Source organism: Vicugna pacos, chromosome 3, assembly GCF_048564905.1.
Source record: "Vicugna pacos chromosome 3, VicPac4, whole genome shotgun sequence".
NCBI lineage: Eukaryota > Metazoa > Chordata > Mammalia > Artiodactyla > Camelidae > Vicugna > Vicugna pacos.
In genome coordinates this window covers 109,005,106-109,244,014 of record NC_132989.1, presented here as the reverse complement: position 1 = coordinate 109,244,014, position 238,909 = coordinate 109,005,106, and the positions used below count along the sequence as shown (strand labels likewise).

Here is a 238,909-nt window from a genome sequence, read left to right as displayed (position 1 = left end):
TCGTTCTGTGGGTAATAACATTTTATGGAATTAGTTGCCTCTCGCTTCAGGGCAATGTATTCCAACCTTTCACCTCCACTCCCTACTATAATGTTGGCTCCTTGGATAAAAATACAAGGAACTTCTGTTAAATGAGCTAACTGCTGGAAATATTATGGCTGCAGGCTGAAAGAAATGAGGTGTGTTCCACAGACCACATAAAACAATGAAAGCAATTTAAAGACAAAATGTAGAGAAACAAGGAGCAATTTTGCAATAGCTAAAGCATATGAGTGGCCTGCTGCTTTGGGCAATGAACGCTCTGCAGACCTTGGCGCCCGCCCAGTCTGGCCTCCCTCTCTGGATGAGGTCTGGACAACTAGAACATTCCATTTTCAAAATCAGCCTTTCCGATCAACCTGTAGAAGGTCAAGGCAGCCATTAGGAACCAGAACTCTCCAAGGCTGCCCATTTCCTGCTGATTCAGAAGAGGGGCAAAAGCAAGGACAATCTGCAGTTGATTAAGTGGTCTGCGAACTAAGGGTATTTGTTCCTTCTGGTTCCATTCCCCGTTGCCCGGTTAATGAAGCACTTTGTTGAGCAAGAGCGCCATCTATGGGAGAAATAGGTTATACTGCGTCTACCCTTAACATCTCCAAGATTGTAATTTATACCAGACTGGTGATTTTTAAAAGGGGACAATTTTGACCCCCAGGGGACATTTCTGGCAACGTCTGGAGACATTTTCTGTTGTCATAACTGGGTTGGGTTTGTAACTGGCATCTAGTGGTTAGAGGGCAGGGAGACTGTTAAGTATTTCACAGTGCACAGGCTATCCAGCCCCTTCCCACCCTAATGGCAAGGAGGGGAGATGCTATTTGAGAACAAAAGAATCTGTGACATTTGTGCTTACAGTTGGGTCCCCCAGGCAAAAGATTAATTTTTGATTTAAATCTTTTCATATTCCCACCACTTCTCATCTCCCCACCTATTTCTAAACTCTTTCACCCTATGGTGTTAATAATTTAATATATTAATCTGCATCTGGGCTAGCTGAGAAAGAGAACTGGAGGCTGAGGACAGCACTTAAGACAAAGAAATAAATTTGTAACTGTAGCATTTTAGGAAATGATCCCTAAATGGGACTAATACTTTGGGTTCAACCACCTTCGTGGCTGGTTAAGTAAATAAAACTGTAATCCATGGTGCTAAAACCATCATAGTTGACATTATAGTTGTAAAAGTTCTCATGGCTTGTACACAATATTGAGAAAAATTTCGAATGCACGCTGGTTCAGCAGGTCACTGTTCAGTTTACTAAGTGGGATTTGGGAGAACTGAAGACTGAAAGTCAGCTTCTGAGAGATTTTCCTTCTGTCCCAAAGAAGCACATGTACCCCTAGAGTTCATGATAGAGCAGATTTTTATAAAAAATATAGCCTTGGGCCAGAATTTTCTGCCCTTTGAAGACTCACCATTGTGGACTATGAATAAAACTTTGAAGCCTCATGCTCCAGGATTGTCACAACCTCAGGTACTTTGAGAGGCCAACGCCCGCCCCATGGAGAGGAAACTTTGCCCCAGCTGCAGAGCCTCCTGCCATCCTCCCCCAGGGAACCCTACTCTAGTCTCACCACCTCGAAGAAAAGCAAGGGATCAACCCATTTGCCTGAAAAGATGAGTACCTCTTTTTACCTGTATGGACTTGTCTCTCTCCTCCCCTCTTTAATGACTAAACGTTAAATTCATCTCATCAACCAATGAACATCTACAATGTACAGCCCAAAGCCATGGAAATGCAGGGACAAGTAAGAGGGTCCCACTCAATGAGATGTCCAAGCAAGGGAGCTATTCATACATTCCCTGACTCCAGTATCTTCTTCCATTGTGGCATGGTATCCAGTCTTGGATGTTGCCTTTTAAAGAAAACAGGCATTCTTGAAAGTTACCCGCCCATCCCTTCTGTCATTAGCAACAGCAGACTAAATAGTAAACCCTGAAAGTCACTAAGATCTTGCCAGGTTTTCTATACCATATCTAGATTTCTACACTGTGCATGAGTCAAAGTATTCAGCGAGAAGTATTAAAGCATCCTAAAAATTTATATTAAATGAGTAATGATTTAATAACTTTCTTCTTCAAGTGCCATCAGCAAGAAATTGTACAGTTTAATGGGAAGCCTTGATTTATTGGTACTGAATATTGCCTCAGCACAGCCAGTTTGCCTCATAATTTGTAGGAAAGAAACAAGATTAAAAAGAAATTTGAAGGGAAAAAATGAGTTGGGAAAAATTGGCAACAGGGATTGTGCAATATTAATTATAATTGAAAAAAGGACTTCCTTGTTGAATCTAGGGCATTTTTAGGCACGGATAAAACTAGTGTCCCCCAGACTATCTGATGTTGGATCATTGCTTTTAGTCAAATGGATCTGACGGGTAGTGAATTTTAAAATGATATTCTCAGTAATTGTAAGAATATAGAGTAAGGAAAATACTAATGCAACACGTAAAATCACCATAAACTCTGCAAGGTATTGAGCTGTTCTCTTCCCAATTAGGACTTGATGAGATGCTTGGAGGTCTGTGGGACGATGGGAGGAAATGAATGTAAATGGTGTGTAAATAAAGTAAAATATTGGAACTTTTTATCATTTTAGTTCCAAGGACAAAAATGTTCCAGAATAGTGGAACACTCATTCTATGACCTAAATATAGTGAACAAAGGTGAAGGAGATGGCTGGCGGGGACTCTGTCTACTCAAAAGATCAGTTTGCAGTAGTTCAGTCTAGGATTATAGGGTTTGAAAAAGAGGACAAATCTGAGTTATAGACTCATAGTTGTGTGTAGCAATATTATTTGCTAGTCCAAATGCTGCCGAATTTTGATTTGCTGGAAAAATAGTTCACTTCTTTTTGCTGTACAGAAAAAAAATGTTTTTAACAAATATGAATACTATAGCTACAGAGGGCTTACATTACTAAGAATATGTGGTTGTTTTTATTACCAATAAATTGAGGTTAATAGTTAGGCAGTTTGGGGCAACCGCTTAGATTTCTCACGTTCCATTTGAAAAGTGAAGTTATTAAATCGTCACTCATTTGCTATGAATTTATAAAGCACTGCAGTTTTGGCGACGTACCTCATAAACTTCAAACATCAAAGGCCAGATTGTCTACTCAGGCTCTTTCAAGAGCAGCCTGGGTGATCAATGTCCTAAGGAACCATGGGCTTTACAACTATTTCTGCAGAACCTTGAGATCAGAAGAAGCCAAAGATCATCTGACCAGCCCTCAATGGTCAAGACAGCCAAGATGAGCCAGAACTTTCCAGTGCTGTCCATTTCCTGCTGGTCCCACCCCCATGCCGTTGCTTAATTATGTTTACTTTAATGTACGGACTAAGAGTTTGTCTAATTGAAGATATGAAGACTTCCTAAAATTGTCCATTCTACTTGGGGGCAGATTTAACTATTAAAAACACTGGTTTGTTTTTTTTTAACACTGATCTCAAATGTTTACATTCAGTAATTATCATTGTCAACACTGATCCTAGACCATCCCCAAGGCCAAATTAAAACATGTGTGTATGCGTGTGTGTGACGATACTCTCTTCCTCAGAGACAACCCTTGTAATGTCTTGAGACAGTAGGTGACTGTCATTGTCCATGTCCCTATTCCTTCCCAGTGAAACTTTTCTCAATGGGCTAAACGACTCCATTTCTTTGTAGAGCTTGGGGCTAATTTGGATAATGGGTTGGTTCCTCTGTTCTCAACATAGTCCTCTTGGTCTATATGCATTTACGGTGTCATCTAGAATCGCATCAGTCACTCAGTGATCTTCTGCTTAGTAAGCAGAGATGTTACCTCCTCCTTTGCTCGTATTTTTAATTCAACAAAATTCTATTGGGCAGCCGTTTTGTGCTGGACATTGTTGTGTACTGGAGGTTCAACAATGAACCACAAGACAGAGCCACTGAATACACACTGATAGACATAAATTACTACTCATGATAAGTGAAATGAAGACAAAGAATTTAGGTGCTTTGGATAAGAATAACAAGGAAGGCTCTGATTTAGATTTTGAGATCAAGAAAGTGTTCTCAAAGAAAGGGCCATTAAATTCTGAGATCAGAAAAATGAATGACGTCGTTGCTGTTACTCTACCAGTTAACAGATTCTATGGCCAAATTAATTTTGAAAGGGCCTATATCAACATGTGGACTCATTTTGACCGTATATTTGCATAGTACACATTTACTTATTGTCCAAAAAATATTCATTGAGCACCTATTACGTTAAAATGGATAAATATAAACACATGCAGATACATATTTTAAACATACATGCTAAGCTGATAAGAGACTACCTCTGCCTGGGTGGGTATATACGCTAGTGTGATCCCTGCTCTCCATTGTAAAAAAATTCTTCAGATGAGCAGGGAAGTGGAAGATGAACTATTCCCTTAATAAGCCTTTCCAGGAATCCTGCCCAGGATGGAAGTCAATCTTACCAGCTACTAGTTCTCAAAATCTGCTTTATTCCTCTTCTTGCAAATTGCATTAACATGTTCTCTCTTTTCAATCTTCTCACACTCATTCCTTTATTGGCTTATTTTACTTTTCATCCTGGACCTCCAGAGCACAAGAGAACTTTTCTAAAAATTAGGATATTTCCACTTTCACACAAAGGAATTGCAAAATGGGCCCCTTCCGGTAGACCAGATGGAAAGAGGAACCCCTTCCTCTGGGCTGTCGTAGTCCCACTGCAGGACTGACGGCCTACCCACTAGCAGAGGGCTGGTTATATTTCAACCCTTGCTTGACACCCTCCTTCTGCTAACCTGGTGCTCTTCTCCCATCCCAAAGAGCACCATTCCTTCTCTTCACAATGCCTCAAAGATTGCAAAGATCACAGAGAACGATTCGCCATTTTCATTTGTAAAGTCTGTATAGCAGCCTGGAATACTGGCTTTGTCTTAAGCTTAATTTTTGCCCCTCAGAATAGGTCAAAACTGACTTTTACTGTATATAGAATGAGAATATTAATGAATATCTACTCCCAAAAAATTTCTGTAAAGATTACATGAGATAATTCACGTAAAGCACTTAGCACAATGCCTGGAACTTTGTACGAATCCAATAAATCAGAGCTATTACTACTTCTGGTCCCTGGAAGGCAACGGCCTGAGCCAAGAAAGCAGAGCAGCCAAGTTTCATTTTCATTTATTCATACATCTTATATTTCAATCTCCACCTACCAATGAGGGTTCTCCATGTTTAAAATACAAATACACCAGAAAGAAAATGGCCATTGAAAGTTGTGACTTGTATCATGTTACCCAGAAACATAACACAATTATACCAGGACTGCTCAAAATATAAACCCATTCCTTCCACGATTCTTCTCTTCTAAAGAGAACTTAGAAAGCTACTGTTTCTTTGTCCATTTGGGCTGTGATAACAAAAATATCATAGACTGGGTGGCTTGTAAACAACAGAAATTTATTTCTCACAGCTCTGGAGGCTGGGGAGTTCAAGGTCGAGACAACAGCAGATCTGGTGTTTCGTGAGGACCTACTTCCTGTCGTAGAAGCCGTATTCTCTCTATGTCCTCACATGGCAGAAGGAACAATGGAGCTTTCTGGAGCCCCTTTTATAAGGGCATAACCCCATTCATGAAGGCTCTACCTTCATGACCTAATCACCTCCCAAAGGCCCCACCTACAAGTACCGTCATATTAGGGAGTAGATTTCAACACAGGAATTTGGGTGGGGGACACAAACATTCAGTCTATGGCAAGGGTTTTAGTCTCAATGGCACATTTCCCAATTCTTGAAAATATAACCTTGCTTCCTCTTCATTTCCTTGTTTGGGGGCTACATACTGAGAATTTGAGTTTTAGGAGATGCCCAATCCTCTTGAGCCCTTTCCCATCCAATTCTCATAATATGCATTTATCCATTTCCTTAAATCCCACACTGGGCAACCCTTTTCTTTCCAAACTTTCAAAATATTTCCAAAGCAATACAGGCATGTGCTTTAATGATTCATCTTACTTCCTCCTCTGCAATTACAGCCTCCTTGTTCATCAGAGTTGAGGCTATAGGAGTAATTCTCCTATTTGCATCTTCTCTCTTTGGAAAAATAAACTGGTAAGAAAAGTTGGTCAAGAATGTGTCAGAAATTGTACTTTCAGCCCAATGATACTCCAGCAGGTGGTCATAGGACTGAGTTCCCACAGACTCCTCCTCTGGCCCCAGTTTAGTGATCTGTGTCTGTGAAGCATCTTCTGTTCCATCTAGTTGAGCTACCTGTGGTTTGTGCAAATAGCAATTATATTTACTGTCTCCCTTTACCTGCCCTACACCGTGCATTTTCTGACATGCTTCCATTTTTGGTTTTATAATTTTCCAAGCAGATATATATAGATATATATATATATATACACACACACATATATACACACATATACATATAGACACATATATATATCCTTAATTGTCTTAGATGTGATTGTTTTAGTAGAATTTGAACTAGGTTCGATGTAAAGAAGAGCCTAACTGGCTTTTGTAAAGAAACCACAGAAGTGCAAGTGTGCATAAAATCATGAGTTCAGATGCCGTTAGAACCCTCTGGGTTTCACCCCGTCCTCTTTGAGCAGTGCTGGAATTATGTAGTGAATTCTGTGACATGCTGCTTCCAGGACTAAAACACGTATCCCCACTATTGCCCTTAATTGTCAGCCATCTTCAAGAATTGCCTTGACTAAAGAGTTACGCAGCCCAAGTTCATGCCCACTTTCCAGGGCAGCCCACATCCAGTGACCGGTCTCTGCAGGAGTATAAAGGCTTGGTCTCTTACCCTGCCTGAGGATAACTCTGGCGATCCATCCTCCTTTCAGAGCTCCCTACGTGGCCAGCCAAGTCCTTCACTGAGAGTGCATCTCAGCCCCACATTTCCCACTGCTTCCTTTCTCTTCTTTCCCCACAACTATTGATCCCAAGAGCACTCCCTGAAAAAAAGACCTACAGCAAGCTAATCTCTATCTCAGGATCTAAACTTCAACAGCTTCCCATCTTTCCAGCTTTGACACCTTTGAGGAAAGGGATTTCTATTTGCCAACTTCAACAAATCCCAAAAAAGACTCTCATTGACCTTTAATACTGTCTAGTTGAGTGGCCTGGACTGCCCTCTGTGCCCAGTGTCAGCATATTGGACAGCACAGCTCTGGACCAGTCATTGCGGCCTGGCACCTGAGATGTGATGGACTCACCCTGAGGGATTTTGAGGGATGTGTCCACCCTTCCACCAATGTCTTTGGGCAGTGAGACAAGATTACATACCTCCCTAAAGGGTAGAAATGATCCCCTAAAATAAGTGAGGAGAATAGCAGAGAAATTGCACTGAGAAGACTCATGGGAGCCTGACACGCTTCTGCCTCCTTTTGTGTATCTGTCTGGTGAAGAGATAGTCCCTTCCATGACCATATTCCAATCTCGAGTCCTATCCTGTGCAGAGCGTAGGTGATCTTGTCCCTGTCTTCTCAAGTTCATGTCATTTGTTACTAACAACCATATATTGACACTGAAGCATGTGAGCACATGTTTATTTCGTTATTTTTCAGAAGGTATGGAAATTTCACCTTTATGATATTTGCCATAGTAAAGCAACATAGTGGTTTTTTTTTTTTGGAGATGTTCTCCAAAAGTTTCCCTCACCCCAGACTTACTACACAGACTAGGCCCATGAGCATTTATTTGTAAATATGTGCCTATTGGTTTTGAAGTGTAGCCTGAATTAGGAAAGACTCTCTGACTACTGCTGGTCCCACGTGGGTAATTATTATTGTAAATTCTGACCTGCCTCTCAGTGTTTAACTGAATTATATCTCAAAATCTTTCCAAATAAATGCACCCAGGACCTAGCCACAGTCTCTTGACTATCACCTGGGAGATGACTAGGAAAATGGGCTTTAGAGTGTCCCGGACATTGAGAGGGCACTGTCCACACAGGGAAGTGGCTGGAGGCTAAAGGAAGTTTCAGGACTGAGCCAAGCATCATGTTCTCTCTCTGAACGTTCAGACCTTGATGTGCTGGCTGCTCCTTCTTAAATTTAAAAGGATCCCCAAAGCCCAAAGAGTTCAAGAGGGGCCCTAAACCTAAATCCAAGGGAAATAAAATTTTAATCTTTATGCATCATTTCACCCAACAGATGTATTCTTTCTGCCAAATCATCCTTACTCTTTCTATCCTTTTGTCAAAGTCTGCTTTCTAAAACCCACTCACTGTATGTTGTTAATAGCTGTTAAATTATTTAAAAGTTAAATTTATTCTAACAAATTCTCAAAGGGATCATGAGGGGAATGTATATTTTATCTTGGAAATTTGGGGATTTGCTTCTGAAATTACATTGAATGAAACTAGCCCTGAGGAAAGTAACAGAAAGAAAAAGATGCCCAAACTTTAAAGCCCCCAATCTGCTTCTGATAAGTCAATTTTATAATAATAATGATAATGAAAATTAATAATAATAATAAATAATAATAATAATTAAACAGCTCACATTTATAGAGTTCTTACTATGTGTTGAGGACATATAAGGTATTTCCCATGTATTATTGCACTTTTCCCTTGAAACAGTCCTGTGAGGTTGGTAGATCCTTGACGTAGCTCCGTTTTGCATCTGAGAAACTGAATAAGCTGTCCACGCATTCCTGAACTCCCAGTTAGTTAATGGCAGGGACAGGACTTGTATTGACTCCAAATAAGAGTCCTTAATCACTGAGTAGGGCTTCCCTTTGTCTACCCAGGGCGCATGACCATTTACCAACTTTTCTAAACGATTGCATACTTGAAGGGTTTTGATCTGTGTTTGGAAGACTTTCAGATCTATTGATTTAATAGCTTGTTCATTAGAGTGGACAAGAGTTATTCTCTAGGCGATGCAAAGCAGGTAAGAAGAACACGTTTCCTTGAATGGGTAGCTGTTCACAAAGTTTATGTTATGTGCTTATGTCATGTTCATTGGACCATGACAATTAAAGTGAAATAAAAAGCAATTTCTTGTCAGATTCTTTTTTCTTCTCTTTTTTGTTTATTGGTTTAATCTTTGAGTTACAACAGATACTTAGACCAGGAATTTTAACCTTTTAAGATTACGGATCCTTTTGAGATGAGCGAAAGATATGAAATATTTTTCTAGAAAAATCCTTATATCCACATGCTTGCAAAAGTTATCTAAATTTTGGAAGATTTAGAGAAACCCTGAAAAAACCTGTCTGTGGAGACTTAAGAATCTAAGAAACCCATTTTAAGTACTTCTAATTTAATAAAATAAGCACAAAGTCCTCTTTTGTGTCAAAGGAAACATCAGAAAAGAGAGACCCAGAAAGCATTCTCTTCTTTCTCCATCTCCTCAACTTCTCAGGATGGACCTCAGGGATCCCCAGCCCCAATGCCAGGGCCACCACACTCAGGTGTGCAGGCTGTGCCCTGTGCAAGTGTGGCTGGCTAAGGAAATGAGTGGGGACTGAATTACAGTTGTGCCTTGCTTGCTGACCATGTACCCTAGCACTGGACCACATCCACCAAGAGTGAGAATCTTTTTCTAATTTGCACGAGGATGTCTGTATATGGGCCAGCCAGTGTCCTACACGACCACTTACACCCTGGACCATGCAGCAACCAGAAATGCCCTGACTATGGAGCAGTTTCCTCAGTCACAAAATCAAAAAGATCCTCACAGAAATTAGCTCAAAATGGATTAAAGACTTAAATGCAAAACCTGAAACCATGAAATTCCTGGAAAAAAATGCAAGAAAAGAAAATCTCCTTGACACTCGTCTTGGCGATGACTTTATGGATATTACACCTAAAACACCAGCAACAAAAGCAAAAATAAACAGGTGGGACTGCATCAAAGTGAAAAGCTTCTACACAGCAAAGGAAGCAGCCAACGAAATGAAAAGGCAACCTACGGAACGGGAGAAAACATTTGCCAACCATGTATCTAATTAAGGGTTAAGGTCCAAAATATATACAGAACACATACAACTCAGTAGCAAAAAACAAAAATCAAAACCCAAACAAACAAAAAACCCGTAGACAATCCAATTCAAAAAAATGAGGAAAGGACCTGAATAGACATTTTTTTCCAAAGAAGACGTACAAACGGCCAACAGTACCATGGAAAGGTGCTCAGCATCACTAATCATCAGGGAGATGCTAATCAAAACCACAGTGAGACACCAGCTCACACCTGTCAGAATGGCTACCATCAAAAAGGCAAGAGAGATCACAAGTCCTGGTGAGGATGTGGAGGTAAAAAAATCCACGTACACTTTGAGTGGGAACGAAAATTGGTGCACTCACTACGGAAAACAGTATAAAGTTTCCTCAAAAAATTAAAAATAGAACTACCATATATGATTCAGCAATTCCACCTCTGGGTATTTATCTGAAGGAAATGAAATTATTATCTCAAAGAGACAGCTGTACCCACAATGTTCATTATAGCTATCCACAATAGCAAAGACGTGGAAACAGCCCTCAACAGATAAATAAAGAAAAGTGGTATATGGATATGTGTGTGTGTGTGTGTGTGTGCGTGTGTAATAAAAAAGAAGGATATACTGCCATTTGTGACAACAGGGCTGAATCTTGAGGGCATTGTGCTAAGTAAAATGCCCGACAGAGAAAGATAAATACTGTATGATACCACTTATATGTAGAAACTAAAAAAAAAAAAATGCACTCATAGAAACCAGGGACAAGTTTGTGGTTGCCAGAGGAAGGGGGTTGTGGGGTAAGGCAAATGGGTGAAGGCTGTCAGACGGTACGACCTTTCAGTTATAAGACAGAGAAGTTCCGGGGATGTAATGTCCAACATGGTGACTATGGCTGTCAATACTATACTGCATATTTGAAAATTTCCAACAGAGTAGATCTTAAGGGTTCTCATCACAAGAAAGCTATTGTAATTACTTGAGGTGGTGGATGTTTAAGTAAACTTACTGTGGTGATCAGATCCCAATATAGACATATGTCAAATCATTACATTGTACACCTTAAACTTACGTTCACATTTCATTCCATCTCTGCTTTCCCTGTGTCTGGCCCCTAACCTGATGTCTTGCAGACTTCCATTGTCTTCTGGGTTTTCATCTTTTTACCTGTCCCTCCGGATTGTGACCTTATGTGTTTTCACTGCCTTCCACAAAGGGTTGTGATGAGAAAACAGCTTTTTGGGGGTTGCTGTCTGGGCATCTTGCAGTATGAAACCCCGTTCACATCCAGAGTCTGGATATTTAGATAAGGACTCAAGTTTAGAATTCCCACTCCAAGTTCCCACTTTGCTTTTCCTAGGACACTTTTCAAAATAGCCACTTAGATGTGAGCCCATGAAGTGTTAGTACCCTCCACCTCAACCACCTTGTCAGTGATAGGTGCCTGCTGCCCTGCTCTAGCCTGCTCTTGCTCCCTCATAATCAGGGACAGAGGACTGCATCTTCCTCCAGCTCATTGCCCCATTCCTGGGATCTGTAAGTAATAAATCTTGTGGCTTGACTTCCTCTGAGCAAGTGTATTTGCACTGTCAAACGCCCCAGGGGTTTTCACTTCCCCAAAGTGGGAGCTTGGATGCTGAGAGTTACCTGCTCACCCTGTGTGGAGGGCTTATAACTAACTCCTCATTGAGCAGGTCATACTCAGCATGTGCTTAATTTAATGCACCAGCTGCAATTACCTCCATCCTCCCCCACACAAGGGGTGTCTTTTCTTCTTGACTCAGGGTCCTTATTACTCATCCCATCAGTATGTCTCTCTGACACGCCTCACCACACTTCCCCAAGGCCAGCACCAGCAGACAGTATCCCTCACTCCCAGGGTATGTCACATCTTCTCTGGCTTTTATGCTCAAATGTTGGATATCGTATTCTGGTACAAGTGATGACCGGAATGACAAAAACACACTGCAATTTACCAGTGAGTGACTGTTGGCTGACTCCTTTGAAAGTATGATGGTGCTGACTGCCTATTACCATTTAATCTATTGTGAAAATATCTTTAAGGTGAGAAAGTCTTTGAGAGCAGTGAGATCTAATGTGTAACCATCCCAGTGGCTTTTGGGTGAACGTTTGGCCTGAATTAGAGGCCTTTTTTTTTTTTTTTAGTTTTTTAATTTAATTTAATAATTTTAGATGTTTTTTCTTTTCTTAAACATTTTATTTTTTGTGTATTTTTACCTATTTATTATTGCATTATTATTTTATTTTGACAAATGGGGAGATAATTAGGTTTATTTATTTTTAGAGGAGGTACTGGGGATTGAACCCAGGACCTCATGCATGCTAAGCATGTGCTCTACCACATGAACTATATCCTCCCTTCCTTTTTTTAGTATTTTTTTTTAATTGAAGTACCATCAGTTTCAATGTGTCAGTTTCTGGTGTACAGCACAATGTCCCAGTCATGCACATACGTACATATATTCATTTTCACAGTCTTTTTCATTAAAGGTTACAACAAGATATTGAACATAATTCCCCATGCTATACTGAAGAAACTTTTTTAAAATCTATTTTGATATATAGTGGCTAACATTTGTAAATCTCAAACTCCCAAACTTCTCCCTTCCCACTCCCTTTCTCTGGTAACCATAAGATTGTGTACTATGTCTGTGAGTCTATTTCTGTTTTGTAGATGAATTCATAGTGTCCTTTTTTTTCTTCTTCTGCTTCTTTTTAGATTCTACATATGAGTGATATCATGTGGTATTTCTCTTTCTGTTTCTGGCTTACTTCACTTAGAATGACGATCTCCAGTTCCATCCGTGTTGCTGCAAATGGCATTATTTTATTCTTTTTTTATGGCTGAGTAGTATTCCATTGCATAAATATACCACAAATTCTTTATCCAGTCAGCTGTCAATGGACGTCTAGGTTGCTTCGATGTCTCGTCTATTGTATGTAGTGCTGCTATGAACATTGGGGTGCATGTATCTTTTTGAATTAGAATTCCTTCCAGATATATGCTCAGGAGTGGGATTTCTGGATCATATGGTAAGTCTATTTTTCATTTTTTGAGGCTGTTTTCCATGATGGCTGGAGGCCTTTCTTAAGACAGAGTTAAGATGCCTCCATAGAGACACTGTCAGTGTTGGCACTGGAGGGATGGGGAAGTTACCACAGTGCAGCAGCCTTCCTGGCAGCTCTTGGTGGGGTGTTGATTTGTCCCTGAGGCCAGTTCCTATGCCAACATTCTGTCACTTAGACTGTTGGTAAATTGTTCCAGAACAGGTCAAGCTATGTGCACTTAGAATCATTTTTGACTGTCAGGGGCAGCACAATGAAAGGAACATTTGCTCTGGTCCAGGGACGTAGGACAAAGGGAAGAGGAGATGAAGAGAAGCAGGGAAGCAGACCAACAACTAAAATAGCTTAGCGAATGTCAGTAATGCAACATTCCAAAAATAGTCTATTGAGTTTTACTTTGAATAATGAGTTTGTCTGGAAAAGAGAACTATTAAGGGCCATAAGCATTTACAGAAATGCTCCCATCCTAAAGAAATGAGGAATAGTTAGATGGGGCTATGGAGGATTATGCAGCAACAAATGTAGTCAGTTTCCATTATAATCTTCTATTTGGAATCGCATGTAACTCATTTGTGGTGCTGTTGGGTTTTGATACTGAGACAGATATACCCTGAGGTATATTTTATAAGCAAAGAAAATGAATAAGAGGGTTTTCCATAGATCTAAGAAAGGTTAATCCTTTTCAATTGAAAAGCTCCTATGCTTGCCTGTGGGACTTAGTAAATTTGGGTTTCCCTGAATAGTTTTTGTTTTTTTCCAATGAGTAAGTATAGCTAACTTTTATGTGAAGGTAGGATTTGAGAGATGTTAATTTTTATAGTAAGCCCATGACTGATTGGCAGTTTAGAGGAAAATAGGACAGAAAATGTGCAAAAGTAGTTCATGACTAACGGGAAGGGAGGAGAAAAATAAGAAGAAATAGAACAATAATGCCTTGGATTTTTACACTGCTTTAACATTTATAAAATACTTTTCTCACTGGGATGTAGACTTCTTAAAAATAAGAAATTTGTCTTAATTAATGTTTGATTTCTCAATCCTTAACATAATGTCTGGCTGACAGTAGAATTCAATAAGTATTAGCTTCTTGAATATACCAAAGAGAAGCTGAATGAAAGAATTCACTATTTTAGTTAATTTTTGCTACAATCCTATGCGTTTGGATTTATTTTCTTGATTTACATTGAAGCATTTGAGACACAGAGAGAAGAAATCTCTAAGATCACATGAGTCAATAGTAGAGACAGAATTCTAGACCCAGTTTTCTGCCCTTGGCCAGAACATTTTTTACAGAAACCTGTAAATATGATATATTACATAGCAAAAGAGGCTTTACAGATGTAATTAAAATTAAGAATCTTAAAATTGGGATATTGTCCAAGATAATCTGATGGCCTTAATCTAATCACATGGGTCCTTCAAAGCAGAGAGCTTCCTCCAGCTGAAGTGAGAGAATGGTAACAGAAGGGAAAGTTGGAGAGATTCAGAGCATGGAAGACACTCAGCCCACCTCTGCTGGAGGGGCCACATGGAAATTCTGAGAAGCAATGCGGACATCCATAGGAGAAGAGACTGACCCTCAGCTGACAGCCACAGAGGAAGTGAAGATTTTAGTCTTATAGTCACAAGGAACTGGATTTGACCAACAATTTGGTCAAAGTAGACTCATCTCTAAAACTTCCATATAAGAGTCCAGTCTTTCCATTACCTTGATTTAGGCCTCGTGAGACCCTGCACAGAGGTCTCTGTTGAGTCCACTGGACTTCTGACCTACAGAAACTGTGAGACAGTAAATGGAAGTGTTTTTAAGCCAATATCTTTGTGGCAATTTGTTATGACAGCAACAGAAAATACTGCAGCCAATGAAAGTCATGTGACCAAGCCCAATGCCAGAGTCAAGGGAGACAACTCTGTCTACCATTTGGCTGTGGCCAATCTTAAATGTAATGCTAGAGGACAGGGAAAAACGAGCTGATTTTAAACTTCTCCAATAGAACTGAAGCAAAAGTAGAACACTGGCCGCGTAGAAGAAGTTTAGTTAAAATTATTAAGAGGTGGGGAGGCCATTGTTAAAACCTTTCCCAAGAAGCAACAGCCCAAAAAGAAGAGATATTTAAATAAGGTGTTAAACCAGAGAGGTCGTTGAGTGATTTTTGGCAAAGATAGTTTTGACCAGCAACTGGGGTTGGGGTGGCGTTTATAGTTTCCCCAAAATCAAGGGACTGTTTAGTGTGTGGTGTGGAGTGGAAGTTAGCACTGTAGGATTAATATGCTAGGTGGCATCCACAACTAAGGTTCCGTTAGTCATTCACTTTTGTGTAGTTTGCCCCTTGAGATTTTCTCATCAATTTATTAATGTATGTTTGTATTTCACAAAGTGTGTTCTAAATATCCATGGCAAAACCCCCAAGAACTGTATGTCGTGCATGGTTAGGGTCCTGCAATGAGGAAAAGAGTCTTCTCTTTTCTCTTGGATGGTAGTGGCATAAATTATTGTGATAGTGTCTCCCAAGGGCCCAGGGATAAGCTGAAAATGGGTCCTTTGGTATTTTAAGGAGAGGATTATTTTTGGCCTTCTCTTATGGCCTTGCATCTATAATCCTGGCTGGCCAGGGCAATGAGTCATCCAGCAACCAGTGGTAAGGGTCCGGGTCCTGCATCTGCCAAGGACATGGAGTTAATAACTCTTTTCTAGGGAAATCTCGTTTGAAGACAACAGTTCACTATGGGTATGTGGCGGATAGTTTATATATAGCTCTCTGCTGGGCTGCTCAATTTTATCAGTTTACAAGACCCAGGGGAATTCAAGATAAAGCAATCTATCTATCCCAAGATGGGCTCTCTTTATGTATGTGGGAAATCCGTGTCCATTTCCACATCCAGGAGAAATGAGCTCCTGTGTCTGAGAAGCCATCTTCTCTAGTTGGGGGGATCTGGAGAGTAGTGGTTCAAGGTGTCAGATCCTGAGTGCACAGGAATCCCAGCTCTCCTCCATCTTAACTGTGTGACTTTGGGTAAAGTCCTTCATCTCACTAGACCCGATGTTATCAATCTGTAAACAGGGGCTATAATCCTACCCGCCTCACAGGCAGGGAGCCGTTTTGAGGATCGACTTGTAGCTGCTGCTGTCACGATTCAGGGTCAAACAGAATGTAATCTCCTAAATTGCAGGAGAAGAGGTTTAAGGTTGATATAAAAAGGTGCTTCCCAGAAGAAAGAGTTTCAAATCTTACAGTGAAAATTTATGGGAGCTTCTTCCGCGAAGGTCTTTGAAAATAATCCCAACTATAAAATTATGTGACAGATGTTTCTGGCCATTCAAGAATTTATATAGTCAAGTGACTATCATCACCTCAAAGTTACCACCATGGGAATTTACACACTGAACCTAAAGATATTGCTTTTGGGCAAACTCTCTTTGCCCAAATACCTCATCACCGAGGCAGCCTTCAGAGAATGTAATGTACTCCTTTGACATTCCTTTATCGAGGACAGTTATCATCTTTGGAGGGCTGATGTGACTTAGAAACACCCAAAGAGTCGTTTTCATCCAGTGAAGAGAGGTGGCTGTACAATGAGAGAGAATCTAATAAGGCTCAAACAAACACTTGCACTGACATTTGCAGACATCGGTTCTAAAGTATATGAATAGATTAGAAATGAAAGTAATTTCTTGTGGCTTATCATGTAAAGCTTTAGTTCCAGATGCATTGGAACTTGCCTTTCTTTCTTAGATGGCTGAAACACAATTGTCTACCATGATCTTTGTCCTTTGTGTTGAGTCTGAAATATTTCATAATAAAAAGTCTCTTCAAAAGACTAATTTTGGAACTAAATAAAATAGAGCCATCTAGCTTTCCCCAAAGCCACCTCTTCTTAGCTTGTCTCAGGACCTCACACTATTTTTCCCATTTCATGATTTGGTCACAAGCAGTCTCTTTAAGTCTCCCAGTTCCCATTCCCCACATAAGGAGCTTGGAAGTTGCCGCTCTGTCCTAACATCGAGTAACAAGCTGAACAGACTGAAAAGTCAGCAACTCTTCTTGGATCCATTAGAGAAGGGAGGACACACGGCAAACTGCTGCTCTGGGTCTGGAGGGACAGACAGGCGCATCCAGGGAGTGGAGGCTTCCCTGAGCAGAGACTCTGGGGTAGAAACAGCATGGGAACAAGCGGTTTAAGGCAATCTTAAATCATAGTTGAAGAATTGCTGAAGGCTCAGTGCAGGAACTCTTGAGAGTTTAAAACCCCAGAGGGACCAAGTCATAAGGGGATGCTCACAATATTGTGAGATTTAACTCCAAGAGCTCAGCTGGATTCTTATCCTAAATAAATCCTCTTGGGCTTCCAGCAGGGGGAGGGGATGGGGAAAAATTTCAAAATCTGCCAGAGCATTCTGGTCTCCTTAACAAGGACTGCCCTCAGGGGAAGCTGGTTAACCAGAGCCTAACCTGCTGGGGCATTATCAGAGCTTGACTGATGAGAAGGAGGGAAATACCCAACTCCTGCTGGCTCTAGTCACCCTGTCCGACCTAAAAGAGGAGAAAAAACTGAGAAACACTTGTGAAGTTCACAGCCGAGAGGCACAGACTCACTCCAAGACTGAGACCCAATCACAGACTACAGAACGCTTCCCCTCGCCCCACACCTCAGCAGCTCATTGGTAAAGGCTTATTTACAGCAGTTCCTTTTTCCCAGTACAAGATACCCAGCTATTAGAAAAGAAAAATATTCTGTAAGAAAAAAATTACAAGGCATACCAAAAAGCATGCATAAATAAATAAATAAATAAATAAATAAATAAATACCTCTAAACCAAAAACAAACAAGAAACTCCACCACAATTTGAAGACACAGAGCAAGCATCAGAACAAGACACGGCAGGGATGTTGAAGTCATCAGACCAAGAATTTAAAACAACTATGATTAAGATGCTGAAGGGCTCGAATGGGTAAAGTAGGCAACATGCAAGACCAGGCGGGCAAAGTAAGCAGAGTGATAGAAATCCTAAGAAAAACAAAAAAAAAAAATGCTAGAGTTAAAAAAAAATATGATAATAGAAATGAAGACTGTCTTTGATGGGCTGATTAGTAGATTGGACACAGTTAAAGAAAGACTCTGAGAGCTGGAAGATATATCAATAGAATCCTCGGAACCAAAGAACAAATAGAGCAAAGTTTGAAAACAGCCCAGAATACCCCAGGACTGTGGAACCACTGTAGAAGGTGCTATATCTGCATCATGGGAGTACCAGAAGAAGAAAGAGGGAAAGGACCAGAGTCTATTTAACTCTGCTAAATAGTAGCATTTCTAATCTACCTGAAGATATGGATTCTGTCTACTTGAGGGTCACATTTCATCAGCGGGGACCCACATAACATACACTGACGGATGCATATGATTGAAGCTTCCACTCCCTTTGTGGTCAAAGTCTTGCTTTCCAACTGCAAGCAAATGGCACAGGACACACTCAGGCTCCTAGTGGATACCCTCACAAATGTGAGTAAGCTATCTGCGTGCCAAATCCTAGAAAGGTAACTGTCCTCTTGAACGCTGGTGTGCCTACCATTCTGGTGAAACAAGTTGGTAAAAGTCAAGAGGGACCCAGTGCAGGAGTAATGAGGCAGATGGACTGGAAGAAAAATATAGAGTCCACAACAGGAAAGAATTTGCATGGAAAGTCTCCAAGTTTTACGAGGCCGAAAATTTCAGCCCTTTTCTTAGATCTACTTTTCTAGCACTCCTCCACCCCAGCAGTCATTTTGTTCTGAAATCCACCAGGGAGCTGTATCACCTCAGGGCCTGTGCTCCAGGGAAGGACCACCCCCTCACCACTATATACAGGAAAAGTAGACTCGTACACCTGGTCTTCTAAACCTTCTCTTGTGAGGCCACTGAAACAGGGTCTGGACAACTGTCTCCTAGTGATTAATGATCTCAAGACCCTTGTCATCAGGCCAGCTGCAGAACTGTAGGGTAACCTTTCTGTCCCAGCGCTGGCCCTCTGTCCTGGCTGAGCCTAGTCCTGTGTCTTAGGGTTCTTTAGAGAAAGAAAATCCATAGGAGATACATGTATATAAGTAATATTTATTATAGGAAGTTAGCTTACATGATTATGGAGGCCGAGACATCCCAAGATCTGCAGTTGGCAAGCTGGTGGTATAGTTCTAGTCTGAGTCCAAAGGCCTGAGAACCAGGAGAGCCAAGTCTCCTCTAAGTTCTAGTCCAAGGGCAGGAGAAGACCAATGTCCCAGCTCGACAGTCAGGCTCCTTCCCTCTCATTTCTCGTTCACCCTGCTCTGGGGGTCCACCTTCTGAGGTGTTTGTAGTCAATATCTTGTTGTAGATAGAGCCTAAATTGTTTACTAACCAGTACCCTCCTATGCAGACACTTGCTAAAATTCTTCACCTTCATCAGTTCAGACTGGTATAACCAATACCATCCTGAGTAACGTAAACAGTAAACTTATTTCTCACAGCTCTGGAGGCTGGGAGGGCCATAATCAAGGCAGCGGGCAATTCAATGTCTGGTGAGAGCCTGCTTCCTGGTTTGCAGATGGGACCTTCTTGCTGGGTCCTCACATGGCAGAAGGAGAGAGAGAGAAGGAGGGGAGAGAGAGCGAGCGAGAACTCTAATCTCATACAGTCTCTTCTTTTAAGAACATTCATCTCCTCATGGGGCCCCACCCACATGACTTCCCACAGGCCCCACCTTGTAATTCCATCACTTTGGGAGTTAACAGCTTCAACGTATGGATTTTGAGGGGAAAGAATCATTCAGCTCATGGCACCAGCCAATCTGAGTGGATATCATTCTTGATGAGAATCTTACGGGAGATGGATCTTACGGAAGGCGGGGTTCAGGGAAGCACAGCGGAGATCTCTGGGCTTAAGCATCACCAACAGCAGATGAATGACTTTGGAGAGGCAGGGCCAGCTCTCAGTTCAAGGTATAAAGCCAAGGCAGAAACCAACTTCTCTCTCTGAGTGGTGTCTGGATGTGTAACACACACAAGCCCCTGGGCACAGATGGCAAACACTGGACACAGACACTGCAGTGCCAGGAAATGGAGGCTTTTATCTTGTACTTCTTCAGCCGGCTTTCATGTCTGATTATACAAAATAATTGCACCGCAAATTTCAAGTGCACAATGAATTTTGACTCTTGGCCTTGGTTCCTCTTGAAAATCATCAGAAATTATTCTGTAATCAATATCACATAAACTCCCAGGAGAAATAAAGTCTCTCCCGTATGGAAGAGGAGATTATTTAGCATCTCTCAAAGCCAAGACGTCATCCGCTGGTAGCTTCATCGATTCTCTTCATCTCTTCTCCGTTGCCTGCTTATCTCCAATTCAAACCAGGAGAGGTGACCAGAGAAATCAGTGCTAGTGATAACTAGCAGCCCGCAATGGGATGTGTTTTCTCTGTCTCACTCCGATGCAGATGCGTGGTGATTATTAAAAGCCCTCTGTGAGGAGATTTATTCCCGATATTATCCTTAGACCAGAACAGGCAGCTTCACTTTGAATTATCTTCTCCTCCTTCAGATGCTGAAAACAATTCCTTTAAGCTAAGGAATCTCTGCTGACATCTGTCAGTTGAAAGGCCAGGCCTCCCACCTCTTCAAACACATAAAGAGTGCTTCTTTTCCTTCAAAGTTGGTCAGTCAAGTTTGGCTCGTGAGAGTTAAAGTCGTTTCCCATCTTGGTAACCACATCTTTCTCAGTCTGTGGCCGGAGTGCTGAACAGCCAGAATGAGAGCAACAGAAATAACAACTGTTTGCAAAACACCTTGACGATTACAAAATGTTCTTACATCAACTATTAACAATAACCTAAGTCTTCCAACCCACCTTTGTGTTGTGTGATCTAGCCAAAATGCCAACTCTGGGCAAACAATGTTTATTACATTATTTTTAACAGAAAAATAAATCCTAGAGTGATCTCAGTAAAATTCAGCAACTGTTCCCATAGAAAAAGGGGAAAAAATAGCTCCAGGTACGTTTGATAGAAATCAAACTACCCATAGTGAGGGACTGAATGCACATTACACAATGGGGATGCTGTGAAAGTCAAAACATTGATTTTTTTCAAGGCAGAACACGGGCTCCCCTATGCTGGGAGAACACCCGATGCTCTGGTCTCTAGCTGGGAAGCATGAAGCGGCCAAGATTCGAGATCCGGTGTCGGTTGCTACTGTGGTCTGAGCAGGCACTTGTAACAAGACTGTGGGAGATGATTCAGCTCCCCTCACAGAAAGCAAAGCCAGCCTCTCAAATTCTGTTGTACATGACATTACAGAGCATCTCGGTTGGATTTTAGAACCAATGAAGTGCCGTGAAATGACTTCTGCGCATTATGGCACTGGGTTGGCTCATGTCCCTGAGAGATGCGTCTCACTACACCGACATTTCAGGACACCTTGAAGAGAGAAGAGGTCGAGGACCAGTAAATCAGCGTGAGCTGAAGTTTCCCTCTTTGCATGGTTGACATCATGGGCAGTTGTCTCCTGGCCCAGGATGGTCCCCCAGCCACTGAGCTCACATACTGGACGAGGAAGCCTGGGGCCTCATGTTCACCTCAGGTGGTGATGGGAAGTGAAATTCTGAGGAGGCTGGCTCTGCTCTGTTTTTTTTTTTTTCCAGTAACTTATAGCTTATTACGTTTGATGTATAAAGATTGGAAACAAACCAGAAAAGCAAACTGAGTTCATTGGAACCCATCAAAGTTTCTCTAAAATAGTATATACATTGTTCCACATGTCAATTCTGAAAATAATGGTTTATCAATGGATGTTATTTTATAAACAAAAATCACATTTGGCCATCATGTCAATCTTAGTGATCAGAAATGGTGGGGGTAAACACCACACCGTTTTGACTCTACCCTTGGCCTCTGCTTTCCTCTCCAGCTGCAACTCTTGCCTCCCCTTTTTCACTTCACACATTGCTCTGGCCACAACGAACTTCTTTTTGTTCCTCTAAAACACGGGTGCTGCCTTCCTGTCTCAGAGATTTTGTGTGTTCTGTTTTCCCTCCCTTTTGATTGCTGACCATCCACCCTGTCTTCAGAGATCAATAATTTGCTACATGAGACATTTTTCATCTCCCAGATAAAGTTATATTCTCCAGCTATGGAATTTCATAGCACCTTGTACTTCCTTTGCCTTTATCGTAATAATGGCAAAAACTCATACAACACAACACAGGGTTCTAGGTTCTGTTCTAAAATCACCCACACACCACACACATATATACCTATATATCTATGTAGGTGTATATATTTATAACTATCATCTACCTGTTCATCCATCTATCACATGTTCAGTGAGAAGACTGGATGAGTATTTATATAGTAGCTATAGATAGATAGATAGGTAGATAGATAGATAGATAGGGAGATAGGGAGATAGGGAGATAGATCGATAGGGTCTTACTCTTTTTGCTATTTCCCTCTAAGAAGAATATGAAATACCAGATAGTAAACACCCAACTGACATTTTCAGGCTGCCCTACTGCTGCTTCAGACCATCAGTCCCCTCTGTGTACATTTTCTCAGGAGCGGTGCCATCAGAGGCGAAAAGAACACAAAGTGTAATTTTGTACGCACACTTGGTATGATCAGCCATTTCAATTTCATCTAGTGAGGGCCAAGATTGGCTTTGCCCAGGAGGGAAGAGAATAAATCTATTAATAAAAGAATGATACTGAGGGTAAAAGAAACCATATACAAGCTGCCCTATTTAGGATGACACCAACCCACCAACCACTGTAACAAATCATCTCAGAAAGGAGTCACAGTTTCCACACAGTGGAGATTTATTTCTTGATGAGCAGTTCCAGATCAGGGTTTATTTTTCTCTCCACAGTTTTTCGAGGGCGCGGGAAGCTCTGATGTCTTGAACATGGAGCTTCTAAGGTTGTCATGCTTTTCTCCACCCAGTCATAAAGAGCTTTGGGGAAACTACGTGGGCAACTATTACAGACCACGCCTGAAAACATGCGCTATCTGCTTACATTCCATTGGCTTAAACTCAGTCACATGGAAGATTAGGTTCCTATTGCTGCTGTAACAAATTACAACCAACTTGAAGAGTTAAAACAATATACATTTATTCTCTTAAAACTCTGGGGGTCAGAAGTCTGAAATCAGTTTCACTGGGCTGAAAGCAAGGTGCTAGCAGGGCCACACTTCCTTAGAGGCTCCAGGGGAAAATCGATGCCCTCCCCTTTACCAGCTTCTAGAGCTGCATCCCTTGCATTGCTCGGCTCCTGGCCCTTTCCTCCATCTTCAAAGCCAGCAGCAGCATCTTGCTTCAGTGGTCACGTTGCTTTCTTCTTCTCTGTCAGACCTCCCTCTTATAAGGACATTTGTGACTGCACTCAGAGTCCACACCTCTCGCCCCCATGCATATTCGATAATCCTTTTCTTACAAAGATGAAACCACAGATTTGGGTTTGGGCTTTGGAGATAAAGAGGCCCCTTAGAAGTTCTCCATATGGTTCAGATGGCTTATAAGCATTTCTCATTGGGATTTGGAGATGCCAACTGAAATAAAATGCACAGTCTCAAAGTTGAGAGTTATGTTTTATTCGGCAGACTTTCTGAGGACTCAGCCCAGGACACAGCATCTCAGATGCTAAAAGACTGTTCCAAAGTGGCAAGGTAGAAGCCAGGATATGTGAGTTTTTGCATCAAAGACCGGGTAGTCGGAACATCAAAAGATTACTGTTAGTTAAAGAAAACCAGATCTCTCAAGTTAAGGAATTTAGTGCTTTTCTACTTATGGGAAGGTACACAGGTCTGGGCTCATTGAAATCATTACTTTGATATGCACCTGGCTATCTGGGGCCGGTACTCTGTTCTTCAACATCCTGAGTTCCCTCAGGGGCATGGTTGGTGGGGGCTGCAGAGGCCAGGCTGCCTGCTTGTTGGCATCCTGAGTTCCCTCTGCTCACTGTTGGGGGTGGCGGTAGCAGCTGATGACTTGATGGCCACAGCATCCTTTGTTTACTGATATGGCTGGTGACATTTTTCATTCACAGAGACAAAGTTCTTGACAACTACAGTGTTATTTTACTTTCCATTTTAAAATCACTGTCCTGTGATGGGGAAGCCTTTTGGGGAATCTGATGAATCTGAAGCTGATGTGCTCATTATTGGAGCCACTGGTGAAATGATACCTTAATTATCTCGTGGTAGCCTCCAACGGTCATGGAGGTATTCAACTTTCTATTAAGGAGCTGTTCATATGGGGGTGGGGTGCCAGAATCCACAGTTCCTTTTCTCTCCTGATTCAGATCCATTAGGGTGTGTAATATTTTCTTAAATGGGAAAAAGAACGTAGACAATGTAGAAGAAAATAAAAGTCTACAAGAAAAATGATGCCTTTAAAACAGGAACAGTAATAAGATACAGTAAGAGTCAAAGCAGAGGAAATAAGGGCACACAAAATACAATACATGCAGATGAGGATTTAAAAGCTTAATAAAAAGTGAGACAGAGCAAAAGACCGAGCACTAGCAAAAAGTGCAGGTTCTTTTCGAAAGAAGATGTCATGAACTTACGATTTGGTGGTTTTAAAAATTGCTTTTTATTTTGTATCATGAAATGTATTATAAGATTTGAACTAGAGAATTTTCTATATTTCTTCCAAGTTTAAGACTGTGAAATCCGAAATGGCTCTGTAGTAATATAATACATTGTTTTGAACAATAATAAAGTGGTCCACCGACATTCCACTCTTCATTCTGTAACTATGTTGAAATATTTATGCTAATAGACTCATCAACGCACGTGCACACACGCATATGTAACACATACACGTACTCAGGCTCGTCCTTGTGCACACGTTTTCCTGAAAAATCCAGTGAATAGAGATTAAGGACATTTGGGCAGCATAAAATGGGGACACATTGGTTAATCAGTTAGTTACTGAACACTGTCCTTGCATATGAACAGAACAGAATAAAATCATATATTGAGAAAAACATTGATACACTGACAAGTGTACTTGAAGAAAAATTTTACAGCTGTAAGAGACAATCATTGTTACAGTGGTGTTTGGAGAAGGGAGGCATGTTTTCAATTAGGCTAATCCCAGAGTCAAATATTTACAGTATGATGTCACCATTGACCAATGAAATGTTAACACTCCTCTGCTGGCTCTGGTCTTGTCTCTAGAGCCCTCTGTCCTGGGTGGGACCTGAGAAAATCTTCACTCAGGAAGCAGAGCCAGAAATCAGTGGCGGTGAACAGAGCTCAAGGCCAGAGTTGAAATGAGAAAAAATTGCATGATTTTCAAGTATGTTTATGGAAATGGTCAGCTCTACGGTGAATCTCTACATTAAGCCAAATACTCACTTGATGAACGTATTGCCCTTGTTAATGTGTTAGGATTTTTAATGTGCTGAACACAAGCCCTGAACTTCCCAGAGTTCTGTATACGAGTCTGAGCCTGGGGGTGTATACAGCAAATGGGAAACCCAAGCCTTTTGAATGCATTTAGATATCTTTGGCAGAAAGGTAAATGAGAAAGCCTTTTAAACATACACAGAAACATGGAAGCAGAACCCCCCAGCTCCGTGGCACCTGCCTGCAGGCCAGGCTGGACAAGTTCACCTAATTTTTGCTTTAAAGCTTCTCTACATTTGAGGCAAAATTCTCTGTTTGACCCTGACTACCGTTCTCTTTTCTTCATCCAGTAAATCTTTTCATAGAGGTCAAGTGTGGAGAGTCACACTTCAGTTGGATGTGAAGGTTGGCCATTGTTCTCCATTGTTCTAATTTGCTTGATCTGGCTGCCCGAGGGGTCTTACTCTGCAGGAACTTCCAAAGGTGGATGGTTTCTATAAGGAAGGTGGGGAGCTATACCTCCCATAGAATCTCTCAAATTATAGCTTTTGAAGTTGAAATAATGCTTTTTCTCCCTTAAGCATGGCACTTTGTGATGTTTTATTATATTCTATTGTCTGCAAATTGCTTTGTGTTTTCTTCTATGACCACCTCCTACATTAAGACATGGATTTTAGAAAAGTCATTAGTACTATTTAAATTTAAAATAGTTTCCAAATTTTTCTTGGTGATGACACATGTATAGGAAGTTATGATGCATGTCTATGCAGTTATGACAAGTAGCTCAGAAATTAAAAGCATAGACTTTGATCCCACACATCCTGGGTTCAAATCCTGGCCCTGCCACTTGTAACCTTGGACTTAAACTCTCTCAGCACTTCAGTTTTCTCATCTATGAAAACCATTTCATGGGGCTGTTGTGAGAGTTACATAAGCTAATATTTGTAAAGTGCTTAAACAGAGGCTGGACAGTAATAAAGACCTAATATGAGTTAGTTTTTATTATTACGATTTTGTCTTTGTGTAAGATGAAGTGTGGCTTCATAAAAACTACTTCCTACTTTGCACCCTTTTCCTTTTCCTTAAAACAACAGCAAATAAAGAACTCAACTCCCCCAACGACAGATTGGAAATGGGAGCTCAGCCAACCCTTAGGCTGAAATATGCTAGATCTCACTGGATACAAGCCCCTTTCACAAGAGCCTGGGTCACTGTTTTGTTTGTATGTTCACTAGGCTGTCGGAGTGTGGGTGGGAGTGGAGCACAGAAAAGAACATCGCACTTCCCTCTACGTGGATTCCCCTCCCTGGAGAATATTGGAACATTAGACATCAGTTACTCATCACAATCGTCATAGGAAAGTTAAGGAACAGTCCTGCACGTTTCTAAGTTCTGAAAAAGGTAAAAGGAAGGTAAGTAAAGAATTGAAGGGAGTAGGAAAGACGTACCAGACACCATAATACACACTTTACACACATTATCCTTTTACAGAGCAAATCTTATTTATTTATTTATTTATTTATTTATTTATTTATTTATTTATTTATTTAAATTGAAGTATAGTCAGTTTCTGGTGTACAGCACAATGCCTCAGTCATGCATATATATGTATATAAATATATATTCTTTTTCATTAAAGGTTATTACAAGATATTTAACATAGTTCCCAGTGCTATACAGATAAAATTGATTTTTTTACCTATTTTTATATATAATGATTAACCTTTGCAAATCTCAAACTCCCCAATTTCTCCCTTCCTACTCCCTTTCCCCTGGTAATCATAAAATTGTTTGCTATGTCTGTGAGTCTGTTTCTGTTTTATAGATGAGTTCATTAGTATCCTCTTTTTTCTTTTTTCCCTTAGTTTTTTTTTTTTAGTTAAGTAAAGTCATGGTATGTTTTTGAAATTTTTTAATTTGAAATAGTTAAGACAAAACAAATCCTTATTCTTCAAGAACTGATACGTGTTTTGAGGAAAGTGTCTGAGTTAAACCTCCTTATTCTTTAGCAGTGCAGAATAAACTGTAGTGAGATTAAAACAGCAGCTGATGGGTGGGTTGGGACCCACAGACAGTGAGGGAACTGTGAAACTGTGCCCAGCCATGAAGTCCTTTTCTCCCCAGCTTTATTGAGATATAATTGACATTTAACATTGTGTAAGCTGAAAGCATACAATGGGATGATTTCATAGAAGTATATATTGTGAAGTGATTACCACCGTAAGGTTAGTTAACACATCCTTCAGCTCACATAATCACCGTTTTTGTTGTTGTGGTGGTGGTTATGGTGGTGAGAACATTTAGGATCTACTCTTTTAGCAATGTCCAAGTGTACAATACGGTCTTGTTAACTGTGGCTGCCATGCTGTACATAAGATCCCCAGAGTGTCTTCATCTTTGCTGGACGTTTGTACCCTTGTCCAACATTTCATCCATTTTTCACTCCCCAGTCCAGCCCCTGGAAACCCCTATTTCTACTCTCTGTTTCTATGAGTTTGACTATGCATACAGATCACATCTTGTTTTTCCATTCACCCATTGGTAGACATAGGTTGTTTCCATGTCTGGACTAATGTGAATAATGCTGCAATGAATATGAAAGTAAAGTTATCTCTTCAAGATAGTAATTTCCTTTGAAAGTATGTCTCCCTTGGATATATACACACAAATGTAGTAGTTCTTTTTTAAATTTTTTGAGGAAACTCTATATCATTTTCCATAGTGGCTGCACCCATTTACATTCCCACAAACAGTGTACAAGGCTTCTCTTTTCTCCACATCCTCACTAGCACTTGTTATCTCTTGTCTTTTTGATAATTGCCATTCTAGCAGGTGTGAGGTGGTATCTCATTGTGGTTTTGATTTGCATTAGATGATTAATGATGTTGATCATCTTTTCATGTAGCTGTTGTCCACTTGTGTATCTTCTTTGGGGAAATATCTATTTAGGTTCTTTGCCCAATGTTTTAATTGGATTAATTATGGGTTTTTTCCTATTGAGTTGTAATAAGTTCCTTACCTATTTTGGATATTAACCCCTTATTAGATATGGGATTGCAAATATTTTCTTCTATTCTGTAGGTTGTTTTTCATTTTGCTGATTATTTCTTTTTATGTGGGGAGCTTTTAAATTTGATTTTGTCTCACTTGTTTATTTTTGCTTTCATTGCTTGTGGTGTTGGTGTCATTGCCAAGACCAATGTCAAGGAGTTTTCTTCCTATACTTTCTCCTAGGGTTTTTAATGGTTTCAGGTCTTACATTTAATTCTTTAACCCATTTTGAGTTAATTTTCATGAGTGGTGTAATATAGGAGTCCAATTTCATTCTTTCGCATGTGAATGTTCAGTTTTCCCAGTACCATTTATTGAAGAGACCATCATTTTCTCATTGAGTATTCTTAGCTCCCTTGTCAAATATTAGTTGACTCTGTATGCAAAGGTTTATTTCTGGGCTCTTGATTCAGTCTTGTTGTCCTGTGTGTCTGTTTTTATGCAAGTGTCATATTGTTTTGATTACTATATCTTTGTAATATAGTTTGAAATCTGTAAGCTTGATGCCCCAGCATTGTTCCTTCTCAAGATTGCTTTTGAGTTGCAAAGTCTCTAACACCTGGACATTTGGATTCCAATGCTTCTGGTGGCAGCTGGCCCTCAATAGGGAAATGCAGATCCACTCACCCTTTCTATTCCTAGAAACAAGGATATCAAGTGGACTCAGCCTCTAATTTCCAACTGCTGGTCCCAGCATGGCCATTTTCTCCCCAGCTTCCTCAGGGATGGGACAGACAGTTAAGTGCTCATTTCCAGTCCACAGGCAGATAAGGGAAGACAGAGCTCCTTGGAGGCATCCCCAGTACTCACCCCACCCCACACCTGCCCACTCCATCCTCACCCTCACCACCAGGGCACATGGGCGCCCTCAATCTGGGGTGTCTTCCACCTCTCTCTAGAGTATTATCGGAGGGGAGGTGAGTAGGTTGAGAAATTTATTGAGTTAATGAGATGTTTTGACATTTTGCAATTCCCTGAGACACTATTAACTTTTTGAATGAAGAAATATACTTCCATAGTATATCCTAGCCTCATATTAGAAGCTCTCATGAGCCTTTTTTACAAAGTTTACTAAATATATCTTTACTTTTCTTTTTTTATTGAGGGGCATATAGAATACAATTTTAATAATGTTAATTATGCATGTTCATCTATAAACATATATCCCATAAAATTATCTTTTTGTACTTTTTATGTCTCCTACTATATTAAGAGAATATCTTAGTACATAAACCACACCAAAATGGAGAGGAAAACAAGACTTTGAGTAGTGCCAGTCACATAATTTGCCCATTGGGAAGCAGCCAAGGCACGGACTAAGGTCATAGTCATGGGGTGAGCCAGAGGACTTGACAACGAAGGACACTTTGCTTTCCCTATGGCCAAATGTGTACATGAAGCTCATCCTCCCTCCATATATTTATATCCAACTCTTCACTCTGTGAAGAAAATAGGCATTTTATAGAATAAAAATTTGTGCCTGCTTAGGGTAAGGGAGAAGACTAGATTCAAAGATCTACTGCAAACTGCATAGAAAAATAGCTAGCAAATAATACACTTCATAAACATTAATTGCTATTATTATCATGGTTGTCGTTGTAAGGGATAATCACCCTCCTCTCCTGAGCAATAAGCCTCAGTTTCCTGGCCTAGACCTAATGGGGAAAAGGCAGCATCATCTAGAGGGGAAATGCACACAAGTGATGTCATATGATACTTGTCTTTCTCTGTCTGACTTACTTCACTCAATATGTGGAATCTATAATAATTATTTTAATGATACAAATTCTATTTACAAACCAAAAGCAGACTCATGGACATAGAAAACAAACTATGGTTACCAAAGGGGAAAGGGTTGGGGAGGGATAAATTAGGGGGTGGGAATTAACAGACACACATGACTATATATAAAATAGATAAACAACAAGGACCTACTGTATAGCACAGGGAACTCTATTTAATCCCTTATAATAACATATAATGGAAAAGAATCTGAAGAGAAAATATATACATGTATGTATATGTATAACTGAGTCACTTTGCTGTACACCTGAAACTAACATTGCAAATCAACTACACTTAAATAAACATTTATTTAAAAATAAAGGAGAAATATAATGATATTACAAAGCATTACTCTGCTAATGTATGGTTTCCAATATAGTATTTCTATTCATTTGTTGGCTTTTCTTGGAGTTTTGAAACAAAGCAGAGATATAGCTACACCCCAAGACTGATAAGTTCTATATTTGGATGAAAACTGTAACTCAGCCTTGCCTCTCAGGTTTCTTAAAGTGACATGGATGTACAGATAAGCCACATTTTTCTGCTCATTACCCTCACAAATATTTTTTATTTAACTCAGGGCATCCGTTGACATAAAGGGATCTTTTGGTGATAGTTACCCCATAATTCCCTGTGTTCTTACGATACACAGATTCAGGCTTTTGACCCACAAAGGAATTTGGAGCATAATATAGGCACAAATAGAGCTATTTCTTCACAGTGGAATCAGACAAATGATGACTTCAGGGGAAATTACATTGGAGGAAGTCATCCGCCTCACATCAAAGGCAAATTAGAGACATAAATTAGAAACCAAAGACCAGATAAAGCTGTGGGTTCATAGAAAGGAAACGTTTAGAGGTTTATGGAGGGATACATGTATAGTATTTCTTTCCAAAACAAAACAAAATTATTATCACAGAGGTTTGCGTTTGCAAGCAGCCACAGCTGTATACAATATGTAAGTATGAGTCTCAGGCTCAAAAACCACTTTAAAATAGAGTTGGGGCCTGGCTTACATCCACCAACGTTTGGGTAATGTCGGGGTTATGCCAGATCTCCCAGCCACAGAACACTCCATGTGATGTCCAGGCTCCTTCACTCATCTCCTTCTTTGTGCTGGGTTGTTTGATCATCAGTCACTTTGAATCTCTCCAAGCAGAAGGTCTGGAAAGCAGAGAATAGGGTTCAAGACTCCGCTTGGTATTGCGTTCTTATCCCTTGAAGTAAGCTGTAAGCCGAGGGGTGGACCACCATACTTTCTATGTCTTTATCTTTGAAGGAATTGCACTTCAAATGAAGAAGAATCTGGAGAATGAGAATTCTGAGTGAAAACGAATGGTGGTCTTCATCACTGCACTTTGGTGTGAATTAAGAGGGAGAAAAGATCAGAACAAAGAAAATCCAGGGAGTTCCCTGTCCAGGGGTGGTGGATTTAGAACAAAGGGAAGCCTTTGGTTATATCTAAGAAAATTCTATCTTTGAAATAGACCTAGAGGTTTTAATCCAGCTATGGTGATGAAGACAGAAATACATTTTGCTGTGGAATTGTGTGCGAATAGATAACGCAGCTGAAGGAGGCTTCAAATTTGAACTAACAAATAATTACATACTGATTATACAAATATTCTCTCTCTAGATTTATCATGTGCCTTTCCACATAAATGATGTATGGGCAAGTGGCAGGAAGTATTGTCTGCTTTGACCAATCTTTTAATTGGAGGAAAGTGACTGTGCAAGAAATTGAGATACTGGAGCCTGAATACCCAACGGTGAAAGGTATTTAATACGTAGCTATATATTATGCTTTGCTTGGTGTCAGCCCTACCTCCTCTTCACACCTGCTTTGTAATCCTGGGGAAGTAGTAACTTCCCTCCTTTCTTCTCTTCTGCCAGTTATATAAGAATATTACCAGAAAAAGTTATAGAATTATGACTGTATCTTCAAGCTCTTTGAGAGTCACTGATACGCCCAATCAATACTTTCTATAATAATAAGGAAAATATAACATCTGCTTATATTTCACAATGCTTTCAAAAAGATAGATTCATCACAGTTTCAACATCTTGATGTCTACGTAGCACTTCTCACCACAGACTAAACTGCCACCTAGTTAGTCCCATGACTTTTCTTAGAGTTTCTATATTCTTTTTCTGATTTCCAAAATTTTCAGATCAAATTATGAAATATTGAGCATCTAATGAATGCAAGGCACTGTATACAATATGGAATTCTGATGTAGACATATGTTGAGAAAGGATAATGGTTAAAGTTTACACACAAGTACAAGATACTGTTACTATGTTAGCAAATATAAAAAAGCTTATTTATAGCACTCTTCAAAGAATGAAGAAATAAAGTTTTGTCAAATAAAATAACTGCATATATATATATATATATATACATACACATATATATAATATATATATATATTTGTATCTCGGACCTTAGCTTCCTTACCTATAAAATGGGGCAATAATCCCACCTAATTCCTAGAGTTGCTGTGAGGATTGGATGAGATAATACACATAAAGAATTTAGAAGGAGAGCCTAAACCATAATGAATGTGATTATGAGTTGAACTACGTCGGAGCCCCAATACCTCAGAATGTGACTATATTTGGAAATAGGGCCTTTAGAGAGGTAATTAAGTTAAAATGGGTCTATAAGGGTGGACCATAGTCCAGTCTGACTGGTGTCCTTGTGAGAAGAGATTAGGACACATGAGCGAGACCTCATGGGCGCATGTGCACCGAGGATGGACATCCATAAGGCAAGAAGGGAGACCTGGAACAGAGCCTTTCCTTACCTATGACCGCTGACTGAAAAAAAGGTACAACCTAAAGTTGAAAATTGTATTTTATTCGGAGGATTTTTCTAAGGACTTAAGCCTGAGATGTGACGTCTCAGATTGCTCTGAGGGGCTGCTCTAAAGAGGCAGTGGAGGAGCCAGGATACATAGCAGTTTTTGCAGCCAAGACCAGGTAGTCGGAACATCAAAAGATTACTGTTAGTGAAAGAAAACCAGACATCTCAAGGCAATGAATTTAGCACTTTTCTATGTATGGGGAAATGCAGGCGCCTGGGCTCATTGAAGTGATCCCTCTGACATGCATTTTTACCCTCTAGGACTAGTCTCTAGCTTCCCTCCTTCCTGAATCCCTCAGGGTGCACGGCTGGGGGCGGCTGCTGTGGCTCAGGCTTTATGGCTGCAACTTCCTTTGTTTACTGATGTGGCTGGCAATATTTTTCAACCACAGGAGCATCAGAAGAAACCAACTCTACTGGCTCCTTGACTTTGAACTTGCAGTCTCCAGAACTGTGAGAAAATTAATTTCTGGTGTTTAAGCCCCACCTGGTCTGTGATATTTTGTTATGGCAGCTTGAGCAAACTAATTCAAGTGCTCAATGTACTTTTGCTATACAGAGATGAGAAGGGCAGGGAGGGAAAAATGAATGTGTACCCAGAACACTACAGAATGAAGGACATGGCTGCAGCTTCCCCCTTGAGCTGACCTCCCTGGATGACCTCAAGCAGCTGCATCTTTCTGGCACCAGAACAGTGCCATTAGATCGTCTTCTTAAGTCAGTGAGGAGATTCTGGGAAGATCGCAGCTACTTGCAGGGAGAGGAAAGCAAAGCATCCTTATCGGTATCAATTTATTGACTCATTTTGGAAGGAGACTGAGCTTCAAATCATACCAGAAGGATTACACAAAACAAAAGGAGCCCTCATTCCCCCCAGGGCTGTTGTCCATTTGCAAGTGTATAAATCAATAGTGCATTTCCACATGCCTTGTTTCTTTTATGAATGTCTTGATTTCTCCAGGCCAAAAAAAAACTTATTAGAATCCAGAGGAAAATGCAACAAGCCTGGACAGTATGCCTTGGCAGCGGTTCCCAGGGACATAGTCAGTGCAATCATTAGGCAATACGTTCTCGGTAAGTCACCAACATTGGGAAATGTTTGCAAATGTGTGATTCCTTACTACAGACCCAGTCTGCTGATAGGTGTCATTCTCCAGTGACGTCCAGAAGGCAAGGGAAACGTGGCTCAGACTTCTATGCCTCTGCTGTGTCATCTCAAAAACAACAATGGCAAAAATCCCACAGAGATCGAATAGTATATTGCTGCCAGTATCTGGATCTTTTTACTGCTAAATGTACTCTTTCTCCTTTGCTTGTGGCATAGTTTTAAAATCACGTAGTGCAGCTTATGTTTAGGAGAAATCAGATTATATCTCTATATCCTGAGTCAGAACCCAAAAGCCCGTTGGTTAGCACTGGACTGCCACAGGCTAGGTATGTGACATTTTAAGTACTTCATTAGTCTGGGACCGTGTTCCCTGGGGCTTTCGTCTAACGAAGGGTATTATGGGTACTTTCCAAATATTCAGTTGTTTTAAATCATTGTTATTAAACATAAGCAGGTTGTATAAGGAAGAGAAGCCTATGGTTTTAGATCATACCTTTGAAATCTTCCAGTCCAGGAGTGGAAAATAGGTTTTGTTTCAGTTAACCTGTACCAATTAATCATAGCTAACTGGAGCATGATGTGGAAAATGTCCCAAGGTCAAGCATGGGCTCAACAGGAAATCATGCGATGATTGATACTGATGTCTGTTGTGGGCACAAGATTGGAGAGAGGTAGAAAAGACATGCTAGGTATTTTCTGCCTCTAAATCTAATAACTTTCTTCTTATAGATGAGGAAACTGAGCTTCAAAAACGTTAAATGCTTCTCTCAAGATGACGTAATTAGCTAGCAAAAATGCCAAGGTCAGAATCAATACATCTTGACTCCCTTCCTACTACACCATTGAAAAAAGTCCTGGAAGCATGAATATACTTAGTAACCAGATGGTAACGCTGGTCTTCATTCTCTTCATTCGCCAATGAAGCTGTAATGCAGAAAGCAGTGCTAAAAGCCTCCACTCCCTAACACAGATACATCCATCCTCCCCTCAAGGGCGTGCTTACTTTGCATTTACTTAGAGATTTTACTCCTGAGACTATTTTCATGTCAGGAATTCTGAGAAAAAGTTTGCCTCTAGGTACTATTTAGTCATCTGTCAACTGAGTAAAGTGATACCTGAAGTCTAAATTTTGCATCTTGAATTTAAGTCTTTAAGGCCCTTTGCATTCTTTTTTTTTTTTTAACATTTTTTATTGGCTTTGAGTTCTTGACAAAAAACAATCCAAAAATGAAAATTTCTTTTGTTATCAATATACTAGAAATAGATTAGAAAATATTAATGCACTCATGTAAACATAAAATGTTCTGCACTTGAATTTGGAAATCTATGGGGGAAATTTTTTGAGAAAAGATAAAAACAATAGTGAACCTTTTTGAAGGAACAAGAGCAAGGAGTTAAATTCTAATTCCTTGTAGCAATTATCTTTCCCCTTGGGGAAGGACGTTAAGAACTTTTGTGCCACAATGCCATCTATTTTTTATTGCGCCAATGAACAAGTACATCTTTCCAAACTGCCACTATTCATCGCTTTTAAATAAGAATAGATGAGTTTGAAAAGATATGAAGAGTCATTAGTTCCAGTTCTAAATATTGCAGGTGAAATTATTTCCATCCACTGCAGCCTAGAGCAGACTCAGTGAGGAGTCACAAAATACCCTTGAAAATTGTATTTTCAAAGAAACATGGCCACTGTTTGGACAAATGTAAAGTCAACATGGCACGGGCCCTCTGTTCATTAACCCAGCCTCCTGTGCCTCCTGCAGATAAAGAATGACATTTGACCACGCATGAAGGGGTCCTTGCTATAAATGGAGAATAGCCAAAAAGTTGAGCGAGGTGGAGTTTGATATTGATAAGAGCGTTGAAACGATGTTCTGTAGTTAGTAGAAAAGTACTATTAAGATCCACTTTCTTTCAATCACTTTATCCATGGAAAAAATAATCAGTAGTCAATCTAAAAAGGAAATGGAAAATTTTATTTGCACAAAACTGAGGCTTATAACCCAGGAGATGGTCTCTCAGAGAGCTCTGAGAACTGCTCCAAAGGGGTAGTGTGGGAGGGCGGTATGCATGTGATTTAGTGAAGGGGGTCCACGCAGTCAAGCACGCATCTAGGCAGAAGGTTGCTGCAGCTAATGGTCTTAGTGTTTTTCTAAGTATGGGAAGACGCAAGAAGCCAGGCTCAGAAAATATTTCTGTTGAAAGTTTCTAACTGTCTGAAGGTCTGCTCTGTCCGTTTGCTCAGAGCACAGAAACTCATCCTGATCTGGATCTCAATCCAGAATTCCTTTCATGGTGCACTGCAGGCCAGTGACTGCAGTGGCTAATGACTTAATTCTTACTGAACTGGATGGTGGGCAACATTCTTTATAATCCCTTCGCTTTTGGTCTTAATTTTGACCAAGATTTGGAAGGCATTTCATGACTAATTTGTTCCATGACACCAGGAATGCTCAATCCCAGGTCAAGGAAGGAATTCATTGATGAGCCACCTGATGTGCAATTACTAGACTAGGCCTTGTTAACAGTAGCCCCAAATCTCTGGATGCTCTGTCTTACTAGCCTGTTATGGTCCAGGAAATGGTTCTCTCTTGCTGCTTCTTCCCATATCTAGATTTACACTATTACAATCATTGATCTTATAGAACTATGCATTTGACCAGTCGCTTCAAGTTCCATAGTCATTAATCTAATCTGAGGCTCAGTCACATATTTGGTAGAGCAAGAAACAATAATCTTATAAAATAGGCAAAATATAAATAATATAGCTAGTAATATTAATAAGGTCATAAGTAAGATTTAATCTACGAACTTCCATTAAGTGCAGCCCAGTATCTCCCCAGTCGTCTGACCAGCCTGTTCTGCACTGTCTTTAAGGGAAATGAGATATTGACATTGTAGATAAAGTTCAGCAAAAACGTCTGTATGTACAGAGTGAATGGTGGGTCACTGTGACCCCTTCCAGGACTGAGAAAGGAATGTTATCTTCTGAGGAGTCAGATGGCTGGGGCCAGAAGGGGGAAAAAAAAAGATCTTTATGGTAGATCAGGTATTTTTGCCATTGGGGAGGTCCGGTCAATGCATAATACAGATGCACAATGCACACCAGAGGGGAGGGAGGATCCCCAAGTGTGCAGGAAAAAATTATGCTAAAATTTTTCTTGCCTTGCCTTAAAATGTGGATTTTTATTTCATCAACATTAACCTCCAGAAGATAATAACGGAGGCAGTGTTTACTCTTGGGGAAAAGCTGGCATGAGGAGCCATGAGTTCTAATGAGCACCTATCTGTCCAGCATTGTGACTGGTGATTTACATTTGTTAACATATTAATTGTCACAACAGCCCAGAGGGATAGATGGCCGAAGTGGATTGAAGTAGTTCAGTGCCCTAGAAATGTGAGTGGAAATGCCCCCTTGACTCCCTTCTACTAGGCCAAGCCAGAGGCTGTTCTGAGCCATGTTTGGTGACCAAGCCATATCTCTCAGCATCCCAAGTCTTTTGAAATTTTTCTTTCAAAATAGCCAAACCTCTACCATGGCAGCCATCTGGTCTACCTCCTCCACCACATGCCCAGCCCCTGAATAGGAATACTTAATTCTCGCGTACACAGGAAGTGCTAGTCCTACATACTTTCTTGGGGTGGTGTTTTGAGCTTGTCTGATAATGAAAAAAAATATGAAAACAAATAAGACACAGTAAGAATAAGGCACAACTGGAGAGGGACTACTGGGCCTCACTTACTACATTGACTTCATCTTGCCCTTCACTAGGCTTTGTTGCTCATATGGCTGAGGGCAAGAACTGTGTCATGCAGCCTGAATCCCCATGGCATCCAGCCTGATGCCTTGCACACAGTAGGCGCTCTGCAGTTGTGACTAGAGTGACCAACTGATTAAATGAATTAATGGGCGAACAATAGCTCACTGATGGGGTGACCTCAGCTGCCAATCCTTCCCTCCCTTTTACTTACCCTTTAGCATGTGATCCACTTCCCTTCCCTCTCCTACTGCCCACCTGACCTGCCCTCCACTGCGTCGCCCTCCACAGATCGACATGCTACAGTGTAACGAGGGGCCAAACAGAATGACTCAATGCGGTATTACGTCTACATTGCCTGTGACCTTGCTCCTTCGTTATTTGCTCATTGCCAGTCTGAGTGACTCAGCACCTGGCTTAATGGAAGTAGTGTTTATAGTGTATATAATGCTTCACATGGATATATATCTTTATATAAAATAAATTTTTAAAACCTCTTCCACAGCCTCTCATTTCCTTGACACAGGACCTTCTGGGGCCAGCAAGATGCACCTCATGGGTCTTATAGGAAGTAAAGGTGACTTAACCACACAGCTAGTTAAGCTGGTTAGTCATGTCCCAATATTCCTTTCACTGGACCACCAATCTCTTCTTCTGTTGCTGGCTGACCTTGTTGCTGTCCTCGAGGAAAAGGCTTACCACTAATGATGCAGTTGTAATATAGTAAAATGGATGCTGATAAACCTGACCATGGCTTCTAAAAGTGCACTCTGGTGGATTTTTTAGCTCACTGGCTTTGAAGTACTTGTGGAAGCATATTTTTGTTATGAACAATTACCTGAACTAATTAATACTTTTAAAATCCCACCTCACTGAAATCTCATCAAAAATGAACACTCCCCATTCATTCATTTGTGAGGATTTGGGGGGATGGAGGTAGCATAAGAACCAAGTATTGTAGAGGCTTCTAGAGGTCTTCTGCTCCAATGAAGTGTCCATTCCTGAAAATGTCCTTAGAGCAATTATTCAGTTGGCATGGCTGGAGCCCCCAGACCAGGTAAGCAGCTGACGACCAAGGCGATCCCTTTTGCGAGATGAGGAAGTTTGTCCCAGAAGAAGTGATGGGTAAAAGGATGTTCAGTGGGAGAAAGAGGAGAGATACAGTAAAGACATGGGCAGAGGGATGTTGAATTGTTGGGTCCAGTAGGGTACCAATTTGCTATACACATCTGTAAGAACCACGTGGACCATTAGGCATTGTTTTTTATTTAATTTTTTTGCCCTTTTAAAAAAAATTGAAGTATGGTCAATTTACAACATTGTATCAATTTCTGGTGTGCAGCATAATGTTTCAGCCATACATATACACAATATATTCCTTTTCATATTCTTCTTCATACTAGGTTACTTCAATATATTGAATATAGTTTCTTGTGCTATATAGTATAAAATTATTGTTTATTTATTTTATATATAGTAATGTGTATCTGCAAATCTCAAATTCCCAATTTAGTAACTCTTTTAATTATTTAAAAGTCATTTTCTTCTGAATCCATTTTCCTGTGTGTCAGGAGGGTAAACTGACAAATTTACTACTTGTTAGCTATGTGACCCAGGAAAAAGTTTTTAATTTCTCTGAGCCTCATATTTCCACTTTTGTGAAATAGAGAGATATTGACCTGCCACACAGCATTGCTGTGAGGACAAAATGAGATGATCTATATAAAGTATCTAGGACAGTGCTTGGCACAGAACAGTTGCTCAGTAATTTATTGTCTGGTGAATTTTCAGGGGCTTCCATCCCTTATGCCAAACATACATATTTCCAATAAATGTCTTGATCCCCAAGGTCCTAATCTCTTGGAAATACTCTTGTAATCTTCTCTTCAGTCTGTAGACACAATTAGATAGACGATAGATAGATAGGTAGATAGATATAAATAGATAAATAGATAATAAATAGGTAGATATAGAAACGAAAGATAAATGGATAGATGAGTAGAGAGACATGGAGAGAGAAATATACATACATGCATACACTGATGGAGAGATGGGGAGAGAGAGAGAGACATGGGAAGATAAAGAATTGAAATATTGTTCTTGACTCACCTACATTTCCATGAGATGTCATAATTTAATGGCTCTGTATCCAAAGCCTGAGTAATTGCAAATGATGTTTGGACTTAGGAGGTTGCAGTGCAGGCCCTGGATATTTATACTTCCTTCTTGTTACTGAGTAATGAGACATCACAAGAAAATGGAGGTCATGGATAAAGAAAAAATTTAAACCTACTCAGATACTAAAAATGGGCTCAAATAAAAAATGGAGATCAAAGAACGTATATTTCCCCCACTCTGTACATCCCCAACTCCACTGTAACTTCAATGAATGCTTCCTCCCCTCACCCCCACACCTCCTCTCCCTGCCAAAGGCACTCATGACCTCAGCTTTTACTGTGTATCTGGGAGCTAACTAAACTTACTGTTTATATGGAACCTAGGGGAACTAAGGTTTACACTGAGTGCATAGGGGTAGGGGCTGTAAGGGGTAGGTTCCTGGAAGAAAGAGCATGGGAGGGCAGACTCCATCGACATGGGCAGCCTAGATGTCCTGGAATAACCACCCTCGTCTCATACACCTCAGACTGGGAAGAGTCTCAGGCAATGACATACTCATCAGCCATTATCAATGGACAAAGAAATGGCCGTGAAAACTTTGAAAAGAGTGGACCCAATATATGTTGCTGACTTGGAACAAACTTCAGACAGGATTTAATGCCCATTGATGGAATTGGCTCAGTTCTTCCCAGCCAGATCCCTGGGGAAAAAAAAAAATTCATTCCCAAACTTTTCCAGTATCAAGAACTCATTGTAGCCACGAAATATTTCATCCCCCCAACTCCGTATTTATAATTGTAGCTAAATTTTAGAAGACCTATCATGAACTTTCTGTGTATTAATTCAGTTCATGAGACGAAAAACCCAAGGCACAGGGACATGAAAGGAGCTTGCCCAAAGTCATGTCAGGGGGAGCTGAGCTGTGATTCAGGCAGCCTGGCTCCATAGTTACTGCTTTAAACAGCTAAGCCATCCTATCTCCTGACTGTAGGTGTACTTTTACTGCAAAACAAGTCCCAGGAGGACAGGAGTGTTCCATGCAGCAAGTATGATTTAAAAATTTTTAAATTCATATAGTTGAAAATATGGTGTATCTGCAGCATTATTTTTTCAGTCCACAAACATCACCTGAAGTAGCACATGGGTGTGCAGTCTCCTTATCATGACCTCCCTTGCCCTGGCAATGTGTGGGCAGACCCCTGCCCTCTGACCCCACGGCCCCGGAAGTTTATCATCTCAAGGCCTATCATACTCTTGGACATATACTTATGTCTGTATATTGGTCCTGTCCTTGGGATCAGGGGCTGTGTCTTCTTCATTATTGAAATTCAAGTACCCACCAAGTCTTACCCGTAATAGGTGCTCAGTGAATAGTTTTGGAGTGAACGAATGCACAGTTCTGTATCCAGCTCCTCCCTGAGGGTATCAGCAAGTACAGTTGATTTGGAAACAACGGGCTTAGACTGTGTAATGGATGGTAACACCGGGTCTTTTGAGAGAGGACTCTCAAAAGAGAAGTAGGGCTGTGCAAGTGCTCCCCCTAGAGGGATCAGGATAAAAAGCATGACACAAAGTTGGTTCCAGGAGCCCTTTTCCAGGACCTCTGATAAAGCGGCTGTTTGGGGATGGTAACGGACATCATGGTCAGTGGGAGACGAGTGGTCAGTGTTAGCCAACGTTGCCATGGAGATGGCAGCGTCTTTGGCCAGTCCTGATCTGAGGCTGATGCAGGTCATGACTTTCATATGGAACCTAGGACGGAGTAAGAAACACCATCCCCAAGATCATGAGGACCACGCTGGCCGCCCAAAGGATGAACCAGATGGACCTGCGGTGTGGTCAGGCTGCCCAGGCTGCTGTCCCCCGACTGGCTGTGTAACAGAGGTTTGCACTTTCAGGTCAGATTCTGGCCAACTCCCTGGGAAATTTGCCCTTACAGGCTCCTTCCAAGGGCAAGTTAGAAAGATTTCTAGAGGTGTTCTAGCCAGGAGTTATATAGGTGGAGATAAACATGACCTCCGTGGAAATTCCTAAATGAGTATTACAGCCATAACCAAACATACAGTTAATGAGTCTGTCTTATTCAGGAAAGCACCACGGTAATTCACGGAGGCGGTATGGCTTGGTGGTTAAAGGCATCAGCTTTGTAGTCAGATGGGCAAGGGTTTGCTCCCATCAAAGCCCTTTAATAGCATTTTGACCTCACTTGGGCAAATACATTCTCTTACTGAACAATTATTTGACAGGGTTGTTTTGAAGATTAAATGACAAAGTATCTAAAACAGTTAGTATAGAAACTGGCACATACTAAAACCATATTAGAATAGGAGCTAATAAGCCCATAAGGGTATAACTGTGACATTTAAAGGAAAAGCTATGATGGTTTTTCCTAAGACCCTAGGTGGGACACACTCATTGCTAATTAGAATGAATAAAAATAGACACTGGAAAATTTCAAGTTTGGCTTTACGAGTACAATATGGGACCTTGTTGGGCAACGGGAGACTGGGGTTTGTACTCTGAAAGGCAGGGGGAAGCTTTTCATTCTCAGCTCTTGGGTCTACCCCATGGGGGATGTGGGGGCTTTTAAACAGTCCCTTCTCACTCTAAGCAGCAGCTAAGAAATCCCAGAGGGCCCAGCCTGAGCCCAGGATGGGACAAAAGAGAGTTCCCCAGAGGGAGCAGGGTCTGTTTGTATCATTAAAAAGGAGCCATGAGAATTGGCTAGCAATTACTGGTGCTGAGAGGGTGGTTTTGGCCCTGCATGGGATTATATATGCAAAGATCATCATTTCTTCTTTATGAAAGATTTGTGTCCTGCCTGCAAAGTGCCCACCACTACGATGGGGTGAGAGAGGTGGATAGGCAGAGACTGGGATACAGAGAACGCTCCTAAGTAGTGTACCACAATGGTGGGGTATATCAAGGAGGACTTGGCTCGAATCCTTGCTCTGAATGTGCATTCTGAGTTGATAGCATCCGTGTCCTTCTCTGTCATCTGACAGTCCGCTCGCCTTGGCACCACCACTTGTGACCTTGGATAGCTTCTCTACAAAACGAACCCTGAAGCCCAGCCGGTACACTCAGCAAAACAGCACACGTCCGCCATTGCACGGTAAAACATTAAACTTCTCAAAAATGAGGAATATATAAAAAAAAAGGAAGAGCAGTGTGTTGGATATGCACACAGAGTCAACCTTTTGATTTCTGGGTAGAAATAAATCAAAAGCAGACATTTCCCTTGACTGTAGATGAGGCAGTGCCTGGAGCTGCCTAACGGCAGGTTGCTGAGAGTAAAGCGCACAGAAGATCCAATTGTAAGCTGACTGACCACAGAACACGACTGGATTCACTTACTGCTAATTAGGATGAATAAAGAGAGACAGTGGGAGATGGGAAGCTTGGAATTATGGGTAGTAAAAACCACTTGATGGGCGGAAACCAATTTTTCCTGGTGTTTTGGAAAACCGCTTCATATAGTGTCAGCTTCGTTACTTATGCCCTGAAATTTGCAAGCAGTAAGAACCACCGGTATTTCTGATAAAACTACACTCCGGGAAGCTCAGTTTGAAGGGGTTTTGGGGGTCCAAGCTGGGAAGAGTGAATGAGTTGGCTCCCCATCAAAGAAGGGGCCTTCTGTTCCTGGCCTGTAGGCAAAGATATTTTTTCTTTTCCTCCGGGTGATAGAACGCACACCACTGAACAGGCCTCTGGATACTGTCAGCCGAGGCTGGTGTGATGGCCAAATAGCCCTCTTGATTATTGATCTTTTTATTTGTACCTCCTGGTGCTAACTTCTCCATCTCAGGGTGAGCGCCCTCGTCCTTCACTCTATTTAGAAAAGAAATGAACTGCTAGGCTCATGCGAGCTAGGGGCAACTGTAGGGAGGGGCAGGGCTGGGAAAACCCAGCTAGGCATAGCTCTGGTTAGAAACGTAAAGGGCTCTTTGTGGGAATTCTCCCTCTGTGATGTTGGAACAGCCCTTTCCCCAGCTCTCTGGCCAGCGGTGAGATGGGAGAGTTATTTTCGTCTTAATTCTATTTAGGGATTGGAGTGTTTCGAAGAGAGGGAGAGTTTTGCCGTGCATTTTAAAATGATAACAGATGGATTTTCTTTGTATCATTTTTGAACGGTTTTCTCTAAATAAGTTCTAAAGGTAGGATGTACATATTCACCAAAGATCAAAGGATGTTGAATTAATATTTATTATTAATTACTGTCATAAAGCAACTAGGATGGCAAATCTTGCTGTATTCAGGTGTCATTTTGGGTAAATGGCTTCAATTCTTCATTTTTCTTCTTTTTTTCCCTTGGTGCTTCTATGATGTATCTGAGACAGAAATCCTGACAGGGTAGGGATCACAGAATGAATCTACAAATAGACTTTCCACATCTCTGCTCAGGTGTATTTTTTTTGGAGACTATTTTGCAATAATGATAAATGGCTTTTATTTCAAATTAGTTTCAGGAGTAGTTGCAATGATGAATATATTTGTGTGTGGGTGTTTGAGAGAGAGATGGAGAGAAAGAGAGGAAACAGAGAGACAGAGAGACAGAGTCACACATAGAAGGAAAGAGAGAGAGTGAGAAAGAGAAAGAGAAATTCTAGTGAATAAGTGAAGGTTGAAAACCAGGTTGGGATTCCCAACCATGATCTACTGCACAATGCTTCTATCATTAAATAATCACCATGCAAAGGGGAGAATCAAGACATTTGGCACAGCCCCAGCACTGCTCAGAGAGAACGAACATCAGCTGTAAACTTCCAGCATGATGTAAATACTCATTGCGCAAATGTCAGCCATGAACTGATATTCCAAGAACTCCCCATCCTTGCCACGCCTACAGAGTGAAAGGACATGGATTTTCTTTCACTTTGTCACTGGACACAGATATCTTGGCCACGATAGTTTGAACTACAGAATGATTCCTCAGCTTAAAGTCACATGACATATGTGGCAACCCAGTGGCTTATAAAGGTGGCCAAGTGCCAGAAAAGTGTGCTCCTTTTTGGATATAGAGCAGCCATCCGAGCGAGAGCCTTTCCCTGGAGGAGCTGAGTGATACCGGAAGTAGAAGGAAGGGAAACAAGCAGGGCAGCCCTGGAGAGAGTCCAAGATTAGAGAGAGAAGCAGATAGAAAACGACTGGGTGTTGAGAATGACAAACTCACCAGGACAGATGCTGCTGACGGAGGAGACAAGAGGGTACCAGAGCCCGGGAGGATCTTGAGTGATGCTTCCATTTCTGTGACACCCACTGTGGGAGAGTGGGGGTTGTCTCCTGACCCTCCCCTCTTCCCCAAGTGTCCCTCGCCTGACCCCCATCCTCAGAGGTTATCTCAAGCCTCTCTCTTCTCCTTGTGACCCAAAGTTACTATAATAATAAGTCTGACAATCAAATGCTTACTTTAGGCTAAATATTTAAGTAGATTGTTTTAGTTAATTATTTCAAAAGCACTATGAAATAAGGGTCATAATTATAATACCCATACGACAGATGTGTGAGCTGAGGCAAAACGGGGTCAAGTCTGGTGGAAGTCTTCAGACTGAATGCAGTAAGTAGCAGTAGTTAGTCAGTTAAATGAAAATGCCAGCTGCAACAAGAAAATGTTAAAAACTGATTCATGCATATCTTCAACATCCTATTTTCCTTAAAACATATGAATGTACATCATTTGGACAAAGTCTTCTCTTTTGGTAGAAATCACTAATTGGAATTCAGCCCTGCTTTTCTGGCAGAAATCACACCCATGACATATGTTCAACATTTTTTAGTTTCAGTTTCTTTGATGCAAAATAAACCTGGAGACACATGTGAGGAAATCTGATGTGGAATCCTCCTATGTATCTTTTTAATTTTTTCTAATCTTTTATAGTTATTTTTCCAAGACCCAACTTGCCTGATTTTCCTCATCCAGTCCTTCTAATGCATTCAGCTTAGTTTTCACTGGAGGGAAAAAAAAAAGGACCTTTTTTCACACTCAGATTTTATCATTAGTTACCATATTTAGTTAAACCATGTGATGACAACTGGTATTAAAAGACTGAAGACCTAACTTTCAGACAACTCACCTAGCAAGAGCAGAAATGTATAGGACTTTTATAGAGGACTCTATACACTAAGATGGTTATAACTACATGTACCATCTCACAAGTTCGTCTAGAATCTATGTCCCCTCCCCTTGAAGCTGGAGGGCACTTGGTGACCACCTTGACAGGGTATGGTGAAAATGATGCGATGTGGCTTCCAAGCTTAGATCATAAAAGTACTGCATATTTCCACCTTGTTCTTTTGCAACCCTGCCTCTTGAAACCCAGCCGCATGCTTTGAGGGAGCCCAAGCAAGGTATAGAGATGCCACACTGAGAGGAAACACGGCCCTTCTCCCATGGCCCTGACCAAGCCCCCTGCCGACACCAGCACCTCTTGACAGCCATGTGAATAAACTGTCTGGAAAGGACATCCTCCAGGCCCAGTCAAGCCACTCTGCCTTCCACGACGCAGAGCAGAGATGAGCCGTCCCTGTTGAGCACTTGCCAATGACAGATTAGTGAGCAAAGTAAAAGACGGTCATTTTAAGCCACTGAGTGTCGGTAGTGTGTTACGCAGCAGTGGGTAACGGCAGTGAGTGCTTTGGGTTTCACTGGTACGTTTCACAGAGGGAAGGGAGACCGTAGATCAACCAGCAGGCTTGTTAAGTAAGCATCCCCTGTAACTTCTCCAAGAGTACACAGCTTTAAAAGATAAAGCCTGGTTTCGAATCCAGAAGTTTGACTTCAGAATTACATTACTGTATCTATGAAAACATTTTTAGAAACCCCATACAAAGCAGTTGATGACTCACAATAATTTGGTTTGGTTTCTTAACTCCGTGCTGACAGATGAGGTCTTAATAGTAAGAGGGTCCAAGGCAGGAGTACAAATTAATATCAGATGTCTAATATTTAAAAGTTTAAAATGAAACTAAAAACTGTTAAATAAAAAAGGCCTATCCTCTTAACTTTACAAATACCTTCATGAAATCTAAGTGGCCAGGTTTGAGTTCCTGGACTTCATGGCCATATACATTTTCTTCCCACCCTTGGATCCTGTCCTCACTGCAGTGGTTTTGGTGACATGTGTAATTTCCAGCCCATACATCTTCATTCACATATCCTTTTGCCCCATCCATTGCCTCTCGGTCAACTCCAGGTCCTGGGGATGGTCATGCTGGAAGATGGTCAGCTCCAGGAGAATAACTCAGAGAGCCCAAAGAAGCTCATGAAGGCTCAGGAAGCAGACTTGAGCCATTTGGGTAGAAAATGCTGGGATCCTAGTGCCTGGAGCATGGTGTTAAAAGAGAAGTGGGCTCTGGATGGACCCTGGTGGGCATGTACTCTCGGCCTCCAGTCCCCGTGTGCCATGGGGAAAAGTGCAGCCAGCAGAGACTAGAGAAGCATGTGAACAGTGAGGGACACAGGACAGGGGCCCCTATCCTCAGGTCCTAGGGCAGTACTGACCCCCGTCCCACTTGTGTTTCTCTCCAAGCCCTCTCCCCGACCCTGGTTCACAGTGTCTGATACATGATTGAGGACTGATAAATATTTACCAAACAGAGTAGCCTTACTCCCGAAGGCAAGTCTTGAATTTTCGATCTTAGGTGGTGCTGAGGTTTAAAGATTGTCAGCCCTGAGTGAGGTCATAAGACTGGGACTGGAGCCAGACTTCCGCACACCTCTGAGCACAACTAGAACTGATTCTAAGTGAGACTAAATAGCGAATGCAATGGATGAGAATTAGATTTGTCTCAATGAATGGTGGCACAAAGCCTGCACCAGACGTTTGAGAATGAAACCTGGAGCACTGACTGTCCCCATGTTTTGTCCCGACAATGACATTTTTCCCCTGACTCTGACAAACTGCTGTCGTCTCTTCCCCACACCTGTGCCCAGCCGAGCCCTCTACTTCCCTACCCAAGGACACACATGCTCCTGGTAATGACCATGAAGAAAAGTGCAAGTGTTTGGGGCTAATTGTTGCTTTGTTGCTCTGCAGAATGTTGCCACATTTAGAAGATTTATTTACGAAGAACTAGTCAACCTGATTGTAGCTTCAAAGCAACCTCTGCAAAACCACAGAATCTTCCAAGCCCAACACCAGTAATGATAGTACCCTGCTATCATTCACCAGACCTAAAGGTCACAGACCTTCTAAGCTTGTGTATGTTGTGGACAAAAACCCACTTACTTAGTTTTAGTGCTATGTTTCGAGCACATTCTCCTCTACATCCAGGAAAATCATTACCCATGAAGGTCGTTGTTTTAGTTAATCAGAGCTAGATCTCGTAATACAGTTTTAGTCCAAACATAAAGGACTTGAGTCATAAAGTCCTGTAGAAAAAAGTTTGCCTGCCATTTTAATTAAACTTAGGTCTACTAGCTTCAGAAAAAAACCAGTGTAAGTTATACCCCGAGGTATTTTAAGTAAAAATGCAAAGAAAAGGAAAGGAAAATTTTCATCCCGCAATTCTGTCACTAAATTTAATTGACTTTTATTTGGAACGGGGTTAATGCGAATTCTTCATAAACATGGCCATGTGAAAATTTCTAATGGAACAGGTTGTTGAGGTGTAATTCTCCTAGGATGTAATTCAAAAGTGCCCTCAGAATTGTTTCCTATAAGGCTATCAGACCCAAGGCAAGAAATAAAGATTAAAACTGTGAGAAATGAACGTTGCACTCTCTCCCTGAATGTTCCACTCTCTCTCTAAATGTTCTTCTGACATTTAAAACAAACCATCAGCTACAGGAAATCTCTACCTAAACTCATGATTGGTGCTGTGGACATTGATGTTGACAAAGAATTATAAAAATTGTACTTTATTTTTCACATAAATGTCTGTATTTTTCTTTTTAACACCTTGCCTGTGATACGGTTTCTGTACAGCAACTACACATATTTCAGATGTACAATTTGATGAATTTTGATAAATGTACACACCCATGAAACCACCATCTCAATCAAGACAGCTAACATTTCCATCCCTCCCCAAGAGATCCAATTTTTGAATTCCCAAATTAACTGTATTTTAAATGGTACTTTTACCTTTAGAGATTGAGAGCATTTCATGAACTGGGAGGGGAAAAGAAAGTAAGCTGTGGAGAGTTAATTTATTAATTATTAACTATTAATTGTATGTTCACGGGAAACTAAAACAGAAGAGAATAACACTGCTCCCCCATCCCCAAAGCTGTGTTGGCACCTTTTTTTCTGTTATGGACAGTTTTTTGTTTTGTTTTTGTTATATTATTATTACTACTTTCCCCAAGGAGACGTGCACTAGGTCCTGGAAGGGATGGGAGGTGAGAGGTGCAAGGATGAGATGTGTGGTAGACCAAAGAATGGCCCCTAAATGTGCCACAATTCTAGTTCCAGAAACTGCTGACTGTATGGTCTCACGTGGCAAAGGGGAGCTAAAAGGCTAAAGGTTTAAAATTCATGAACTAAGATTCCACCTTAAGAAGTTATACAAAGAAGAGAAAAATTAAACCCAAATTTAGCAGAATGAAAGAAATAATAGTCATTATTTACAGATACAGAGCTGACTGTATATGTAGAGAACACCAGGTCAATCACAACAACAAAAACCTTGAGAGTAATGACAGAATTCAGCTGTACCTCAGGCTACAAGGGCTACGTAGAAAAATAAAGATATTGCTACATGCTAGCAATAAACAATTAAAAAGATGTGACAAAACACCATCTACAAAGATATAAATACTTAGGAATAACTTTAACAAAATATATAAAGGACCTCCACTCTTACAGCAAAATATGGTTGAGATAAATGAATGAAATCCTAAATAAATGCTTATGTGTTGAGAGACCCAATATTCTTACAATTTCTATTTGCCTCCAAGTTCACCTATAACTTCAATGCAATGCCAAACAAAAGCCTAGCAACGGGTTTTTTTTGTTTGTTTCTCTGGTTTTTTTTTTTTTTTGTAAAATTGAAGAGCTGATTCTAAGTTGTACTTGGAAATGCAATGATTCCAGAATAACCAAATCAAGTCTGAAAAAAATGAGACGAGTTGGAGGGTTTGCTTACACTAAAAGTTCTCATGGCTAGACAAGTTCTGCTTTTAGGCTTGTTTACCCAAAAGAAATAATTTAAAATATACATTCGTAGAAGACTTGTGTTAAGAAAGGTCACGGCTTTCTTCTTCATGATAACCCCAAACTGGAAACAGCCTGAATGTCCATTAAAGGAGAGTGGATAGTTTATCTAGTCATGTAATAGAATACTGTTCAAAAATACAAAAAAAGACCAAAAACTGATACACACACACTGTGGGTAAATCTCAAAAATATTTTGAAGAGCAAAAGTTGTCAGACACAAAATACGCATCCTGTAGTATGTAGTATGTACATATTTCATTTATATGAAGTTCAAGAACAGCCAATGCTAATGTATCTCAGTAGAAATTGCAAGAGCAGTCGCTTCTAGGGAGCACAGAAATGAACTGAAAAGGGACAGAAAGGAACTTTCTGGGCTGCTGAATCTGTTCTGCATTTTGATTGGGAGGTTTGCTGCACAGGTGTATACATTTGTCAATCCTCACCAACTGTATACTCAACGTGTGTGCATTTTGGTATATGTACATTAAAACAATAGAATTAACTTATAAGAAAAATTAATTAGCATGTCGGCTGGGAGTTTTCAACCCCCGGGACAAGTAAATCTCACAGGAGAGACAGCCAAAGCCAGGAGCTGATTGAAGGACCTGGGTGAGACTCAGATGGTCAGCATCCTAGTAAGAGCTCAGGTGGGGAGGACACTCAGCCAGAAGTGACAACCGAACTTCCTTGGAGCAACCACCAAGGAAGCCCAAGTGAGAAAGAAGGCACGCAGGCTACTGGAGCAGCGGAGGAGGTGAGCTCCAAGGTGGATGCCTATAGGCCTGAGGCATCTAGCTACACCCCAGACTGAGTTCAGCGGAGTCTGCAAAAGAGGATCACATGCAGACCAGACAGCCTCCTTCCACCACTGGTAGTAATGTAAACCTTTTTCCTTTTCCCTTCTGCCTCCCGAATTAAAGAGAGAACAAAAGGGGAGCATTAAAATTTATTTTTTAAAAGATATTTGTTCACAAGATATAGTTTTTATTTAAAAACTTATGTTTTAAACCAAAAAAGTCTGAGTTGTCTTAACTGGCAAATTCAGATATCCCATCCCCACCCCAGCTACCAGCCTCTGGCAGAGTAGAGATTCCAGAACTCCAGAGCCACAGCTATAAAAACTAAAAGTTCTTCTTTTGTGGTTGTTTTTGAACATTTGGGTTAAAGTATATACATTTTAAATCCTGATCCATTCTGGTTTTCAGTCTTCATTCTGGCTGGAGAAGTATAGGGTTGGTGTGAGCAAAATTAGAAACTGGGAGAATAAATAAGAGGCTACTGAAGAATGCTAGGCAAGAAACTGTGAGATAAAATGGGACTGAATGAGATCAAGGAAGTAAATCTATAAGAAGGCAGGATATAAGAATAATGCCTATGTCCTTGGTTGGGCAGCTGGGTGAATTGCAATGCCATTTAATGTTGAAGGAATACAGGGGGTTTGGGTTTGAGGGACAGGAGGAGGATGATAAGTTTAGCTTTTAACCTGTTACCCTGAGATGCCCATGGAGCATTTAGGAGAACACCTCCAAGGTCCTCTTGTATTTTAGGTCTTAAAACTCAGCGAAGAATTCTGGCCTGGAGTAAAAGAAGATAAAAGAGATTAAGAAGGACTAAATTAAATTCTTGGCTGAAAATTCTACAACAGAGAGGTAAGGAAAATGGGAAGATTGGGTATTTAGTTTGCAATAAGATTGCTTTTTTTTTCCTGTAAAAACCAAACCAAACCAGAACATCAACTACTTGACAGAATTTTATTCTTTTCACATAGCAAAAAGCTAAGAGGTAAGTGGTTGCTAGCATTGGTTCAAATATGCAATGATGTTAGAACCAACACTTCTGGAGTTCTGTCATCCTCACAATTTCAAGACGGCTGCTTTAGCTCTAGCCACCATATCCATTCAAAGTGGGGAAGAGGAGAGAGTATCACCAGCCTGACCCTTTTTATCTGGAAGTTTCCCCAGAACTACCCTACCAGGCTTGTACCTGTGGCTGTATTTCCAGCATATAGCCATCCCAGGCCAAAAAGCTGGAAAAGTGAGTATGCTTATGAAGTTAATACTCAGTTGCACAAGATACAAGGCGGCAGGGAATGGGTGTCGGGTTGGCCAAGCAGCAGTGTTTGTGAAGTTCAAAGCAACACACAAGTTTAGTGATGAGGAAAGCTGGGGAAGTCTATACTGGGAATCTTGACATAATGGACTTTTAAACTCCCCCTTGTTTAGATATTTAGGAAAGTGAAAAGAAAAAAAAACCCCAACAATTTGGAGAGTTTTGTCTTTATATAACACAGACACAACTAAGTGGAAGTTGGGATATCTTTGAATTAAAGGTAAAGAAACTTCCATCAGGCTGCCTGAGTTTGCGCTCAGCCCTGCCGCTCACCAACTAGTATCTTTCCACGTAACGTTTAGGCCAGATTTTTTCATCCATAAAATAGAAATAATAAACATCTCAAGCGCTGCCAAGCAGGGAGCAAAGGCTCATGAATGTTAGTTGTTTTTATTAGGTCATGCAGTCTGAAGGTCTTCAAACAATTCATTATATTTAATCATAATAATGGAAAATTACATTTAAAGAAATGATTTATAGTCGAAAGCTGCGCCTTTTGAAAACCACCCTCATTCATAATTCCAAATAAAATTGTATGTTTAAAAATTCTAAAATTAAATAACAGTAACAAATAAATAAAAATAAAAGCAAGGGAAATTTGGACAGTGGCATGATTCTGCTTGCAGGTCTAAGTGACACCATTTCATTACCAGTGAATTCCACTCAGCATCTTAATCCAAGATCCAGTCCCTGGGTAAAGGGGCTCTCTGCCAGTAAGGGATTTCTAAGAGACTGAAGCAGATTGCTCTGTGATGGGGTCTTCATGGAGCCTGGGCAAGTTAGCAGTCTGCAACTTCCGTAGGACTGCAGAAATCTGCACTCTCAAGACTTTGCCTTCTTAGTAGAGCAGCAGCCGTGGGTCCCGTAGGTAAGAGCAGAACAGTGCTCCCCATCTCCTCACCCCTCCCTTGTGGGGCTAGGTGATGCCCTAGACTCTACAGTGCTTCCAAGATTTAACTGCAAATAATTTGATGACTATGATGAAGGCATCTCTGGAAACACATCTAGTTCCTGCAGAGAACTGTGTTCAGCAGTACCTACACCCAACTGGGACCCCAATTTGGAAGAGACAGGCTTAGCAAAAGTTTAGACACTGAGCATAATGAGCTTGTACATGAGCACAAACTAAGATCACACTTACGGTAGGCAGAATAATGGCTCGGCAAAGATTTCCTAATTTCCCAAACCTATGAATACCTTACATGGCAGAAAGGGCTTGGCAGATGTGATTAAATTAAGGATTTTGAGATGGGGAGATTGTCCTGGATTAGCTGAGGGGACCAAGTGTAATCACAAGGGTCCTCAGAAGATGGAGACAGGAGAGTTAAAGTAAGAGAGGAGATGTGTCAGGGGAGCAGAGATTGGAGTGATGCATTTTGAAGAGGGAGGAAGGGACAACAAATCAAAGAATATGGGTGGCCTCTGGAAGCTAGAAAACACAAGGAAAGTGATTGTTCCCGAGAGCCTCCAGAAGGAAACAGCTCTGTTTATTTTAGCCCCTTAAGATCCATTTTGGACTTGTAATCTCCAGAAATGTACAATGATAGAGGTGTGTTGCTTTAAGCCATTTGTGGTATGTAGCAATTTGTTACAGCAGCAACAGGAAACTAATACAAACTTTATCATTCATTTGTTTCATGGTCATATGTCTCAACATCCTCCTCATGAATGATTCAATCTCCTAGAGAGGAACTCAGGTTGAAAGGTTCCTAATAGCTAACACTGAGACATGAACTGACACAGCTTCTGGTCCTTTCTCCAGGCCACCTCCCTCTGCTGTCCCTTTCTACACGCACATAAACACACACACACACACACACACGACTCTCTTCACTAGGGTCTAGGTGGTAGAGCATCTCCAGATGCATCTGGGACACTGGAAGGAGTTTGTCCCTCATGGTTCCATTAAACCCCAGGATATGAGGGCTGTTCAAACTTGACCACAAGCCAACTGAAAGTGAGATTGTGGAAATGCAGCTTGGGTTAATGAGATTTGTTTGAAGCATGGTCTCAGTAAGCTGCAGCTGCCAAATCCGAACTTCTGACTCATATGCATTATGAATTTGAAAGAGTATTTAGGAGAAAAGTATTTAAACAATGTCTCCCACATGTTTACAGTGTCCATTCAGCTGACAGTATGAGAAGTTACTCCTTGCTGAAGAACGCTCTGATGAACTCCTTCTGCATCAAGTGCTGCTCTCTAAGCTGACATTGGACCACACAGCCTGGCTTTTTCTACCCCCTCATGCACTCTTTCTCCAGATAAGAAGAACTCCATGTAATTAAAGAACTAATTGTATTAGACTCTATCACCAACATGCTACAAACGGCGTCTAAACATTAATTGCATAGGTATTTTTTGCAGCCCAGAGAGGCATCTCTAGGAAGCTGATATAATGAAAAATTGATCATTCAATAGCTGTTAGACCAAATCTAGATATGCAGTGATAACATTAATCATAGCTCAGTACATCAAATCAGGAGTTTGTAAACAACATGGCATGGTGTTCCCAGAACACTAATGCTTTCTTCTTTTCAGGAGATTTAACTCCAGGCATGAATGCCCTTAGGATATCTGTGGGACTTTCCCAAAGATCTCCACTGGCAGAACAATTGTTGGAAAGATGATCTGTTGAGGAAAGATAAAATGTTTTTTTCTAAGCTTAATAGGAATTACACTCCTTTATTATTTTTTTCTGAAATTGTGACAGTCAGAAAGAGGTCTCTTGTTTCAAAAAAAGAAATAACTCATGGATTCTGATACTGGTGATACTGGTGAAAAATGAGAGAAAGAAGAGGGAGGAAAAGGAAGAGGAGGAGGAAGAGGAGAAGAAGGAGGAGGAGGAGGGGAGGGAGAGGGGAGGAAGAGGAGACGGAGAAGGGAAACTGGCATGTATTAGAGTTAAGGAGAACTCAGAGATTATTTAATCTGACCAGGAGATGCACTGCTGTCTCCTAGCAGGTCGAGGGTCCTGCTTTATTATATTTTTAATTGTCACATGATCCTTGAATGCAAAGGCTGTCCAGTTAATGACGTATACAGTGGTGAGCAGGACCTCCTCTGCACAATTTAACCCACTTTGCACTTAAACCCAGGTGTGGTGCTCACCTGGACGACCTGTAAATTCAGTGTCTGATGACAACTGCCCTCTCAGTATTCCAGGCAGTCCTTCTCTTCCTCAGTCCCCTCTTTTACCCATTCTTTAGCAGTTTGTTTTTATAATACTAATAATATCTTCTGATTCCAGCATCTCCCTTCTGATTCTCAGCGAATTCATTTATTTATTTTTTTAAAAAAGTATTTGTTGAATGCCCACTCGGTGCCAGCCATTCTTCTAGGCTGGGAAGCAGTAGTGAACCAGCGTGGTCGCCGCTCTCATGGAGCTCATGTTGTACGGAGAGAAAGTCTACTGAGCAAATCGGCAGGTACTGGGTGGCTGCTAAAGGTTTTACAAGGAAAATAAAGCAAAGTGAGGGAGCAGGGAATGGGAGGAGGGGGCCATTTTGGAGTGGTCTGGAAGGACCTCATGGCAGGAAGAAAGTGAGGTGGTGCTGTGAGCACACGAGGGCAAGAGTGTTCTAGGCAAAGGAGAAGCCAGTGCAAAAGTTCTGCAGCAGGAATGTGCTTTCTAGGTTTGAAAACAAGCAAGAGTCAGACTGAGCGAGTGGGAAGAGGTGTAGGAGCTGTGGTCCAATGTCAGCTTAGAGAGCAGCACTTGATGCAGAAGGAGTTCATCAGAGCGTTCTTCAGAGGGGAAGCCAGAGGGAGATCACGTGGGACCTTGAGAATGAGAACACTGACTTCATGCTCAGCAGGAAGGGGCCTCCTTAGGCGTTTGAGTCGAGGAGTGACGTGATCTGATGTACATTCTGCAATGATGACCGCTGCTCTGTTGTGCTAGGACGGGTGGGGAACAAGAAGACTGCACTAGATTCCTGGGGCCACCATAGCAAATTTGGTACCCCGAACTGTGTGGCTTCAAGCAACAGAAATTTACTCTCTCACAGTTCTGGAGTCCAGAAGTCCAAAATCAAGCTGTTTGCAGAGCCATGTTCTCTCTCTGAAGGTTCCAGGGGCGCATCCTTCTTCGCCTCTTCCTGGCTTCTGGTGGCTGCTGACTATCCCTGGTTTGCAGCTGCACCACTCCAGTCTCTGCCTCCATCAACCTGTGACATTCTTCCTTGTGTGTCTGTATGTCTGTGCGTCTTCACGTGGCCTTCTTACAAGGACACTGCTGTTGGATTTAGAAATCCAGTATGATCTCATCCTAACTAGTTACATATGTAAAACTCTACTTCCAAATAAGGTCACGTTCTTAGGTTTCATGTGGATATGAACATGGAAGGGGAGGACAAAACTCAACCCAGCACAACTGGGTAAGGGAGCTGCTGCAGCAGGGCCCTGTGAGCGATACAGTGGTAACCAGGGTGGGAGGTAATGACCAGTGATTAGACTCGGGGAAACTGTTAAAGGGTGAACCCGCAGACTTCACTAATGGAGTTAATGTGGGATACAAGCGAATGAAAGAATTTAGGGATGACACCAAGATTTTTGACCTAAGCAGCTAACTACCAGCATGCAATTTCCATTTGTGGAGATGGCAGGGGAGCAGGTTTTGGAGGAGAGATAATCAGTTCTGGTTTGGATAGATTTTGAGATGCCTTGTTTCCTATTTCAAAGAGAAAACAGGATCCACTAGGCAGAGGCCCCTGTATTTCCTTCCCCCAAAGCTACAGACTTCCCTGCACCTCTCCCCTCTCTTTCCTCCTTCCCCTCTGGTTGAAGTTGAAGTTCAGCCACTGCTCCCAGGCTCCAGATCCCATCCTCTCTGCCCTCCTCATGCTTCAGCACCCAAGTCCTGACAGCTTCTCAGTAGATGCCTTCTCCAGCTGCCCCAGGGACACCCGACTGCGCCTGTGGACCACCACCTCCCTTCACTCACCTATAACCTGACGTGTACAACACGATGGCACACCCCTACTCTGCATCTTCCTGCGAACCTGGGTCTTTCCATGGTCTCTGTGGATGGTGTCTGGCACATGGAGGGTGCTTCGTCAATGTTTGCGCTGCATGCAGATTAGTGGTTGAAAAGAGACAGAATGGATATAGGTGCAAGTTTTTATATATTGGAAAAGATTTTTAAACAAAGTATTTCCAGCGTATTCTTTTACCATGAATGGCTTTGAAATTTAAGACAGCCTGAGTTTGAATTTCAGTATTCACAATTGAAAGTTCATTTTTTGTATCATAATTCATTGCATACTAGGATTTTAATGATTTTTAAGCAGTGAATTCAATTCTCTAAATGCACTCCCTCCACCTTCTACCCAGAGTGTTTGAGTTTCTATGTAATCATTTTGTGGACTGTATATTTTGTTGAGTGGAAATCCTGCCAAATCCTTATCTCAGCATCGATTTGGGTCATGTATGTGTATGTGTGTGTGTATGTGTGTGTGTGTGTGAGTGTGAGAGTGTGTATGAGTGTGAGAGTGTGTATGTGTCTGTGTTGGGAGTTGGGGACTGTGAAGACAGTGAGGGGAGATAATGGATTTAGACAAAAGGGAATCCAAAGGACAAGGCACTGGGAAGGAGGGGTGGCTAGGGCTGCATCTTCCTTTCAGGTGGACAGACCTACTGTGCACTCCTGTCTCCACCTCGTGCTCCCCACACATGTGTCCCAGAGAGAGGGTTTCTCATCTGCTGCTCCTCCTGATTTTTGAATGAGTTGGTATGAACACAAAGGTGTACACTGGTTAGAAGTGCAGGCTGGCTAAATACCAGAGCAGTGCTAGTCTAATCTGTGTCTAAAGTCCCTTTATCCAGTATTTTTTAACACAATGCTCCAAACAACAGTACCCACAATTATTCTCCGTTAAACGTGATGTTGTTGATGCCTCTTCTTTAGTGGTTAAAGCATCCAGGACAAAGACCAACACCTGCAGAGCACAAATAATGGATTGTTGCTTTGACAGTGGATTTGCATCCCTGGTGTCTCTACTGAATAACCTGCCTTCCGGTCCCAGGTGGCAAGACTGAGAGCAGGGACCAGACTGATAGGACGATCTCCACCTCCCGGTGCCTCACCCAGGACGGTGCTCACGTAAAGTCAGATTCAAACAAACAACACTCTCACTTCTAAGATCTGCCCCGAAATAGTGGTTGAATTTTCCTTCTTTCATGACTTCCTGATTTTTCCTTCACATTTCTACAAATTGTCACATCCTTAACTCACCTGTGACACAGTTTTTTCAATTGAGAAAATATAATTTCAAGTATTGGTAGAATTTGCTATGTAAGAATCACAATGCTACCTATAAACATTATTCTATTATTTATCATTCAAAGGTTATTTTTAGAAAATAGAATGTAAACCATTTTATTTCATATGCTTTAACATTGAATCATCAATTACTTCAAATGACCTACATGTTGAGCCCACATTTCTAAGGAAAGCATAACCACCGCCTCCTCGTCTGTTCTGCCCTTGCCGACTAACATGTTCCATTTCCCTCCATCAAGAGGATTAAAAGGTGGAAAATCCCCAGGTATCACTACTTAGCAGCCCGTTCCTGGGGAGTCAATAGCCTCATTTTTCCTTTCCTCTTTTCATTTGAAAAATACTTATCTAGTAAAAGAGAAACACTTCTTGCTGCTGGAGAATGTATTTCCCGGGACTTCATTAAACCAAGTAATAGAATCGGTGTTTAAATGATTAAGTAGGAATATAAGCTTTTACAAAAAGAAAAGCTAATAAGATGGTACCCATAGAGATCAATGCACTAATAATTAACCAAAATAATTGTGATGTGTCTATGAGAGGGCTGTGCACGGGTGAGGCAGTATATTACACATGAAATGATGCAACATTTTGGTGAGCTTTTAGGGTTATAAGTATGCAGGACACCCTCCCTATGTAACTATGTCCTGGTGTACAGGCACACCTCATTTTATTGTACTTTATTGTGCTTTACAGACATTGTGTTTTTTCACAAATTGGAGGTCTAGGTCAACCCAGTGTAGAGCAAGTCTATCGGCACCATTTCTCCAACAGCATTTGCCCACGTTGTGTCTGTGTCACGTTTCGGTAATTCTTGGAACATTTCAGATGTTTTCATTATTATCCTTGTTATGATGATCTGTGATCAGTGATCTTTTCTGTTATTATTATAACTTGAAGGTGTAGATGATGTTTAGCTTTTTTTAGATTTTTTAAATAAACTTAAGTACATTGTGTTTTTAGAAGTAATGCTATTGCACACTTAATGGACTGCAGTAGAGTGTAAACATAACTTTCATAGGCTCTGGAAAACCAAAAAATTCTAGTGACTCACTTTATTGTGGGTCTGGAGCTGAACCCACAATATCTTCAAAGTATGCCTGTAAAACTATTTTATACCAATCATCTTTCTATAAGCTCTCTGTTTTGTTTTAGAAGTTAGAAAACAAGCTATAATTCCTAGAACTAGCATTCCTGGTGACAGGTTATTTCACTCACAAAAAAAGTCATGCTCAAGTTTGCTGACCAGCATGAGGTATGAAGAGGACCAGTGCAGAGCCTCACAGAAAAGTCTTTGTGCTTCGCACTTGAGAGGCACTTTGGAACTTGCCCACAGCATCCTAACTCTTCCGCATTTGTAGCATGCTTGAAAAATTACACATGGAGCAAAAAGTTTGATAAAAATATATTTAAAACAAGCAAGAAAAAATAGTTTTGACCTTAAGGATAACTTTCATCATTCTTTTAACCAAGTAGAGTTAAATAATATGTATAATGATTTCAAGTACCAACTTATAAAAGATGTGATAAATCAGAAAGCAAAGAACAGGAGGACTCTATTTTTTCAGAAAAATGTATTTGCAATTCAAATGTTCATATAAAAAGCATAAATTTTAAAAAGTTCATAGATGTGTGTTTTTAGAAGTGCTATGGTTTTGCCATTCATTGCAATTACATTCCAAAATGTGCAGGGGGGTCCACACCACACCTTCTTAACTTTGTCACACTGAAGTCACTCTCATGACAACCTCCCCCGAGCTGTTATCTTCTGACAGATCTTCATGGGGCCTCATCCGATTGAATAGATGTAATAACACATAGCCACACTGAAACCTTGGGGAGGTTAATTGTGTGGGGTGGACCAAGTTCCTGTTCCGTAGAGCCGTCAATGGCAACCATAAAGTCCTGCTTGTGGAAGACTCTCCGCGGCTGCTTTCTTCGATGTCTGTGGCTTTGTCGTAATTTAATACATCCCAGTGTAAGTTAACAGCTCGCCAACGCTTAAACACTCTGTAAACTGCAGCTCCTTCATGGACAATGAGACCTAAAATTCAAGGAGAAAAGAAAAATGTCTGGTCATACTCATAAGTTGGGTATGTTATTTTGCATACAAGAGATTAAAGAAATGGTCAGTTCTCAGTTACTCATCATGGTCTAAAGCATGGAATTCGGACTTCTCAAATAGTATGTCTAATGGAAAGCTATTACTCATATTGCACAGGAGTGGTCAATATTCAGAAATAAGAATGCCCTACCAGGCAGACAGTCAAGCCATCATGAGTATAATTTACTTGCTCACTATGGCTCGGAACATACTTTGGGCATTTATGATGCCCTGCATTTTTCACACATATTTCAGCGTGAAGTCCAAAAGCTTTTGAATTTGTGATCCATCACAAAAAGGAGTCCCTGGCGGGGAGGTCCCTTCAGATAGAGAAGTGAGTAGGTGCTTCTCTTTCAAAGGAATTGAAGTTCCTTTTGAAAGCTAATGGAAAGGCCAACAAAGTTTTTCTTAAGATGGAACGTGGCACGTATGCAGGGCGTGTCAGTTGATAACAACCGTTTTTTAACCAAAAATTGACAACGAGAAGGTCCTATGTTCATTTACTTTGGGTATATATCCTAGAGAAACACTCATAAATAAATAGAAAAAAAGGATGTATGTTAAAACATGTTTATTACATATTTGTTTGTATTTGAGAAAAAAGATTGCAAACAGTCTCAATGTCCATCCTGAGAAGAATGGAAAAATTGTAGTGTTTGGACGCAAAGGAAGACAGCAATAAAAGAGAAGGGAACAAACTCAATGCACTAATGTGGATAAATCTTAAAATAACACTGGAAATATTAAAGCAGTATAAAAAAATGAAAATTTCAGAAATATAAATAATTGGAGTGAAGAAATACTATACATTTTTAGGGATACAGTCTATATATGGTAAAAATGTAAAAATGCACATGAGAAGAATAATCATTAAATTCGTGATAGTGGGGAAGGAAAAAGATGAAATCAGGGCGAGGCTTCAAAGACGACTTTTGAATGTATCTCTAATGTCACTTTTTTTTTTTCATCTGGGTAGTGAATGAATGTTTAACATGCTATTCTGTATACTTTTGGTGCACCGGAATAATTCATAATTTCAAAAGTCACAGAGAATTTATCAGGAAAATTGACCTAAGATGTGTTGAGGAATAGACAACAGAAGTAGGGGAGACAGACACGGAGGTTAAGACATTGTAGGTGAGGAGCAGAGGGGCAGCAGGAAACAGAATACAGAGAAACAAACTAACCAACTTGTCGGGGGAAAAACTAACAGAAATTGTATTGCAAGAAGGGGAAGAAAATCAGTCTCACATTTTTAAGGCTGGAGGAATGGGTGACTGAAAGAATGGTTGTAACCTTCCCTTAGGTACAAGTAAGGGTTTTGAACACTTTTTTGTTGGGGAGAGTATTTCTTTTTTTGTCAGCTAAACTAATGCCAGGTAAGCAATGGAGATGTCCAGCCTTTGAAAAATCACACCTACCTAATAGAATTCAAGTTTTACATCGTTCCCTTACCAGGAGATAGACTTCTGACACACGTGACTTAAGAGCATTCCAAAGATATTAACATAGGCCACTAAAAATGCATGTAGTCTAATAAATAAAAATGTCTTAAACCTAGTTAAGTACATCCCCAAAATTTTTAAAAGAAATGTAAAGTTCTATTAATCATCGCAATTCAAATAATTGTTTGATTCCTTTTTCCTAAGAGTTGATCCATCTGACCAGATGTTTTTGGAAAACAGCCAGAATTATAAGTCAAGACTACCAGATTTCAACTGATAATTCTAATTTTAGCTTTCTGAAGTCTCCATGGACAATGATTTAGCTTTTCTGGGTTTTTTTTTTTTTCCTCCTTAAAATGCAACTGGAATTCCTAATCTATACATTCAGCACAATGGTATGAAGATAAATTGGAATTCATCAACTATAAAGCACTCCGATTTCCTTGGAGATGATAACTAATGTAAATATAAGACATTATTATTAATTAAAAAAATCAATAGTGGATCTGTGTGTTGAGGAACATTCATTCACACTAATCACAAAGCCATTATAGTCTGTGTCAGGTTCATTCTGGATAAGTGCAGTGATGGGGGCCTGGCTTCACCAGGGGAAACCACTCATTTCACAGAATCCTATTTTTTTTTATTATTATTGATTTCCTTTGAAAGGCCAGCAATCAGATCATTCACTTGAGCTCAAAGTCATTTTCTGGGAACATATTCCTGGTAGCCTTTTTCTAAATACATAAATCTACCCAACCTGCAGAAATAAATCCCATAGGTCTTTATAGTACATTTTGAACCTATTTTAAAGAAAGAGAACTACTTGAAGTTTTCATGAAGACGTAGTCGTCCTGAATTTCCAGCTCCAGGTGCTGGTTCTGAATTGTATTCAAGTTATGAAGGATGTTTAGATTTTGCCTTATTCCTTGTGAATGTTTAGAATTACTTCTCACCATTTAGAGGCTTAAATTTTACTGAAATTTACTGAGGAACCCCATCCCACCCCCAAACTTATCTTCTGTAATGTATACTTTTCCCCTTTCTCCTTTAGATTTTCTAGTAAAAGTCATCTGTACTAGTGGTTATGAGAAGACTTGACTACTATGATCATTGAAATCCAGAGGTAACAATTCGTTTAACTCTAGTTCCTGTGTTGAGAATCCAGCTATTGAACATCCTGCTGCCCTCCTTTCTTACTGATGATCGGTCCCCTCCGGTTTTATAACTGACCAGTTTGCTTCGTTCAGTAGCCTTCACTCTAATACCTCAAGTCAAGCCTTAAAATGAATTTGTCACCTTGACATTTCAGGTCACATGAAAACAGGCTTAGATTTACTTCTTCATCTGAGCCACTAACCCTGAAGGGGAAAGCAATGATAATTACTATAAAATGTAAATATTAAATATTTTATGACACTTGCTACATTATTAATGGCAAAGATGCCAACAAGGTGTGATTCATGGGAATCTGGCATTTTGCAGCTTGAGAATGTGTATGTATCTGTGTATGTCTGGTTGGTTGCTTCTAATCATTTTCTTGTCAGAAACATGTAATTGGAGCATCCCCTATTGATGTGCAAAGGAACATTTTTGTTAGGGAATAATCTTTAACAAAAGAGCAGGTTTAAATAGTTTCTGGTTTCACTGAAATAAAAGCACACTGTTTATATAAGTAAAGTATATCCTAAATTTGGAAGTAGTGAGTTAGTTGAAATTCTTGGTAGTAGGAACTGAGCTGGTTACCCAAGAAGTAATGGAAAACTATCAAGGTACATGCGTTCACGTGTGTGCATGTATCTCTATGTGTGTGTGCACACACATACATGCACACACTGTTTGTCTATATTTATTTCAATATAGACAAATGATATATTATAATTAAACAAGGCTTGAAAAATATATGGTCAAATATAAACAAATTTTGATAGTAACTACCAAACCACCAGTCTAATCATTTCATTTCTTGTGTTGCCAGTCTTGGTTCTTGTTTGAATAGATCTGGTTATTTTTCATAATTTAAAAAGTAAAATTTTTATCAGGGATTTGTTCTGTGTCAAGCGCTGTGCTGGGTACTTCACATGCACGACTCTCATTTAATCTTGACTGCAACCCTATACACAGATACTACTATTGAATAGTCTCACAGTTAAGGAAATTGAGACCTAGAGAGATTTAGCAAATTGTCCAACATTGTGAAGATATTAGCTCTGAGATTGAAGCCTAAAGCTTGTCTATTGTGAGAGCTGCAATCCTACTCATGCTAAATTTCCAACGTACAGCACTCTCTCCTAGACATAGAATGACCAACTGAGAGACATCTTGCTATGGATTGAATGTATGTATCTCTGCAGAATTCGTATGTTGAAGCCCTAATCCCCAACATGATGGTATTTGGAAGTGGGATCGTTGGGAGGTCATTGGAATTATATAAAGTCATGAGGGTGTTTAACGTCCTTATAAAAAGAGGAAGTGACAAAATTTTTCCGTGTGTGTGTGTGTGTGTACACCAAAGAAAGATCACGTGAGGACATAGCAAGAAGACGGCTGTCTGCAAACCAGGAAGAGAGCCCTCATCAGACTTAATACGCCAGCACCTTGACTTTGGATTTCCCACTGCCTTCACTGTAAGAAATAAATGTTTATTGTTTAAGAGACCCAGGCTGCGGTGCTTCATTACAGCAGCTCAGACAGAACAGGATGGACCTAGTATATAAACTACATAGCCCTTATTTACAATATGAGTAAACTAAGTCCCAGAGACTATGATTTGGAAAAAGTTACACAATTAGTTGCCACTTTTAATATCCTTGAGTGTCACTGACACTGTTCTATTTCTAGGAGTGCCAATAAAACTGCCCCTCCCAACCCTCCCCATCCTAGGAGAGAAAAGGGTTGTGGAGTCTTATATGAAGGCAACACTATCAGTGGTGAGCACTTCATCTGGTAATCTGTACCAACCTGAGCTTTCCCAGGAAATGCAAGATCCTGGTAACACAGGTTAATGGCTAAAGGCAAAATGCCTGTGAGCAGTTCAGTCACCACCACTCTTGGGAATGCCAACAGACTCCCAGCTCATAGCAGATATTTGGCCAGAAAAGGCTCTTGACTGCGAAAATGTCCAGTATTTCTCAGTTAAATTTAACCATTTTCCCTGGCCAACATTCTTCTCTCTTTCCCTCTCCCTCTCCCTCTCTGTCTCTTTCCACCTCTCTCAGTGACATTTCCACATAACCAAACTCTATAAATATAGCCTGTGCCGTTCTGAAAAGTCAGTGTGCACCAGAAGCAGGATGGTGACTTTGAGTCCCATTTAATCTCACTTAAGACAAAAAAATTAGAGAAGATTAGAGTCAATCTCACAACCTGGCTCCATTGTTCACTCCTAATTCCCACTACTACTTGGTGAAGACCAGAGTGTGGTTGCACAAAAGAGGGTTAACTAAACAAGACTGTGGCCCAAGATCCCCTTTGCTGGAATAATCTTTGCTAGGATGTAATATATTACATTAATTCTCCTGGCACATTTTCCTAAGGCACCGGTCATTCAAATGCCCAACAGCTATGGGGACTTAGATGTAAGTGTAGCGGTAATCACTTTAAAAGTCACTTCTCTATTGTTGAATTTTGTTAATATGAATCCTGAAGAAATAACCACAAGTCATTTCTATGTATAATGGATGTTTATTTTTGTTAGACTCAACTATATATGAAGCTTAAAGAAAAATATCAGAAAAGCAACAAAAAACCAAAAATATAAAACTTAAGAGATATAAAGATCAAAAGACAATACATACTCCATCAGAAAAACCACTAAGTCCACCAAAGAAAGCTATCATCAGTTGATAGTCTAAAACCCAGGCCTCTGGGAACTACAACGTTCTGATCACACATGGGGATTTTGTGAACACATATTTCCAATGCTGCCAATCAGAACAAATAATGAAAAGAAATATCCTACATAAAATGCACTTGCATCTATAAAAGATGAGTTGATTTTTGTTTTGTTGAATATTATATGTATCTATATCTTCCCCCACTCCCAGAACCAGGTTGAGAATGGCAGGCTGGTCATGAGGGTTTAAAGCTCAAGGGTTCAGATACAGATCATCATTAGCATTGGTTAAAAAAATTTTTTCTGTGCAAAATAATATGATAAGGACAACAAATTATTCAGAAACTTCCCACAACATGAAACTTGACACTAGAGGCCGGCTAATGTCCAAATATAGATGAGCTAATCCACCCCACCTCCAAAGTGGAGAACAGCATACATGAAGAAATGATTATTATAATAGTTAAGGCTCTAAATGACTGTTTTTTCCTAAGAAACATACAAGAAAAGCCCTGGTGCTGATTTTACGACACTGCAACCCTCTATGTCTTCCTCTCCCTCAGTGAAATCTGCAGTCAGTCATCAGCCTGGATTCAAAGAGCACTGGGTCGTCAGTGCTGATGGCATCCTGGCCTGGGAACAGAACAGGATGGCAAAGGCAAACTTTAATGTGGAGTATAACCTCTCACCAGCTGCCAGGGAGGGAAGCGCAGTCTTTTCTAGAAGGTCTGAACACAGGTTGAGTTTGCTTCTCAACCTGCCATCCCTATTTCAGTTCGTGACCATCCCCCAGTTAGGTTGAAACCTGAATCATCTATAGACTAGTCTATCCTCTGGGCACTGAATTCTGCTAATTCTGTCTTCTTAGCAAATCTGGGATAAAACAGAGTATTATCTCTCTGTGGCCCCAATCAGCCATGTATTCCCTGAAGACTGGAAGGAACCCTCTTCCTACTTCAATGACCGATACAAAGTAGGAGCTCAATAAATCTTTGCTAAATGAGAAGGAATAAGAAAGAGAAGAGTGACCGTCACTGGAATCTCAAGGATGACAAGACTGACTCTATCTAGGGATGACAGTGCTGTTAAAACACAAAAGGTCTCAAATATTGTTCTTTCATATGTTAGAGTAACACCTTGAGATACCAAAGAGAGACTAAAATATACACTCCAAGACTGGAAATGAAAAGGGTTTAGGGATCTGAACCCACATTGCTCAACAGTGGGTTTTGCCCCAGTCCCTCCAAAATACACACACACACACACACACACACACACACACACGGCCTAGAAGAAGTAGAAGAGCTAAAGTCTTTACAAGGATTTGTTTTCAGCCTCTGTAAATTGTAGGAGCCTCTCCCACTGTCTTGTTGACCTAATCACCAAATGTTTGCTTGAGTCAAACAATCATTAACCCAGATAATTACAAGATGCCTAGGCCCATGCCTAACACCTAAGAGATGGACAGGAGATGGGAAGATTGCAGTGACCTTCACAACATATAAAGTAAGTAACTCTGCAAATCTCAATGTAACAATATTTGGTTGAAAACCCTATCAATGTCTATCTTCTGTGTTAATGCTTTAAGGATTGGAAATCTGCTTTAGTAGATTTCCATTTGCTTTCCACATTCTGAACCAAAGCGAGTCCTTAGAAGGAGGCTATTGGTGGACTTTTTCTGTGGCAAGTAGAAATCTGTACATCTAATTTTCCTTTTCATCTCCAATGGATAAACTATCTACTGCAAACTTGCAGGTCGTGATTTCATTAATCTTCAAGTTGGCAATGCATGTATTGATTGTCCCATTTCATGGGGTGAGAACAACATTTTAAAAGATTTAACTGAAATATCTAATTAAAATCTGTTTACTTTTGTAACCTGACATAGGCTATTTCACTTTTGTTGGCTTTGCTTTTCATTTCTCTTAAATCATATGAGCTATGGGTAAAAATATAAACAAAAGCTGACATCTAAGCATAAGTAAAATTTCTAATTCTCTCAGGGTTGTTAAGTGAAAATATCAATGAAATTTTAGCCTGAATATAAAAATGTTAAGACCTTAGGTTTCCATAACATTCTATTCTGTGATCTAGCAAGAAAATTCAAGGTTGAGATGTGATTCTTAATACTAGCAATTCTTATCAAGAAACTGTTTCACTTAGACAATGAAAAGAGAGAGAAATGGCTTTTGGTATGGTATATTAAATATTTCATTCTCTTTAATAATATTTCTGTATGTTTTTGGTTCTATTAATTGGAATAAATAAATAAAGACTACACAAAATAGATCATTACTTTGGGTTTTTAGGGAAATTTTTTTCTCTATTTCTGATCTAAAATCAGTAGTTAAAAAAAGTATATATTGCTGATACCATGCCTTAGGTGTTTGAGACAGCAACCTAAAGACATTGTTTCACTTTACTGAATAGACAACATTTTGTAAATTAGCTATTCAAGCTCAGCATATAAGGAGAGTTTTTTTTAAACCAAATAATAAGTAGAATTAACTGAATCACATATTTTTACACAGGCTCTGGAGTGACAGTGCCTGGAGTCCAATCTTGGGCCCCTCTTCTGTGTGACCTCCAGAAACTAGTCAATGGTACCTTAGTTTTCTCATCTGGGAGATGAACACCCACACCTCACAGGGCTGTTGAAAGGACTAAGTGTGGAAACTGATGTAAAGTGCTTAGAATGTTACCTGGATCACAGTAAACATGATCTTAGCCATCATTGGAGATTCGGTTTTTAAAACCTCCTTTTCACATACTTGGAAGCAGTAGAAGGCATATATGGGCTCCGTTTCTATGCTCATGACCCCAGAGGACCCCTGCCAGCACATCCATAGTCCTGTATCCTCTGTGTTCTACGTAGGAGCATCATTTAGAAAAGTGATCATGTTCACACTCTCCTCAATCAGAAAGTTCTTTGCTGCAAAATAATCTGAAGCCAGGAGGTCCCCAAAGAGGTGGGTCCCAGTTCTGAAAAACAATCTCTAGGTTCTTAGGTTAAGGGAACTGCCTTTTCATGTCATGGTTTCCAATAGCACACAGTCTACTCTGCTCTCTCTTTCAAGGAAAACTTCCCATTTCCATGTTGACTTGGCCTCTTTGATAACCTAATTTCAGAGTCACCTAGGAATGTACTCGGATCTCTAAAGTTGTTGCAATTGTTTTGAGCCTCATGTGTTTAGAAATCACACAATCAGTCTTCTGGAAAATAGTCAAGTCAAAGTAGGAGTAAAGTCAAACAAAACACAAACACACATGCACAGGCACACACATGTGCACACGCACGCATGCACGCATGCTTGCATACAGAGGGCAGCCACAAAAGATGTCCCCTCCTGGCCTCTCGGCACCTCCCGCAATCTCAGATGATTTGTGCCCTGGCTCCTGGAGCTCCTCAGCCCCATAGACCCAAACCCTCCAGGTCCATGTGGATGACTTGACCATGCTCTGACTTGCATAACCCTTGTCCCACCTTCACCCCAGCCCAGGACTTTCCCTTCCAGAAGCCATTCCAGTTGCAAGCTCTGAAACTCCACCACCATTGCTGACAACAAACTCCTTCAGTGCTTCTCACTTACCGACTTTCTTAATCTCAACAAATGCACCCTGTTCCACCTCCTGAAAACTTTGAGCCCCTATGTTGGACAATCTTTCCCCAGTCTGCCAGCTTCTTTCTGGCTCTGGTTCCTTCCCGAGCCACTGAGAAAGCACACCCCATCCTGTGATCCCTCTCCCACCACTCGAGGTGAACGGCAATGTTGATCTCACTGCTGATCTTCCAGCAACTCTGTGTATAAAACCTCCTGCTAGCCCAGCCTTACCATTTCACCACATTGTACTTACTCCTCAACTCTAATGGGTGAAAATACACAACCAACCCTCCCCAGCCTCAGGAGGGCACTCAGTCATGCCCAGTGATTCTTCCTGTCTCCTAGCTCAGTCTCCTCTCCCCAAAGCCCCCGACAGCTGATTATCATTTTTAATGCTCCCCTCAGACTCCATTCCCCAAACTGTTCCTTCTCTGTCTCAACAGATACCTGAACTACCTGCTTGCCTGAGAAACAGGAGATCTGCAAGGAAGCCCTTCAGTTTATTCTCCCGGAGCAGCACAAGCAGCCATGTCCAACTGTACCCACCCTCTCTTCCTGCCTGCCCATCTCACGGGCATGCGGACGCGTCCTGTGCAAGACAGACCACTTCCTTGCATGCTGGGTTCCATCTCTGCATCTCAGGGGCATCAGGTTGTTCCTTCCCAACTGGATCTTTAATCTTTCTTCCAATTTCATCTGGGTCTGTCCTCTCAGCATTTGCTCAAACCTAACTCTGCCATTAAAACAGATAAATAGAACCTCTCTTAATTCCACACACATCTCTCTAGATTCTACCCTCATACCTGTGTTCTTTTTCAGCCAAGTTTATAAATCAGCTTATACTGGGAGCCCCTTTCTGCCTATCTCAGCCATTCTCAGCCTACTGTAACCTTGTGTCTATCCATTCAACCCCATATTGCCGAATCCAGTTGAGACGATGGTCAGAGCAGAGCCATTCAAGGAATGACACAGCAATTCACACCAAAATGGCAGAAGATTCAACTCCCAGTAGGCTTAAGATGGGAGGAGGTTTGACTTCTAATAGACCTTGAGCTTCATTATACACCCATTGTAATATATTAACATGATGAATAACATGCCCACAGGTGCCATGACCATCCCAAGGTTAACCACAAAAGGTCAAAGAGTGGGCGATGGCCCAATTTCTGGGACTCCCAGCCCCTTCCCCAGGGCAGCTGGAACAGTCCTCCCACTTGTAGGCGTGTGAAGCTACCGAGCCCATAAAAACTGGCAACAGCACCCCTCATGGCCACCTCTCTTGCTCCCTCCTCTTCAGAGAGACAGCCACACCCTGTCTATGGAGTGTATACTTTTCCTTTAACCTGAGCACCCAACCCCCACACCTCGTGGCCCTTCTCTCACCTTCTGAAGCAGCCTACACTCTAGGCAGTATGTATGTCTAAATAAATCTACCTTTACTCAGCTGTGGCTCGCTCTTGAATTCTTTCCTGCGTGAAGCCAAGGAAGCACACTTGGCGGGGCACGTCCCAGGGACTCGACGGACACCTAGGACAAGGCCCTCCTCATGCCCACATCTGTCTTCCTGCAGCACAGTGATACCTTTTGGCTTTATTTCACCCACTCTTGACAAGGCACCCGGCACTGTCCGACACTTGCTCTTCCGCCCCCAAGTCCTTCCTCGTCTCACCTGACTCAGCTCTGTCTTTCTCTGGCCATACGCCTCCCTCTGCCTGCTCTCTGTGTCTCACCACCTTCCTCAAATTGCCACTCCTCTCATCCAGTCACTCATCCAGGTTTCAACTGCTACATAAATCTCCAGCTTGAATTTCCGACCTTAAGTATAATTAACCTTCCCCCATCTGCTCTCACATCTATTTCTCTCCTGGCACTTCCCATGCTGTGTTTTAATTGCTTATTTCCCTGCCTGTCTCTCTCCAGCAGCTGGAGAGCAGGGAGGATGCTCTATTCCAAGGCTCGATGAAGCTTTTCCGTAAAGAGCCAGACAGTAAATATCGGAGGCTATGTAAACATCATGATCCCTCTTTGACGAGTTTGCAGTCTCTCACTAACAACACGTAAATGAATGGACATGACTGCGTTTCAACCAAACTTCTTTTATAGGCACTGAAATTTATATCTGATATAATTTTCATGTGCCATGAAATAATCTCCGTGTTTAGTCAACCATTTCAAAATGTAAAAATCATTCTTAGATTAAAAACAGGCAGCACACCCTGTACTATTTATATCTCCCTCCTGCATCCCAGATGTGGGACGCAATAAATACTCAGCGAATGTTGGCCCAAGAGGCGACTAACATTTCTTTGGCTAAGCTGGACCCCGTTGAGAGAGGTGGCCGGAAACAAAACTCACTAATGACAATAGATCTGGTCTGCTGCTAGGCTAATCATGTCAACATTTCTCCGAAAGAACTTGAACTGTACAAGGTCACAGGAGAGTAAGGCGTTGGGTTTTATCCCCCAGGAGGGGGCCTAAGGAGTTAATTCACTTTGAGAGACCATTTCAGGCACAGCCCTGAGGGCAAGTAGCAAAAGCAAGGTCCCTTCTATTTTCTTTCCCGAGACTTTAAAGACAGCAATCCCGCTAATAACCAACTATGATAATAATCTTCAGAGAAATCGGTAAACATCAGTATGATTAAGGCATGGAAAAGCCTATAATTTGTGCCTCCAGAGTAAAGCGATAATAACGGCTTACTTCTCAAAACATATAGAGGGTAAAGATTTGTTTTTCCTCCAGCAATTTTGAATTATAAGGGGCCATTCTGCCTCTCCCTCCAAGGGAGGGAGTGCTCAGAAATCAGAAAGCGGAAAAAGTCCTAGGCTGGGACACGTTGGAGGATGGACAGCCGCTCATGATTTAGGCCGGCCGTGTTGCATCAGACTCCAAGTGCAGTTGGGGCATTTTCTGGGGCATGAAGCGGGTTAAGATATTCTGAAACCAGGAAATAATGATCTGTGCTCATAAAGGAATTCTGCTCTGAGAAATGATTCCAAACAAGCTAGGAGAGCATGCGAATCTGCTGCAGGGGTGACAGACCAGCCAGCGACGCCAGCCTCACCGCCCGTCCTCGCCTGGGAGGAAGTTTGAAGGGAAACCCAGCGGGACTCTGGACAAGAGTAGAAGGTTTCCATCCACCCTACATTAGCAGCTGGATAAAGTTCTCCTAAGTAGCCAAATTGAGACGCTGGAGGGATGTTGGTCCCCAATCAAATTATAGATCAGGAAGCGGAAGCCAGAAATGGAGCAGAGATGGCCGACAGTCTTCTTATGTCTGCAGGGAAAGTTGTGATAGGAGATTCAAAAAGGAAGCACTGGGCTAATTGACTTCCCTAGTTATTTTTCCAAACAGTGTTCAAGTGGAGCTTTTTTCGTGTGCCTTATGATTCATGCAGACTTATCCACATGAATGCTTCCTATGAAACTCAGAATGAGACAACAGGGACAACACCTCCCACCCTCCACCTCCCGCTGTCACCCACAGTGCCAGCCAAGGCACTCAGGCTGCCATCTGCATCCCCTCTCTGGCTGGATGCTGACCTACTGATGGTCAAAGCTCTGTTTTCCTGAGCGATCCAAGTGGCTCAGATCCCAGACTTGGTAGTGGTGGTGGTGACTGGGGTGGGAGGGGGCGGACTATGATGGAAAGTCAGCTTCCTTCACCAAAAAAAAAAAAATCTACTTTACATATATTTGAAGTCTTATGATCAAACTTGCTGATAATTCTGAATGAGGTAAGGTGCAGCCCTGAGAAGAGGTAGAGGGGGTGTTGGTGGCCGACAGCTATTGTCCTCACTTCCCATAGAGAAAGTGTCTTCGATGTGGAGACAGCCCATGTCAGACCACACTGGGTTCTGTGGTCCTGGCTCTCGGTAGGCAGGGCTGGGAAAGAGCTTACTGTGTCAGACATCCACAAAGTCCTCTGTGCAGGACAATACCTCAGGGACCCTAGAGAGTGGTGAATTTGACTGTTCTCTTGATTTTTTTACATTTTCACCTGGAATTATTTGATACATTTTATATTTATTCATAAATATTTTGCAGCTTAAAAAAAATGCTATTTCTCTACAATGACCCAGGAGTTGCCAGCAACTGTCCTTTCAAGCACACTCATCTGTATGTTTGATGACCCTGTGTGACAGTGTGAGAATTGGTGGCTCTCTGGTGGGGGCTCTCCAGAAAACCCACTTTTTTTCCTGCTCTAAATCATGGCATATTTCAATTCTAATGCTAATTTCTTTCTAAGTCTCAGTAAATATGTTTTTCACCTAAAACACTTTAAGAAATATTGTCAACTTCTGAATCATGCTGGGAAGCGCCAGAGAGCATGGAAAGTTTTAAACAGAGGAGAGTTTTAACATCCTTTATATTTTGCTTGGAATGTATGACAATTTTCTTCCTTGGTTGATTCATTTCTTAATTATTCTTTGCTTATGCTGATTGGGTTATATCTGTTGATAGCAAGCCACAGGAAGGAAGATGACCTAAAAGCACCATTTTAGGTGGAAACAACTATTACATGGGCAACTGGTCGTCCTCGATGGTGTGGACTCATTTGCCATAACCAAGACTCTGATTACGCTGAAATTCTTTTGTCAAACTTCTTCACTTTTCCTCATATAATATAAAAAAAAAAGAAAATGTGCATTTCAGATTTCACATCAATAAAATGTTAAATCATGTGTTAGTTTCAGCTGCTGTGCCTGGAGCAAAAAATAGCCAAGTGAAGCAATATCAAACTTCTATTTTCTCAATGTGCAAAATATGGAACTGAGAACCAGGTCCTGTGCCCAGAGCCTTCCCCCGTGCATTTGTGCTTCCTTTCTGAATTTGCTCGTCTTCCTTTGTCCACTGTGCAGATCTCCTTAGAGGGGAGCCAAGAGCAGCAGCCTGCTGTGATTATTTCTGCTCCCTAAATTGCCGCCCCTGGGCTACAACATCTCAGTGATTTAAATCCTTTATATCAGATTAGTTTTCCTAGTGCACAATCATAGTCTGGATGTCATCTATTCAAATATTTAAAAGAGCTCACCAAATATGTAAAGTCATATTTCTTTGTACTCCCACTTCCTTAAGACGTCTCCCACTTACGGTTCTCTGTCTACCTTTTGACCACCACCCGCTCACCTTTAATAGCCTTCTCTTAATTGTCTTGAACTCATTTTCACTTTATTCGTCTTTCAGGGAACAGAGTTACTTTATCATTTAGGAAATACAACTGGTCTATTCAGACAAGGTGAAACCTGTTCATCAAACTCTCACACATTTACCATTCCATCATGTAGAAATCTATCCAATATGGTAGCCATTAGCCAGAGTGGCTATTTAAGTTAATTTAAATAAAGCTAAATTTAAAATTGAGTTTCTCATTCTCACTAACTGTATTTCAAGTGCACAACAGCCAAATGTAGCTAGTGTCTTTTGTATTGGACAGCACAGTTCCACAACATTTTCATCATTGCAGAAAGTTCTGTTCGGCAGACTTGATCGAGATATTTGAACTATAAGAGAATCCAGACCCTTAGGAGAATTCAAAACTTTAATAGCAAGAAGAAACTGGATCGTGGGAAAGCAGACAATGTATTGGTTAATAATAAATGAAAACAACAAACAGATTTACTTTGTCTGGAACTAAGTACATTTTCCCAAGTAAATACATTTTCTAGAGATATTTACATTTCTATTTAACAGTCCAATAATAATCTCTTCCTAAACATTGTATACACTGGCTGGATTATAATATTTTTTGATTCTAGAATAATCTTCTATGGATTTTCAGAATTATTTTTTAAGAAAATTTATGAAGTTGTCAATCTGCTTCTTCTCATTTAGGTATAAACAAGTTTGAAAGCTTGGACGAACAGGAATAGGGGAATGATTCCAATCGCTTTAAAGCAAGCGCTCTGAATAAAGAGCCAATCCTACATCGTCCAGTGGTGACTAGGGAGCCATCTTCCCACTTGCCAAGCATCTCTTCATCCATCAGCCTGCTTGGCTATCACTTCCCCATGAAATCTCCCTGAAACCATTCCCTCTCTGCACAAAACGGCCAGCGTCAATCTCTCCCGGCTGTCCAACTACCATCTCCTGTGCACAATCCCATCGCCGTGCACAGCCCGCTGAATTCTAGGTACCTCACTTACATGTCTGTCTGTCCCTGTAGCTGGGAGCTCCTTGGGGGCAGGAAAATGACCAGCTGTTATTTGCATTCCCAGCACTCAGCACTGTGTCTGACACATAGAAAGTTTATTGGACTGAGCTGAGCAAATTGGACTCAAAGCTGCAAACCTGCTTTTCACTGTAGCTCTGATTCTAGTCTTGTATTTGAGGTATAATCAATGTAACCTATTTTGTTACTGTGTGCGTTTAATTAGGAGACATTTTAATTAATTTGAAACGTTAGCAGGAGCTATACCGGCTATTAGCATCTGGTTGCCTGTTGGCAGCCTGTGTGTATTTGCTTTCTTGACTGTAGTAGGTTCCCATTTCTTGGGAAAAGGTACGATTTTTCTGTGGGTCCGAAGAGACTAATTAATGAGATCGCCAAGTGAAATAAACAATGTTGTTCAGTCTGAATTCTTTAATATTTTCTTTAATATTTTTACTATTTTAATATTTAAAAATAATTCACTGAATGGTGGGGCTTTGATTTGATGAGCCAAAAGACAGTGAAAAGTATGTTAATATTTAAAACTTAGATAAAAATTCACTCTCCAAAGTGTCTCCAGGAAAATGTTAATTTTTGTTCCTTAGAAATTTGACTTCATAGAAAGGTCAAATGCTCAGATTTCAAAAGGGAAGCCCAAATATGTCACATAGTGTCAAAAAGATCATTAGTTCATATGTGTGTACTCCTAAAACTGGAATTCTAATAATCCTGATTAAAGGACTGGCCTTAGCCATCAAAATTTAAGATAGAATGACTCAGCGCTAAAAGCAAGCTGTGAAATTCAAGAAAATGATTCCCTAACCAAGAAATATATGGTCTTTTTCTGTGTTGTAATATCAAGAAAGTCAACTGGAATTTCTTCTCTGCAGATTGGATTGGGAGCTTAGTGGTTCTTTTGTTTTCCATCTCTCCCTTCAATATCAATGAAATACTACATTTTACAACATCTATGTTGCAAGACGAAACAAACACTGTTTCTGAATGCATTGAGGAATTTGTGGGATAATTTCATTAATTCTCCTTTTTTTTTTTAAGAGCCATACCCTAGAGATTAGATTTGTATAGAGATTTCCAAATTTCCAAATGCTTACATATACATTATCATATTTAAGGCAAATTGTTCATATACATGATTAGTCCAGTTAGTCAGGCACCATCTGCTCAGTTTATACATTATTCCTGACATTTCCCTCCTTTCTTTTTTTCTTTCTGGCCTGAAATTTCATCATTTTTCTTTCTCATTAGTCTTGTATTGGTAACAAGAGAGCAAAGAAGAAAAGGAAGTAAAATTCAACCTGATCTTATGTTTTAAATGCATAGAGTTCTTTTTTTAAAAAAAAAAAAGACTGAAAATATTAAAGTTGCTAGTTAAATTAAGGCTGTAGTGAATAGAGGCACTGATTTAAGTGATTTCAAGTATTTTAATGTTGGTGACTTACTCAGATACTCTTAATCTACAACTTCCAGTTAATAGCATAATTACTCGACAACAGTTATTTCCTTTAGTTAAGCCTGTGTGCTAAAGATGCTTATTCCCGTTTTTATAGGCGAGAAAACAGGAATATGGAGGGATGAAGTTGATCTGTCCAAGCAGAGGCCAGGGCTAGAAACCAAGTCATTGGATTCCAGGTTGAGAATCCTTCCCTAATCAGTGCTTCTCAAACTTCAGCGCACATCAGCACCTTGGCGTCTTTGTAAACACCAATGGCTGGTGGGGAGGGAACCTTGAAGTCTCTGATTCAGCAGGTCTGGGGTGGGTCTTGAGAATGTGCATGTCTAAAGCACTTGCTGCAGACGCTGGTGCTGCCATGGTCGTCCTGGGACCATACTTTGCAAACCATGGCTGCCTCCCTCAGCTCTTTTTACATCCCTTAAACTGTAAACCACATCAGGGTAGGGAGTCTCCTGAATCTGGTGTTGCCTCTCTCTGTCCTCCCCCCCATTGTCAACTGGTCATCATCGCAATGCCTATGGCACTTCACACACACACCTGCGTAAATACCCCATGAATTGGCTTCCATTTTCACATAGTATAAGGAAAACAAGAGATTGGTCAAGTGAAAGGCATAAGTAACCATTTCTGTAGGGTCTATTTAAGCTAAAATGTTTCACCCTTTTTCTCTTCTAAGCCAATGAATTTAATAAGGGACATAAAGAGGCACAGGAAAGCAAGGAAAACTGTCCCCAAGTTCTTACCCTTCCAAGGAGCTCTTTATGCCCTTGGGGAATCTGAGTTGCCAGGCGAGGATGTAAGATCTCCAGGTGTCCGTGCTCTCCCTAGATGCACAATATCGCCATTGGCATTTGTCAGTGTTTTCCCAGCTTAGCGAGACGGATTTATTTGCTCTTATCCCTTAGAAATAAATGACCATCCTTACAAGTCCCGCCCCAAATAATTTCTCCAACTCCTTCTTTGTGTTGCAAAATATGTCACTTTGAATGGGCATTATCCTGTTAATTTTTTTCAGACCACTTAGAAATATAGATGCTCTGCTTTTTGAGAATAGTGGCCAGGTTGCCGTACCCCAGATAGGTAATGAATTGGAGAACCAAGGTCACGTGAACCACAACATTCTGTATTAGATCCGACTGATGAAAACAGAACAGCTGCAAGAAATGGATTACTGACAGTTTGTTAACGTCGAACGTCACGATCTTACCTATGCACACTAGATCCATAAAACCATACATTCCATAGCAGATTTGAAAAAGGATGTCCTTCCTCTGCCACACTGCATAGGGGCTGAAGGCGGACCAGAGGAGCCAGGTCACACTCGCTATTAAGAACAGGGATCCTAGGATTACAGCAATCATCTGAACTTTCTCAACCAGTGTTATAGAAATGCTTTGCCACTAAAAGAAAAACAGAGGCATGTAAGAAAAAGGTGCTGTGTATAATTTAAAAAGGAAAAAAAAACATTTTCAGCCCCATGTTTGCTCTTCATGTTAGACCCTTTTCAATCTGATCGGCCCCCAAATGAATTTTTTCATTTCATCCAGGCTATAAAAAATAGACAAGCAGATAAAGATTAATGAATTGCCTCAGCTTCATTATTTTCAGTAATTCACCATTCTGCAAGTTTAATCTAGTTCTATTCCAGATAACAGGACTGAGTGTGTACGGCCGAGGAATATTTAGTACCCAGGAATCATATTAACATCTTTCACACATGCATGAAATTAAATACACTCTGACGAAACACGATGAGGAAGGAGTCCACTATTTGGAAATTTATTTTGTTCTCAACACATTCAGCTACTGCAAAAAAAGGGATTTATCTCTTCCTTGGTGGAAAAAAAAATGTAAAAAGCAAATAAATGTTATACAAGAACATCCATGAAAAATCATTTAACAAACTAAAATAATTACAAGGGAACTATAAAATTGTATGTTATGTGTTATTGGTACATTTCATATAGTTAGATATTACAGATATTACTGGCTATTAATTATCTAATGAGTAATCCATAAAGCCATTATTTGTCAAGATTTAGAATTTGTACATGAAAGAGTATCTTTGAAACTCACAAACTGTATGAGCACACACCATTCAGTGGGGAGAATAATTTGGTGTCCAAAGCATCAATGTTTGAACGGATTTATAGCACAAATGATGAAAAATCTTTTGAGGGTGTTAACTTGAGAATTAATCAGTCATGCTCCCACTTTGGCGTAATGGAGACAGAAACAAAACTAGGATTGCTGTGATGGTCTGTCTGCCAGCACACAGTGAAACTCAAAATAACCGGCACCATCTCATTGTGCGGGAGAGCGTTGTGGCTCTTGCAACATGTGGCTTGTCAGAAGAATTCCTAAACAGTTTAAATAACCTTTAAAAACAAATGAGCTTAAACAACCACTGCCCATCGGGTGAATGTGGTATTTCCTTAATGTCTTTACTTACCTGAAGTCTGACTATGTGCATCCCCCAGTGGCAGTCTGCCACTGCTCAGAACTTCCCTCTGTCCCTCAGTGCCTCTGCCTCTGCCTCTCATCGTATCATTCATAGATAATAGTTTCAAATATGCATTTAATCTTGCATATTCTTGGATACTATTAAATTCTACGTTTGTTGAAGATGAAATATCAGAATGCATCTGAAATATTTCATTCTCTAAAGTCATTTACGTTATGCTTCTCTTAAAAAAACAGACCCAAATGACAAAGCTTGTGGAGTCTATAAAAAAGGTATTTGTAACCACTTTAACATGAAGCTTCATTTATTGAAAAGTGATTCTTGCTTCTACAATTCTGTATGAATAGTAAGTAAGCTAGTCAATATTATTTTACCATTAGAAATGGATCAATGTATTTCAAGCACATGTCTGAAGTTTTTTTTTTTTTAGCTAGCTTCCTGGAATAATTTTAAACATATTAATTTCAAACAGCTAGGCATTGAATTTTAAACCGTTTAAATTTGCTGCCACCAGACAAGTGTGAAGTGTCAATGTCTGTGTCTCGTTTAGTTTTGATGTTCATTAAAATTTGCATTAAATGCAACAACATGGTAAGCAATATAGAACACTACTTCCAGCTAATTCTGTCCTAGATGGGTGCTGTGGTGTCTGTATGCACCACGTGGTCCTTTGTCAGTTTACTAGTCACATCAAATTAATGAAAACAAAGCAGCCTTTTAAATCCATGAGGCAAAGTTGTCCTGTGTGTGTGTGTGTGTGTGTGTGTGTGATTTTCATATAATGGGCCACATGTTTCAAAAGACATAGGCCTGAAACACAGGAGCTGGGGGATCAAAAGGAAGTGAAGAGGGTTCACCTCAAATGAGCTTTGCATCCTGACATTTAGTTTCCTTTTGCCAGGAATCCTTTACGTTCCAGATGCATTACATAACTTTGGCGGAGTTCCCTTTGGACAGCTCAGTATTGTGTAATTAATTAGATTTGGCCTCCGTTAGGCTGATTAATTAGTTGGCCCAGACTGTCTGCGCGCCAGTTCAGTAACAACGTGATGGTCACAGGCCGCAGGCACAGTGGAGTGGACCCTGCTGGGCCTTTGCATCCGGGCGAACTGGTGGGGGTGATTTTATGCTGCTGTAGTGTGTCCCGGGACACGGGAAACTGTGTGGCTTTGGGCTCAGAGCCAGCATGACGGCAAGGTCTGGGAAGCCATGCTCAGGTGGCAGGTTTCCCACGTGTGAGGCTCGGCAGATCCTCGACAAGGACGGTGAGCGAACAAAGGGACAGACTTACTAAGAGAAAGAAACATGGATGCTTCACACCTGTTTGGTGTTGCCAAGTTTAAAATGGGTTAAAATTCAAATGCCTGGCTCTTTGAAATGACTGGGTTTAAAATTACATCAGGAAGCTGAGAAAAAAAGAATGACTCTTGATTACAATACACTGGGAAGCTCAATTATTTACTCTTATTATAGAAAGCATTTTTCATTGTGGATAGAAGAAGTAATTCGAGATTTTTGAAGCTTGTTTTTAAAGAAGGTTAAACTGTTCAAAATCTATAATGAGCTCTCTAAAATTTTTGGTTTTGTATCACTTCACTAATGATGCAAATGTGCAAATGTGTCTGAACATGCAGAGACGTTCTTCACATACTGATAAACATTCAAATTAGTAACACTGCACTGAACAGCTAAAAAGGACAGACCGTTAAGGAAATGGAAGTTATTAAACCAACTAGAAATACAGAGATTTCTCTTTGAACACTGATGTCATCTTGATAATTTCTTTATCCACTATATACTGCTCTCTTATTTTTACCATTATGTGCAGAAAATGGGATTGTTTATATTCTTCCTCTAGGAAAATAGTGTTTTTCCCACAACTAGGAAACACCCACTCAGCACCCCTGGCCTGGAAGTCTCATATTATCCACCAGCCTCAACCGAAAGGAGCTGTGTGAACGGATCATGAGCTTGGACAATAAAAACAGAAGATGAGTGTCTTGTGGCTTCTCTCTCTCCACCCCAATGGTATCCAAGACCTGGATTTCAATTTGTAAGACACTTCTGAATCTTGAACAAAATTTGTCAACTGCTGAACACTTTCGTCCTCTAAAATTTGATATGTAAATATGTGCATATTTTTTCATTTAAATTTCTTCCCAGGTTTGGAAAGGAAAGTAATATAACAATAACCAGATTAGTTAAATAATTGCTATTATTTCCTTTGTTTCCATAAGATGTAAATAAATAAGATGACTCCCTTATATTCCTGAAAAGCTGTTCTCTTCTACGCAGCTATTGGACCTATGGTTTCCAACAAAAATAGGGCCGATTGGCTCCTCTTCTGGAAGTCCATTCTCTTTAGCATATTAGAAGATGTAATTTAATAATCATGGCCTATATTTATCCAGGGCTAAAATGTGCCAGGCACTTTTCTGATAAGTTACATGCATTAACTCATTAACAGAGGCAGAGAGAAGTTAAACAATTTGCCTGAAGTTAAACACCAAGCAAGGACTGGAGCTAAACCCAGGTGGTCTGGCTTCTAGGTTCATGCTCTCAGCCCTTATGATGTCTGATAATTTCGCTGAGCTCTGATGACAATTAATTGCATGCCCCACTGTCTTTTCAGTGCCATGGCAATTTTCCTGATCAAAATTTCGAGTCTGCCTTCCCTGGTCTAATGAAATAGCTTTCTAGCTGGATGTCCAGCGGTGAGTTACCCGCTGATCCTCTGTGTAACTCCTAAGTCTACATTCCTGAGGAAAGGAGAGCCGCCCCTGCTGGGCTGGACTCCAGGCTCCAACAGGGAGATTAAATGTCTGGTTCAGCACACATTCCCCGTGCCTGGCACGTAACTGTTGCCGGAAGGATGAAAGAAGTGGATGAAGGAATATTATGAGGAAGAGAGTAAAGAAGGGAAGAAGGAAGTCGGAAGGAAGGAAGGGAGGGAAGAGAGAGGTTCACTCCTCACTTCGGTTTCACCTGACTTCTTTATGTTCTCCCCAATGCCACGTACATTTCACTTTGGCCCCTCTTTGCCTCTGGGCACCTTCCTCCCTGGCACACAGTGTCCTTCTTCCCTTTCTCACCTGGTGACATCTCATCCATCCATAACTGGTTGTGACGGCAACTCTTCTAAAAAGCTGTCCCCCTTCTGCCCTTCCTCTTCTAAGCAGAACCTCTCTTTGTGGGCCCCACAATCCACTATTTATACTTCTGCTGCACGTAGATTTTTTTCTCGCTGGAATCCCAGATAGATGTTAATCTCCCTGTTGTCCACGGACTGCATGTCATCAAGGAAGACACCCTCCCTTGTGTTCACCAAACAGCCTAACACACCTGGTCAACGCTTTAAATACACTATATTCTGATTTTAGTTTCCGTCACCTATCTGATTGCAGGATTAACATTCCCTCCACACCCATTCTATCATTGCCTGCAGGATAAAGGTCCAGACACCAGTGAGAAGAGAAATGAGACTTTAAACTCAGATCTGTTTCCAAAGCCTAAGTTCTTTCTAAAGTGTCCTTCTTTCTCTCTGACTGCTCTTACAGTGGGCCTTCTCTCTGCCCACTTAAACTGACACATCTTACATCTGAAAGCAAAACCGAAAAGGACATAATTAAACCTATCTAAAGGGTAGTTGTAGAGATGACAAAAAGTCAACAAAAGCAAAAAGCAGCTCAGCAGAGCGTCAACTAAATCTGCCCTGTGTTTTCCAAATGGCATCTTCATGTACTTCTTGAGTCTGAAAGTTGCAGTTTGTTAAATGGATATTAACATAAACATGACACTCTCAAAGAGTTATACTTTTAAAAATTTTAATGATGTTTGGAAAGAGTTAAATAAACATACAGTGGAAATTATTTAATGTTCTCTTTATATACAACTATTCGAAGATGCAACAAGTAAGGTCCATCAGTCCTAGAAAGATGCAGAAAACGTGTGTGGCCCCAACTTGGGAATCATTGTGTGTGAGGGTCCATGTGGGAGTGGTACCCTTCATGGGAGATTGGATAAATACCTCAATAATGACCACATACTGCTGTGAAACCATAGCAACAATTGTTGCCCTCAACAATGAAATCTTACAAATTATCACAGGTTTATTGCTGCCTTCAGACAAGAAAGGATGAGAGAAAAAGCTAGGAATTTTGGTTAAAGAAATGATGGGAGGCCAAGCCAAGGCAAGACCGAGTCTCCCCCGTGTATAAATCACTTCCAGGCAGCAAGCTGAGAACCGGAGAAAGGCGACTACTCCATCAGGCCTCCAGGAAGCTATTTAGAAAGATGTTCCTGTCATTCTGTTGTCTGAAAGAGTTAATGCAGCTTCTCAATTTAGAATCCAATTTCCTCCCCGAAAATACCACGTGCTCAGAGGGAGTGAGGCTGAACTCCGAGGAAGTAGACTCGCTCAGTGTGTGTTAAATCATTCAGTCCGAAGCACTGTTTCGTCTTTGCTTTTACAAGGCAGGCCAGATATGAATCACAGCTAATAGATTTGTAGTGCAATGATTTATAGCACGCAGTGTGACAGAACACCTGCTCTTAAGAAGTGTCCTCTTCACAAAAACGAATTTAGCCAACACTTATTTTCAGTCATCTTTAGACGGTGTTTAAATTGAACCACTAAAGTTGGGCTTTGAAATGCTGGCAGAAAACATCTCAATATGTGATCAATTTGACGTGCAGATAAAACATTCAGTTAATTATATGCCCATTCTTTGTAGAGTTGTATTTATAGGCTGCATATTAAAAGTGATTTCATGGTTTAATATGAGTCTTCACTGCAAGAAAAGCATTTTCATAAACTTATCAGACCTGAGATAAAAGTCAGACAAAAGAAGTTTGCTTTGCCTGAGAAAGGTGAAATCTAAACAGCCAAGAGAAAATAATTAAGGAAACCTGAAACTGCTTCTTTGAAATATTAATAAAATTGATAAATCTTAAAGAGGAAAAGATCATAAGTTTTCTATGGCAGGACAATCAAACTAAGACAGAAAGAAAAAACAAATGACATGGCCCTTTGGGTATTGGCTTTTCCCAATGGGCAGTGTGCACCTACATCATACGTTAACCAGACATCCTCAAAGCAGGAGGCTGAAATCAACCTTTGAGGAAAGTTGGTCCCTTTCTTCAGATGCCAGGATTGTAACTCTATGACTGATTTTTGTTTTTCACCTCATACAAGGGGTCGCACTGACCAAAGCGTCCACCCTATATCCGACAACATCCACTCAGATCAGGCGCACTAAATGGAATAAGACTTATTATTCAGGAATTCCTTAAGAAAGGACTTATACTTCCTTGCCCAGTTCCTGCAATACTTCTTCTTCTCAGTAAGAAAGCCAAATGGAAAAGGCTGGAGGTGTGTTCAATACCTGAGGGCTATAAATAACAGTGTGATTCTTCGCCACCCTGGGGTCCGTAATCCTCAGCCATTGCAGGGGACACCTATTACTTCTCAGTTATAGACCTGTGCGGTGCGTTATTTAGTATTCCAGGAGAAAAACCAAGCCACTTCCTCTTTGCCTTTACTGGGAAGATCGTCAATCCACTTAGACCATTCCACCACAAGGCTACCCTGAAAACCCTACTTATTTTTCTCAAATACTTGAAGCTGATTTGGCTAACGTACACCCCTAGTGGTTCTGCTTTAATTCAGCAAGTAGATTACTTTTGTGTTCTAGAACTCAACAGGACTGCCAAAGAGACGCTATTCACCTATTGCAACAATAAGCCTCGAAGGGGCATAAGGTGTCCAAAGACAAACTACAAGTCTGCTTACCAACTGTGAAATATTTAGGTCATTTAATATCTAAGGAAGGATTGTTGATTGATTCTGAAAGAATCAAGGGAATCTCAGCTTTCTCACTCCTCTAAACAAAGAAATAACTAAGAGGGTTTCTAGGTCTAACGAAATTGTACAGGAATTGGGCACCTAGTTTTTCCCTCATTGCCAACCTCTCTATGCATTACTTAAGTCTGACCAGTCAGACCCAATTGAATGGTTGACCAAAGAAGGCTATAAATGCCTTAAAACGTGCGTTAGCCCAGGCTCTGGCATTAGGCCGTCCTAACTGTACATTACCACTTTTCCTCTGTGCGCGTGGAGCTAGAGTAAGCGCCCCGGGCGTATTAACTCAGAGGCATCGCCCCAGAGCGTATTACAGTCAGCAGTCAGATCCGGTGGCAAAGGGGCTCCCACCCTGCACGAGGGCCCTTCCAGCGACAGCTCTCTTATGCAAAGCTACTGAAGAACTTGTAATGGGATCTCCTCTGACTTGTTATGTTCCTCACTCAGTTGTATCTCTCTTAAATTCTCATCAGACTCAACATTATTCTGTGAGTCGCTTGGCCTCTTATGAAGTATTGTTTACCCTTTTCACCCATTATTACCTTGGCTCCATGTAATAGTCTTAACCCCACAACTTTGCTTTCAGCACGTCAAGGTGACAACAGTGATGACTGCATTACACTACCCAACCATCTTCCTACTCCTAGGGCTGACGACTTACAAGGATCTCCATTGATAATGCTGATTCAATTTGGTTTACAGATGGATCCTACAGAAAGGATGAGCAGGGACATTATCGAGCTGGCTATGCGATAATTTTGATAGTGGAAATAATTGAAAGTTTATGCTTACCAGACACCAAATCAACCCAACAAGCTAAGTTGATTGCATTGATTAGGGCTTATCAATTAGCCAAAGATCAAATAGCCAATATTTATACTGATAGATGCTTTAGAGTGGCTCATGATTTTGGAATGCTATGGAAACAGAGAGGATTTCTCACCTCTTATAGCCAGCCTATAAAGAACGGACAGCTAGTCTCAAAACTTTTAGACCTCATGCAATTGCCTACACAGCTGTCTATCATTAGAATACCTGGACATTCCAGTTCTGGCTCAGTAGAAACCAAAGGGAGTCAACTGGCTGATGCTGCAGCTAAACAAGTTGCCTTAAGCCTTGTCCCAGTCCAATTTCAAGAATGTCTTTTGCTCAAACATAACTCTGATGAAACTGCTAAGAGATTTCTTTTGCAGGCTCAGGAACTAGCTTCAGAGAATGAAAAGCAAGCCTGGAGGTAAAAAAAGGAGTACTTTCTGATCCCATCTCACAAATATGGTTCAGATCAAATAAGAAGCCTGTGGGACCTTAAAGTGCTCAGTTACCCTTACTCCAACATGTACCTTCCCTGACCCATCAGGCACCTGAGAAAATGATGTTATGGGGAAAACAATATGTCTGGAAACCATCACCCACTATAGTGGGAGCTATAGCTCATAAATTTTATGACTGATATTCTATCTGTCCTAAATATAATCCTGGTAAACTCCTTCCTGGCTCTTAGAGCCACTTCCCCTTCCCTAAGGGACCTTTTGAAGTTTGGCAACTGGACTTTATCCAAGTGCTTTCCTCTCAGGGCTATAAACGCATCCTGGTAATGGTATGCATGTTTTCACACTGGGTGGAAGCATTTCCTTGGAGAAGGGCAATGGCCTTAATGGCACATTACTATTGGAAAGAATAATTCCAATTTGGGGAATTCCTTCTGAGTCGCATAGCAGCCGTGGAACCCAGTTTGTTGGACAGATTATTAAATCCACTTGTAAGACTTGGCCAATAATACAGCATTTTCACTGCGCCTATCACCCTCAATCCTCAGGACTAGCAGAAAGGACAAATAGCACCATTTAAAAACACAACTGGCTAAATTTTCAGTTATTACTCTTCCATGGCCAAAAGCTCTTCCCTTGGTACTCCTCAATCTCAAGTCTATCCTCTTTGGCAAACATCAATTGTCTCCTTTTGAAAGAATTACTGGGCGACCTATGCATCTAGATGAAGTTGTATATGAACCAGTGTATTCTACATTATTGTCAAGGACTCATCAAAGCGCTTAAAGAAAATGAAAAATTAGTAACTGGTTACTTCCACAGTGCGCATCTGGGAGATGAAGACCTTAAGGACCATGGGTTACAGCCTGGGGATTTTGCCTATTGGAAAAGACACCAAATGAAGCACTCCTTACAACTACTTTGGAAAAGACCATGTCTAGCATTGTTAACAAATCCCTGTGCTGTGAGACTTGAAGGAGTAAGGTCTTAGATTCACATTTCTCACCTCAAAAAGATCCTCCCTCCTGAATGGACTGCAACTCCTATTTCTGAAACCAGGCTTCGACTAACTAAGAAAGGCCCCGCCAAACCAGGACTAGAAGCAGATGACAGCAGTGGCAGACAGCTAACCCAAGAGTCTGGACCAGGCCTATAAGACTTGTTTTACCAGTTCAAACTGCCTCTGTCCATCAAAATGCTTGTCTCTCTATTAAAATTGAAAGTTATTATTCTATTTCCAGCTATGTTTTGTGCCAATGTTTAGGATGGAAAGAAAACTCTTTAGTAAAACTATCACAAAGCTTACCCACTGTGGGTAATTTAACTGGTTGTTGGCTTTGTCGTCAAATTCCTCAGTCACTACCAGGCCGATTTAAACCCCTTGTGATTCCTGTCACTGAATTTTCAGATGTTCCTAATGTTACCACTTGGATAAACCTTCCTCTGGCCTAAACTTCCAGGTTCAAATTCTCCAAAACATTAATATATCATCCCTTGCCTGACACTATCCTCAGTTATTAGAGACTGGACACAACCTACCCTAGGCCCCCCTCGCTCTGTCCCTTACTTAATTAGCAGATATCTTAAAGAAAAAAACACAAGTCACTTGTGCCAACAACTCCCCCACATCAATGATCATATGGATAGTTTTTGGAAAGCCTGCTAAAGAAATGACCTATGGTTTAATACTGTGTCAATAAAACTTCCAATCAACAATGGTATCATTGAAACCACTCTGGAAGGAATCACTTGTGCTCCCCCAGGTTTTGTCTTTAAATGTGATATTCGAACTGACCCAGCTTCCTACGAGTGGTCACAAAAATGTCTAAATAGCTGCCACGTAGGTTTATGCTTATTGGAATGTTATGTTACCCCTCTATCTATATACAAAGAAACTGATGGACCTCCTTTTTCTTCCCATTACAAAGTCAAAAGAACCATGCTAGCAGAATACCAAGATACCTGGTGGCAAAGTCTTTTTGGAATCTTGGTTCCTAGTGCAAGAGTATATGTGAACAGAGATATCCTTAGAAATCTATCAGCCATCATTGGTCAAAAGGCTGAAGAAACTGCAAAAAAGCATTGAAGCGCAGCAGAAACCTCTCAGTTCTTTAGCTCAAGTAGAATGAGATGGTAAGATTGCCTTAGATTTCCTACTGGCCAAACAAGGTGGCATTTGTGCTATAGCTCACGTTACTTGTTGCAATTACATCAACACGTCCAGAAGGGTTGAGACATCTCTGGAAAAGATTTTCCCCAAAGCAAAATGGTTTCAAGGTATAAGAAAGACTGACCCTTTAAATGACCTCTTTTAGTTGCCTCCCCTCAGGAGTAGGAACCTTTTCCGGCTCTGCTTTATAGACAATTGTTATTTTCATTGTATGTGTTATTCTTTTCTTTGTTACCAAATTATTTATGACACGTATCACTGCTTGTTTTAAGTCTACTGCCAAAAGCATACATATAGTGATTGTACAACAAACTGATACTATTGATCAAATATACACTCTATAATACTTCCTGCATCAAATATTTCTATGCTTGCTTACTGCCTTTAATTAGATTACTAAGATAAAATAAATAATAATGCTTTAATGAACTGAAACTGATGATCACATCCATATAAGATAATGGACATGCACACTACACATATAAGGTTCAATTGGCATAAGTTCTATTGGACACCCTGACATTGGCTCTGTTTCATTGCCAAGCAACCTACTGGAACAGTTTCCTAAAAAGAAAAAAAGAATTGGGCTATCAAGGCCCAGCATCGAGGGACATCATAGATCCAGGGCAGGTAAGCAACCACCCTGGCATCAAGGGACCAAATAGTTGATCATCCGATGCTTTCTATCAAAAGATTTTTGGTCAAAAGGGGGAAGATAATGAGGAAAATATCATCAATTTTCTATGGCAGAACAATCCAACTAAGACAGAAAGAAAAAACAAATGACATGCCCCCCTTGTGATAAGTCTTTCCCAACGTGCAATGTGTATCCATATTATACGTTAACCAGACCTCCTCAAAGCAGAATGACAACCTTGAGAAAAGTCAGCCCCTTTCTTCAGATGCCAACATTGTAACTCTATTATTAATATTTCTTTTTAATCTCATACAAGGGGTCACATTGACCAAAGGTTTGTTCTGTACATGCATAACTGACTGAAAAAAATTGATGAACTGTGTGCACAATGCTAACTTGTCAATATGTTACATAAACTCTTTGCCTCAAAAGTATGTAAAACTGCATTTCTAACTCCTGATCAGTGGAGAAGTTCTCAGATCTTCTGAGAATCTGTTTCCCTGGTTATAATCCTCAGTTTGGCTCGAATAAAATTATCTTTTCTTTCTTCCTAGCTTGATTGTTATTTGATAAGAGTAGTAAGAGACTATTATAAACAACTTTAAGCCAATTAATTCAATTACACAGATGAAATTAACAAGTTCTCTGAAAAACATAACTTTAAAAAACTGACTCAAGAAGAAACTGAAGGTATGAATAACCCTATATACAATAAATTGACATTTTAATCAAAAACCTTCTGCAAACAAATGAACAAGCAACTCCAGGGCCAGATGGTTTCACTGGAGAATTTTACCAAACATTTAGAAAATATAATGTCAAATTTACATATACTCTTCCAGAAAATAAAGGAGGACGGAATGTTTTCCAACTCATTTTATGAGCTCTGCTTAAACTTGATACCAAAACCTGACAAAAACATTACAAGAAAAAAAAATTCCATACCATATTCCTTATGAGCATAGATTGAAAAAAAAACCCTCTACAAATATTAACAAACCAAATCCATCAATATATAAAAAGGAAAATGCAGCATGAGTGAGGGGAATTCATCCCAGGACTGCAAGTTTGATATAATATTCAAATATCAATCAATGTAATTGACCATATCAACAAACTGAAAAATAAAAAGATTCTCTCAATAAATGTGGTGAAATTATGTGAAAAATATTCATTCATAATGAAAACTAGGAGTAGAAAAAAAAAAAACTTCTTAACCTGAAAAGGGTATCTACAAAACACTTAGAGCTAGAATCATATTTAATGGTGGGAAAAAAGGATCAAGTACTAGACAAAGACACCACCCTTGTTACTTCTATTTGGTATTGAACTGGATGTCCTAGTCAATGCAATAAGGCAAGAAAAAAAGGTATACAAATTGTAAAGGAAGAAGTATAAAATTGTCTCTATTTGTAGATGACATGATTACTTACGTAGAAAATCCTACAGAATCTACAAGAAAACCTAATTAAATTACAAAGTCAATGTGGCAAAGCCTCAAAATACAAGGTCAATAAACAAAGATACATTGTATTTAAACATGAGCAGCAAAAAGTTGGAAAATAAAATTATAAAAATAATACTACATAGAACACTATAAATCAGAAATTACTTAGGATGAAACATGTTTAAGGGTAATCTATAAAACATTTCTAACAGAAATTAAAGAAGACCTAAATAAATGACATTTATGAACCAGAAAACTCAGTATTTTTCAGATAACCATTCTCCTCAAAGTTAATTTTTAAAGTTAAAACAGAAGAAAAATTGTATCAGAAAAACAAATGTTTCTCATTGTTTACATTTTCAAAAAAGTAACTACTTATTTATAATGATCATCAATCAGTGGATATTATCACTCTAATTTTAACTCACAGTGACTAAAAATGAGAAACATATCTTCAATTCTTAGTTGTAATTTCTGTAAGAATTAGGCAGGAGAAAACCCCCTGAACACTTTCTTGTGGGGGACAATCTTTACTACCACTCCTTGGCCATTGGTAATGCATATTCTTCAAGGAACAATGTCTTGGCCACAGATCATTGCTTGGTTTAATTAAAATGACTGGAACTAGATCACATGACCAAGAGAAATGCAGAAAGTTGGCTGGGCAGCGTCCCATGTGTACTGGGGAATGTTGTGGTGAGCTCACGTTATTGTACAGAACACAAAACATCAATAAATTATTTCTTCCAGAGTCATGGAAATCCCAAGAGTTTGACAAGCCATGTCCCAGGACTACGGAGCTGTTCTCAGTATGGTTTATAGTTCAAGAGGAAGAAATCAAGCAGGTGAGGCGAAGGTCACCTCGGGGGTTCTTGATATGATTGTCCAGAGCTGTATGCCTGGGCCCTAGGATTATAAAGTAGGAGAGAAACCTCTCAGAGAAGACAGCTTCTAAGAAGACTTCAGTACTGAGAATCTTCCTAGATTTCCTCATGACAACTGGGCTCAAATAGCGTGGATGCAACAAAGGGCAAGGCTGCCTTTTAACTTTAGGGCCAAGAGAATAAAGTCGTGAATGAATCAGGACAAAGGTTAAACTAGCCTGAGCCCACGTGGGACAGAAAAGGGACCAAGAATTCAGGGCTGGGCCAGAGTGGTCAGATAAGCCTGGAAAGTTTGAAAATTCAATTCTAAGGTGGGAGGAAATTCCAAAGTGAATGTTTCATTACTAAATGAGAAGCAAGACCAGCAGAGCCACCGACGTGGAGAAGTGAGGGATACTAAACAGGAGAAGCATCTCAGAACAGCCAGGGACCAGGACACTAATTACGCAGATGAGATGAGCTTTCCAAAAAACCCTTTTAGCAAAAGTTCTCCTTTATCCAGATGCCAAGTCTTTGGAAATAGGAGGCTGAGCCTGAAGACTATCCCATCTGGCTTTCTCCAGATCCACAGGAAGATGGTAGATCAAAGGAGATGTGAAGCTTTCTTACAGGGGATGAGTATCCTTAGTTGGAAGGTTTCACCTAACTGAGAAAAATCTCTCAGATGACTGAATATTAACAGGAGCAACAGCTTTCTGAACTAACAAGGAAGCATTAATTTAGCCACAATAAGGTATGGTGTCTACATAAGGAATATCAAAGAGTCTGGATCTCATGTAAGAAGACGTATAGTTATTCCTCCATTTTTTCCCCTAATTCTTTTAGAACCATCCATACCTCATCTCTCAATGTAATCGCTTATTCAATTGTTCTGACTGTTACAGATTTACACACTTGTCAAGGGCTTGTTGGTCCAGATTTAACAGTCCAAAAGTTGAAATAAAAATACACTTTAGCTCTTCAGTGTTTCAGAGTTTATACTATCCTTTCCCTCTCTGTCTTATAACAAAAGCAAGTGTTATTCATTACATCAAATCATGGAACTGTCCCCCATGTGTCAACTGTCTAATACAGTTAATCTCAGTAACTAGATTTTGCCCCATATGAATTAAAAGTGTATGTCTGCATATAATGCATTTTTGTTTCAATACCCTTCTCAATATTCAATATTAATGATGTTTGAATACAAGCTCCCCAGGGGATCTCTGATTAATTATTAGGTGGTCATAATGGTATTTACTCATTCTCTCCATAAGGAGTTGAAAGCTACCTTTGCTAAAGGAGCTTGTTAAAACTCTCAGTGGGCTGTTACTGTTTTCAACCTTGTTTTTGGAACCGAATTTTCACAGAAAACAACTATCTTTACAAAACTTTGACATATTCACATGTTGAGGTATGGGGAAGTCATTGTGGCTTATACGTGAGTTAAGATGAATTTCGTGCTAACTGAAAAAGCCTATTTGTGTACAATCAAACATACATTGAGTAACTACTTTAATTATTAAAGAAAACTGTGCATTGGCCAGAAGTAAAGAACGTCTATGTTAGAAATAAAGGTTAAATGCCTCTCTGTCCGAGATGCCAATGTTGGTACTCCTTCAACGATCAGAGTCCCCTCCCAGGTGCCAGCACCTTACTGACTCACTGTGTTCATGCTGATTTGTTTTTCTTGAAACTGAAAGAATATATCCCTGGCTTGTTTCATATCCTTTGTTCTGACCAGATGTAAACCTGTGCTGAAAGCCACGCTTCTCTGTAGCAGTTTCTCAGAGTTTTATGACAGGCTGTCTTCCAGGCGATAGTCCTTTAGTTTGGCTCAAATAAAACTCTTTTCTATTCCTATATTAGATTATTTATTGACTATTTTTGACCAAACACTGTATATTCTCCTGCTGGTCAGAAGAGCACCCTTGGTATGGACCACAGCACGAGTCAGATTGTATCTTCCGTGGATTTATGCAGTTTTGCATAGTGATTTTCCCTTGGCAGTGAAGAGGTGGGCTAATGTGCTGGTTCCAACAGAGAGCTGTGAACAAGCCCTTCTGCCAAGTCAGTTATTTTTCTCATAAGGACTTAAGTATTTTTCACTGTAAAAGGATACCTGAAAGAGTTGTCTGAGAACAGCTGTGTCCTGACACCCCCATACCTAGCTCTCTTTCCTTACATGGGTTCTGGAGACTGAACCGGTGGCTATAAGACAATGAAGCTGCTGAATCAGTAACAGGGAGGACGCAGCCCATCAAACTGAGCACTGAACACACAGCGTCTACTACGTGAAGCTGGACTTTGCCTCTGTTTTGGGCTACAGAAGTCTCACTGCAGGATGACACCGCCAATGTGAAGGTGCACGGAATTCTGCCAACTTTGAACTTCTGATGTGTATAAATGTATTCGTTCAGCATATACTTTTTGGATCCCTGGGATGTGCCAGGCCCTATGGAAGGCACTAGACTGAGGAAAAATTCCTATTCTCATGGGATCACTCACAAAGAAAAAAAGAAACACAAAAAGCTTCCAGGACAGGTGAGCAGAGTTTAAAAGGACAGGTAAAGAGTTGAGTCGGTGGAAAGAGTCTGCTGCAGACTTGGCAGGGAGATGGAAGGGCAGGCTGAGAGAAGCACGTGCAGAGGAGCTGGTATGTTTGGGAACTAGTGAGATTTTTATTGTCACTGGAGAGTACAGTCCTTGCTGGCAAGTAGTGGAAGCGGCTCATGAGGGGCTTCTAGGATCGGCTATGAAGTTAAATTGTATCCTATCAGGCAATGGCTATAATCACAAGAAAGAACCAGGTCTAAATGTGGAAGGATGCTGCCAGGTCCTGCCACACATACCACAGTGCCTGGGCACGTAGCCGGTGCTCAGTTCGCCATAATTATTATTCCAAAGGCACAACTGAGAACTTCTCTGAGACAGGGAAATCCTGACCCTCTGCTTCTAGATGTTTCTAGAGCAAATCTGTTGGAAGAACAATCACCAGTGTGTCTGAGGACGGCTACCCCTCCCAGCTCCCAGTTACACCCCAAATCATGACCCATTTGCTGACATCCGGCTGCGGTTAGCACAACAGTTTGCTTGAGTGCAAAGAAATCCTTTCCACTGACATAAGAAATTGTAAATCTTTTAAGGGAGATTTGGCAACTCATCAATCCCCAGTTAAAGGGGGCGGTGGTGGGGGGAAATAGCTATGATATCTTCTCATATTTTATTCTTTACTTTGAGCAATATATTAATAACCCAAACAAATGGATAACTTCCCACTAGTTCCTGGACTTCCTCACTGTCTCATAGTTTTCCCATCATAAGGGTTTTGGAGGAAAAATAAAGAAAAAGCTTTTCCTCACTAAAGAGAGCATCCTTTTGCTTAAACTTAAAAACTTAAGGTCATTTGTTCACATTTTAATTGATAACCTACCATTTGCCAGGCCAGGCAGAAGTGCAGGACGGAGCACTACCGTGAGACATAGCGTCACACCCAAGGGTCCAGTGAGGAAACGACACATGACAAGTGACTGCAAAGGATGCCCCATCAATCATATCTGTGTGCACAGCACTCTCACAGCGCAGAACAGAGATACAACACGTAATTGGGAGGCACAGCAAGCAGAAGGAGGAGGGCATGTGCTCTGGGGTTTTGAAGAAGCTGTAGAAGTTCATTAGGCAGAAAAGAATATGCCAGACAGAAGGCCAAGCAGCTCTCAATTGTTGGCTTTGGGTTCTGCTTTAATTTCATTTTATCCTTCACTCACTTCTTCTAATAGATATGAGTTCAATTCCCACATCCTGGCTTTGCAAACCAGCAGCAGTCAAATAATGACTTCTTATCCCATTAATTCCAATATATTTTAATTCTAGTTACGAATTTATAATTTACCTCCAGTTATTAATTCCAGTGTAAAATCTGGTTTCCACCTCAAATAGCCCATAATCTACTTGAGCGATGAGACCAATGCATGGGAAACAGAGGGGAGTCAAATAATACAGCATGTGATTAAGTCACAAGCCGTGCAGAAGAGACCGTGAGTTTCATAACTGGTGTTTGGTGGACAGATGTCAGTGCAGACTAAAGCAATCCAGAATGGCTTCCTGGAGGAGACTGGCCTGCCTGTGAGCAGTAGGGAAAATTTAGAGAGTAAAAGTCCGGGATAAGACCTTCCAGGCAGGAGCAACATGAACAAGGCTCCACGGCAGGAGAATGAACAAGGGATGCTTCTGTGGGGCCCGATTTAAAATAAGGCTGTGTCTGCAGAACCCCTGAGGATCTATTTGAGAAGCGAGAAGTGTGGTGAACAGGCTGCTAGATACAGAACATCCAGCAATATGACTAATTCTTTCCCCGAAAGTCCCTCTGATATATGATCATCTGTTTACACGGCCGCTTCCCCGACCTCACTGGGAGCTCTCAGCAGGCAGGGGCGGTACCTTATTGATGTCTGCATGAGTCTTTGTTACCTGGCATCAAGCTTGGCACCGCATCAGAACTCACACTGGGTCGGTGAAGGAGACTTAGTTTTGCTTCATCTCTTTATGGGAGTGATTTGCTTTGACAGCATAAAAGGATCCCAAAGTCACTTTAGCTTTCTAGTTCTAGTCTGGTGGTTCTCAACCAAGGATAATTTTGCCACACCCACGCCCCAGGGGTCCTTTGACAGAATTTGGAGATATTTTTGGTTGTCATTACTGGAGATGGTGCTCCTAGTATCCAGAGGGCAGAAGCCAGTGATGCGGGTAAACATCCTGCAATGTGCAAGTCAGCCCTGCAACAAAAATTACCCCAAATGTCGACAGTGCCAAGGCTGAGAAACCCTAGTCTAGTCTAGTTTAGTCTATCATTCTTAAGACTAAAATAGATGCTGTGTTCGGATTGTGGGTGTCTTCGCTGTCCTCTCTTCTGAACTTGAAGCATACTTCTCTTTAAAAAGAAATGAGGGGGAAAAAGCCCGATTCTTTCCAAGATCACTGCACTTAGTTTCCTGGGAAACCTAACAGCAGTCATGTCCAGAGTGTGTCATGGGTCATCTCATCAGCCAGCAAACTGCATTACATGGTGACTCAGCCAGAAAATGCACGAGAAACAGTGCAGGGAGGACAATGTCAGGCGGTGACTAATGTGCTGATGTGTTCAAGGTGCCTGATTCTTTGTGATTCTGCACATAGTAAGCTGTGTGTATACATTAAGCATGCTCATATTTTAAATTAATGATAGATGATTCAATGAAGCGTTGATGAAGGAAGGGAAAGCATGTTGCTTAATGAAAGATTTTTTTATAACTTGGAATAGATAGAAACAGACGGATGCAAGGAAGGAAGGACTGAGGGAGGAAAGATTGAGAGATGAGTGGATGGATGGATGGATGGATGGATGGATGATAGGTAGATAAATGGATGGATGGATAAATGGATGAATAGATAGATGGACAGACAGACTGAGCTACCCTCACCCAAGGCCACAGCCAAGGTCACTATAACATCATAATGCTATGTGGCCATCTCGCACCACATCTCAATTCACTGGAATCACCCAGATTACAAAAAAAAAGTTGGCCTTTTCCGTTTTTGATTAGGAACTGGAAGAAAGCTATTCAAAAAGGTTAGGCTGATTCTAATATTCTGATACTAAACAGTTTCTGGATTAGGTGAACTTGAGGCCTCAGAGAGGGGAATCTACACTACAAACTAAATGATTGTGTTGTTCTGGAGAAGGGAGAGCTCTTTAGATAAGAAAGAAAACCAAAAACAATCTGATGGGCATGGATGAAAAGTGTGTCTACTGAGGAGAGGATTCAGCCCATTCCAGATCTGAACGTACACAACTGAGAATCTGTCCTCATAACACATTTGGAAGGAGGCAGAAAGCTCTTCAGGGGCCTTTTATTTTAAGGAAAAGAGAAGAATGGCTCAAGTAGGGAAGTAAACTTCTGGGCAAGGCCACCACGCTGGCTGGCAGGAAATCAATCTGACCACTGGCACTGGTCCAGTGATCCTGTTACTCTGTATGATGCCTCTGAACTCGCCCTGAAACCTCTCCCTTTCTCAGCTTGGGTCATCTTCTCACTGCTATGGGTTCATGTACTGTTCACTCTTAATTCCTTCTCACCAGTCCAACACAGCCAGCCCACTACTTATGATAGTGGCATAAGCCACCTGCCCCAGGACCCATAATGTCAAAGGTGGCTGGGGTGGGACTCCAGCTGGGGTGCTGGCTGCAGGTCAGGTGTTTTATGAAGCTGTTCCTGTACTACTTCTGATAAAATCTCTGTCTATCCTGAAAAAATTCCAAAATAATGACCATTACAGAAGGAATGAATATGAAATTATCCACGTGACAGCTGAACTAGCTTTTAAGCCACTTTATTTATGAACAGGATTTATCTGATAGAAGATGTGAAGGCAACTTTTCTAGAATTTTCCCTCCCCCAAGAGATGCTTAGAGTGGAAAAAAAAATAAATTAAGTAGTTTGGAGAACAGAGAAGGGCTTGAGGGCAGCACTATTGATTTTTTTGGAAATTAGATTACCGCATTACCGTAGTATTTTAGGAGGTTATAGCCCTCTTAAAGGATAATTTATTTTTCAACAAACTTCTTTGACAAAAGTTTCGTAATTGAAAGTAGGAGAATGCATGACTGCAACGAAGCATGCTTCACAAACAGTGAACTAAGGCAACTGTAACCCCAAATAATTAATAAATTATGAAACAGCTACAACAATATTAAATGTGCTCCCAGCTAAAAGAAATAAAGCCTAAATCTGGGCATGTTAGGGCTAAGAGATGGAGAAGGAGGGCAGGCATAGGGTCACAGTGGTGGATACAGAACTTAGAAGGTCTCGTCTTAACATCTGTTGGGGAAGAGAAAGGGGACTTAATGGTGGCAGGACTGTCCCCAGGCAGGACAAACAGATGAAGAAAAGGAGGGACACAGAAGGTCAGATCTATTCAATTCTAAAAGCTCCAGTGGCCTGGAGCAAGCAAGGCAGGGTGAAGAGGAAGCTGCAGAGCACTAGATTCAGGGAGGGCCACAGCATCCAGCATGGAGGCCAGCTGAGGTGGCCCAGAGAGCAGCCAATGGAAAACCAGGCCTGTGTATTTCTGGGTAGTGGGGGCACATGAGAAAAGTGTGCTTTGGGCTGGGTTTCTCCTGTAGCTACAGGAGCAGAGCTCTGCACAAAGAGCTTTATGGAGAGACCATTTGCGTCGTGTGTGTGTGCATGCACGTGTGGGCCTATAAATGGGGAATATTGCCGGCCCTTCCAGTAAACAAAGTATGTTGCCCACCATCAGGCCATCAGCCACCACAGTGGCCCCTGACAGTGTGCCCTGAGGGGATTTCAGAATGGAGAAAAACAGGAAACATTCTGTATTCTGGATACTGGCCCTAGGTAGTTAAGATCATATCTAAGAAATAATTTCAATGAGCCCAGGCTCTTGCATCTTCCCATATATAGAAAAGCACTAAAATCGTTAACTGGAGATGTCTATTTTTTTGTGATTAACAATAATCTTTTGATGTTCAACTACAGGTTTTTTGGGTTTTTTTTTTTTTCAGTAAGAACTCCTATATATCCTGGCTCCTCCCTTATCTCTTTGGAACTATTGATCAGAGCTGTCTGAGAGACTGTCTTCCAGGCTATAGTTCTCAGTTAGGTCCCCAAATAGAACTTAACTGGCAACTCTTAGGTCGTGCATTTTTCTTCAGTCAACACGCACATGTAAACATGTGTGTGTGCACATGTGTGTTTATGACTCATACTTGTGTCCTCCGTCTGGTGTTGATGATGTGTTGTTAACATCACAAGCCTCAGTGTGGTCCAGTCTTAGTGACAGTCGTAATTCTGCTATTTCCTACATAACCTTGGAAATCTGCTTGAGTCTTCAGAGCCTCAGTTTCCTCCTTTACAACAGCAGAATAGTAATACTCACTTCATAGGATTGCTGTGAGCATCACAAGAGATGAATCTCCCTAAAACACTTAACAGTTTCCCTGGAACAGAAGCGCTCGATGAACCGCATCCAGCTATAAACTGAAACGAAGACAGAGTTTCCAGAAATTCACAGGCTGAGCCCTGGGAGGAGGCAGGCCCAGGCTTGTTTTGCACAACAGGCAAATATATCCACTGCCACTTTTCTTTCCAGAACCATTGGCTAATATATCAGTGAAGTTCCATTTGAGAAACATGTTTTCTTCCCAGATCTCTAAAAATCTATGCAAAGCATATTTGTATATTTTTATTAATTTATAAAATTTTATAGTATAAGCTAGTATAAAGGCCCCCTTTCAGAAGACAAAAATCATAAGACAAAAAATATTGCTTAGGACACTGAGACCAAGATCACGTAAGTCAGTTTCTGTACTTGTTAAGACTGTTTTGCACAAAGGGATCATTAAACTGTGTCACTGGACTCAAAGGAGATCAGGTGTAATGAAGAAATCTCTCCATCCCAGCCCAGAGATTGCATTTTTCCACTACTTATATGTGGGCTGCTAGTTGTGGGTGAAGAGCAGCATGTTCATATAAGAATGCACAATATAATACAATATAATACAATATGACAGTATGCTATGAAATAGATTTTTTTTGAAATAGAGAATATTAGAGGTTAACAGAAGCATTTAGAAGGCCTTCCTTAAGAAACAAGAAAAATCTCAAATAAACGATCTAACCTGCCATCCAAAGGAAATCGAAAAAGAAGAACAAACAAAGTCCAAAGTCAGCTGAAGGGAGGAAACAATAAAGATCAATGAAACCAAGAGCTTGTTTTTTAAAAACATAAACAAAGTTGATAAACTTTTAGCTAGGTTTATCAAGAAGAAAGGAGAGAAGACTTAAATAAACAAAATAAGAAGAGAAAGAGGAGAAATAATAACTGATACCACAGATATTTTAAAAATCATGAGAATACTATGAACAGTTATATGCTAAAAAATTGGACAACCTAGAAGAAATGTTCAAATTTCTAGAAACAAAAACCTACCAAGACTGAATCAGAAAGAAATAGACAATCTGAACAGACTAATCATTAGTAGTGAAATTAAATTTGTAATGAAAAAACTCCCAGCAACCAAAAACCCAGGACTGGATGGCTTCACAGGGGAGTTCTACAAAATATTTAAAGAAGAGCTAATCTTATCTTCCTCAAATATTCTGAAAAATTGAAGAAGATGGAGCACTCCAAAATTTATTCTACAGGACCACCAGTACCTTGATATGAAAACCAGAGACATTACAAAAAAAAAAAAAAAAAGAAAGAAAATAACAGGCCAATATCTCTGATGAATATAGACACAAAAATCCTCAGCAAAGCATGAGCAAAATGAATCCAGCAATGTATAAAAAGGATCATACATTCATGATGAAGTGGGATTTATTCCAAGGATGCAAGGACAGTTCAATATTCACAAATAAATCATTGGAATATATCACATTAGTGAAAAGAAAAGTAAATATCATATGATTATCTCAACTGATACAGAAGAAGCATTTGACAAACTTCAACATCCATTGATAAACACTCTCACTGAAGTTTAGTATAGAGGGAACATGCCTCAACATAATAAAGGCCATTTATGACAAGCCCACAGCTAGCATCATTCTTGATGGCAAAATACTGAAATGTCTCCTCTAAAATCAGGAATAAGACGTGATCTTCACTCTCTCCCATCACGTCTATTTAAGTTGGTATTTGAAATCCCACCTACAGCCATCAGACAAGAAAAAGAATAAAAGTTATCCAAATTGGAAGGGAAAAATAACACTGCCACTATTTATATCTGACATAATATTTTATATAGAAAACCCTAGTCTCTCTCCACCCAAAAAATTTTAGAACTAATAAATGAATTCAGTAAAGTTTCAGGATAAATGATTAATATACAGAAGTCTATTGCTTTTCTATACACTAATAATGAACTATCAAAAAGAGAAAGCAAGAAAATTATCACATTTAAAAATCTCACCAAAAAGAAAAAAAATACCTAGAATAAACTTAACCATGGAAATGAAAGATATATACTCTGAAAACTATAAAACATTGATGAAGGAATTTGAATCTGATACAAATAAATGAAAAGGTACACTGTGTTCTTGGATTGGAAGAATTAATATTGTTAAAATGTCCATACTACCCAAAGCAACCTACAGATATAATGCAACTCCTATCAAAATACCCATGACATTTTTCAAAGAATTAGAATAAATAATGCTAAAAGTTATCTAGAACCACAGAAGACCCTGAATTGCTAAAGCAATCTTGAGAAAGAAGAACAAAGCCACAGGTATTATGCTCCCTGACTTCAGACTACACTGCAAAGCTACAGTAATCAAAACAGCATGGTACTGGCACAAAAACAGACACATAGATCAGTGGACCCGAAAAGAGAGTCCAGAAATAAACCTATGTACCTATGTCAATTAATCTATGACAAAGGAGGCAAGAATACACAATGAGGAAAAGACAGTCTCTTCAATAAGTGGTGGTAGGAAAACTGGACAGCTACATATAAAAGAATGAGATTAGAGCAATTCTTCACACTATATACAAAAATAAACCCAAAGTGGATGAAAGACCTAAACGTAAGACTGGAAACCATAAAATTTCCAGAAGAGAACATAGAAAGAACATGCTTTGACATAAATCATAGCAATATTTTTTGGATCTGTCTCCTAAGGCAAAAGAAATAAAAGCAAAAATAAACAAATGGAAACTAATTAACTTAAAAGCTTTTGCACAGCAAAGGAAACTATCGACAATATGAAAAGACAACCTACTGGATGGGAAAAAATATTTGCAAATGATATAACTGATAAGGGGTTAATACTCAAAATACATAAAGAGCTCATAAAACTCAATATCAAAAAAACAAATAACCTTATCAAAAAATGGGTAGAAGATCTGAATAGATATATTTCCAAAGAAGACATACAGATGGATGGCAAGCACATGAAAAAATGCTCAACATCATTAATCATCAGTGAAATGTGAATCAAAGCTAGAATGAGGTATCACCTAACACCATTGGAATGGCTATCATCAAAACATCTGCAAATAACATGCACTAGTGAGGATGGGGAGTAGTGCACTGCTGGGGGGAATGCAAATTGGGGTAGCCACTAAGGAGAACAGCCCAGAGGGTCCTCAAAAAACTAAAAACAGAACTACCATATGATCCAGCAATTCCACAACTGGGTATATATCTGAAGAAAACAAAAATACTAGTTCAAAAAGATATATACATCCAATGTTCACAATAGCATCATTTACATTAGTCAAGACATGAAGCAACCTGTGTCCATCAACAGATGAATGCATAATCTTTAGAAGATGTGGTATACACATACACAGTGGAGTACTACTCAGCCATAAATAAGAACGAAATTTTGCCATATGCACTAACATGGGTGGACCTGGAGTATATTATGCTAAGTGAAATAAGTCAGACAGAGAAAGACAAATACTGTATGTTATCACTTATGTGTAAAATCTAAAAAATAAAACTAGTGAATACAACAAAAAAGAAACAGACTCACAGATATAAAGAACAAACTAATGGTTACCAGTGGGGAGAGGGGAAGGGGGAGGAGCAAGATAAGGTTAAGAGATACAAACTATTATGTATAAAATAGATAAGCAACAAGGATATATTGTATTGCACAGGGAAATATGACCATTGTTTTGTAATAACTTTAAGTGGAGTATAAGCTTTAAAAATTTTGAATCACTATGTTATACACCTGAAACTAATATAATATTATAAATTTACTACATTTCGATTTTTTTTAAAAAGCACTTGGAACAATCTAGTCCTAACTCCCATTTTATAGAAGCTGAGGACAAAGGTAAGGTGACTTACCCAAGGTCACACAGCTAGTTAATGCCAACATAATAAAGTTGCAGATCTTTTCATTATAATTAACAACAGTCTCAGAAAATAGTGTGGATTTACATATCCAATCTCCAGCCTTTGAAGTAATAGTTACTATATTCCTTGAGTTCTGTGGAGATAATTCATTTAATATCAAGAGGTAACAAATAAAAAGAATGACACAGCCGGAAAGCATGGTTTGTGTGATATCCATGATAGGAAATTGCTAATATATGGCCAACACCACCAGTAAACTAAAGTCTAGGCATTACGTGATACATTTAAAATAAAATTACTCTGGCAGGCATATTGTTTCTCCTTAAAATTGTTAGTAGCTTAACATGATTTATAGAAAGCCCTTTATATGTTGGGTTGGCAATATTCAAAGTATCATTAGTTTTTTCTTTTGGTGGTGGGAGTGGAGGAGATTTCAATTGCAAATGTGGTAATGTACATGTAAAGTACAGCTTATCATTTCAATACAACACCGTAATTAATGTTGAGTACTGACCAAATGAAAAGTATGGCTAAACTTTAAAAGAACATTCCTAGCATTCCTGAGCATACTGAAGAGACTCAATATGTTATTGCTGCTCAGCTTTTAAAAACATGGAATTTTGAAAGGATAATCTTTTTAAATTAGATCAGTGGCTGTCTCCTCTAGTTAAGTAAAAAAATACATGAATTTGAGGAAAAAGAAGGGTATAAAAGAAGGGTATAAAACCTCAACACTATGATGTCTTTGAGAAACATTTAACAATAAAATCCTCCCTCCTGATTTCAATACTTTATATCAAGAGCATACTTTTGTTTTCAGAGGAAGACCATTATGTTTGTTTTTCACAGAGCTGGTTTATAATGCAAAAATTAAAAGTTAACAGAAACCTTGGTTTTAAGATAAACTAAGATTTATGCAACTGAAGAAAAAAATACAGAAAGAGGTTAGAATCTGAAATTTTTCTCTTTGGTTTGTGCAGTGATTATGTTTGCAGGTCAATTAACAACATGCTCCCCTTATGTTTTTTTTTTTTTTTTTTTGAACTATCAGCTTGTTTGTCTCCCAGAAAGCATCCTTGCTCCTGAGTGGTAATCTCCCCTTTTGGTCCAGAAGTGTCACGTTGCTCAACCAGTAGATTTGGAGGGTCTGCTGACATACGCACATGGCTGACATTTTTGAAAGTCTTTTATAATCAAAAAGACATGGCTGTCTTAATTATTAATATGGAAATAAAATACAGTGTGCTTTCTCAGATTTTCCCTTGATTAAACTTACTTTGATTATTTGGATTGTTCTTTGAAGAATAAAAAATCTGTGCGTTGGAATCAAAAGCCATGAACCTAAGCTTTTCCAGTTGACGGTATTTTCGGTAACTTTAACCTGCACACCACAGCTCACCCTTTGTGATGATTTCATCCTTTTCTAGTGAATAAATTGCTGTCATCCCTGAGGTTCATGAGCAAGGTTATGAGTCTTGACTCTGCAGTTAACATTTTTAATGGAGGCTGAGGTGGAACTTTGTAAAGGGCGTTTTGCAACGAGCATAACTTAGAATGAAACATTTAGTTGGTCTACTTATTAAGATAAAATGTGTGAGTCTAATTTAAACCATTATTTTGTAACGAGCGCCCTCTCGTTCCTTAACGCATCGATTTCCGTCTCAACAACTTGCATTCGATGCGCACTTAGAGCCTCTTCGCGTGCTTCCCAGAACTGCCGGCTTTCTCCGCAGCTGAGGGGCACTGTCAAGTGCAGCTCGATGCCACAGCCTCGTGAGTTTAGGAGAGAAGAATTAACTCATCAGTTAACCGGAATTAAGAGCCCTGGAAAGCAGACGAGAGGACAGAAGCAACAGCCAAGCAAGGAGAATATTATTTCTTAAAGAAGCATTTCCAGGAAGCACGCGGGTTAGGAGTCACCTAGAATTTTTCACAAATTGGGTAAGAGGGAAGGAATAAAAAGATTTATTTAAAAATTCTGTACCGGTTAAATTGAAACTTGGAGATTGTTCACTTTTTGAAAGCTCTTTATCTTTTTTTTTCCTGGGAAGATTTCAGTCCAAGCAACCGTGTTGAGGTTGGGTTTTCAGGTTCCTGTGCGGGAACTACAGAGTCTAGTAAGTACGGGGTGACACGTGTTTCGTGAGGCTGAGCATCACGGAGAGGGAGACGGTCAAAGTCAGCGGCATGATTCGCGCCTTTGGAACGTGCCTGTAATTATTAATGACCGTCAACAGAGACATTGCAGACCACAAAGAAAATCATCCTCTCGATGTTTAAGTATATCCAGTCAGTGAACAGTATTCCTGGCGTTAGGTCCTCAATCCCATTTGCCGGTAACCGCAAAGTTGAATCTCCCTCTAAGAAATCAAACTGACCGCACTTCAGTGCCTGGAGCCTGAGCTTCCCTCTCACTAGGAAATATACTATGATGCTGCCTTAACAGCATGTAACCCATTTAACGGGGAGCTAGGATCGCCCACCTTTCCTGCTTACGATCTCATCAAACAACTCTGAGTACCTCACATGGTTCACTGTCGCCCCCACTCCTAAATTGTAGGGAACGGTTATTACAGGTGACTTAGAAAATCGTTTCTGCTGCCATACGAACTTCCAAAAGAACGCGATGTGGAGATAGTGATTGTACTTTGTCTGCCTTGACAGAGTAAAAAGATCTTATGAGGACTTTAGGAAAATTTATCTAGGCTACTGGAATGACAAGTAAAGGTGTTATCCTACCGTGCACGGTGACATTACATTTTGGAATATTTGGAAAGATTTCAAAGATATAAATAACCCTATGCAATGGTGGACAGGACTTCGGCATCCCAAAACACATAAAATTCCTGAATAGGCATCCTTTAACATTTTAAAATCTCAAGGCTTCCAGTTTTCATGGCTCTGGACAAAATTATCTAAAATTATGGACAAATGTTTAAGAAACTGGATTTGGGGGTAAAATTCCCCAAAAGCACCCTTATAAGAGAAGTTGCTTTCTCAGACGCAGTGCCATCAATTCATGAAGAGTCCGACAGTACGAAGGGCTCAGAATTTTTTCAGGCACAGGGATAAGAGCTCAAGGGGAAGAGCTGGTGCTGTCCAGCTAGGACATTCAAGGAAGACACAGATAACGCAGGGGACCTCAGCTCCAACGTAAATGTGATTCTGGCAATTAGAACTTCAGAGCAACTATTTAAACTGCATGTCAGAAATACACTAAGAAGGACAAATGTGCACACTGCAGTAGCGCCTGCAGTGAGGATTTTACCAGCGAGATAATAAGAGCAAGAGAAAGGATGAGTTGCACAGCTGTTTTACCTGAAAAGAACCACCTAACTTAACACACAGAGGAGGGGGAGCAGCTAAGCACCAGGATACCAGGACTGCTCTGGAAATCTCCTCAAATTGATTTTCTTCCATCCAGAGATAAATAAAATATGACTGAATCGGCTGTGCTGTAATATGGCTCATTTGGGATGCTGTGAATTATTTATCCCTGACTATGTACCCATTCGGCATGTTTACTCACTAACCTTTTAAACCATCTGATAAAATGGCACAAACTTTCCTTAAATTGGCTCATTTGGGTAGACGTGTTCAGGACCAGCTCCTTTCTTTGTAGTCCTGAACTAACTTCCATTTATACATCCGGAAAAAACAACATACGAGTAGAGGTAGTGCTCTGCACAGCGCAACAGAGCACAATTATATCCGTATTTGGACTTGGTCCCTCAGGAAGGTCACAGGCTAACAGAAATGGATGGCTGCTTTCTTCCAAAATAAACTAGGAAATAAAATTTACTCATTTAGCATACAACTTAGTGCTTAATGTGGGCCTGATGCTGGACGTATGTTGGTGAAAAGACAGGCAAGTTCCTGCTCACGTGATGCTTACAGGCTAGCCGAAGAGGATGATATTAGACCAAAAATGGCACCAAGAAAGTTGGCATGTAACTATGAATGGTGACAAGTGTGGTGAGAAAGCACAGGCTGCTCTGAAGGAGGAAAACAGAAAGTACTCGTTTTGGTTTAGGAGTTCAGGGAAGCCTTTTCAATCAAAAGGCACGTTTTGAGCTCTGGAGCAAGAGGAGAAATATTACTCCTGAATAGGCTGCTGGCTCCTGTCTGTTAACGAGGTGGGGAGAGTTCATGCAGGAGGAATCACTGACATTCTTTCCACATAGGACTTGGAAAAAAAATGATTTTAATCCAAATTCCCAGAGCCATGAAGACTGGAAGACTTGGGATTTTAAAATGTTAAAGGATGCCTGCCCATGAAGACCATGTGTTTTGGGATGCTGAAGTCCTATCAGCCAACAGAGCAACCATGTTTACTGACTTGCTGGCAATACCATCTAAGAACCCTCTGCTTGGAAGTGTATTCCACCAATTATCCCTAGAGGCGAGAAAAAGAAAAACCCAAGGCTCTGTGTTTTATTACTTATATTTATAGTAATACAAACTCAACCCACTGATTCAAATAAACATGCAGAATGAAATGAAGTAAAAGGAACTTGCTTAAAATGCACTGTCTACTAAATAACTCTTCATAAATGGATTCCCCTCGGCTTTATGGCCATTCACGCACTGCTCAGTGCTTGACTCCTGGTCTCTCCCCTCCCAGCAGACAGTCCAAGGGCAACAAGCAGGGGCCTGCAGCATCCAGCGCAGCCCAGAGCCAGGGGGCTCCCCTGAGGAGTTTCTGAGGACAAGCCCACCTTGGAAATCTAAAGTTTAACAGATTCATGGACTCATTCACCTATTCAACAAATATGTACTGAACCTCTACCACGTGCCAGCCATGGTCCTAGGTACTGAGAACACCATGGAAAATAAAACATTCCTAGCCCACAAGGAGCTTTCAGTTAAGATGACAGAGAATAAGCAGGGGATGGCACTCAACATATATCTAGAATGTGGCCAGTGCGCACCACCTTCACCGCTACCACCCCAGTCCAAGCATCACTTAGGATGACTGCAGTAGCCTCCTAACTGGACATTCAACTTCCACCTTGCCCCTCTACGGTCTCTCCCCACAGAGCAGCCAGAGAAATACTGTCCAATTATTAACTCAGATCATGTCAAAGCTCTGCTTCAAACCCTCAGATGGCTTTCCGACTTACATTTACCACTTATATTATGAATAAAATATAAACTTACATTTACAGTTCACAAGGCTGCACTCCTCTCTGACCTCGTGTCCTGCCACTCTCCTTAGGGCAAATTGCAAAAGACGGTCACAGTGCTTTGCAGTTTGCTGCTTCAAGAGGCAGAGTCAGCTCCCTACCCCTTGAATCTGGGATTGGCCAAGAGACTTGCTTTGACCAACAGAATGTGGCAGGAGTGACCTGCCAAATGAACAAGCATCCAATAACCTACAGAAGAATGAACAATGTGGACCAGAGACAAGTCATCCTGCCTGAGGTCCCCAAGTCCACTCAGCTCTCAGCTTCCTGACAGCTGCCAGAGACGCATGAGCGAGCCCCATCAAGACCAGCAGAACTGCCCAGCTGACCCAGCTACACTGCCGACAAACAGCTGACTAAGCTAAATGAGCAGTCATTGTTTTAAACCACTAAGCTTTGAGATGGCTTATTATGCAGCAAAAGCTAACTGGTACATCTCCCCTTATCCATTTCACCCCTGCCACACCCACTTCCTTAGTGTTACATGAAGACAACAAGTAAACTTTGCACCTCAGACCCTTTGCACTTGCTGCTCCCAATATATAAAAGAACTTCTCACCCAGATATCCGCTTACATCATTCTCTTCAGATCTCTGCCCAGCTGTGAGCCATCGGTGAGGCCTTCCCTGCACACACTCTGTAGAACTGCAAACCTACCTCCCCACTCCAGCCCAGCACTTCTTTGTTTTTCTGCATAGGGTTTCTCATCATCTGACATACGAAATTTACTATATATTTACCTATTTATTTTTAATCTACCATGCCCATTAGAATGCAAGTCCCACGAGGACCAGGACTTTCTCTTGTTTTGTCATCCCTATGTCTCTAATACAATGCCTGGTACATGTGAAAATGCAATATATGTTGGTTAAATGAATAATTCAATGAATGAATGAAACAGATCAGGAAATATAAGATAGTAATAACTACCATAAAGAGATTTAAAATAGGGTTATAAGGTAATAAGTGAACAGGTGCCCACTTTAGATTCAGTGGTGACAGAAGGCATCCCTGAGGTGGTGACAATTGAGTGGACACCCGAATAAATTCAAGTTCTCCTAACTATACAAGGCTAAGTTTGCATGTAAGTATCACAACAATAATGTCACTGTCCCCAGTCACAGCTGACACTGCCACAACAGCCGAGGGTCAGTGTCCATGGACAGATCCAGAAAGCAAGGCGAAGGCTTCATACCTGTCCTGAAGTAGACAGTCTTCCTGCCTCTCCATCAGTTACACCATCAGTATCATTTCCAGTACACTGTCACAGCTGCCAGTAATCACAGCACCAACTTTCTCAAGTGCTTGTACTGCACCAGGTATGGTTCTTGGCACAGTATGGTTTTCAACTAATTGATATTATTATTATCCACACTTTACAGACAGAAACGAGGAGACAGAGAATGTAGGTCCTATGCCAAAAGGCACGAGCGAAAAAGCAGTAGGACTGGATTTAAACATAAGCAATTTGTCTCTGATGTCCCCACCCTTTCCCATCCATCATCTATGACACATTGCCTCACATAGACCCCAGTGCCTTGTTCAGAACTTTGGCAGAAAGAAACTTCTGGGCCCTGGGAGCTAAGCATCGTGCTTTCCCTGGGAAGCCTTGAAGCAGGCACAGGGCATGGGTCTGGAGAGAGGGAGGTGAGCCTCCCAGGAGAGAACTGCCAAACTTCTCTGCTTTCACAGTAAAAGGCAGCCTTGCAGCCACCTGCTCACTGTCCCAAGTTCTAGAACCCACCCTTGGTCAGCAATCTGAGATACCGGGGTTCATCACGTATGTGATATTTATGTTTGTTATCTCTTAAAAGCCCAGCAGAAATAAGTAATATTTAAGGAAAAAATTATGTAATTTTTCTTCTGATTTTTCTTGGGATATAAGTGACATATAGCACTGCATAAGTTTAAGGTGTGCATCATAGTGACTTGTACATATATCATGAAATGATTACTGCAGTAAGTTTAGCGAACATCCATCATCTCATATAGATACAAAATTAAAGAAATAGTAAAAATAGTTTCATCTTTCCTTGTGATGAGAGCTCTAGGGATTTACGCTCTTAACAATGTTCATATGTAACATACAGCAGTGTTAATTACATTTATCATGTACATTGTATCCCCAGTACTTATCTTATAACCGGAAGTGTATACCTTATGATCACCTTCATTCAATTCCCCTCCCCTCACCCTCTGCCTCTCGTAACCACAAATCTGATCTCTTTTCCTATGAGTTGGTTGGTTGGTTGGTTGATTGGTTGATTGGTTTTTGAAGTATAATTGACTTACCACACTATGTTAGTCCCTGGTACACAACATAGTGATTCAATGTTTCTATACATTTCAAGATGATCACATGACAAGTCTAGCTATGATATATCACCAAAGAAAGATATTACACAGTCCCTGACTATATTCTATACACTGTACATTTCATACACATTACTTATTTAGGAAAATATTTTTTAACAAGGAGAATTACACAAATGCTAAAAACTCACAAAATGGCTTTCTTCTCAGTGTGCCTCCAAATACCCTTGCTTTTCTATGTCAAAATGGTGGCCATGATGATTTTGCTCCATTGAGTCTGGATGCTCTGGCAGCCCTGTGGCATTCTCCTCCTCTCTAGCATTCCCTTATGACACCACACACACCACAGTGGCTCTGGCTTCCCTCTGCCTTGGTTACCTGACGTGTTCCTTCTTAATTGCAGATTAAACCACCTGGGCCACAAGGCAAGGAGCCGAGTGGAATGGAGGTTTGTTTGCCCGATTTCAGATGGAAGGCACACCATCAAAGGAGAGGGCCGCAGAGATTTTGAGAAAAATCAGGCCACCCAAGTCCAAGTTCCCTGTAGAAAACACTAGGGAGACATGCTTTATTAAGCAGAGAGGCTAGTTTTGCATCTCAGTTTTGCACGTGTTACTTACAATGAGTCATTCCTTCAGTGTAGATGCTCAGAGTCCGTAAATTCAGAGGCACGTCCTCACGAACTTGCCTTGTCCCTCACTATTGAAAAGCCACCACTCTTCAGACTCAACTCAGAATCCACCTCCTCCATCGCAAGACTTTCTCTCTTCCAAACTCATCATTTCTTGTTTGTTCCATTTATTCCCCACGTTATGGGCTGAAGTGTGTCCCTCTGAAAAATTCCTGTGCTGACGTCCTAACCCTCAGTAGCGTATTTGGAGACAGGTCCTTCCAGGTATTACCAGGTATCTTGGGTTTGTTCAGGCGATTACTTCAATGTACCACAGATTGGGTGGCTTTTAACAATAGAATTTTTTCCCACAGTTCTGAAAGCTGGCAGTCTGGGGTCAGCGTGCCCGCATGGTTGGGTTCCAGTGAGTATGCTCCTCAGGATGGCAGGCCGCTTTCTTATCACAGCATCACATGGTGAAAGAGAGCTGGGTATCTCCCTGGCCTCCCTGTTCTTATAAGGGCAATAATCCCATCACAGGCTCCACCCTCATGACCTAATCACCTCCCAAGGCCCCACCTTAGACACTGGGATTCAACACATGAATTTCAGAGGTGTACACACACTCAGTCCATAACACCAGGTGACTGAGGTCACTAGGGTAGGCCCTAATCCAACATGGCAGGTGTTCTTATAAGAAGAGGGAATTTGGACACAGAGACACATATAGAGGGAAGACCAGGTGAACACCCAGGAGAAGACAACCATCTACAAACCAAGGACAGAGATCGGGAACAGACCTTTCCCTCATGGCTCTCAGAAAGAACCAACCCTGCTGACACCTTATCTTGGACTTCCAGCCTCCAGAACTATAAGACTATAAATTTCTGTTGTTCAAGCCAGCCAGTGTGTGGCACTCTGTTACAGCAGCCCCAGTGAACTCATACACCATGAATGGCCTTGGGATGTGTCCTGTGCTGCCTTGTCACTGAACACCTAGGATTTTATTTTATGGCTTGATTTGATTGCATGGTATTTGAATGTGGTGAGGGAGTTTAATTCAACCTGAATTCAAAGGTGAGATTCAGTGATTAGAACAAAAATGACTTCTCTGCTTCCTTAATCCAGGAGACGACAAAGCCATGAGTTGGGGGCAGACAGTTCTACACGAGATGGAGAGTTGGATCTGGAGGCCAGCGAAAGGGCTGAAAATAGATATGCAGGAAATATAAAAGCATATTTTCTAGAAGTGGAGTCAAAACTGGAGGCATGGCCCCTTTCCTTATATACTCTGTTAGTAAAGATGGCTACTTCCCATGGGCGAGAATGAAACACATTATCCTACAAAAGAAATTCACATCCATTCACTTCAACTACAGGGAATTTGGAGTTTGGGGCATGTATCCAGCTTGTTTCAGCTCACTTGCATAAACAAATCCACGGTAAGCTGTGATTCTTGGAAATTCAGTCACCAACTCAGGCTAAATAACATCTCAAGATAAGAACTGAAGTGAGCCTAATGTAAACTTATAGACGTGGTAAGAATGATCAGATTTCATAAGACCTTCAAAAAGATTCAAGGCACCTCAATAAAAAGGATCTGCTTTGTTCAAATGTGACTTGAAACTATCTTTACAGAAACAATGCAAGATATTCGTCTTTCTGTTTTGCATATTAATTTTTGAAAAGGTCCTGGTAATTATGAATTTACAGCCAAGGTTCCCAGACTATTTTGGTTCACAGAGCCCTTAGCGTCACCATAAATTTTCTCACTTTGCTCTCAGGCCAAAAGAAATAGCTTACAATTCTGTCTATGAAGTAGTTAGATCCAGGCAACTTAATAGTATATATTTCTTAACAATTTAATAGCCATTTAAAAAACAATAATTGTTATTATTAAATTACCACAATTACTTAGAACTTGTGACCTGTTGGATACCGTACAATTTCTGAAGTTTTGGACTGAAAGCAGACATTGTCTCCTCCAGTCCCTGTTCCAATTCTGTCTTCATGGGCACTTTCATTGTACCACAGCCATCCTGAAAAATCTGACTTTATCATCAAAAGGAATCTTAAAAACCTGAAATCATGAATTATCTGGAGCTAGTAATTCACCCACTTCCCGACAGATGGCGCTGTATTTTCCTTGAAAATTTCCAATATCCAGGGGTGCCCCAGAGGTCTCAGGGCATAAATTTCCACACCAGAGGTTTACACAATCATTAGTTTGTATCTCAAACACAGCAATACATTTAGGGGCAGGATTCATAGTTAACAATAGTAGATGAAAATTCACATTTCTAATAATCTGTTAATCATTTCCAAGTTTTTGGCTGACGTTTTTGTCAGCTCTGACTAGATTTGTCACTTTTTTTCTAGAAACATGGCAGCACTAGCACCAGGAATGCCAACTGAGCCACATTCTTATTGTTTGATTAAGTTTGCATTATTACAATTGCCTTCAATCTAAGGTTTCTTTGCAGGAATATTTCTCAGCTTCTTGTCAGTTACGTGACAGTAAAGTGGAGTTTAAACCAAGCATTGTAATCTGCAACATCAAATCCACAGGGCCTCGGTAACTGCGATATGTCATATTAAGCAGAAATGCAACTCCAGTGAGGATGCTGCTGCCAACCGCTCCTTCTTTGGAACACTGCTGATAGCATATTCATGACCATCTGACGTTTGAACTGAGCCCTGGGCCCAAAAGCCAACTTGGATATTAAACATCAGTAAAGCGGCTGTCGTGTGGATTGAGGATAATATATGTAACTGTCCTAGAACTGGGATGACACGGGGTTCAAGTTCAATAAATCTTATCATTATCATATCCTAAATCCCTCAGTGCTGTAAAGAGCCCCTCAAACCACCCCCTGCCAGGTGGCTTTTAAAGTATGGAATCACTCCCCAGTAAAGCCTGCAGTGAAGAATCCAGCCCCCAGCCAGCCATCCAGGGGTGGATTAGGAGCTTGCAAAAGTAGCCGAGACATTCAGAGTGCTTCATCCACGGACACCTCTCAGCTGGGGCTCCCTGGCTGTCTGTAAGTCCTCATGGATTGCTGCTTCATTACACTGTCAAAGGGCTCCATGCCCAGAAATCCAGAGTACATGGTCTGATTATAAGGAAATCTAGCTACATTTGCCCTGTGAAGGATAGAAAAGTTACCTAAATAAGTCATAAGAAATTTAGTACAAATTACTTTCAGGTTCAGTCGTCACACACCAGGAGGCCTGTGAGGTAACCTGCACATTTCACTTTTCTCCATGAAAAGAAAGACGCAACACCAGAAACTGACACAAAATTGTAAACTGACTATACTTCAATAAAAAAAAATGCAAAAAAATAAAAAGACACAACAAAGACACACTGTCCCTGGAATCTGTACGTACTATGTCAACGTGATAAGAGTCTCCTCCTCGAGATTGCAAGAAAATCATTCTTTGCAAATCTCTAGAAAGTGATCAGAATATGTGTTCACTGTAAGAAAATTCAAATGAATCTCTTTTAACTATTTTAGTTGAGTTTGGCTTTCTTAAATAACATCACTCCAGCTAACAGTTATTGTGCAAATTAAATACTGCAACCTGGTGCAGTCAAGGAGAAATTGTTAATGAAAGAATAAAAGAGCCATCATTTTAACATAAAGCATGGATGGTTTTAAGTTGAGCAGTGGGTGGAAGGGGCACATAGGGCTCAGTTGACATCTAAAGAAAGGAGAATAGAGAATTAAGATAAATCTTTTTCTCATCTGCACAGTGCTCACCAAATCCATGAAGTCCTGTGCCAATAATGTGCCTTATAAATATTGCTAATTAACAACTAAATCTTTTACAGGAAAACGTTGGCAGGTAGACTAATTTTTAACACATGAATTACTTTGTACTTTATTTCAAATTATAATATTTTGCAGCTAGAATTAAACTTAAGTTCTTAATTGCAAAGCCTCCATTTGATATTCTTCAGATTGTTATAACAGCTACTTTTTAATGCCCTGCAGAGACATTTTATAAGTAATAACTAAGCGCTTATTTAAAGAATGAAAAGTCTTAGCGTTTATATGGTGGTCTTATGTTTCCTCTGGACCTCTCTTTGGTCCTAAATATTTGGTTTCAAATATTTCCAAATGTCTTATGTAGTGGGACATGTAGAATTAAGATTCTAATTGCAGAGGTAAGATTTTAATAAGTACTGACATTAAATCAATTCACCCCATCAACTGCTCACTGTGATACAATTCAGTGTTTGTTCTAACTTTAAGATACAGTATCTTCAAAAGTCCTGCCTTGGTTAGCATCTGCTTTTAGTAGGCTTAGACATTTTATAAGGAGTCAAATTAACAACTTGATTACAGCACTAAAAATTGAGGGAATATTTTTGAAGGGTTGTAAATCTTTAATAACAATGTAAATCTACCTACTTACATCATCTCAGCTCAGTATGAAAAAATAAAAAGCATCTCCCACGGTTCTTCCAAAGTCAATGGTGGAGATAATTAAAGTCATAAATAATTAAATAATTAGATAATTAAAGTAGCCTGTCTAGAGTAACTAGTTAAACGTTCAGGCTTCACCAGGTATGGCGGAAATCCCAAGGATGGCAGGAATTAATGGCTGTGTGCAGTCGGGGGGCTGAGTAGTCAATTAACACGTGTCAAGGAGTCCCAACTCATTCTAGATTATATTCATTGTTGGGATTCAGGAACAGAACAGAGATGGTTGAAACTCTTCAATATCCTGCCTTTCTTTCGAAGCAGTGTGGAGCCATGTAACTAAGTGGTCAACAAGAAGTGAGTGACCAGATGTCTGCCCCACCAGGGCTGGCTGTAAAATCATCTGATGTGATCCTGTCTCTGTCTCTGTCTCTGTCTCTGTCTCTGTCTCTGTCTCTCTCTCTCTTCCTTTTTCTCTGGCTCCTGGAGGCCCCATGTTGCAAATGGTTTACCTCCAAGACAGAAGGCATTTGATCCATACTGGACTGGAACATGAGGGAGCTTCTCTTTGGGTTCAGTGAGTGACGTCACTGAGATGTTGGAGGTTGACCCCCACAGCTTAACCTCCTTCGACTGATACAAGGCCGGTCTGAGCAGGTCTGGTGAAGTGTCTGGGTCAACACAGCGGAAGTTTATTTGCACGTCTAGCCAGACTTCTGTCATTGCTCCGCAGAGGAGAGAGACTGTTCTGATTGTGGCGAGCCATCTACTTTGCAGACTCCTACTCTGACCCAGCGTCTAGACCCATGTCTCATGCAGCGTGGGAGAGGGGAGGGCGAAGGAAACGCTATGCGCCAAATACTCTCAGTTTGGCCCTCCACATCTCAATTCTGTCTTTTTCTGGCCGCTTCTTTATGAAACCATCACATTAGCTCCCCTGCCCTCTGGCTTCCAGTTGGATGGGGCAATGGGAGGAGCCTGTAGGAGATCGGAGGGAGGGAGCCGAGTGAAGCTGAGGTATCTGCTCTTCCTGCTCCCTCCCTACCTGACCATGAACACGGCATTCTTCTAACCTCAGTTCATCCTCTTCCACAGCTACAAGCTCTGAGCAGACAGTGTCCAGGAACCTTCCACCTGCCCCTTCACACCCTGCCTGCCTACCAGCTCCTGTGGGCTCCCTCGATCCTGCTCACACCACCCACAAATCTATCAAGTGATCTGTCTATTTCTTACCAGGGCTGATGCAGGCAATGTGTAATTTAAAAGGTTAAAACTATCTTTATTGAAATGACTGAAAGACACCAAGACACAAGGCGGCATTATCGGGGGAGTGCGACTGAACAGAGAAAGTGAGGTGTTCCCCCTGTTCTGACCCAAGGTACAGGGCAGCTGGGCCATTTGCAGGCTCCCAGAAACCCACTGACACATCAGAGCTCTCGTGAGTGAGCTCGCAGCCTCCCCCTGCCGGGCTGGAGGGACCCACAGGGACCGCGCCAGCCTCCAGGCAGCTCAAATGTGGGCTCAAGGGACTGCGGCTGGGTACTCCAGGGCAGCTTTGCAAATTGCTGAACAACTATTAACTTCCAAGGGATATTCAAGCCCATTGAAATGACCCCTGGAGTACCCAAGGATATTCGGGGAAAAGTTTGAAGTTGTTCAGGGTCCCTCTATAGGGAGGAGAGGCAAGAACCAGAAAAACAGAATTTAATGCTCTTGATGTGACTACCTTCGTAATTCTAGATGGACGTGACCTGGGGAAATAACCTTTCTTAGAGAAGGTGGTGTGGGGAAAAGTCTCAGAGTGTAGAAATGACCTAACAAATGAAAGAACCTCCTTGGAAATAGCCTCCTTGGGAGGAATTTTACGGGCTACTAGTCAAGTACTAAAGAGTGTGTGTGTGTGCGCATGTGTGTGTGCGTGTGTAAAAACACTACTTTAAATGCATCTTTCAAAGTCCATAAGAAAACCGATTCAACAGTCCAGAATTTAGGGGAAAAAAATGCGAGCAAGCGTGGCCATCTGTTCATGTGACTTAACTCAAAAAACACCAATTCCAGTTGAATATTTAAACCTTAGACATTCACGTACTTTGTCCTCCTGTGTCTAGTTTTCATTTTCCAAAGTGTCTCTTTTATTTTCTATGTAAGACCACTCCCCTTTCAACATTTATATTTATGCAAAGAAGTCCCATTAACCCCTGATTAGTAAGGGGTGATGGAAAGACAAGCTTACAGCTGAATCTCTCTAAGCGTAACATCACATTCAGCCCCTTTTGTGGTAACCTAGGGCTTATCAACTGTTCACCACAGTTCATGCAATTGGTGTAACTGACAGGCAATTGATGGGAGCTGGCTGCTGCTCACCCTGGCACCTCACTTGCATTCATTTCTGAAAAGCAAGACATTTTACAAATAAAAGAACCTACCACAGACCATCCAAAGCCATTTATAGGTATTTAGAGTTGTGGCATGGCTAGGAATGTTTTCTATCATCTTCACACAATTCCAGTGTTTTTTGGTTATATTTTCTTGGCATGGCTCAGGAAACATTTTTCTAGCATAGAGTCATGCCCCTTATTTTTTCTAGAAAGCAAAGTACCAGAACAATTTTTAAAGTCACAGTTTATGAATGGAAAACAAATTTCTTTATTTTTTAAGGCAAGTGTTTTATATGAAATAGCTATGCTAAATTTTACTTTCTTTAATATAAAGACATCCAAAGAAAGATATTTAACATATTTACTTTAGGGTCATTCTACATTCTCATTATACCTTAAGTAAATCATTTTTCAAACAACTTGCTGGCTCAGCAATACTTTATTTCTATAGTGAGTTTCAGCAATTCCAGAAAAGACTTTATAAACGGTAGCTGTGGAACTAAGACATTTCTAATACCCTTCTTGAGTTTGTCTTCAGCTGTTTCGATAGAGAAATAGTAATTTCCAACTGACATTTTTTTCCAATAAGCTACACAATTCTTTTGTTTGAGGCCATTTTATGCCACCTGTCCCAATTCACTTTTATCTTTACACGGCAGTGAGAATATGTTACCAGAGTGAGGAATGCCTTTCAAGGACCAAAAGAAAAATAAGTCAAAATGAAAAGAGAGTGTGCAGCCAAATTTGTGTTATGGAATACAAAGAGGGTAAAATTTCCATGTCCCCCCTTTTTTAGTATTTCAAGATATGTTTCCTAGGAAATTAGTAAAGACAAAATATTTTATCAGTTATGGAGGAAATGATAAAACATTTATTGCCCCTAAGATTTTCTCTAACTGCATTATGTAAATATAAGTAAAATCTCACTTTAATAAATTTAATAACTATATCCAGGTTCAGTTTTGGAAATTTGGTCTATCTCTCTGATAATAATTCATATTAACTGCTGTGCTGATGGAAACACCATAAATTTTAGGTGATAAGCACACTCATATAAGCGTGTTCATATTTTTCTTAACCACTTATTAAGCATTGGTCCATGTTTCTAATCAATAAACATCATGAGCTCTTCAAAAAGACTGTGTACAGACCTTGAACTTGAATACTCCTGTGATGCTAAATACACTCACAAATTAGGATATTGTGATACAAAATACTGTGCTGACGCTATTTGGGCAATATAAATAAAGTTTTGTTGTTTTGCAAACTTCTGTAGAGCTGTGGAATAATTACAGAACAAAGTCAGTGTGAGGTGCTACTCAAGGGAGAACAAATCACTCTTTGGAAAATAAAATATCCTTGGTTCTGGTTAAAGAAAAAAATCTGATGATGATGACATACACGAAAAGGGTAGATATAAAAAGGCCAAAGGCAACAGCAATCGCATAGATGGAAACAGCTAAGAAAGCATTTTAAACAAAGTCAGATGCTCAAAATGTACTTCTAACTTGTGTTACACACACTGAGGTAGAAGGAGTCATCACCACGTGCAAATCAACCCAGCATCACTGCTGGAGATCCAGCCATAAGCTGACAGTCTAACTCCAGATGTGTTTATATAGTAGGCACCACTTTTTCCACTCTCACTGAAATTGGTTCACTTCCTAAATCTTTCTCCACCTGCCAAATTCATTGTAATCCATATGCCTGGTGTTAATTTACTAGGCAAATATGATTGGATGGGATCCTTCATTTGAAAAGATGAACTAATGATAAATATCTACTATGCATGACTTTAAATACACAAGTTAAAGCCAGCAGTACCTAACTACCCCATTTAAGGACAGCCTAAAGAAGTACACAGAAGGCAGGGCTAACCTAATACAAATGTACATGAAATATTAAGGCAAGTGCTACAACAGTTAAACATAATTCTCAAAAAAAAATTTTCCTAATCCTAATGGCAATAACTCCTTATTAGTTTGTACAGAAGAAAGCAAACAATTATCATGAAAGAAATGGCAGGCAATAATGTAGTTGGTTCATAAGCGGTAACATAATCCCATTAGAATTTCCTTATATGGAGAAATGGAAGCAGAAAATAGTAAATTACAATGTATTACTTATGATTTTCTAGATGGCAAGAGATAGATTTTGGAAATATTTTCAATTTTGAAATATAATAAATATACAAAATTGTAACTATGCAAAGACAAAGGTGAAAAAGATTTGGACCTTAATAATAGAAAGAAAAGAAAAAATACAATTTAAAATAAACTATATTATCAGCAAAGCAGTGTGAAGAACTAGGGGGAAAATAAGGAATAAAAAGGCAGTGGATTGATAGAACCTAGATATGAATTCCCATCCTGGAATCATGAATGAATCACCCCAACCCCAGTGGGGCTCAGTTTCTTCCCACTGAACTTGGTGATCTCTTGGATCCTTCCCAGCTCAACTATTCTAGGAACACTGCCATTTCACAAAGGATAGCTTAAATAGGAAGATCATTTTACTTTGTGTTTAGGAACCGGAATACATGTCTTATCTGTTTTTTCTCTAAATATCTACTCGGTTCTATCTTCTGCCAACTTCTGATGTGAAATATTGAACAGTGGTGATGTGGCAGCATTTGAAAGGGAGACAGAATGATCAAGTCACAGATGCTCTGAAATAAAGTTCACCCCAGTGGAAAGAACAGAAAAGAAAAGCAGAGACAAAGCCACTGACTGCCGCCTGAAAGTGTAGTTCAGAGCTGGCTACAGAGGATTCCTTTCATCCCTGATCCAAGACCCCAGTGCAGGAGCTCAAAGCATCTCCAACTGTGGCTGAGGAGGCTGCCCAGGTGATGCAGGAGAATGTGGCACGGCAGTGCTTCCTCTTACCTATAAGGCAGATCATCTGCTATGTTCAGAACCAAGTATAACATGACTTATTCTCATGGTGTTTAAATGGCCTAAGGGCAAAGATAAGGAGAGAAATAATTCTATAGCTGAGAAGGAAGGAGATGGTACAAAGAATAATGAGCACTGGTCTGAATATGTTCCTTTTGGTCCAATCTTATCCGCCTCAGACCAGTCATGTTTGTCCTGCCAGTCCAACTTAGTACCTACATCTGGGCTCCATTCCTTGCTGGTCTAGAAGCTTCCACCGTGCATCTATCTTTGGCTTCTTCTTCCTTAACATGGCCCTCATAACTCCCCTATAGTGTCTGGATTGCCAGAACCAATGACATATTAACGATAGAAAGTTTGTACAGGTGTCTCTGATATCTGCAGGAGATTGGTTCCAGGACCAAAACCTGCGGATGGTCAAGTCCCACAGTCTGCCCTCTGAATCTGAGGTTCTGCATCTGTTCATTCAACCAAACTCAGATGTGTAGTACTGTAATATTTATTGAAAAAATTCATGTATAAGTGGATGCATGCTGTTCAAATCTGTGTTGTTCAAGGGTCAGCAGTGCATGGAAATTTAGTTGTGTAAGGAGAGCTCTTTACAAGCAAGGTACTAAGGTATGGAAGAAGTTTCAGTAACAGGCAAATAAGGGGTTGTATTTGGATATGGATGATTTATATTTAAAGTGTCAGAGAACAAGATAGTGTAGAGTGTTAGCCTGGAGACCAAAAATAAAAGAGTTGATATTTTATTAAAGGAATCCAAAGAAAATTTTAGAAGACTTCTTGGAAGCCACAGAAGTATAAAAGAAGCAATGCCTGATAAAAACTAGAAGCAGAAAATAACAAGGAAAAAAAATCCTTAGATGAAAAATCAATAGGAACAGACAGAAACACAACTGCCTGGCATAGACATAAAGACAAATAATTGCAAGAAAATAATAAAACGTAACAAGCAAATCAAAATTCACATTGGAGTAGGCAACTGACATTAACACAGACATAGGAAGACATACAAATAATCAAAGACATATGGAAGAAGACCTTCCTGCACTTAATAAAGCAGAGTAAAATTATAAGATGTCTCTTAGATACACACTAGAAAAATCTTTGAAACAAAGGGATGAGGAAATACCCTCAAGTGATCCAGTGAAAAAACTAACACACAAACAAAAACCAAACTACAGACCTATTCTGTGGAAAATAGAAAGGATGCCCACCATTATCTACTCCTCCCGTTATCCATGCCTTTTGCAATGCATTTGCATTTTGCAGTTCCTCCAATTAAGAGGTGGAGCCTGTTTCTTCATTCCTTGAATTTGATCTGGTTCTGTCACTTGCTTTTGCCAACAAATGTGTCAGAAATAGCTGTGCACCAGTTCCAAGGTTTTTTGGAACCCTACCATTTGAACAGGCAATCTAGCCTACTGAAGGCGAACCCAGTTGCCCTAGCCCAGCCCATCAGAGCTCAGCCAGCCTGCCAATGCCCAAAATGTAAGAAGCCTTGACTAAGATCAGCAGAACCATTTCTGACTGTATAAGCATGAGAGAATCCAGCCAAGACCAGAAGACCACACAGACTGCCAAAGACTAATAAACAATAACAAAGGATTATTGTTGTAAGCCACTGAGCTCTAGAGTTTTTTGTTACACAGCACTAGCTAACTAGTTTACCTAAATAGGAGCAAAAAACTGTCACATGCACACAGACACACACAGAGATGTGTATGCACAAATACATATTTGTAAAAATATGAATAATGTTGAAATATTTGAAATGCCTCTAAAAGAAATAAAACTATACTCCAACAGACAACCAGGTAAAGAACTTATTTTAGACAATTGACAGAAAAAATACAAATGACTAATAAGTATCACTCTATGCAACTCCATAGATGAAAGAAACAAAAAGAAAAACAAAGAAATGCCATTTTTCCTATATTAAATTGACAACAAAATTTAAAACTCATAAGGCTATCTGCTGAAGTTGGCATGGGAGGGAACCCCTCAAACATACTCCTGATGAGAATGTAAAATGGCACAGCCATTCCTATAACCAATCTCATATTATATTTTGAGCCTGAAAAATGCTCATGCTTATATTTCTGTACATGTAGTTTTTCATTTTAAAACATTTAATAAACAGAAAAATCGGCACCAAAAAATCCTCATGCTCTTTCACTTATTAATTCTACATCTCAGACATTATTTTAACAAAATATTTATAAATATGAACAAAATTCGGTAACACAAGAATTTCAACAGTAAAGAAATGACTAACTAAATTCTGATACAGCCTTATAATTAAAAATTATGTAGCCATTACAAAAACCACATGTAAAGAATAGTTACCAAAATGAGATAATATAACAATATAAAGAGGAAAATGCAATACTAAGTTTTAGGTATTTAAAGCATGACTAAAATTTAATAAAATTACATATGTGTGTATATTTAAGACTAGAAAGAAACACAAAATCATGCTAAGTAATCTTTGTACCCACAGGATTATTATTATGGGTGACATTACACACACAGACAAAGTTTTCAAATTCCCTACACCAGCATACATTAATTTTATAAATACAACCAATAAGTTCATTTTTTTCAACAATTAGTTATATAGCAACCTATTAGTTATATAGTACCCATCAATAAATGAATGGATAAAGAGGAGGGGAGTAGGGGGAGGGAGAGCTGGATGAAGACAGTCAAAAGGTACAAACTTTCCATCATGAAATAAATAAGTACTAGAGGTGTAATGTACAACATGATAAATATAATAACGCTGCTGCACGTTATATATGCAAGTTGTTAAGAGAGTAAATCCTTAGTTGTCATCACAAGAGAATTTTTTTCTCCATTTTTAAAATTTTGTATCTCTATGAGATGATGGATGCCCACCAAACCTACTGCGGTGATCAGTTCATAATGCATGTAAGTCAAATCATTGCACTGAACACCTTAAACTCATGCTGTGCTGTATGTCAGTTATATGTCAGTAGTACCAGAAGGAAAAAAAAAATTAGTTATAGCTTCGGATGAATTTTTGAAGTCAATTCCTGGCACAGTACATTTTATAATCTTTCCATGGGTCACTACACATTGGCACAGTATATAAACTTAGTGGCTTTGGCTCTTTTACCAAATCAGGAGACTATAAATTCAGAATGACGTTGTTAAATGCTGATGTGATCAGAAATAAACAGAAAGAGATCCAAAAGGGATGTCTGCTGGGACACTTCAGAGGATACACTAATGACACAATGCAACACAGAGAGCAAGTGCAGGTGTGTATGAAACAGATCTAGCAGTTAGTGGACCAGAAACTGAATGAACGTGAATTAGAAAGCTGTGCGTAAAATCAAGTACATTACTGAGACCTACATTGACCAATGAGAATGAGGAATGAGGTTATTCCCTCCCTACCTTACTGGCCATGTATAGTCTTTTATGAACATCATCTACAGTTTTTGGATCCACAATTTTAAAAGAAAGGTTCAAAGGAAAACATTATAAATAATATTAACTCTTTAGAAATGAGATCTTGTAGCCCAAAGGGAATGCTATTGAAAAGTTTAAAAGTCTTAGGATAGATGAAAAGTAATTATCACACAGCTGTGTGGAGACATGGAGACCAGTGATCAAATGGTCTCCATGTCTCCTGAGAAAGTGCCCCAAAAAAGTATGAGTGAGTCATGTGATAGTCATCTCCCCTCCCTCCCACCCCTTGCCTCCAACTACACATATAGTTACAGCTACAGTTTCCTCAGTGCAAAGATGTGGGAAAAGATATCAAAGAAAACTAAAAAAAAAAAAAAAAAAAAAAAAAAAAAGAATAAAGGAGGGGAGGAAAGGAGAGAGAGAGGTGTGGTGGGGAGGGGGAGGGGAGAGAAAAGAAAGGAAAGAGGTGGAACAAACTTTGAAAGATCTTCAGCAGGAAAATAAGTGCCTCTCTAAAAGGACAGAGAGAAGGTAGACCTGGAATTGAATTCTAGCCGGCCCCATCTCTTACTATGCCTCAGTTTCTCACCTGTACATTAAGGAGGATGATAAATGAAATATGATCTTTAAAAATTCAGGGAGAATATGACAGCAGTTAGACAAATGCTATGTTTGCATAAATGGTGTCCCAGAATAAGGAAAAGCAAATAGCTCACATATATAGATAAATACAGACATACATACATACATACAGATAAATAATACAAGAAAATGTTTAGAAATAAAAGAAACAGATTAAAAGTACACACTGGCTATCAGAAAAAAAAATCATATGTAACAATAGACATGAAGTTAGTGGATTTCAATGATAAAGAAAAATCCTTTGGGCATCCAGATAGGATAAAGGGATAAATTTATGTTGAAGGAAAAGACATGAGCTAACCTTGGCTTCTCCCCGGAAACATTTCATATTAAGACATGGCAGAAGGCCTCCAAAGTCCCTAGGCAAAGAAAGCCAAGAGACAATTAAAACACTTCAGCAAAATGCCTAGTAGTGACCACTGACTGCATTTAAACAAGGAATAAGAATTAAAGCCCCCATGAGAACTGGGGCTACAGAATAGAAGGGAAACAGTGTAGAGAATGTAGAAACGAGGTAACTAACAAAACGAACAGAGCGGACAGAAGAGGAGCTAAGAGGTGGAGGGATGTGCTGGCTGACTCATGGGTACTGCTTAAAAGACAATAATTACTAAGTATAACAATGAAGCCAGAGTTACAAAGGTTATCACTAAAGCAGTTATGACATAACAGGCAAGAATTTTCCAAATAACAGAAAAAAAAAGTACAATTAAACTGAGACCATGTAACAATAAATTAGCAGGAAAAGAAAGTAAAGAAACAATCCTTTTTAAAATCACATCCAAAGCAAAAAAATACTTGGGAATAAATCTGACCAAGGAGGTGAAAGACTTATACATGGAGAACTACAAAACACTGATTAAGGAAATTAAGGATGACTTAAAGAAATGGAAAGATATCCCATGCTACTGGATTGGAAGAATCAATATTGTTAAAATGGTCACACTGCCCAAGGCAATCTACAGGTTTAATGCGATCCCTATCGAATTACCCAGGACATTTTTCACAGAACTAGAACAAATAATCCTAAACTGAGACCATATAATAAAAAATTAAGTGATAAAACAAAGAATAACATAAAACTATTACCAAATTAAGACTAAACACACTTATTACAGTAAGAAATATATTTGCATTATATTCATTCAAAAATCAAAACAAAACAAAAAAAACCCCAAAACAAACAAAAAACCCCCACTTTGTTTCCCGAAGGAAAAAAACAAATTGTATGTACACTCTATGTGTCAGAAACAGCAAAAATAAAGTGACTTAATAAAATTGAAAATAAAAGTTTGGGCAAAGGCATGGACAGGCAAGTACCAACAAAAAGTCAGGAATCTTGAGCTTAATATCAGGCACATTGAATTCCAAGCAAATAGCAACCAATAAGAGAAAGCTACTTTGGAACTGTAGACAGTACAATCCACATGAGCAGTTGTAAACATGGCAGCATCCTTTATATAGCAAAACCTGTAAGAAATACAAAAGCATAAAATTTACAGTAGTACTGGAATTTACTTCTTCTGAAGAATGACCACACCAACCAGAAATAAAAATAAAATCACCAAGCTGTTCTAATTGATATGTGAAAGGAATTCCGTATCTTAAAACAGAGAATGTGCCTTCTTTACAAATCTCCACGGAATATTTTGACCACCGTTTAAGTCAAAAATAAAGCCTCTATCAATTACAAAAATTGAAACAAAATAAAAGATAATTTCTGTTCAAATTACTATAAAATTAAAAACCTATAATAAAACTAGAGATTCAAGGGGATCTTACCATCTAAAAAATTTTTTAATTCTCCAAAATAAGCTTTGTGTCAAAAATGAAATCAAAATCAAGAATACAGAATATGCAGAAAATAGTGAAAATGGAAGTCTCTATTGGAATCTCTGGGAATCTAACTGTGATGTGCTCAGAGGAAAATTTATAGTCTAAATTACCTATTTCAATAAAAAACAAATATTCTTCTTTTCAAGTTTAGAAATCTAAGGCCAATAAATGAGATAAATCTTTGACTAACCAAAATAGAAAAGAAAAAGATAGAAGTAATATGGAAATAACCACAAATTGTTCATGTAACATGTGACTCATAAAAACCACTTGGATCAAAAATATTTACAATAAATGTAAAAACGAAAGGAATGGATGATTTTGTATATTATCAGTTACCATAAATTAAACTTCAGTACATTTTTAAAGAATAACTCCCCCAGAATGCACCAGGCTTAATCACTTTCACACTTGTGAATTCTACAAATGCTTAAAGGCACAGGTAACTTCAGTGCTATTCACCATGCGCATAGCAGTGGAAGGGAAGCTTCCGATTCGTTCTGCAAAACCAGCCCAACGCCACATCTGACAAAGATACCCACACAAAAAGAAGCTATAGACAAATTTCACTTATGTCCTCAGGGCAAAAATCTCAAAGTAAATATGTGGAAGCCAAATTGTGCAGCTCAGTGGGGTTCACAACAGGTGTACAAGGACTGTTCAACATTAGAAAATAAGACAACACAATTCTTCATATTAGTAAATAAAAAGAGAAATTTTATGTTCTCCATTAATGCTGAGAAGGAATTGGACAAAATTTAATAAAATTTAAAACATCCATTTTCGATTTTTTAGAACTCTTTATAAAGTAGAAAAACATGGCAACATCATTAACATCATAATAATGACTAAATTTACACAGTGTTTCAATGTGCCCGGCACTGTTGTAAGCGGATGTGTACCTATTCAGAATCACTCTTTTTTCTGTTCCTAACGTAGTGGTCAAGTAAGATGACGGCTGTGGGAATGAAGGGGGCCGAGAGGCAGAGCCCATACTGCAGGACTCTTGATTTATTCTGAAAAGTGGCACGAATTATCTAGTCGCCAAACCAACAGAAGGAAATATCTAAAGTCCACCTCCAGAGTTCTTTTAACCCTCTAGACAGGACACTTGGGAACTCTGTATAAAGCGCTCTGCTTTATCTCGCGGCTGATGGGTGACCTGTCAGGTGGCAAACACATTCATGTAGCATGTGACTATCTACTGAGTGCCTGCGGGGTCCAGGTGCTGTTCCAGATAAACTGTCCTCATCTAGCTCATGTTCTGGTCCTAAATCTAAAAGCAGGAAGAACTTAGTAGAGCAAATCCTCTAATGGTAATGAACCCTCTCCAAAACCTCAGGCACTGAATAAAATGGAAACAAAAATGTGGTCCTTCCTAAAGAGCCCTCAGCGTCCACAGGACGTGCAGGCCATCTGGAAACAGAACCGTGACTACCTCAGTCATTTCCTGCTGGCAGAATAAAAGAAGGGTGTCCTTGGAAAGTCATTAACAAAATGGGAGAGAAATACACCCACTAGAAGCTAAACAGTGGCTTGGGACACCCTCGTCTACACGGCAGAATCACTTTAATATCCTGAAGAAAACTGACTTTTTTTAAAACCAATAAAATCTACTTTCCATTCACCTTGAAAATGTGAATTGATGCTCAAGAGTCAAGAAGCACATGAGAGCAACATATTCTGACCTTGAGCAGGAAGAGTGGCGTCACCTCCAAAAGTCCCTTGCAGTGTCCGAGCACCTCACACGCTCACTGCCTCACAGCAGGAGCCCCACCCAAGTGGCCCTCAGCAACCAGGATGACACTTGATTTTAAAGAGATTTCTTTCCCCTTTTTCCTGGCAAATCACTGTGATACAAAGATTTCAAAAGGTAAGTCAGAGCCTCCCCATAGTTTCCACATGACTCACTGCCAAAAATTTAGAAGCCAGCCTTGTGATCATTTTTACAAGGAAAAACAGCAGATTCTATCTTAGTCACAGAGCATCAACTCAGGCCAAAATGACTAAAAAACCTCACTCGAAGGGCTGGCATCACTGTTTCCAAAACCAAAATAGTTATCAATAAGTTGTTAACATGGAGGGGAAACTATTAAATTGCACCATGTTTTACAAGGGCAAGCCATTTCGGAGGTGAGATTTTTAAGAGGCAAAAGCATCCAAGAACTTAACAATCACAACCCGGTTTTCTGAGCGACCTGGTACCGACATTATCTCCTCCACTCATGCTCACTTTCCTTGTTAAAATAACAGCATGAAGAGTAATTCTACTCCAGGACCACGGGGACAGATTTCAAAAATTCCTCTTCTGAGTCCAACACTGTCTTAAGCCAAGTAAATGGCTCACAAGGCAACCAGATAAAAAATACATCATAAAAAATTTACCCTGAGGATTCCACTGCCTACAAGTTCTGGAGGTCAGCGTTTCAGTGGAAGCAGTGTGTTGTGCCATCCGGTGGACCGGGGAAGTTCACCATCACTGCTTCCAACACCCCTGCCTCCCTCTGCTCTGTTAGTCCACTCAAAGGGGGAGCCCCGTTTACACTCTGTGCGTTTTACCTTCTAACGTATAAAAGCAAATAGCATTAGACTGTAAAAGGGGCAAAATGTTCTATGCCCATGTCTCCTCCCTTCTCCTTTCTCTGTTCCTTCATCTTACCTGCCCTTAGCTCCCCACTCTCTCGGAGGATTTTCTAGGTGACTGCTTCATTCCATCTCTATTTCTGACTCCGAAGACAGCACAGGAAGGTGGAGAGTGAGACCACCATGAATGTATTGGAGTCAGGGAGATAAAGAGGGTGGGAGAGGACTGCTGATGGGGGACACGTCTTGACCTGCCCTCTGCTCCTCTGTCCATGTCATTCTCTGTCCCTCTAACAACTCAGCGTCTGGCCTTTGGGGCCAAGGCAGTCCGGCCGCCCTGCCCTGGCTGGCCTGTTCCTCCCTGTCCCCCAGGAGCTGGCTCACCGCACCACTGAATGTCAATGTTCTCCCCTTCTGAAGTGAGCTTGTCTTGCCCGGTCTTTATTGTCCTCAAGCAGCTCAACTGACTGCCGTGCAGCAAGAAGGCGTCCGTGGAAGACACTTGTCCTAAGCAAGAGCCAAACCCTATGTAGTGTTCCAAGGAGCAAGGAAGTTTTTCCTCAGTCTTAATTTACTCTTTTTACCTGGACCAGAGAGACTGGAGCAAGGTTAAGAGAGGAAGGTGGGTATTTCAGAGAATTTCATCCAAGTCTAGTAGCGGAAGCACAGTCCGAATCCTCAGGCCTGAGTTTGGGTGCATCCTCCCAAAAGAGAAACCTAGCTTAGACATCCTGATAGTAAAATCTCAAAATACTCGCAGGACTTCAGAAACAATTTGATCTACATGGATTGCCGTGGATTCCAGTGTGAGCGCTGCAGTCTGGAGACCCACGTGCAGGCCTCCCTCCAGTTCAGCCGCTCCCCCCCCCCCAATGATAACTGAAACCAGTTGACTTGATTTGGCTAAGGGAAATTCCTGCTTCTTTACCTCTGACCAACTGATCCCAAATAAACTGCTTCACCTCCCCGTGCCTCAGTGGGCCCAGCTGTGAAATGGGACTAATGATAAAATTAACATCCTGTATTTTCATATGGGATTACTGGGAGCTAATGCATGTGAAAGCACTTTATACATGGAAAAACAAGAAGCAAATTTTCATTATTGTTTCTCAGAGAAACTCAGAATTAACACCGTAAGATGAGTTTAGTAAAGGAAAAAGTCAAGAATATGTTCCTGAATACTCTTTACATGCTCATTAAGATGACTTAATGCCCTTTAAAATCAGATTTATCAGATTGCTCTGTGGTGCCCAGCCCAGACATCCTCTCCCAGTGCGTTGTTCATCTCTATCACCAGCAATCAGCAGCAGGCTCACGGCCCTCTCCTTAACTGAACACTTTCTAACAGCATCACTACACTTTATTCCCTCTTTCCCTCGTTCTCTAGCACCAACTATAAAATGTGTGCTCATTGACTTTCTCACCTCTTTATCCCATAATCCTACCTCTTGTTTTTCCATCAGCCTGCTTCATTGATTTGGGGGTTTTCGCTTTTAGTTAAAGCATGCAGCATTCTGATTCTTAATCAAAGCAACATATTGCAATCTGTTTATCAAGCCCCCATAGGAAGGCTCAGAAAAGAGTCACATGGCTCCACATCCAGTGAAATTATATATAATTTAATAGCGGAGTGAGAAATTCATGGTGCCAGAGGAAGGGTATCACTCTGCAGTGCCAAACTTTGTGATCAAAACATAATTTTCAGTTCGTTTTCTGAGTTTTTAGGCTATTAGGCAAACATTTAAATTAAGCAGAAACATGAGGATAGCTGACTAAATTTTTCAGTCTTAATCTGGATTGTAAATGCCATGTGCACACAACAGAAAAAGGCAAAATTAAGAGTGACAGCTGACAGAAATGAGAAAAAGAGGTAGTATGTGGAGCTTGTAGGAAAATCACTAGACAAAATCTTCCCGTTAGAGTTAGGATAAGGATAAGGACTGGGATTCACTTAGATGTTGCTGGTAATAGAAGACAGTTCAACACGTTCAGTTAATAAAGTCAAAGATCATCCATCCTCTGAATGTGGAATGCATTCACTTGTTTCCAAAGAGTAAATTATGGAAGGAGGTGAGAGGAGGGAGGAAGTTTATAGTAGAGAAATCTGACAAGCACGACCTCAGACTGGGTGATCAAGGTCAACATCAACGGTGCTCAGTCCTATCGACGGCAAGTACTCTGAACACACGACACCTCCATGGTCTCCCTCCTGCCAAAAACACAGTCATAATTCCTGTCTACCTAGGAGGGAAAAGCATCAGCAAACCCAAACTGAGGAACATTCTAGAAGACACCTGGCCAAGGCTCCTCAACTCTGTCAAGTCATCAAAGACAAGGACATTCTTGAAAATGTCACAGCCTTGAGGAGCCTATGGAGATATGATAACTAAACTCAACGTGGTGCCCTGGAGAAGATCCTGGAACAGAAGAATTTTATTAGGGGAGAAATGGTGAAATTTTAGTAAAGTTTAGTCAATAATAATGCACCAATGTTTCTTTCTTTGTTGTGACGAGTGCACCATAGTAATATAAGATGCTTAATAATGAGGAAAACTGGGTGTGGGGCATAAAAGATTGTTCTATACTTGATGGCAGAAATTGAGATGGTGGGGTAGGAGGACGCTGAGCTCACCGCCCCCCATGAAAACACCAAAAATGCTCTACAAATACCCTTAGAGCAACTCTCACTGAAAACAACCAGGAGACCGGCAGAAAGGCTCTTCTACAGGCAAAGCTGTAAAGAAGGTCCGTGCAGAGTCTGGTGGGAAAGAAGAAGTGAATTTGCAGGGACCTGCATCCTTAGCAGGGGACATAAAAGAGGAGGAGGATATCATCACAGGCTCAGCGATCTTCCCTGGGGAGCAAGGGGTTCAAGGCACCCCCTCCCTGGGGTCAGACATCAGGAAGACAAGCCCCCTTAGCTAGTCGGAACATCAGTAGTACTAACCAGAGGGCTGTAAGAAACCGAGACTCCGCTCGTGAAGAGCACGCACACACATGCTTACTTCTGGTCACAGAGTGGAGGCAGCAGATGGACAACTGCCTGAGGCTCTGGCTGGCTTGTCAGGGCAGCCCCAGAGAACAGCCCAGCCCAAATCAGGCACCTTCTCTGGCCCCTCTTGCTCGGGTCCTGTTCTCCACTAGGGCAAAGGCTGCCATCGCCAAGGAGAGGGTGCAAACTTAGTGGGAACAGAATGAGCTCAGATCCAACTCAGCCTCTGACAAGGGCAGAGGCAGCATGGACCTGCGCACATCTGGGAGGAGCTAAACCCGCTCCAGAGCAGAGATCAATGTTGCCAGCAGGAGCAGAACCAGCTCGGTAGCCAGGCACCAACCCTTCCAGCCCTGACCTAACCTCTAAACAAGGGACCCACAGCGAGGAGGAAGTGAAACCAGCACAGAAGTGCTGCCCCAAGCCCTCAGGGACTCACCATGACCCCAACCAAGATGCAGACTACCATCACACTCCGAAGAAGCCCAGCTCCTTCAGGGCTTCTGCTCCAGCCCCTTGGGCCCCGACCAGACCCCCAATAGGGCGGTGTTGGCCACTGAACATAGGAGAAGCCCAGCCTCACACTTGGCTCTGGCTCCAGCCTCTCCATCTCCAGCCCCACCACCCACCAATGAGGTGGCTGCCAGCACAGCCTGCGGGAAGACGTGACCCGTGCTCACCCGGATCCAGCTCTCCCACCAAAGCCTCCGGGCACACACAGACTGCACAGGGATGCTCCCACACAGACACCCCTTCAAGGGTAGGATAGGTAGCTGTTTCGCCTGATTTCATAGAGACAGAGAAAGTCAAACAAAATGAGAAGACAGAAGAATATGTTCCAAATGAAAGAGCAAAGGGAATAAAAAAAAAAAAACAGAAAAACTCTAAAGAAATGAAGATAATTAACCAGATAAAAAGTTCAAAGTAATAGTAATAAGAATGCTAACTGAACTTGGGCAAAGAACAGATGAACACAAGTTAAATAAGGAACTGGAAAATACAGAAAAGAACTGGTCAAAGCTAAAGAATACAGAGCTGAAGTGAGAAATACAGTAGGAGGAAATAGCCGTAGATTCGGTGATACAGTGTGAGGCTCACAGCAGCGTTACTCACAATAAGCAAGATATGGAAGCACCCTCACTGTCCATCAGCAAACGAATGGATGAAGAAGGCGTGGTATATACAATGGAATATTAACTAGCCCTAAAAACAATGAAACTTTGTCATTTGCAGCAACATGGATGGACCTGAAGAGGATTATGCTAGTGAAATAAGTCTGACGGAGAAAGTCAAATACTGTGTATTTTCACTTACATGTGGAATCTAAAAGATAAATAGATGAATATAACAAAACAGAAAGCAGACTCACAGATGTAGAGAACAAGCTAGTGGTTACCAACGGGAAGAGGAAGGGGAGGAGCGGAAAGACAGGGAGAGGGGATTAAGAGGTACAAGCCACTAGGTACAAAATAAGTGACATACAAGGATGTAATGCATGGCACAGGGGATGTGGCCAGTATTTTACAATAACTTTCAACAGGTTATCATCTATAAAAATATTTAATCTATGTCATATGCCTGAAGTTAATATATTATAAAACAGCTATACTTCAATAAAAATAATAAAAAAGATAAACTATCTTTAAACCTCTTCTGTAAATGTAAAACCATTCTAAAATAAAAATGTTATCATATCAGAGATAACTGGAAAAACTAAGCAATTACTAATGAAATACTTTCACTGCGAGCATTTGTAGGCTAGAATAAATAAAAGATAAATTATGTTTTGTTGCTGTTTCTACACCCTCAAATTCCAAATCAGGCCTCCATTTCATCTTTTTCTTGCCCTCTTTTGTGCCCTGGTGCTAGGTGTCTTCTGCTGTCACTTGACTGCCAAGGACAGGCCTCCATCTCCAGCCAGCTCTCCCTCTAAAAGCTCTAACCTTAGTCCCTTTCCTGCCCTGCACCCCAAACGCCACCCTCTGTTCTCTGGGAGGAGCGGATCCATTCACTGATATTAACAACAGCTCCTAAGTAACCTACAGGCCACCTAATGTTTAAAGACAGCAGAATGAATTTAATGTGAAAGGTCCATAAACTGGGGGGTAAGGCAAGTTTTTTGGACTTTCCCATCATGGCCAGGGAATGTTAAGAGTCCCCACTCTTCATGGAGACGGCAGGATAGAGTTTGGAAACTAAATCTCAATGTCCTATTCAGATTTTAAATGAAATCAACAACTGAACTGCTTTCATCTTGTAGTTTTCTACTTAAGTCCCCAAGAAAGTTCCTGCTGCAAACTGAATTATGTATCCACAAAATTTGATTGTTGAAGCCCTCATCCCCAAAGGCACTGTACCTGGAAACAGGATCTTTAAGAAAATTAGGGTTTAATGAGGTCGCCAGAGCAGGGCCCTAATCTAATAGAACTGTGGCCTCCTAAGAAGTGAGTCCTCTCTGTGAGGACGCAGGAGGAAGGCACGGGTCTGCAAGCAGGGAGGAAAACCACACCTGGAACTGCACCAGCCAGAGCCTTGACCTTGGGCTTCCCAGCCTCCAGAACTGTGAGAAATAAAGTTCTGTTGGCTAAGCCACACCGTCCGTGCTATTTTGTTGTAGCAACCCAAGCTGACTAATACAGTTCTTCATGAAAGAGAAAGTAGTTTTAGGATATTGGACCAAACATATTTACTCTATATAGAATGATACATGCTGAAAAGATCTGTTTATTGATACTGACAGAGTATATCTTGGAAAAATGTAAACCCTGGCCCCTTTTCTTATTCCAGCACGTGTTTGTATCCAATCAAATTCATCATGAATGTCACTGTGCTATTCCTCACTGAATCACTGTCTCCGTAATTCAACACTCATGTGACAACTGATCCTCAGATGGGTGCCCTAGAGTAAATTTCCTTCCATTTCTAGATTAATTGTATCCATATTTGTCCAAAGAAAAAAATTGGATAAAATGTTACCATTTTTATGCACTCGATCTGTAAGAGGATTCTATGGGGAAGTACTTTAAATCCCTTATGTCTAATTCAGTTAATACTCCCCCAGCTTTCATAAATGGGGTATATTGCCCAGTTGCATTCAGTTAGTGGACAGGTGAATGTAAAGCTTATAATTATTTTCAACAACAGAAAAAAAATTGCTTCATTTTGTAAGTAATTAAAAGAATTGGGACATAAGGTCAACCTCCTCAATCATGAGTGGCTGATGATCCTGTTAATCTCCCTGTCTAATTATCAAGACCCAGTGTGCTTCTATTTCATTAAAATAAAGGGGCAGGCAGTGTCCCTATAACCGCTTGCAGTGGCCTTCTCTGTATTGTACCAAATCATTCTAACTGGTGGAGTTGATGCCTGCTACTCAACAGTTAAAATCACCAAGAAGCAAAACAAAGTACAGACAAGCAAAGTCTTCAATTTGCTAAAAGCATCCTGTTTTTAAAAATCTTTAGTTCTGATGGTTGAAATTGTTTCAAAAAGAATATTCATGCTGAGAGAGGAAGACCTCAACTCAAAACTGCAGAGTTCTCTCTGGTTCAGCACCACTCAGAGATGAGCAAAAGGCTCCCTGGACTCAGGGACCAGGACTTCAGGGCTCACTCCGCCAGCTCTATGATCTTGAAAGTTTGGAGTATATGATGTCTAAAGTACCTGCAGCTGTAACAACTAAAAACCCCAAACTATTTCAAAAGTTCTGATTTGAAAGGCTGAGAGAAGCAGGAGAAACTGTCTGGGGTGTGTTGTTTCCAAATGTTTAGGTTTGTGGCACGATAGCACAACTGGAGGACAATCAGTCATCTCAGTTTAGCTTTCTGCTGTAACACAATCTGAAAGCAGCCCAGCTAGCACAGAAGCAGAAATCCAGGATGGAGTGGCCACATGGCTCAAGCAGTACCCCTCCTGCCTTCTACTGCAGTCCTCTGTAGGGGGCTGGATATTAAGGGGAAAACGAGAAATTCTAGTTTAGCTGTTCTGTGCTGAAAATCTTTAAAAGATGAAAACAGAGACTGACAGAAACAGAGACACAGAGAAGATGCTGAGCTAACAGCTTGCAGACCAACCAGAGTGGAAACACTGAAAGTATCTCAATGCTTCTCAGATCACTTTTCTCAAAAGAAGAAACATTTCAAAGAACTCCCTTCATTTGCTGTCATGGTAGATGTTGTGTTTGACGTGACTGTGTTTAGAGTAGGGCACAGTCATGATAGAATCGGTTTTGACTGTTTAACATCTAGGTATTTCTATGAACACCTTGAATCAGTGCTTAGTCGCTCTTTGCCTTCCAACTATAAAGCCTTTCACTTAAAAAAAAAAAACTTGCTAATGCCAGCTGACATTTACCGAGTGCTTACTCCACGCATCACTCTGCTAAATGCACTACATGCATCATCTCAATTAATCCTCCCTAAAACCCTATGACACCGTTACTATTATTATCCCTTCTTGACCAGAGAAAACTGGGACACCCGGAGGTTAAAAAACTGGCTGAAGGTTACAAAGCAAGTAAATGCGGAGAGACTGGAAACCTGACCTGTGGACTTACTAAACCATGCCCTCACCTGCAAAGCCACTTGGAAGAAACAGCGGACCCTAGTTCTCAACACAGCTCAGCCGCTAACCACCTTGGGGAGCTTGGCTACCTCAGCCCTTCCTTGAGTAAAGGTTGGTCTAGATGATCTCTCACGTGTCCCTGGAAATCTAAAATTGGGATCTCCCAATTTGTTATATGTTAAATGACCACAGGGCTGTCTCCAGTTACCTCAGAGAAGCGCGTCCTGGACAGTGGAGGCCACTGGATCTATTTATGCTAACTTAATATTACATGGCACACTTAGCAATTCCTGACACTCTGCACATTGGTTTGCAGTTATCTGGGTCCATGTCTGTGTCTCTAGAAATCCTTGAAGGCCAAGAAGTGTAATTCATCATTGCACTCCTTCACCTTGTCTACCCAGAGTCTTAAGTATGATTCGCATTCAGTGAGCACTTCCCAACGGACTGAATGAGCTACAGAACTCAGGGAGGAACAGCTGGTTCGTGGTTTATACAACTGTGTAGTCCAGGAAACATCTATGCCACCTCCAAGGCTACTGCAGTGCACCCTTGGTGGCACTAACATGTCATGAGGAGTTCTCTACAAATGGGTTTTTCTTAATCTTCTGCCCCTGAAATATTGTATTCTTTACTGTACAAATTTTAAGAAAAAAATTTGAGGAAAGTTGAATTCAACAGCATATCTATTTAATAAATAATCAGAGTATGAAGTAAGTGTGCTGGTAGGAAGCAGAGGACATGAATTTAGTTTTTGTCCAGAGAGAAACAACTTGGAAGATTAAATTTATGGAAAAACTATATATATATTTATACACACACACAATGAGTCAAAGTACATACACATCATAAATGTAGCACTGTTTCATTGTCCAAGTTCAGGTGATTTCTATACTAACAGCACAACAGCTATCTAGAAATTGACCAAATTCAAGTAGCCCTACCTGGGACTTCCCTCTCTGTTTCCCTTTTTCCCTCACTGGCCTCCACAGACCCCACTAACATTTGACAGTCTTCCCCTATCCCTGGCACCCACATCCAACTATAATCAGCATTGACCCTCATCTAAAAGCATGTGCACAGTGGTGGCTCTGGTAATGGGGAAGGGGAAGGAGAGAATAAGCGTTCCATCCTTTCATGGCCAGTCTCCATCGCACCTGTTGACTCTCCCCGAGGTCTCAGCTAGGTTCCCCCATCTCTTCATGCAGTGTCCTACTTACCATGTCCAGCACTGCCCCTACTCTGAGCCCTGCTCTTCCCCCAAGCCCTCACCCCAACTTCCAAGGCCTTCTTTTGAAACATAAGTGCAGTCTTCTCAGAAAGTCATGAATACATCTTGTTTTAAAGACCTAGTATCTAAACAAAATGAGGAGTAAGGTCAGTGGAAAGTTGAGATGAGGAAAGGAAAGAACCCTTTTACGTATGGATGCTTCCTGGCTGTGGTTAGAATTAAAAATCATAAGTACCAGTACTGAGCACCAAAGTACTGGCGAGGATGTGGAACAACTGTGTCTTACTCTGTTCTCTTCTGCTGCTGCTGGGAGTATAAATTGGCACAAGCACTTGGAAACCTCTCTGGTAGTACCTACTGAAGTTATATATACATATTCCCTATAACCCAGTGCCATTGACTGCATATGGCCCAAATTCTTCACCTTGCCCTGCATCCATGCCCTGAGCAGTGTGACTTTGCAGCTTTTCTCACCTCTAGTGATACACTTCCGTGCTTCTTGACTTTGGGCCCAGCCATGTGACTTGCTTAGGCCAATGCAATATTAGCAGATGTTGCTTGCATGCTTTGTCATGCTCTCTTGTCCCTAAACCATCTTCCTAATAACATGCCCAGTGGTCCAAGGAGAAAGAACAGCATAGCTGACCAATGGACCTGCATCTGTGGGATGGCCTCATGATAGAATACTATACAGCAATGAAAAAGACTTAACTACCACTGCCTGCAACCTCATAGACAAATCTCACAGATGCAATGGTAAGCAGAAAAAGCTCAAGACCAATAGTAAATACCATAAGATTTCATTTCTATGAAGCCCACAAACAGATAAAACCAATCCAGTTCAACAGAAGTCAGAATCATGCTTACCTTTGAGGGACTGTCTACTGGGAGGGAGCATAGGGGAGCATGCTGGGGGCTGTTCTGGACGGTGGTTACACACATGTGCATACACACGTAGAAGTTCATCAGGCTAGATTTGTGTACTTCATTCTCTGTTAGTCATTCCTCCATAAAAGAGTACATTATTACAAATAAATACATAATTCTTAGACTTTAGAGGACTTGTGTGTCTGCTTCAGGGACAGCAGTGAGCTATGAGAACCAGTTCCGGCTTCATCAAGAGAAGTCTGCCTGGATCAGAAGCAGGACAGAGTAGGGAGAGGGGGCTTCATTTCCTAGGGCTTGGAAGCCAGTCACGCAGTTGGAGAGAGCAGCGATGAGGAGAACTGTGTTTCCTGCCTCCTCGAATCCAGATATCAATTCACCTAAGAAGCATGGCTGACTGGGCTCCGTGGGCAAGTCTGTGAAGCTACATTGTCTCTGTCAGGGGGAAAGTACTGCTGTTTCCAGGCCAGTTAAATGCATTACCTGTTGGTGAGTTGGAGGCGGCCTTTTCTATCCTCTTAACGGTCATGTCTAAGGTAAACATCCATGTTTCTTTCTAGTATTATTTACTCCCCACAGAGCTAACTCATCTTTGGAGTTTCAGCTTACACTCACCATGTCTGGAAACTTCCCTCTCACAGCCCCTCTCACTCTGTCCCCACTGACCGCACTGGAGGCTCAGGTAGGTTCCCATTTTCTGTGCTTTCACGGTGCCCTGGGCACATCTTTATAGATGCACTTTCCACACTGGATTATAATTTATGTGCTTTTATTCTCCACTCAGCTATAAGCTCCTTGAGTCTGGAGGCCATACCTTATATGTGATTCTTGGTGCCTGTTCACTGCTTCACACAAACGTTGTGAATGAAGGAAGACTTCATCCCTAGTGGAAATGTGCCTCCTACCTCTCCACCCATTCAAACCCTAACTCAGATAAATGAATCAATTCAAGTGCTTCCTATGATGTGAGACCCCTTTAACTTCTCTTGCTACACCGAGCTTCCTCTTCTCTGAAACTGAGACTTTAAGAGTTCATTGTAAGTATCTCCCCTACAGCTTCAAGTCTGCATCTATCTTCCCAGTTCGATTTTAATTAAGTCAGTATTTCAGCAAATGTTTTTTTCTAGCCATCTCTCTACATTCATAGATATGTTTAGATATATAAATGTGACTCTACCTATTTATTCAATTGCCAAGCAGAATTAGGTTGTAGAAATCTTCCCGTGTCAATACATTTCATTGGCTTCATAATATTCCACTGTATTGAGGTGCCATCATTTACATAACCATTCATCAGCTCTCATGGATGAACATTTGTGACTTTTCCAATAATTCTCTATCACAAACAAGGTGGAAATCAATGTCCTAGTACACAGATCATTTCAGACTTGTACAATTATATCCTTAGAGTAAACCTCTCAAGGTGTGATTGCCAAGTCAAGAGTTGAAAATTTTATGTTCAGATAAACATTCCTAGATCACTTTCCAAAAACATAGTATCAATTTGTAGGCCCCAAATTCTTTTCCCACCACATCCCACTCTTCAAGACTGATTAATTATTTTGTCTCCTAGAAGGACAAAGGCCTGGCAGCTTGGTCTTGCATCTTTGCCTTAAGATCACAGTGGTGTGAGAGGGGGACTATTGAAGGGCAATGTCTATCAGAATTCTTCCTTCCATGTCTCTAGTTATTGCTGCAAGTAAATATTTCAACTCTCACTCTTACCATTGCCAGTAAACATATGAAAAGATACCCAATCTCCCCATTAGCCAAAGGAATACAACTAAAATAATAAAGGATGTTTTGGTTTTGTTTTCTTGTTGTTGTTGTCTTTTTGGAGTTAAGGCAAAGAGCAATATTCTTTGTTGGTATAAGTGTGGGGGAATGACACTTGTGTCCGTTTTTTGGTTCTTTTCCCTAATTGCATTAGCTAGTACTTCCAGAGCAATTTCAGACAGCAGTGGTGACAGCAAGCACTCACGTTCTGATCCAGACCTTAGTAGTTGGGCTTCCAGCATCTCAGTCATTAAGCATTAAAAAATTTTTAGTTGAGTTTTATATTTTTATTTACATTTCACTCACAGTTCTATTATGATTAAGTGACTTTTACCAAATGCATGTTTGTGTCTCCATCAAGATGAATACGCAGTGACTGGGATACTTAACGATGGGTGTGATATAAACCAGACAGTTTCTACCTGCCTCCCCATCTGTCTAACAAAGAACTTTTTCAGTTTCTGTCCAAACATGAGATTAATTCCAAGTTTCTGGACCAACATGAAAAATATCGTTAAAACACATGTCCTGCGTATATACTGCATCAGAGTTATAACAGTGTTATCAAGATCCATGTCACAGACCATTTCAAGCCCTGTTCATTAATTCATCTTAGAGGAGCTAAACCAAATTTTGGCAAGGTCCAGTCTGTTGCAAAGAAATCCTGTTTGAGACAAGACAGATATAAACCCACAGGATAAGATTACCTATGTGCAGCTTTCACAGCCAAATCAGACATCCATTTCTTACCTCAGTCAGAGACACAAATGGAGCCCAAGATGTTTCATCACTCCTTCTCAAAGTCTGTGAAATACAGTGCCCCCTGATGACTCCAGTTTCAGGAACTGGCACTGTTTCTAAATTCTGCTTCCTCTATTTGGCTAAGAATAAATCTGTTAAAATAGTAAGATGTGCCAGTGAATAGTATCCTGTTTTCTCTCACCACCTGCAGCTAGTTACACGATCTTTAAAGGCATCTCTCTGCTTATTACTATGATCAAGCACCAGCAATGTCATCTGGACCACACAGAAAATAAAATACGCTAATACAATACTATAGATTTGTATACAATACATATTAAGGCACTAAATGTACACATTTTACAAGGAATCAGTCAGTCACTGTATTTAACTTCATTTACTGATGTATTATTGTCCAGTGTTATACACATGGCCAGGAAGAGATGATGGAAAAGTAACCCCAGCCCCGATCTTGCCCTCAGGTGCCTCCTGGTACAGTGAGAGACAAAAAAATATGTACACAACTGCAGAAACACAGAAACAGCCATGGCCGTTCCAAGAGTTGTACACATTTTGGAGTGATCAGAGATGTCTTAATGGACAAGTGGCTTTTGGATTAGACTTGGAAAGCAAGAGAGTTCTCCATGGAGAAAATAGAAAAAATATATTCTTAGATGAGAAAGGAGTGTCATGAACACAGGAACTGAGACAGGATTCCTGGTTTGTGCTGGGAAAACAAGAATAACTATTTGGCAGGATTACACAGGAAGCGGGCAGACATTTGGTAACTTCAGACGTGACTAGCTCAGTTAAGACCTTGACTACAGTGCTAGGGAGCATGAATGTGACTCTGTAGGCAACTGGAAGCACCTGATGAGGCTCTTAAGAAGGGGTACAGCATGCTCAGAGTCACGTAGAAAAGGTGGAACTTTAAGTATTTAAGCAAAGATTGCACACAAGGTTAATTGTGGTATTCTTTACACTTGAAGACACTTGTATACAATGAATTGAGTATTAATTGAAGGATGTACATATTGACAGAACTGGTGGTGGCAGAGACTGCTAATTGTTGCTCAATACCTATTTCTCCCTTTTGTTAAAGAACTCCCAAAATTCAGCTGGTCACAGACTAACCAGAATAAAGACTACACACTTCCTAGCTTGCCCTGCAGCAAGTTGTGATCATATGACTAAGTTGTAGCCCATGGGATATAATCTAAAGTGCTGCGCACCATTTCTGGGACATGGTCCCTAGACATTTCCACACATCTCTAGATGAGTGAGCTTTTCCTTCTCTTCCTTCCTCCTCGAATGCAGCTGTAATGTGTGGAGCTGAAGCAGCCATTTTCAACAATAAAGATGAGCTAGGGATGAGGGTCACCTATATAGGGGCAAAAAGAATGGAAGAACCTTGACTCTGACACATAGAGCACCTGCTTAGCCCTGGAGTACCTCATTTGACGTTTTCATGAAAGAAAGAAAGAAATTCTTATTTTTTCTGAGCTTCAGATATTTTGAATATTCACCACTGGCATCTAAACCAAATCTTATCTGACAGGGTTGGGAAAGTGATTCAAGGGGCTTTCTATAGCTACACGCCCAGTAAATCTGTTAGCATCACCTTAGGAACTCAAGAATTTTGTTAGGGGTGGAAAAAGCTATATTGGACAATCCAGTTAAACTTGAGAAACTACATCCAATAACTGAAGAAAGCACATTCTTTTCAAGCACACATTACACATTGACAGAAAGTAACCATATATTTGGCCAAAATTCAAGTCTCAGCAAATATTGAAAGAATGAATTTATATCAACTATGTTTTCTAATCACAAGGCTATTAAGCTAGAAGTCAGTAACACAAAGATAATCCTCATATGGTTAAAAGTTAACCACATGATGACTTGTTAACGTCTATATCCCAACTAGATTCCAAGTTGTATAAGAGAAACTGACAGATCAAACTAGCCAAGAAAAGAGGGAAAATTTTGTAATGATGTGAACATAAATTTTTAAAATTAATGAACTTAATCTCGATTAAAAGCAGGCAAAGGATATGAACAGACAGTTCGCACTCACATACAGAAATGCCAAAAGTCGGTAAACATGGGAAGCCATATTCCACCTCACTAGTAATAAAGGAAGTGCAATTGAAAATAACAAAGTATTACTTTTATAAAATATGGATAATTTAGTTTACTAATAATTTATAACTGATGATTTCCAGTGTTGGGGAAGATAAGAGAAGTGGCCACTGTCCTACACTGCTGATGGAGAGTCACATTAGTCCCGTGCTGACGGTGGGCGATTTGGAAGCACCTAACAAGAGTTTACTAGCACGAACTCCATAACCCAACATTTGCACATCTGGCTCAACCTGGCAGTAATGCACCCAATGTCTGTATAGAGTTAGCTGCAGTATTTTTATAACAGTGAAAAATTATAAACTACCTAAGTGTCCCTCAACAGGAAAACCGTTAAATACACTGTTAGATTCATTCTGAAGAATATAATTAATACATTTAAAAAATAATACTCATACATACTGATATACTGTCAAATGAAGGAAGCTAAAGCATAAGGCACAAAGTCAGGGGAAAACACGGTAAGTGCGCAGACATATATGTATATACATGTAAACACATTCTTCAAAAAGTACTAGAAGGCTGCAGACCAATGTTTTAACAGTGATTATCTGGACTGGGGTAATGAATTGGGATGAGGTCTTGGAGGTAAATAAAAAGAGGGATTATCCATTTTCACTGGTCCCTGTATTATCTGAATTATTTAAATTTTAACATACTTTTTAACAACATTATGTTTTCCTGAACTACTTGTGTAGTTAAAAACAGTTGAGTAAATTATTAAATTTACCCAAAATCCCATTAGTAATGTGTGGTGAGCCATAAACTGGTGTTCAGGCTCCTTAGCTGATTGGAAAATGTTTTTTCGTCTCCCCAAAGTGATTTAAACTTTTCTCAATTCCAGAGAGTTTGAGCGATCCTGTAAATGTGGACACAACTTAAACTGAAGCATCTCCAAGTAAGACACACTTTTCTAGATGCTCGTTCTTATTGCAGATTTTGAGAATTAAAGCAATGCCTCTTAAGCGCTTTGCACGGTGCTTGGCTCATTAGAGCTCAGCGCATGGCAGCAGTTAGTATTATCAGCTTGAATCGCTGCAAGTAGTCCTTGTCATCCGACACAAACTTTAAACTAAGCGTGCTTGTTTTCTGAGCTCATCAGAGGCTCAGCCAACAGTCAGCCGGACAAAGCGTGTACGAGGGGAGATGCCGCCACACGCTCTTCGCCTCCTCCGCCAGATCGCTCTCAACCACACTCAAGAAATATTTTCAGTTCTGGAAATGACCTATTGGGATTTACGAAAAGTAAACTCCTGTCTAATCCACATCGCTTTCCACCGCTGCTTGCTATGCCGTCAAGTTAGTTTTAATCCATAAATATCTGTAAGTATATAAGGCAATATATTTTTTTGTACTGAATTCAAAATGGATTTACCAGATACTTAAAAGCTAATCATTGTATAATTTAATCATTGTAAAGTCACTTTGCTGGCACTGTTTGGCTTTGATCAGACATCTAGAAGAAATTCCATCATCAGACTCTGATACCGTATGAGAAATGAGCTCTCTCTACTTCTAGTGTGCTGGCCAAATTCTGACTCACAATTGATAAGGAGTTCTGTGTTACTTTTCATATCATGGAACTGTCACTCACATATAATTAGCACCTTATTTGAAGAAAGAGCCTTGTCTTCAAACTATAAACTAAAACTGCCTTCAATGATGGCCAATATTTCTTAGTTCTTTATGGAAATACCAATCTTATGTCAGTGTCGATCTGCTAGGAAATAGTTAAATGAATATATTTTAATACAGAACATGTAATGCAGATACATTATTTTTTATTGAAGTAGAGTTGATTTATAATATTGTGTTAGTTTCTGGTGTACAGCAAAATGATTCAGTTATACACATATGTACATATTCTTTTTCATATTTTTTCCATTATATGGTTTATTACAGGATATTGAGTGTAGCTCCCTATACATTACTGATGTAAGAATTTCTCTCCTTACTCTCTATGAAACTTTACAGCATTTCATTGAAAACTGTCCCAACTTTCTATCAATCCCTTGCTTCAACAGAGCCATAAAAATTAATCTGCTCTGCATTTTGCTAAGGGCTTAACTGCTGAAAACATTGCTATTGTCCTTGCAAAATAATTTTAACTTACTGTTTATTTCACTTAGCACGTATGGTTTGTTGCTCAGAGAAAAAGACGATTACTAAGTAACATGTCATTTTTCTCACCATATGAAAATCTCAAGAGTATTTTTATAGCTGTCCAAACTGAAACATACACTTCCAAGCTATTTAATTATAAATTAACCATGCTAATTTATGCAATTATGATCATGTTTAGCTTCATTTAAAAAGCTGTTCACTGAAATCTATGTTGGCCTATAAATACTTTACAGTTTTGATAAGGCAAAAGAACTACATGTAGGTCTTTATGTAAAAGGCAGCATATATTTTTTACATATATATATATACATGTCTGTGTGTGTATATATATATGTGTGTGTATATTTATATATGTATCCACTTAAAATCCCTCACATTTTATCCCTATTTAAGATACATTTGATGAATGTTATGGCCACGTCTATCAGAAGCGTCATACTCCAGCAAGGCCCTGGCCCCACCTATGAGGCTGGAAACTGCAGCGTTGACATGGTCTTCCCTGACACAGCATAACACTCCTCTCACTAGTTACCATGCCTTCGTGTACTTCTGATAAATGGGTTACTCAGCCAAGAAGGCAGGAATAGTGTCACAAACCAAGTTCTTTGAGCTAGTTACGCATTGTTCACTTTTAGTAACTAATAGGTCATATTTTCTAAGCATCGAACCAAGAGCAACCGTGGCCTCATTGATCTGTAAAGAGTACACGTGTGCTTCCCAACAAATGATCTGTTTGTCTAATACCCACTATTAATGTTCTTGAAATGCCTCGGACCTCTAAGATAAAATTATATTTCCCATTTAGAAAAAGAAAATTCTATTTCTCTCTCCTTCATCTTTCCTCTGTTCCTTTTTATTTCCAGTTATTTCTAGTGGACAGAGCCTTCCCTGGGGACTTAGAACCAGACAGAGAGACTCATCGTCCACAGTCCCTCCCCTCAGTCAGGAGGCTCGGGGACGGCCGGGGCCTCAATAGTGACTGCTTAATTAAGGCGCCCCTGGTTGTTAACTAAGAACTGAAGCCTCTTGGAAAAATTTTCTCCCTCAAGCAAGATAGCTTGCCATTAGTAAAACAATCAGCGGTAATTAAAAACCTCATTTTCAAATATAGTTCTTAAGTTTTACATCATAAAAACTGCTTCTCATCTAATTCTCTTTAAAAATGTTGCCCCAAGCAAAATAAAAGGCCGTCTTTGAAAAAACTAGAGCCAAACGAAAGAAGCCAAAAGGCAGTCAGTTTCTCTTTCAAATAATAAAACTGTCCTACTATTTGGTCAATAGTTGTTCTTAGATACATGAATCCAAGTAAGGGATATTCTTTTTGTCTTGTTGGAAAAAATACCTAAAATACTTGATCATCAGTACATTACAGCTCTGCAGGCAGACGTGCTAGACCTCGCAATTATCTTCTGTTTAAACTTGTTGCACCCAGATAGTCAATGAGCAATCAGATTTTGAATGCACTCCCTAAAACAACTTTAAATGGATTTAACGTTCTGCTTGAGTTCACATGCTTTATACCCTTAAACTGTTTAAGAAGTAGTTATTCCAAAACCTCTGAACAGATTAAAATTTAACCCCCCCATTGCAAAATGGAATAAAAACAGAAAATGTTTTATTTAATCAAAATCTAATCAAATCGAGGTGGGGGGAAGCACCCTTTCTGAAACAAATTAGGTGAATCATAACAGATGTCAAAGCCTTTTCAGTAACTGGAATCTGGGCCAAATTTATTTTCAAACAAGATGGGAAAAATAGAGAAATGGTTCTAACCTAATGGAATTCTGGTCACCCTGGGTCAAATTTCAAGAACATGACTGCAGTTATCAGCAAACACTAGAGGGCGGAGTTGCATAGTGAAGTTCTAAGTTTGACATCTAACTGGGGAAAAGGATACCAATAATTAGATGCTTGCTCGTTATATTAACCCTCAAGACCTGCCACTACTGACTTATCTTGAAAGGTTTTAAGCTTCTAACAGATAACCCAAACTATCCCACTACAATCAGACAAACACTGGAAACCCAGGCTAGAGCTCCATGGAGAACACTTGTCCTGAGAATGATTCCTTCCTGCACTAGTTCATAAATATAACATCTCACTTTCCATGAAATGACCATCACTTTTCTCCTAAATAAAAGATGCTTAGTGACCATGCTCATGCCTTTGAAAGCTAGGGATTTTAAGTTACAGATGACATTTCCCACCAAATTTGGGGAACTGATTATTCCATTTTGGTCAATTAAGTACTATAAACTCAAACAAAATGTTTCCATATTATTAAAAGTTTTCTGAACAGGAGGGAGTGTTCAACCTTCAAAACTCCTTTGCATTCATTCTTTGTCAATGGCAGTGATTTTAAAAAGACGGGCTGCCCAGCATCCTGTTGTACTGATTAATGGAAGCCATTTATTTTAAACAGATTTTGGAAGCCCAATGTCAATTTCTGTAGTTCTAGGAGCAATGTAAAAAGTCATTCCTCCTCTTTAAGTCATTGCATGACTTTCACAGTGGCCAAGTCATGAACAAGCCACATCAATAGCTCCCAATTATATTACCTTGAAAATCACAGTCTTACACATTCATTCTCCAAATAGCCAGGTGTCCTAGATGGCATTCAGTGAGATAACGGAGATTCTCCGCAAAACAGTCCATCTCAGAAAATGTGTGTTTTTCAACAGAAAAAATGTATTTGTCCAAGATGAGTGTTTTTATCACTATATTTATAAAATATATTTATAAAAATCAATATTAAAAATAATTAAAATCCAAATGCACTGAATTTCTCATATATGATGGCTTTTATTTAAGATCCTAACCCCTTGATTATTCTGTAGATTGCACAGTGAATGTGGCAACATAAATATTTTAAATAACTCAGGAAGAGTAAATTTAGCATCCATGATTCTTAGAATCTAGAATGTATTTTTCACTATTCTTTTTCTCTTAATGTCTATCTGATGGTGCTCTTTTGTCCTTTATTTTAAAACCAATGTCTTAAATATTCACCATACTATCCAAGATATATAATGGATCAAGGAAATTGGGCCACTATGGGAGCTTTTAATATATTGATGCATATTATAGAAATATAGGCTGCAAAATATTGACCTCTCTAGTCCATTCATGGAAAACTAAAACCCAGAATGAAATGTACTTCAGTAGGAAAACTAAGCATGGCAAACATTCACTAGTATACCTTATTTCTAGAAAGTCATATATGACAATTTCTGTCAATCAGTTTTAAAGGTCTTGCATTGGTAGCCTTCCTAACCACTTTATCTAAAATTTTAACCACTCCTCTCAACATTTCATCTCCCGCTTCTTTGCCCAATGTTTTCCCCTTAGCACTTACCGCTAATTGATTTAATAATTATTTTACTTGGAATTTTTACTTGTATGTTATCAATTTCCCTCTCTGGAATATACACCCTCTGAGGGCAGAGATTTTATTTCTTTTGTTTACTGTTTTATTCATCTCCAGTCCCTAGAACAGTGCCTGGCACCCAGTAAGTAATTAATAAATATTTGTTGGATTATTAAATGGATGAATAAATAAATGAAAAAAACAACAAATCCAAAACCTGGCAGAATTGTATGTGTTCCAACTCTTGTTGGGAGTCAGAACTTAATAAACACCATCACATACCAGGAGTTTTGAAACTGTTACTTGATTTAACCTTCCCAGCAACATTAAGGAATTAATACACATGGTATCACTGTTGGCCACACAACTTAGTATGTGGCTGAGCTAAAATTTAGACTCTGGTCTGCATATTCCAAAGTCCATGCTTTTTCCATTATGTTGCACTGACCTACATATAATCTTAACCCCTCTAGAAGGTGTGTAATAAATGTATAAAAGGATAGTTTTAAATTAAAAAGGCTAATTATGTCAAAATACTCATGGAGCTTTGTAGACTTGGAAGAATCAGTTGAGTATTTATGAATGGCTTTTCCATTTATTGGAAAAGCTTAGGGTTCCACAATGCCTTAGTTACTCACACCAAGTCTCAGGTGGTGGGGGGAGGACAGGATAGGAAAAAATCACATATTTCTTTCACAAATTATGGGAGAGGACTATTGCATAAATACACAGGTTAACAGAATATTCAGTAAGGGATTTAAAACACATAATTTCATACAGCACACAATCACCGTGATTGCAGAATAATAGGTCTTCCTAAACTGGTAACTTCATGAACAAAGCAACATCAGCAACATTTGCTGATTTCCATAAGGCTCTATTTCAGGAGTAACTGCATAAAGGTCCGAACTCCCTTACCCAATAATCCAACTACATGCTGTCTGCAAGAGACACACTTTAGATTAAAAACCTACTATGTTGAAAGTAAAAAATTTAAAAAGAGATATACCATACAAGCTGAAGCAGCTATCCCAATATCTTAGAAACAGAAATTGTTACTAGAGACAAAAGACATTGCATTGCGATAAAAAAAGCTGATCCATCAAGAAGATGTGATATTGATACGTGTATTTACACTTAAATAACAGAGTCCCAAAATATGTGAAGCAAAAACTGACAGAATCGGAGAGAGAAATGGACAATTCAACAACAATATTTGGAGACTTCAATTTCCCACTTTCAACTAGACAGAAGAGCAAAAAAGGAACTAAAAGACATGAACAACACCATAAACTACACCAGATGGACCTTTATCGAACACAACACCAACAACAGCAGAACACTCCCTCTTCTCAAGAGCATGTGGAACTTTCTCCAGGATAGACCATATGTTAGACCAAAATCCCTCACCTAAAACTCTTTGGGCCATATGTGTTTCAGAATTCCAAACTGTCCAGATTTTTAAAATATGGTATGGTGTATTTTCATTGTATTATGTAATACCCCACACCCTCAGCACGATCTGGGTCAACGGGCTATAACCAATCACAATATTTCTATGGCAAAATATATGAACACTGTCACTACTCAAGATAAAGACTATAAATAGCATCAACTCAGGTCAGGAGATGTTTTGTCACCAAATAAATCACACACAAAAAAGTTTTTTAAACTCTTGCTCCTATTTTCAACACATTTTCAAATGGCTCTGCTTTTTTTCATCTCTACTGCATCATCCTAGTATGAGCCACTGTTATGTCCTTCCCACCCATCGGGGAGCATTCTAACAGCACTCCTGCTCTCAGCCCAGGCTCCCTCCAGTCCAGGCTTTACAAAGCAGCTAAAAGTGTCTGTTATTATATTACTCCTCTGCTTGAGATTCTCCAATGACTTACCATTGCTCTTAGGATGAAGCACACATTCCTCACGATGGCCTGCATGGGAGGGTGCACCTCTACCTCCCCATCTACTCCTCCTCACTCATGGTCCTTTTTATTCCCTTCAGCGCTACAAGCTGTTTCCTCCTGAGGGTCTTTAGTCTAGCTGCTCTCCCTTCCTGCATGCTCTTCAAAGAGTTTTTCAAAGGAAGGATCATCATCAATCCGTCTTCAGGTCCAAACTCAGATGTCACCTCTTCACAGAAGACTTTCCCTAACCCTTCTGTCTAGATGCACTTAGCCTTCTCCATGCTACTTTTAAAAAAATAAACTGAATTTTAGAGCAGTTTCAGATTTACATAAAAGTTGCAAAGATAATTCAAAGAACCCCCACATAGGCTGCACACAGTTTCCCTTACTGTCACCCTCTTCCATTACTATGGTACATTTGGCACAAATAACAAACCAACACTGGTACATACTATTGACGAAGAGCCACACTTTACTAGGATTTCACTAGTTCTTCCCTACGTCCTTTTTCTGTTCCAGGATTCCATTCCAGGTTATCACATTACATTCACTCATCACCTTTCCTCAGCTTCTTCTAGTCTCTGAGAGTTTCTAAGACTTCCCTTGTTTTTCCTTCACAGTGTTGAAGCGTACTGGTCAGGCATTTTATAGACGGTCCCTCAGTTTGGTTTGGTCTACTGCTTTTCTCATGGTTACAACCAGGGTGACGGGTTTTTAAGGGGAAGACCACAGAGGTGAAGCAGTCTCATCACATAATATCAAAGGCACATGTTATCAACATGAACTGTCACTGTTAAACTCGGCCCCCTGGCTTAGGCAGTATTTGCCAGGCTTGTCTACTGTAAAGCTACTCCCCTTCTCCGCTTCTTACCCTGTAACCAGTTGACTCTTTGGAAACAAGTCACTAAGTACAGCCCACACTCAAGGGTCAGGGGGAGCTGAACCCCGTCTCCTGGAGGGGGCACTATATAAATAAACTATTTGGAATTCTTCTGTAAGGAAGATTTGTCTCTTTCCCTCCATTTACTTATTCATTCAATCATTTATTTATAACAATGTGCACTCATGGATATTTATATTACAGCTTAGGTTGTAATTCAATACCACATTATTTATTTCATTGATCAAATTGTTTCAGATTTAGCCACTGGGGGCCCTTCCAGGCTGGCTCTTGTGTTCCCCTTTGCTATGCCTCATCCTTCTGTTTTATTGAGCACCTCTTTACTTTCTGGAACAAGATACTCCAGTCTCATCTTGTAGAAGATGAGCATCTTGTATAAGACTGGTTCCTTTTACTGGAGAATGGTACTGGAAACCAAAATCTGATGCTAGGTAAGTTTATTATTACTGAAGTGTTACCATTGGGCCCTCTCAACAAATAGAGCTAAGAAATGGATGTGTGTATACTAACCTATGCATAAGCACGTATCTATAAATATTTCTATATGTAATCTTTTATATCTACATTAAGCAAAACATGAATTTATACTGATGTTTCCAACTAAAATCCAGTACCACATGGTCCCTTTTTTAATCACACAGTTTGTTTTCCATTGAATTATTACCATAATCTAGAATTACTTAGTTTATTTGCTTATTGTTTACTAGTTGTCCCTCATCATCAAGAATTTAAATTTTAGAAGCAGAGGTCTTACCTGTTTCAACAAACTGTGTAGCTCTAGAACATAGAGCAGTGCCTGCAACATGTCAGTGATTAATTTATTGAATGAGTGGAAAAAATCAATAAAAAGTATTAATTATTTAATTCATAGTAGGAAAAAACATGAAATATTTTAAGGCTGCCCCTTGACATGAGTAAGATCATCTTCTAAACAAAAAAAGACACATATTAATCCATTGTTATGCCCTGTTATATTAATAATCTCTATGCATTCATTGTCACTTGGCATTGAAATTTTCCCACAAGCAATTCAAAGAATGCTTGATGATTTTCTCCTAAAGTTTACTGTAGTAGAGCTTAATCATGTCCAAAATGAACTAAGATATTTCTGCCACAGATTTTCTTTTATGTAATGTATACTACCTTCAGTCTTAGGAGGGTGTAGTTCAGAGAGAAGAGGCACACAAGAGGTAGGAGGTTCCTTCACCAAACTCTTCAATGAGGTTTCAATATCCTTTCCCCATAGTCTAAGAACCATGTGTCACTCAAAGCTACCCAAAAAGTTTTGGTACAATTATTTGTAATTTTGTTAGCTTAGCATTTTTCTACTGCTTCTCAAATGGCTGAAAAGTCTTGTCTAGATCTGAAAATGCCTTTAATAGAAGCTATGATTTCTATTATTAAGTACACTTACATACTGCCATTAAGCATGACTGAGAGTCCACCGTGAAAGGTGAAGGACAGATTGGGAGGGGACTGAAAGATAGTTTTGCATTCAGGATTTCCTTTCATCCTCCAGGTTAGTGCTTGAGCATGCTTGGTCCTAGAGAACACAGTGTGGGCAAGGACTGTCACCCCCATTCACTGAGTCTTTCTCTCTGGAGAACTGGAGGTTCCCCAGGAAACTGCCCACCCACTTACCCCCAGTAAAAAGATAAGGGTAAGATGTTGTCAACAAGAGGAAGAAAGAGATTGAAGAAGGAAAAAAGAAATATTTACTGAATGCTCAATGCGTGCCTGGCAAATCCTGTGCTCTTTACTATTGTACTCTGAAGGTTACAACTAATTTTACCAAAATTGGGTAAAGCTTTTTATTTTCTTTATTTTTTTCTTTCAAATTAATAGAGAGGACACTAACATACACATTTATATTAAAGTCCAAATGTAGCATAGAAAAGAAGTTGATACTGGGGAGTGGGTGGGGAGGAGAAATGAGCTAATGCACCTCTGGTGGCTTCTGGAATATTCTTTCACAAGGATACAAGTAAAATCCTTTAATATTTGTGAGAGATGTTATCCTTCTTCAAATCTTTTTTTTTTTTAAAAAGCCTAAACAACCAAAGGAGCCTGTGTAAATTTCTTGAAATAGTTCCTTGTTTATTTGAACTATTTTGCACTTCAGAGTCACAACACATCAGTGTCAGGGCACAACTGCAAGTCCATATATAACAAAGGCGTGCCCAGAGGGCTCCTGAAACAAGAGCTCCACGCACATGGGGAGGGTCCCCTGGGCCCAAATTAAGCCTCGGCCACTTGCACATAATTAGCATACCAAAATGAGAAGTGAAACCAAAAGGCGCATTAGGGCAAAGGAACTCTGTTCCTCTGTTAGGGGTACACTGCCCAGGTGTCACCAGCAAAGTGAACTATGTTGAAGAGATGACAACTGGAGAAAAAAACAGAGTTTCAGAAAGCAGCTTTCAGAACATACCACCCCTAAAAGGAGGACTGAATAAGAAATGTCTCCTCCATAAGTTCTCCTGTGGACTTCACTTACACGGACATGCTTCTGGGTTTTTGTCATGCCTTCCCAACACGACTGTTTCCAGTCCACCTCTACTTCTGTGGGACTTCATTTGGCTAAATCATAAGAACAGCTGTTGAATGATGAGTTATGGGCACCAGGAGGATGCTGTCAAAGAGCCAAGGATCCAGAAAGCACAAGGCACAGTGCAGTTTTTCTTGGCCCAGTCCTCCGTGTCTGCCATCCATTTACTTGTAATTGTAGGTGATTATCTCGTCCACTCCCTGCCGCTCTGAAGGGTCGGAAGCACTCCAGCATTGCCCTCGGAGTCTTCCAGCTCTACTCTTAGAAGGTCCGAAAATAGAACGAAGCTGAGTTTCCTTTGTTCCAATCCCTTCAGCAAACATCAGTCACATCACAGCAAAGCCACACACCAAGGCAAAGCAGGAAATGAGTAAAGGAGAAATAGCCTGTTCTCTGGCTGCATCTCCCTGTGTTGGAATACTGCACTCTCCAGTGGAAAATCATTTCTGAAGTTCTGTTACAACTATACAAACTGCTCATCCAGAAAAAAAAAAATGTCACCTTGCTTTCAGCCAGGTGGCAGATTTCATACCAAAAAAAAGGATACCCAGTAGACATTCTAAGCAGTTCATCTTTACCCACGATCATACAGTAAAACTTCCTACAAATTATTCAAATTCTCTGAACAAATGCTAGATGAATTCCTTCAACCAGTGACAACCTCAAGAAAGTAAGTGTGTCACACATGGGTAATTTCACATTCAAGGAGTCTTTTTTCATGACATTTTATTTTTTGAAAAGAGCAGATATGTCTCACTGGAAGCTTTTTTTTCTTTCATTCTAGACTTTTAAAAATAGATCCTGCTCTTAAGACTTTTTCCTATGGTCTGAAGAATGGAACATATTTTTCCCAGGCAGATTCAGAATCAGATTATCAGATCAATTTAAGAACAGGTTTAGAAATGATAGCCAGTGGATGGCTAATGTGTGGGAGATAAATGCAGCTTGATTTCCTTAAGTCATATTCTCACGGCAGAAATGTGAACATGCTGGTTCTCTCTACCTGACCATAACACTCATTTCATTCATTCATTCATGTCACAGTATTCACTGAATGCCCATAAAGTGACCAAGAAAATCGATATTAAGCTACATTGAGCTGTGTTACATAATATGCTCTAAAAATCTGTCCCACTCAAAAGTTTCTTCCTTCTATGGGCAGCTGATTAGAGGCATCAAGAAAGCAAAAAGGAGAAAGGGTCAAAAGGAAAATACACTTAAAAAGAGCTAGAAAAATGTAGAAAAGCAGATCCATGTGGGGAAGAAAGTTCTGGAGAGCACCACCCTTCAGGACCACATCAGCCTCCGTCCTCCCTCCGTAAAGGATAAAAGCAAACACCATCCCACAATGCCCTCAGTGGCCTCCATCTCTTTTTACTGCCGTCTCAGGACCACCTGGCTTTGAAGCAAACTGTAAAATCACCATACACATGGCCTGTACAGTAAATAAGTTGGCTATAGTAGGAGACAAAGTGCAATTTCTGTATTTTATTCACTAGAGGATCATTAATCTGTTCTAGTGAATAAAATGCAGACTTGAGTGTTTTAAGAATTAGTCAGCAAATGAAACAAAAATAATTTCAAAGGCCGGGGGTTGCCTCATGATGTGTTCTTAGTTTATTTAGACATTTTTAATTATCTATAAAATATGTCAGTACATGCATTTAAATATTACACTTTACCATTGTTTCTCAGTTATTCAGGCATGGTGATAAAAAGCTTCCCCTCTGCCTGTTATTTGCTATTAAACCTACAGAGAATGTTAATAAGAGCAACAGTTAGAGAAAAAGTGAAAGAAAAGGGGTGGCTTTACCACTTCAACCAGGCTGTATGCCTGCAGACATTTTTAATCCATAAAATGCAAATACCTGAAGTATTTCAAATGATAGCATGCAATGCTGATAAAATTCATGCTCTGATGTTTTCTTAATACGTTTTCAAAATCACAATCAGTTTTCAATGATAATTCGTCAGCTTCTTCTACTGCATCAGTGACATCATGGGAACAACTTAATCACTTCTGAAGGAAGAAACACCCCTTTCAGGACAGAGCCCCATTTAAGAAAATAATGATCACAAGGTCCTCAAGAAGTTCATTAAAGTTCTAAACGTTTTGCAAATAGCTCCAGAAGCTGTACCTTAGAAACGTAGCCAAGATGAACCTACCTGGTGCCAACTTCCTCTCTAATTCCAAACTATCATGATAAATCCCAGGGTTTTAAGACTATGGATAAAAATAAAAAAGACTCTCAAAGTCCTCCTTCTTCCTAGGAGACCCTCCAGTCATTCTCACTGCTGTAAGAAGACTTGTTCCTGACAGCCCATCATATGAGCTTTAAGGAAAAGCAGCAAGGGGAATACTAACACAAGTGTTACAGGTGAGCGAAAATGGCCAGGGCCCTATTATCTGCAGAGGAAGGTGGCCTCATGCAAGTCTCCATCCCTACTCTTCAAGTCCTCTGCCAGTCCTTTCCCCTGGTGCTCTGAGCAACGGAGGAGGAAGGAAAGCGGAGGGATCCCACTGCTCGCGGTGACTGATGCTCAGCCACCTGCCTGTGCCTTTGTGATTGCCACTCGCGGAGCTCTGGGGCTTCTTCTGCTCACCCCCCCCCACCCCGCAACCAACAGGGGTCTCTCCAAAGCACAAACACACACGGGTGCCCAATGACAATGCTGAATAGCACTGTCCTGTGCTTTGGCCTCTTCAAAAGCATCTCATGACTCTGATTATGAGCAGACTTCAATAAAGACCCAGGGGGAGGGACACCTGGAGAATAAATATGTTCCCATGTGCTGAGATCATTATATCTTATTACATCTGACTTGCTAATAATATGCAGATGCATTCTTTATTATCAATAACAAATTTGGTCAGAAACCCAGGTGGGCTCTCCTACAAAAAGCAGGGAGTAAAAAGACAGAGGCAAAGAATGACATGGAAAGAAGAGTCATTAATTTCATTTTGGTGGCAACAGACTGAAGGAAACAACGGGGACCTGTAAGCACTGTTGCTGTAAGCAAATGAAGGTCCCCATCTGTTAAATGACAAAACAGGTAAAAATAATCAGAGCCAACATTAAAATGGCACCTACTACGTGCTAGCACTACTCTAAGCACTTCATATGTATATATGTATTTAATCCTCAAAGTGTGTGTAAAATAGGTGCCACTGTTATTTTTTATAGATGAGTTGCCTGAGGCAGAAATAGTTGAGCCACTCTTGCAAGGTAGCATACCTATTGTCTTCCATTAACATTCTGTTTTTCTGTTTAGATTTTATAGTCCATCTCTTATAACAAGTTTAAAGTTTCCCATACAATACTTTATCTAGTAAATGTTATCTCTTCAAACACTTCTATCTCTTGAAAAAGTACTGAAAGCATTCATAAACTTGAATATACTAGCTTAATTAGTTTAGAATATCACCAACATCTCAAAATAAATTTGGTCTTATGTGTTCTTAGATTCCACTAATTTTATACCATACTATGAGATTCAAAACAAAATTAGCTTTTACTCTTAAGATAACATTAATGCATCATCTTGAGTATGTTAATCAATAAAAGAGATTCTGCAAGTAGGTAGAAAGGTAAATGCATGTTAATTACTTCTAATGTCTTAATTAACTCCTACTGCTGATGATACAGTAATTAAGGTTTAAATATATAGGCTACATCATCAGTTTTCTACTGGATCATGTTGCTGAGCATCGCTAAAAATCTCACAAAATGGGAAGGTTTAGACACATATTCTCAAAAAAATCTAATCTCAATGAGAAAAACAAGGAAAGCTAAGGTTTTAGACTCATTGCAACATATTTCCCTCATGCACACCTGTTTCCTGATTAGCTGCTCCGTTCCTTCTCTGTCCCCTTGTCCCTCTGAACACCAAGAGGTGCATCATGTTAATAATCACTTCTGAAAGTTCTTGAGGATATGTATCAAGCACCACTGATAGAGTAAACTCCCATATATTTTTTTTAACCTTCTTTATTTCTGAGCCCTGGGAGAGAAGTAATTGTGGTGCTGTTGACTGATCTGGACCTGATGAGGACCAAATACAGAGCCCAGGGTAAGTTGATAGTGCCATTTTAGAGGCTCTCTCCCATGGTAGATTAAAGATGTCCATCCTCTTTAAAGAAGGGCAGACTCTAGAGGTGGAGTCTATTTTTCCCTCTCTTGAATCTGGTTGGTCCTGTGACTAACGTGAATCAACGGAATTCAGCAGACATAAAACCATGTCTGCTGAGCCAAAGCTGGGCCTTAAGAGATCTACAGCTTCCACTTTCACACTCTTGGAAACCAACCATCATATTGTGAGACATCCAAGTCACATAGAAAGAGAAGTGAGGTACCAGCTGGCAGCCCCAACGAGCTTCCAGCCAACAGCCAGCACAAACAACAAGTAGAATGAGTGAGCCATTTTTGGCTGTTTCAGTCCAGTCAAACTGATGGATGAGTACAGCTCCAGAATGACACCACATGTAGAGAAGAACCTCCCAACTGATCTCAATCAACAGGTAGACTCTTAAGAGATAATAAACGATAGTTGTTGTTTTAAACCATTAAGTATTTTAAGGAGCTTGTTATACAACAATACAAGGGCTGAAACCCTGCTTGACTCAGCATAACACAGGATAAATTGTGATAGACCCAGAAACTTCAGGAGGCTATGATGGAGCTGAGAACACTTTCCAACTGGGGCAGAGTGGCTAAGATCGTGGACCCTGGAGCCAGACTATGCATCCTGGCTTTGCCTTCTACTAGATAGAGATGTACGCAGTAGAAGTTACTTAACTATTCTGTGCCTCATTTTCACTTTGTATAAAATAGAGATAATAATATTCTCTACCTCATAGGTTTGTTTTGAAGATTAAATATCAGTAGCATTATGTATAAAGCACTCAGAACAGTGCCTGGCACAAAGTAACTTTGGGTAAATGTTTTCTCTCAATATTATCATTCAGTCTTTATTCTGCTCTGTGTCCAAGGAACCACAGCTATGGGAAGGCTCTATACTTAGAACAAAGGGATATGGAAAGTGAAGGGAAGGACCATAACACCATTCCTGTTTGAGAAAATGTATCTCTGCCGTGCCATTAAAGCATGAATGTGATCAATGCTAAATCTGATTGGCCTCACACCAGCAAAGGAGAAAACCAAAAATCAGAGTAAGTGCCCAGTTATTGGGTCATCAATAATGGAAGTGCCAGACAATTAGTCAAAGTTTATCTGAAAATAAACTATTCATATGCATAACAATCTGCGCTTTGGGAACCTTATAACTGATTTCTGTACATTAAGAATACTGAGATTTATATGCATATAATGTGGTCCTGGAAAGTTATTTTCTCAGGCATGATCTGAAATATCATCATCATACTCATATCAGTGTTGCTTCTGAATATTATTTTGTAGTTCACTGGAGCAAACAGATTAGGCCACAGATTACAACAATGTTTGCGAATGTCATAACAAAATGAATCCTAAATGTGTCAGCAATACCAGGTTAGTTTTTAAACTTTAGTAGTTTTTTTCTTTTGAATTTTTGGTCATATCTTATACACATTGTGGGGAACTGCTTTTCTTAAAATAATTATTGATTGTCTTTTTAAGATGAAACAAAATACAGTAGTAATCAATTCATGTTGCTGTAAGATTAGAATTAGTAAATAGTACTTTTTGCCCCAAACTTTTGTCTCTTCTTTGTTTTAAAATTACTCAAGGACCTATTTTTACTTACTTCAAAATGAATCATCCCAAATGAATTAATATTTAGTGGCCATAAGTTAGAGGTTCTGAAATATTTAGCAATCTATTTCAGCTCTTGAACTGAAATAGACTGGTCACAGCACTTCCAATGGGGCTTTTCACTGGAAACTCAAAGTTCTCCATTTCCCATCTCACATCTCTATTTATAAAATTATTGTAGCTTCAATTATACTCCTCATGTCCTACTATCTGAACATGATTCCATCTGGTTTTCAAGACAAATATGATGGATCTATAAATTGATATGCAAGTAGTTCAATCAATTAGAGGTTCTGAGAACATGTGTCAGGTTCTTGCCTGTCTTCGGCATGATAACATCACTCATCCACATTAGTTATTTGCCTTCTTTCCAAATTATTCATAAGCCTTAGGTCAGCTTGAGAAATTTCATACTTTCATTTCATGCCCACTAATCATGCCTCAAATGTTGACTATCAGAGATGCAAATTAATTGCAAACTGTATGAAGGATGCACACATTAAAAACTATGAAATTTAAATTATTATTTCAGCTTCTAGGTTCCTTCTGCAATTACTAACAATTTCACCTATTTTATATTGCTCAATGCAAACTAAATTTGGTAATTTAAATAGAAACAGGGAACATTAGACTTTATTACTTTCTTCCCCTCCTAACTTTTCAAGTTTCTCTTCTTTTTCGTCCCATTAGCTCTTTTGTCTCTGTTTTGAACCTACTTTTTTATGTCTGCTAAACTTCAGCCCCATGTCATTATTAGATCTCATCAATTATACATTATACTGATTTAGCTTAAGGTGTCATTCTTAGTATTTTTTATCTTACATTCCACCAGTCTATTCCAAGGACCTGAATCAGTTCGACCATACAAACAAACAAGCAAACAAACACAAAAGCTAATTTCCCAAGGGTTTTAGTAGGCTTATGGGCATTGTGTTATTATGTGATTATATACAAAAAGTTTTAAGAATATGTACAATTTCAGTAGTATTATTGAGAGTAACTGTTGGGAATACTTCTGCATCCACTATGTAGTTGAACAGAGCAATGAATGAAAGTAGCTAAAATTTAAGTGTGAAAAAACCTCACATGAAAAAGAAAGCCTAGTTAAGTGAAAAGAATGTTCAGAACAAGTAGGTTCAATCTCAGTTTCCAGACTAGTAAAATTTTGCTTTAGTTGAATCCATTTTCCATAAATGGAGCCATTTAGGGCTCTAATGCTTAAATTAACAAAATATGACTAGAATTAATTGTGTAACATTTCTAATTTAAAAAATTGACTTAATTGGGGTATAAGACATTTTACTAACTTGACCTTTTAGAAACAAAGATGAGGATAGTTTCACCAATAAAAAACAAATTGATAAAGGAAACCATTTGAATAAAACGGCTTTTGAGTTTCTCAGATAAAAGTGTCACAGATTTCTCAAAGCACATCTCTACAAATTCTAAATCTTGGTTTTACTGTAATTTGCATAAAATGTCTTAAGTAGCATATGTAAATACTCTTAGTAATAACTGAGCTCAAGTGCACTCATGTTTAGCAAAATTATTTCGGGGGAAAAATGTCACAAATGTTTACCTGGCAAGGTTGTTTCATTTTAATGGCTATGACATGGTATCTGTAACAGCAGAGTTCACAGGTCCAAGAACCTCTCTCACTAATCCACTTTAGCAAGCACAGCTGATGTGTATACCGAACTGACCCATCGCATCGGCAGGGGTTTAACAGCTCCCCCTGAAAAGGAAACAACTCAGTATCAATATTTAGCTTATGTCTCTGTTTTAAAAATCCAACCCTTGCTTTCTTTTCTTTCAAAGCCATTTACTCAGAAGGATACAAGCATCAGACTCTATCTTAGAAAATGAAATTAAATTTTTATACCTCTGATGGGAATGAAACTAAAGTCTTAAAACTATTTCAAAGATATTACTTAGAGTTATGACATAAATGTTCTACCAACATACAAAATGTCTGCAAGATATAGCTCCCAATACCCTTGGGGAAAAGCTGTACTATTAAATCTCTTTAATAACTTTTAAGTGGATGGTCAGATGCATTTCCTCTGCAGTTATTCTTGATCATTGCTAAAGAAGAAATGCATGCCATCCCAGAAAGCAGCTTGCAATAGCATTATGCTTTTATTTTTTCTAAATGTAGCATCATAAATATTGACTTAGGGCACTATATTCCTGAAAGCCTGCATATTCTTATGCAATTTCCTTACTTATAAGTATATTAAACCTAATGTTTTCTCAGACCACACATTTTGTGAGAGATGTATTATCCTGTTATTTCCATGATTACTCTAAGTTCGCATGCACCTCTAATGGAGCTTATAATTTTAGAATTGTGTTTCTAATAACATATAAAGTACATTGTTGGCAAAAAATAGGCTTTCTTTCACAAGGTCAAAGTATATGTTTATTTCTCTTGTGAAAAGGTAACATTCTTCTCACATTAATGAGACTGTCACCAAAATTTACAAAAAGGAAAGACTGCACTTTTTAGTTTTGACATGACTCACCTCCAGTTTGTACCCTAAGGTTATCTGCTTCACGATACACTTGTAAATAAAGAACTATAGGTTTGTTTCTATGTATAAGCCAAAATCCATTTAGCAATTTACAAAAAATATATACTTATAGCATTATCATTAAAGCACCTGAGGAATGTGTAACTGCAAAACTAGGTAGAAAAAGAAGCGTACACCAAATTAAACACTGTATTCGCCACCGGGACATTTTTATTCGCCTTCACAGAAAAGAAAAAAGAAACACACAGCAGCCTCCACTCAAGGACTCAGCGGAGAACTGAGATGTGGGCGCTGTCCGTGGTGCTGAAAGGTCGGCAGCGCGCGAGGGAGCCAGCCCAGCCCCGACCGGAGCCCACCGCCAGCTGCCACGGGGTCCCGCCGGGCCTTACCTGCTCGGCGCCCTGGAAGCAGATCTTGCAGATGGGCTGGTGGTGCTGGTGCTGGTGCCCGGCGCGCTGATCTCCACCGCCGCTGCTGCTGCTGCGGCTGCTACATACCGAGCGCGTCTCGGGCTGGTCGCCGGCGCCCCTCCGCTCGCCCTCCCCGCCCGCGCCGGCCTCAGCCTCCCCCGGGTCGCCCTTCCCAGCTGCCGCCTCAGGGACAGCCGCCTCCGGAAGGCGCCTCGGACCTTCCGCGAAGTCGCCAGCCGCCGACACCTCCTGCCCCGCCGGCGGCAGGGGCAGCGGCGGCGGCTGCGGCAGCTCCTCCGCGCCCCTGTGCCGCGGGACCACCTCGGCTGGCGGCTCGCCGGGCCCCGCAGGGCGCTCGGGGGACGCGGGCGGCGCGGGCAGCGGCGGCAGGTAGCGCGGGGCCGCGGGGACCGAGGCCGGCTCTCCCGGCGGCGGCGGCGGCGGCGGCTGCGGGGGAGGCGAAGGGGGCGGCTCGGCGTCCCGGCTCTCTGCCCCGTGGCGCCGACTGCCGCTGTGGCCGCCCTCAAAGCTCATGGTGCCGCCGCTGCCCTCCTGCCAGCCCGGGTGGCGGGCCGGGCTCGGGCTGCCGGCGAAGGAGAGCGGAGGGGGCGGGAGGAAAGAGGAGGGAAGGCGGCAGGGAGGGAGGGAGGAGGCTGGGGAGGGGGGACTGGGGCGCCTGGGGCTGGGGGGCGGGACGGGGAGGGGACGCGGAGGGCCCAGCAGCAGCGGCGGCAGAGGCTGCTGCTCCGCGGAGCCACCGGCTGGGCTCTGCTGGAGGCGGCGCCGAACTCCGCGGCGCGTGAGAGCCGCGCCGCTGAGGGGGCCGATGGAGGGGACAGGGGCCTGGGGAAAGGGGGGAGGAGCAGCGCAGAGGAGGAGGGTGGGACGGGGGAGGAGGTCTTTGGGGGAGCTGGAGCGGGGTGGGTGGGGCGGGGCGGAGGGTCGTTCGGAGGGGGGGGGATGTGCAGGGGGCGGGTGCAAACCCCGGGTGAGGTGCGGAGACGACGAGCGGAACTGGGAGGTGGGGGGAATCCCTCGGCCGCCTCCACCGACCCCGCCCCGGGGCCGCTCACGTCGGTTCCGGGGCGGATTGCCCCTCTCCTGACCGCGCGGCACTGCGGCTCTCGGGAGTTGGACGGTGGGGGAGGGGTTGGAGGTCGCGGGTCCAGAAACCGTTACTGGGTGGACAAGGGGGAGGCGGCGGCGCTGGGCAGGATGGGGCCGGGATGATGGAAGCCAAGACCCGCGTGGGAGCGGGGTTAGCGAGCCTGGTGCCCCGGGCGCACCCGAGCCGGCTAACCCTCGGCAAGGAAAAGAGCGCGCCGGGCGCTGGGGACCAACTGACGCTCCCAGTTGATCGCTTCCAGCCCTCTGAGCCCTCTGCCTCAAGGGCCTTCTCACTGATCCTCTAGAGCCCCAAAAGCAGAAGCCTTTGGAACCTGCGTCCTCCCTCCGCCCTCCTCGCCCCCTCCCTCCTGCAGTGAGTATCCGGGTTTATTTGTAAATATTCTGGTGACGGGGTGGTTCCTCCTAGTGAACCATGGTGTCACGTCCTGTAGCGGCTTGTCACTTTCACCCTTGCCTTGTAAGAGGTGACTTACAACTCCTCTGCAGAAGTTGCTGCAACCTTGGATCTCAGTGTTTCGCACCCGGAAGCCAGGCAGTTTCTCTATAACTCCACTCTGCAAAACCTCTCTAGGACTCATCATCTGGCAGGGCAACAGTCCCCTCAGTTCTTTTCTAAAATAAGCTGGCCACCTTACCTGCAGAGAACTAGATGGAAAACCGTGCAGTAGTTTCCAAATTCGTACACCGTAAAATCATAGAGCACTGGATTTATACACAGCAGTGTGTCTATCCAAATCACTGGTGATTTTCACTAGTGTAACCCCTTGATGTCTTTGACACAACCAGCTCGCTCTTGGGGCGGTATTCTTGGCTGCATTTCAGAGCTGAAGAGCCAGGATCATATAGGCTAAGTAACTTGTTCAAGGTCACAGAACTATTAACAAAGAACTTTTGAGCTCTTGACTTCATATTTTCCCACTCAAACATCAAATGATTATTTTTTTCCCAGACCACCCTCCTGCCTCCTAAAACAATTTTGTAGTATGGTGTGTTTGATGTTCTTAAATGGCTGAGATAAACTACCAGCATAAATTAATTTTTCCATAATACATTTTGGCAGTAAGAAGTAAATCTGGTTTGAAAAAAAAGTCCAGCTTTTTTGACAGAAATTGGTTCCATTGGCAAGTAGAGAAAGAGGTAGTACAAAAGAAGTCAAGAAAGCTTTGTTACAAATGGCTCCTGATGAAATAGTTCCCAGGAATGTCTTCTAACACTTAGCGCTCTCAGGCTAGCTTATTTTTGGTAACAGAGTGGCAGGCAGCAAGCACATTTAAAAAAAAATAATAGTAATCCCTGAACGCCCTAGGAACTTATCGCATTGAAGAAATGTGGTTGTAGATAATGCTTTCATTTTCAGTCTTCACCTGTCAAAATGACATTGCACAAGATTGTACATTGCCATAGTCTTAAGATAATCATAAGCCTTGATCTTAAATTCTTGAATTAAAAGGTGTCTAAATTTTTTTCTAAATCCCCTAAATAATTCAATTTACAACTAATACAGTTCTACCAAGTATGATAATGAACATTAGTATTTGAAGGACAGCATAAAAGCTGTCAGTTCTGGATAAACAATGCACAGTGACTCAGACAGCAAAATAACATGGATGGAAGAGGATACGGCCACAATGCTAGATGTGTCCTCTCAGCTGATTGTTTTTGAAAAGACACTCCAGTAAGAGAAAATTAACTGTCCTTGATATGGTGAGTAGCCACATAAAAATTATTTCCTAGCGTGTGTGACCGCCAAAGCTGACCTCTCCTTGAAAAAGGGAAACTAGTTTATGACCTTCAGTTAACTCAGTGAGTCTTCAATGGATCAAGGGAAAACACCTTTGTAACTGTGACTGCATCCTCTGCCATAAAGATATAGAACTGTTACTAGAGAACAGTGGGAACTCAGAAAGGATGACCCACTCTCAGCGGCTGGCACTCACGTGGAAGAGCTGACCGAGAGACACAGACATCACATAAAGGACAACAGGGCGCCCGCAGCCACTGGCAGCCATCCGATAGCCTGCATGCACCCACCGACGGAAAAACGGATGAAGTGAGGCAATTCTATCAGTGTGAGTGAAGACCGAAAGGCACATCCAGCCTGCTTCAACCTACATAAATGGGAACGATATAAATAATACAACAAATGCTTGAAAAGCCTCCATTCTTTTGTCTCCCTTCTCCCCACCTGACCCACTCATACATGCACAGAGGGAAATGTCCCCTTTGCCAAAAGAGGTGTTTCATTATGAACATGCAAACTCAGGAGTCTCTAGACTTGAATCCAAGGATGGAGGGGAGGTGGGAGGGCCCCAGGCAATTACGTCGCCAAAAGTTCTTTGGGGATCTTAGCAGGTATCTACAGAATATTTTCCTTGAACTTCCCTAATGACCACATCCTGGAGATGTCCCCTGAAGTCACCTCAGGGATATTAGGTAGAAAGCAATCCAGGCTACACTATGTCAGAGTTGTTTCAGAATGACCTTGAAGCTAGATTAGGTGTGATGACCTTGATTTGCCCTCCAATAGCAGGGTTAATAATAAGAGAGTTATCCTGGAGAGCTCTTTAAAACTGCTTAATTTAAAATTGCTTAATCTCAACTCTTAGAGATGTTCCAAAATCGTTCCGTTGGTACTTTAGGGTGCACTCGTTAATCTCTGTGGCCACTGAGTACAAGACACAGAATTCTCAGTTGTCTTCAAGTATCCAAGAGAAAAGAAATTAAGCAAGGTTATGTAGTATGAGTGGGAGGGTGATTTGTAAAGAGGATAGTCAAATGCAGTCTGTCTGTTGTGAGCTCTTGGTGCAGAGTATTGCTTTGTTATACAGCAGAACTGAAGCAGTTTTGAAGTCAGCACCATATGACACAATGCCATGTGCAGAAAAGTCCACAATTTATATGTCCTATTCTAACCTCAGCACTGCATTCCAGACTTCTGTGTCAAATCAACTCTATGACTACACAACTTAGATATCTAAGAGCTGTTTCAAACTAACCCAGCCCAAAAGCAAACGACACCCTTAAACCTGCTTATTCCCTTCTTCGTTATGCCAATAAACCAGCTGCTCATTCATCCAGGTACTTAAGTCAAAATCCTTATCGTCATCCCTTGACTTTAATTATTCATATCATATATTTGGTCTGTCGAAAAATTCTTTCTAATGTGCTTTCAAAATATACTTCAAATTTTACTACTGCTTTTCAACTCTGCCCCCAGCATCTCAGCTCAAAACACCATGGTGCACCAGGGTCATCAAAATAGTCTCCCTGCTTCTTACTCTTGAATCTGCCCCCTACAGCAGCCAGGATGAGCCTAGTCAAATGTGAATCCAATCCGGCCATCCCCCTGCTCAGTACCCATCCACGATTCCCATCACATTTGGTGCAATATCAAAAATCTGAGCATGTCCTACAAATCTTCAACCTAGCTCCTTGCTATGCCTATAAAGACATCTCTATATCCTTTCCACCACTATCTCCCTGGTCCTCAGTATTCATTCCTACCACACTGACCTCCTAGCCCCTCCCCAGGTACGCTCCTTCCTTACTCTTCCTCCAGGTGTCACGGCGTATTTCCTTGCTTCACTCAGATCTCTGCTTGGAGGCACCTCATCAAAAAGACCTTCCTTAGCCTTCCTATCTGAAGTAGAATCCTCCACTCCCATTTTATCTCTAACCTTTGCCCAGTTTTGCTCTTTTTCATACTGATTTACTTTTCAAAATGATATATTTACATATTGTGTGTATTTTGTTTGCTTTTTTTTTTCTCATTTAACATCTTCCTCTGGAACACTGGCTTGACTGGAGACTATTTCATTCGCTGCTCTGTCCCCAGTGCCTAGAACAGTGCCTGGTCAGAGTAGTGGTCAGTTAGTACTTATTGAATAATTATATGAATAATTCAGGCAATCAAGCAGATAATTATCAATCAGTCTTGTGTTTAAGGCACTGTGCAGCTGGTGAAACCATAATTTCCAGGTGGGAATGCAATCTGTAGGACAAGGAAGGATGCAGTCACAGCATTTTGGTGCACACCATGCAATGCAATTATTTTTCATTGCTTAACCAAATTAACTAAAATTATTCTGTTCTGTACTAAGAAGTAATTTGTATTCACTGACTAATTTGTCATTTCCTGCCATGTATAAGTGAAATTAAAGTCTTGGTTGACCTTGATCTCATGTTCAGTGAAGTCATCAGAAATTTGAAAATGCACACCATTGGTCTTAAGGGAAAGTGAAGGAGTGTGGGTGAATGGTCTCCATGTCTGACCGGTCTCACTGATCACCCATCGTGCTCCTCATTTGTTTATACTACACTGCATTCTAGCATCTGTCAGTTCTACCTGTAAGTTTGGTACCATACTTTCCTTCAACCTTTCTACCTTTGCCTCTTGCATCTCTCCACTCTCCCCTACCCCTGCTGGCTCTTCCACTCATAAAGGCTTCTGTATCGAAGCTGATGGGACAGTCCTCTCTCTACCCTTACTAGATGCCTTAATCCTCACCAACGTCCTTTGACCTGGCGTTTCTCTAAGAACTTGGTGAGATCTGAAAGCACACAGATAACTAAACTCTGCATACAAGTACTATTGAAGTTATGAGATAGTTAGCTTCCTAATTCCTACCAAAAACACCTCCCCCAAAATGCTTTGAGACCTTCAGAACAATAAATGAACATCTTAAAGTCACGTTGGCTTTGTAAAGGATCATATTGAATTTTTAAATATTAGAAAATATAACCAAGCATTACTTTTACCCTTAGTCTCCCTACCTTGAAACTGGGAAATGCAGAAGGGCATTTTACCTGACAGGTTGAAGGCACAGAAATATGCTGAATCACTGGGTACACTGGATATCCTAAACCTGACTGACATCTGGAATGCAATTGAATCAGTGTGACCTGATAGGGCCACTCGAGCTTTAGAAAGCTCTCGAATAAAGCTGGCCCTGGCTCCCCTCAGCTCAAAATCTTCTATTTCTCTACCAAATTCACATATTAAAAATGGTTTTATGACCTCTATTGTATTATACCTTGCATTGTGGTTCAGTATTGACTTATATGTGTGTTTTTTTTTCCTCTTGTGTTAGATTGTAAGCTACTTGGACTTTGAACCTATCTGTTTAAGTGAACCTTTTATTTGCATATACTATAATGACTGAAATTAGTGAGAGCTCAATAAATGTGCACTAAATGAGTAAATATTAATACAAATCTCAATTCAAGAGAAATATTATTTACTTGTTAAAAGTTACCAATAGAGTTTCATACCAATAACAACTTAAAGGTAGCTATGCTTCCATGAGATTTGGATGGACAGTGGTAAATTAGTTTATATACTAGACAGAGACAAATCCTTGTATGAATAAAGGATTCAGAGTCCCTAAGACCAATCCAAGATTAATAAGTTCAGTAAAACACTGACTGTCCATTCTCTTCTCCTTTCCCCTGCCTACTCTCCCTCAGGATACTTAACTCACTCACCTGGGGCCTGATCAGTTTCACCACCATTCTGAGAAGAGTGGAGATGCAGCAAGAAACATGCAAGGATGCTAGCTGGAGCTTGGCTTCAGCAGGGTACCAGCCTGAATCCTGATTGCTCTACCCAAAGAGTCCTGGAGTCTCTGATTTTTCCCCAGGGCTTCTGCCTAGATTAGGAACACTGGTCTGTTTTCCTCTGCCTTAGAAAAGTCCTTATTCAGACAAGAAGAGGAGACAATTCCATGTTTACCCCAAATCACAAATTTTATACCCCACCCCCAGTTCTACTTCAATCCATCAGACTTTAAAGTTTTCAGGAAAGGATCGTGATTGACTCAGTCTGCTTTGGTGAGCTGCTGACCAGTCACCGAAGTTACCTTCAGCCTAGTTACAGTTGTTACAGGTAAACAGCACCTCCTTAAAGGAAGAGAAATGTTCCCAGGGGAATGACTGCTTGACCGATACAAGTAGATGCCTGCTCTCCCCAGACTGTGGAATTTGACATCTAGCCCTTACACTTTACAGTGCTTGTCAACTCTTTCCTCCCGTGCATCTGAAGTCCTGAACTTAGCCCTGCCCAGCTAAGCCAACAACATGAAACTGCTCACCAACAGATACAGAAATGCAAAACCATGAGTTATAAACCGCAGCTATCTGCAAGGTTTCTTAAATGCAGGAAGTTTTAAATAAGTGGGCATAACTTCATACAGTTAAAGAAGAATAAACTTTGATGTTATACGCATGAGCTCAATATGCTGGTGTGTGTCGGGGGTGGCTGAGGGAATGAGTGAACGATTGGGTAGGGGAATCCCACAAATAATGAGTGTCATCAAAGAGGGATTGAGTGCAAACCATGAAACACCATCTCTTTCTGAAAGTGACAATTTTTTTGGTAATGCATTTTGAGACATGGATGAACCTGACCTCAAAAAAGCCATATTCCAACTGAGAAGATAAGTACATATATATAAACAAGTTACATAGACTAAGAGTTATAGTAGGAGGATTGAAGTGTTTAAGAAATACAAATATAGACAATTCTGCATGAGAAAGATGATTCAACCTAAGAAAATGTTTCTCAGAGTGGGTCATTTGAGCTGGGCTTTGAAGGGTAGATAGGAGTGTGCCAGGTGTGCCTCATGTCAGCAACTAACCCAAGAGGATAGAGGAACTTCTGTAGATATCAGACTTCAGTGTGAGGACTACAGAGACAAGGACAGATGAGACAGGATATGATTCAAGGTCATAAAAAATGAAGATGGTGGTAAGTAGGATAAAAGTGAACCTACTATATACTGAAATACTAGAAGAGACGCATACTTTCTGTTGGAAAAATATCACTATAAGGCATCAAATGCAACCAGAACCACCTCAGAACCAGGAAATAAACAAATCAGCCTCCAAAATCCACTGCAGCCCACCCTACGCACAACTGCATGAAAATCTATTCACAAATGCTTCCACTTTCCCGTCAGGTGAAACCACTAGATCTGTTTTATTTGATTTAAAATATAATCCTTATAAACATATTTACCTAATTTCTCTGTCCACAGCAAATTACAAATAACAAACTTGGACATGTAAGCAGAAGAGCAGCTTCGGGAAGCAACAGCTAATGTTCTGCCCTCCTCGCACAGAATCAGACCCACTAATTTTAAAATCTCCTCAGGAAGAGTTCATTTAGAAGCAAACAGCTCTATGCACAGCGTAGAAAGCCGCTGGAGGTCTGTCTGCTTTTACACTTGCACAATCACTGGTACTTGTAATAAAGGATGTGAACATCCAAACAAAGTTTACAGCCTGGACTGTGTGTGTTGATTAAGTAAAGCATGATAAGACATGCATTCATAAGATTCCCTTCCAATACGGTTAATTACAAATTTTTACTAGTTGAAATAACCATTTGGGAAAGTTTCCTTATACTCCTCGGGGCAGCTCCACCCACCACCTTGGCCCTGCCCGGATTCAACCGCGCTGTTCCCTTGTGAGCATGCGCCGCTTGCGTCTCCCTCTTACTTGCTCCACCTGTCTTTCTCCAACCAGCAGATCACAAGTTACTTGAGGCCAGATCATTTTTTTATATATAAAATTTATAGTTTGTCCCCAGTGCTTAGTAAAAATGCATTGATAAGTAATGGGTATTCAAAAAAGTGTTACTAAACGAACAAGAGAAAAATGAAGTTTTTTAAACAGGTGTTTTCCCTATCTTGGCTATTGTGAATAGTGTAATGGACACGAGAGTGCAGTGTTAAAAGATAGACTGAGGCCTGTTAAAAATTTTAAGAGCTTATTTGAGTAAAAATTGATTCAAATGGGGCACCATTCAATCTGACAGATGGAAAGGAGCTTCAAGGATCTGTGCAAAATGGAAGACTTTATAAGCAGAAGGGAGCAGGGACAGGGAAGTGATACCAGGTTAAAAAAAGTGGATTGGTTATTGCAAAGTTACTTTCCTTTAGGGGACGGCTGGGGGCTACCAGGCAGATTACCTGACTAGCGCTGATTAGGTGATCCCTGATGGGCTGGTTTAAAATTTCATTTCTGGAAGAGCTGAAGATATACTTAAGTCTTAATTTGGTGACATGGAGCTTAGCAGGAAAAGACAGGGGATGGGGGTGTTATATGCCTGACCTTCTGAGATTGATATCATGAAATGTCATAATCACATGCTTTCAAAATTGTTTTTTGATGCTACTCACAGAGAAAAAATAAGAGGAGTGGGGTGTGGGGTAGGCATCGAGAGGAGTAAGTATTGCATTCCCTGGTGGAACATTAACCTAAAACAATAAAACAGCCAGTTATTTCACCAGCAGTTTATTCGGGAGCAGCAAAGAATTGCAATTCAGGATATGCAACTATGGAGAACCACATGCAAGTCTGGTAAAGCAAAGGAGAGGAAATTCTTTTATAGAGCAGAAAGGGAAGTTGGAAGGAGCTGTTATAAATAAAAAGTTCATTAGAGGAAACCGGGGGTTTGAAGTGCAGTGGCTTTTCACTGGCTGAGTTGTGATCGTCTCTCATTGGCTGAGCTGTTGCCAGGCAAGGAGAAAATCTTTCTTCCTCCTGCTGGTGGTAGTAAAGTAATGTCACTTCCTGCCGGAGACACAGGTATGTCTCTTCCTATTGGGATCTATGTTGACGTCCAGTGGTACATGCATGACAGCTCTCCCTTCTAGTCTCCGATTCCATTTTAATGAGGTTTCCCTCTATTAATTTTCACATCCTTATCTATACACTGACTGAAAAAAAAGAAATCCTGCTGTGAAAGGCCTATTCACTGTAATGCTTCAGAGAATAATTCATTCATAAATCATGATTGAAAACAGAAACACAAGCCTAAAACACCCTAACTCTGTGTTTCTCAGCAGGGAGGAACTTTGCCCCTTCTGCTCCCCATCTCCAGGGGCCACTTGTTCACAACTGGAGACCTTTTTTGTTATCACAACTAGTAGGGCACTGCTTCTGGCCTGGAGTTGGGTTGAGGCCAAGGATGCTGCTGAATATTGTACAATACACAGAACAGCCCCCACAATAGGGTTATCTGGCCACAAACTTTAACAGTGCCAAGGTAGAGAACCCCCACTCTGGCTAATAGTAGAATTTTCCTCAAGATCTGAGTAAAGGAGACATAGTTTTAAAGTTTTTTAAAGCAATGCTAAAAAGATAATAATAAGCTGTACAAAGAAGGATTTTTTTCAGAATTAAAAAAAATGAAAGGTTAAATATCAGAATTTTTTTAAATCTTGGAAGAAATAGAAACAATTAAGAAAAGAGGACACTGTCCAAAGACTGATTGAATAGGTTATGCATTATACAAGAACATATGCTTAAAATAAATGTCTAATTTAAAATAGATTAAAGTAATGCATGGACATGAGGTAACTGGTGAGAGTCACTTTCTTTCAGCTTATTTTTTATCTTTTCCAAAGCTCAGTGAACAGACTTCCCACTGATTTCAAAGGATATTTTGGTTCTGAGATTAGCTTTATGGAAGTTAAAAATGAGACTTTAAAAATGATCGACTTCTGTTAATTTAGATTTTAAAACTCCCAAAATAAAAGGCATTCTACTAAACAACAATAAATATTTTGATGACAGTGATGAGAATGATACCTGTATTTCTAGGAGAGGTGTTAATGATAATAAGAAAAAAGTCCAATGATTATTGAAAAGTGTTATCCTAATAAAGTGAGCTTAAAAACAAAAAGAGGCAAGAGAAATCCCCAATCATTAATGAGAACCTGTTAGCAACTCTTAAACAGACAAAAAGAAAACATTTAACATGATATTAATTACACTTTTCAAGTGTTATCATTTATTTATGAAGAGGAGCAGAATATGCCACCCCATAAGATGCCTCTTTGGTGTAGGGATTATCTTGAGCTGATTATTTTTAAGAAATATCAGACTTAGGGAAAGCTCTGAAAATGAAGAATTTACTCTTTGTAAAAGACATTTACATCTATAAGGGAGATCTCCGTTTGTAAGGGTGTTTCCCTCTCTGAACTAGGAAGCAAAGGATGATTCTAAATCTCTAGGAACTCTTCTCAGTCAAGAAGGCAATGATCTAACCCTGCAAAGCAATCTTACTCTTGTTTACTATGCTTTTGACACCTCCAGTAACTGCAGCCCCCACCCCCAACATCTTTCTTTTGTCTTTAGCTGAAGATGGTATTTAAGGTGGTGATTTGGGCCATTTCCAGGGAATTAGTTTTCCTGGATATCTCACCTGGGGACAGGAGTAAATGTGTCATTCTATTTCTGTTTGTTCTTCTCCTGCTTATCTTTTACTAGAGGGAGTTTTCAGCCAAGAACCTAGAAGGGTAGAGAGAAAATATTTTTTCTCCTCTACATATTGTTATTCATTGACCAATAGGAGGGGACATAAGGACCAAGAACACCCTTAATATAATGAGAACACCCTTAACATCATAAGAAATCTTCTCTACAAGCTAGTCTTCAGGAATGCACACTTATCAGAAAGATTTTATTTAGTTAATTAACTAAACCTTCTAGTCCTCTCAAACATTATGGGAGTTCTACTTTACAGAGTATATTTTGATCTTTTTTTCCATACCCTTCTAAAATATACTTTTTAATGGCAAGATGGCACTATGTATTACATGGATGTCCCATTCATTTATTTTCTGCTAGTTTATTTTGGTTATTGCCTATTCTTTTCTCTTTTCTCTGTTTTGTGTATCTTTGTGTTTTGTTTTGTTTTGTTATTTTTGTGGGAGAAGGGAAGGGCAAGGGCTGTTATCAATAATGTTTGTATATGCATCAATACAGACATTTATCTTTGCATTTTTCTATTTATTTCCTAAAGAAAAAAAAATCACTAAAGTAGAATCCATGAGCCAAGCAGTACAAAACTGAAGCCGCAGTGGAATTAAACAGTACAAGTGTAAAACCAAGCTGCAGTTACTTTTTTGAAACACCAAAATAAATGAGTGCTCATTTTCAGATGGTTACACTGTTAACTCCATACTAACACTTACAATGTTATGACTGCTGTCCCCCAGGGCTCAGGCTGCCTTTGCTCTTAATGCATTTGCTTGCGACATGACCAGATCTATTATGTCCTTAATGTCTACATCTGTTTCATTGACTTCCTCCCCTTCACTCTCCTCTTATGCAACAGGAGTCTATATTTTTCTTGAATGTTCCAAATGGCTCTGCCTTGAACTTTGAGATTCTCAACAGCTGCTGGCTGTGCTTGTTGAGATAGGCCCTTGATCTCAGCTTCCCCCAAAACTGTGTAGGTACCTAAAGCTGGGTGGAGCAGCTCAGCACGGCAGCTTGCTTCATCAACTGGGCAAATGAGAAGAGCCAGAGAGAGAGAATCCAGCAAGAGGGAAGTCAGACTTTTTAAACTCCTCTTGGAAGTGATAGTCCATCACTTATATTGTATTCTATTTGTTAGAAGCAAATCCCTGGGTCCAGCCTACACTCTAGGCCCTTTCTCTTCCTTCCTTCCTTCCTTCCTTCCTTCCTTCCTTCCTTCCTTCCTTCCTTCCTTCCTTTCTTCCTTCCTTCCTTCCTTCCTTCCTACCTTCCCTTCCTTCCTTCCTTTCTTTCTTCCTTCCTTTCTTCCTTTCTTCCTTTCTCTTTCTCTTTTCCTTCCTTCATTCCTTCCTTCCTCCCTCCCTCTTTTCCTTCCTTCCTTCCTTGTTATTGAAGAATAGTTCATTTACAATATTAGTTTAGGTGTATAACATAGTGATTCAATATTTCTATAGATTATATTCCATTTAAAGTAGTTATAACATATTGGCTATATTCCATGTTTGTGGATGTGAGATTCCCAAGTCCCTCATCATGCCCTTGGGAACCTGGGATCCTAAGGAACCTTATATCTTGGGATGATCTCCAGCCCAGGGCCTGTTCCAGAGGCCTCCCATGTCAGAACTTCTCCTTCACAATCCCAGGGGCAGTGACCTGGGAGTCAATTCCAGAGGCAGCTTCTCTCTAGGGGTACAGATGGGGGAAAAAAACAGTTCTTTCTCACTGTTGCCTTTTCAGTTTCTAGCAGACCACCAGAACCCATGTTCTCTCCCAGTCCTGTTAATTTTTTGGAGCTCAAGTTACAGTGCAATTTCTTAGCTTCATTAGCATTTATTATTAATCGATTACCAACTGCTTTGTATGTTGCAGAATTTTGGGTTTTATTATGCCACTGGCATCCCCACTGGCTTTCCAATATCTTATGGATTTTCTTATGTATTTCTTGTTTTATTTTAATAGGGTTTGAGAAGGGAAAGTGATAACTAGGCCCCTCATTATGTAAACTGGACCAGAATCCAGAAGCTCTTTGTATAATAAGATTGCCTATGTTCAAAGTGAGACTCCATCATCTACCAACTCTATGACCCAGAAAAATTACTGTGCCTCAGTTTCCTCATTTGCAAAATGTAATAGAACATAGTATTGCCATATAGAGACCCTGTATAGGACACTCTATAAATGCTAGGTGTTGTTATTATTTTGTCTGTCATGTATATTGTAAAAGTTGTCTTTTACTTGTAATACTATAGGTTTATGTTTACACAGACATGGGAGTGTGTGCCCATATCTTTATGCTTTTCAATAAGAAAAGCTAGCACTTACATAGTGCTTACCATGTACCTTTTAAGCACTTCACATATATTAATCTATGGTTCTGAAGGAGAAATTGCAATGGAAATTGGAAAGTATTTTGAACTGATAACGAAAACACAACCTAATAAAACTTATGGGTCGCTTTTTCCATTATGTTTCCTAATTAACCATCCCTGGTGTCTTAAAAATGTTTTAGTTTCTGTTCACTTATTTTGAATCTAGTTTCAATGCTGAACAAAGCCTCAGGCAAAGGGCTTATGAGCTATTACTTTATTAGGAATTAGCATTCCCGGGAGCAGGAATGAGGCCCAAGAGGAGTGAAGCAGGGGAGATGGGAGACCCGATGTGAGCATGCACCACCAAGATGGCTGCCTATAAGTGTGCTGGCTCAAAGCCTGGACCCGCCCCCGAGGAGCTATGTGAACTGCACCCCCAGACAGGTATCTGGGGGATGAAGAGGATAGGGGAGAATGGCACATTCTTTGGAAAGGAAGGGGAAATACTTTATCTACCAGTTTCCATCTTCTTCTTTCTCTCTGGAATATTAGCTCCTCAATTCCCATTCTTGGCTGAAATCCAACCCAGTAAGCTCGCTTCTCTCCAGGAACTTGGCCCCTCAAGTCCAAGCTGCTTCAGCTGCCTATGACACCTTCGAACAGAATCCTGTTTTTCAACATATTCGACTTTTCTGTTTCTTCTCACTGAGACATTGGTCTACCACAAACCCAACCAATCAGATCAGAAGTGAAAACTCACCTGTTTTCCTTTGTAATTTTTTTCATTGCTGCTTTTCCCTAAATAAGAGTTTTCATTTTGATTAATTCTTGACCTAAGAATCATTAAGAACTATGTTGGGCTTTGTGTTTTGTTTTCTGTTTTTTTCAGTTAAAAACAAATTGCTGTGGAACAAATTCTCTAAATGACAAAACGTTAATTCTCTTAACAACTGGGTTGAAACAATAACATATTATCTCACCATTTCTGGGGGGCAGGAGTCCGGGCAGGACTCAGCCGAGTGTCCCTCGGTTTGTCCCAGGCTGCAATCAAGGTGTCACCCAGAACTGAACCACCTCAGAGTGCCACTAGGAAAGGATCTGTCTCCAAGCCCACTCATGTGGTTGCTGGCAGAATCCCATTTTCCCAAAGGATATTGAAGTGAGGGTCTCAGTTCCTCCCTGCCTGTGCCCTGAGATGTCTTCAGTTCCTTGCCAGGTGGGTGGCTCAACATGGCAGGTTTCTTCATCAACTAAGCAAGTGAGAAGAGCCCGAGGGAGAATCCAACAAGAGGAAAGTCAATCTTTTTTGTAACCTCCTCTTGGAAGTGATATCATATCACTTTTATCGTATTTTCTTTCTTTCTTTCTTTCTTTCTTTCTTTCTTTCTTTCTTTCTTTCTTTCTTTCTTTCTTTCTTTCTTTCTTTCTTTCTTTTCTTCTTCCTTTCTTTCTTTCTTTCTTCCTTTCCTTCTTCCTTCCTTTCTTTCTTTCTTTCCTTCTTTCTTTCCTTCTTTCCTTCTATTGAAGTTTAGTTGATTTATAATAGTGTATCAGTTTTAGGTGTACAACATAATGATAAAATTATTTTTATAAGTTATACTCCATTAAAAGTATTATAAAATATGGGCTATATTCCCTATGCTGTACAGTATATCCTGGAAGCTTATTTACTTTACATGTAGCAGTTTGTGCCTCTTAAGCTAGGCTTTTTCTATGTCTGAAGAATCTCCTGTGGTATTTGGAAAAGCCTGTGTACCTCTACAGAAAGTGAAAATGTCAGACACCACAGATTCACTGCTTTCCTGGTGGCTGGCGTACAGGTACATGATCTATGCGTAGTCACTGAGATGTGCCCCTGCAGACTTTGAAATAAATCAATTTATGGGAAGAAACAGTGGGGCAGCTGCATCTAAGTACCAGGCACAGCAGTGAGGTGGAAGCACTTCAGGTCGAGCATTCAGTACCTAAGCTGTCCAAGCTGTAATATCTTGACCTGATTATCTGCCTACTTCCTGGTTCCCTAGATTCTAAGCCTAACTCTTGGACTTTCTTGGAGATATTGTGAGCTACTCAATATTTTTAAGTAACTTCCTTTCTTTGTTAAATTAGCCAGAATTATTTTCTTTAGCTCATAGTGGAGAAAACTGAGTGCTAAATTGTCCTCATCATCATAGTATTCCATTCCTTCTTGCGTCTCCATCGAGATCAGCATCTCACCATCTCTGCTGTTTGTCCTCTATTTTCATTTCTTTCTGTTTTTTTTAAATTTTTGCTCACCGATTTTGTATTTTTGTCCTTTCCCTGTGTACACTAAGATATTTGTATGTGTCTTTCATCTAATGACTTATTTTTCCAACGACAATTTGACTTCTGTAATTTTATTTTTGCATCATTTTCAGTCTTCCCCATTGCAATTAAGTTACTTCTTATTTCTACCTGCCTCTCAGGTGTATCCCTATTCATGCAAGAATGGAATTTTCATCTCCTCACTGATCTCTTATTTCACAAAATTTATCTACTCTTAAATTTTATTGAGTATGAAAGCAAATATTTCCCCAAATTAACCTCTGTTTTCGATAGTAAATTTTTACGTGTAGACTTTTCCTGGAGCTTAAGTGCTATGTTCTCTTCCATTTAAGGTGCAGAATCTTTTCAAAGGTCCATTGTTATGAGAATAAATTCTACTTCAGGGCATTCACTGTCCACCTGGTTGCTGCTAGAATCCTTTCAGATTTCACCTAGAGAGCATGATGATATACAAACTTTTTTAAAAAATTAGATTAAATCTAAACTCACAGGAAAAATATGGTATATTCTTTATAGTGTTGACTCCCAGACAGGAAACTTCAAAAGTAGAATGTGTTGTTTATAAAATAGACTAACATATAAAAAATTCTACCATAACATGATCAAAGTCAACTGACAAACAGCAAACTGCAAAAAAAGGCAGTATTCAAAAAAAGATTAATGTCCTTGATGCCCATATATATATATATATATATATAATTCTTAGTATAAATTTTATTGATTTATTATAAATTATTGACAAGGAAGAAACCAATAAGCTTATAGACATGGCCAAATTTCATGAATAGATAATTCACAGGGAAGGAAATATAAATATTTTTGAACTTATGAAAAGATAGTCATCTCAAAATAATAAAATTGCAAATGAAGGCTATAATATAATTCCATTTCTTACCTATCATCTTGACAAAATTATGTGGCATACAGAGTGAGCAAGGGTTTGGAGAAATAGTTACATCATGCATTGTTATTGGTAGTATAATTTTTGCAGAGTCTTTATGAATGTTGTCAATATCTTTTAAAATCTAAAATGTGTAAACCTTTTGCCTCAGCAATTCCACTTGAGGCCTTTTACCCTACAGATGCACTGACACATATGCTTAAAGACATTCTACTGGACTGTTAATTGTGGCATTTTCTGCAGTAACAAAAGGTTAAAACAACTTAAATTTCCATCAATAAGAGAATGGTAAAATAAATTATAGTACATTATATGATGGAGTACACCGCAATGCTGAAAACACTGAGATGGCTCTGGTCATTCCAACATAAAATAATTGCCAAGATACGTTGGAAATGGTAGGAAAGAAAACAGTGTCCTGGACAGTGTTTATATCATGTTATCACCTAGAGAAATAAAAAGGAGGCACCTACCTAAATGCTGGGTGTGTACTGAATAACTCTAAAACGATACAAGAAACAATCATATTGTTGCATCTTGGAAAAAGCGCTGTGGGACAGGTGGGCAAGGGTGGGATACAGAGGTATTTTTACTACCTTCTTTCACATGCATGATTTCAAAAATGTAATAATTAAAGTCTATATGAGCTTGCATGATCCAGTTGCCCACTTTTTATGTCCAAGTGCTTCAACTGTTTTGCTTGTGTCTTTTAATGGTAAAAATCCAGGCAGGTGGAAGTTTTACTTGGGAGCTTAAGGTTCTCAGGCAATTTTATAAACCAAATAAAGGCTAATTTTTAAAAAATAATGGAAGCAAAATTATTTGCAGAGGTATCTTAGCAATAAATTCATTCGATAGTAAAATAGCTCTGAAGAATAAGAGCTGATGTTCAAATGTTGGTCCTTTGAAATTAATATTGATTTAGAACCAGAGCAAATGACATTTAAAAAACTTGTTCAATCAAGAGGATGCAGGCCCACATGCCTCCATACGTGTGGATTCCCAGTACACATATGGTACCTTCTTAACTTCCTTGCAAATTATCAGGCCTCTGATCTTTGCTCTGAAATTATTTCACCTGTGTTGATGGTTTCATATTAAAAAAAACAAACCTTGGCCTTACTTTTGCATTTTCTTTCATTTCTTCCTTTTTACCAGTTAAATTTATTGTATTTTCATCCGAGTGGGTGTTTTCTCTTTATTAAGACTGCTGGACTGAGTTCATAATTTGCAGGTAATCTATAGCAATCTTTAAAATAATATGCCAAGACTTTGAAAAGATTGGAGTTTTATGAGTAAGAGTGGCTGCTTCATTTGCAAAATTGTATTTCGGGAAAAAATTAAAGGGTCTTCAATTCATTTTTCTCTCTAATAGACCAAGAATCAATTGAGTTAAAAAACAGACATACACACCTGTATCTAATGGTGTTGTCCTGTCCAGATATTTCAGAAATGTTTTTGCTCAAAATAAATGAATAATAATTGTTGAAGTGGGAATTCAGGTTCAGAAGGCGTTTGTTAAATCAACCTCTTCTATGTAGGTTGAAATTTTTCACTTAAATTTTTTTTTTCAAAGGCTGTTTACCCCAGACACCTTGATTTATAATCCCCTCACTTCGCCTAACAGCACCTCCTTCTCTTCCCTCTCTTTCCCTCTTCCCTGCCCTCCCCTAAAAGAAGGAGCTGGATGAGGTCACTCCATGAAAGATGGTTTATTCATTCAACAAATTTTTCCCAAAGACTTCTCTGTTCTAGGTTTGGTGACCACAGTGCAAACAAGACAAAGTTCTAGACTTCACAAGGCTTACATCCTAGAAGGGAGGGCAATAAATAAACAAAAACCATGCATAAGATCAGATAGTAATGGGTATCTGTCTTTCATTGGTGTACAATCACAAAATTTAGTAACTTAAAATGACTTATTTGTTTGTGAGTCTGTGCATTGGCAATTTGGGCCAGGCTCAGCTGGAAAGATTCACTTACACCAGGAGAGATCAGTTGGGTTCATGTATGTGTGTGTGTATATATATATATATATATTTTTTTTTTTTTAATTGAAGTACAGTCAGTTACAATGGGTCAATTTCTGGTGTACAGCACAATGTGCCAGTCATACATATATGTACATGTATTTGTTTTCATATTCTTTTTCATTAAACGTTATTCATGCATATATTTGTAGTTAGTTGGAAAATTGCCTGTAGATTGCCAGTTGGCCTGGATTGTAGGCTGGGAACCTCAGTTCTCCACCACATGGCCTCTCCAGCACACTAGCTTGGGCTGATTCAAATGATGATCTCAGAATTCTAACCCAGCAAGTGAAGGCAAGACCTAAAGCACAAGGAATTTTAAGTCTATGTGTGAGTCACAGACTTTGTGTAAGTTGTGTAGGTTAAAATTTCCCTCTCTCACACAGAGAGGGAAATCATTGCACCCATTTTTGCAAAAATATATTCCACATGTATCATGAACCAAGGATGCCAGATTCAGGCATTTGCGTGCAGGTCTGGACCACTGGCTACCATGATGGACTGTTTACATTTTGTTTCTACATGTCACAAAGTACACTTATTTTTTTTAAAAAAGAAATTTTTTCTTGTCCATTGCAAAATGCTGCATTAAATAAAGTTAAACAGTTATTATTATTATTATCATTATCATTAATATCAACATTACTCAGGTCTTCCCAGGGAGTACCAGGGAGTTTAACACGCCAGCATCGAATGGGAATCCCTAAAATAGGCCATTTCCTTTGTTGCATTTCACAGAATTTTGACCACAAAGTATCTCCCAAGGCAGATGATACCTGACTCCAGACAATTGTTGCCATCAAGATTGTGGGTTCAATATTTCTAGATCTTCCAGGGATTCAAAAAAAGCAGGAAAGCTTCCTTGATGTGAAATTTCCTAATGTTAAGATATTGACAAATTGTTCAAATGTGTCTTTTAAAGATACCCTATAAATACATTTTTAAAAATAAGCAAAATACAACTGCAAATCAAGCATGGCTAGTTGGTGACTTTAAAGGACCAAGGTGACTCTTGGGAAAGAACTCGTGCTGATGGAAGGCAGAGTGGAAGCTCAGAGGTTTGGTGAAAGGACAAAGGCACAGATAGACGGGAAGGACTGGCTCTGAGCACAGCACAGAGTCTGTCACTCAGGCTGATCTCAGCTCAGTACAAGGCCTCACATGAGTCCCCCTAAGAGGAGGACAATACAAGATTGAAAACAAGCAACAAACTGTTCTTGATAACCTCCAGGGGCACCAAGAGCTCAGGGAGTGAGCATCTCTGTTGAAAACACGGTGGCCTCAGCTCTGGACTCTCAGCTTCAATACTCTCGGCCTTGGCGTCCCAAGGAATCAGCAGGACCCTCTTCCTGATGGGTCCACTTCTCACTGATTGTTGCTTGTCAATTGGAACAGAGATGGAGAGGCAGTTTTCCCCCTTAACTTTCCTATTGGAAGGAAGCTTTCTCTGTGAAGCACATTAACTGCTTGCATTCTTTTTCCCCATCTGATCTGATACATATTCAAAACTCCCGACTTTTAAGGGCATTAAAGCTACTCCTCTACGCCACCCACCCCTCCCCAGATTTCTGTTTATGCTTCCACCTCTATTGTAGTAAATTGTTTTTTTCCAGAGCTGTGCCATCCACATGCTCTAATGCAATGTGACTTTGCCAGTCCCCCATCAACAGGTGGAGTCTATTCCTTTCCCCTTTGAATCAGACTGGCTTTGTGATTCTTTTGTAACCAATCCAATGGGAGGAAGTCACTCTGCATGACCTCAAAAAGGGCCCGCAGCTGCTGTCTGTTTCTCTTGGTTCCCTGGATCCACTGCAGGTTTTCTCAACCTCAGCGCTATTGATATTCCGAGCTGAATAATCATTTGGTGGGAGGAGTGGGTGGGGGTTGTCCTATGCATTGAGGATATTTAGCAACATCCCTGGTGTCTATGTATTAGATGACAGCAGTACCTTCTCCCTCAGTTGTAACAATCAAAACTATCTCCAGATAATATCACCAACTGTCCCCCGGGAGGGGAAGCTCACCTCCTGCTGAGAATCTGTTCTGTAGGAAGCCAAGCAAAATTTAAGAAACTCAACTACTCAAGACCACCATGCTGGAGACATCACATGTAGGTGTTCCAGTCCACAGTCTCAGCTGGGGCCCAGCCTCCCAGCCACCCCCACCAAGCCACTAGGTTTGTGAGGGGAGCCGTCCTGGACCCTGAGTGACCCGTCAGCCAGCTGAGTACCACTGAGTAATCTCAGTCAACGTCACTAGAAGCTGAAGAATTACCCAGCCGAGCCCTGCCTGAATTCCTTGCTACAGAATCTGTGACATTTAATTTTTAAAAGACTGCCTTTTCAACCCACTGAGTTTCAGGATATTTTATTATGTAGTACTAGCAACTGGAGCACCTCTATAGATGAAAAGTGAGGAGATACGATGTTATTTAAAAAAATAAAGGAAATGGTGTTCATTGCTTGTCCTTAGATGTTTATTGTAATTTTTATAATTTTCTGTGGAGCAAACAAAGTTGCTCTCATTCCTGTAACATATATTGATTGAGGACCCATGTTTGTGCCAGGAAACATGTTGGACCCTAGAGATAAGTAAGCAAGTATAACATTTTTAAATCATTATGTCTGTGTAATTTCTTTCACGTATCCTGTGAATCTAACCAACATTCTCACTTTTATGAGTTAATGACTTTGACATGACCTTTACTCTTCTGTTTTTTGCCTCTGCTCATGCCAGTCTTCTTCCTGGAACTTACTCTTCCTTCTCCATTTTCTTAAATCTTGTCAACTTTAGGGCCAAATCCAGTACCACCTCCTTCACAAAACCTTATCCTATCCCTTAGGCTGAATTACTTTCATCCTTTTTTTTGACTTTCACTTTATTCTCCTCCTCTCCCAAGCTTAAGATTACATATTATCATCCTTACTCAGCATCTGGCTTTGCCACCTACTTCACAGAGAAAGTTGAACCCATGAACATTGAATTCTGTTGGCTTCCAGCTTCCCAGCCCACAAACCCAACATCTGGGATGCAAGCAACCCAGCCAATCTTTTGAATTAGTCAGGGTCCTCCAGAGAAACAGATCCAAAAAGATAGAGATAGATATGGAGAATTATTATAGGAACTGGCTCACACAGTTACGGAGGGTGAGACGTTCCATGATCTGCCCTTTGCAAGTTAGAGAATCAGGAAAACCAGTGGTGTAATTCAGCTCAAGACCAAAGACCTGAGAATAGGGCAGGTGGTATAAGCCCAGTCTGGTCAGTACGCCTGAGAACCAGGAGCACCGAAGTCTGAGGGCAGGAGAAGATGGGTGTCTCAGTTCAAGCACAGAGAGCAAATTCTTCTTTCCTTGGCCTTTTTGTTCTAGTTGGGGCCTCAACAAATTAGATGATGCCCACCAGCATTGGTGAGGACCCTCTTCTTTACTCAGTCTACTGATTCAAATGCTCGTCTCTTCCAGAGACACTCCCACAGCCACATCAGAAATAATGTTTTACCAACTCTCTAGACATCTCTTAGGCTAGTCAAGTTGACCCCTAAAATTAACCATCACCCCTCTTTAGCCACATTTTCATAGAACAATTGAAAAATTGCCTTCAGTTGAAAGCCACTCCATCTCTCCTCTGGATCTGTGGATCCCCACCTCTGGGAGCCAGAGCCACCCTTTTCCCCAAAATTTCTCTGTCTCTGTCTCTGTCTCTGTCTCTCTCTTTATCTCTCTTTCGCTTTTGTTAGCTTCAGCTTAAAATAATAACCCTCAGCCTCTGACACTGACAAAGGGGAGACTCCTTCTGGATTCTCTCTAGCTCTATTCATTTTTTCTTCTCAGAGTCAACATTCTTGAAAGAATTCTTTCTAGTCACTGCCTCCACTTTTAATCCCTAAATTATTCTTTAATCTTATATCATTTCCTACTTCCTCATCCCTATACATGGCCCTCACCCTCATCCCTATCACTCACATGTTCTACTAAAACTTCTCTGGAGAAAGTGGCCACTCACTTCGTTGTCACTAGACAATTTCGTTATAATTGACAGCTGCCCACTTCCTCCTGCTTCCAACTCCCTTGGCCTTTCAGGACGCCGCTCTCTCTCCCCTGCAACTCCTTCTTGGTCTTTTTGAGTTTCCGGGGGGGGGGAAGGGCTCTTCTCTCTCTCCTGCACATGGATGAATATTCTCTTCTCTTCTCACTAGTTCCCACTTCTCTCCTCACTGGGCCACCTGAGTGCTCTCAGATACTCCCAGAGCTTCTTCACCGAAACTGCTCCCTATTCACTGCTTCCTGTCTCAGCCACTCTGCAGAGCCCTGAACTCAGAGATTCAGCTGCCTCTTGGACCTACCCACTTCATCGTCCCTCAGATATCTCAAATGCTACAGGTTCAAGACCAGACTCATGATCTGTCTGTTTAAATACATCCCTCCTAAGGTCTCCACCTTGGGGAACAGCACCATTCTCACTGAAGCATCTGACAGAGGCACCACCCTTTATCAATTACCGGATCCTAAGGATTCTGCCTCCTTTAATTTAGCTCACGTCCATCTACACTGACTCTGCCTTAGCTCAGACCCTCGTCATTTCTCCCCTGGACTATTGCAGCAACCTTTTAATTAACCCCCATCTCCAACTTTGCCCTCCCTCCAACTATTCCCTACTCCACTGCAAAATTTATCTTTCTGATAAAAACATTCAATTATCTTGGTGACATGATTAAAATCTTCCTTGAGGATAAAGTCCAAGTTCTTCAGACTTCACGACCTGGTCCCTGCTCACCTTTCCCATTTCACTGCTTGCTGCCCTATCCCCTGCACACTGGCCGCACTGAACGTATTTGCCGTTCCTCAAGGACTTCGTATTCCTCCAGGTCCATGACCTGCCAGTGTGATATTTTGCTCTATTATTTTCTCTTCACCTTTCTGGCATATCTCCTCCCACTTTACCCCTTTCTTAATTGGCTGATCTAATCAGATGAGTTGGATAAGCCCACAGTTAACAGATTAGCACTGTATTTAGAAGATGTATTTGTTAACTCAGTGTAATAATAAAAATATTACAACTTAAGTTTCTGGGTTTTTTGACTAGTAAGATGGTTCAGTGTTACAATACATCTCTCAGCTTTGTCCCCATAGAACTTAACATTTCCAAGCAGTTTTAATAGCTGGTATCTTATTTATCTCCTCACTTTTTCTCTCTCCCCACCCCCCACTAGAAAAGATGCTCCATGAGGCCAGGGACTCAGCTGGGTTGTTGCTGTAGATCCCATGTGCCTCGGGCAGTGCCCAGAGGAGGGTGGAAGTCAGTCCGTATGTGTCTATTGAAACAGTGAATAAACACTGAATCTTAACAAGCTTGGCCCAGTTGTCAACCCCTTGGGTAGCATTCCCTGATGCTGCCAAAGGGGAATATGCGGGATCATTTCCCTGTGACTCAGCATACCCCAGGGCTCTTCTCTGTTACAGCACTTAGAACAGTGTATTGTAACTGTAGGTAGCCCTGCCTCTCCTTCTGCCCCCAACAACCTTATCATCACCATCACCACCTTGAGAGCAGGGAGTGTCTCTCTAATGTCTGTACCTGCAGCTTTAAGCACAGTGCCAGACACATAGTAGTTGTTCAATAAATGTCTTAAGTAAATAACCCCGTAGCACCTTTCAGGGCAGCTTTCTACACCCACTCTTGGTCTCTTTTGCTGGTCCGCAGACACTTCGAGAATAGGAACTCTTTCCTCCCCGCCTTCCTCCCAGTGTCTGTTACCATGCTTTTCGCATTCTAAACACACAATAAATGTTGAATTTAATCACCATTAGTGTTTCATATGTTCAGATAAACCTAAATGGAGCTCCTCAAAAACAACAAGATGTTCATTTTTACAACGCTGACCAGCAACGTCATGCCTGGATATTGAAACAGATGGTTAGTTGCAACTTTTATGATTATATGGAACACATTCTTTCAAACAACAAATTGCTGTGGAATCTTTTGGCATCTAGTCCATAGTTTGCCTGGTTTCCATTGGGGTTTTGCATGAAGGTTTCTGCTGTCTTCAATCAGGATCTCCTAGGAAGATAATTTCTGTAGCCAGGGTACCCGATCCACCACAACCTGGATAAAATAGCCTTCAGAACAGTTTGACTCCCTCTGCTGCCACTGTGTGCTCACCAAGCTTACTCATTACTTATCTGTTGGGTGATGAGAACTAGACATTTTCCTGGTCTACCTCCTGGACAGTGTTTACTTAGCCCTGAAAATTTCTGACTCTGAATCTCTTCCTGTGAGATTTTACATTTCTTTTGGAATATGACTCCCAACCTGATACAATTAGATGCATTAACATTTGTTTGATAGTAGCTATAATTTAATTTCCTCAGTATTTGATAAACATCTTTGCACCAAGGTCAAGATTTGGGAAGAAAAAAAGGTTTTCATATGATTTTGAGGATAGATTGCTTTAGCTGTTGGTTAACTTTACCCAAATTATGTTTATAGTTTCTAATGTATATAAAACATGTTGCTTTTACTAATCCAAGTGTTCACGTAACCTGTTGATTATTGTGAGAATATACATTTTAATCACAGTAAGTCACACTGTTCCCGGGTTAGATTCTAAAATCAGCCTATTTGGCAAAAATCACGTGTAAAAAATTATCGTTGACAGTCACCCAAGTGAGGGCAGAATTTCCCTTCCTCCCAAGTTGAACCCAGTCGAGCCCAGGTCTCTTTTCACGTCACCATTGATTGCTGTTTCATCATGTTCACACCAAATGCAATTGCTGGCTTGCATGTAAGGGCCATGCTGTATGAATAACATACATCTATAAAACTAGAATTATTGTCAGTAGTGTGCGATGATCACACAACCAGAGGCTCCCAGAGTCAACACCAAGTTCACCTCCCATTTAACACTCACTTAAGAGCACGTGCTCCTTGGTGGACTGTCAGGCACTCACTACCATGTCGTGTCTCTCGCTTTCTCTCTCCAAGTTAGATAACTCGTCAAAGCTAATCCTGCATAGTCTGTGTCTAGAAGTTTTCTTAACTGTATTAAACAACGTATTACAAACCTAACTGAAACCAAGAATCTGGCAAGGAATCAACCCAGCTTTCCATGTCTGATCACAAGTCTGACTTCTGTTCTGGTGTTCTGAACTTCCCTTACTATGGTCACTCATAAGGACAAACAGTCTTTGCCTCCCCCTTTCACATTTTAATGAACATAAAAGAGAGCCCTGACAGCATCATCTCTGGTTCTATTTAGGACACTGCGTTTTCTGAAATAGCTAAATAAGAAAATAAGGCACAGCCTACAGCAGCCATGCCCCACCACCCGGCACTCCCCACCCTCTCCAGTTGCTTGCACTTCTGTGCCTGTGGTACCTGGATGGGGAGTAAGTAAAAGATTCTGCAAAGCCACCTATCAAACACTTCTTGGCACTGGCTGCCAGGGTATCTTGCCTGAACTTGACCCTCCCCTGTGTGTGCCCAGGGCCCTGCTGGGCTGGAGTGCGGCCTCCCCCAGCTGACCCATGGAATTCAGTCCCAGGCAGAGGGCAGCGGTACCTGAGGGAAGGTACTTGGAGGGGCGGGGTGAGTGGGACATAGGGGCTCAGGAGAATTGGCTTTGAGGAGGCAGGTCCGAAACCTGTTAGAATGTGGACTCACTCCTGAGCTGAGGCTCCAAGCCCATGGTGCATGCTTCCTTGGCCCATAGGCTTCGTTTACAAGCACAGATTCAAATGAATTAAGAATTAAGAGGGGGTGGGTAGGGCTCAGTGGTAGAGCACGTGATTAGCATGCATGAGGTCCTGGGTCCAATCCCCAGTACCTCCATTAAAATAAAAGTCATCTTTAAAAAAAAGAATTAAGAATTTCAAGACAGCAATTGCAGAGCAGGAAACCCCAGGCGCGGGGTCTTTCTGTGTGGTGGGTCCTGTGTGACTGCTCTAGCCACACACTGTGCAGCCTGTCCTGGCTCCTGGCCACACCAACAGCTAGCTGGTCCTGCCAGGCCAGCTGTCAGCGATACGGGGTTGCTTTTCTCTTTCTCAGAGATATACATCTAGGTGCAAGAATTCTGGATCCCAGTATTGAAAAGGGGACAGGAGATTGAACTGTTCCCATGAAGTATGTCATGTTTCATTAAATGCCCTTGTTTTCAGTATCTCCACCATCAGCCAGAAATTCCCAAGCCTGAATTTCCTGCTTCAAATTCTTCATAGAATAATCCTCAAGTCTTCTGCCAGGTAGGAGGAGCTAGAATCAGGATTAAAATGGAAGAAGAAAAGAGACCTGGGGGTAACTGCTTATAACATATAAGTACTTGTAGACAATCTATCTGTCTTCAGTCCCACGCAAACCCCATTTTCAGAGGTATGCAGTACTTTCCATTTCCAAAAATGTCCATTTCTGGACTTTTGTGATAAAACCTGACTTGGCTTTCCCTCTCCGATTTATATTTCAATTTCTTCTGCATTGCTAATTCAGTTACCACTTGCTCATTTCCTTTCTAGTTCCCAAAATTATGTTGCTATTCCCTTTACGCCTTTTCTTTTTATCCTCTGAGCTTTTTGCCTTTCCAAAAGCTCTATAATTGTCATCTTAGTAAGGTTTTGGAAGGGCAGAATTGTTTGCACATGTGTAATCAAGTCTACATATTTAACTGAAAGTCTCTTGTTTATTTCCTTCCCCATTTAAAAAATTATTTTTTATTCAGGTATAGTTGATTCATAATGTTGTATTAGTTTCAGGTGCTCAGCAAAGTGATTCATTTATCCAAATACATACACACACTCACATATATATATATTCTTATTAATATTTTTCCATGATATGTTATTACAAGATATTTAATACAGTTCCTTATGCTACACAGTAGGTCCTTGTTGCTTATCTATTTTATATATAATAGTACATATATGTTAATCCCAAATTCCCAATTTTCCTCATTATCCCCTCTCCCCTTTTCTTCTTTGGTAACCATAGTTTGTTTTCTATGTGTGTGAGTCTATTTCTGGTTTGTAAATAAGTTCAGTTGTACCATTTTGTTAGATTCCATAAATAAGTGATATCATATGATATTTGCCTTTCTCTGTCTGACTTACTTCACTTAATATGATAATCACTAGGTCCATCCATGTTGCTACCAATGGCATTATTTCATTCTTTTTCATGGCTGAGTAGTATTCCAGCGTGTGTGTGTGTGTGTGTGTGTGTGTGTGTGTGTGTGTGTGTGTGTGTGTGTACACCACAGCTTCTTTATCCAGTCATCTGTTGATGGACATTTAGGCTGCTTCCATGTCTTGGGTATTGTAAATAGTGCTGCTATGAACATAGAAGTGCATGTATCTTTTTGAAATAGAATTTTCTCCAGATATATGCCCAGAAGTGGGATTGCTGGATCATATGGTAAGTCTGGTTTTAGTTTTTTTAAGGAACCTCCATACTGTTCTCCATAGTGGCTGCACCAATTTACATTCCCACCAACATTGCCCTTTTCCCAACCCAGCAATAGCATGTATCAGATACCTAATTCCTAACCGAACAGGTGTTTCAAGGACACAGTGATTCCTGCTTCTCCAGAAACTGCACCTGTCATGATGGTGAAGCCCCACAAGCAGCATCCATGCCTTGGGTTCCCCTGGCTCTGGAAATGAACTCAAGCTGGACCAGTCAGATGATCTGACCTTGGAGTCTGGACTTTGATCACAGATGAGAGAATCAGGAGTTATCAGTAACCAAGGCAAATAAATGGCAGCACTCCAGAGGAAAGGCCCTGACATTGCATTACAGAGGACCCCAGAGCTACCATGGTCCTCATACAGGGAAAAGTCCAGTGGGTCAGCTCTTTTTTTGTGTTCCATGAGATACTACCATACACCACATATGTTCTATGAGTTCTTCCTTTTTTTTTTTTTTTTTTGCTTAGACTAGTTCTTGATCACTGTAATTTCACTCAAAATAACCTAAAAGAGTGAAATGCACTCTCAAAAGTGCTGCTGTCAGTTGCCATGAAAGAGTGGGGTTATTGAGCTGCTGTTGTAAGAACCAAATATGTCCATCTCTTCCCACCCTCATGTTCAGTTACTTCACATTGATAGCTTGGGACGGCCATGGAGGGAGTGATTAGACCACAAGAACTGATAAATGTTACAATTCAGGGATTTGGGGTTCCCTCCCTTCTCCCAACAAGAGACAGTGTTTAAACATTTAACAGTGCACCACTGATTGAAATTCTAGTTGTAAGTTTCCCTGGCTCTTCTAGTTGTAAATTTCCCTAAAGTGTGTGTAACATTCTGCTTCTCTTTCTTCTCAAAGATGTTGTTAAGGTTTAAACAAGGTAAAGGCAACAAAGATTTTAAACGATTCAAACATTCAGTAACTTTTGATAATATAAATCAGACAATTTAATTAATAGCATTGATTACTAATGACTTGTTTAAGGAGTAAATACTTTCTGAGAACAGGATGTACACTGGACGTACATAATCTTGACTGGCTTATTCATAACTTGAGGAAATAAAGATAATAAAATAACATTCTGAGCATATTATAAAAATAAGTGAGTAAATTCTCCACTCATTTCCTTTAGCAAACACAACAAACCCCAGCCACATAGAGGGAGAAAACTAAGTTTGCTTAGTTTTGCTGCCTTTTACTGCCCTCCCTCCTCTCTTAGATGCTAGGCAATTTTAAGAACTTTTCTCTGAAAGACTAAAAGAATCATCTAGTCTGAAGGTGAAAAAATCAAGTGTCAGTATAAGCCATTATTTCTTCATACTTGTGTAGGAATATATTTTACAAAGTGAATCTATATCCCTTATCTTGTTCAATTTTATTAACATCTATTTTTATTTTTGAGTCCCAATACAACTCTCACCTTGCCTTCTTTCCTTTACTTACCATAAAATAGAGGTTCTCAGATAAAGTATGGGCTGAATTTCAATTTCAAGCGCAGAGGAAGGATGCACAACTCCTACATTTAGATCCATATCTTGAGCTCTGTGCTCTGTGCTCTGAACACTTGAATTACCATCAACTCGGTGTCCCTCACTGAAGATAGATGTTGAATCAGGACAGAGTGGATATTTATCATTGCGAAAAAATATGCATAAGGTAAGCAATTCGGCTAGCTTTAGAAAACAGCCACCAAACAGGTGTCCTTGTTATTTACAGGGTGCTTTTGAGAACATAAAAGAAGGGACAGCCTTTGTCCACTGGGACTGCAGTTGAAGGACAAAACAGGAAATAGACCAACTAAGCAAGTCAGAAATATGAGCCAGAAGGAAAGCGGGCTTCATGGATGAGATATTACTGACTTTCCATCTCATTTCTCTTCTTCCTTGAGTCATCTCGCCAGTCTTCTCCACCAAGGGGGAGAATTTTACTAGGGGATTAGATTCAAAAGATTAGGTGAAACATAATTCTGAAAGCAAATTTGTAAGAGAGGGAGTCTGCTGAGAAACGCCTAAGAGAAATATGCTTTTCACATATAAGAAGCAGCCTAAAAAATGTATCAGGTGATGGGGAATGTCAAGATCTGGAGAGAATGATGAAAAGACTGTATATGTACAAAGGAAAAATGAAATTTGCCAAAAACAAAGGAAGGAAGGGATTCATTTCACAGGCAGTTACTTCACGTAACAGAGTATTACGTGTTTATTTGCCAACAATTCAGAATTATATAGCTCTCACGATCCACGTTTTCACTTCCACACAAGAATAAAAATTGCAAAGGGAGCCAGAGGCAGAAAGTGATCTTCTTCAACTTTTGCCCTTAAAGGTAATTTCCCCCAACCCCGTTTCAGGTGCCAAATAAATGCTTGCCCACCAAGCCTCCTCCTAGCTCTGTTATCTTTAAACTTTATCTCTGATTTAGAATGCAAAGCTTTGCTTAGGTAAAGGAATTTCGGGCATCACTGAGCAGTCAATGAAAGTGTTTTTGCCCAATCTCGTGGAGCCAATTACATATGATCACTGGTGTATTTCATATATTTTTAATTATCTTTTAACTCTTGAGGCAAGCAAAAATATATAACTTGACAATGCTGATAACTTATTGGGGATAAATATGTGAAATGCTCAAGATGATAAAAGAATATGCATGTTGCAAAACTGGATAATTTCATGGCCATTGGCAAAGCTGAGGGCTGGCTATAAAAGATCTTCTCAACAAAAGAAAAGACAGATCTCTGCAATTTGGTGATCCTTGGAAACCTCCACAAATACAATCATGACAATTTCTTCCACCCTACATTTATTCACTCATTCAACAAACATTTACCTAGCAGCTACTCTGTGTCACGCCGTCACGTTCACACTGTATGAGCAGAAGCATTGCCTCCTCTAGAGGATCTTACATTACAGGTAAAGGGAGGAAAACAGGCAAACAAATACACAAGAAAAATATCAGATGGTGACCAGATGCTCTAGAGGTTCCTCCAAGAAGGTAATATGTGCATTAAGCCAATATGCTTGGCAATAGGAAGCAAGCAAGCGAAGATCTGGGAGGAAGAACATTCCAAGCAGTGGGAGTGGGTGTCTAGCGTGGCAGGGGCAGATGTGGCTGGAATGTGGGGGTGAGCGGGGTGGGTGTGAGGTGAAAGTGGAAATGTGAACCGAGGCTCATCATAAAACGTGGGCATTGTGATGGGAAGAGAGATTGGATTTTGCCCTGATTACTCTGGAAAGCCTTTGTAGGGCTCTACAAAGGCAGTGATGAGATCAGATTTAAGTTGTTAAAAATCACACTGGCTGCTGTGCACAGGCTGGATCTCAAGGTATCAAGAGTGAAAGCAGAGAAATAAATTAAGAAACAATCATGATCGCTTAAATGAAAGCTGACAATGGCTTAGATGAGGTTAACAGGAATAGAACCAGTCGAAGGGGTCAGGACACGTCTTAGAAGGACCCTCAAGGAGAGTTGCTTATGAACTGGATAGGGACACGTGGAAGGAAAGAAACAATTCATGACGTTTCTGCAGTGGGCAGCTAGCGAGCCTTGACCTTCCTTGGTGTGTAGCTGCATCACTCTGCTTTCTGCCTCTGTCTTCACAAGCCTGTCTTCACTCTGTGTGTCTGTGTCCCCTTCTCTTTCTGACAACACCAGTCATGGGATTTAGGTGTCACCCTAATCCAGTACAACCTCATCTTAACTTGATTACACCTGCAAGAACCCTATTTCCTCTGCGTGGACAAGAATTTTAGGAGACACTACACAATCCAGTACAGCAGCCAGGGGTCTGCACAGTTCTCCTCAAGGGACTGCTCTCTTAGGGAAACAGAGTCATGTAGCAAAGGCTCACCCCAGGCTCATTAGGCTCATGTGGTGATCGGAGCATTAGCAAGAGGTGAGTAGAGGAGAAATGGAACACACTAATAGCAGATTATATCTCAACTTTGTAGGTGACAGGCAGCATTGGCAAGTGTTATGGCTTAAATTGTGTCCCCCAAATTCATATGTTAAGGCCTTACCTCCCCATGTGACTGTTTGGAGATTGGGTCTTTATGGAGGTAATTAAGGTTGAATGAGGTCATAAGGATGGGGCCTTATCCACTAGAATTGATGCCCTTAAAAGAAGAGGAAGAAACTGCAGCAGTCTCTCTCCACACTCATACAGAGGAAAGGCCATGTGAGGCCACAGGGAGAAGGTGGCCACCTACAAATCAGGAGGAGAGTTCACCCCAGATACCAACCCTGACCGCACTTTGATCTGGAACTTCGAGCCTCTAGAACTGTGAGAAAATAAATATGTGCTGTTTAAATGCCCCAATCTGTAGCGTTGTGTAGCCCTAGGAAACCAGGACAGCAAGTCTTCACTTCAGGAACAATAAATAGGAGCCAAATACCCCACAGACATCAAGGCGAGGTGAGGGAAGATCAAGGTATGGTTTGTCCTGGAGACACACGTCTCTTAAATCTTCCTGACAGAGTTTCTGATTTGACGATAAAGAACTTTCATTAAACAAATATTGATGGCATGCTTACTATGTACAAGTCATTAGTTGCATTGCTAAATTTCAGACACTTGCCAAGGTCTAGTGGACATTAGTGGACCTGGGTCTGAAGCCAAAGAGCGAGTGGCTTTGTTGAGTCGCTATGTGCTTCTCCTTTCCTCTACAGTAAATGGAAATAACGTCACCTTCTGGCGTCCCGAGTGCAAAGAGGGGAGAACGAAATCTGTGCTGTGAAGTAATAGGATATTAACTATTTCTTGATATTGGGGAAAACATATTTTAAAAAAAAAAACTAGTAACCATATTCTAGACACTATAGGCATTGTTTCTATGTCATCTCTAGCAAGAAGAACTAAAATTATTTCATCTTCTTCCTTAAGTTTTCTACGTCTTCCTTCATGCTCTAGTCCAAGCCATTTTCCATTTAATTACTACATGGGGAATCATTTTGACCCTTGGTAACAAGTTTAGAAGCTTCTTGCAGTCTGATTTCACAGTTTATATTTACTCTAAGCTCTTCTTGGATGGGCTCCCTGGAAGAGCATACAAACAGAAACCAACGGGTCACTTTGAAGGTCTGATCTGGTTTAACATCTTTATTGACAACCTGGAAGAATGTGAAATCGTCACTGTAATGAAATCTGATTCTAAATTGGGAGTTGTCGCAATGGCAGAGGAATAAATTGAGGAGAAAACCACAGAGTAACTGAAATTCAACTTGGTAAGTTACTACTGAATATATCTGAGAACTGAAAAAGAATCCAAAACATGAACTGTCAATGGATGAGTGAAGTCAGTCAAATACTAATGTCCTAAAAGACCCGAGGGTAATGGCGAAGTTAATCATGCACGTGCGAACTCAGATGGGCTGGGAAATGATCGATGCAGTTTTGTACAGCAAATAAGGAGGCAGCGAAAGGAAGCAAAATGGAGAGGACTGGTAGATGGCATCTAGAACTTGATACTGTATTGGATGTGTTACCACTCAGAAGCTTCTCTCAATCACAGACACGCTGAATACATATATCAAAGGAAAAGTGGAAGGAGAGGACTGACGTTGGAAAAAGCAAGTTGAATGGCGGATGAAAGCAGATAAATAGCAAGTGGCTGTGTTCCAAATTATTCAACGTTACAGAAAGTGGTGTGCTTCGTAAGTAAGAATTTCAAAACCAGACTGTTTCTGAGTCTCTCATTCAGCCTCCTGTGTATTTCACCTTGAGAGCTGAGACTCTCTCAAAGCCTCAGTTTCTCAGTCTGAAAAAATGAAACAGTAAGAATACTTGATTCTTAGGGTTGTTTGAAGAGTGAAAGAGATAGTGCGTGTAAGAAGTTAGTACAATCCCCAATACACAAGTGCTCAGTAAGTGCTAAGCACAATAAGTGACAATATTAATAATGACCTACACATCATTAAGTTCCTTTACATTAATGTACATATATTTTGTCACACATTTTTACCCTTTTAGTGATGATTTTCGCACGGGAATTTTTCTAGACATCACATTCAACTTAGAGTTTCCACCCAACAATTCGACAGCCACTACGCCAGCACAGTATTCATTTTAAGTAGTTCACTGTCCCCCGTCACTTTCTCCGGCGCCTAATTCTACCATCTGTCCTCCCGTATCTTCTTAATCAGAATGGCCCTAATAGCAGTCCTGGATCTCGTGCTTTTTTTTTAAACTAAGAGAACATGGAATGAGAGCCAGATGGTAAATTTGAGCATATCTAGGACAATCACTTTATTTAGCTACAAAAACAAACAAAATTAAACAGTTGTTTCTCCTTTCTATCCATTGGTTTCCCTGGCCAGATAAGTCCTTGAACTTTTTTAGATGACGAAAATTTCCATCCGCTCACCAGGTACCGCATGTCCTTTCAAACTACGGGATATCAAAGAAAGAGCGTATTTTGGTTGTGCCATTTTTAAAAGTCCCAGTCGTTGTGTGGCTGTTTTTTATTACCTGTGTCAGGTCTTTTCTCTGATTTTTTTTTAAGCTGAAGGGCAAAGGGAGACATTATTATTAAAAAGGTAAATATTTGAAGGGAATTGCAATGTGAACTAAGGGAAACAGAGACGGACAAACTGTGATGACCCCACTCGCTCAGGAAAATTATGTAAATGACCAGGTTAAAGAGCTTCCTCCTTGTTGAAGTTTGCAAACTTCACTGCTTCCCAGAGACACGAAGATAATGAAGTGTGTTCCCATAAAGGGCCTTTTCTGAGGTTAGAGTCTGACCTACCCCCTTGTTATCCAGATCCTACTGTATTAATTAACCAGAGCAAATTCCTTTTTCCCTTGCAAACTTGTGCTCCAATGGTCTGATCAATCTGATAACACTAAAACAAGAACCGTTCTAGTCCCAAAGATTTTATTTCGGGAAAAGAAATGAATGACATGATACTTTCACATACTAGCCCAGACATGTCAATTTCTTTTTCCAAATTGTACATTTTTTGAAGAGTTGGTAAAAATGATCCAGCAGATTCTGGCAGAGATATTACTTTAAGGTAATAGATCCATCATCTCAAACTTTTCTGTGTCATCTTGGATTTTAATGCCATTGAAATAGGCTTTTAGGCTATTTCCACTGAGGCACCAAATTAAATTTAATAAATAATTATTAAGAAGCTTGCGGAGGGGGGTTCACTTGATTAGTTCGTCAAATGTCGCCCTTCTTCCCTTAACACAGTATCTTCACATGACCCCTGAGACAACATATTTTCACATTTACCATACATTTTTCAGACATTTATTTTTGCCTGAAAGAAATTTTTCCTCAAGAAATGGAAGTGGTACTCTCCTTTTCTGTAAATATAAACATTAAAAAAATATCATATTCTACTTTGGAATTCAGTCACATTAACAACGCTATTGTTTAGGGAAATATTTTTTCCAACACAAAACTTGCTAATATATTCCAGATGTGTATCCATTAACCATTCATTAACCAACCAGTTTTTGGCCTACAACTGAGAGGTGGCTTGTCTTTGTTCTGTTTGAGATGAATGTTCTCCCAGCTTACTGAAACAGAAATGACAGAACGTTAATTTGCTTTTTACTTGTACGCTATGTGTAACAATCAAATAAGCCATTACACAAGGCATATTGAATTCTTCTCAGCTTGGGACATGCAGGTCACATGTCTCCCTGTTTGAGGCACAGTGATGTGGAACAAAAGATTGGATCCCTCAGGTGGTTTGATAAAGTACCCCACCTGCTCGCCAGGTGTGGCGAGCACCATATTTTGGTTAGTTGTTTTATGTCAACCTGGCTTCAGTCTGGGGTAAATAAGATTTCTCTGAGAACTTGTCTGCATTAACTAGCAGTTTCTTTGGGCTGAGGAAAGCAATCATAAAGAGAATGAAAATGTATTTTTCCCTTACACGTGGTATTTTTCTGAGGTGCATGTTTCTTTTTTTACAAGTGTTTCGGCTAGGTAAAACTAATTCTTGATTTTTCCTATATAGATTTTGTTAAAAAATATTTTGTTCTTCAAGTGTCATTTAGGCTTCCTTTTGTGGAAAAACAAAACAAAAAGCTGTTTACTTGGAAGAAGAGAAGAGTCTTCTCGTAGCACCTCGGCTTTGCTTCTGTCTCCATCAATGACCGGCATGATTTCACGCTCTCATCAGCATTAAGGAGATAAGGTCTCCCAACATCTGCCTCTGGATCATCTTGTCTGGGACAGTTTGGAACATTTACGAACTTCAGTCTGTACCAATACATGTTATTATGCCTCATATGATTGGATCATACATTTTCTGCTCCGTCAAGGTTATCCGGATATCTGGAGCAAATTCCATTTTGTTGTAAGTAGAAAAGCAAGCTGTCCTACAATTAGATTCGACAGCACAGCATTAAACGTCTGCTACCTTGGGGGTGTTTTTCACTTTTTAGATTAAAATGCCTGATAAAAGCATTTGTGTATTTTCAGTTGCCATTTATTGCCTGTGAATTAGAAGGCTATTCTCCTAAAATGTCTTGGGTTATGGGAGGGAAAGTTTGGTGACTGTGTCTCTGTTACTTCCTAAAGAAAATGGGTCCTTTATTTATATCAGTAAGCCACTTCTGACTCTAAATTGTTCTGCTTGTAATTGATACATTGTCCTTTAAATGTTTCTACATTGTGAGCACTGTATTGCTTTAAAAACAGTTAAAAAGTACTTATGCACCTGGAATTCTGTTCTATGAGGAGGGAAATTAAAGAGACAAAAGAAAGAGGAAGGAAAAAAGCTAGTCCTCAAAGTGTTTAAAGCTTCAGGGGTGAAAAAAATAGAGGTGAAAAAATAGAACACAGTGAAATAAAATGTTTAATAAGTGTTGACATTCAGAGTGTAGAGTTAACTGGACATTTGAGGAAGCCAAAATTACAGGGAACTGGAGACACTTTCAGGGAAAGGATTCTAGATTTTTCAAGATCCCTGAGCCACCTGCATGAGAACCAGGTGCTCTTACCCATGCAGGTTCTGGGGCCCCACGCCATCCTTGCTGAATCAGAAGAGCTAAAATGACACCCGGGAATTTGCATATTAACACTTCCCCAGTGATTCATATGCTCAATAGAGTCTGAGACCTGCTTAAATATTCAGTCCGAAGCCCTGAAAAATAACACCAGACGTCTACTTGTCTAGTTGGTCTTTAATTCATCAAATAACGTAACCAAATATATGTCTCACTTACCTCTCCCAGGTATCAAAGTGCTCTGAGGGATAAAACCCTCTGTCATGTAACAGTCCCCTCAATATCTCTCATCTCTCACCTCGACTCCTCCGACAGCCTCCTTGTAGGCATCTCAGCTCCCTCCTGTTACTGAAACTCAGGTCTGGCTGCTTGCCTCTCAGATACCAGTACTTGAGAATCTAGTGTTGGTAAAAAGAAAAGTTTGCTTTAATCTGGAGGCTGGCACTCAGGGGAGAGGGCAGACTCATGTCCAAAGGCCAACTCTTCTCTGCTGATCAGTAGGCAAGAGCTTTTAAAGGGGAGTTTCAAGTGGGGCCCAGGCAGAGGGAGGGGGCTACATGCGGAACAGCACAGTCAGTCCTGACAGTCACCTTGAGGTCAGCCATGCTAGTGATCTCATCAGTGTCATCTTGATTGTTTTAAGTACAGTTAATCTTCAGTCTCAGGGTCAGTTTTTTCCCATTTCTTTGAAGCCAGTTCTGAGAATTGTGGCAGCTTATGTCATGGCTACAGACTGGTCATCATGTAGTTAACTTTTTCTACCTGGTGGGGGTTTCAGTATCTACTAAACAGCTCAAAAGATGTGGCTCAGAATATTATCTAGAGTCCTTGAGGAGGAAATAAGGATCCTTGACTTTGTTTAATAACTAAACTATTATTTTGTTCTGCTTGACTGTTTCCCTTTGTTTCTGTATTTCCTTAATTCTCTGATTAAACTTATTCTTTGACTAAAGTTTTTCTCCAGAAAAGATGCAGGCGGAGGACATGGGGTGGGTCTGTCCAGGCAAGGCCCCATGGGGTCCTAGGCTGTTTCACTCTGGTCCAATTCCCCAAAGAGTAGCCAGAAGTTTTTTGAAAAATGAAAATAAGATCTTCTTACTTTCCTGCCTAAAACCCTCCAGCAACTTTTCAAAACCCTCAGAATAAAATTCAAATACGTCTCCAGGGCTGCCAAGGAACCCAGGACCGAACCTCTGCCCACTTCCCCTCTCCACTCTCATTTCACACAATTCTTCCCCTTGATTTCTGCTCATCATTTTCCTGCCACAGATGCCTTCTTTCAGATCTTCAAATACAATAGACCTGTTTCTGCCCGAGGGCTTATGAACCTGTAACTGAATGGGCTCGACTTGGGAGGTACAGTCAGAAAGGAGCTTTATTCTTCTCCTACCTCTGTTCCGAAAAGTACTCTATTGAATGGCTCTTAGCTTTCTGCTCATTTTCTAAATAAAAAGATGTGTTCTCTCCAGCAGTGTGAAGCCAACCCTCTGCTGTGAAACCAGCACAGGCTCCCCAGTAGCCACACAGGAGAGGGCAGCTCTCAGCCCCTCATTGCCCACCACCCTTCCATTCTGTCTCCTCCCCAGGAGCTGGCTCCTCTGGTCGGGGACAGTGAGAAGGGATTAGTGGGAAAGCTGCCATGACTGGTTTACCGGCTTGTGTTGTCTTACTTGATTTGTCTCTGGCTTTCAAATGCCCTCTGTCAAGGCTGACACCCAAGTGTCAGCCCTTCCCTGCAGGGCACACCATACATTCTTCAGAGACACCTCCATCACTGCCTACCACAGAAGCCTCGGTGCAACACTATTCCCTGATGTGAGCATCGCATTCTTGGAGAGGTTATGCAGACCTACGTCCCCGGCTCCCCCACCCCAGGCACACCCTTGGGATCTCCTTCATTGGCAGGCAGCCTGTGGGTGGGGGTCATCCCAGGCCGTGCTGCCTTCCGCAGACCCGACAGGGCCAGTAGACACTGTCCCACACTGGCGCCCCACCGTGCCCTGGAGCTGCCAGTGTCGCCCGGCTGCCCTTTCCCTCCCTTCATTCTACTGTGGCCAATTTCCCCAGCTGGTTTCCTATCTTCAGACTTTTCCAGCCAAAACTTGGGCAAAAGATTCTTTGCCACTCAAATCCCATATTCTCCAAGAACTGCCCCTCACTTTTCTCTGGCAGCAGAGGGTGGCTGGTCTCTGAGCCGGCAAACTCTGAGACAGGCAATAGGATTCCAGTTTTCTCTTCTTTCGAATACCTCCTTCCCCCTTTAAAAATAAAAAGTGTTCAGTTGCTGCCTCTTGCGCATGACTTAGAGGAAGGATCAGAACGAATTCCCTCCTACCCATGGAGAAAGAAAAGGGAAGGACCACTGCATTTTCTTCCCTGCAAATACACTCAGAGCACACTGCTCTCTATGCCTCTAGCCAATTTCATATACACGCCGCTTGTGTAAGTGGCACGTCCACCTCCTGGGTGGGCCTGTAGGGGATGTTTCTAGTATTTGTCCTTAGAACTGGGGAGATTTTATCACCTACTGCTCTGAGTTTTGAGAATGTAGTCACCCTAAAAAGGAAGCCCTATTCCTCAGGCTGTTCTGTTCTGATTGTTTTAGTTATCCATTCCTGGGTAACAAACTACCCTCAAGAGCGGTAACTTGAAACAACACGTTATTCTTTCTCCCAATTCCGCAGGTTGACTGGTCGCGGTTGGGTGGGTCTTCTCTCCTGTGTTGACCGGGTTCACTCACTCAGTTGCATTCAACTGGGTTGAGCTGGAAAGCTGATGAAGTCTTCACTCACAAATCTGGTACCCAGATGTTCCTCCATGTAGCCTCTCTTCGTAGCTTGGGCTTCCTGACGTAACGGCAGTTTCAGAGTAGTTGAAACTTTTAAAAGGCAGCTGGCTTCCAGGAGGGAAAGCAGAAGCTACCGGGCTTCTTAAAAGATAGGCTGGGAACAGGCACATCTCCACATCTGTCAGCGAAGGGAAAAAAGCCTTTGCCTCTGGATAGTAGGAGAGCTGTGCCGCTGTAAGAAGAAATTGATGGAAGCCACCTCTGGAGACTGTTTATCATACCAACCCCTCTGCCTGGAATACTCTTTCCAAAGATCTTGACATGACCTCTGGTCTCCTTCTCTTCATTCAGGTCTCAGCTCCAATGTCATCACTGGCCATCATCACCAAGGCCATCCCCAACCCCACTCACCTCACATAACCTGACAGTCACTCTGAGTTTACCTTCTTCATTCTACTTCTTGTTTTTTTGTTTCTTGTGTATTGCCATTGTTTATTTTACATTATTCATGATTTATTTGTGTATCATCTCTCCTTAACTTCCCACTCCCCATTGGGATGTAAGTTCCCTGACAGAAAGGAACTTGGCTTCTTTATTTTCTGCTATCTCTTCATCATCTAGAAAAGAGAAAGGACTCAATAACTCTCTATGAATGAACACCTAGCTCAGTTCTACCATCTTCACAGTCGGCTGTCAGCAATGGTGGTTGATGGACACAAATGTCTTTATGTTTATCAAAGATTTCATGAGAGAGTAGCATTTTTGGAACATTTTAAAAAAAAATCTCTAGAACAGTAAAGAAAATTTTTCAGTGAAAGTTTGGCATAAAATCAGTATTCTGACTCCAATAACACTTTGCTTCTGAATAAAATGACCTCGGGTTTCATGAAATTTCTTAATTTCAATAAATGGCTAAACAGAATTTTATTTTCCTGGGCGTAGTCAAGAGAGAATATTCATGTTACACCTTTGATTTTCCTTCTCATAACATTTTAATACATTGTCATAAATCAACATCATTAAGGGGACCATACCTTAAGGTGGGAACTGACAAAAATTTATGCTGATACTTTTATTGGGATAATAATGATATAGCTTAATGTCTTGAGCACTTGCTTTTTGCCAGGTCCTGTGCTAAGTGTTTCACTTGGACTGACTCTTGTTTTATTCTAAGCCTAGTGATCAGAAGGATCTTCTGCTGCCTTTGCGGTAAGTGTCTATGACGTCCAGGAATATGCCCTTAACAAATACCATCGTTTGAACAACTTCCCTCCTGATCCTCTGCAAACTCCACAAGAAAAGAGAGAGGTACTATGACGTATTACCTTTATTTTTATTGAAGTATGATTGTTGTACAATATCATGTAAGTTACAGGTGTACAACATAGTAATTCACAATTTTTAAAGGTTATGCCCCACTTATAGTTATTATAAAATACTGGCTATATTACCTGTGTTGTATAATATATCCTTGTAGTTTATTTTATGCATAATAGTTCATGCCTCTTACTTCCCTACCCCTATATTTCCCCTCCCCCTTGCCCTCTCTCCATTGGTAACCACTAATTTGTTCTCTATATCTGTGAGTCTGCTTCTTTCTTGTTATATTCCCTAGTTTACTGTATTTTTAAGATTCTACATGTAAGTGACATCATATAGTATTTGTTTGTCTCCATCTGACTTATTTCACTTAGCATAATGCCCTCCAAGTCCATCCATGTTGCTGCAATAGCAAAGTTTTGTTCTTTTTTATGGTTGAGTAGTATTCCACTGTATATGTATACCACATCTTCTATATCCATTTATGTATTGATAGATACTTAGGTTGCTTATATATCTTGCTAACTGCAAATAATTCTGCTATCAACAGTGGAGTGCATGTATCTTTTCGAATTTAGAGTTTTTGTTTTTTTCGGATATCTACCCAGGGGTGGAATTGCTGGGTTCTATTTTTAGTTTTCTGAGAAACCTCCATACTGTTTTCCACAGTGCCTACACCAATTTATATCTTGCTGTGTACAGGGTTCCCCTTTCTCCACATCCTCACCAACATTTGTTATTTGTAGACTTTTTGGTGGTAGTCATTCTGACAAGTGAGGTGATTTCTCATTGTTGTTTTGATTTGCATTTCCCTGGTGAATAGCGACATTGAACATCTTTTCATGTGCCTATTGGCCATCTTTATTACCTCTTTGGAAAAATGTCTATTTAGTTCTTCTGCTCAGTTTTTACTCGGGTTGATTTCTTGAAGTTGTGTTGTCTGAGCTGTTTATATTCATTGGATATTAATCCCTTATCAGTCATATCATTTGCAAATGTTTTTGCTCATTCAGTAGGTTGTCTTTGCATTTCGTCAGTGGTTTCCTTTGCTGTGCAAAAGCTTTTAAGTTTAATTAGGTCCCATTTGTTTACTGTCATTTTTATACCTTTTAAGAGTGGTTGCCCCTGCCCTAGAGTAAGCAGTATACTTTACTTAATTAAACAGAACACTCACAAGCAGTTTTCTTACTTTAAGATGTTAATCAACACTTGTCCCCAAAATAGTGTCTATCTACTTCAACAAGAAATACTAATTATATGAGTTTTAGCTGTCTCTTTTAAATTGCATTTCTATTTAATGACATCTTTCTGTAAAGGAGTAAGGACAATTGCAAGCTTAATAAGTTATACGTCTTATTATGTACATCTGCTTATACTTTAAATAAATAACAGCTTTTGAATACGAATCTGTAATTATATGATACATCAAATGCTATTCTAAAAATCAATTTTTAATAAAATCCTCCCTAAACTTGTAAGCGTATTTTGACTTTCCAAATTGATGAATGTGCATAGGCTTTCCACAACTACTATCTTGTAAGGCATAAAACTAAAAAATTCTTGGAAGTATGCCCATGCAGTGGTTGTCTCTCAATGCCCATAACATAGCTAGCTATTCCCTGCTGAAAACTCTGGTCTCAAGATCACTGTTCATTTAATTGATGGCCACTGTCTTCATCACACAGCTGTTAGCCCATCAAGAAGATAGTTAATGAACTTGGCAATATATATTGCATTAACTTTTTTGCCCTAAGGTTAATCATGAGATTATTTTCAAATGTGCTTTTGATGTGCTAAGCGTCCCTAATAAATATGATTAAGTAAAATAAGTTGAGAAGAAGAACATCAATTCAATGAAAACTGCTTAACATTAGGCAGTAGGTTTATATCTGAGCAAAGGGAAATTTAGTGTCTGTACCTCATGGCTCTTAAAGAGTGTTTGGCTGTGACCCAGACACTAAGATTTACCTTCACCAAGCTAAGCCAGGAACACCGATTTCTACACCAATATAATGATCTTCAATTGAGTACTATTCGGGGCTTTATTTTTGTATACAATATGCTCTTTTTTCCTTCTCTTTACAACAAAATAAGCACTATAATCCTTGGCTAAAATAATAATAGAAGATATTCTGTGACTCAATCGATGAGGGGAATAAATAATGTTGAAATAGTAGAGGCCTAAGAACAAAATGTGTTTTATAAAAGAAAGCCGTGTAAGTAAAGTTACATCAAATATTAAGCCTTTCTAAAGTAAAATCTATTCACTCAAAAAATAAATAAATAAACCTAGAACAATATAAACCTCAAATATCCCTGCAGTATTCCTCCTTCTGTGTACCATCACTGTAGCCCTTGCTGACTCACTCAATATTAGACTAAGCTCTCAGAATAACAATAAACTATACAGCATTTAGAACAACAAAGATTATACGAATCAGTAGAAACCCATTTTGTGATACAAATTTCTTTATTAGTTTCTATTAGTCTTATTAAGAAAAATAGTCTTGGACTTCAACTTCCTATTATTTGTCCAAATCTAAAACAATGTTTTTAAAAACATTTTGATACCATCAATTTAGCCACTTTCTCCTGTGCCAGTCAAATTCCCAGGGTGACTATAATGATGACATCAGTTTGATAATAATGGCAACCGCCATCAAAGAGAGGAAATTAGTTCAGATTTGAATGGGTCCTTTTTTTTTTTTCCCAAGTGAAAAAAGAGTACTGTCTCCCCTCTTAGCAGAAAATGCACTTGCTGGGCTGGAAAAATCCCATTCAGGCTTCCTGGACTCAGATTTCCATCTGGCTTAATCTTGGCTGAAGGGGAGAATCACAGAACAGATGACTGTAAAGGAGGACAGTCTGGTCACCTCTTGGTTTAGAATGTGGGGCGGGCACCAGCGTCTACTACTACAGTCACTTCCTCCTTCAGACATAGTCCCCATTAAGCCCATTGCTTTAAGAACATGCATTCCACCTCTTCATTAGATGACAGACTTTAGCTATTTGGAGTATTTTTCAGAGAAGAATTTCTGCTTTTCAAGAACGGCTACATGAAAAATCTTCATTCAAAGCACTCTTTAGATTTCTCTAAGAAGAGGAATAAAACTACAAAGGTTTGTTTTCAAAACTCAAGTTCAAGTCCATAAATTTTTTGTACTTTCCTGTAATAGCTACACAAAATATTATTGAAGCGAAGTACTTTCTCTTTAGGTTTTTACAAGAAAGGGGATGAAACTACAAAGATTTTTTTCAAAACCCTGTGTTCAAGTCAATGAATATTTAAAGTCTCTAAAACACCATACTAATAAGAAGATAAGGATTAGAAGAGTTGGTAAGATGAAACTGAAAAATGAAAACAAACAAAAAACTGTATTTCTACATTCCAGTTGCTGATGTCTTGTCAGGGAAACAAACGCAGGCTCTAATAATATGGTATAAGCTGAGTTGATTTTGGCACCACTTTGCCAAGTGATGCAAAGAAAGTGCAAAGTCATTGGGCGTGGTAAGGATGTGGGTATCCAGGAAAGCTTTCTCAGTGTTGACAATTCAGTTGAAGCTTCGAGGTCTTCAACAAGGTGGAAGAGCATTGCGGACCCAAGAAGGAGCTTGTACAAAGTCCCAGCAACCTGAGGGCTCAGATTCCATTCTAGGAAGAAGGATACAGTGAGGGATGTATAGAGGACAGGATGGGATGAAGTGGGGATAAAACTGTAAAAAGATGGAATGCCTGCTTATCTTTTTGCAATTCCTTTTGCCATTATTATTTGGAAGTACATAAACATATATTCCCTTTCCAGTGTGTGTCATGCTACCATAACACTATCCAGAATCCAGAAAATGCCAAATAGTTCATGTGTTTCCCCTTGACAGTGCTTTTCTCGTAGTGAGTCCCTCTCAGGGGGTCCTAAGTTGGTCTCCCATCTATAGTTTCTGGTACTTCTTCTCTTTGTCATGGTTTTCTAGATCAGGGGCCAAAGTACATTTTCTGAAAAGGGCCAGATGGTAAGTACTTTAAGTTTCACAAGCCAAACATTCTTTTTTCACAGCTACTCAACACTGCTGTCATAGCATGGAAGCATCTATAGACAATAGGTCAATGAATGGTGTGGCTGTGTTCCACTAAAACTTTATTTAAAAAGCAGATGGCAGACCAGATTTGGACCATTGGTTGCAGTTTATGGACCCTTGTTCTCGGTTCATCAACTTACCTGTCTTCTCCAAAGACTCTTAGCTGTTCCTACTCTCTGTCTTCACTCCACACCATTAGTTATTTGAAATCATCAGATTTCCCATCTTGATGAATCTGGGGCAGGATCTGATTTTGAAGGCAAGGCTAAAGAAGATGGTCTTTTCTTGTCTGGCCCTCAAGATGAAGGAGCTAGAGGAAAAGCCTTTTAGTACAACTCTAGGGTGTTATTGTGCTTGAAGCATCTCTCTCTTTTTTCTAGTTTTATGAAAGATATCTTTCTGCTAATGTAGTCCTGTGGGCCAGGACTTGAGAATGAAACTAGATGTGTACTATATTCCAGGCAGGAGGTCAACTGGAAGTGGAAGGATGGGAGTTAAAGAAAAATATGATCTTGCTATATTTGTAATCCCCAAACCTAGTTGTTGAGTGCCCTCACTTTGTCCATCCACTAATTTTCCTTTAACTACTGTAACATGGGATCCAAAAAAATGAAGCATTTCAACTTAATCTGTAATACAGTGGAAAATTACTGGAGATTTTTGATCAGGAGAAAAATGTGTCCAGACTTTCTTAAAGAAAACATAATTCTGATTTCAATGTACAGTAAAGAAGAGCCAGTGTGTTTTAGGTAAAAATTCTCAGTGGTTGCCAAGGGTTGGAGGGAGGGAGGGATGAATAGGCAGAGCTGGGATTTTTTAAGGCAATGAAACTACTCTGTATGGTATTAGAATGGTGGAGACATCTCAGATATTTGCTCAGATCCATAAAATGTACACCACCAAGAATGAACCCTAATGTAAACTATGGACTTTGGGTGATAATGGTTCATCAAAGTAGGTTCATCCATTGTAACAAATGTGCCACTCAGATGCAGACTTTGATAATGAGGGGAGGCTGTACATGTGAGGGGAGGATGTATGTGAAAAATCTCTATACCTCTGCTCAATTTTGCTATAAACCTGAAACTGCTCTAAAAATTAAATTCTAGTTTAAAAGAAATCTCTGACTAGGAATAATCCTAGATTTAACTTGTCAGATGGGTATGTGGGTGTCATTTACAGCCCTAGAAGACACCCTCAGTAGACCCACAAAGACAGAATCTCCAAAGGAGGAGGGGGGGTTGGAAGAACTGTAAAGGGTCTGTCCTAAGACTGTAGTCTAGACAGAGTGCAGCTCTGTCAAGCAAACAGGATGCAGACTATATTTCCCAAGATGGCAGCCACAAGAGCTCCCATCCACACTTCTTCCTCTGTGATGCTGTCACTCTTCCCATAGAGGTGTGGGGGATTTGTTTCTCCCCTTGAATCTGACAATAGCAGAAATATAGCTATGGAACTTCCAAGGTTGTGACATGAAAGTTTACACAGATTTCACCTGAACCTCCTGAGGTACTTGTTCTGGAATTCAGCCACCATGCTATGAGGAAGTGGCAAGACCACACAGAGGCTGGGGTAACTTTTGGGCCAAAGCTCCACTTGAAGTCTCAGCCAATAGTCAGCATCAACCTCCTGACATGTGAGCACATGAGTCACAGGTAACTCTAGCCCCAAACATCCTCTGCCACAATAGCATGAGAGGCCCCCAAGCAAACACTGCCCAGCTGCTCTCAAACAACACCCAGAACAATGAGAGAAAAAAATGAAGTGATTTTTGCTGCTTCGGTGTGATTCCTAACATGACAATTGATAACTAAGTACAAGAGGTACAAAAAGAGAAGCCCAGCTGGATAGTTGTTGCTATTTAATAAACTAGTAGAAAATAATAATTAATAATATCATACCTAGTTCTTACTTTCACTTTTTAATATTTCAATCAGGTGGCCCAACATTTCTTTTAGGGACCACCATGCAGCTCACCTTCCCCGTGTGTGCTATCAGCATTGACAAGATCCTGCTTTCTCCTAGGTAGTTGGTCTGCATGAGCCAGAAGCCTGGGGTTATACACATTATGCTCAAATATTTCCCATGAATTTAATTTTAAAATTAAGAACACTGCTTATCACTCCATAGGTATTAGGCTGATAGAGAGAAGTCACAACATATCAAATCCTAGCGTACAATGCATTTTTATTGAAGTATAGTTGATTTACAAAATTGTGTTAGTTTCAGGTATAGTGATTCTATTATACGTGTATGAATACATACCTATCTTCTTTTTTGTCTACTCTTTCCCATTATAGTTTATTACAAGATGTTGAATATAGTTCCCTGTGCTATACAGTACACCCTCATTGTTTATCTATTTTATATATGATAGTGTGCATCTGTTAATCATACACTGCTAATATAAATTACTATCCCTTCCCTGCCCTTCCCCTGTGGTAATCCTAAGTTTGTTTTCTATGAGTCTGTTTCTGTTTTGTAAATAAATTCATTTGAACTTATTTTTTTAGATTCCACATATAAGTTGTATAGCTGTCTGACCTACTTCACTTAGTATGATACCCTCTAGGTCTGTCCAGGTTGCTGCAAATAGCATTATTTCATTCTTTTTTACGGCTGAGTAGTATTCTAATGTGTGTGTGTGTGTGTGCACACGCACGCACATGCATGCACATAAAACACCTTTATCCATTTATCTGTTGATGGACACTTAGGTTGCTTCCATGCCTTGGCTATTGTAAACAGTGCTGCTATGAACACTGAGGTGCAGGTGTCTTTTTGAATTAGAGTTTTTGTCTTTTCTGGCTAGAAGTGGGATCCTGGATCATATGATAACTCTGTTTTTTAGTTTTTTAAGGAAACTCCATGCTGTTTTCCATACTGGTTACACCAATTTACATTTCCACCAACAGTGTAGGAGGAGTCCGCTTTCTCCACACCCTCTCCAGCATTTATTTTTTGTAGACTTTTTTTTAACATTTTTTTATTGATTTATAATCATTTTAAATGTTGTGTCAAATTCCAGTGTAGAGCACAATTTTTCAGTTATATATGAACATATATACATAATCATTGTCACATTTTTTTCTCTGTGAGCTACCATAAGATCTTGTATATATTTCCCTGTGCTATACAATATAATCTTGTTTATCTATTCTACAATTTTGAAATCCCAGTCTATCTCTTCCCACCCCCTGCCTTCTTGGCAACCGCAAGTTTGTATTCTATGTCTGTGAGTCTATTTCTGATTTGTATTTATGCTCTGTTTTTTGTTTTTTGTGTTTTTTTTAGATTCCACATATGAGCGATCTCATATGGTATTTTTCTTTCTCTTTCTGGCTTACTTCACTTAGAATGACATTCTCCAGGAGCATCCATGTTGCTGCAAATGGCATTATGTTGTCGTTTTTTATGGCTGAGTAGTATTTCATTGTATAATTATACCACATCTTCTTTATCCAGTTATCTGTTTGTTGATGGACATTTAGGCTGTTTCCATGTCTTGGCTATTGTAAATAATGCTGCTATGAACACTGGGGTGCAGGTGCCATCCTGAAGTAGGGTTCCTTCTGGATATATGCCCAGGAGTGGGATTCCTGGGTCATATGGTATATTATTTGTAGACTTTTTTGATGATGGTCATTCTGACTAGTGTGAGGTGATACCTCATTGTAGTTTTGATTTGCATTTCTCTAATAATTAGTTATGTTGAGCATCTTTTCGTGTGCCTGTTGGCCCTCTACATTCATTGGAGAAATGTCTATTTAGGTCTTCTGCCCATTTTTTGATTGGGTTGTCTGGTTTTTTGTTACTGAGTTGTATGAGCTGTTCATATATTTTGGAAATTATGCTTTGTTGGTCACATTGTTTGCAAATATTTTCTCCCAGTCCATAGGTTGTCTTTTCATTTTGTTTATGATTTCCTCTGCTGTGCAAAAGCTTATAAATTTGATTAGGTCTCAGTTGTTTATTTTCATTTTTAATTCTATTGCCTTGGGAGGCTGATCTAAGAAAATGTTGCTGTGATTTATGTCAGAGAACGTTTTGCCTATGTTCCCTCCTAGGAGTTTTATGGTGTCATGTCTTATGTTTAAGTGTTTAAGTCTTTAAACCATTTTGAGTTTGTTTTCGTGTATGGTGAGAAGAAGTGTGCTAATATCTTTGTTGATTTACATGCACAATGCATTTTTAATTTTGCAAAAATTATCTCTTTATCTTGAACATATTAATTCATCTTTTACTTTTTTTTTTTTTTTACTATTGTAATCACATATCTCCTGGGATCACTACGAATCTTGACAAGGCCCTGTGGGATGTACTTTTACCTAATTATAGAAGCAACTCCAATGGCCTATCGTTCATTTGGATGTGAAGAGATGCATGACTTAACAGGGTCACATTCTTGTGCTAATTCCACTCTTCAGTCAGCCAGAGGCAGCTGCTTGAGCACGTCCAAGGATATAGATTGTGGCCACTCCTGTTTCCATGCCAACATCCACCCCCTTCATTCTCTCCAGACAAAATTCTCTCTCACTTTAGGGAAAGGAATTAATATCACTTCTCTGGCTTCTGCTGCCCATTCCTTCTTTTAATTTGTATAACCACGCTCCTCACTTCTTCTCTCAAAGATCTGAGAATGAGGTGTCTTTTATGTTTCAAGTCAAAATTTTCATCTTTCTTCTTAAGCCTATCTCTTCCCATCTTCTTAGAGACTTTCTCCACAAATAATTCTGTCTTCTGTATCTTCAGCTTCTTTCTCTTTCCTGACTCTAGGAAAAATTTTTAAACTTTTCCTATGCCAAAAATCAACCCTCCCTTGTTCTTGCATCTCTTGGATACCTCCCTATCTTCCCTTCCTAACCAACCTTTTTGAAAATGTTGTCAGTATTTGATATCTCTTGCTCAATTCGTATTCATTCCTTGTTCTAGCATCATCTGGATATTGCCCACATCATTTGAATTATTGGGGTCACCAATGAACTTCCGAAATTAAAACAAGATTTATTGAAATTGTCCTTTGTAAATCTTTAGAGGTTCTCGACCATTTCATCCTTTGGAAATAACCTAAGTTTCTTCCCTGTTTCCCACATTGCTCTCTCCTAATCTGACTTGTTTTCACTGTCTTCATTCCCTCCTTCCTTCTTTCTTTATTTTTTTCTTTTCTTTCTCTCCCTCTCTCTCCTTCTCTCTCTTCCTCTATCTCCTTCTCTCTCTCTCTCTCTGTGTCTCTCAACATTATATAGGGTCTTGCATTAGTCAGCTCAGGCTGCCATAACAGAATATTATAGATTGGGTCACTTACAACAGAAATTTATTTTTTCAGAGTTCTGGAGACCAGGAGTCCCAGATCAAGAAGCCAGCCAATTTCAGTTCCTGGGAGAAAGCTTCTCTTCCTGGCTTGCAGATACCACCTTCCTGCTATCATCTCACGTGGACTTTCCTTTATGCACACACAGAGAGTAAGAGAGATCTCTCTCTCCTCCTCTTCTTATAGACCACAAGTCTATGGGATTGAGGCCCCACCCTCATTTAACCTTAATTTCCTCCTGAAGATCTTATCTCCAAATACAGTCGTGTCGAAAGTTAGAGCTTCAACAAATGAATCTGGAGAGAGGACATAATTCAGTCCATAGCAGATATAATTTGTCACATACAAAGTAGGCGGAGGCACACAGCTCCAGGTTTGCTTGCAGATCAGGCACCTCTCTCCTTCCCCTCTCCTGCCCTTGGTGAGTTGTTGGCATTTATTTTTACACCTGTTACTTCAGAATTCCAAGATGGATGCCACATCCTCAGAGGTTTTCCTTGAGAGGCTGAAACCAGGCAAATCTATGTGCCAGGTCCATTTTTAGGAGCAAGAAAAATGCTAGCAGCCCTCAGACTCCCCTTGTTTCCTCCTGACCAGCTCTGCCTCACATGCTCATGGATTCTCATACCACTGGTAAGGGGGAATTTCCATGACTGGTTCATTCTAATCAATATCCACTTTCCCTGGGATAATGGGGGCACAACTCTATATCTATTAGCCACGCAGGCAGGAGGACGTGGTGACTTCTTGCTCTCTAACTGCCCTCTCTGTCTCCTTCATAATGTCTTCTTACTTCAATTAGCTTCTTCAATTTTGGTCTCCAGGATTTCTTACTTGGACCAACGTTCTCTCTATACTCTTTTCCCAGATAACTGCATTTATTTCCACTGTTTGCTTTATGCCTTAAACATTATAAATTTCCAAATGGTTTTCTCTAGTCTAGGTATTGTCTATTGGCTAAGGTTTTATACACACACACACATACACACACATATATCTTCCTGGCATTTGTACCAGGATTTTTCACAGACATCGCAAAGTCAGCATGCTGAAAAATGAAATTCATTGTTTCCACTTCCAATGCTACGCGTTCTCCGATCTTTAGTATTCTTTCTGTTGTTACTGGCAGCATCCCGTAATATTCACTCAAGCAAACAAACCACCATTATCTTAGGTGTCTTCTACTTCCTTATCTGCCGCATCCTTTTAGTTACCAATATCTCACAAATCTCTACCAGTTTTTCATCCTCACTGCTGAGCCTTCCTCCCCTAGCTTCATTTCCTACCACCCTCCTCTTGTCTTATTACAGCATTTATCAGTCGGGACCTGCTTCTATTAATGAGCATCTTTGTCTGCATATCTTTCATCCCTGCCAAACTTTAAGGTCCAAGAGGGCAAAGAGCTTCTCTTTTACATTCTTGTACCCACTGCAACTACAGCAACCTGGTACATGGTAAGCCCTTATGAAATTAAGTTCAGTTCAGCCACCCAAAGGCACATATACAGAAATGACAACGTGATGTCCTTGCACTGGGCATTTTCTCCTCTCAGCATAAGATCATCCCCTCAAGTTCCTTTGTAACTTTCCAAAATACTGAGTATAGTGCTTCCCACTAGTGATGACCAACACATTTAAAAATATCAATAGATTAACTCCTAAAAAAATTATGGATGGGCATGGCATTAATTTATTTTTCCTCTTTGTATGCAGTGCTTTTCTGTCTGCATTATACATGGACTCCCTGGAGTGGTCACCATCAGAATGTTTAATTCCATAAGATGGATTCTTGGCTCAGATCAGGTCTATGGTGTCTTCTGTATCTCATGGCTTATGATTCCATGATTATAAGCTTGCTGAGAAAAGCAAGGTCATTCTGACAAAAATAAGCCCATTAATTGGGGAAGGGAAGTTTCTCTCTCCCTGATGATGCTCTGGCGTAATTGTTTGGCTCAAAAACTGTAAATAGTTTCTTTTTAGCAACATGGAATAAATCTGAATTTTTGAAGGTTTCATAGATATGATTTTATTTTTTGGAAAATACTATTTTAAGAACATCCTTTGAATTTGGGTCACAGTTTGATGGCATAGCATCAATGTTTATATCAGAACTACTGGAATAAATCATAGGCATTAAAATAACATTTCTTCAATGAAATTTTATCACTGTAATAACTATTTCCAGAATACACCCCCATAATTAAAATGAAGACAGGATATAGAATTATAATACTGGAAAACAATTGGTCATATCACATTTAAACTTGTTTTGACTAAGCTGAGTGAAATTTGCTTTGCTTCTGATAACATATTGGATTTTCAATTAATTTGCTACAAATAAAAAATAAATATTATCCCCTCTAATTATGTTCCTATTTTCATTCCATTATTGATCTTCCTTGTGCTTTGAAAATTTTGCACTTGAAATTATCACCTTTACTTATAAATTTATCTCGTATTTCCCAAGGTGAGGGGTAATACACCTTATAAATACAGTGTTTTACAGTCTACCATGTCCTTTCTGATCTGTTTAACTACACCTAAACCACATGTTAATCCCATGAGGTAGGTAAATCAGATATAGCTTCACAGATGAGAAAACTGTTAACCTTTATCCAAGATCACATAATTAGAAACTGATAAAACCAGGAGAAGAATCAGTATCTTCTGAGACTTAGTCTGATGCTCTTTGAAACTTGGCAACCATCCGAAACTCAAAAGAAAAAAAAAAATCTCCCTCTGCCTTTTATGAAACAGCATGAAGACTGCAGTGGTGTGTACAAAGTATAAAATTGCTTCTGTACTGCTGATTTTTTTTTTTTTCTCTCTGCCATTTCAATTTAGAAATGGCAAACCTTGGGGAGGTATCTAAGGTTTATACAGAGAAAACTTTACTTCTCAGGACTTGGGAGAGTCTAGCCAATATTGCTGAAATAGAAAAAACTGTTCTTCATGTAATATTCATAAGACAAATGAATTTTTAAAACTTGCAAAGATGGCTGAGCTATAATCTCACAAGTTATATTTCAAAATATGTTAGAGGTCTTCGGCTTGCGGCCATAACAAAGTAACTTGTACCAGACAAATCTCACCAGAGACAACTATAAAACTGGACAAAATATAGGAAATGATTATTATTTTTAGATATTAGACAACAGGCAACACAAAGCTGTGATCCCTGAGGGAAGCAGGGGACTCTTAAGATGAGAATCATTCTCGCAGCAGCTCTCCACCTGGAGGCATTTTGCAAATGCTGGTGTGGGGGAGGATGGAGCCCCAGCAGAGTGCAGACGTCTCCCTGGGTGGCGGCGGCAGATATCATGGCTCTGGGCTGCAGAGGTGGCTGGAAATTGTGGGGCAGGAATGCAGAGATGGGATCCATGCATAAAAGAAGCTCCAGAATTGTGCACATGGTTCCTCTTACTCTTTGATGCAACACAAAACTGTGTATGCACAGGGCAGAATCCATAAGATGAGGCAAAAAACATCTACTGAAGAAAGCAAAATTACTGGGGAAATTTGAGTTGAACAACTATTAGAACTCACCTAGGCTGGGAGATATTTGAATACTGACCAGCGTGGAGACATCTCATTAAATAACCTTGACATTCAGTCGAGACTCGGAAAAGGATGCTAATCTAGTTCCACAGTAAAAACTACTCTAAAACGCCCCTAACGAAGCTTGAAAATCATCCCTGAATGAGTTAAGCCTAAGTAAGCTGCCTGCCTGCTGGAATAAAACTCAATCTTCTATGAAGAAAGAATGTAAAAGCCAGCTCTTCAGCAACATAGCACCCATAGTATCCAGCAAGTAATAAAACATTGCTACACGTTGTGACGAAGTGGCAAATGTGATGCGGCACTAAAGGAAGTCAGTCAATAGAAACATAAATTGTTTTATTTTTAGCGGCATGGGATAAATCTCATAAATCTTTGAATGTTTGGAAAGCATGATAGCTTTTCTGGAAAGGGCTATTTCCCAAAATAGATAAAGGAAAAAAATCTTATAAAGGAGTAAGAAAAAAAGGAAGAGCAACTGCTAACCTTGTTAGAAACAACGTAAGCCAGACTACATTAGATTGACATCTTTAAAGTACTGAAAGGAAAAAATAAAATCTAAAATCTTGTAAAAATATCCTCCAAAAAATAAAGACTTTTTTAAGCAAACAAATGCAGAAAGAAGCTGTCACCAGCAGACAAGCACTACAAGATATATATTAAAAAAAAGAGAAGTCCTTCAGACCAAATGAAAATTGATACCAGATGGAAATTCAGTCTACACAAAGAATGGAGAGCTCTATAAAAATTAAATATGTAAATAAACATAAACTATTTTCTCTTGCTGCTTAATTCCAGAGAAAATGGAAGTATACTGTAGTAAGTATAATATATTATGTGTATGTATACACATACATACTGTGGTAAGTAAAGGATGAATATTGTAAGCTGAAGAGCAACTAATTTCAAAAAAGAAAGAAAGGAGAAGAAAAGAGATATAGCTGAAAAAACAGTAGAAGACATAAAGTGAAATCCTTAAAAATAATCCAGAAGAAAGCAAGAAAGGAAGGGAAAAAAAAAGATCTAATGGGACAAAAAATAGCTAATATGAGATGGCATATTTAAACACAATTCTTTGGTAATTACTTTAAATACAACTGGATTCTAACTAAAAGAAAAGGATTATGAGACTGGATTTTTTAAAAAGCAATATGCTGTTCATAAGAGAGAAAATGATGGAAGAAAGTATACCTCTTAGATATTCATCAGATGAATACTGGGTTGTCTGCATTAATATCAGACAAATTCGACTTCAGGATAAGAAATATTTTTAGAGATAAAGAGGGGCATTCTATAATGAAAACATGATCATCAAGAAGACATTAAACTAATAAATGTGTATATAGCTAATAACATAAATGCAAAATATGCAAAGAAAAAAATGAATGGAACAAGATGGGTAAATAGGAAATTCCACAATTAACATTTTAGATTTCAATACTCCTTTCTCAGTAATAGATAAGTATACAAAACACTCTGTGTGGATATAGAAGACTTGAATAACGCTATCAAGTAACTTGACTAGCACAATACACATTTTTTTCCAAGTGATTATGGAGAATCCATCGATATAGGCCATATGTTGTGTCACAAAACAAACTACAGGAAAAAATTAAAGAATTGAAATCATACAAAATATATTCTCTGACAACAAGTAAATTAAATTATAAAATTATTTAAAAATAGATATCAAAAATTCCCAAATATTTGGAAATTAAGGAATCTATTTCTCAATCCCTGGTTCAGAGAAGAAATTTGAAAATATTCTTATATGAATGATAAAAAAAATAGCACTATCCAAATTTGTAGGATGCACTGTTTGGGAGAAATTATATATCTCTACTTGCCCATATAAAAAAGAGCTTTCTCTTTTAAAATTAAGATTAAAAATTTTAAATGAAAATCAATAATTATTGCTTTTACCTTAAGAATCTAGTAAAGGAAGTCTAAAACCAAATTAAGCAAAAGGAAGGAACCAGTAATGGTAAGAGTGGGTATCAATGAAATAGAAAACAGATAAATAATAAAGAAAACCAAAATTTGGTTTATTGAAAATGTTAACAAAATTGATAACCCCCTAGTTTAACTGATTAAGATAAAAATAGAGAAAGCACAAATCAACACCAAGAAAGAAAAAAAAAAAACATCCACAATGATCCATAGACATTAAAGGAATAATAAATTTTTGAATCACTTTATATCAATAAATTCAACAATTTAGATTAAAAGGTAAATTCCTTGAAAGACACAAATTACTAAAACTGACATGAGAAGACAGAAAATCTAAATAGTCCTACAATCATTAAAGACATGTATTTGTATTCAAAACCTTCCCAAAGAAAACTCCAGACAACTTCATTCATGAATTCTACCAATTAAGGAAGAAATAATATCAATTTTACAAAATGTATGAAGCTCAAAATACAATTTATTCTCTGATTACACTGGTTTCAGAGATTGGCTTAATCTCTAGATGATATGACAATCATAAAAATCTTGAAAATTGGATTGAGGAAATAGATAAAACTAAATCAGAAGAAAAATCTAATTCAAAGACACCAATGTTTGTCATTCTTTCCTGAGCCAGGCAGGAAGCAGAGCTGACAGAGTTCAGATAGGTTTTACTGAACTCTGTCACAAAGTTATCCTATGCTGAGTTGATCCTAGTTACTGTCTCCTTTTTCTGTTCTCTTTCATGTGAGTGATCGAAACTTTGTTTCTACTTCCTCTTCCACCATTTCCAGCAAAGAGGTATCTAACTCAGCCTGGATATGGGGCAAGACCAGGGAAACATCTATGATGAGATGATGTCTGTGTTAAGCCCAGAAAGATGAATGTGTGTTGTATGCAGAAGAAGCAGGCAAAAAAGCCAGGAAAGGCAGAATGGCCAAAGGCACAGAAATGAAAGCTGGCATTTAAAGAACTGTAAAAGATTCTTCCATATTAAACCAAAGAGCCATGCGGGAGCAGGTTAGGTCAGAGATCACATCTTTAATGTGGCATGTTCTTGAGGATTTTATCTTCAAAAGCAGGAAGCTATTGAAAGATTGCAAACATGATCAAATTTGTACTGTTCAAAGAATAGTCGAATCGTGCATTGGAAGGAGGATAGACCTGTTTATCAGATACTGCAATAGTTCGGTGCAAGACAGCGAGGGCCTGATTCAAATTAGAGGCAGCAGAGAAACAGAGAAAGAGATACATCTGGATACAGAGGCAGAATCCATGGGATGTGATTGATGATTCAGTGTCAGGGGAGAGGAAGAGGCAGGAATCCAGCTGATTCCAAGGCTTCCTGCTCAGATGGCTGTGTGTATAGTGTGTCCTTCACCAAGATGGGGTCCCAGTAGGGACGAGGTACCTACCACTCTTGCAGTTGTAAACTAATGAGGTTTGAGGTGAAATGTGGAGGCCTGGTAGGCATTTGTATACATCTTGCACTCAAGAGAGAACACTGGAGATGGACATTTGGGTTTCACCAGCACAAAAATCGAATGTGCAACCAAGGCATACATAGAATGAGAAGAAAGATACGTGTGGCTGTTGAAGCCATATGAATAGATGAGATCTCCAAGATACAGAAACAGACATTACGTAAGAAGGGTCAAAGGGGGATTTTCATGTTATATTTATAAATATATCATTTCTATGTAAGCAATTTCCTTTGTGCCAGATCCAAGTTATACATTCCTAACTTCTGACAGTGATTTCGAGGATGACGCCTTTTAATCCTAAAGGAAACTATTTGAACAAGAACAACAGAAAAGTTGACAGTTACTGATTATCCCTTGATTATAAAATATTAGGGAGAAAACATTCAATATATGTGTCCTGATGATGGTGGCACCATATGTTCAGCGAGAATCCATTCTCCTTCAGCCTGTAAATTCTAAAATAGACTCCCTCTTCTCCATAAATGCCACTCCCAACACTTCATCCTTCTGGTCTCCCACCATCATAATAATACTGCACCAAGTTCTGTAAAGCCGTAATGCAATCTTATAACCATTCTTCAATAAGACGCCATCAGTAATCTGATAGTAAAGACAGAGTGAAATTTATGATGAAGCTGTTGACACTTAGCCTTCTATCATTTGGATGGACAGTTTTCTGGTATTTACAAAGGTAAGATTGTTTTATATTCTTTTTCTCAAAGAGGTCCCTCAAATTACATGAGTTGCAGCACACCTGTACCACCCCTGAATAAGGACTACAATTCAAATGTTATAGACAATAAATTAGTAAAATTAATGTTTTTAATTCAGTAAATTACATTAGTAAATTTGAGAACTGGCTTTCACACTCAAGTCTTCTGACATCAGGGCCCATGCCCTTTTCACTACGGCTGGAGTTCTCCACCCTGGCTGCACGCTTAAATTGCCTAATGGCATCCCACGTCAAGAATACTGCCTTACGCTACCTCTGTTAACACTTCTTATAGTTACATACAGATTAACAATTTAAAAAAAAATACATTCTTGAGGAAATTTTCCAAAAGGCAAAATAGTAGAACAAAGAAATGAAGTCTTTGAATTAATTTTTTAAGTGATCAGTTCAGTTGTGCCAAATCTTACGAACATTTAATCATACAAAGATAAGCTGTTTCTTCTCATCTGGAGAAACTCTAATTATGGCAAGCAAACAATTTATATTTGTTCTGCAATCAGTTATTGATATTTTCTCTGACTTGGAATACATGATTAAATACCTAGCGACTCTCTGTGTTCTAATCTACATAAGTTTGAATCAAATTATTTTTATTCAGGATTTATTCTGTTGCCCTTTGAGTCTTCCATCAAGGACCGCCACCCTCACTGGCATCTTCACCTCACTGAGGTGTCGCCTCTTGCTCTACATTCTAGGTATAAAAGAGAGAAGCACTTCCCTCCACAGCTGAGCTTTTATAAGGTTCCACTGCTTAGTTCAAGCCTTAACATTCTTAACGAAAGCTATGTTTTCAACTTACATTTTCAACAATTAACTTTCATTTCTAATAAGGACTAGAGAAGCAAGAGCAATTTTATGTGAGAGAAAGTGTTTTGAATATTTCCAAATTGCCCTGGATTCTTTGGGCAAAGAGTCTGCTTTTGCTTTGTTACTCCCTGTATCTGCTTACAGTGACACTTCGTATTTTCCGTGAACAATTTTTTTTCTCAATTTAGGCAACTCAAAGGAACCTGTGATGTAGTGAACAGAGTGCCTGAGTGAGACACTTAGATTCTGATCCAACTGAAAAGCTGCGTAAAACTGGCAAAGATGATTAAACCCTCTGAAACTCAGTTTTTTTTTAACTGTAGAATTAGAATATAAATATGCCTTCAGTCTAACTCACAGGGTTGGCCAATGACCAAATGTGATATTTATTGGACAGGAAGATACTTGCTCTTGGGGAATCTTTGACTGCAAAATCTTTGAATACATGCAAACTTAGAAAGCTGCATTATGAGCTATATTCCAAATAAACAATTTATCCAACTTAGATTTTCACCGAAGTGTGGTAAACCACAAGAGGCCAGATATCTTTCTTTACTGATTGGAAATTATCATAGATATTCAGTATTTCCTTTCATTTGAAAACTATCTTCCAGGGTGATATGTACATTACCATAATTTGAGAATATGATGTTTCTAAAGAGTTTAAAATCTGATTGACTTTGAGAAGTTCAAGGGCCACTATTGATTATTACATATGAATATCTATGAAATTAATTCCTTGTATAACATGATTTCTCAAAGTAACTGAAGTCAGTATCTCCAAATACATGATAAAAATCACGGCAAAGGCTAAGGGTGTGTTGAAACGCAAGAGCAAAGACTGATACTCGCTTGGAGTCACTGAATGGGACAGGAAACCCAGACATTGTTTAATAGACTAAACTTCTCATTTGACAGATATTGAAACAGAGATTAAGTGATTCTGTCAAGCAGCTATTTTGTTGTAGGACTGGAGACTAGAATTCCTAAATCAAAATGCAGGGCTCTTTTAACTACTACCCACTAACCATGGGAATATTTCCCCCACATTTTCACACTCAAATAGCAAATATTTACATTTGTAGGGAATAGGGAGAAAATAGGTTTTAAAAGCAAGAAGGCAAAGTGTTCAGATTTTATCAAAACCCTTAATGAGGCTTTCCATTGTATAGTTTGACAGCATAGGAGGGATGTTCTACCAATATATTGCCTGAATTTTTGGTTCCAGCATAGACTTTTCCTCTTAGACTATTAAAGCATAGTTAAAACTTATTTTATTTAGTTGCTTACTCATATTTGCAGTACTGATCTTAAGTTGGGATTTAATTATAGAATGCATTATATCAAATTAATCTCATTGGAGTTCATTATTCTTATGTAGCAAATTTAAAAAATTAACTTAAAGGGGAAAAAAGAAGAGCAGAACAATCTCATATAGACTCTTTCCCAGTGGATCAATTCACTTTGAACTCCACTAAGCAGCCCAGTGAGGCAAACATTTTCCTTTATTCAGGCCAAGCATTCGGAGGCACATTTTCAAAGAAATGATTAGCAAGATGTGAGCATTAAACACTGTCAGTTCTGCAAAACTGCATGTAGGGTATTCTGGACATTTTTAATCTGGACAAATCACCTCGAAAATTTAGCAAAAGCAAACCTAGTCGTGGCTTTGCCCCTGGGAGTGAGGGAGGCAACATTATACGCTCTCGCCTGTGCTACAGCTGTTCCCAAATTCTTACGTGGCAGTTGCAAAGAGGAATGCCTTCCTCATAAATGTTTAATTCCAAGGTTATGGCCCTTTCTTTAAGAAGTAGACCTCATCCCAGTTGCTCACTCTTCAGTGGGAACTGCAGTAGGTGGATGAATACTTGAATTTCAAAATAGAGTTCTTTCTCTGATAAAGAAGAGTTCCCAAGTAACATAATGGTAAGAGGGTCCGATGACTCTTGAGTTCCAGCTCTAACATTGATGCTGGGGAATCTCTCTACCCTCCTTGGGACTCGGTGTCTTCCTGTGTAATATGATGATCCTTGAGGCCCATTCTGTGCCAACTTTGAATCCTCCCAAATGTCCAACTTCATTGCTCAAAGCGGGCTGCCAAATTTTTCAAAACATCGAGGCTAAGGTTACACCAGAAGTCAGTATTTTATTTTGTTAAATTCAGTGCCACAACTCTCTGTGAATGAATAAATGAATCAATGGAGTGTGAATAATGACACTACATAGGAGACAGGGGAATTAGGAGGCTGGATCTGTGGTCATTCATTGCAAAATGGCTAATAACCTAGATTACTATGAGATGTGTCAGATTCAATGGCGTGAAAAAAAGGCATGCCTTCTAAAACAATACTAATTTGAAGAAAATTATTTTTGTGGAGTATATTGTTTGCTTCTCTCTTTCTGTTTCATACCCACAGAAAAAGCAAATTATACTTTCACATAAAATTCACTCAGAAAACCAAAATATGACAGAAGGAATTTAACTTTGTGTAGTAGGACACATCTGGCAAAAGTTTCCATCCATTATTTTTTAGAAGCAAATCATCCCTTGCAATCACTATGATGTAGTCTAGAAAGAACACAGGACCAGGATATGGGAAAACCTGGATTTGTAGCCCCTGGAGGAAGGGGTCACATCTTCCATGGTCTACCTGGCATTCCTAGAAGTTAGCTTGGTGCATGACACACAGTGAGCGCTCCAAATGAGGACTTCTCTACAAAGTCTGCTGCCTCCTGCATGAGTGTCCTGCTCCGGGACACTTCTGGGAGCAGAAGCTGAGGCTGAGCTGTGTGCTACAGCTTCCTTTGGAGGTACAACCCTAAGGCATGAAAAACGAGTGAGAAACAACAGGAAGCAAATTGAAGGGGGTACGGGTGCTACCGAGACAGTGACAGCTGATTCCCAGCACAGGATGCCATCCAAGCGGACCGTGTAGGAATCCTGAGCCTCAGATGCATCCACTGGGGGAGAGGAATTTGTTTTCCAGCTCCTACCTGTGCCCTGTCCCTCAATTCACTGCCTGTGGCACTGACTCTCACACACCTAAGTGATGTTACGTGGCCATGCTGGGCAGCTGCTGGAGAAGCCATAATGCATCGCCTCTGGCGCAGGGCCTCCTTGGAGCCCGAGAGTGGTGGGAGGAGGGAGGACCTGCGGCGAAGCACAGGGGCAGCTCTTCCTTCAGGGGCATTTTGGAGACCATGCCAAAAGCCAACACCCCCAGAGCACCCATCCCACCAGGGTTGGGGTGTCAGTGAATCTCTCCACTGAGGAAGTGGCCGTGTCCTAGGAAGCAGGCAAAGCTAAGTGAATCTGGGAAGGTGATAAACTGGGTGAGGGACAGTGTGGCATTTTAGAAAACTATCTGACCCAGGTCTCAGTTTCCTCAGCTCTAAGATGCTGATCATTTATATCTCCTTTCACGTCATAAAAGTATCATGAGGATAAAATGAGAGACACGTGACTTTAATCTTTTCATCACTCTCCTCCCTCCCTTACCTCCATCCGGTAAACCTCCAATGCAGATAGACTGCACTCATCCCCCAGCTCTATCACCAGGAGATGCTAAAAAGAAATATCACACAGCCAATCAAACTGGTATGCCAGCCTCAGGTAGGCCCTCCTCACTGACACCCAGCCTTGTGTTTTTCCCATTAAGCTTCCTCTTCCTCATTTTCCCCTCCACTCTCTAATCTCAGCCCACGCCCTTGGCAGGGAACAGGCCCAAATTTTGTAAGCCCTGGAGGTGACACAGTATTGGGAATTCATTCTAAGAAAAAAAATTAAAAATGTAAAATTTGGTCTGAAAGTGAATATTGATTTTATTTTATTTTATTTTGAATATTGATTTTTAAATGAGCAAAGAAAACACACCAATACTAGGGACTCGGGAACCCAGGTCCGTTTCTTCCGAGATCTCTTTAGACAATTTACCCGAACCGCTTACTAATTGCAACTTCATTTACCTTCCTAGCACAGAAGACCCAACAGCAGCATTTCTCAAACCTCAAAGTACCTACAAACTTCCGGGGAGCTTGTTAAAATGCAGATCTTGATTCAGTAGGTCTGGGTGGGCTCCGAGATTCTTCACGTTTGACGATGCCCGGGGCACGCCCAGGGGACACCGCGAACCACACTTCAGGCAGAAAGGCTCTTAACTCCCAGCATTTGCTAAGGCAAGCGAGGGCTCAGGAAGCTAAAACCTCATTAACTTCATTGCCTTCAGGGGTAAACCACCGCACCCTTCCAACGCCTAACAAAGGGGCAATTCAAAATGTTGCTGTAGGTGTTGACAGAGGAAGTAAGTGTAGCAACTGGATAAAAGATCTTTTTCTAATTCTTTCTTTCCACACCACTGAAGGAGAACCTAATCCTTCTGTCAACCAACAGGTTATTTAAAATGACTTTTGATATACGCTCTTTGATTTTTGCCATAAACCTCCAGAAGGTGTTTAAAGAACTGAATGGCACTGCTGGAGCAAAATTACTTCCATACTCATCTGCTTAACTCTGAAAATGTTTCTCAGGGATTATTTTAATAAAAGTGAAAAACAGAAAGAAACTTGTTGCAGAACTCTGTCTCATTCTCACAAAAAATAATATTGAACCATGGATACTTAAATTACTTTAAAAAAATTCCTTCATCTATCTCTTTAACAAATACATTTCTAGTAACTTTAACACGTTTAACAATAATTTATCAAATTGTATAATGCATCCTATTGTTTTGACTAATTGTATACAAATATTAATTGTGAAATAATTCAACCCAGAAGAAAAATATTTAATGCTCAGAAGTTTATGGTTATAGGACTTTTTAAAATTTAATTTCAGTGTCTATAATTTATTACAAATGTCACTCAAAAGATGATTTCCAAACATAAAGCTATATTATGATAAAATTCTGCAGAAGAAATCAGATGGAAATAAGATTACAAGGGAAAAAGAATAACGTAAAATTTCCATCTTGTTCATGAACATTTTAAATAAATCACTGAATATCAAATTGTGATTTTATGTTGATTCCGTAAGTATATTTTAAAAGAACTTACAACAGTTTATCTTCAAATTTCTACATGCTTGTGATATTTTGATTTTTTAGTAACAAATATATATGGGGTCTTCAACCCCAGTTCTGGCCCAGAACTCCTAAAACCTTTGGACTTCCTAAGCAAGTGACAGAGGAGTCTTTTATCATATTAATGAGGTGGCTTTGGGCCCCTCCCCTAGGATGGGCTCTGATAGCCAGAGGAACCATATGATTATAGGGTTGGACCATTTAGTCCCACCCCCCAGAACTCCACGGAGGGGAGAAAAGCAGGAAGTTGAATTCAATTACCAATAGCCAGTGATTGAATCAATCGTGTACATGTAATGAAGCCTTCAAAACCCTAAAAGGATGGGGTTTGGAGAGCTCCCACGTTAGTGAACATGAGGAGATTTGAGGAGAATGGCGTGCTCTGAGGGGGTATGGAAGCTCCAAGCACTCTGCCACGTACCTCGGCCTCTATATCTCTTCCATCTGGATGTTCCTGAATTAAGCTGATGATCAAGTAAGTAAAATGTTTCTCTGAGCTCTGTAAGCCCCTCTAGTAAATTAATCAAACCCAAGGAGGAAGGTTGGGTCGTTGGAACCTCCAGTCTACAGCACAGAAATACAGGTGACAACCTGGACTTGTGAGTCACATCTGAAGGGGGATGGGGCACAGTATTGTAGGACTGAGTCCTCAGCTTGTGGAATCTGATGCTGTCAGATTCTGAGCTGAAATTCTGACACCTTGCTGGTGTCCGAAAATTGCTTTTGTTGCAAGTCACACTCCTACATACACATTGAAATTGGACACAGAACCCAAAAGAATGCCAAAATATGTATATTTTGAAATTACTTAAAGCTGTGATGAAAGGTTGTCAATGTACAACTGTGCTGGGGACACATAGTTTTCCAAAATTTCTTAGAGCTTCTATGAGCACATGCAGTTTGGGGATCACAGCTCCGCACAAGCTACCTCCACTTGTCCGTGGTTCCCTCTACCACCCACCCCAGTCTGGCTCTGCCTCACCTTCATCGAGGCCACCCTTGCTCAAGTCACAAATGTTTGGCACTTGTATGACTTTATCTTGATTCATTATGGCTGTAGTGACCCTATGTCCAAATAAAGTCATTTCCTGAGGCACTGGGATTTGGGACTTCAATGTATCTTCTTGAGGAAACACAATCCAACTCACAAGAGTGAACAAGTCTATTTTCTTGGATAAGCCCTCAAAACCCACTCTCTTCTCTTCACTTTCCAGGTTCTCCGACCTCAGTGGTCCCTCATCCTGTTTCCTTTGCTGACTGTTCCTCTACTACTGGCCTCTCAATGTTGGAAAGACAAGGCCTCCACTCTGAGCACACATCTCACTCTGCAGTCTCTTCTTGTTGAGGTCATCCACGCCCAACCCTCTGCCATCCCTAGACTGCCAAGTGTCTCTTATTCCTGGCCTCGCCTCTGAGCCCCAGACCCAAATATCCAACTGTCTACTTAAAATAACCTCTTAGTTATCTCACAAACATCTCTCACCTACTGCTTCCCAAATTAAATTCCCCACTCTCCATCTGCTCTCCTTCCAGTCCTATCTCAGTAAGTAACACCCAAATACCCCCAGTTGCTTGAGCTCGTAATCTGATAATCATCTGGGATATCTTCCTCCTTAAAATATATCTAGAATCCACAGAGCATTCTCGGGTTCCTTTGCCAATACTCTAAGCCACGCCACCAACATCACTCCCCTGAAAACATTTCACTTTGGGTAAAATCCAAAGTCTATTCAAAGCTCTCAAGGTCCCACATGTCATAATTAATTATTTAGGCAAATGCACCTGTGTTAGACTTTACTGTTTATTTGATTAAAGCATAGACTTTATGAAGTTAGAAGTCTGCTTGTAGACTTCAGTCTGGTAGAACTACGACTCTAATCGCAATACTTTTATGGTCCCATAAGAGTCTCACCAATTTTTTATCTATTAGAACATTTATTCTACATTCCTTTGGCTTTCTGATTCTATCAGTCTCTGTTTCATGAATTTTCCTTTGAATCAGCCTTCTGATCCTGCCGGTTCCCTCCCTCATTCACAAGAGCACAGCTTTTGACACGTGCTCATTCTATATTTGAACAAGGACAGTGTTTTTAACGTTCCAAAAATTAGACTTTGTTTTGGAAATGGTTGTACACATCCAAGTGGACTCCTGAGCCAGAACCAATTAAACTGTGCTGGCCAGGAAGTTTTCCTCTTGGGCCCGTCTTTTCTAGGCCCCCAGAGCAGTTCTCCAGCGGCACTAGAACTGTATTTCGGCTGTTTCTTCTCTCTCTCTCTTTTTTTAACCTGTTGCCAAGTCCTTCCTTTTGCTTCCAAATCTGGACTAAATTTGGTTCTGCTTCTGATTTGTGTGGAAATCTGCAAGTTCTCCTTGTGTCTTTGCAGTTATGTGTTTACACGTAGCTGATGAGTTGTTGTTAGAATGATGGCTGGGAACCTGGTTTCATAGTTTGACCATTTGGTGAGTTGTGTTGACTGAGTTGGTGAAAGACGGCAGTTTCCAGTTTGTTAGTCTTTTCAGATATTTTGGCTACCTGGGATCTCAAATCAATTAACAGAGAATAAGCTTTTGGGGGGAGAGCTAGACTGGTGAGGCTTTGTGTTTCTGTGCTGTCTCTGACCCGTGAGACTGGGCTTGTGTGACTGGGACCACAAGCTCTTTGGATCGCTGGGTGACTGTAACCTTTACCACCCCTTAAATATTCTCCTGTCTCCAGAGGTTATTGTTAGATTTTAACACCTTTTAAATTAAAAACCTCTGTTCTGATTGGTTTATAGAAATAACATATGTGCTTGTTAAAACCAATTATTTAAAATTAATTAAAAAAATCAGTTATTTGCCAAAATTTCCAGAAAATAAGAAAACAGTTTCTAATATTTTATTATGTTAGCCTTTTAAGTATAACAAAAACCAAAATGAAGTTATAGGAGAAACAGCCGGCTCAGAATTTTTAACATAGAAACTTGGGTTCCCATATGTAAGGTGAATCTTTAGACAAGGTCAGACTTGTTTTAATAATATTGATTTAAAAAAACAATAGCAACTAGATGTCTCTTCCCTGAAGTTATCACTTTGGCACGGGGCCAGGAAAGTTTTAGACATTTTTTTTAACAGACACAAGAAGGAAAATCAGAAAACACTCTTACAAAAATATGTATGTATGTTCATGACTGGGACATTGTGCTGTACACCAGAAATTGACACATTGTAACTGACTGTACTTTGATTAGATAGATAGATAGATAGATAGATAGATAGATAGATAGATAGATACGAAAAGAAAGAAAACACTCAGAGGAAACTGTAGACAAGGTGCAATTTAAACATGCAGACGAAGATGGAGTGTTGGGTAGGAGAAAAGAAAGGCTTTCTAAGCAAAGGGAACTCTGAATGGAAGCAGAGCAGACATTTGGAACATGTGAGGGATCTATAAAACTTATAACCACGGGGAAAGTAAGGTGGGACCAGATGGTGCTTGGTATTTTGGTAGATTTTTTTTAATTTGACTTTGTTTTCTCATGAAGAGAATAGTACATCGGACTTCCCAAATGACTTACATTGGTTTATTGATCAGGTAATAACATTCTACATAATGTTTAGGAATGTAAAAAATACTAACTTATGTGTCCAACTAAACATGATTCTAACATTTTGAGAATTATGTTTTGTAGTTTTGTAGTATATCAATTTGAACAGAATTTCTAAGGTTTTTAGATAACATTACACCTTAGATTATAATTAAACTGAGTTAGTTAATGAAGTGTCTTTGAATATCAGGACAATTTCTTTGTCAGACAGAACACTGAAACATAGGTAAGTAAGCATTGTATACACACACAATATTTGTATATTCCAAATATACACATCCTCTTACATGTATTACATACATGTAACTCTGCTTCAGCAAGATGTGAAAAACAGAAGAGGCTAGGGAAGCTCAAATGATTCCAGATATGATGATGGACGAGGGACATCAGGACACCTGCCCCCCCCAAGAAGAATGGGTAGAATTAATTGTCTGCATGGCCTTAATCCTTCTCCAATGGCTGGTAGATGAGGAAGGTAAATGTCTGCTCTAAGAAGCAGACAACTGGACATGCACGTTCATAGCAGAAGGAAACCATCAAGAAACAGAGTACTGACCACACCACTTGACAAGCAGATGAATGTATCCATCTAAACGAGGGTTGCTTTGTGTCCTTACAAATGAATGTGGTCTTGCTGGAATATATCTATACACACACACATCCCAGAGGTATAGCATTCTAAGCATTCTACAGCTTAGAAAACTGAAGAGCAAGAGTGTCTTGAGTTGGGATTCTCATTAGCGCAGAAGCAGGAAACTTCATGAAAGCAGAGGGCTAATCCGAGATCCTCAGCATAGGAGTTATTACCCAGGACTGAAGGAATTGATGAGTGAATGGTGTTAGCATTGATTTCAATGTTCCGTTTTCTCACGGACTTAGAATAGAGTCTGCTCTCTTTCTTCTTATGCTATCCAAGTTCAGGGAGAAAGTTATTCTGCCAAGACTCTCCCTCCCCTCAGTGCATTTCCTTCCATCCCCAAAAAACTTCCCCTTGTTTTTCCTGCAGCCCATTCATAATGCCTATGGCCAAGAGATATTGACCAGGACACAGACTGGCTTGAAAAGAACCCAAGTTTGGGGTACTCAACTGATGAGATTCCATCCAGACCTCGGCTGTCTGGACTGGCTTATTTCCAAAGACCACCAGCCTCATTGTATGCTGGTTATTATCTAAACGTCCTTCTCTTGCAAAAGAAAAAACATATTTTGGATAACAATTTTTTCATTTATCTATAATTTGACATAAAAACAAAAGTTATTTCAAATGAAATAATTTATAGAAAACCCTTCTTTTGAGAGATATTCAAGTTTATTAATAAGATAATCATCATAGTAAGTCATTATAACGACAAAGCAGAAAACACCTGCTGCTTTTCTTAGGCTTCCCATATGAGGATTCCAGCCTCACAGTTATTTTTTAACTCTTTTTCCTTTCTTACCAGCCCTTCCCATCCCATACACACACTCAAGTGTTTGACCTACTACCGAATTAGCATACCTATTTCCGCCCGATTCTCCATTCCTACTGCCACAACTTAGCTAAGATTAGAGTTACATTGAACCTCATGTGCTGACATTGTCCTGACCCATCTGCCTGACCCCAATCACATCCCTCCTTCAACCTAACTTCCCTCGTCGCATTCCCAATAGTCCGCAGCCTTAATTACCCACACAAAATCCAGCTATAATCATATAACTACCCTGTTCACAGATTAAAATTTAAAACCTATCACGGAATTACAAGACCATCTACCATCTGGTCCCACCTTACTTTCCCCTTGTTTTAAGTCTTATAGATCCCTCTCACTTTCCAAACATTCTCTTTGCTTCTGTTCAGAGCTCCCTTTGCTTAGAAAGCCTTTCTTTTCTCCCACCCAGCACCCCATCTGCATTTGCATGTTTAAGTTATACATTGTCCACAGATTCTTCTAAGATTGTTTTCTGATCCTTCTTATATCTGTTGAGAAAAATTGTCTAAAGCTTTCCTGGTCCCTGGAAACACTGATCGTAACCTTCTGCTCTGTGTAAGTTCATTTACTGCTCCTCCTTTCTGCTTGGTGTCAGTGGATTTCTTTGAACCAACACTGTCTCTACATTGATCGTTAAGCTTTAATTCTTGTAGGAGAGTTAGAATACTTTTTCCTGTTTCCCATTATCTCCACTGATGTTTTGGGGGATTCAGGATTTAGAATGACATCATCAAGAAATGTCATTTAGGAATCCCCACATGAAAATACTACTTCCACAGTGTCATATGTTATAGGGTCATATAAAGATTATTTAATTACCTCAGAGAACACCTGCATTTGACTTGGCTGTTTACAATTAATTAAAGACTTAGACTCTGTGAAATTACGTTTTCTTGTACATTTTACTCTGGTAGAAAACGTAATTCTCAAGGTTATAATTTACTGCCCTGTAGACCTTAACCAATTTTGCATCTAACCTACCTGGCATATTCTAATATTCTTTTTTTTTTAAATTGAAGTACAACCAGTTACAATGTGTCAATTTCTGGTGTACAGCAAAATGTCCTAGTCATACATATACATATACATATATATATATTCATTTTCATATTCTTTTTCATTAAAAGTTATTACAAGATATTGAACATAGTTTCCTGTGCTATACAGAAGAAACTTTTTTTAACTCTATTTTTATATAAAGTGGCTAACATTTGTAAATCTCAAAGTCCCAGATTTTTATCTTCCCACCCCCTTTCCCCGGTAACCATAAGATTGTTTACTATGTCTGCGAGTCTGTTTCTGTTTTGTAGATGACTTCATAATATCTTTTTTTTTTTCAGATTCCACGTATGAGTGATATCATATGGTATTTTTCTTTCTCTTTCTGGCTTACTTTATTTAGAATGACAATCTCTAGGGCCATCCGTGTTGCTGCAAATGACATTATTTTATTCTTTTTTATGGCTGGGTAGTATTCCACTGTATAAATATTCCACAACTGCCTTATCCATTCATCTGTTGATGGACATTTAGGTTGTTTCCACGTCTTGGCTATCGTAAATAGTGCTGCTATGAACATTGGGGTGCATGTAACTTTTTGAATTAGAGTTGACTCCAGACATATATATATGTATGTATATATTCTAACATTCTTTTCTCAAAGTGCCAATAAAGACCCAGTTCCTCAAAATGCTCTTTGGATCAGCTTTATCAATTTAATGGGCTCCTCATGAATGACTTAATAAAACTCTAACTCATGTCATTCCATATGTGCATGAGAATCATGTTTTTAACTTTTTTTTAGAAATTATACTTTTACACTATCATTTGGCAGTGCTTTATATGATTCCTCTTAATTTCCACAAATCTGCTTTACTCGTGGTTTTCTGTGCTACTCATTCTATTAAACTCTCAGCTCCTGGATGGCAGGGCCCTGGAAAATTTCATGTTTGAATTCTCTAGAGACTTTATACAGTGTCTTACTAAAGGCAGATGCCCAATATCTGATAAATCTAAGGGAAAGTATAAATGAAAAATGGACTCTTTTATATAAAGTATCTTAAGAAACCATTTTAATTGGCGAAGTTGTTTTTAAATATCTATTCAAAAGCATAGATTCCTTCCATATACTTTACTAGAAACAAGACTCCAGAAGCCCTCAATGAGCATACTAGATTTGGTATATTCTTTTAATTTAAAAAAAGTTGTGTCTAAAGAGCTATAATTATCACTAAGGGGAAAGACCCAGTATCTTCAATACCATGCCTTTAATATTTGTTCTTATAAATAACAAATCATGTCACTCAAAGTAAGTGATCATAAGTAATAAAAAAAAATGATCACTGAAAGCACATTGGAAAATTTCCAACATAATTTTGGTATAACAAAACAAAGCTCTCTGATTACTGTTTTAAAACAATGATTGCAATCATTTTATGTCTTTCTTTTTTAAAATTTTACTTTACATAAAGTTCTTGAAGCCTGAGACCACCTGAGCCAACCAACGTAACTTGGCTTTGAGACTGAGAACCAAGAATTACCTGAAGCATTGAGTCCATGTTAACATGACCCAGCTGCTCCAGGTAATTCATGCCCAAGAAAATAAGACTGCAAACCAACAATTAACTTCACCATTTGCTTCAGGAAATCCTTGCAAGCCAATTTATCAAGGCAAACAATTTGCTCATCTGTACAAACAGCTCTCCCATCAGAATGAGTTGCTTACTTTATGCACATAGTTTGCTCATTAGAACCTTCCTTTGCTATGGTCACCAGTCCTATATTTTCATGTCATGGGCCTTAACCAATCCTACTCGGTTCCTATGTTGAAAGAGCATCTTAAACACTTAGTCCAAACCTCAAACCCTTATGAATAAAAAAACTCCTTCCCTAACTTCTTTCTTTTAAGATAAGGTAATGATCTCCTTTGCTGCAGGAAGTTTAATGAATTTGGCTTTGCTCAGTCAACTGATCTTGGGCAAGACATGCTATAATAGAAGATCACGGGAGAATTATCTAGTACTTGAAAAACTAAGGTAGTAGTAAACTTCATGATCGTTTTCAATTATTCTTTTGTAAGTTGCTGATACTGAATACTGCATGTTAAAAGACAGAGTTAGACCACTTAAGGATGCTTCGAGTTTATAGATAAACAATGTCATAGAAATGTAATCTGAACTGTGGTAGGCAAATGGTATGTCTGTCTTGTGCTTCTATAGGACTATGCAATGCCTCCCATAAGGAAGATGGAAACATGAATGAGTTCTAAAATGTTTGGGCAATCCATCTTACCCACTCAATATTTACTGCTCAGAACTGGCTCCAGGCAAAATTTTGGAACAGACACAGTGAAATTTATCAGTGAAATTTCCATTTTCCTTTCTTTGTAGTTTCTCTTCTCTCCACTCTTTCAGGAAACCAAAACCTTCCTGTAGGCTTCCCGCTTCTGTCACTCACTGGCCGGGACCTTATCAGTTATTCACACCTGGTATGACTGGGTTTCCAACAAGGCTGATCTTCCCCGCTTCCTCTCATCCCCTGCCTTAAAATCCAGCCATTTACCTGTGCTGTCTCCTCCATTCTACGTTCTCTCAAGGTATTTTCATTGGAAATTATTTTGGTCTATTGAGAAAATAAAAAGACTTATCCCAAGCTAGAGGAATTTTAGAAAAAAAAAACTACGAAAACTTTGGCAGGACAAGGGAATTCCTTACATTCGTTTGTTTTAATGTGTCCTTGTCGTTTGTAAGAAAGCCCAGTTTTACTGACACTGACACTATTGTAGTGGAAAGGGCAAAAATGCCCGGTAAGAAGAGTAAGTTAAGATACTGTAAGAAGCAACAAAATAAATCCAGAGGGTGTGACATTCTGGAGGATGACATCAACGATTCAGTGTCATGGAAGAGAATAGTTTTCTAGATCAGGAGTCAGCAAATCTTTTCTGCAAAGTGCCAGACAGTAAATATTTTAGACTTTGTGGACCACACAGCCTCTGTCACAACTACTAAATTCTGTCTTTACAGAGTGAAAGTGCCGTGGACAACACTTAAATAAATGAAAATCTCTGTGTTCCCATAAAACTTTAGTTACAAAAACAGGCAACCTGATGGATTTGGCCTACAACCCGTCTAGATTACAGGCTTAAAACAGCAGGATGCAATATATAGTACTGATTTAGATTCTTTTTGGGAAAACCAAGATGTAAAGACATTTTGGATAGAACTGGGGCAATTTGATATGATTTGGATACTAGATGAGATAGTTTTACTTACATGGAAAAATAGGAAATGTTAACTAACAGAAAGATCATTCCCTACGCACTGTATATCAAACTATTTCATTTGTCAAAAAGTGCATATGTATAAAAATCTAAAGCTATATTCATTATAGTGCTTTTTGTGTTGGGAATATAATGTTTTAATTTTATTTTTATTTTAATTTTTTTACAATTTCTATTCACTGATATTGCAGTAGTAAAAATTCATTTTTAATTAAAAAAAGACAGAAGATAATTATATACTCAAAATCTTAAACAAATTAATATATTCCTCAAGTGATGAAAATGAAGAAAGACTTAAAATTGCATCTTTTAATTTTAGTAGAATTTTTATGATAAGAATATAAATAAGCCAATCTTATTTTAACATGTACTTTGTAGAATGAACTGAAACCAAGATGATTCCACAAATAAATGTCTTCAATGGTTTTAGACTTTATTTCTAATTTTTGATGGTTTTTGGAACTGTCCTCGAGAGAATGAGAAATAGACTTTACAAACTTGTGACTTATAAATCACATTTATTACTGCCCATAGGAAATTTCATGCTTAATGTATGCAATGAATTATGTGTGGCAATAAATGTGTGTCATTACAATATATATATATAGCTATTAACTCTGGATTTTACATTTTATTAAAGGAATTCGGTAATGCATTTCTAAGTGGTTGTCATTTAGCATATCTGAGACTAAATTTATACAAGGTAAGTGTTTCTGAGTAAAGTATATTATTTGCCTCAATTAGTTTTTGATTTTTTAAAATTTATTTCGATCTTACTGTAATAACTTTGAGACTATAAATGCAATACTTGCATAAGCACATTTGCTTGGGGTCAGGCACTTCATATAGAAATGTAGTAGAGAGTTAAAAGAAGTCCCCAGGTCAGATGATGACAACTTACTGTGCAAGTGCTAAGGGTACTTTCCCCACACCATGGAATAGTGGTTTCCACACCAGTGCAACGAATCTTCTTAGATAACACGTTAGACCTCTGTGGACGTCCATTTCCTCATTGAAATGAGCAAGTTTTGATGATCGAAAGGCTCACTTAGAGCTGATATGC

At 40.0% G+C, this 238,909-nt stretch overlaps 1 protein-coding gene and 1 long non-coding RNA gene across 2 annotated transcripts; one reads left to right on the top strand and one right to left on the bottom strand.

Annotated features, from left to right (window-relative positions):
- Positions 1-60,219: 60,219 nt before the first annotated feature.
- Positions 60,220-164,828, bottom strand: MARCHF11 (membrane associated ring-CH-type finger 11). Its single transcript, XM_072958833.1, has 4 exons — positions 164,026-164,828; positions 162,682-162,837; positions 78,483-78,675; positions 60,220-60,708 (listed from the first exon to the last, which is right to left on the bottom strand). Exons 1-4 carry the CDS (start codon positions 164,578-164,580, stop codon positions 60,386-60,388), a joined length of 1,227 nt encoding a protein of 408 aa, XP_072814934.1. The 5' UTR covers positions 164,581-164,828; the 3' UTR covers positions 60,220-60,385.
- Positions 164,829-165,276: 448 nt separating this feature from the next.
- Positions 165,277-172,451, top strand: LOC140695718 (uncharacterized). Its single transcript, XR_012071553.1, has 2 exons — positions 165,277-165,526; positions 172,209-172,451. It is a non-coding gene; the product is annotated as an uncharacterized lncRNA (long non-coding RNA).
- Positions 172,452-238,909: the final 66,458 nt, after the last annotated feature.

Excerpts from the sequence above, each read along its gene's own strand:
- MARCHF11 (XM_072958833.1), bottom strand. The coding sequence starts at position 164,580 with ATGAGCTTTGAGGGCGGCCACAGCGGCAGTCGGCGCCACGGGGCAGAG. Across the intron at positions 78,676-162,681 it reads AAATGAAACAACCTTGCCAG|TGGCAAAGCATTTCTATAAC; the intron begins GTAAACATTTGT and ends TTTTTCTTTTAG. Across the intron at positions 60,709-78,482 it reads TATGGATCTAGTGTGCATAG|GTCTCATTGTCCATGAAGGA; the intron begins GTAAGATCGTGA and ends CTTGAATTTTAG.